Source organism: Drosophila bipectinata, chromosome XL (assembly GCF_030179905.1).
Source record: "Drosophila bipectinata strain 14024-0381.07 chromosome XL, DbipHiC1v2, whole genome shotgun sequence".
Taxonomy (NCBI): domain Eukaryota; kingdom Metazoa; phylum Arthropoda; class Insecta; order Diptera; family Drosophilidae; genus Drosophila; species Drosophila bipectinata.
In genome coordinates this window covers 12471392-12700969 of record NC_091734.1, presented here as the reverse complement: position 1 = coordinate 12700969, position 229578 = coordinate 12471392, and the positions used below count along the sequence as shown (strand labels likewise).

Genomic DNA, 229578 nt, shown 5'->3' with positions numbered 1-229578 from the left:
AGGAATGAGCTGTTCTACCTCCATCATTAAGTAGTGGAATATTGCGACTAACAATGCCTGTCATTTCTACAGTATCGTACTGTAGTTCACGATTCTCTGATATCTGTAATGGGTAAAAACGATGTCATTTGGAAGCATGAATAAAATGTACGAATGGACTTCAAGGAACAGGGTAGAATCTGGATCTGTACCGAGAAGTTTGCCGCGAAATGGTTATACTTCGGATAGTTGTACTCTTCCTGATGAGCAACACATCCCAACTGGCTCATTTTTAATCGGGATTTATGGGATCGGACCCATGAAGTACGAGACAAGTAGCATGGTCTAAAACCGATCCCCTGCATCCTATCACAAGAACATAAGTGGTGCGCTTATCGTGTGCAGTGTGTTGATCAGTAGTTTTAAATAGATTTAAGATTTCAATGTATCTTTCTTATAAGAGAAAATAAAATCAGTTTCCAAAAGGAACTCATTGCAGTAAGACCCATTATTTGGGGCCCCTCTTAATATTTGGTCCTTCGAGCCGGATCCTCTGTTGTTTTCCCCCCAAGTGGTAAGGGACACAGAAAAAGAATTTCCAAAAGGAACTCTTTGGAGTAAGACCCATTATTTGGGGCCCCTCTTAATATTTGGTCCTTCGAGCCGGATCCTCTGCTGTTTCCCCCCAAGTGGTAAGGGACACAGAAAAAGAGTTTCCAAAAGGAACTCATTGGAGTAAGCCCTATTATTTGGGGCTCCTCTAACAAACTATGAATCTGTACTATGAATCTTTGTTGATTACGTTCATCTCGTGCCTCTTTCGATTGTGATCCACATAATTGCGCCATGCTCAGACTTATCTTCCTCGATTTGTTCTCCTGATCTCGCCGGGCAGGATATGCAACGGCAGGATATGAATGACTTTCTCACCACTCAGGACATACACGGATCTATGCTTCCACCGCGTCTTCTTCAGACTTAAAACCTATTAATAAATTGTTTATTCTACAATAATATTTATTTTATACAGGGTGACAATAAATAACCCGGACAAACTCTGAAGCAATCTATTATAAATGTATTATGATACAGCCCTTAAATAAATGCATTTATCGATAGCTTGTATTTTTCTAAAACAAATATATTTACATTTTTGTGATTCCCATCAATTTGATATTTCTTTCGGGATATCTAACAATCGTTGTGAAATTTTAAAACTGTTTCAACAAGGAAATCGCCAATGCGACATTGTTCGTTTGCTTGGAATACCAAAACAAACGGTCTCTGACGCTATCCGGCGATTTAATGAGCTTGGCCATGAAGGTGACCGTCCCGGACGAGGCAGACTATGTACCGCTAACACTTCCAGAATTCACCAGATAGTGAAGACGCGGATCACTCGGAATTGCAGAGTCTCGGTCAGAAAAATAGCCCGTGAAATCGGAGTGAATCGAGAAAGTGTTCGGTAGATAGCAAAAAATGAACTTAATCTCCAGCCCTACAAGCTCCAAAAAATGCATCTTCTTACGGATGACAATAAGCGCGTGAGACTCCAAAGATGCCGTCAGCTAAAGCGTCGGGCCGCAGGTCAAAAATGGGAGCGTATTCTTTTCACGGACGAGAAGATATTCACCATCCAAAAGGCGCACAATCACCAAAATGACAGAAGCTGGTCTGCTAAAGCTCCAGGTACCTCTGCAATAATCGAGCGCCGTCAATGTGAGCAGTCTTTAATGGTTTGGGGAGGAATATGCGCCACTGGCAAAACACCCCTTGTTTTCATCGATCAAGGGGTCAAAATCAATCAGGAAGTGTACCGCCGGGACGTTTTGGAAACTGTTGTGCTTCCTTGGGGCCAGCAGCACTTCGGTGATACGGAGTGGACGTTTCAACAGGATTCAGCGTCAGCCCATAGAGCCAAATTGACTCAGGACTGGTGCAAAGCCAATTTCCCGGACTTTGTCACATGCAGTGAATGGTCACCTTACTCGACAGATCTTAATCCGATGGACTAAGTGTGTGGTCTATTTTGAAGTCCAGGGGATGTGCTAAACGCCACATAAGTTTGGAGGTGCTAAAGCAATCATTGCTCCGAGAATGGGATCGATTATCGGAAGAGGACCTGCGGCCCATTGCGCCAAATTTCCAGAAACGTTTAGGGCTCTGCATCGCAGCCCAAGGAAGCCACTTTAAAACCAGCTGAATATATGTTAACACAATACCTATTTAATAGTTGTGTATCTGCATTTTTTCTCAAATGCAGTTCCTTAAAAAGTTATGATCAAAAATGTTTGTCCGGGTTATTTATTGTCACCCTGTAATAGTGTGTATCAATTATATCTTTATAAAAATATCCTCATAATATCCCTTACAAAATGCCTTTGTTATACATTCGTATCTCATATATAGGAATTCTGATCCGATTCTCAAGCGGAGTACCTTAAACGATTTCTATATCGATTCTCCATCATTCTGCATCAAAATCCTGACACAAAATATTTTTTGGATTTTTTGTCCATTTTTCCTGATGGGACCCCTTGAAAATGCAGATTTCCCCTATTGGCCCACGGCGATGTCTATATCTTCCCCAATTCTGATCCAATTCTCAAGCGGAGTACCTTAAACGATTTCTATATTGATTCTCCATCATTCTGCATCAATCGTTCAGTTATATGGCAGCTGTAAGATATAGTCGGACTATAGTCGACTTGTTTTAACTTTATTCATCGTATTTTTGATACATTGCAACATATAGCACTGAATGACATTGCAATTAAAGGGGTTTTTCGAAAATATCATCCCTATGCACGCCACTTTTGGAATCCATGGTGCTCCACGGAATATGGAGGAATAAAGCCACCACAATCCATTTGGTCAATGATGCGACCCAATTCCTGAGATTGTGTGGAGTTCGAAGACCCTGACTCGGCTAACATTTGTTTTGCAGTTGCTCGTTGGCTTTCGCAGAATGTGGAGGCTGCACGACGAGATCTGGAACTGTTCTTCTGATAAAAGGGAGAATCGAATCCGTGCCATTTCACGTACTTGGCGCAGCTATCCTTTAAATCCTTGATGTCCGGGATAAATTCGACTCGCAGAAAAGCCATGTCAGACAACAACATCTCTTTGTTCTAAAATAGAGAAAAATTTAAAAATTAAAGCATTGAAAAGTATCAGTTTTTGGGGTAAAACGTACATTATTGGCACCTGAAATATGTCCTCGGAGCAAGTGAAGGTTGGTTTTGTCCTCCTCCAGGTTTCTCTCCATATCTTTCACTATTTCGGTGGCTTTCTCAATCTTTTGCGTTATGTCCTTAAAGAAATGCTCAATAATCTTTATTTGCTCGTCGTAGCTTTGCTTTTGTTTCCATTGATCTATTGAGGTGATACCAAACACGGTAAAGTCGTCTAACATGCCCAGTGCAACACCAATCGGTCCACAAACCAGGAGACCGATCGCAAAAAACAAGGCGCCAACGAAGGCAATTGTCTCTAACGCCGCTTTGCTCCTCTCCTTCAGTTCCGCCTTTTGTTTGCCATATAAGCCCTCTGGACCGAAATCGTAGTGGACATCATGCAACATACTTTGAAACGCATTTTTGAGCTGAGCAGTTCTGTTTTGGACTCTGGTGAGGAGTTCCAAAGATTTTCCGGTATATTCGAGGCCCAATTCCAGAGTTGAAGCTGTCATGTTCCAGATTATATTTATATTTGTTTCCGACAGGTTGGTAACGCCAATTTTATCGATGAAGATATCGAAGGTCTTGTTGGCAAAAATGCACCACTGGAAGACTGGACCCACACAGTCTTGGTAGGTGAGACGGGCTTGGAAGTTCAACTCGCGAATCTGAGGCAGCTTTTCCTTGGCTTTGCCGTTATAATTCAGCATGGCTATATCAATCTCATCGATGGCCTTCTGCAGCTCCACAAACTTCACCTTCCTGTCGAACTCGGCTTGATATTTCACCAGGACGTTCGACAAACTTGCTATGCCTTTTTTGATATCAAGCTCGATCTCATCGCACCTGGCAAAGAAAGGACAAAAGGCACAAAATACAAGTGCCGTTACCAAAACGACGGCAGAGGGATCCTTTCCCATGATTGATCAAGAAGGATTAATCCACTGGCGAGGAGCTGACTGGTGCTTCCCTGACGAGAGAAGATCCGCTATTCTTTTCGAAATGTACGATTTTCGGTCTTATATATACCCAAAAAGTGAATACACTAAGGACACTTAACACTAATTCGGTTCTTGGGAACTGTTAATAATTCCTTAATCAAGAGATGTATCGTAGTTGCAAATAAAAGACTCAGATTTCGCGGAAGCTAATAGGCATTAATGAAGAAGTTCTTTAATATTCAATTTAGACATTCTCCTTATCTTTGAGGGAGGCGGAATCGGGGCTCAGTATGATTATGGCATTGAAACTTTTTTGCGAATTTTGACATAAAAAATGAATGCTTTTACTGATAGTGATATTTTGTGGACACATATTTTCCTTTATGTGTCCATAACGAAGTTCGAATAAAGGCCCGAAGAGGGTGGGGTGAATTGAAATTTAAGATTTATTAACATTTACAAATTTTATCACAAAAGCCATGATTCCCAGAATCATACATATATGTACATATACATTTTCAGATCTATAAGTATATGGGTAGTTCTCAAGAAAGGTCAACCACAAGTTGCAAGTTCATGAAAAGATGTTTTTCAAATATTTTTACAGAGAATCTATTCATTTCCATCTAGCGTGTGAGTTTGATGAACATCAATTTTAAGGGGTTACGCCACCCTGACCGCGTGGAAACGGGACGGTTTTTCAGGAATTTCTTGTGACTAAACTAGTTGAGATAGGATTTTTCCACTTTTATTTCTATTCAATACAACTAATAAGCTTTATAAATTCTAAAAAAAAACTTGTTTTCTATGCAAAATGGCGGAGATATGAACATCGGCGATCATCGGTTTTTCAGGAGTGCTCCTTAATGGTGGGCATGATTCACGTGTCAATTTTCACGTGTCAAGTAAACAAAATTTTTTTTTAAAAAGTGATAAATTTGGAACAGAGTGACGTAGCCGTTTAAGAAAAAAAAAAAAATTACGCAAATGAGAGCACTTCAAAAATTTACTCAATTTTTTGGGCAAAAATTTCGTACTACAAATTGCATAACAAAATTTCTATCCATTGGATCGAAAAAATCCTACGTCACTCTGTGGAAAATCTATGTAAGAAGATGTGGTTCAATTTTCAAGTCAATCGGTTGAACAGTTTTTGAGTTATCATGCCCACCGTCTTGAAAAAAGTGGTTTCGAGAAAAACGCAAAAGAAGAAAAAGAAGTGTCTTAGGTGCCCTCCTGCCGTGCCGACTTCAAATAAACATAACTTCCATAATTATCAAGATATTGTCATCGGGGACTTTGTCTTAAAATACGCGTAAGAATATAGTCTTTTAAATTAAGTAAAAAAAAATTTAAATTTTTTGAAAATTTCAGGGTGGCGTAACCCTTTAATATTATTATTGATATTTATGTACCCCTGTGAGGGTACGAAGATCCTATGGGCTTTCCGTATACCAGGAAAAGGTTTAAAAAACTTAAAGAATAGAAGAGATAAGCATTACAATTGATTTATAAAGATCCCCCCGAGATAAAGGGGAACCCCTTTAGGGAGAGCTGTACGTTTCTTTAAGTATCTAGAATCTAGCCTCCGATCCAATCCTAAAGTTTTTTGGAAGAAAAAAGTCAACATCGGACATACCTTCATCCATATGTTATGGTAATTTAGTAGCCGACTAGAATCAGGGCGTTTCGGAACTTTTTGCAAAATACTTTGCCTTTAAGGTTCCTTGGAGTAATAATGAAACTCTTTTTAGCATTGAGCCTTTTCTCAATGTGAGTAACATGGACATATTGGACTATTGGACCTAGTTGTCCATGCCACAGGACATTTAACAGAGTCACCCACACCTGACTCGGATGGTATCTCCCCATTCTCCCCATTTATTCTCCCATAAAATCGATCATCTAAAAGAAACCTAAAGGCTTTGTGAAGAAACCACTAGAATACAATTTTAAAACCACTAGAAGATACTAACAATTAATAGGCCAGTATTGGGAACCGATCTCCGGACCTAGCGTCCAAGGGCGAGAGTGTAGGTTCTTCTCATAAAAGTCAGGCACTACAGCCGAAGTGACGGTATGGCCTCTTGGAAGAATATTCGGATGGCCTCTTTCCGGAAGACGAAGCTACCAGCATCTCATCTTCAAAGGGAGAAAGCGGGCTGGAGGGGAGAACCAATCTGCCTGATCTCAACAAGCTTATCTCTTCCTTAGACTCAGAACGCTAGAGAGCAGAGAAAATGAGGAGTCTGCCACGTCCTTCACTGCGTTGCACACTTTTCACCAAAATTATAATACCCTCTGCAAGGGTATAAACAGCTTATGGATAAAGGGTAATAGTTTTTGGTATCAAAAAAGTAACTTGTTTGACCTTTATTCACCGTATTGTTGATTAAGAATTAACAATTTCTATTTAAGCTGGCGATGATTCGCTTTCGTAGAAAGTGGAGGCTGCACGACGAGTTCTGGAACTGATCTTCTGATAAAAGGGAGCATCGAATCCATGCCAGTTCACATACTCGTCGCAGCTATTCTTTAAATTGATGATGTCCTGAATAAATTTGCGTCGCATATGAGCTTCAACAAACAACAATAACAATTTTTTCTAAAATAAAGAAAAATATAAAAATAACAGCATTGAAAAGTATGAGCTTTTGGGAGAAAACCGTACATCATTGGCGCCTTTAAAATGTTTTTGGAGTCTGTAAAGATTGCTTTTGTCCTCCTCCAGGTTACTCTCCCTTTCTTCGACTATTTCGGTGGCTTTCTCAATCTTTTGCGTCAGGAACGTAAAGAAACGCTCAATAAGCTCTATTTGCTCCTTGTAGGTTTGCTTTTGATTCAAATTAAATATTTTGTGGAGGACGGTGAAACCTTCCATCGCCTTCTGCAGTTTTGCCCTTTCTTCGCCATAGAAGCCCCCTGGACCGAAATCGTAGTGGACATCATGCAATATCACTTTAAATGCTTGTTTAAGCTGAGCAGTTCTGAATTGGACACTGGTGAGGAGTTCCAAAGATTTTCCGGTTTTTTCGAGGCCCAATTCCAGAGCTACCGCTACCAAGTTCAAGATTATATTCCTATTCCTTTCCGACAGGTTGCTGTCGCCAATGTTATCGATGAAGATATTGAAGGTGCTGTTGACGGAAATGCACCACTCGAAGACTGGGCCCACACAGTTTTGGTAGGTGAGATGGGCTTCGGAGTTCAAAGAGCGAATCTGAGGCAGCGTGTCCTTGGCTGTGCCGTTGTATTCCAGCATGGCTTTACCAATCTCATCGATGGCCTCCTGCAGCTCCACAAACTTCACCTTCCTGTCGAAATCGGCTTGATATTTCACCAGGACGTTCGACAAACTTGCTATGCCTTTTTTGATATCAAGCTCGATCTCATCGCACCTGGCAAAGAAAGGACAAAAGGCACAAAATACAAGTGCCGTTACCAAAACGACGGCAGAGGGATCCTTTCCCATGATTGATCAAGAAGGATTAATCCACTGGCGAGGAGCTGACTGGTGCTTCCCTGACGAGAGAAGATCCGCTATTCTTTTCGAAATGTACGATTTTCGGTCTTATATATACCCAAAAAGTGAATACACTAAGGACACTTAACACTAATTCGGTTCTTGGGAACTGTTAATAATTCCTAAATCAAGAGATGTATCTTAGTTGCAAATAAAAGACTCAGATTTCGCGGAAGCTAATAGGCATTAATGAAGAAGTTCTTTAATATTCAATTTAGACATTCTCCTTATCTTTTTAGGGAGGCGGAATCGGGGCTCAGTATGAATATGGCATTGAAACTTTTTTGCAAATTTTGACATAAAAAATTAATGCTTTTACTGATAGTGATTTAATTGAGTTTCCCTTTTTTCGGATAGCTCAATTGATGATTGTTGTACTAAATTCTTGGCTGCCATTTTTAATATTATTATTGATATTTATGTACCCCTGTGAGGGTACGAAGATCCTATGGGCTTTCCTTGTATACAGAAGGTTTAAAAAACTTAAAGAATAGAAGAGATAATTATGAGATATTTAATGTTCGTAAGGAAATCTTCGTACCCTTGCCCCCTTTCGGATCATGAAAGGACTAACAAAGAGCTACCAAAAGGTTTTAAATGTTATAGTGCATTCATCCAAAATAATTATTTTACATTGTTTCAGCACTATGCCCATGGACACTGAATCTGGATTATTTCGAAGGAATGAGCTGTTCTACCTCCATCATTAAGTAGTGGAATATTGCGACTAACAATGCCTGTCATTTCTACAGTATCGTACTGTAGTTCCCGATTCTCTGATATCTGTAATGGGTAAAAACGATGTCATTTGAAAGCATGAATAACATGTACGAATTGACTTCAAGGAACAGGGTAGAATCTGGATCTGTACCGAGAAGTTTGCCGCGAAATGGTTATACTTCGGATAGTTGTACTCTTCCTGATGAGCAGCACATCCCAACTGGCTCATTTTTAATCGGGATTTATGGGATCGGACCCATGAAGTACGAGACAAGTAGCATGGTCTAAAACCGATCCCCTGCATCCTATCACAAGAACATAAGTGGTGCGCTTATCGTGTGCAGTGTGTTGATCAGTAGTTTTAAATAGATTTAAGATTTCAATGTATCTTTCTTATAAGAGAATTTTACAAAATAAAATCAGTTTCCAAAAGGAACTCTTTGGAGTAAGACCCATTATTTGGGGCTCCTCTTAATATTTGGTCCTTCGAGCCGGATCCTCAGATTTTTCCCCCCAAGTGGTATGGGACACAGAAAAAGAGTTTCCAAAAGGAACTCATTGGAGTAAGACCCATTATTTGGGGCCCCTCTTAATATTTGGTCCTTCGAGCCGGATCCTCTGTTGTTTCCCCCCAAGTGGTAAGGGACACAGAAAAAGAGTTTCCAAAAGGAACTCATTGGAGTAAGACCCATTATTTGGGGCTCCTCTTAATATTTGGTCCTTCGAGCCGGATCCTCTGATGTTTCCCCCCCAAGTGGTAAGGGACACAGAAAAAGAGTTTCCAAAAGGAACTCATTGGAGTAAGACCCATTATTTGGGGCTCCTCTTAATATTTGGTCCTTCGAGCCGGATCCTCTGATGTTTCCCCCCCAAGTGGTAAGGGACACAGAAAAAGAGTTTCCAAAAGGAACTCATTGGAGTAAGACCCATTATTTGGGGCTCCTCTTAATATTTGGTCCTTCGAGCCGGATCCTCTGTTGTTTCCCCCCCATTGGTAAGGGACACAGAAAAAGAGTTTCCAAAAGGAACTCATTGGAGTAAGACCCATTATTTGGGGTCCCTCTTAATATTTGGTCCTTCGAGCCGGATCCTCTGTTGTTTTCCCCCCAAGTGGTAAGGGACACAGAAAAAGAGTTTCCAAAAGAAAACTCATTGGAGTAAGACCTATTATTTGGGGCTCCTCTAACAAACTATGAATCTGTACTATGAATCTTTGTTGATTACGTTCATCTCGTGCCTCTTTCGATTGTGATCCACATAATTGCGCCATGCTCAGACTTATCTTCCTCGATTTGTTCTCCTGATCTCGCCGGGCAGGATATGCAACGGCAGGATATGAATGACTTTCTCACCACTCAGGACATACACGGATCTATGCTTTCATCGCGTCTTCTTCAGACTTAAAACCTATTAATAAATTGTTTATTCTAAAATAATATTTATTTTATATAAGCTTTAACCCTAGAGCAGTGCTCTTTTTTTATGTATCCGTCTCTCTCTCTCTTTTACGTGGATGTCTTTTAGGTGGACGGCAGTCCAAGTAGGTGACGAACCTTACTACAGGCTAAAAATTTAAACTATAAAGTTAGTAATTACTAACAAATAAAATGTATTGATATAAGTTGCGTAAAACAAGTTCACGAGTAGTTCCAGGATTAATATGAATATTCATTAAGGTAAACCCAATTATTTATTATAATACGCGCTTTTACTATTGAATAATAGTAATAAATAGAGTAATTTCCAAAAGTAATTCCCAGGTTAGTTCCATGAATGATATGAATTTTAATTGATCTAAAACTCAATTATTAGTGATATATATTCAACAATGACAAACCACAAAACCCCTATTAATAAATTTTATATATTTTTTACGATATTTACTTTACAGAAGCTTTACTTTAACCCTGAAAAGTCCTCTTTTTTTATATATCCATCTCTATCTTTTACGTGAATCGGTGGAGTCTACTGTTTCGGACGGCAGTCCAAGTAGGTGACGAACCTTACTACAGTCTCCAAATTTGTATTAAAATACACTTTATTAAGCTATTATAGAGTAATTTCCAGTAGTAATTCCCGAATTAGTTCCATGATTAATGTGAATTTTTATTAAACTAAAACCCCATTAGGAACAATTCTTTTTTGATTTCACAATTTTGATTTATTTAAATATACATAGCGATATATTTATATATATATATGTATTTATATTTATATTTATTATTTATATTTATTATTTATATAAAGGTTTAAGTTACAATATAATACATATTGATTTAGTTGGTGTTTTGAATTTTGTTTTTCGTTATCCCCGTTGCTGTTAACATCGATTGCTTGTCGTTTTTCGGTTTATTCTTTATAGTATTATTAAACATTTGGGCCAGGTCTGCTAGCTGATGTGTGTATGTATGAATGTGGTAGTAAAACGAAATAAAAAAAAACTTATGCGATAACTTGCTTATTAGTTAACAATAATAATCAAAAAGGTGTTAGAAGCGATATGCCATGTATGTAAAGTGTCTCATTATTTGTTTTTCCATAACTTTCCTATTCTTTCTTGTTTTTGTTTTTTTTTTTTTCTTTATAATACTTCTAGAGTTCAGCTTTAATGATAACCCGATTGATGGAACGTTCACACAATGGAGGACTTGTCCAGAAAGGAGGAGGTGTCCAACAGAAACTCACTGCTGTTGCTCAGAATGTCGTACAGCTGGTGCGGTGCATCGCCGGCAATGGGATTCCCGAACGGGAAGAACGAGGAAAGCGTCGACAGCGACAGCAGGTTCCCGCTCACCGAGTTCAGGCCATTGGTGGGCGTGGCCCTCTGGGGGGTCTTCTTGCGTCGCTCCACCCCGTCGACATACTCCACCGCGTCCTCCTCCTGCGACAGCTGGAGAGCCGCTTGTCGGGAGTCGCCAGTGACCTCGTAGTACGCATCGGGCAGGTCGTCGAAGCTCTGGAACTCCAGGCAACGCTGCACCTTGGCTATGTTGCTCAGGAGCAGCCGATGGTAGAGATCCACCTGGGACTGACCACCGCCACGGATGTCCAGGACAGGAAGCCACCTGTAGTAGCACTGCTCCCACACGGACAGATCGAAAATGCGGTGCGCCGGCTGCAGGAAGCGATCCTGCGGCACCATGGAGGCAGTGGCGAACAGTTGTGGGTTGATAGTGTTCCGAGAGGGCGTAGACGTGGCACTGGGTGCCGCCCCACCGGCCATTCTGTTGCCCACAGCCTGCGATCGTCGATGCGCCACCAGGCCCTGGCCGCTGAGATCTCCGCGCTGGCGCTGGTACAGCGGGTTGGTGAAGAACATCTTGTCCTTGTCCGAGAACTGCTCGCCCCAGTCCCAGACCGGCCGGAGCACCAGTTGCGAGTCCAGGTGCGCCTTGGTGCGCTGGGCCTGCGTGTCAAATTGGAAGGTATCGAAGATGGGCATGAAGCAGGCGTCCCACAGCGTGGTGAGGTACGTTTGCGAGAACTCGAACTCGTCCTGGAACTGTTGCTGCAGCTGCCACACGCAGTCGAGGAAGAGCAGGAACACCGGGCTCTGTTCGCTCTCCTGGAGCTCACTGCTGCTGCCGGAGCTCTGGGCGGGGTAGACATGTCCCAGGCGGCGCTGGAAAGGGTGCTCCAGGGCCACCCACTCCTTCTGCACCAGCGACTGGAAGCCGTCGATACTGCGGAAGTGCGGATCCAGCAACAGCTGCGTCAGACTACTAATTACACAGCACAGATCCCGGCCGTTGGACTCCTGGAGGACACAGGTCACGCCGTTGCGCAGGAAGACGGCCGCCTCACTGGCGGATCGAAGACACAGAGATACGTAGAAGAGCCAGTTGGTCTTCTCCAACAGGGCGAGGTACTTGTCGTCTTGCAGCATGAACTTCTCGGGTGTTTCCGGCGTGCACAGGCGCCGCAGCTTCTGGTAGGCCCTCAAGACGTCCTGGGTGCTCGGCAGTTGATCCGTCAGCTGCATCAGCTTGAGATGCCTGCCGCCCTCGCACTTGCGCACCAGCTCCAGCATGATGTTCTCCGACTTGGTGTCCTGCTGGGCGGCCGGCTGCAGTTCGGCCAGGCGGACCAGCGAGGCGGCTTTCTCGCCATAGCTATACACCCAAAAGGCAGCTCGTGAATCGCAAAAGGCGCGCGATAAGTCCAGGAAGCGGTCCACGGTGCAGCTCTTCGGTATAACAAAGTGCGGCGGCACCGTATACTTCCCAACGTGAAGGGGATTCTGCAGCAGCTTGACACTGGCGCTGCTCACCACCTGCCACTCGGTGGCGCCGCATCGTATCAGCTCGCGGGCCCAGTCGTTCTTTGTGGCGTACATGCTGGTGCCCGAGGCACCCATCGTCGAGTAGTACTGCTCCTTGTGCGCGTAGGCGAAGCTCAGGTCGTGCCGCATGGGATAAGCGAAGCGCACCAGGGCCGAGGCTATCAGCTTGCCGTGGTCGCTGGCGCCGCTCAGCTTCGAGTCCTGCTGCTGGAAGGCGAACTTCAGCAGCCGGAAGTTCTTGCACACAATGTGCAAGGCAGCGATCCGGCCGCTGATGTTGTGCTGCTTGAAGGGCTCCAGTTTTTTGCGGCGATTCACGGCGCCGGCCATGCGCGCCGCCTGCAGCGCACTGGCCGCCCGACCCAGCTCCGCAATGGTGTAGATCTGATCGATGTTGTTCAGCGTGATCTCGTTGCGTCCCAGATAGGCGTTCTCCTGGTACAGGTCGCCCAGTGGCGGTGAGGCGTAGGGATTCCTCTTGGAGTGCAGCGGCACGAACGCCAGCTTAAAATTGGTAACGCTAAGCAGGCCAAAGGTGGCCTCCGTGGATGAGCTGGCCGAGTCCATGGGATCGATGGCGGAGTACATGTAGGCGGGTGCCGAGGCAACAATCTGTTCGCCTTGCAGCAGACGTGGCTTGGCCGCATGTACGTCCCGCAGATCGCTGGGCAGGCACCATTCATTGGTGGCGGCACTGGCGCGCAGGTCGCCCGGCAGCGGTGCCACATAGCTGGTGAAGGTGTTGCGCTTGTGGTGGTCATCGCCCCCAATACCGCCGCCTCCGAGTCCGCCCAGTCCAACGAATCCGCCGATACCGCCTCCCCCACCTCCGCCGCCGCCGGTGGCCATGCCCCGTACGCTGATGGAATATTCAATTATTTGCTACTTCCTGTCTGACGTCTGATGTTTGCTGCTGCTGCTGCTGCTGCTGGTGCTGGTGCTGGTGCTGGTGCTGTGGCTGTCTTCCGTCCGCCCTCTGGCTCGTCTCTCCCGTCTGTCGCACAAAAACAATAGCATATGATGGGGTGGCAGGCACAACAGTCCGTTGTTGGGCCACACAAGGCCCACAAAGAGAATAATTTAAAGCAGAATTAGAATTATCGCAATGATAAAGTTTATCAGTTCTCACAGAAAAAAAAAAAAAAAAAATAACTCACCGTTCGGATTACCTGTGCCCCCCGCTGTAGGTGTGTGTGTGTGTGTGTGTTGTGCGTGTGAGCGATCGCTGATGTTCTTGTTTTTTTTTTTTATTGCCGCTGCTGCTGCTGCTGCTGATCATCCGCCTGCCTCTTCTGGCTGCACACACTTCTCCGGTGGCCGCACCAATGCAATGTGCATTTATTTATTTATTTTACCCTCGCCTGTCGCCAGAAAGTTATTATTAAATGCCACTAGCACGCACGCACACACACGCACGCATGACACTCGCTCAGTGTGACCATCTTGCGGGTAAAATACTTGGGTATTTAAGCGGCGGAAAAAGTGAGTCACCTGACAAACAATATCCGAATCCGTGGCAAGATTTGTGAATAAGAGAATGCGTAGGTTTGGTTTCCCCAGACTGCTAATTTTATTTTTTATTTTTTTTAATTATTTTTTTGTAGTTAATGTAAAAAAAACATATTCTCTGCGTCATTAACATCTTCAAACAGCTGAAGACAATTTTTAGTCTTCTAACCTTCTTGTAATTTATATATTTATAAAATCTCGAATTGCTGCAGTTTAGCTAAAAAATACACATAATATCAGTGGTAACATCACAACCTATTATTTAAACTTACCATGGATTTCTATTTGTACGCACTACATTTTAAAAACCAATTTCTCTTGACATCAATTAGCTTACTAAAAAATAATATAAAGAAAAGAATTCATTTTTTTGTCATTAATTTTTCAATTTACCAGATTATTTACAAATTTACAGAGCCACATATCCAACGTCCAGATTTATAATGAACCGTAGACGTCCTGCTCTACGATTGACATTTCCAAACCAAATCCATAACCTTCTTGTAATTTATATATTGATAAAATCTCGAATCGCTGCATTTTCAAAAAAAAAATAGCAAGTGTTGGAAGACAGTGCTGGAAATATATAAAATTTGGGAGCAAATTATGAAATTTTTTTTATAAATAAGAACCTTAACAAAGGTTACAGAATAGTTAAATTCAAAATTTATTAAAAAGTGGTTTTTAAAAAAAAAAAACTAATCTCAGAATGAAAATTATGACCAAGTATGGATTAAAACTTGTCTTCCGTATTTAAAATCTTATTAAAAATTATAATATTGGTAATTCACAGATTTAAATAATTAGCCGTTAGAAACATACCGTTGTTCCGTTTCGATTTTCAACACTGAACAGTTTCATAAACAGCGCCCACGTTTGCCAACTGCCATCACTAGACTTATCGATAAGTCCACGTCCCTTGGCCAGCACTGTTTTGTTTGTAATTTGTCCAATTTCAACCTTCCGGCTCTGGAACGAGCATCGAAACCCCATTTAGCTAGTAACCGAGCGCCGAGGCAAATCGGTCGGTCTAGTAAGCGCTGTCGACCTTTCAGCTTGCTTTTCGTTTGTGCTCCTTGCCCAGACAATTACTGTCGGTTTCGACTAAATTCAGGACAGCATACCGGTGTAGCTCCCCAATTGAATATTTGATTCGAAATAAAAGCAAAATGATTGTGGAGGAGCAAGTTACATATTTGGAAACACCCATCAAGTCCGAGGCGGACAAAAAGCTGTACAAGTAAGTATAATCCTCTGGATTCCCAGGAAAAGGGACGTATTACAAGGAAGGATCATATTTTTTTCAATAGGAATCTGCTTTTGAGCAATGGTCTGCGGGTTTTGATTATATCAGATCCCAGTCCAGTGCCACATGATGGGCTCACTACCTCGGATTCGTCCTCCTGTTCGGCGGAGGACCAGCAGTCCGAGAAAAACGGTGAGAAAGGGGAGTCCGCCAGTAGTAATTCGGCGATAACTGGCAGCGAGGAGACAACCACCTCATCCGAATGCAGCGACACCGACAGCTCTGGATCCTCCGACACCTCCAGCGAGGAGGGTGACGAAAAGCTAGCAGCTTGTGCTTTATTGATTGACTACGGCTCGTTTGCCGAGCCCCAACAGTACCAAGGACTAGCTCATTTCCTGGAGCACATGATCTTCATGGGCTCGGAGAAGTATCCCGAGGAGAACATCTTTGACGCCCACATCAAGAAGTGTGGCGGCTTCAGCAATGCCAATACAGACTGTGAGGATACCCTGTTCTACTTCGAGGTGGCCGAGAAGCATCTTGACTCGAGTTTGGATTACTTTACTGCCTTGATGAAGTCGCCGCTGATGAAGCAGGAGGCCATGCAACGTGAGCGCATGTCCGTGGACTCCGAGTTCCAGCAGATTGCCCAGGACGATGAGACGCGTCGCGATCAGTTGCTGGCCAGTCTGGCCACAAACGGATTCCCGCACGGCACCTTCGCCTGGGGCAATATGAAGTCCCTCAAGGACAACATCAACGACGAAGATCTGCACAAGGTGTTGCACGAGGTGCGGAAGGAGCATTACGGCGGCAATCGCATGTACGCGGTCCTGCAGGCCCGCCTCCCCATCGAGGAACTGGAGGCCCTGGTCCTTCGCCACTTCTCGGACATACCGCATAACAATAACGCTGCACCCGACCTGTCGGTGTTCAACTATAGGAACGCCTTCCGGCCCGAGTTCCACGAACAGGTGTTCTTTGTGAAGCCCGTGGAGAACGAGTGCAAGGTGGAGCTGACCTGGGTGCTGCCAAGTGTGCATAAGTACTATCGCAGCAACCCGGACCAGTTTCTGTCCTACCTCCTGGGCTACGAGGGGCGTGGCAGCCTGTGCGCCTACCTGAGGAAGCGCCTGTGGGCCCTGCACCTCATAGCCGGCATCGATGAGAACGGATTCGACACCAATTCCATGTACGCCCTGTTTAACGTATGCATCTACCTCACGGACGAGGGCTTCGTGCACCTGGACGAAGTCCTGGCCGCCACCTTTGCGTACGTCAAGCTGTTCAGCGACTGTGGCTCCCTCAAGACGGTCTACGAGGAGCAGCAGCGCATCGAGGACACCGGCTTCCGTTTCCAGCCCCAGCGCCCGGCCTTCGACAATGTCCAGCAGCTGGTCTACAACTGCAAGTACTTCCCGGCCGAGCACATTCTCTCCGGCAAGGATCTGTACTACGAGTACAGTGAGGCGGACCTCAAGGAGATGCTCCGTCACCTCAACGAGTTCAAGTTCAATCTGATGATCACCTCGCACGACAAGTACGAGGGCATCGACGCCTACGACAAGCAGGAGGAGTGGTTCGGCACCGAGTACGCCACCATACCGATGCCGGACAAGTGGCGCAAGCTATGGGATGAGGCCTCGCCCAATCCAGAGCTCTTCCTGCCCGAACCGAATCGTTTCGTTACCCAGGACTTTACGCTCTTCTGGCAAGCTGCCGGCAAGCCCGAACTACCGCTGCTCCCCAAAAAGCTGCTGAAGACAGACACCTGTGAGCTGTGGTTCAAGCAGGACGACAAGTACGAGCTACCCGAGGCCCACATGGCGTTCTATTTCATTTCGCCGCTGCAGCGCAAGAGTCCCAAGAAGTAAGTCCTCCCAAGAACCCATCCCATTCTCATTCCCATTCCCATTCCCATTCCCATGAATTCTATTTGTTATTTCTGCGACTCCTAGTTTGTTTATACGGGCGCCCTGTTTTTCGCTTAAAAAGCGAAAGCTGCCACATCCACCTCATCGGATTACTCGCCTTCTGTTTGTTTATAAATAGCCCCGGCTGTGATATCACTTTCCCTGTCCGTTCCCAGGAATATGCTATCGGTTGCTATCGGTTGCGGTTAGGGTGGGGGATTAGTCCATTGTTTTGACTAATAGATGCGTTGTCTTTCCATTCCCCAGCGACGCCATGAGCACCCTGTACGAGGAGCTGGTCAAGTTCCATGTGTGCGAGGAGCTGTACCCTGCCATTAGCGCCGGCCTGAGCTACACCTTCAACGCCAACGAGAAGGGCCTGCTGCTGAAGATCAGCGGCTACAACGAGAAGCTTCACCTTATCGTGGAGGCCATTGCCGATGGCATGGTGAACGTCGCCGAGACCCTCAACGACGACATCCTGGGCGCCTTCCGCAAGAACCAGCGCAAGACCTACTTCAACACTTTGATTAAGCCGCGTGCCCTCAATAGGTGAGAGCCCAGAGGCTGTCCCTTTCGCTACCACTAATGCTGTCTCTTTCGCTTTCAGGGACGTGCGCCTCTGCGTGCTGGAGCACATCCGCTGGCTGATGATCGACAAGTACAAGAGCCTGAACGACGTCACTCTGGAGGACCTGCGCGACTTCTGCAGCCAATTCCCCCGCGAGCTGTACATCCAGGCCCTCATCCAGGGCAACTACACCGAGGAGTCGGCCCACAACGTACTGAACTCGGTGATCAGCCGTCTCAACTGCAAGCCGATCAAGGAGCGGCACTTGGTCGAGGACAGGACGGTGCAGCTGCCCCTGGGCACCAACGTCATCCGCTGCCACGCCCTCAACGAGGACGACACCAACACGGTGATCACGAACTTCTACCAGATTGGGCCGAACTCGGTGCGTGTGGAGAGTATTCTCGATCTGATGATGATGTTCACCGACGAGCCCCTGTTCGACCAGCTGCGGACCAAGGAGCAGCTCGGCTACCATGTCGGGGCCACCGTGCGGATCAACTATGGCATTGCCGGGTACTCCATCATGGTGAACTCGCAGGAGACTAAGACCACGGCCGCCCACGTGGAGAGCCGCATCGAGGCGTTCCGCTCCGATATGCTCCAGATTCTGCGCGAGATGCCTCAAGACGAGTACGAGCACACCCGCGACTCGTTGATCAAGCTCAAGCTGGTAGCGGACATGGCGCTGAGCACGGAGATGGCCCGCAACTGGGATGAGATTATCAACGAGGACTACCAGTTCGATCGCCGTAGGCGTCAGATCGAGGTGTTGCGTTCTCTAGAGAAGGCGGAGATCATTGATTTCCTCGTGGAGACCGGCGCCACCAATCAGCGCAAGTTGTCCGTCCAGGTCATTGGGCACCGGCCGCCGGGCATGCCGGAACCGAAGCCCGGCATGCAGACCATTGCCAGCAGCGAGGAGGAAGCAACTACTGAGACAAGCGGATCGGAGCGTAGCGATGAAGATGACGACGGTGAGGATGACGACGACGAGGAGGAGGAGGAGGACGAGGACTTGTTTGCAGTTCTCGAGAACAAGCTGAACGTTGTGTTCCTGCCCCAGATCGGAGAGGAGCAGACCATCGTCGACATTGCCGAGTTCAAGAAGACCTTGGCGGTGTATCCCAAGCGCAAGCTGGAGACTTCTGAGGAGGAGGAGACCACCTGTGCCGCTCGCATCGAAGATGCCATCGGCAAGGCGTGAGATCCTGCCCGCCTGCCATACAGCCCAAACGCCACCATCAAGACAGCCTTCTCCAACAATGCCACATTCATAACATAACTCCAAGACACCAAATGCATCTTCCACTTAGCCAAAGCCCTAGAAGATTAGTTCTCCCCCCCCCCCCGGAAGCTTCTCCACTTCACTTCACTTAACTCCAACCTGACCTACCCAACCAACCCGGCCACCACCATCACCTGACCAAGTCGGTACACTCCACTGGATATTAGACACAAACACAACATGGGACACACTCGAAATCAATGACGAATGCATTTCGCTCCCACCAGGAGCCCCCATCCTGTACGTTTTTATGTAGGAGGGATAACACTACCTTTCGTACGATTTTATCGCCGATCTATGAATCAAAATTACAAGTATAATGTATATGTAAATTTTGCTTTTTATTTTCTGGGCTTTGGATGTCAATTGGGATTTCCTTTTTGGGGGCGATTGTGATGCTGATTAAGGGGATTTCGATTAGTATTCCAGGACATCTCTACAATGTAGAGAGGGTTCTGTCTCTTACTAAGTATCTGTACTAAGTAATACCTGTACTTGTATTAATAATACCCTCTGCAAGGGTATAAAAAGTATAAGATATATTAAGTATAAGAGTTCCAAAAGGAAATAAGGGGCACAAAACCTGCGGCAAAAAAAGAAAAGACTCAGATTTCATTTTTTTTTCAAAAGACTTAAAATAAAAAAAAAATACTTATAAAAATAAAGAAGACTAAATCTTAATTATGATTCTTAGGAAATCGATAGGCAGTCTTGCTGACATGGGAACGGGTCCGATAAAGATCCAGATCTTTCAAAAAAATGACAAAAAATTAACAGAAATTTTAAAAGTTGGGGCTAAAAAACCCTAAAAAAAGGTTCCAAAACGAACAAATAAGTAAATAGATTTAGAAAAAAATTTCTTTAAAACCCAACAATTTTTTTTTTTAAATATGGTTTAAATTTTGTTTGAAAAAATAACCATAGAGTAAATTCAAATTCAAAAGAAAATAAGAACCAAAACCTTCTGCAAAAAAGGGAAAGAAGACACAGCCCTTTTATGTGTGTTGCTAAGATAGTAAAAGTATGTTTTCTAATCAAAAATAAATTAAATATTATTAAAAAGAAAATAAAAGCTCAAAATAGGAGAGTAATGGAGGCTGCGGCTGCTGAAATGCATTTAACGGTATTAGTGATGGCCCAGCTGTTGAGCATTACTCCGATAGTCGTGATTAGTGTGGCAGTTTCTTAAAAATCCCAAAGCTTTTGGGCTTTAAATTAATTTCCTAATGCGTGAGGGATTCCCCGAATGTCACAAAAAAAGTGTGTCGTTTGAAAGAACCGCAAGCAGGCTTTCGTTTTGCACGCAGGAAAAATCAGGAAAATTTTCTAAAACTTTCTAAGAGAGAAAAATGGAGTACTTGACAGTGCAGTTGGTTGGCGAAAACAACGCCGTGGTCCGGTTCGTGATCAGTACCGTCACCCCGATGCAAAAGGTAATGGATATTTATTGCAAGCGTCTGGGCTTGCACCGGTACGAGGCCACCTTCCAATACAACGGCCACGGGATCAAGATGGACGATACTCCGATGTCTCTGGAGATGAAGGACATGGACTTCATTTATGTCTACACGCGCCAGCTAATGGGCGATGTCTGGTTCAAGGAGGACGCCGACAAGTTCTAGATTCGAGAATTACAGGATGATGTTGCACTTTCCAAAAGGTATAGAAGAAGAGTTTTTTTTTGCAAGGAAATCTGAGTTTTACTTACACACATACATATATGTGCATTTTTTTTTTCAGATCTTTTGGGGAGTTTTTCTCCTCAGCTCTACACGAATAGCTTTATATTATTCTAACATTTAAGAAATCTCTAAACAAGACGGAAGAAAAAAAAAGGAAAAATGAAAAAATCGCACTAATACAAAAGAATGAAAACACGCATGTTCTACTCGTTTTCGGGCCTATGGAGGAATCTTTTTACCAGAGCTATACACAAACACCTCAACTATAATCTCGCATTGAAGAAAGCTCCAACGAGGCCTGAAGAAAATCTAAACAAATAACGGAAACATAATAAAGGAAATCTCGCATTGAAGAAAGCTCCAACGAGGCCTGAAGAAAATCTAAACAAATAAAGGAAACATAATAAACAACTCATATGCACACTCGTTTTCTGATTTATGGAGGTGGTTTTTAAAAGAGCTTTGCTTTTATACCTTCATACCAGCCTCGCATTTGAAAAATCACTGAATATATAGAAAGGAAATACAATATACACATATGTACCTTTACGACACATGAAGTCTGAAGAAATCAAGGAAATACATATAACAAATATTATACAACTATACACTGTCTTTTGATCTATTGGGGAGTTTTGTTGCCTCAGTTTTACAGGAATAGCTTTATTGTAGAATCGCAAGAGCGTCTGAGGAAAATCTGAAGAAAATCTTAAGAAATATAGGATATTTAATATACAACATATAGATATGTACACTAGTTTCTAGATCTATTCAGAATACCATACTTGCTTTCCGATCTAATAAGGAGCTGTACGGATATAGCTTTATTGTATCCTCGTAATCGAAGAATGTCTGAGGAAACCTAAAGAAAATCTTAAGAAATATAGGATGTTCAATATACAACATATACATATGTACCCTAGTTTTTAAATGTATTTTGAATAAGATCCTTGATCATAAGACTAGTTTATATATCTAATCATAATAGCATTGTTGCTTTCCGATCTAATAAGTTCTGCAGCTGAGCTATACGGATATAGCTTTATTGTATCCTCGCTATTGAAGAATGTCTAAGGAAACCTCAGACCAGAAAATCTTAAGAAATATGGGATATAGGATCAATATACAACATATGCATATGTACAATAAATTTAAGATTTATTCAGAATAACATCCTTGATTTCCGATCTAATAAGGAGTTCTGAAGCTGATCTGTACGGATATAACTTTATTGTATCCTCGCTATTGAAGAATTTCTAAGTAAGACTGAAGAAATATAGGATGTTTGTTTAATATATACAACATGTTATGGATATTTAATATACAACATATGCATACATATGTACACTAGATTTTAGATATATTAAGAAGAACATCCTTAATTTCCGATTAGGGAAGAGATCTGCTACCTCTATTGCTTTATTGTATCCTCTAATTCAAAGGATTCTTAAAGAAATACAAGAAGTAAGATAAACAACATCTATGTAAACTGTTTTTCAGATCTATGAAGGAGTTCTGCTACCTAGGCTTTACCCCATTATTTTTATTATACTCTAATAGCCCTATTGTATCCTCACACTTGAAGAATTACTGAAAAAGCCTAAAGAATGAAAGAAAATGTAGTATTCCACATATATGTAGACTCCGTTTTCCGATCTATTGATGAGTTTTAGATACCTGAGCTTTATATAACATAAATGACTTTATGACCCTCGAAGTTAAAGAAGATCTAAAGAAGTCTATAATAAACCCCTTCCTAAACACTTTTTTATTAGATCTATTGAGGGGTTTTTGTATCAGTGCTTTAGGGTCTCTTTGCATTTAAGGAGACTCTGCAGAAGCCTGAGGAAGTAAAGGAACATACAACATTCACATCATATATCCTCCCAATTGAAAGAACCTCTTTATAAATGAAAAACCAGACCATTTATTTTGTTTCAGCCGGTATGGGGCACCGCACTCCTCTCGTTTTCATCTTCGTTTTTATTTTTATTTACAATAACAATGCTCTGCTGTTTATAAACATTAAAGTTACATATAAAGAATGTGTTTTAATCGTTTTTCTCATTTTTAAATATTTTTATTGGTTTTCAAATTGTGCCCGGTTGTCTTACAAAAGTACATCCTCCTATGGTGGCGCGTTTAAGGATCAGAGCCGATTATCTTGGGGGATTCAGGGACTTGGAGGGTCAATGCTTGTTCGATTTTCGTCTTTTTGATGGGGTTTTTAAGGCCTACAGTAATGAATAATAATGCAGTTTAACAATAACAATAATTCCATGATGCTTGATGCTTCTCATCTCTCCACTTTGTTCTTCAAACTTAATATTAGCTACTAGCAGTAGAGCTCTGAACTATCTCGTATAAAAAACCAAAAAAAAAAAAAACTCTTAAAAGTTATAGAGGGTGAGGTGTTCAGGGGACGGGTGGGGGGGCTCATAAAAGGGAAAAGGATAAAGCAATACAGGTCAGAATCTTAGACGCTGATAGTCTTAACTATGGGTTCTTCGTTTGAGCAATCATATATACACGTACTAGGAATATAATCTAGCTGGTCCGTAGGATTGCACTCCGACCTTGCACACGATTTCCCCCCCTAGACCTAACATATATATAGCTGTATATATATATATATATATATTTGTTTGTACATATGCATACTATAACTCTCTCTCTCTATCTCTTTCTATCTGGCTCCATAAGCTTTGGGTTTCAAGTTCAGTTTTAATGCCCGCTTAGAATTGAACAATTTCACTGAAATTTTGTCGTCTTAAGGTCCATTTAGAGCTTCTGCAGCTCTGTGCTGTCGCTGGGGTGGTAGCGACTCCGCACAATCTTCGTCCGGCCGTCGTACTGCTCCTCGGGATCGAGCAGGCCCTCCTCGTGCTTGCCGTCCAGCGATGCGACGCCGCCGTTGCCGTGCATGAAGATGCGCGAGATGAGCGAGTTGGTGGACCGTTTGAAGGCCATCCGGCTGCCGCCGATGTTGCCGCCCTTCTCGGGCAGGTCGTCCAGGCCGCGGTGCAGCGACAGCTTGTCCAGTTCCGTTTCGGAGCCCCGGGCCCGCTCGGCCGCCAGTTGCGCCTCGTACTCCGGCGTCCGGAGCGTCTTTGCTGTCGGCTTCCGGTACATCTTCAGCAGCAGCGAGGAGCAGACCACGCTCACGGAACTGGCCGCCATCGCCACGGAGGCCATCCACGGCAGCAGAGTGAAGCCGTAGGGGGCGAACAGGCCACTGGCCAGCGGAATGCCCAGCAGGTTGTACATGCTGGCGAAGAAGAAGTTGTAGCGGATGCGGCGCACCGTGCAGCGGGACAGATCCAGACAGGCCACCACATCCAGCAGGTCGTTCCGCATCAGGACGATGTCCGACGCCTCGGCGGCCACGTCCGTGCCGGCGGCTATGGTGATGCCCACGTCGGCCTGGGCCAAGGCGGGACTGTCGTTCACGCCGTCACCCACCATGGCCACCCGGATGCCGTTCTGCTGGATGCGCTGGATCTTGGCCACCTTGTGGGAGGGCAGCACCTCCGCGTACACGGTTCGGATGCCAACCTGGAGGAAGAACGAAGATTAAGTAACTTGTTGGGAGTAACTGGAGTACTAGTACCTCTCTTGCTATGCTGGCGGCAGTGTTCTTGTTGTCGCCCGTCAGCAGGACCACATCGATGCCCATCTTCTTCAGGGTGTACACGGCCAGGTGGGCCTCCGGCTTGACCATGTCGGAGACGGCGAACATGCACACCAGCTGGCCGTTGAGGGCGCACAGCACCGCCGTGTGTCCCTTGCGCTCCTCGTGCGTCATACAGTCGCTGATCTCGAGCGGCACCTCAATGCCGTTGCGCTGCATCCACTCCCGGTTGCCGATCAGCACCAAAATCTCCGGGCCGTCGATGATGTTCTTCTGGTCCGCGACCTGTACCAGGTCCTGCTCCAGATCCAGGTCGGAGAGCAGCTGCTGCTGCGTCAGTTCCATTGACTTGCGGACGTTACGCTGGGGCAGCAGGTGCTCGATGGTGGCCCCATTGCCGACCACCGAAACGGAGCCCTGGGGGTGGGTGCGGTGCAGGTTCTCGTAGTTGATGATCCGCTCGGCGTTGCAGGCCTGCCGGAGCGTGTGTTCGTAGTTGGAGACGGTGACGCGGATGCCGCAGCCGGGCACCGCCTGGAAGTGACTGCTCTTGCCGAAGCTCACCGTCTGGGGCGCCCCGTTGCCCTCCACATTGAGCATCTCCTTGGCGAAGTGGACGATGGCCGAGGCGATCGGGTGCTCACTGTTCTGCTCCGCAGCTCCCACGATGGTCAGGGCCCGTGCCAGGCTGCAGACCTGGGCGGAGACGAAGAGGGTAACCTTGCTGGTCATCGGAGTGCCGTGGGTGATGGTGCCCGTCTTGTCGAAGACCACGGTCTTGACCTGGAAGGCAAATCATGATGAATTCTTGGGAGAGAAATTGGACCTGGATGGACCTACCTTGTGGGCATTTTCCAGAGCAGTGGCTCCTTTCACCAGCACTCCGTTGATGGCTCCAGTGCCAGTGGCCACCATGACGGCGGTGGGCGTGGCCAGGCCCAGGGCGCAGGGACAGGCGATGGCCAGCACGCTGAGAGCACACTTGAAGGCGTAGCTGACGATGATGGTGTTCTGGTCCATGTGCATCTTGTGCTCCATGGCCACGGGCACCAGGTCCGGGTTGGAGAAGCCAACAATGATCCAACCAATGAGGGTGATGCTGGAGACGAGGACCACGAAGGGCACGAAGTAGCCGGCGATGCGGTCGGCCAGTTGCTGGATGGGCGCCTTGCTGGTCTGGGCCTCCTCCACGAGACGGACGATCTGCGCCAGCGTCGTGTTCTCGCCCGTGTGCGTAGCCTCCACCAGGAGCACACCGTTCTGGTTGATGGAACCGCCAATCACCACGGCGCCCTTGCGCTTCGCCACCGGCATGGACTCGCCCGTGATCAGGGACTCGTCGCAACTGGAGTGGCCGTAGAGAACCTTGCCATCCACAGGGACCTTGGCGCCCGGTATCACCTTCAGGATGTCCCCGCGCTGAACGTAGTCCACGGATATGGTCTTTTCGCTGATGATGTCAAAGTCCGGGGAGATCTCCACCAGCAGGGCGTCGGCCGCCTTCAGGGAGAGCAGCTTCGAGAGCGCCTCGGAGGTCTTGCCTTTGGCAATGTGCTCCAGCCAGCGGCCCAGCGAGATGAAGATCAGCAGCATGGGCGGGGTGTCGAAGAAGGTCAGCGGGGAACTGTTCTGCTCCAGCAGAATGGCCGCGATCACCACCGCCACGGAGTACACGTACGAGATGGTGGTGACCATCGAGATGAGGACGTCCATGTTGGTGGTGCCGTGCTTAATGGCCCGGTACGACTGTACGTAGAAGTGGAAGCCGCCGAAGAACTGCACCGGCGTGGACAGGAGGAACATCACCAGGTTCTCCATGGACAGGCCCGGCACCAAACAGCACATGTTCGCGTGCCCCTTGTCGCTCATCTCCAGCATGAAGTAGATCATGGCCACCATGCAGGGTCCTCCGAAGACCAGCGAGACGAGGAAGGCGTTGCGCCACTTGCGGATCTCCTCCTTGTGCTCCAGGTAGTTGTGGGCCATCTTGTCGCGTCCCGTCATCAGCTTCGCCTCGAAGCCCAGCCCCTCGATCGCCTCACATATGCTCCGGGGTCCAGTGTCCTCCGTGTTGTAGCGGAATTTACCTAAAATGGGATAACAGTTTTACATATAATTCATAATTTATAAAGGATTCAAAAATAATAAAATGCGGTAGATATGAAATGTAATCGATAGTAATCGATACCTTACCGATTAAAGTTGGAAAAGGATTTTAAAGTTACTTTTCTAATGGAAATAATCCTATTAGAAATATCTTTCGTGAAATATATATAAAATAATGAGTAAAAGTATAATATTTCCATTATATTTAATCGGAATATTACATTGTGTATCGCATTATATCGGAATAATCGATAGTGTATTCAATAAATTTGAATGTTAAAATTCCTACTTTTCGAATGGAAATAATCCTGTGAGAAACATCTTTATAGAATATATATATAAAATTATAGTTCAAATGCCAATATTTCCATCATATTTAATCGAAAAAATCGATCGCTTGTCTCGAAGTTCGAATTTGAAGATAAAATGCATTTTTTAGTAAAAATTTACTATTAGCCATTTAGTATTGTTCTATTAAATATATTCCTGTAGTTTATAAATAAAATAATAATAACAATTTTATGTTACCATTATTTTTAATCAAAATTATCGAAAGCTTATCGAAAAAATATATGAAAGAATGAATTTTTAAGATAAAATTGACTATTTCCCATTAAATTTAATATAAATTGTTCTATTAGATATTAGATTCTTATACATTATAATATAATAATAACAGTTTCTATATTTCCATTACTTTCATCGGAATAATCGATAGCTTATCAAAAAAAAATAGAAGAAAGAATTCATTTTAAATTGAAAATTGTATGATGATAAATATCTCTACAGATTATGTACATAGATTATGTATTCCTATAAATCCTTATATTATATTTTCTCGGAATAATTGATAGTTTATCGAAAAAAAAATTAAGAATGAAATTGCATGTTTAAATTAGCACTTTTCAATTATATATAATCGAATTATTCTAGTGAAAATAATCCTATAGAGTATATTTATAAAAATAATAATTCCTGTATAATTCGTGTCCATTATATTTAATAGAAATACATAATAATCGATGGTTTATCGAAAAGTCATAGAGAATATACCATTGGGAATCTCTCGAATAGAAGCAAAGGTACAAAAATAAATATATAACTTTCATAAAGCTGAAAGCAATGCTAGTTTGATTTAATCAGTCTAGCTAAGAGTTAGCCAAGATAACCTGCCATGGCACACATTGAAACGCAACTAGTTCCACGCGTAATAACAAAGTTTAGAGAAAGCTGTTTTCAGTTACAGGGAAAGAAACTAGTTAGAGTTTAATCAACGGCAAGTCATGGACCATAACACTCCATAGAGAGAAAGAGAGTATATATTTACTTGCTAGGACATGGTTTAAAAAGCTTTATTTTGTCAACCAGTTGTATGGTGTATTTAGTTTCCTAATTGACTGATAAACAAGTTTACTCTTAAAGTAAACATTTCCCTTTTGTTTATCAATTTCGTTTGCAATTTCATCACAGGTTCTGGCTCTTATCACTCTAATGGCTTTATAGTGGCAAATAGCCTTAAATTATTCCTCTTATTTTTTCTGCCAGTGTCCAATGAAATGGCTTGTATGATTTAATGACTTGTCGCTAATGCCGGTTCTGGGATTGTAATTGAAATCGGAGCGTGCAACCGGTTCGATTGCCTCAGATTGGCTTGCAAACTCGAATAGCAGGCTTTTCTACGTGTATATGTACATTGGCACTCGTAATCTCATACTCATGTGCTCAGCCATTTATAAATAAATTGAGGTTGCAATTTCCCCACATTTTTGTCATTAGATCTTATCGAAATTATCGATAAACACTACAAGGTTTATCCGGACTAGGGCTTTAGCTATAATTTCTTCTATGAACTATCACCAGGTGGTAGATAAAATAAAAGTCAATATTTTAGAGATAGTTTTCCATTATATCTTATCGAAATTATCGATATTTGAATCAAAGAAATAATGAAATAAATCCTATTGAGATTTCAGATTTTGTCTTTCAAGAATATCCCCCAAAAAACTATCTATTGTTTACCAACAGGTTAATAAAATAAAAAATAAGCCTTAAGCTACCTCCATATCTTATCGAATCTATCGATAAATACTACAAGGTTTATCGGGACTAAGGATTCATCTAAGTTGTCTTTTCAAAACTATCACTATCTGGTAATGGGATTAGAAGACAAGGTTTTAGAGCTAATTTGGTATAATATATATATAATAATATATACTAATACTATATACTAATAGTTTTATCAAAAAAATCGTACAGAAACTTAAATTAATTATTCTAAAGTTTCTTTCTATATTTTTTTTAAAGAAAAAACTATCTCCGGCAGGCATGTTATATAAAATAAACAGCATTAAAGCCATTTCACCACTATGTTATCGAATTTATCGATAAATACTAACGGTTTTGATCAGAAAAATCAGACAGTATATCAAATTAATGTTTTATATTTTTTCTTACTAGAATGTCTACCAACAACTATCCACAATAGTTGAATAAACTATGACAGATGGTAATAGAAGATATTTCGCCATAATATCTTATCGAAAATATCGATAAATACAAGATAGTTTATGAGAGAAATCGTATAATTATAGTTACAAAAGATTATCAAGAGTATAAACAGTTTATACCTCATAAATGCTCCCAAAAACTACCTCCAGCTGGTAAATCAAAGCCTTCTAATCAAAATAATCGATAATTTATCGAAAAAATCATCAAATAAATGTGCATTTCAAAGACTCCAACTTTTCTCTCAAAAACTATCCCCAAAAGGTGATTAAAAATAGAGACTCGTACGGCTTTTGAGCTCATGAGCCAGCAAGTCAACGTAACCACCGCCACTGGTGGCTCAGGTTCAACGATCCTGATAAGATTATTTTCCGTTTGTCCCCCGTCGGTGGTTGCTGTTTCACTTTTGATTATTAGCATGTCACTTGGTTACCCAATCAACTACGAATTGTGTTTCCCGGCGAAGGTTGTCCCCCCCAATCGAGTGTGTTATTCCAGTATCCGATGCGAATGACAAATACTTCATTATTATTCAGTGACTGGAGATGGGTGGGTGGGGGAAGGCCCCAGCTCCCGAGACGGCAGTGATAAGCAATATAATCGCTTCTCCTGACACGACATATCACTGGAATATTTACAAAGTGACAGCATTGCTATATACTACAGAATAGTAATCTCATTAGAGCCGAGAAACTAATAAAATATCATCTGCAGGTAGCTTCGGGAGGGTTTTAGGGCCTAGGCTTTGGGAATGACTTGTGGATCACACTTTCCAGATACAAGTTGGAGACATTCCCCATTAATTATCGTTCAATTAGAGGGCCAGACCGTGTGCAAAAACTGAAAGGATTATGAAGCATAATGCCTTGGAATCGCACATAGTTGAGATAGTCCCAATTTCCGCTAATTATCGATGGATGGTTATCGATCGATCACTGTCTTTCGGAGGGCCGTGTGCTTCAAGGTTTGGATACAATTTTCCAACTAAATAGCTGGAAATTAAATAAATTCTAACCCACTTCTCCCGCCTCCCAAGCTCCCAAGCTGAACCTTATCGCTCCCTCCATTGGCTGTTATACAGTTTTGGAACATTTTTCAATTCGAATCGGTACGGTAGTGTTGCCGGGTACTTATCGCCCCTCCGATAAGCATCGGAGCTTCGCAAAACATATGTTTTGTTCAACAGTTACACGCCCAATTCCGACTACCGAACCAAGTGTACAAACAGCCACTACACTCGAATCCAAATTGCAAATCGAAATCGATGGAAGTTGTTGTGGCAACACAGCCCAAGAACACCCACAACTTTGCAGCCAATTAGCTTTAATATCGGACCGAGTTGGGACCGAGTCTGAGGCGTCTGGGTAATGACCTTAAATGAAGCCATATGGGGGCTCAATGATGTCCAGAAAAAGCTGCACAATGAAGACTAGGAAGGGCTGGTAGAGGACTAGGACTTTTTCGACTTGAAACCTAGGGTTAATATCATTTCATGGATAATATTAAAATATTTCTGATATAAATATCTATATATATCTTAAATATATCTATATATCTAATATAACACTCCTACAGTAAGCTTCTCAACAAAAACCTTTAAAGTTTCAAATACTTTTCATAGATTAGTGATATAATCGTTTATCTAGAAGGGGTTCATGTTATTAAAGGAATTGTTCTTCAAATTTGATTAAAAGCATTCAAGGGCTTAAGGATCTAAATATTTAAGGAATAGTCTAAGAATTAAATCGAAACCTACACAATAAGGGCTATTATAGGAGGGGATTTTAAGAACATATTGTTAAAAACATATACATATAATTAAAAATAATATCTAATCTAATCTATCATTTAAAAATAAGATATGTAAAATAAGGTTAAAATAAAGTATATATTTAAAAGAGCTACCTCCCTTAATTTAACCCCTAAATAAACTCCAATATAAGCTTTATAATTTAATAATTGTTAATATTCAATTTTTAATAATTTTCCAAATAATTTCCTGTGAAAATCCCTATAAATCACTTGTAAATAAAACCCAAAATAGGATACTACTGACTGAAAATGTATGTATTTGAGAGAGAAGTACCTCCCTTGATTTAACCCCTAAAAAACCCGACCATGTTTTAATCAAGACTTAAAAAAAAAACATAGAAAAGGATATTACTTAAGAAATTCTCTTAAGTTCGAGTCAAGGTTTTAAAGAGCTTCCTCACATAATTTAACCCTGAAATGGGCTCTTCTTTTTTCGAATGATATGAAAATAAAACCTTTTTTCCTTAATAAAGTATTAATAATGGATCCAGTTTGAATCAACGGTTCTGAAGTTTTTCTTATAATTTAATAAGAATCCTATAATTATCCTTAATTCTATATTATAAAGATTTCTTCCTAAGATTTTTGAAGAGGTACCTCCTACGATCTAACCCTTGAATAGGTTATTTTATGCAAGACTTAAAAATAAAACATAGAAAAAGGGTATATTACTAAAGGAAGGCTTTAAAGTTCGAACCAAGGTTTTAAAGAGCTTCCCTTAGATGGGCTCTTCTTTTTTCTAGCAAGACCTTAAAAATAGTAAGATTTGAAAATTAAACCTAGAAAGGAGTATAAATAATAGATCAAGTCTGAATCAATGGTTCTGAGGTTTTTTTTTCTATAAATTAACCCATAATTAAGCCTAAATAAGACTTGAAAATAAAATAGAATACAAGGGAATTATTAAAGAAATATTTTCAATTTCAAACCATAAGTTTCAAAGAACTTCCTCCTCCGATTTAACCCTTAAATGAGTTCAAGTATTTTTTCCACAAAAAAACCTTCAAAGTTTCAAATAAAAAGTTTCATGGTGAATTGGTAATATTTTCGCATATCATTTTCCATTTCCACTTTTCTCGCCTTGTGATTTTTCATGTCAGACAAAAAAATAAACAAAAAATGCAAAAAAATAAGCAAAAGGCAACTGAACTGAAACTGAAACCGAAACCATAACCATAACCAGTTTTTGTTGCAATTATAATTATTTTGTTGAGCTTCAAGTTTATGCATTTTTTCTCCTCTACTCTCAATTTTTTATTCAAATTCCTCACGTACACCCCCAGGTGATTGGGGGAGGAAAGGTGGATTTTCGTGGTTCGGCGAGAATTTCCAGTTCACAAAAATGTGATCAGACATTAGGTGAAGGCATTTAGTTATATAATCCGGACAACTAATTTCAAAAGGCGATCGCCAAGACAGACAATGAATGCTTTGAAAAAATAGCAAAAGAAAAAGAGCTCAGAGCTCAGAGCTCGGGTTTAAATCAAAGTGAAGGTGAACTTTTAGTACACGGTGAGAAATGGTTAGTTTTTGGTAAAAAAAAATATATAAAACTAGTAATATTTTAAAGACTGTAATAAATATCTTTCATTTCCTATAGCTCCCTAGCATAGTTCCCTAACACTAGCCTTGAAATATTAATTAGAAAACCGGTTATGAATAATTTTATTCATTTTTTTTCGACCCTGCTCTTATGAAAAGTGAAATGTTTTGAATTGAAGTAGAGCTCTGCTCCGTTTTGGAGTGGCAGTTTGGAGTCCATGTTCGTGGTCAGTCATACGAATCAGGGAGAGCCAGATATATACTCTTTCACTTTTTTTTTTTTTTTTTTGTCGGCAAGGCGGACTTTCAATTTCAAGGCGCAAATTATGGGAAGTTGGCTAAAGGCACAGGCCTGTCAATAAAAATAAAAAAGATAAAATAAAAAGCGATTGCCAATCAAAAGTGATTGAAAAACAAAGAATGCACAATCACTCTCTTCTCTTTTTTTTTTTATTTTTGTTTAGACTGCAATCGTTTATTCATTTATTTTTTTTTTGTTTTTAAATTCCCAAGTGCCTCGCCGTTTCTCTTACTAACTTAATCATTTATGGGTCTCGGGCCAGTTGCCTCCCTCGAGATCACTGCGACAAAAAGGGGTTACTTTACTATTATTGTAATATAAAATAATTATTATAATATTACCATGCATCCCAATATATTAATTATATTAATACTATGATAATACTTTATTCTTTATGCCATATTTTACCAATAATTTAAAAAATATAATGAAACTTCTATTAAAATCATATCTATATTATACATATCTATATCTATAGCATATCAAAAAAAATATAGTTCAACTGTGTTTTTAGTTCAATTCTTAAGCTATACTATGATATTTCAACATCCTAGAATAATAGATCTCACAAATTAAAAAAAAATAATAATAATAAGAAATATTAAAATACAAAAGAAAAAAATTAATATTTCGTTTGAAAAACACTGTAAAAGTTCTAAATCCTAGAACATCTGTCTAAATCGAAATATTTTTTTAAGAATTTAAAAGTTCTACTTAAGAAAATATATTTATATTTTACATATATTTCAAAAACCAAACCAAGTATGGTAATTCCTATAGAAACCCCTATATGAGCTTGCTATTTTTTCTCAGTGCAATTATGCATAATCACTCTCTTCCCGCTTCCCAACCCCCACCTCCCACTGACCACCCACAAATTCCTACGCCCGTTCCAGATAACTTCGCGCCGCCACTGCCCACGCACACACAGTGGCACTCTGATGGCATTTTAATCTAGTTGCCATTGCCATTGTTTGCTCCAAAGCATAGTGACTAGTGTCCTCCTCCCCCTGCCACTGCCCCTGCCCCCGACACCCCTTTGTACTCTCTTATCACTGGTCTCGGTGCCCCCCTCCAGGGCCCAACCCCGCTCCACCAATAGGAGCACCAATCCTCCAGATGGAACAAAGCATAGAGCCAGCACCAAGTCGCCAGTATATCAGTTACAATAAACAATTGCCGGGCCAGTGCCAGTTTTCAGTTTCCAGTTGCGAGTGAAAACATATGCACCGATTCCAGTCACTCGATGATGGATGGTTCCAGCGACTATATGTTCTATAGGGATAATACTCCCTAGACAATAATTCCCATAAAATATCCCCTAATATTCCTAATAAAAATAGGAATAGCTTGAACAAATAATATAATAAAGTAATTCTCCATATGTTACTATATAACCAGCTCTTATTCCTCAAAAGATGTCTAGATGTCTAGATATAGTAAAGTTGAAACTATAACTTCTAATACAAAATCTGGATCTGGACAATCAAGACAATGATATACTTCCATATTAGGTTCTATAGGTTATATATATATGTATATAGAAAGCCAGTACCCCGAATCCCCAATAATATAATGTAACTAAACTTTTCTAGGTAATAATATTATTTTTCGATAAGATCTCATGACTATACGATATAAATACTTACTGTACTATATAAATAATATATCTCCTCTACTCTATATATCGAATATAATCTATAATTCCTATACAAAATACTCGCCTTATTCCCCAAACCTAGACAATATAAAGTCCCAACTATAACCTCCCACACAAAAGTTCTAGGTAGTATTAATATTATTCTTATAGTATAATATCTTATAAGTAATAGTATTAAATGATGATATGTTCTTAGTACTATAGTAGTACTTATAGATCACAGTATATAGAATGTTCCTTTATTCCCAAAAACGAGGTTAATGAAGTGATCAGCTGTTGCTCGAAAAAAATAACACAATAAAGTAGACTTTTATAAAGATCTAGGTAATAATAGTATGGTTTGATATGAACTATATATAGAACTATCCTATCTTATATGGACTATAAGTTCTACAAGGTATTCACAATAGTCCCTAACCAATCATTTCCCAAAAAGAAGGTTATTTTAGAATAATAATAAAAAAAAAATAATAATAATAATAATATAATATAACTTGTTGAGTTCTTTAACAAGGTGAAGTAGTAAGATTAAAACTACAACTTTCTTGACATGGTATCTAGGTAATATTACCTAATGTTCCTATATTTTTATGAATATGTTGTTACATTTTATGACTATATGTTCTATAAGATGTATATAATACTCTCTTTTAGATCTCTTATATAGAATACCCCAAAAAATAATACTATTAAATGAGAGAGCTGTCTCTTGTCTAAAATGTTGTTATAGTACTACTACTACGGGGTATATATGCTCTATACTTCTTCTATCAGGCTATATCTTCTATAAGGATTGCAAAAAAAAGACCTTACTTCCCAAACCAATAATGTTGCTTGAGTGAATAATATAATAAAGGCAGAGCTACAGCTTCCTACTCAAAATATCTATATAATTCCTACAGTTTAGATACTAAATGATATTATCTTCCTATGACTATGACTATCATGTCCTATATTCCTAACTTTCTTACAATTTTCAGTCAAGTACCACAACTTTTTACACAAAATATGTAGATATTTCCTATATTCTACATAAGTGGTCGGCACACAATACATTGATATGATTTTATGGCATTAGTATTAGTAACAAATACATAGTACACACGTTTATACTGTATGTGTGCGGCAGAGCTCGAGCAGAGCTAATTTCCTATGCCCGCGGGATAGGACCCTGCCGACCACTGGTTCAGATACTAAGTGATCTTATCTTCCTATGACTATATGTGCATATGTATGTATTATATACCATATTCCCATCTTTCAGTCGAGTACTACAACTTTCTACACAAAATATCCATGTTCTCAATGGCCATATCTTCTATATAGAACATGTTCCTACCGATTCCAGTCAAGTAGTGGAACTTCCTCTACAGAATCGCCACGACTTCCAGACAATAGTACCCAACAACACAAATCTGGGTTGATTTAAACAGCCTATATGGATCAATGGAGCTGCGCCAGCTGTGGGTGGCGGCAAACAAAGAGCGTGTTGTGGAGCAACAGGTGCCAGCGGGTGGATGGCCCAGTGCCAGGTGCGGCCTTAGCCGCATACTTTATATGTACTTATTGCGCAACACTTGTCACTGGCACTTGTCCCCCGCCCCCTCCCTCCTTCGGGATAGGGTCTTTGTCCCAACTGAGAAATTGTGAGATGTCTGAACTGCATCTGGATTAGCCTCTGGCCTAGTTACTCCATCCATTCTGCTAACAAGACTCGCCAACAAATCCACAAAACGAGCCAATAATCGAAATGGGTTACGCTAATGGCGCGTATCTTATCGGGGGAACAGCACAGAGCTGGCAGAGATTGGGAGATTAACCCGAAACTAGGAGACCCCCACACCTAAAACGAGTGATTGGATGAATCTCGAGAACCACCGCCGTTACACACTCACCCCGCTTGGTCAGCAGCGTGACTGAGGCCGCGGTCACGCCCCTCAGCTTCAGCACATGGCTCTCGATCTTGTTGACGCAGGAGGCGCAGGTCATGCCGCCGATCTCCAGCTCCACCTCGGCCTCGCCGTTGTCCGGCTCGTCGATGATCTCGGTGGGGAAGCCCAGCTCCGTGATGGACTTGGCGATGTTCTCCGCTGTGAGGACATTGGCATTGAACTTGACCTCCGCCTTGGCGGCCAACAGGGCCACCAGAATGCTGTCCAGGCCGTAGATCTTCTTGCAGTGCTTCTCGATGGCGGCCACACAGCTGGCGCAGGTCATGCCGCGAATGTGCAGGAAGCACTTGGTCAGCAGCTCCTGCTCCACGGGTATGGCGACGGCGGTGCCATTCTGCAGGGCTGCGGGCGGGGCAGGCGATGGGGGAGCGGGCGCTGGACTTTTGCGGGGCGATGACGCGGGCGTGCTGTCACTGGGGTTGGCGGTCGCCTCGAAGCCCATGTCATCGATCAGCTCGGCTATCTGGTCGGGCGTCAGCTGGGCGGGATCGTACTGGACGCGGGCATTCTTGGCAGCCAGCTGGACCTCGATGTGCAGGATGCCCGGCTTAGTGCCGATGTTGCCCTCGATGTTGCGCACACACGACTGACAGGTCATGCCCACCACCCGGATGTTGGTCCAGGCTCCTGCTGCGCTGCCGCCGCCATCTTCTCCTGGATAGCTGCACTCGAAGCCCATGTCATCGATATCGCTGGCTATCTGTACGGGATCCGTATCCCGGGGATCGTAATCGAAGTAACCGGCCGCCTCCTCGAGCACCACCCGGGCGTTCAGCACTCCCTTCTTCTGGCCGATGTGGTCCTGGATATTGCGGACACACGACTGGCATGTCATGCCCACAATGGGCAGGCGCACCGTGCTGGACATCTTCTCCGCATCACTCGCCGCCATCATCCTCGCATCAGCACTTCCCGTTCGGCCCCCAAGCTCCACATAAATCTCCGCTCTGCGCCCTCACAGGAAAACAACAAAAAATATCCGAGAAATGGGAAAAAAAAACTCAAATGGGATTTTGAATTTAGTCGCTCTTTCTCTCTCTCTCACGCCCACTCCGTCCGTATGGGGGGGAAGGATGTCTCTTTCACTCCGAATGCCCGATTGCGTTACAAAACTTTAAAGCTAGATTTCGATTGATAACGGACCGATTTGTGTTGTGTGCTGCCCGCCGTCGCTCGCTTTTCAACTTGGCCAACTTCACACGAAACTCAAAATTTCGCGAACGCCTATAATTTTGGAGTGTGTGTGTGTGTGTGAGCGCGGATGCGGATCTGTTTGGTTTTCCAATTAGCAGTTCAGAGGCAACAGCTGCTCCCCGTCATTGCACGGCACGCAACTAGTGGTGGTCGCTTCGCGATATATCAGCGCAGTCGGCGTCGATAGGCCGCCCATCGATGGGTGCACTAAGCGATGTAAGCGATGCACTATCGATTGGCTGCAACGATAGTTTCCTCACTAACTGAATGCACATCTCAAAATCAATTGTTTGGCGCTTTTTCTTGTTTACGGCATTTCATTTTCTGAGGAAATTCGCATATATCGTACATTTTGCCAATTACAAATTAATTTATTATCAAAATGATGGAACCCTTTGATCCCCGCTCCATTGTCAACGGTGGCATGCTGAAACAGTTTGCCGGCCAAACGGTGAGCATCATGGTGCGTGTGGAGAGTGTGGCGGGCGCAACGCTCCTGGCCAACTCCACGGACAACCAGAAGCTGAGAATCAATCTGCCGGGCGAACTTGGCGCTGCCCAAGGTGCCTGGGTGGAGGTTATTGGTGTACCCCACGGATCCGACTCCATCAGAGCCAAAGAGGTGCGTTCTTTGTGGGGTTTCTTTCTTAAAATAATATTAACTTTCATCCTCGCCCTTTTCAGGTGATTGAGTTTGGCGGCGAAAACATTGATTTCGATACGGAGGGCTACAATGGCATGACCCATGTCCTGAACAACGTCAAGGCCTTTTATCGCAGCGGATAAGAGGCTCATAATTAGAGAATAGATGCACCTAGTTTACAATTTTTTTTGTTTATTTTTTAAAAATAAAAGCGAGATAATCCTCATACTCCTGGAGGGCATTCCTACAAATTCGAACCAAGAGCACCCCTCCCTGTAGCTTTAAGAGAAAAGAACAACCATCACTCTCACAATTTGTTATTTGTATATTATGTTGGTATAAAAAAAGGCTAACTAGCAGATAATCCATTCAACAGTTGGAACAATTAACAGAGCGCCACGAGATGACCTGGATGGGATTACAAAGGGAGGGGGGGGGCAGTTGTTACTATGGCTATTGGAGCACAGCCGCATTGGCCACCACGCTGGGATTGTTCACCACCTCGCCCAGAGAGTCGAGCACCTCCTTCCTGTAGTCATCGAACTCGCCGTCGATCTCGTTGATCGTCTGGTCCTCAATCACGTAGAGAGTGCATCCGGTTTCGCGGATCAGTCGCTCGTCGTGGGACACGATAATGACGCCGCCCTCGTACTCGTTGATGGCCTCCGCCAGGGCATCGATACTCTCGATGTCCAGGTTGTTGGTGGGCTCGTCGAGAATGAGGACGTCGGGCGCACTCAGGCACAGCTCGGCGAGAGCCACACGCGCCTTCTGGCCACCGGACAGGTCCTTCATCTTGATGGTGTGCGCGTGGCTGACCAGGCCAAAGGAACCCAGGGCCTTGCGCGCCTTCTCGTGCGGCAGGTTGAACAACCGCTGCAAGTACTCCGCGGCCGACTCCTCAGCCGTGAGATGCTCTCCGGAGTGCTGGTCGAAGCGCCCGACATGCAGGCGATGGTTCTTCCGCTGCTCGCCCTCCTGCGGCTCCAGCTCGCCGAGGAGCAGCTTCAGGAAGGTGGACTTGCCCACGCCGTTGGGTCCCACGATGGCCACGCGACTCGTCAGATCGATACCGAAGTCGGCCTTGATGAAGAGCGGCTTCTGGTTCGGGAAGGCGAAGGTGACATTGTGGACGCCCAGGATCGGAGGCTGCAGCTGTGAGGGCTCTGGGAAGCGGAACTTGACGATGTACTCCTTGGGCCGGGCCAGCAACTCCTGTGGTCCCTCGTCCTCGTCCTGCTTCTGCTGCTTGCTCTTGTTCTTCTCCTGCTTGCGGGTGAGCGACTCCTTCTGCTTCTTCTCCGCCGCCTTCTTGGACTGGCCGTGGGCCTTGAGCTCGCGCAGGCGCTTCTCCTGCTTCTCGTACTCCTTGACCATCTCGCGCCGCTTCTGCACGTACATCTTCTTGAACATGGAGTAGTTGCCCTTGTAGTACTGCAGCTTCTTCTGGTCCAGGTGGATGATTTCGTTGCAGACGTTGTCGAGGAAACTCTGGTCGTGGGACACGATCAGCAGCGTCTTCTTCCAGCCCTGCAGGTAGTTGTCCAGCCAGATGACGGCGTTCAGGTCCAAGTGATTCGTCGGCTCGTCCAGCATGAGCAGCGTGGGCTCCAGGTAGAGGGCGCGCGCCAGCGAGACTCTCATCCTCCATCCACCGGAAAACTTGTTGGTGGGCCGATCCTGCATCTCCTTGCTGAAGCCCAGACCGGCCAGGATACGCCTGGCTCTGGCCTCCGCCGAGTAGGCTCCGATAGCCTTCAGTTCGGCAAACGTGTCGTTCAGCTCCTCCTGCACGCTCAGATCTCCGCCGGCGAACTGCTTCTCCAGCTCCTCGGCCTTCTTGAGCATCTCCGTGCGACGCACGTCCGCGTCCAGGATCGTCTCAATGGCCGTCTTGTCGGTGGCCACCACCTCCTGTTCGCAGAGCAGCACGTCGATGTTGGGCGGTATGGCGAAGGCCCTTGTGGCGATGTGGCGCAGCAACGTGGTCTTGCCATGTCCGTTCGGGCCCACCAACCCGTACCGCCGGCCGTGGGCTATCAGCAGATTGGCGTTCACGAACAGATCGTTACCTGAAACGGGATAGGGGTTTTTTCCAATAAACAAGCTGCCGGCGTAAACATTGCGCCGATGACTCACCCTTGGCCGAGATGGTGAAATTCTCGATTTTGATGTCCACGGCGTGCTCCAGGGCTGCCTGTTGGCCGGCGCTCTTCTGCACCTGGGACATGGTGAAGTTGTTGTCGAGGTCCGAGTGGCCGGCACCGCCCTTCTTGGTCATCAGCTCCATTTGGCGTTCGTACTCCTGCTGCTTCTTCTGCTTTTTCTTCTCCTTGTGGGTGAGTTTCTTCTCCTTGGGATCCTTGCTCTCCTCGGATTTGGGTTCGGCATCGGCCTCGACCTCCGGCTCTTCTTCAGGCTCTGGAGTTGGCTCTGGAGTGGGCTCTGGCTTGGGTTCGGGCTTCGATTCCTTCTCGACAGACTTCTCCTTGAGGCTCACAGCTGCCACCTTTTCGGTCAGAGCCTCTTCCTCGTTCTTCTCTTCCTCCTCCTCCTCTTTCTCTAGCTCTTCCTCATCCTCGCTGGCAGCATATTTGTTGGACTTTTGTTGCTTCTTCTTTTGCGACTTTTTGGGAGCCACCTCCACGATCTCCTCCTCTAGATCCTCTTCGGGCGCCTCGTCCTCATCTTCGTCATCGCTGACGGCGAACTTATTCTTCTGCTGCTTCTTCTTGGACTTCTTGGAAGCTGGCTTGGCGGCCACCACCTCCTCCTCCTCCTCCTCGCTGCCCTTCAGATCCAGATCGGGCTCTTCCTCGTCCGAGAAGTCGTCGTTTTTCTTTTTGTTCTTTTTATTCTTCTTGCCAGCGGGCTGCTTTTTCGCAGCTGGCTTCGCCTGGACCGGCTCATCCTCGTCCTCGTCCTCGTCTGCAGGAATTGCTTTCACAGGCTTTTCGTCCTCGTCGCTCCAGTCGTCGTTCTTCTTTCCCTTCTTACCCTTCTTGGGCTGTTTCTTCTGTTGCTGCTTGCTCTGCGTGGAGGAGGCCACGCTTTCCAGGTCGTCGGCATCACGATTCTTCGGGGCGACGTCCTCGTCACTGGAGTCTCCGCCACGCTTGCCCTTCTTTCCCTTCTTGCCGGACTTCTTCTCCGTCACAGCGGCGGCCACTTTCTCCACCTGCTCGTCATCGTCATCGAAGCGTTCCTTCTTTTTACCCTTGGCCTTGGACATGTCTGCGGGTTAAGTGGGTTGTGAGTACCAATAGGAGACACCAAGCCAGGCAACAACTTACTCTACTGCCGAGTTTCACTTTCACGTGCACAGCTGGCAAATTCCTCCAATTGGATCGGAGTCGGAAGAGGAAGCACCTGGCGATGGCAGAGCTGAAGAATTCGCGCACGCGATGCCTTTGTTGTGTGTTATCGATAGTTACATCGATCGATGTACCTCATGTATCAGTGTCTATTTAAGAAACTTTTAAGACCCCAAGTGTGATTGAAAGCAAATAATGTGTTTTTGTGATGATTTTTAAAACGCATTAATTTTTGATTTGCAATCGAACCGGGGTCAAGGTATGATTGGTGCCAGTTTTGCGCACCAGATGGCGCTGCGGAAACCTATCGACGTTGTTCCACCACTATCCCAGAGCTACATAATTGTTTAATAAACAATTAATCACTTAATATAAACAAAAACCAGTGCAAATAGTCAATGTAATGTAAAATAGAGCCTGCTAATTGACCGTAAGCGAGTCAAGCTCTTATCTCATACGGAAAAACAACGGCTGAAAAACACACACAACACCACCACCACCAACAACAAAAATCATAATAACAACAACAAAAAAACCAACCACAACTCAAAGGAGATTGAGATTCGCAACGCAATCAAAAAAAAAAAAAAACTACAGCAAGAGAAAAAAAAATAATAAACGCAAATAAGGCAAAACGCATAAATAAATAGGAAAATAATAGCTAATATTACTACTAGCTAGGAGCAAGTGGAAAAGTACAAGCAAATAAACAGAAAAAGAAAAGAGAAAACATATGTACGTTGCGTGAGAGTGACGACTGTGACCGTGTGTGTGCTGTTTCGTGTTTAATTGTGTGCGTGCGTGTGTGTGGGAGCGAGAGAGGGGTACAGGCAAAGGTGGTTAGCCATAACAACAACAATAATAACAAAAACAACACGACAGCATAAGCAAGACCTTGAAAACTTTAAAAGCAGCGAAAAAAACACAAATCAAAAAGGCGAAAAAAACAAAAAAATAAAAAAACAGCTCCGAAATTTTTAATAACTAAAACCTAACTATAAAAAAAAAAAATAGAAAAAAAAACACAAATCATAAACCACAAATAGCAAGAAGAAGCAACGAAACTGTTATGGAGAGTGACGACTTCCATCATAAGCACGGCGCCAATTAGCGACAGACTACTGTGGGGGAAAATCCATAAAACGGAGAGCGGGTGAACGGGAGAACAGGAGAGTGGGAGAGCTGGAGCACTGGATAACTGGACAGCTGGACAGCTGGAGAACTGGAGAGAATCGCGAGAACTAGTCTAGGAATAACTGTAAGGAAAAGCCAGTGAAAAACATGGCAGCAGCCGAAACGGCGGCCCTGGACGTGGCCACTGGAGGCACTGCATCGGGGGGAGGAGCCGCCGCTGGTGGTGCCGCCGAGGCGGCCAATGGCCGGGAAGCACGCAATCTGGCGGAGAAACAGCGCCGCGACAAGCTGAACGCCAGCATCCAGGAGCTGGCCACCATGGTGCCGCATGCCGCCGAGTCGTCGCGCCGCCTGGACAAGACCGCCGTCCTTCGATTCGCCACCCACGGCCTGCGGCTGCAGTATGTGTTTGGCAAGTCGGCCTCCCGGCGGCGCCGGAAACTCTGCCTCAAGGGCGTCAACTCGAACTCCTCCGCGGCCTCATTCCCCGGCGAGATGCAGCCGAGCACCATCCAGAATCCCAATCTGCATCTCACCGACACGCTGATGCAGCTGCTGGAGAGCTGCTTCCTCACCCTCACCTGCAGCGGCCAGATAGTGCTGGTCTCCTCCAGCGTGGAGCAGTTGCTGGGCCACTGCCAGTCGGATCTGTACGGCCAGAATCTGCTCCAGATCACCCATCCGGAGGACCAGGCTCTGCTGCGCCAGCAGCTCATCCCGAGAGACATCGAGACGCTGTTTTATCAGCAGCAGAACCAGAGCCCGCACAATCCTCACCAGCAGCACTCCACATCCACCTCGGCCTCGGCCTCGGGCAGCGACCTGGAGGAGGACGAGCTGGACCCGGAGCAGGAGCAGGAGCAGGAGCGGGAGCGGGAGGAGGACCAGCCCTACAACCGTCGCACACCCAGTCCCCGGAGCATCGCCCATCTGGCGACCGTCGACGAGCGCCTGCGTTCCGACCGCCGCTGCTTCATCGTCCGCCTGGCCCGGGCCTCCACCCGGGCGGAGGCCACCCGGCACTACGAGCGGGTCAAGATCGACGGCTGCTTCCGGCGCAGCGACTCCTCGCTGACTGGCGGAGCTGCCGCCAACTATCCCATTGTGTCCCAGCTGATACGCCGCTCCCGGAACAACAATATGCTGGCAGCCGCTGCAGCGGCGGCGGCAGCAGCGGAAGCCGCCACCACGATACCGCCCCAACACGACGCCATCGCCCAGGCGGCGCTGCACGGCATCAGCGGCAACGACATCGTCCTGGTGGCCATGGCCCGGGTGCTGCGCGAGGAGCGCACGCCGGAGGAGATGGAGGCCAGTGGCATGACCTTCTACCGGCAGCCGGAACCCTACCAGCTGGAGTACCGTACGCGGCATCTCATCGACGGCAGCATCATCGACTGTGATCAGCGGATCGGCCTGGTGGCCGGCTACATGAAGGACGAGGTACTGCTCTCTAGCTCTCCGGCTGGGGTAGCTTTCTCCACCTAATCAGCCGCCTAAATAATCGCAATTAGAACCATTCTGGCTTGTGGCTTCTGGCTACCCGATTTCACCAGATTGGCTAATTTTCTTGGCCAGTTAGCACGTTTCTTGATTGAGTTCCGCACTCCGGAATTCTGCTAATTGCTGGCCAGAAGCAGCCATATGGTCTCGTGGCTTAGTTTGTGAGAGTCTGGCCCAGAATAGTTCTAAATCCCTTGAATCCCGACCAATACTAATCACCGTCCTCCCTTTTAGGTCCGCAACCTGAGCCCGTTCTGCTTCATGCATCTGGACGACGTGCGCTGGGTGATTGTGGCGCTCCGGCAGATGTACGACTGCAATAGCAACTACGGCGAGAGCTGCTACCGGCTGCTGTCCCGGAACGGGAGGTTCATCTACCTGCACACGAAGGGATTCCTCGACATCGACAGCGGCAGCAACCAGGTGCACTCGTTCCTCTGCGTGAACACGCTGCTGGACGAGGAGGCCGGCCGGCAGAAGGTGCTCGAAATGAAGGAGAAGTTCTCGACGATCATCAAGGCGGACATGCCCTCGCAGACCACCAGCCCGGACCTGCCCGCCTCGCAGGCGCCGCAGCAGCTCGAGAGGATCGTCCTCTACCTGATTGAGAATCTGCAGAAGAGCGTGGACTCGGGGGCGACGGCTGCCTCGCCTGGTGCCCAGTCGCTGGATACCCTGATGGACGACGGCTACAGTTCGCCGGCCAATACCCTGACCCTCGAGGAGCTTGCCCCCTCGCCCACGCCCGCCCTGGCCCTGGTGCCGCCGGCGCCCTCCTCCGTGAAGCACTCCATCTCCAAGTCGGTGAGTGTCGTGAATGTGACGGCGGCTCGCAAGTTCCAGCAGGAGCGACAGCAGCAGCAACAGCAGCGACCGCCGGCGTCCGCCTCCCAGGGCGTCATCCGGCAGCTGAGCAGCTGCCTCAGCGAGGCGGAGACCACGTCCTGCACCCTGTCGCCGGCCAGCAGCCTGAGTGCCGGCGAGGCTCCCGACACCCCGGACCCCCACAGCAACACGCCCCCGCCGCCGCAACAGCCAGTGCGTCCGAGTGTCCTGCACCGGTCCCTGACCAGCACGCTGCGATGACGGGCCGACGGTACCTGGTTTGCCTTCTAGTAACGGGTGTGGTGTAATCTAAGTGGGACGTCGAGGGCAGACAGTACCGGGTATCTGGCAGGGGAATGAGTGGAAAGTAGAGCCCGGAAGTGCCCTAAAAAATAGGTAGATTGGAGGAGATAGTTTGGATTCTCTTTTGGAAACTATTTTTTTTTAAGAAAGGAAGTTTTTAAAATAATTTTTAAATATTTTAAAGATTAAGGAGTTAACATTTTTAATAATTTTAAAGATAATGTATGATTTTTAAACTTCCTACGAAGATAGGAGGTATATCATTGTTATATCTTGAATGTGATTTGTTTTTAAAATCCTTTATTGTATAAAATCTTTTATATTTTTTTCTTAAAAATACCAAAATGCCTTAATTTCGAGATAACGACTGCAGTGATTATCCGATCACGATGATGTTTACTAGAAGGACAGGAAGCTATAGCTATAGATTGTCTAAACTGCGAGATAAGAGCCATTAGTATAACAGCTAGTATAACACTTGCATAATCCTGCGATTGGTTTTTCGGGCTACTGGGCTTCTACTTATCACTTATATTTTGATTATATATTCAAATACTTCCCCCGATACCTGATGCTGTCTCGACCGTTCCCATAATCAATAATAATCTTTGTTATGTAATTTACGTTTAAAAATGTAAATATGTGTGTTTGTGAAACGTTTTTTTTTTCGCATGTCCGTGTATGAGTGTAGAGTGTGGTGTGTAGAGTGTGGTGTGTAGAGTGTGGTGTGTAGAATGTGTGTGGATACTATTAGATCAGTGCTCGGCTTTGGGTTTAGTTCAAATTGAAAATCCTCAGATCCCCGCCACTTGCCCCCAGAAACCAGTGTCTAAGCGACAAAATGGAGAAAGAAAAAAGAGTACAAAACCACAAACAAATATTTATTTCGTCCTAAGTCTAGAAATTCTCGCTAATATAACAACTCATTAACAGTTAAACGATCCAACGATAACTGTAATCGACGGAAATTAGACGATCGTTTCTCGAAGAGAGAGAGAGTGAGAGAGAGAGCGAGAGAGGCTCAAGTACAGTCGGACTTTTCTAAACCAAACTTTTGGGAAGATTTTTTTTTATAAAAAGTAGTTAGTTTATTTAAACAAAAAAAAAATATAATTGAAAGAAGTATAATTGTTAAACTAATATAATTTTTGGTTTTTGAAGTAGATTTTTACTGAAATCATTTCAAAACAGATTTTTTTAAGTTTTAAAATTGGTTTTCATACCAAAAGTTCTTAAAATGCCTAACTAAAGCTTTAATTTGATGTTGAATCCCTTTTTTTAAAGCATTTTTTAAATATTTCTTTTAAGAAATGATCTAAATTTTCCTTTTATGGAACGGTTTCAATATTTTTCAAGGTTTTCTGTTTTCTTTTGTAAATTATTGAAAAAAAAATAAGTTTAAAAATGTAATCAAAATCGTTATTATGGTTCAAAAACAACTTTTTTAAATCATTTTTTAAAAATTCTTAAGCACAAGGTTTGAAAAAGTTGTTCATTTTGAATTTTTAACATTTTTAATATTTGTAAATATATTTTGACATACAACCTTCAAGAAGCCTTTTAAAGAATAACTCAAAAAACAAGAAAATAAGTTTAAAAAAATTATCGAGTGCTTTTGTTAAAAATATTAACCATTATAATAATAATCAAGAAAAAATGGTTTTAAACAAATATTTTAGTTCAAAATTAAAATAGGTTCTTAAACTTTTAAAAGGTTTGAAAACATTGCTAAAAGATATGTACTAACCCCGTCTTGAAAGTTTCTTCTTAGGGAAGTTCGCCTGTAGTCCAATACTCATTAAGCCAGACAGTGAAGTGAGAGAGATAGCCGGGGAAACTCTTGCCCACCTTTCCCTTTCTGGCCTGTTATCAAAGCCTTTGCCATCGTCCTTGGCGTTGCGTTCTTATCGCCGCGTATCAGGAGAATATATAGTTTTTTTTTTTTTTTTGGGTGGTGTTGGGGTGAAATGGTTTTTGGGGGGCATTCGGGGAAAATGTGTTTTTTTTTTGTGTTTTTGTTTTATAGCGAAATTCAGCGCATTAATAATCGCTTAAAAATAAAAAAAAAATATCTATCTATATATAAACATACCTATATATAAACTTATACCTTTAATGTACGCTTTTTGTTTAGCTCAATTTTTTGTTTGTATTCTTAATTATTACTCGGAAGCGTTCGATCGTTCGTGTTTCTAGTGTGTAATTCAATTAAAAGTCTATTGTTAATTTCCCAGCGAATCGTACAGTGTTTGTTCAAACGAGTTGTGCTCTTTAAACACTTTTTGGTTTTATATTAATTTGTACTTTTTGTTTGTTGTTATTTGCCAAAAAAAAAAAAAAAAAAATGAAGAGAAAGAAAATTGTAATGTAAACTAAATTAGTACGTTATTATTTGTAATTTAGTTAGTTTTAAATGCTGAGCGGTAGTCTTGTAAGAAACATAATGTGTAATGTCTTTTTTTTAGAACTTGCTACATCCTAGCAATTAAAACTTAGACTGTAATTTAACAATAATTAATTGTAATAATCAATAACAGTTCATGAAGATGAAAAATTAATAAATCATAAATTATATTATTATAAAAAGTGGTTTTTGTACACGGTTGGTGAGTTCCAAGTTTGAATTCTAATATTTCTAGCGCCACCGCCGATAAGAAAAATTCCAATTGGAAGCGTGTTATCGATAAAAATATACCAGAAAATCCATGACAAAAGGGGCTTATAAAATACCAGAATCCTGTTTAGTTCCTAAAAAGAGCTATTTTTAGATTCTAATAAGATTTAAAATCATTCTATAATTTTATTAATTTCTTATAGTTTTATGTTTAAATATCTTTAAGATACAATTTTTAATATTTTCGTTATACTATGTTACCTGCAGATGAGCGTAGCATGTTTGATACCGTAAGCTAGTATAAGAGTAGCACAGTTTTCAAACTGGCCATAGTGTTACCATAATTTCGTGTGTTCGGATTTTATACCGTTAGGGTCACACCAAGCCCAAGAAATTTGATTTGAACTCGCTCTTCTTGCTCTCTCGAAATCTTGCTGATTTTTGTCTGCGTTCTCAGTCTGCTTCCGCACCGCGTCGCTGTCGGTGTTTTACGTCGTCTGCGCCGCGTCGTCTGGTGTTTGTTATTTGGTTCCAATCGGTGACGGTTTTTTCAAAAAAATACCCACGATTTCGGAAATGATTTTTTTAACGAGTGTCCAAATATTGGTGTGTTGATACTTATTTTTTTTTTAGTTTGATTTTATGTACCATGAGATACATAACTGTTATGTACATGTGATGATATTCGGTTTTTTTTTTGGATTTGAGGTCCAAAAAAGAAGTGCAGTGGGAAAAGTAAGAAATTCTGAATGAAGCTTAAAGTAAAAGCAGAAATTGAGAGTTGTTTGGTTTGGAGGTGTGTGTGCGTGCGTCGTGTGTTTTATTTATTCAGTAGCAGCAATCATTAAAATAATAATAATAATAATAACAACAAAAACAAGAGGAGAGAGGGTGGCTGGGAGAAAGGTGCAGGCGAAGCAAGAGAAGAAAGCAACACCTACGCATTTCCCGGCAGCTTTCTGTGTTGTTTTTTTATATTCCGTTTTGGTTTTTTTTTGGTTTTTTGTTTTTGGCATGCCTTTGCTTTCTCTCTCTTTGAAACGGCCAGCCTCCACCCACCTCCCCGTGTGTGTTTGCTTTTGGGCCCCTTTTCAAAAATTTCTCCACTTCCTGTTCTCTTCTTTTATGCGAGGGTGTGTGTGTGTTTGGTTTTTTTTGGGGGGGTTTTGCTTATTGTGCGTTAATGAAACGCACCTATTAAATAATCGATACAAATGGCGCAAAATTTCCAGCAGCCCAGCAGGTAATGTGTTCAACACACAAAGAAACTTGTCCCACATTCGTGTTTAAAAACCCAAAAAAAAAAGAAGTGGAGAAATAAATAAAAACTTGTTTTGTTTTGTTTTTGTTTTTCAAGAGCTTTGCTTGTTACTGTTACTGTTGTTGTTATTGTTTATTGCAATGCACAGAGATGATCATAAAATGAGCAAAGCTCTCTGTCTCTCTTCGGGGGTCTGTGGATCCCTTTGCTCTCCGCCTCTTTCCCTCTCTTTATCTCTCTTGGGGCTAAGATCAATCAATCAATGCAATCTTGGTCTGCTTCTTCCCGTTTTCCGTCTCCTCGCTCTCTCTGTCTCTTCGGGGACTGCAGAAACAAGGTTGAAGGTCTTTTTTGCATTAAAAACAACAACAACAACAAAAAGTAACACAAAAGTCTCCATATCTCTAAACAGGTTTCTCTTATTTAGTTTTATTTTTTGTATTTATTTGTTTTGTGAAGAGAGGAACCTTTTTTTTTTTTTGAAAACATTTAAATATTTCAATGACGTCAGCGGAGGCTAAATTGTTAATCAGCACAATTTTTGCACAAGCCAGTGCAATTAATTAGCACTTATCTTGCTAAATTTTTTATTCCCCATAAATCTGCATATATATAGATATTTTTACATATATGTATCTACAGAAAAATCTTTAAAAAAAGCCTTCATTGTAGCTAAAAAAATACAAAAATATCTGAAAGCTTGGCGCAAGCGCAAAGTTATACAGAAGAAGAAGCAGGGCAGGTAGCCAGCGAGATGGCAATATCAGTAGTTCTCTCCCACTCCCTCACCCTCGATCGCTTGTCCATTTGTTTTAACTTTTTAGCTTCCCTACTCTTTCCCAGATTCCAGATAACAAAATGAAATAAAAAATAAATAAAAAATTGGTAAAAAAAAAAGTAAATTTTAAATTTCAAAACACATTGGAGAGAAAAAAACACAAGAAATTGCGAAAACATAATGCATTTAATAAAAGTTAAGACTAAACCCGCGCTACAAATTCCCAAAATCGTAAGAAACTAGCAAAAAAAAAAAACAAAAGAGTCCAAAACAAAAAAGCAAAAGGCACAAAACAAAAGTAAAACAAAGGCAAAAAGCCAACAGGAACAACAACAACAACAACAACTACTGCAGAAAGAGAGCCCAAAAGGCAAAACGACGGCCCCAAAATGTTGTATCAGCTAAGCAAAGCCACTACTAGAATCCGGCTCAAAAGGCAAAAGCAAAAGCAAAGGCAAACCCAAACGCTGCAAAAGCAAAAGCAAAGGCAAACGCAAAAGCAGTCAAGAGAGCCGCCGCAAGCAACAAACCGAAAAGCTGTTCCACAACATTGCTGGCTCTGGAGTTTAGCATTTCTGGCAGCATTTACTCTGAAGGTGAGTCTCACAAAAAAAAGAAACATGGCTAAAACACAGACACTCACACACACACACACACGAACTCTGGCACCCATACAATAGAGGGTGGCTATACAAAAAATACTTGGCTCAAATACTTGGCTTTTGATAGCAAAGTTTTGGCCAAAACTTCAGTTCCAGTTCCTCAATACTTCATGTACTTTCTATGTTTTGAAAAAGTTGTATTTTTGGGAAAATTATTCTCAATACTTTTTCCAAAAATGACCTTTTATATTTCATAGGAATAGGAATTTTTAGGCATAATATATGGGGTTTATGATATAAATACACTTTATAGACCAAAAGATTGTAATATAAAATACTATTTTTGAAGGAAAATTATTCTTGTACCCGATTTTATATACTTATATTAACTTGTTCTTATATTAACTATGTTTATAGAGATTAGATCGAATTTTAAAATATAATATAGGGGTTTATAATATAATTAGTCTTTATATACATATGTAAAAAGGTATTAAAAAATTAAATACTGTTCTTTGGGCATAAAATTCGGCTTAAAATATATTTGGTCTGAAACAAAAGGATTGAAAAATGGAATACTATTTTGATAGGAAGCATATTCTCAAAACTGTTTTCGAAATATTTGCAATCCTTATTTCAAAAATGCTTTTGCTTATTTGAAGAAAACTAACTTTTAAATGTTATTTAATAAATTTTAAGGTATAATATAGATATATATCGTATATTAAGGCCTTATGAACAAGAATATAATGCTTGAACATAAACTTATACTGTTTTGTATAGGAAACAAAGTTTTTAAAATTGTTGTGGAGAAATGTTCAAAACTTATTTAAAAACTGAATTTTAGTAAACTATTTCTAGGTGGGGTTGTTTTAAACAACTTTAAGGTATAATTTAGGCTCTAATATAGGTGGATTAATCAAGAAATCCTCATAATAAATACTTTCCAAAATAATTTTTGGAAACAATACCTATTTAGCCTTTCTAAACAAATATATAGAAATATGGAATACAGAATCCATATAATTCATATTTTTGAAAACTGCTTTTTAAAGTTCTTCAAAAACAACACACAAATTGTGGTTCAGTATCTGAAAACTGTTAGGTTTTATCTAATATTATTAATAATATTATTATAAAAAATAGAAAAGTTTACAAAACTGGACTAACTATATCATTAAGCGCTAGATACTGTGGCCTTCGGCTATGTGAGTGTTTAAGCCTTAAGGGTATTTATACATGTTGTGCCTTAACTTAATATTTAACCATTATCTATTTTGTAAATTCTTCTTCTTTAATTAGGTAACTAGTCTGTGTTTTACCTAATAAATGATAGGTTTTCTTTAAGAATCTTATCTTAGGGAAAGTATCTTAAGATACTAAACTTCAAACCAACTCAAGGCTCTAAACAAAAAGGATCAAGTCTCAGAAATAATAACCCTTACTTGTCTTTTTAAAATAAATCTTTTTAACTTACAGGACTTCTATAACTTGCATTTAAACCAGAACTGTGGCAAAAACTATCTATCGATTGCGACATAAATCTATTTAATTAACTTTCTAGAGTTGTAGGGGCAATCAATGCCACAAGATTCTGCAAACATGGTCGGCAGTTATTTATTTATTTGTTTGTTTGTGTGACCGACCAACCGACCCCCCATTTCCTGATGTAAATCACTGAATGGGTGTACCCCCCTGCTGCTTTGGTCTTTCGTCTTTTCCCATGTTAATTAAATTCAATTATTTCGCATCATGTTTGCCTTTCATTATTCTTAACTCTTAGCACAAAAGCGGATGTATGTATGTATATAGTCTCATATTCTCCATCAAAATCAAAGCTCTTGGCATTATTTCAAGACCTCGAGGAGGCGACAGAACTTGGAATTTGAATGTTGCATTTTAATTGGGTTTTGTTGAGGTTGTCATTTTAAGGCTAGGTTTAGAATGAAATTTATAAGTTACTCGGAAATTATATCCTTGGGGGCACTCTCAATGGGGTTCGTCACCTACCTTGCCATCGTGGTGTTAAGAGATATTAATACCTGGTACTTGTGGCGTATTTGGTTTCCATTTCGTTTTATTCCTATTAATAGGATAGGATATTATGTTTTAGAATATAATTTGTAGTAAAAATCCTTGAAAACTCTTCCCGTGGGGTTCGTCACGTACTTGGATTGCCCTTCACAGTCGTAAAAAATATTAGTTCTCAGTACTAGAGAAGTACATCGTATTAGTTGCTTTATTTTGTAATATATGTACATATAGGTTTAGTATAGTATTAGATTATATAATACATATTATTGCAAACACTCGTCACCTACTCGGATTTCCCTTCAAAATCATAAGAGCGAGTAATACTCGGTACTTGTAGAATTTATAATATTCCTTTTAATTACTTTTTATTTTAAAGTGAGAGATAAAATGGGGATTTAATCCCCGGTGGGGATTCGTCACCTTCCTGTCTTGTCTATATAATGCTAAGAGCGAGTAATACCCGGTACTTGTGCAGTCTTTACGCGGCTCGTCACCTACTTCCATGGTCCTTCAAAGTCATCAGAGCTACTTATGTATACCCGGTACAAGTAATGTTTATTGCATTCTTTTGATAACAAAACATGTTTCTAAATGTTTATTTCTTTTGAAAAATTTACAAAAATAATTTTTAAATAGTTTTCTACCTTTTAATTGACATTTCGTGCCGCATGACTTAATGTTTTCCAATTTACATAATATTCAACTTTCGCAACCAATAACCGGGAAGTGTGCATCCAAATTAGTGCTGAAAGTTTTTCCTAATTGATTCCGCAAGCACGAATTGAATATTTCTCTGGGATTTTGCAAACTTTTCTAGTCTCTAGTATCTTGTAATTATATGTATTTTACAGAACTTGGCACGAAAATCGAAACCGGCAGTCAACCGGTTCGTATTTTGTTTTTATTTGGTTTTATTTTACAATGACTTGAATTAGGGTTTCTATTTTTGTATCTGTGTTTTATTTTTGTATTTATACCATGAATTAGTTTAAAAAACTGTTGACGCGTAACGTGTAGTATTCCCCGCTCCTGTTTCTAACTCACCTGGCATATTGTTTACCTGAGAGTTGATTTTTTTTTAGTTATTTGGGTTGTTTTTTATTCGATTTTTTGTTATGATTGTGTAAGTATATTTTCTAGCTCCCATAAATAAACAGAAATATTTGCCATTTAGTCACATACAAAATTGGTTTACATTTCGAGACCACAAGTCACGTTTTTATTCGAAATAATACAATTCTATATTTTTCTATATTCTTTATCATTTGTAGACATTTTTAAAAAAAGCTTATGATTTTCATAAAAATATCCTTGCTCACACGACACCCAACTCGTCACCTACGAGAACTGTTTTTCATAGTGATGGGAGATATTCATACCCGCTACTTGCCTTAAAATAAATTATAATTATTATATATAGCCAACTAAAAATATTTATAATAATCAAAAACAAGGCTTTAAAACAATTATCCCTGTGGGGTGGAAAAGGCCAAGAAAAAAAGGATAATCCAGTGGCAATTAAATGCAGAACCGTATCCTTTATCCTTAGATGCACAATCCAAGAGGACAAAACCACGCCCATTCCTTGTCCAGGGCACGTGTCAACCGTAACAACAACAGAAAAAAAAACAAAAACAAAAACAAAAACAAGAATAAAATAAATAAAATCACGAAAATCAGAAACAAAAGAGCCAAGTTCCCAGACTGGCAAGAAAGGGCAAGAAAGTCACCAGCCAGGATGACAATTAAATGCAAGCCATCCTAGCAACCCTGCCCTGGACTGCAATCGACACCAAAAAGCACTCCTCGAGCCACCCCCTTTTTTCGCCTTTATTTTCTTCGTTTAAAAAAATGTGCATAAATTAAGTAACAATTACATCAGGTTAAGTCCGGGCTTATTAACCCTCTTACGGCATGACTAATTGATTTCGCTCGATATTACAGCTAGAATGTGATTCATGGCCCTGCCGGCATGGCTTTCCCAAGACTACTGCGTTCGCCGTTGCTCCGGAATGTGCTTCGAAATCAACAGCACCGAACTGCATTTTTTACAAATTACTTGCAAATAATTAAGAGATATGAGGGGTAATCGGGGAGATATAGACATTGTTAGGGCACATGTGAAAAGAAAGATTTTTTAAAGGGGGTTTCCATGAAAGGAGTACATGGACCTAAAGAAAGGAACAATAAATAAATCTAATAAATACTTTTAATATGTCTAATAAATATATAATACTATAATAAATACTAATAAATAATCTTTTTTTTGCGAATATATCTTCTAATGTTTTATAATAGTTTTAGGTATTCCGCTTGAGAGTCGGATGAGAAATGGTAGGGATATAGACAATATATTAGAAAGATAAAGGAAAGGGTATTAGTAAGCTTCCTCTGAGTCCCACGATACCCTATCCTTCTTAGTTTCGGTTCGTATCTGATCCTAAAAATATCTGGCAACAATATTTCCAAAGACCCTGCCACCTCGCCAGCCCGCCCCAGACATCAAACGGCGACTGGAAATAGCGCCAAAAACAACAACATGTGCGGCAAAGGCCTGTGGCAAATGCAAATGCCGGAAATGCAACATGAAATCGCGGATAAAGAGGGAAAATCGTGCCGTCTTTGGGTTTCTTCTTTCGGCTTTGATCGAAAAGGAAAGAGTGTTTGATTTCTCGGCGGATGATCGATGTGGGAGGTGTCTGGACAGCCACCCTCCTGGCTGGGAATAGTTTCTGATTGGAAGGTGGAGGATATGGATTTTGGAATCATACCCATGCCCAAGTCTCGGCCAACAAAGGGCCAGAAACGAACCTTCAGGCGCTGTCCTCCCAAACGAGGGTGACTTTTCCTTACAACTCATGCCATTCGAATAAAAAACTAAATATTATTTTGGAAGAAAATGTGACTAGGAAGTATATGATTAAAAGTTCTAGTCTAGAATTATTTGGAAATAAAAAAAAAGAAACAAAAATCAAAGGTTACTTTGATGAAAAGTATTTCTAATTCCGAATGTCACTATTTTTGTGAGCTTCTCTGTGGTGGAGTGGGCTTTCATAAAGTCTCTTAATATTTGTTCACTGTATCTATGAATCATGAAACTGGGGAGGTTTCCCAACGCCCCTGTCCGGCCCAGAGGGGTAACAACTCTAATTCCCTGTCCGTCATAATATTCCCTCCAACCCAAAAAATAACTACAATATATTTGGATTTTCAGCTTGTTATGGTTACATTTAAACACAAATCTATTACAAATATCTGGTACCCTTTTTCTGGTGTCCGAAAGTTACTTTTTCACAAAGGCCCTGATCGAATACTAAGGCCATCATTGGTATATCCCTGCTACTCTCTCTTAGTCCAGGAATCCGTCTCCAGATCTGGTGGAATGGCCGCATCCATGGTGCACTTCAGTCAAAGCAGGGGGGTAACCAAACTGCTCCATTGATGGTCCCTCCTGGGGGCTTGAAGTATCGGCGATTCAGCTTCCCACAACTCCAGAGTATTGGCGACTAAAATAATCGACACTGCAAGGGAGTCGAGTTAAAAAATTATACAATTTTTATTTATTTATTTATTTTTTTTGACTTGCCGGTGATGGCTTCAATATCTAAAAGATCAAATGTATTGGCTCTGTATGCTTTTAGTCTTTCTTTTATAATTTTGACGCCGAAATATTTGAGACGACAGGAAATGCAAGACAAATACTTAATTTTTCGTTCACAATATTAGAATTTAGCATTTTTCCGAAAATTGTAATTTTTATGGGTGTCTGTTACCTTCGAGCCTCGGCTCGATACTGAGCATCTGAAAATGGGAGAGCTCCTTCTATGACTTTTAATTGAATATCTAGGCCTACTATCTCAGAGGGTTTGGAATTTCAAGTTCATGGCTTGCATGATTTTTGTTTGTTTTTTAGCTTGGAAACTCTCACTATTTAATTTTAAATTAATAAAAAATATAAGAAAAATGTAGTTCTTCTTCGTACCACAATATTTTATTATGACTCAAACCATCAAATTTCTACTATTGAGTCCAATACGAATTTTCCTTCCAGTTTTCCACCCAAAGTTCAACGAATTCCCAGGTGATTCCTCTTGTATTCCTTGTGTATTCTTCTTGTATTCTATAAAGAATTTGGTCCAATTGAAATTGGACCATTGGAAAGATTATTACAAAATCGATAAAGATACTTCAGACTATTCTAGTTTATAATTCTAGTAAGAATTGACTTGTACTTTTGCACCACAATATTTTAATATAAATTAAACCATACAATTTCTGCTGAGTTCCTTTAATAAAAAAAACTCCCTATGAAAAATGACCCGTGAGTTCCTCAATTCCGTGTATTTCATTGCAGAATCCTCTGGTTTTCCTCATTTATTCCATGCATACTCATATTCCTCCTATATATATATGAAAGAATCCTCCCCAACTTAAATAATAAGCTTAAGACAATTTTATCAACGGATTATTCCTCATGTACTATTCCCTTTTTATGCGACTTGGTTTGATTCGAAGGTTAAAGTATAAAATAAAGTGATTTGAGAAGCCTATGAGAATATTCATGAAATTGGAGAAAAATGTTTAATTGAACACTGATTATTCATTAGGAACCGGGAAAACTTCGATAGCTGGCTATCAAAAAGCCTTATTCAAGCCTAACCTATAACTAAAAAAATTACAAAATAAAATACTTCCACAAATTAAATGAATAACAAAAATTGAATTTGGAAAAATAAGTAAGCATTGACATTTCTTTTATAACAAAATATTTTGTATTTTATTTCCTTTAATATATTTACATTTTCTGTGGGCCAAGAGAATTAATGGCAGAATCCTCTGGTATTCCTTTAATATTCCCCCATGAACCCTCCCCAATTAAAATATTAGGTATTATAATATTGGTTATATACATATATTACAATATACATATATATAACATTTATTTAATATAAATATTTCATCTTGTTGTCGCGTGCCTAGTTTCTATTAGTGTTTCTATTTCGTATACACAACATAACACAAAGAAAGACAGCAAGGACTCTCAACACTGAACATTTCAATGCCAAATTAGCGATTCCTCTGCTGCAGTCTTGAGGAAGTTAAGCCTGGCTTTTAGTCGTCTCTGAATTACATATATTGGCTGTCACATTTCTTGATTGAAGAACCTCTGGATGGTGAACACGATTGGCGGCTTCCTGGGGAAGATTTGTCTTCTTGCAATAATAAGTTCTTGCACTGCGACAACGGGATCCTGAAGCTGCTAAAGACTGCTGGGGCCAATCTCGGAATAGGTGTCCACATCTCTGGTTTCCAACCAAATCTAATAAATATTACAATAAATAATAATATTAATAATAACTTTTGACTTTTGAAATATTTATTTTTCAATATTTTTAATTATTTATTTTTCAATATTTGAAATATAATATTTTTTTTTTACTTACCGAAAAATGTTTAGCTGAAGAATTCATGTTGTTTTACTTTTTGTCCTTCTTTTAAAATTTTAATTGTCCAAATATTTATTATATTACAAATAATTTTTGGGCTGTATAACCGGAATTTGGATGTTGCTTCGAAACGAGCTATTTGTATACTGAGGCTCTATCGATTTCGGGCGGCCTTTTATACTAAAATTTGTCAAGGCCTACTGAGACTTTGGAGTTGAAATTTCCATTTTCAATTTTCAAATTCTTTGCATGATACAATTATTATTCGGGCTCCGCCCGAAGTTAGCTTTCCTTTCTTGTTCATAATGAGATCCCTTGAAAATGCAGTTTTCCCTATTGGGTCCACAGTAATGGCTATATCTTCCCCAACTCTCATCCGATTCTCAAGCGGAGTACCTTAAACGATTTCTATATCGATTCTCCATCATTCTGCATCAAAATCCTGACACAAAATATTTTTTGGATTTTTTGTCCATTTTTCCTGATGGGACCCCTTGAAAATGCAGTTTTCCCCCATATGGCCCACGGCGATGTCTATATCTTCCCCAATTCTCATCCGATTCTTAAGCGGAGTACCTTAAACGATTTCTATATCGATTCTCCATCATTCTGCATCAAAATCCTGACACAAAATATTTTTTGGATTTTTTGTCCATTTTTCCTGATGGGACCCCTTGAAAATGCAGTTTTCCCCCATATGGCCCACGGCGATGTCTATATCTTCCCCAATTCTCATCCGATTCTTAAGCGGAGTACCTTAAACGATTTCTATATCGATTCTCCATCATTCTGCATCAAAATCCTGACACAAAATATTTTTTGGATTTTTTGTCCCTTTTTCCTGATTTGACCCCTTGAAAATGCAGATTTCCCCTATATGGCCCACGGCGATGTCTATATCTTCCCCAATTCTGATCCAATTCTCAAGCGGAGTACCTTAAACGATTTCTATATGGATTCTCCATCATTCTGCATCAAAATCCTGACACAAAATATTTTTTGGATTTTTTGTCCATTTTTCCTGATGGGACCCCTTGAAAATGCAGTTTTCCCCCATATGGCCCACGGCGATGTCTATATCTTCCCCAATTCTCATCCGATTCTTAAGCGGAGTACCTTAAACGATTTCTGGATCGATTCGCCATCATTCTGCATCAAAATCCTGAGACAAAATATTTTTTCGATTTTTCGTCCCTTCTTATACTCTTGCAGAAGGTATTATAATTTTGTCCAAAAGTGTGCAACGCAGTGAAGGAGACATCTTCGACCCTATAAAGTATATATATTCTTGATCAGGATCATCTCCTGAGTTGATATGAGCATGTCCGTGTGCCTGTCCGTCTGTCTGTCCCTCTGTCGGTTTCTACGCAAACTAGTCTCTCAGTTTTAAAGCTATCGTCTTGAAACTTTGCACACACCCTTCTTTCCAAGATTTTTTATTGTAATTAATTGGATTATATATTCATATTCCCATAAGAATCGGCCAGCTATATCCGATGTTTGCGATATATATCCGGTTTTAACTGCAAGGGTATATCAACTTCGGCTCCGCCCGAAGTTAGCTTTCCTTTCTTGTTTTGTCTTTAGATCTTAGAAGCCCACAAACAATATCTCTACTAAGAATAGATTAACCAAACTTTGTTCATTCATTAACCAAAAATTAGTCCAAATTTTATACTTCTTATTCAATTTTTAGTTATTTTATTTCGACTTTCTAGTGTATCTTTCCGCCAATCCATTAATAACCCACAAATATACAACGCCATATTATAAAAGCTATAATATATCGTTTTATTATGATATTTTATAAAAATCCCCGCCATCGTAAAAGAAATGCCCTCTTCATTAATATATCTAAAAACGGTTCATATATTTATAAATATTCATAGAAATGCACATACATGGAAATCGTAGTAGACTCTGAATAATACTTCATGCTAACAAATATCCTCTACAAAAAATTGCTACGAATTCCTGTTAATAAATATCTTTATTATTTTTATCCATCAATTTTTCATTACGATTTTTATTTCGTTTCCATTTCCATTTTTTTGGTTAAAGAAAGACATTTATTTTCATTTCATTTCATATATATATATAAATATTTTATTTAATTTTTTTAAGCCCCCCTCCCCGGCCATATTAGAAAGAACACCATGTTTCAATTGACATTTCACTTGTAAATTTTTATTGTAAATTTGTTTTGTGTGCTTGTGTACGTCCAATGCAAAGAAAGACAAAATTTTGAGACAATATTTTTGATCCTTTGATCCAAATCCATTCCTAGAAAGTTCCACGATTTCACGACATCAGACAAGGACGAATATTTCCGAAAACAGATCAGATTACAACTGGTTGATATTTCTTCCAAAACACTACATTCTCTGGGAGCGTTTTCCTGAATACATCATCATCTGGATCGTGAAAACATCTCTGGGTTCTGGAGAATACCAATTTTGGGAATACTGATCCGAAAACTACATACTTCTGGCCACCTTGGCTCACGTATACAGGTCAGGAAAACTTGTCAAGTGGGTTGATAATTTCTTCGGTCTCTGAGCTCTGGTTGGTATTACTATATCTGCTGATCTTCTACCTTTTTTTTTTTTTGTTGCACACATTTAAGTTTTTGGGGTTTCCAAACTTTTGATCCAAACTTTGACTTTTGATCCAAACTCGATGACAATTCACGAGAAATAGCTATTCCGCACAGCGCCCATGTCCGGGTTGTTGGCCGGCTGGATGCGGGGCTGAGGTGGTGCCCTTTCCTGGGTCCTTGGCGGCACCACGTTGAGAAAGTCCCGCGGGTGCTCAGCCTGGCGACTTTGCCGGGACGCCCGTTGTTGCGGTGTTCGATAATATTCCGTGGCTCTGCGTTGTGGGTACAACTCACAATTGTCGGTTTGGAACTGAAAATAAAATAATATATTTTCTTTAATAATTTTTTTTTTCTGAAAAATAATATTTTTTCCTGAAAAATAATTTTTTCCTGAAAAATAATTTTTTCCTGAAAAATAATATTTTTTCCTGAAAAATAATAATATTTGGAAAATAATATTTTTTCTGTAAAATAATATTTTTTTGGACTTACCCAGCGCCTCTCCATGGCCTAATTATTTAATTTAAGTTTGTCTTTCTTTTAAAATTTTAACTTGTCTAAATAATAAAACTAAGAATTTATTTTCTAAAATAATTTTAGGGCCGAAAAATAATTTTTTTCCGAATATTATTTTTGGTTTTTGGGGTCTGGTTGCCGAAACGTTTGATTTGATACTGAGAATCTGAACGGCCGGTCGGCCTTATATACCCTGGGTTCGGGCTCAAGGCCTCCTTTGATCCAAAAATTTTTTTGCTTCGGCTTAAAATGTTTTTTCACAGCCTGTTGGGATATTTTCATAAAATATTCGTCCCCACCAAGCCTGCAGGAAAATTAACTTCATTTCCCCTCGAACTCAAATCGATACTCTGGCATCCGCAGTGGAATAACAAAAATATATATAGATGAGCTCCTCCGATGCAGTGGAATGTGGGCATTGCTAAATGAACAGATGCAACACAACAGCAGACTCGAAAAAAAACAAAAAATATATATATATATGTATATAAAACGTAATGAGAAAATGCAATGGAAGTGCAGGAGTGGGTGGTGGCGGGAAAAGGGAGTTTTTGTTTGCTTAATTGAAATTTATTGACTGCAGGTCTGGGGAATGGGTGGGGAACGGGGCCGAGAAGTGAGTAGAAACAGATGCAGTCGAGAGGCAGAGTTGGGAGTCCAAAGAACCTCATTTCCGTGTCTTTCCCGGCGATCGTTTGTGGAACGCTTTTCCGGAAAGTTGACGTTTTTATGGCTGTTGCGAAATCAGCCTCATAAACTTCAGAAACAAATAGTGCAGATCGTGATTTGGTATTGGAACTTGGTATTCCTCCCCCGAGGCAGGGGTTTCCCCGACCTGTCAATCATGGTATGGGACATCTGACAGGTTGTCAGGGAAGCGCGTGAGTTTCTTCGGGGGGTAGGGCCACACTAAATTGCCATTTTGACAGGAGTTTTTGATGAAGGTCTTGTGGAACTTTGGTGATTTTTTTTAGGAAAGCTTTCAATGAGCCAAAGATAGGCCATAAATATTTAAAAGAAAGCAAATATTTCTCATTTTTTCACTCAAATATATATGAAAGCATATATATCCCCCTCCAAAAGTGTAATCAAATGAAAGCCACCCGAAAATTGACACAAATCCGGGGGAAAAGACAAATCGGATCGCATCAATGGTTTCCCATAACGAACACTCCGAGAATGACCAATGTCAATGTCCTTGAAACCCAGGGACTTAGTCAGGACATCCCTCCAGGACTCTGGGACTCGCCCTTGCCACTATGCCATGTGGCTGGAAAAATTGTTTGGCCAGCACGATCGTAATTTGGTTGAATTCCAGAGACTTGTGTCGCTTCAAGGGTGTGAATTCATTTGTCGATTTAATTATTAGTTTCTGCTGCTGTTCATTACACTGGAAAAAAATAATAGGAGTCATGGAAATAGTTAGGAAGTTATAGGTTCTGTTTGAATAGTTCTAATCTTAGAGATCTTAAGATATTCTGATATATTTCTATAATAATAAAGACCTTTATTTTATTTTCTTCCAGTGTACTTTTTTTTTTGTAAAAACGCAATTGAGTTTTAGTTTCCCCCTGATGTTCAAGCAGCGACAAATGCGAGGGTGGCTGCTACAATAGTCCACCCCCCAGAGCACTGACCTTGGAATACATATATATATATATATATATTTTAGTACAATTATAGTACATACATATATTTATATGTGTGACACATTTCATTCGGAATCGGAATGCGGAAACCTCAAAAACAGGGTTGTTTCAAAAAGCAAAAGCAAGTTAATCCACTCCATACGGTCCATCGATTCAATTAGTCCCAAGATGAAAGTAAAATTTTCATTTGACATCGATAGAAAATCGAATAATGCAATGGATTAGGTTTTGGGTCTAAGGGGGATGCTTTCCCCACAAAATGAAACTAATACTGGAGAGATAAAAGCTGGGATGGTGGCTCAGATAAGAATAGTATAGAGATGATCTTAACGAAACACTACCTATAGGTAGTCTCCAGTTTTGTATTATTATCGTTAACCTCTACAGTGTCTTAAAAAAATGTGTTTGTTTTGAAATTTTTGTTTTAAGAAAGCAAAAGGAGTACAATTTATAGCCGGGCTTATAGATTTATCATAGATTATCAACAAAATATTGCAGCAGGTGGTAAATACCTGCTAATATAAAATAAAAAATTCCATTTATTCAAGTTTGGAGTTTAAAATAATTTAAAATTAAATTATAGAAACATATGGAAAGCATCTATGGAGAACATTATGTGTTGTTATTATAGGAGGCAAAATTAAACCCTAGTCACCATTTAAGGGTTAACTAAACTCTGGTTACTCAACACTGTTTTACTCACAATCTTCCATTTCAATAACGGTATCATTTTGCATCAGATCTCAAGTATTACAAGAAAGACATGAATCAGGTGCCACTTAAAATCATTATTAGATTTATTAAAACACCCAGAACCCAGAACTATATCAGAAATGCCATAAATTCTTGGGAAAATTCTCAAAGTAACAAAATAACAGGATAAACCAGAATGGTAATCAAATTTATGATTCGATTCTGGCAACTTTCTGATCAAGTTCCTTCAACAAAGTTAAATCGAAGAGAGGAGACCTCGTTGGACAAAGTTGTGGCAACTCCATGTGTTGCAAGTTGCGACCCCCAATCACCTGCCAGACAGTAATTGAGGTGCTTTATGCATCGTAGACGTGGAGTGTCATCCAAAAAGGAGCAAAAATATAGAAAAAAAATAAACGGAAAAAATATTCTGAGGATGCTCTAGGGGCTATAAGTCTTTCTTATATTTCTTTTTTTTTACTGAGGAAATGGCAACGTTTTACCTGTAGACTTTTCCTTTTTTTAATATTTTTTTTTTTGCAACTTTTATACTCCAGTCCCTGGGCGGCTTAAACTGTTTGCTTGTACCATTACCATTTCCATTCTTACATACATACATACATGCTACTTGCCCCAAGACTCTTGCCATTCGTGCCCCCGACTCCGGCCCGGCCCGGCGTGTAGATGCAACCATTAGGACTACGTGCCAAAGTGCACTGAGGAGTCAACAGCGTCTTGGTTGGAAATTCAATTTGTGGCAAGTTTTAAAGGCACTGAAAAAAAAAAAACTTGATCAAATTTAATGGGAATTTATTTATTTTTTTTAATAGAATTTATTGGAAACTTAAGCTTATCTAAATTATTTTTAAATTTTTGCGAAAAATCACTTTAAAAGGTATGAAAATTTTTTGCAGTGCTTGTTGACAGTCATGTCAGCGCATATCGTGAGGAGTTGTGAGAAGTTCCCGGCTTCCACCCACGGAAATGTGAGGTGCATCCTTGAGCCGTTTGAGCTTAAACGTTGCAATCGGCTTATGTGAACCATAATTCCATAACTGCTTTCAGTGCCAGCGTGTGTGTCTGTTTTGGCCAAGTTATCGGCCCATCAGAATGGCCACTAGGGCTTATAACACTCATTTGCGATTCAATGACCATTGCGATAAAAAAAAAAACTCTCCTAATGGCTTCGACACGTGCGTTGGGTGATGCATTCGGCTTTGAAAATACTACACTTTATGGCCATTTTTTATCGAACTTCCCACACACACAAAAAATCGGCAAAAGAAACAACTTAATAATTAAGGGTAAGCTCGCAAAACCAAGTTGTTTATTACCTTTCTTCCCAGCTCTTGATTTATTAAGTTTTTCTATGAAATATAAACCCCAACCCTAGGAAATAGGTGCACCTTCTGGAAAACACAAAAAAAATCAAAGCAGATTTCCCTCATCCTCCTCGCAGTTTTCTTTCATTTTTCACTCCCCCCGTTGGAAATGCATTTTTAACACTTTTTTGGCACGCATCTCTCGCTGGGATATTCCCAAGGGTGGAATATATAATATTGGTGGGCGGGGGACATGGTAGGAGGTGTGGCAACAGCAATCCCGGGGTTGTTCGATCGGGGTCTGTCTTTATTATTTATCGATTGGCGTTCGATTGGCCTTTCAGAGCCTGTCAACAGATGGAGGTCCCAAAAAAAAAAAACCAAGAGAGGGTTGTATTTTATAGCTTTCTTTAAAAAACAGAAATTAAGTTAATTTATTTAGGGTAAATATTCGTAAATATCTGTGATATGTGAGATATAAACCATACAGATCTGGAACCAAACGAAAATTACAAAGCGAAAAAGGCGGAAAAACATGCTTTTGAGACCTAGCATTCAAGACCAAGCCCTTCTGATTAAATAGATTTTAGGATACATTTTGGATAAATATTAAAAAGTTATTATGATATTATATTAAAGGCAAAATATTAAAATTCTTAACAGAGAATCTTATAGTTTGCTTATCAGCGCTACAGCCTTTTACGAATTAACATGCGTTAAAGGAGGAAAAGCATGCTTTCAAGGATTGTCTTACTTTAATTTCTCTTGTTTCAATGGATTTTTTAAGAGATTAAACATAAAATTTATTAAATAACTATGATATTAGAGGCAAAAAACCTAGCCTTTTTTTTTTTCGAAGCTCTTGTGCTTGCTAGAAACTTTTTTAGAGTTATGAAGCGAACAAAAGAATAATCATGCTTTTACCCTGTTTCTTCTGTTTTAATTGATCCATCCTGAAGATTTAGAATAAATATCAATGAGTAACTTAAGGGTAGTAACGTTAGTAACGTTAAGGAAAGAAATATTAAAGAAAATCTAATATTTTCCTATCGGATACCTCGATGATGGACAGATCTGCAACTATTAAAGAATTATATTGATGAAAAGGCGGAAAAGCATGCTTTTATAGTTTGTCTACTGATTCATTCTATTTTTAATAGATTAAGTATACATTTTAATAAATAACTTTGATATTTAAAGCAAAAAACTTAAAGTTGTTTAGGACGTTGTTTAGTTGAGTATAGGACGAAAAAGATTAACAAGCATGCTTTTCAACTTTGTCTTCTGGTTTGATAAACCTTTGAAAGGATTAAAGTTAAATAATGACGAATAAATACGATATAAAAGTCGAAAGGCTAACTTTAGAGTTTATCAGAGACTGCTGTTCTTAAAAGCGCTGGAACCATTGGACAATTATGAAGCGAAAAAGACTAAAAAGCATGCTTTTAAACCATGTCTTCTGGTTTAATGAAGTTTAGAATGAATTTCGTTTAAATATCAATAACAATTATATTATTTAAGACAAAAATCTATAATTTTCTTATCAGATACTTCTGTACTTTCCAGCGCTTTAACCTTTGAGTTTTGAAAAACCGAAAAAGCATGCTTTTAAACGTCGTCTTCTGCTTTAATAGATTTCGTGTTTAGATATCCCAAAAATTAAACCCCAAGTCAACAAAGACAAAAACCAAAACCACAACCAAACAAAGAAAAAAAAAACAAACATATCAAACGTCCCTCAACATCTGTTGAAAAATGATCCAAGGAATACCAGCAAACAAATTTCAAAAAAAAAAGGCCAACATATGTGGCCCGGATTAAAGCCAACTCCCGCCCCCTATTTCTGTGTTTCTTTTTTTTTGACATTTTTCCTAGGGGGTATTATGTCACAAGGTGGGCTTCTTGTCAGGTTTATGCTAATTTATTGCAGCACCAGAAAGCAGAAATTTCATCTTTAATACATCGGTGCGACCCCGGTATCTGGTGTAAAGTTTTTTCCTATTTTTTTTTTTTGCGCCACCACCAATTGAGATATTTTTCTGTAGTGCTGCTCTAGTTTTTCTGTATTTGCCCGGGGGTCTAACCGGGGGTTAAATTGTACAAACGACAAATGACATTAACAACGCTTAGAGCAATTACACAGAGAAAGGCGAAAGACTGGGCTGGGGTGGGGTGGGTGGTTGTCGAGTCGGCTGGTGGGTTGCCTGCCTGCCTGCCTGCCTGCCAGCCTGGTTGGTTGGTTGAGGCGGATTATTTATAATGAGGCAATAACAATTTGTGCTGCAGTTGGTCATGACATTCGATTAAGCCGTTCCACGTCCACGTTCCAAGTCATTGTCTTCTCTTATTGTAAAAGTTAAGCCAGAGGCGACTCTCGTCACTGGTTTTCCATGTAACATGTTATTAATGTTTGCACTTAATAATCCTTTTCTTAAGCTTTTCATTAAAAAAATTAAAAAAAAGGAGGTGAAGGGGTTAAGTATATGTATTATAAAGAGGCATTAGATCAGTGGTCGGCACGGCTCTATCCCACGGGTATAGGAAATTTCGTTACTAATCGTTACTAATACTAATGCGTTCAAATCATATCAATGTATTGAGTGCCGACCACAGTCAGGGTTACCCTCATCACTCATTTTTAGAAAGTGCAGGTTCGATTCGTGTCTGATTTTTTGTGTATTTTTTTTTTTTATTAAATTTATTTATTAAACTTCTACCACCTGAAGTTTAAAATTATTTAATAAGGTCAGAGTTTAATTCCTGTTTGAAATTATAATTATGCACCATATTTTATATACAATTTTATGTAAATATTTTTACATCTTTAGTGTTGAACTTTATACTAATTTTCTTTTTTTTATCTTTCCTCATTTCAGGTATGTACTGTAAACAAATCCGATAATCAAATCGAAGAAACGAACATAAAGCTGGGAAATGAAGTGGACTTCTGTTTTTGATGGCCACTTGAAAGTTCTTAAATTATCTTGAAAATGTTTTGAGGCAAGAAAACAAAGTGATATGGCTGCATAAGTACTTGTGTGTGTAAAAGTATATAAATATAAGAGTATAAATATACTGTATATACATAAATATGTATATAACTCTTAAAGAACATATTTATTTTATTATTTTGAATTTATGGCCAAAGTTTTATGTATATTTTCTCCAAGTGCAGTGAATAAATTTATTCATGTACTTGACACTGCATAAACTTGCAACATTTAAATGCATTTAGAAGCGTTAAGCTGGCACTGCATGTGTGCGAGAGAGATGCACAGAGGTAGATGGGGTGCCAACAAAAGTTGGCCTTAACCCTTGGGCCCTGGGCTCTGGCTTGGGGCCTGCGGCAGAAATAGGAGATGAACGGTAAAGGGAGCCGCACTAAGCCAAGACAAAGCTTTCTGGTTTATCTTCTTGCACCAGGCAACGGTTTAGTTCTTCTGTCTCTCTCTCTCTCTTGTTTTTCGCCAGCTTAGTACATAAGAAAACACATATTGCACATTGCACACCTACCGGTATTATTATGCAGTGTATGTACATATGGGTGGGGGGGGTGAGTGTGAGTGTGTGGGGCTCTATGCGGTTTATTTATGCCGTCTGCCTGATTTCCGCTTTTTAAATGCTTCTCTGCCCTCGGCTGCAGCTTCTGTTTTTATATCTGTCTCTGTTTCTCTTGGTTCCTACGGTGTTTTTACTAGGGCACTGGAAAAAATATAGACGGGTTTCTATATATTTATTTAAAAAGTTATCTTAAATTACAATACAAATAATATACTTAAGGTTAATAATTTTTTGGAATATTAGTTAGTAAAATTAAAAATTTTTTGCTCAGTGCATGCTCCATTATTGCCTCTGTCCTTCAACTCATCTGCCCCCCACTCACACACACTCTCTCTCCTCTCTGTCTCGCCCAGAGACCCGCTTACATGGGCATCTGGTCTCTGGTCTCCAAACAAATAAAAAAAAAAAAAAAAAAAGGAAAATACAAATTTATTTCCATTCCGTATTCCTCCTCCTATGCGTTTGCAGTTAATTTGTGCTGCTCTCCCCCTTTCTGCCCCATTCCACACCACCCCCTGCAACAGCCACGGCCGGCGGCACTGTGAGGTGCTAAGTGGAACACCAATTGGCCCTGACAAAGGCATTGCAATTAAAGGAGAAAGCGAGGGAAAGAGTGAGATAACAGTATCCGAGTGCAACGGACACGGGCCAGTTGTGGGCAGGAAAGTTAATGAGTAAGAGAGGAAAAACTGATTTCTTGTGATGGATCCGTTATTAATGAACAGCTCAGTGAGGAGGAGGTCAGAGAGTGTGAGAGTCAAAAGAGCAGCAGGTGAAAAAGAGAGATGAATGAGGTAATAATCCTGCAAAAAAAAGAACTACAAATTGTTCCCCCTGATTCATTAAAGTTTTTCCATTAAGCAGTAATTAAACATTTAATTAGTTAAGTAGTTCTTAACTTTTCTACAGGTTCTCTTTAATAATAGCCCATACAGTTGTATTCCCATTCCACACTCTCCCAAATCACAATGGCGGTTAAGGGGTAGGGTTGCCACCACCCCTTTGTGCGGCTGACCAGAGAAAAATTAGATGCACTGACCGCAAAACCGGAAATGGCAATGGAGTTCCCTTGTGCCATGTGTCGCTAAGCCGAAAGGTCAACGCCTATCAAAAGGGATGGGCAGGACCGTATGCAAATGTGTCTAATTAGGCGACTGGACATGCACGCACATGCTTCCCAAAAGGACTCTACTGACTTTGCACTCCACCCCTGGTTTATTTAATCGACTAATAGAGTTATGAGCTGAAATTCGAATCGGTTACAGTTAATTGTCAACAAATTTGGGTATTGAATTCTTCACCCCTGGCTCTCTGGTATGGAATTTAAACGAAAATGGAACCCTCTTCACAAGGACACCCTGTTGAGCATTGAAAAAGTTTTTGATCCTTCGCTAAAAGCAAAATGATTAATTGCATTAGCTTTCCAGACGAAAATAAAAAAAAAAAAAAAAAGTGGAAAACGCCAAGTACAAGACAATTTTCCTGCTCCTTAAATAATTTTTCCTACCCCCCCGCCCCTTCATCACCTAGGAAATCTCAACCCCTGGCTTGAATATTTCGAGGGTTGATAATTACACGGGAAATAATTTATTAAAAGAACATAGAATTAAAAGTTTTAAAACTTAATGTCTAGTTGGAGAAAGCCTTTATATTATACCCCCTTTTTTTTTGTTTAAAGTTATGTTTTTTTTTCAGTGTTTATGTTTCTTTGTTGTTGAAGACTTTTACTCTACTGTCTGATAAATTAAATTGAATTCCCTGCTTTCGCCTCAGCTGAGATGTGATGAAATCCGTTTTAACGCAACTTTATATGGACCACCCCCCCTTATTTTGGGGTAAAATTTTGCCACCCCGCCAAGCTGTCGCTGGCGATGATGATGATGACGACCATGATGCTGATGAGGATTTTCCTGGGCGGGGGGGCCCCCGAGCATTTGTTGTCGTTATGCCGATGGCTAAAGTAAAGTACCTTCCTCCTTCTGACCAATTCCAAAATTCCAATTTCAAGCCACCCCCAAACCCCCCCACCGAAGAAAAAAAAATATTGCAAGGCTTTATCCCTTGATTTTCCAGTTTGTTGGTGTTGTTGTGGTTGGTACTCTCGGATGTCTGGTATTTTGAAGGTTTATTTGACTTCCAGAGGAGGTTACAATAATTCTGGGAATAATTGATGTTGAATGATTTCTGGCAATAGATAGACATTTGATGAAGATGGACAGCTTAGCCAGATGTTTAGGATTAGGAAATGAGAAATATCTAAAGGATATATGATACTATAGTATACTTTATGGAGTATATAATCTATACTGTACAGTTATTGCTTTATTAACTCTTAAGGCACATCCAGCCTTGGCTTTAACCACCTTTTGTATCCTTTTCTTTTGTCTACCTCCTCTTTGCCACCCCCTTTTGCTCTAACCACTGACACTTATTTCCTCTTCAGTCAGCTGTGTTTTACCGTTGATTTTATCGTCTGCTTTGACAGCTGTCACGCAGCCATTGTTGCTGGAGTATTGTTGTTAAATTACGATGTTGTTGTTGTTGCTGCTGCCACCGTGTTGTTATCATTGCATTCCCCACCATATGATTCGCATTGATTGATAGTCTTGGAAAGATTTGTGTGCACAGAGGAAATGGTTTTGCGGTCTCTGAAAGAAATACGAGATATAAATCTTTTCTGATATAACTTTGCGACTAAAGGGAATGATAATTTCCACTGGAAAGTGAATAATAATTTTCTAGAAAACTGAATCATCACAAAATCATACATTTTTATTGATGGATCATGCTTTCAGGGGGATTTTCCGATGCTTTTTTTTACCAACAACAATTGTGGAACAATTCCATTTCCTAGCAATTTCCTGTCGTCGCCAGGTGTCGCCCATGTGCATTTAATGCTAACCTCTCTCATCTCTCAGCCATTGTGCTGAAACGGTAAATTGCATTTGTCTCACTCTACGCCCGCAGTCTTTGTCTCTCTTTTGGCTTAGACCTGCCAACATTTCCGTCGCAGACGATGGGAAATGGGAAAGTGCGGAAAAGGGCTGAAGTAGGACCGGCAATTGTTTTGCTCTCAATGGGTATTATGTAACAGATGAGGAGCACAGACAGGCGGAACAGGGATGGAGCGAGATGGTTCATCAATTGAACTGTAAATGAACCTGGAGACATCATTAACTCAGGTACAGTAGAAACTATTTGCAGGGAATAGGTTTCATAAACTACATCTCATTATATATTGAGTGGAATTGGTGCAACACCTCCCTCATATATTGACATACCACATCGCCAGGACACCTGTCCACCTGTCCACCCACACCAAAGCTAATTTTCCATGCAATTACATGCAGTTTGCTGTCAGGACTTCTCTAACCATGTTGTTCGACTCGTCCTTTTCCACTTTCACTCAGCATGTTGTCCTGTTTGCCTCCGGGGTATATCCTTGTACTCCCTCCAGCTCTCTCTCTTTTCTGTCATTTGGCCTTTTAATTGCATCAGTAACGGTTGATTTAACATTTTCCAAAAGCCAGTCAACTGCTGATGGTCAAATGGAAAAGCCAAACAGCACAAAAATAGAAAAGTGCCACAACATTGGGGGAGGGGGGAAGGAAACTTTTGACAGGACTTCCATTAGCTTGATGGGATCAGGGCATAAATATTATTTATGAGGCAGATCTTTAGAAAATCATGGAAACTTACGGATTTACCGAAAAAGTTGGATACTTCTTTGGATAATAAATACTAGAAAAGTGAATAAAGGCAAGATATTGATAAATATTTGTGGGAAAAGGCAAGAATCTACAGAATCATCAAAAAAATTGGATTTGAAAAGACGGATCAAGGATCAAGACGGAAAATTACAGAATAACCTGAAAATTTAGACAGTGTTCGATATTTTGGATAGTTGGAAAACTATATTATTATGCAGTAATACTTTAGACTATATAAACTATATTATATATGTATTGTATGTTATTTGTGAAAAGATTAAGATAAATAACTGTTAAGATAAGGGAAGAAAACATATGGAACCACCCAAAAGCTTAGGATAAATTTCGGAAAATATAAAAGATCTGGGGATAAATATTAAAATAAGCAGTTTAAAATAAGCGAAAAAAAAACAGAACAATCAGAAAAACAGAAGGACAAAACCCTAAGAAATCGGACTAAAATCTTTGGATAGGGGGATAAATATTATATTAGAAAGTAAAGATTAAGAGAAAGTAAAAAACTCACTAACTAACCCAAAAATGTGATTAGTTTTGGGTATATTCTTTTTATTTTTCCGAAACTGAACCAATTCCTGAATATCAAAATCAAAAATAAACCCTCTGAAGGCTTAAAAGCGAATAAAATCATTGAATTTTTGTGAAATTCAAAACAAACTGGGTCAAAACCCCAAATACCAATGCAAAAATCCCACACAACTATACACCCACACACACATAGACACAGTTATTGTGCACCCACGCATACCAATGAAAAAACAAACACAACCCACGGTATCATTGAGAAAACGGAAGTTAAATAAAAAGGAAGAGAAAAAAAAACAAAGTCTTTTCTGAATGATGGTCACTTGTTACCTCCTCGCCTCTGTCCTCTCTCCATCTCGTTCTCACTCTTCCGATTTCTACATATATACAATTTTCGGCCTCTTCTCGCACTCTTCTCGTGTTTGTTCATTCATGGAAATTCAAATTTTCACCGTTGTTTTCCGCAATTCATCTAACGGCATTTACTGCGCAACAATCTAACTCTCTCATTCCTTCGTATTGTGAATTCTGGCTTGGGTATAGCCATCTTTGTCTAACATTGCCGTCATATTGCGTATACGTAGACGGAAAGTTTAGCCGGCAGGACTCCAGGCTCCTGCCTGAGTTTTAGTGCGTGTGTTTGGTGTGTGTTGGTGTGTGTGTATCTGCCGAAATATATTGATTTTCTCAATTCCCTTTTATTAAGCATTTTCTGTTCACTGTGGCTTTGTTGTCTACCGACGAGACATGGCTTTCATTGTGTTTTTGTTGTTGCTGGTTGCTGAATTTTTTTTTTTTTTGCAAAAACTAAAAGGATGAAGAAGAAGAAATCACAACAGGAACAGTAGTCGAGAGGAGAAAGAAAAAAAGTTTGCCGGTTCCGGGTGTAGAATACACAGTTGTAATGCTCATTTAATATTTCCCTCGTTTTTTGCTTTAGTTATTTTTTTATGGAGAGCTGTGGCCTGGCAACCCTAGCACAGTGGGCGGTTATCAATATTTTGGAACTTACATAAATAGTGGGGGGATATACTTTTAGCGTAATTTTTGTTACTTATTGTTGTAAAAAAATTATTATACCTTGGCAGATTTAGAAAAGTTTATTTAACGTTGTTTTAAGAACTAAATAGAAGAGTTTTCTTTCTATATTTTTAGGCTAAAATAATGGAAAAATAAATTGGAAATGAATTTGAAATTTGGTAGGAAATTTACTGAAGAATTCCTTAAAAAATAGAGCAACTTATTATTCTGAACAACCCTAGTCAAGTGACATTCATAGCCATTCATATTGTTAGCCCTTTTTGATATTTTATTAAAGCTTATTCAATAATGATTATATCTCCATTAGTTGATTCCAACTTAATTAACGTAGTATTTTGAACTATTTGTAAACTCCTGACAACCCTGGCGCACAGAATTTTTCGTTCTATAACGATATCTCTATTTCGAGATATAACTTTTCAAAGGTTTTTTAAGTTTTTCTTGAAATTAATGTACCTATTTTCTAAAACTTATTAAAATGCTTAAAACTCTGGCTCGAAAGCGGTTTTTATTGTTTTAGGACTAAAATAATGGTTTGAGACATATTAGACTTCTTTAAAAAAATAAAATATTTTTAATATTAATAACCTTAAACAAGCTCCACTGTACAGTGAAAGAAATCTAGAAAGAAATAAATATATGCCAGTGACATCTTTTTTTTTGCGTTGTATTTTTTTGCATGTTGCTTTTTGTACAGCTTCCGCTTTCTCGTAGCTGGGTTCCATCTGCCGCTCCCACTGGGCGTTTGCCCCGCCCATTTCTGCCCTGCCCCTGCTGCGCCACGCCCCTTTCGGTTGTCGGGCATTTGAAAGAAACATTTTGTAGGGAAAACAAATTGAATTTGTCTGCCCGGCATTCCAAGGTTCTGCCGGCTAGCTGAGAAAGCATAATACTCTAGTCCCTTTTCCCCCTCCGGAGAAAGCGGAGAAAGTGCGGAAAAGGGCAGTCTGGCCGAGGCAATACAGTAAATAAAAGCTTTGTATTTTATTAAAATTTTATTTGTTGGTGTGCTGCTGCCTTTCTGGGGAAATTTATGAAAATTCGCGGCGTATTCTCTAGGAATTTTTAGCTTGGAAGATATTTCCAAGAATTTCGCATTGCCATAGAAACTGGGTTAGATTTTATTAGAAAAATATTTTCCATAAAATTTGCGGTTTTTTCAAGGATATTAGGCATTTCTTTCTTGCATTGCAGTTATTAAAAGCAATTAATATCAATTTTTAATAGTTTATTGTTATTATTTAGTCAGGGCTTACTGTACTGGTAGCTTCACTTTCAGGCAACTCTTTGTAACTGAAAACAAAACGCCGAAGGAGCCATAGACCCGGCCAAATGTGAAAAAGGACCAGATCCTGATACGGCTGCAGGGCAAACACATTTGTAAACACTTCCACACGAAGCATATATGTATTCTTATATATATATATATATATATATATATATATTATATACACACACCTAGCACCCACACACACACCATTTTGTGGCTGAAAATTGTTTGCACAAATCTTTTGCCGGGTAGAAAGGATTTTTTGTCCTGCCGCCTCAATGCACTATGGGGAATTTGGCCGATTTCATGGTATTAATTAATAAATTTTAAACTAAGTAAGATTTTTCGAAACGGTTTTTTTATTATTGTTATAGACACCGATAGGAATGTTTTTAGAAAAATGGGCGTGGCTCCGCCCCTTCCCTGACGAAATATTATTTATTAACTTTTAAACTAAACAAGATTTTTCGAAACGGTTTTTTGCATTAGGCTTATGAAGATCGTTGGAAATATTTTTTGGTAAAATGGGCGTGGTTTCGCCCTCCCATTTGGATAAATTAATCAATAACTGTTTAAACAAATAAGATTGTTCAAAACGGTTTTTTTTTATTATTCGCCCTCCCAGGACTAGAAACAATTTTTTTTTATTTCAAATAGAAAAATTGATAAAGTGAAAGCCAAATAATACACTAATAAGTTTATCAAATATTTTCATTCTTAAGGTCTTCGTCAGACATAAAATAAAAATCGTCAATTTCATCTCCAATTTTCTCAATTTGATCCTGGCCTTCAAAATTGCACAATAAAAGGCTTAAAACTTCTTAAGGAAGTTCCATACTTTTATGCTTCCGAATTCGCTTCATAGGGTTTGTTGAAGAAATAACAGGATCAGAAGTATCTAAGGCTCTGTTGAAAACATCCATGAAATTATTAACACGACTATGCTTCCGTGCGTTATGCAGTCAATCTTCTTTATAACTTTTTTTGCGTGCTTCCGACGCTTCTTCTCCAAAACAGCCAACGGGAAGTATTGTATTTTCCATAATTTGCCTTGAGTGGACAATTATTTTGTGAACAGTTGCCGTCATTGCAACCATGGATAACAATCCACAATTTGTTCCCCAGTTTTAAAACAAAATTGTTTAAATTTCTCCAAATCAATTGGCAGTTGACAAGACAAGAAAATGAATATAACTCTTAAGTTCCGAATTTGCAGCCAATTTGCAAACTTCTTCTCAAAATATTTTTTTTTCTCTTGCATAAATTCCATTTACCATTTATATTTAGGCAAAATAAGCTATTCTTTTTCAAATTGTTTTTGTGTTTTACAACATCCATGTTTCAACTTATTTTGCTCGAAATAAAATCAAGAATTGATCTTTCTTGGTTTGAGTTCTTCGTCTTCGTACGCCATACTTCAAAAAGCTCCGCGTTCGAAAACTCGAAGACACCTGACAAAAAACGAAATTACGCTGATTGTGCGCATTTTTGCACATTGAGACAAATTTCCTTTTATTCATAATTAATGGCTCTACGACATATATTAAACTTACACTGTTGCAACGATATGTTTTTTTTGTAAGTCTACGTAAAGTTAATTTTTTTTTTCAAAAAATTACCTTTTAGTTCTGTTTTAAAATTGACTAAATATTATTAAGACAGGCACATAGCAAAATATTAGTACACAAAACATTTAATACAAGCCAGTATGATTGTTTTCCATCATAAATTGAATTAATAACTTGTTTAACTTTTAAGTATCGCACTTTCAAAGTAGCTAACCAAAAACTGCCTCTTCTCAAACACGTGCCTTTGGGCTGCAACAGCTGACTTTAACAGTGCAAAGCTTTAAAAGTGCACTGTTTATTAATATTTTTGGTATGGAGTCATATGGAGCCATATGTTTTTAATATGTTTACATAAAAAAAACCCAAATATTTAAACTTTGATAAAATGACTAAATACCATGAAATCGGGCAAATTCCCCATAGTGCAATGGAATGAAACTTTTCCCAACCGTAAAGTTTCCCTTGATGAACTCAACATGTGTGTGGGTGTCTGTGTTTCTATAATAATATTAAAGTCGCAAAATATTCATATTCTGATTCTTTTTTTGTTTGGGGAAGTGAAAGTTTTTATCTCTGACTGGCTGGAGAAGTATCCTTTGACGTTTTCGGGTATTAGCATTCTAACCAGCTCCTGTCACCTAACTCCTGTCTACATTTAATTCAATTTAATTCCCTGATTATGTGTGTGGCTTTCTCGGGTCCCGTAAAGGATATCCCACAAACACAAACACACACACACACTTATACCAGCCAATTAGATTATTTGGAGATGCTACTGAAGGAAAACTGAGATTTGAATCGAAAACAAACAAAAAGTGTTGCCTATTTTTTGGGGCGGGGATATCAAAGACATTTTATTTGTTTATTTTAAAGAAGTAATATTTAATAAATTGTTTCTTAAGTGAAACTTGTCTAAAATCTTAAATATAATTCAGATTCTGAAATAAAAGTTTTTATAATTAATCTTCCTTTGGTACCCTTTTGGTTGCCTACTTTTATGGGCAGCGGTCACAATATTTGTGTTTGAAACTAACATTGATATCAATTAATCATTCCCTCAATCAATCAGTTCTCCATTTTACCCAAAATCCTAGTCCTCTTTTGGGAAAAGGGTGGAAATTTATATTTTCTTTTGGACGCCTTATGAGGTTTTGATGGCCATAAAATGTCAAGGGATAAGATGCCATAAAAATAAGATGAGAATAAGGGGAAAGCATAAAAGAAAGGGGGAGGAATGGGAGAAAGTGAAGAAAGGGGAGAGCTGAACATATATGTATGCAGTATTCCTGATACTGATTTTTCGCAGTAAATTAGGCAAATTAAAATGGAAAAAGCGGCAAAGATCTTATGGTGGAGCCACGCCCATTTCTTATCCTGCGTCCTGGCAGGATTTGCATTTGGTAGAAGCAGCTGCAAAAAGCATTCTTAGGCCAAAACGGAAAGGAAACCAGTCAAGTAAAAAGGGAGAAAATAGGGAGTCCGGGCCGAGTGCAAAGGATGCAGAAAAGGGAGTAGGAGAAGGACTCACTCAAGAGGCAGCAAACAATGAATGCCAAAGAAAATGGAATGCGGAGATGGAGAAATGGGATGTGGAAGGAGATTGGCAAAAAGCATAAAGGAAAATGCTAAAAAGGAAAAAGGAGCAGACGACGTTGATTTATACGAGTCCCGATGGTGCGAGCTGGTCGCCATAATGTCCTTGAAAGGATTTAAATAAGAGTATATGTATGTGTGGGCGGCACACCACACAGGTGGCCCATAGCCTGTGGCAGTTTGGCCCAAAAGAAAAGCCATTTCCATTTCCCTTAAACATTTATTAAATCCTTTTAAAGGAACACTAAAAAAAATATTTTATCGAAAAATCAAATAACTTGTTAAGCATGTGGATAGTTGTTTTTTTCAGTGCATGGTGTTGCTCTAACATGTTCCCATTTCTTTGGTCTAATAGCACCACTCCCGCCCCCCATTTCCCACACCTATTAACGGAAAATTGTTTGCTCAAATATTTTCACCGCCTGTTTCCCCAAAAAGAAAGCAAAAGAAAAAGCTTTCGGCCCACACGCAATCCACAAAGAAAATAGGCAAGCCATTTCTTCGCAGAATTAGGGGTGCAAATATTTGAGGTGAGCTCTGGATGTGTCTTGGGGGTGCCTTGGAAACAAAAAAAATTGGTGCAGGATAAGAGGGATCCAGAAGGAAACCAGGGAGTCAAAGGACAAAAATATGGCCTTAAATTATACAGATATTTTATGTTTTTCAAGGTACTTTAATTAATTTTTATTTAGTTATAATTTTGGTCTTCTGTTTCTAGCTTCTTAATAATTGAGAAAATGCAAATTTTCCTTACAGCTGCCAGTTGTCCTGTCTAATCCTGCAGCTCCTGTTTTTGCTTTTTTTTTTTCTTTAGTTCTCCCTGCCAAATGGGAACAGCAAAATGTTAATTAATTTGCATTTCAGCACAAAGTTGAGTCAGAAAAGTCGGCTGTAATTTGTCTGCCTTTGTTTTTCACAAAACACACTGAGAAAAATAAGTCTCTTTACTTGGAAACTTTTAAAAACTAAAAAATAAAGAAAGAACTTTTAGTAAAGTTTGTTATTACCTGAAGGGGTATCAAGCCTTGACTTATAAATCACTTTCCAACCCTAAGTGAAAATCAATTACTTTTCAACACTATTAATATTCCAATAGACTTTATAAGAAGTTTAAAAACTATAAGTTATAGAAACTCTATTAGGAACAAAGAAATAATAAGGTGTTATAAGGTACCGGGTGTTATAAACATGAGAATGTTCCAATCTTTGTAAATTTCGAACCCTATCTACATATTTATAAGCTTTCAACACTGTTTAATATTTTTTTATTAAAGAAGTAAGTTTATAGGAAGTCTATAAACTTGTAAAAGAAATAAAAGTACTGGGTATTATTACTAGAAATTACTATTAGCATGTCTTATTGATTTCTAAATCCCATTGAAACACTATAACAAATATAAATTACTTTCCAACACTGTTTAAATTAATTTTTTCATATTTTAGGCATATTTTTCACCAAATTTGGTTTTAATTATTGTGTACAACCCATTATCGAATAGGTCTCAAGGGGGAGTATGGGCGTCTGTATGTAAATGGGAAAATTGCGGGGCATCAGCATCAGCAGCAGAGGCAGCTTTTCCATGAAAATGAAGTGAACTATACTGGCGCACTGATGCAATGACAAAGTGACGCTGTCAAGTAGGAAATGCGATGCATTGTTGCAGTTTGTTGTCGCTGTCGCTTATAACAATGACACCAAATTACATCATTAATGAAAAGTATAAAAAAACCAGAAGGAGGAGATGGTGATGGAAATGGAGGATGGAGCTGTGTAAATTGCATCATGTGCCCCGAACAGAGAGACGCGCCCTGCTTTTGCTACTGTTTTTGCTTTTTTTTTTTGCCATACATATTAAAAATGTCTGTGTACACCCTTCATTTGCACTCGTGTTCGAGCTTAGATAACGTATCATACACGGTATATGTATGAATATTTTTATATATATGGGTACTCTACTATTTTGTTGCATACTTGAGTTTGTGGTTTGAATTTCGTGCGAAATCCGCAGCGACCGCATTGAGTGGGAAGCTCCGGAAGAGCTCCGCGGTAAACCCACAAAGGAAACCACTGAAAATTGCTATGAATTCAAGCATTAAAGTACTTGATATCTGTGGTTTTGCCAGATATGTTCTCAAAGCTTCGCAGGGAGTTTAAAAATAGTTTGGTTTTCAGAAAATATAAATCATTTTCAAACACTGCCTGAAAACTAATTACTTACCAACACTGCTTTGCTTTATTATATCTCCAATCATGCAGAATTATGTCTAAACATTGTCCAAAAACTTTCTTAATCATAAATTTGAACAATTTTGGCCCAAAACTTTGCTCGTTCAAGTTTGTTCTTGTTATCTTGCGGGGCCGCAAGTTTCTGTCATTTCCCATTCACTGCAACGTTTCACAACACATTCGCCAACACTGCTGAGTGCTTTTCCGTGGCAAATTGGTACTCCAGAGCAATATTTTGTATCTGTAACCATCATCAGCAGCGTCAACAGCATCAAAGAAATCGCCTACAAGAGTGTCAGCAGGTGAAATGGGTTTCTGTTTCTTTTTTTTTTTGTATCCACCATTGAAAGGCCGGAATGCAGTACAGAATATACTGAATATGTGCGACAACCTGGTGGGCGGATGGATAAATGGATAGATAGATGGATGGAGGGATGGATGGATGGATGGATGGAGGGATGGTTGTGGTTGGCAAACAGCTTTTGGTTCAACAAACTTCAATTAATGGCGCACGGCAGGTTGAGTTTTTGTTGTTCCCTTGTTTGTTTGCTTGTTTGCCAAACTAGAAAAAAAAAAATACAGAAAATATGGAAAAAATAGCGTTAAAAAAAAAAAATAGAAAACTTTGCGACACTTTCAAGTGTCGACGGAGGGCTGGGTGGCTTGTAACGAACCTTAACGAGAACTAAGCCACAAAACACTGAGAGAAGGAAGTTTTCTTTTATTTGAAATGATATTCTATTAAAGTAATATAAGATTTAAGGGTTTTTGGGTTAAAAAAAGTATAGTCATATGAGTTAAAATAGGTCTTTATGACTTACTATAGATTTAGTGTTTAGGTTCGACTCCTTTGTGGAAGAAATGGTGTTATTTTTTTTTTTTAATATTTGTTAGTCTATAACACTATTATAGTTTAGTGAAAAGTATTAATCTTTCATTGTCCTAAGTATTTAATTATATTTTATTTTGTCTTAAGCCTGATATATAGTTTAGTCTAAACTCCTATATTTTAATATAATTTTGTTAGTACTCCTATATTATGTAGTTCTAAAAATCTTAACTTTTTTAAAATAGATTTTTTGATTTCCATCTCCTTTAGATTTCTCCCAGTGCATCCCTCACCTGTGCTATTCATCTAAATGCTGCCTAGCCCAGTTTAGTTTGGCTCTTTTATAGGCGTGGCCCCGCCCCCTTTCTCTATGGCTGGCTATTTTTTTTTTTTTTTCTAGTTTTCACTCTCTTTTATGTTTCTGCCACCTGGCTGGCCCCCCCTTGACTACGCCTCTGTACATTTTTTTTTTGCGTAAATATTTATGTTGCTTAAAATGTTGCTCTTTAGAGTTCTATGGGCTGGGGCGTTAATGTCTCAGTGGGCGTGGTTCAATTACCGCGACTGTGGCTTAGAAAATAATAAAAAATATATATAGTGGAGATTTCTTTGCAATTTCCTGTAAAAAAAAATAAAACAGCACTGTTGTGCGTTGTTTTTGGGTGTTGTGGGTGGTCCGAAAACCTGAAAGTGGTATGTGGTATATGGATGGGTTGTATCCATTTGTCATGCCATTTTTAAAGTTTCCCATAAAAAAATGGCGCATAAAAGTGTCGTTGTTGGGATTTTTATGTTGCACGGAATAAGTTTCTTTCATTACGAGGAAAAATGGAAAAATCCAAGCTGGGTGGAAAAATGCATAAAATAATGAAAAAAAAGAATATCTGGGCAACAAAGTTTTTAATTACAAGTGTGACACACTTTTTTTTGTTGCGCTTTCCCATTGAACTTTCTTTTTTGGTGTTTTTTTTTCTGTTTTCGGTGGAAGTTGACTAATTGGCTAAAGAGAGGGATTGTCAGGATTTTGCTGCAACTGGGCTAAGATGCGATTTGGCTTAAAGTCCTTTAAGGATCGAGTTCAGCCAACTGTATTGGGGCTAAGGCCTTGCCACAATTCGTTGCACAAGTGGCACTGGCATTACAAATCCAGAATGCAAATCCTAAACGCAAATGCAAAGTGCCAGTCGAACACCAAGTCGTTTAATTAAAATGCAGCCTGCCGCATGTTGCACGTTGCAGAACTTTTAATTAAGATTAAATACAGTTGGCTAAAGTACTTTGCCATTTAATTGAGAAGAATTAAGTGACGCAAGACTGGAACAAAAAAAACTAAAAGCCATTTAAAAAACTTCAAGTCTAATCTAAAACCATTTTCAAGCTCCCTCTTCCAATAAAAATGTGTAATCTCAGCTGGATAAAGAAAATAATCAAATAATAATAATAAATCCGAGTCATTCAAAGAGCCTTCAAGTTGCTCGTTAGAAAAATAGGTTAACCTTTCGACGACCCCCTGTGGTTGCTTTTGCTTTTCATGGGTTTATGGGGCGAAAATCCTAACTGACATTTGACATGGCCAAGACCCAGCAGAGAAAGCCTTTTGCATTGGCAAAATGTCAAAGGGGCCAGCCAGATATCGAGAGTTGGAATCTAAAAGGGGCCGGGGGGGGGGGGGGGGCTAGATTGGAAGAAACACAATCAAAGACGTGAGCCAAATGGGAAAATGTGACCTAAGAGAGGTGGAAACGGAGACAGACACATTGGGGTTAATTCCCCAATCGAAAACGTCCATTAATAATAATGTTTAATGGTAATTTATTGATTTTGCGTAACCTAATTAGGATATATGACGACCTATTAATACTCATTAGAGAGTCAAGTGTTGAAAAGAAAAGAAAAGTGTATACAAGTGTTGGAAGACGACTTAAGATAATTTTAGTTGTACTACGAAAGTGCGATTTTACTTTATTCTCCCTATGAAAAATACATAATCTCTCCATGATCAATATCTTTGAATAATAATGTTTAAAACAATTTTATTGATTTTAAGTATCCTTTTAAAGTTTATGGTTAGCTTTTAATTCTAATAAGAAATTCAAGTGTTGGGAAGCAAAATAAAAATATAGTGTTTCAGTGTTGCAAAAATACTAGGAGAGTTATAAGCAGAATATTCAAGTGCTTTTCTACCTCTAAAATATAATAAAAAGCATAATCCCCGCTCCGTAGATATGTTTGATTATAAACTATGATATGATTAAAATAATTTATTGACTGTTTGAAAAGAGTAATTCTTACCTTATTAGAATTCATGATGAGCTATTTATTCTAGTAAGAGAATTTAATGTTGAAAAGTAAACTAGAAATTATGGGTTCTGGGTTCTGGGTTCTCAAAAGGCATATTTTCATTTAGTCCTATTCATACATTTATTTTTAAATATAGCAATGGAATTCTACCTATTAAATATTAGCTTATTCTAATTTAATTTGAATTTAATTTAAAACTTTTAGATCTATTAAGATATTTAAGTGTTGGAAAGCAAGAATTATTCCTGAAGTGCTGCAAAATTGTATAAAATAATTTAATGCATAATTTGAAAATGTTTCCTTCTTATGTTCGCATTATATGATGATTTATGGTTTTGTGTTTTTGTTGGACAATGTACATGGGCTTCATGGGCCAATTTAAATTGGCAAGTTTATGTTTGTTAGCCAGTTGGCGAACCCGATTTCTTTCCCTAACCCGTTTTTCCCCTAACCCGTTTTTCCCCCATTTGTTGCCTGTATCCTGTATCCAGGACACGCATCGTTGAGCACAGCTCAGCAAAATGGCAGAACATGAAGCAATATTCAGTGCAAAAGTTTGTTGCAAATTCATAACAACCAGAGCTCCAACAAGAAACGAAAGCTAAAACCAGTTTTGCAGTTAAAACCGGATAATATCGCAAACATCGGATATAGTTGGCCGATCCTTATGATTACATCATAATTGGTATCAAAAAAGTAACTTCTTTGACCTTTATTCACCGTATTGTTGATTAAAAATTAACAATTGCAATTTAAGCGGGCGATGGTTCGCTTTCGTAGAATGTGGAGGCTGAAAAACGAATTCTGGAATTGATCTTCTCCTTCTGATAAAAGGGAGCATCGAATCCGTGCCAGTTCACATACTTGGCGCAGCTATCCTTTAAATCCTTCATGTCCGGAATAAATAAGAGGCGCAGAAAAGCCGTGTCAGACAACAACATGTTTTTGTTCTAAAATAAAGAAAAATATAAATTTACAGATTCGAAAAGTATGAGTATGAGTTTTTTGGGGGAAAAACGTACAATATTGGCGCCTTCAATAGGATTTCGGAGTTTGTGAAGGTTGGTTTTGTCCTCCTTCAGGTTACTCTCCATATCTTTCACTATTTCGGTGGCATTCACAATCTTTTGCGTCAGGACCGTGAAGAAATGCTCAATAAGCTCCATTTGCTTTTCTTTGCCATAGAAGCCCCCTGGACTGAAATCGTCGTGGACATCATGCAACATCTCTTTAAACGGATATTTGAGCTGAGCAGTTCTGTGATCGACATTGGTGAGGAGTTCCAAAGATTTTCCGTTTTTTTCGAGGCCCGATTCTAGAGTTAACGCTACCATATTCGCTTTCGACAGTTTGCTGTCCCCAATTTGATCGATGAAGATATTGAAGGTGCTGTTGACGGAAATGCACCACTCGAAGACTGGGCCCACACAGTTTTGGTAGGTGAGACGGGCTTCGGAGTTCAAAGAGCGAATCAAAGGCAGCTTGTCCTTGGCTTTGCCCTTGTATCCCAGCATGGCTTTATCAATCTCATCGATGGCCTCCTGCAGCTCCACAAACTTCACCTTCCTGTCGAACTCGGCTTGATATTTCACCAGGATTTTCGACAAATTTTCTATGCCTTTTTTGATATTAAGCTCGGTGTCATCGCACCTGGCAAAGAAAGGACAAAAGGCACAAAATGCAAGTGCCGTTACCAAAACGACGGCAGAAGGATCCTTTCCCATGATTGATCAAGAAAGATTAATCCACTGGCGAGGAGCTGACTGGTGCTTCCCTGACGAGAGAAGATCTACTATTGTTTTCGAAATGTACGACTTTTGGTCACGAAGCTTCAATATTCAATGTAGACAGTCTCCTTATCTTTTAAGAGAGACAGAAGATGGGCTCTGCATGAGTATGGCGTTGAAACTTTTTGGGAATTTTGACACAATAAATTTAAGTATTTACTGATAGTGCTATTTTCTGGACACAGCTACATATGGGCAATTCCATAATGTCGCACGGGACATTTGTACGCTTTCAAATGCAGAAAAAAGTCAAAATAAAAATGATTCATACTTTCAAAATGTGTTTAAATTATGTTTAACAATTGTGTTTAATAAATGTGTTTAACATTATCAAAAAACATTTGATTGATTTCACCTAATCGTTTTCGAAATATGTGCAAAAACCCCTTGGAGGTTGTAGGCGAATCTGAAATATGTACAATGTACATACCCTTGCCATACAGGTCTGATATATATCGCAAATATAGGATATAGTTGGAATTGTTGGATAGTATATGGTTATATATGTTCATTAAGGAGTCGGAGATGTCTGGGTTGCGCATTTTCGACCAATATTCTAATACCCCCCGATATTTATCCACACACATGAATAAGATACATTCCTTAAACCAAAATAAGAATACTCTTTGACAGAGTTTTGGGGGAAAAAAAATAAAACACGGTTGTACCCTTGCAGTTACAACCGGATATATACCGCAAACATCGGATATAGTTGGCCGATCCTTATGAGAATATGATAATATAACCCAATTTATTATAATACAAAATCTAAAAAAAAGTCCCAAGCTTCTATCTTCAAAAATACGAAAGTTGATATTTCTACCAAGTACCATTTCCGATCAATCAGTTATATGGCAGCTATAGGATATAGTCGGCCGATCCCGGCCGTTCCGACTTATATACTGCGTGCAAAGAAAAGAAGGGTGTGTGCAAAGTTTCAAGTCGATAGCTTTAAACTGAGAGACTAGTTTGCGTAGAAACAGACAGACGGACAGACAGACATGCTCATATCAACTCAGGGGGTGATCCTGATCAAGAATATATATACTTTATAGGGTCGGAGATGTCTTCTTCACTGCGTTGCACACTTTTGGACAAAATTATAATACCCTCTGCAAGGGTATAAAAAGGGGGCGGGAAAGAAGGCTCCTTTCCCTGTCTTTGGCATAAATATTGATTTTTTATGAAAGAAAAAATTTTTATAAAAGCTCCCCCAGTATTTTCTCATTAAAAACATAATTTATACAATCGGCAAATACCACACCGCAGTGAGCGTAGAAAGTAATGTAATTTTCAGGGCAAATGCCTTTGATAATTTCATAACCAAATAGGCTTTTCAAAAATTCCCATTAAACAACTAGTCATTATCGAGTGAGAACTGGTGTTCCGTGTTAGTAAAAAATTTAAGAGTAAAATTTTCTATAAGATGCCTTCGAGAAGTAGTCGCGACAAGAAGCGAGGGGCAAAGGGCAAGTCCGTTCCGCATCCCCTGAGGTTGAAGAGGGTGAAGGCGCAGATCTTCAAGAAGAAACACTCCCGACCCGTGTTACATGTTTCCCGAACCGTGTCACTGGGCTTCCGCCCTAATCGCACTGGTCATCCTGCTCGCACTGGGCATCCTGCTGGCAATGGACACCCTACTCCCACTGGCCATCCTGCTGGCACTGGGCACCCTACTCCCACTGGCCATCCTGCTGGCACTGGCCATCCTGCTGGCACTGGGCACCCCGCTGGCACTGGCCATCCTGCTGGCACTGGCCATCCTGATCGTACTGGCCACCATGCCCGCACTGGCCACCATGGCCACCATGGCCACCATAGCCACCATGGCCACCATGGCACTGGCCACTCTGCCCGCACCGGCCACCATGCTCGCACTGGCCACCATGGCCACCATGGCCACCATAGCCACCATGGCCACCATGGCCACCATAGCCACCATGCCCGCACTGGCCACCATGGCCACCATGCCCGCACTGGCCACCATGGCCACCATGCCCGCACTGGCCACCATGGCCACCATACCCGCACTGGCCAGCCCGCTCGCACTGACCGCCATGGTCACACTGGCCAGCCCGCTCGCACTGACCACCATGGCCACACTGGCCACCATGCTCGCACTGGCCACCATGCCCAAACTGGCCACCATGCTCGCACTGACCATCCTGCTGGCACTGGCCACCCCGATCGCTCGGCCGCATCGCAGATCTTCCACGACAACTGCTGCCACTACAAGACGAACGATCGATCCCTGCGGCAGAACCAGTGCAACCGAGGCATCCAGTGTAATTGTAGAGAGCGTGTTCCGAGAGCAATTGTCCTGCCGGAGTCCGTTGTCAACGACATGAGGAACCTCAAGAGAGCCGGCCAAATGATAAAGACCTACAGGAAGACGCTCTTGAGTGTCTACGTACCGGGCACGAAGGCCAAGAGGGACGACGAAGAGTATAAGAGGCAGATGGCTCTCAAGGGGCGCCTAATCAAACCCGACGATAGAGACTCCATAGACAGCGACTCGGATTATGAGTGGGCCTGAGGTTGGGATTCCGATTTGGAAAACATATAGTATAATCTTTGGATGCATGTGGGTAAAAATCTAGTCTAGTCTAGTCTATTGGCTTTTAATATTTTATCCTTGTTTTAAAATTTGAAGTGGAAATTCAGGTACGACAGAATTTATTGTTGGGGGGTACACCTGTCTGCTGCTTTTCCCCCAAAAGCATCCAAATACTGAATAATTAATGTAGGGTGTAAGCAGAGTGTAACGAAATAAAGTACAGTGGGCCTTTGGATTAAAAGGAATTTTGGATTCTTCATTAAATATTTATAAATGGGAATATATTTACATAAGTACAGATTTGTAGTACTATATAAAAGGAATATTATGATATATTTTCAATATTTTAATATTCTCTTCCACTATTCATACCCGTTACTGGCAGAGTAACCATTAATAGCTATTTCTCTTTTCCGCCATTTTGCCTGTCTCACCTTTATCCCTTAAGCAATTATCAAGATGGCGCCTAGTCTGTGTTTGTATGTATGTATGTGTATGGTGTGTGTGTGTGTGTGTGGAGAAACTTTTCAGTGCACATTCACTACCATATGCATGTCACAAACAGACACGACTACACACAGACACACTTAAAGAACTGAAACTGCGCCTAGACATGCCATCCCTGTCCCGTCCCGTCCCCTCCCACTCCTGATTCCACCCTCTGGCACCTTTGGGCTCCTTTTATATGCCCATTTGTCACAATATTTGCCATGAAAGGCAACTAATAAATTCTCTTATAGAGCTGCTTCGCATTTTGCTCCTCTTTCTCCGCCATATCCTCTGTCCTATCCATGCGGCTGCCGTTCTCTGCTTTCTCCTCTGGCCCACTTTGACCGTTAGTTTTGAAACTCACACACATATGCACTTGCACCCGCGTACACACATAGTTACACATGTCAACAGGGTAAAAGTTTCATTGCTAAATTGCCTGGTCAAAGGCAAGAGGAGGCAATTCTGCCAAAAGGCAGACCAGGGATTACACCAAAAAAAAATATAGGTATAAAAAATATATATATCATAAGTTGAGAGAATATAATATTTTTTAAGTACCTTTAAATTTAAGTTTAAGGTACTGCATTTTTCTCTGAGTGTAAGAACATGTATGCATGTGTGTGTGTGTTTATTTGGGAACCTAACTCTAGTCAAGTTTAGACTTCCCCTGGCCCCCGATGTCTTTTAGTGCTTTATGGTTGAGCCACATAGAAAATACTTTACTTTTCTATACCTTTGGGCATCTTCAGTGAAAATGGAAAAAAATCAGTAAGAGCTGTAGAAGAACCTCTAAACTACAAAAAAAAAAAAGAAATAAGCAGGACTCTGAAAGGATATAAGATAAAAGCTACTTTAAAGCATAAAGGCATTGGGGGACTTGTACCTTTGGGACGTTCTCTTGATTTTCTGATTGCCATCGTCTGTCTGGCCATCGAAATCGTTTTGTAATTGCAAAATTGAGCATTTTAAAAAAGGGGCGAGAGACGAGGGGCGAGTAACGAGTAACGAGTGGCGAGACCTAAGAATTAAGGAGTAAAAGGAAATGCAGTCTAACCACAATTCAGACTAAAAAGACATAAATTATTCCACAAATTCCAGAAATAAAAATAAAAAACATGCATCCGTAATGAGATTCATTTATTCAGCCCGGAATATGCATTGTAGTATAATTTTATTCATAAAAGTAAATGTATAAACAGGGTTAGGCGTGGAAACTGATCAGATTAATCATTTTAAAGACTGTGACAAGTATTTAGTTATATATAAATACAAGTATATTTATCTATTTATATATTATATTAAGTAAAACGACTTTCCCACAGACAATAATCCCGGAAGCTGTAGGCCCAAACAACAATAAAATCTGTATTAATATTAATAATCGCCGAATGAACTTAAGACACTCTCTCGCTCTCTTGTCTTGATTCCCATCTCCGCCGATTACGATTTCAATTTCAATTTCAATTTCGTTTCAATTTAAGTTTCCTGTTGTCATTTGTTGTTGTTGTTTAGTGGTGGGTCAGTGGCTATGCTGCTGCTGCTGCTATGCGTGCAATGGATAAAGCTGATAAACTGATAACTACCGTTGTTATAACAACAACAACAACAACAACAACATGACACACACGGATACTGATACAAGCAATTCTAGTCACGCACACAACAAGACACAAAAGAAAGGTGCAATGATTGGAGTGAGTAAGAAAGAGAGAGTGTGAGTGGGAGTGGGAGTGGGAGTGTGAGTGGGAGGTGATTAAGTGCCAAGAGAGGGGGGTAAGCCGCTCAACTGAACTGAACTCGGCTCAATTCAAAAAGAAATGGACAAGGAATGCCAAAATAAAAAAATAAATCAAAAGCATAGCAAAGCAAATGCAAAGAAAAACAAAAACAAAAACCAAAAATAAAAACCAGACGTGCAATGAATGCCAATTGCTGAAAGCTACGAGGAAATAAAATAAGAAACGAAAAAAAATAAAAGAAGTAGCAGGGAGAGAGCAGGAGCAACAAATGAGCATAAATTATGGCTGTGCGAGAAGAAAAAAGATAAATAAAGGGGGTACCACTTTAAATAATAAAATATAAAAGCAATACAAAATATTTATATTAAATACTATAAGAAATATATACTAAAAATTATGAATTTATTTTTTATTACCTTGAACAAACAATTGTTTCTACAAAAAAAAATAGTTTTCTCTGTGTAGACACGCAATAGGCAGACAACTTATGAATATTCCAACCACCGACACCACCCCCAACCTCCTATTGTCTGTTCTTTGCTTTGACCTCCTACCTGCTCCACCCCTCCCCCCGTCAACGGCCTGACGGGCCACCCTCTATCTATCCCGCTCGGAAACCTGCAATTCAACCGCCAACTTTTCACACTTCAACTACAGAAAACTGCAATAAGTAAAGAGCTAGTTGCAACTACAGATGCACGCGGAGAAATCTTCAAGTAGATGCTTGAGATTCTTAATTAAAGTTTGTTTATTTTAATTAATTAAAAGTTAATTAAATCAAAAGGCAAAAAAGGGGTCCTTTGAAGTACATATTTATTTCTATATAATATATTATATATAATATATATTAGTAGATAAATAAAATAAAATTTATTTATTATTATAATATTCAAGAAGAAAACATTTTTAATTTATTTATTTACCAATTTATTTAAATTTTTTGATAATTAATAACTTCATATAGCTAACATGGCGTATACTTAATATACGTATACTTAATACTATAACCTTAAAGGCCTCTGAATTCTTCCAAAACAATAATACCAAAGTAATATACTAGAAATCTCAGTGCACAAATACTGCAGTACATAACTGTCAGTTGGCTGTCAGAGCCACGAACAAGCTCAGAACCCAAGTCGCCGAGTGGAGCACTTTATGCTAATTGCGCTTTTTGCCTTTTTGGCCAGGTAGCCACGGCAACTACTATGCAAGTCATAGACAAGTCAAGTGTTTTGTTTTTCCAGATGAGGTGAGGTGGAGGAGGGTACTGCGTACTGGGTACTGGGCTGATGTTCTATAGTTCAGTTAAGAGCCAGAAACATCCAGCCAGACAACAAAGATAATGAACTAGAAGAGTGTTGACATGGACAAATGCTTAATTACGAGCTGCTGAAGGTTATAATATTATAAAATAATACAAAGGAAATGAAAATAATCGAAACAAGGCTATAAAATCCAAATATATTCCAATCTTTAATCTCTAGAATCTCAAGAATAAGCTCCCAGCTACCAGAACAAAAGACCTCAAAAAGTATGCTATGAAAAATTTCACAGCTTTAAATCCTTGACAAAGGATCATAAAGCTTATTGAATTTTTATTTTAGCCAGAAAACAATAAGAATGAAAGACAAGTAATAGACAAGAGACAAGACCATTGCCATTTGCAGACAAGGACGAGTATTTATGTCCATTTATCCTTAAAAGAATGACACTATAAAATAAAAGAAAACGCTCTAGTTTCGCTCTTTTTTTTCTTTTCTTCTCCCTGCTTATCTCTGAAATTTGAATTCTATGATTTTTGTTCCCATTGTTCTGGCCATTGTTGCTTTCTGCTCTTGGCTTTTCAGTTTTTTATATTTTTTCTGTATTCAGGCTGAGCTTCTTTTATTCATAGGCTGTGTTCCACCTAAGATGACGTTGAACTTTTAACTTGCTAGTTCGTATTTTCCGTCTCTTTATTTTGTGATTTTATGGGAAAATTCTGGTTTAGATCTGACACATTTCAACGGACTTGGCGAATATCTTTTCAATGACGCTGGAATGCGGTTGACTTTGTTAACTAAATCAAGGGAAAACTGGCACAAGCTCTTCAAATGGCTCTTTGTCTGCTTCACTTGAATTTTTTTGTTTAATATTTTGAATTCATTTATATAAATCTTTTATCTTATCTTTGGGTTGTTGCCATATTGTCTTTGGTTAAAATGTGATAAGAAAAATATTTAATATACATTAATATAGCCATTTTAATGAGTATTTTTTAATTTCCTATATTTCTATAAAGACTAAAGTGAAGTATTTAGTGTTTTCTTTTTAAAGAAAATAAAAGAACCACTTCTGGAGTTTATTTTAAGAGCCAGTTCTTTGTGGTTGAAGCAGTCCAAATACTCATATAAAGAATGCGAAATATGATTATCTTCTTTTTAAATTTTTAAACAGCTTAATTTATTTTTGTGTTTTTTATTCAAAGAAATCATAATTGGTGCTATAAGAGTTTTATTTTAATAACTTTTTATAATTATTTTAGCTTGAAACCAGCATTTTCGCAGCCAGTGTGACCAAATAGAAATGATTTTCATCCCAAATACGATTCTCTGCTTTTCTCTGCAAAGCTTTTATTTATTTTAAATTGTTTAAATATCTATCAAAACAAAAATTAAATCTATATTTCTTTTTCATTATTCTTAAATTCTTTTTTTTGAGTTTTTTTAATGAACTAGTTCTTTAAGTGTGCCCAAATGCCCATTCAACACCAAAAACAGATCTCTGTTTAAAAACGCATAACTTTGACGCAATATCTTTGGACCTGGTCGAGACTTGTTAACTTAACTGTTTTGGGCTACTACCGTGTTTAATTATTCAAATGAAACTCCAATCGCTGGATGCTGCTGTTGTATGTATGCCCGTATGTTGTTGTTGTTGCTTGTTTGCCCAGCTCGCATGTTTGCTTTGCATTTGTTTGTCTGTTTGTCTGTTTGCCTCTTTGATTGTTTGCTTTTTGGCCTTTGTTTGCCTTGGCCGGTCGGTCGTTTGGACGTTTGGTCTTCAGTCTTGTCTGCATCAGCTAAAAAAATAAAAAACAGCAAAAGTTGAAGTTCATGTTTTCCCAGTTGCTCATGGCTAATAGCACGCACAAACAAAATCACAGAAACAGAAAAAAGCAAAAAAAAAACATTGCCATATAAATATTATATAAAATTCAAAGAGAGGAAAGTCAACTTCATGGGAATTCTGTAATTCAAAACCCAAATATATGGAACAGGGAAAGGAGTTGTATTTTTTTGAAAAAATATTTGGGAATGTGGGTGTTTTGTTTTTTTTAATAGTTTGAGGTTTCGGATTTTTAAATAATTTAGTAGTTTTTTCGTTAAAATATTCGTGTAAGTTGTTGAATTTTGTGATTTATATATTCCATTGATGGTAAAAGTTGTAAAGATATCTTACACAATAAAATAATAATAATAAATATAAAAATATATACTAAGGATTTTACTAGATAAAATACTATAAAGAAAAAATACTAAATTAAAAGAATTCAGAATATAAACCTTATCTAAAACTTTCTTTTTTCTATAAATTATTTTTCTTTATTTTCCATCTAATCCCTTAAAGAAATGTCTATTTTCTTTACTGACACCTGGGTTATCAAATATTTATCTTTATACTATTTATACTGTTTTTTAGATTTATTTTTTAATCGTTTTTCCTCCGCAATTTCCTTGATAATCTCGGATTTTGAAAACCTTGGCCATAAAACCCCGCTCTAAACAAAAATGCGACCTTGTCTGGCTTAGGGTTTATTTTTGTTATTTTTTTTTAAACAACAACAAATCGAAGGCTTTCTGCTTATTGTTAATTGGCATTAATTTTATTTATTTTTTTGCACAAAACTTGGCTTAAACCCAAAAGGAATGACTCACAAAGAGCGGAATGAGGGGAGTGCCAAAGGCCCCTTGGCCCCTTGGTAGAGTGGAAGGGGAGGGGCTGTGACACGGGGTGTGGTTGAATTAACTCAAATGGTTTGTGGCCGAGCAATTGCAAAACAAATAATAATAAAAGCGGCAGCGGCAAAAATGCCGAGTGTAAATTGAGCATTTAAATGAAACGAAACCACGCCAAATTCGTTCATTTTTCAATGAGGGGGCTTGAGGGGGTGGCTGGGAGGTGTACATTCATATACTCATATACCCCCACATATCCCACATATGTGCCCTACGCGATCTGAATATTTAATGGCATAATTGTGACCAAACTGTCCGACTATGGGTTAATATTCGCCAGCATCATTATCATTATCATTAACATTATAACATTATAGCATTATGCCATTATAATTAGGACTGTTGACTCGGATTTTTAAAAGCCAAAAAATATGAAAATTTTATAAAAATAATTGCTTCAAATGGTTTCAAGTTCAAATTAGGGTTTTTTTTTTGTTTTTTTTTTAAATATATAAACTGCTTTTACTGGTCAAGTAACGAAAGCTGTTAAGGTAGACGTTCTAACTATAGCTGAGTTCTTAAAGTTTTTATATTTTTGAGAATAGTTTTGAATTTAAAAACTTAAAAACACATCCCAAAAATTCAAAAATTGTCTTCCATTAATTCAAATCGAATAAAAAAAATCCTCGTAGAGAGAAAATACCAGTGACGAACTGTTTAAGGATAGATTTTATATTGAAATCTTTAAGAAACATTAGAAAAAAAAACATTTTTGGCGAAGAAAATCTTTATACATACATATAAACCATATATAAATATTGATATGGTACTTAGAAGAAAGTCTTAAAATCTAGAAAGCGTATATCAGTAAGTTCAAATAATTTGAAAAAAACACTTGAAACCTTTATTTTCCTGGCCAAGTTTAAAGCAAAATTAGCACCTTAGACCCTAATTGCCGTCTTAGACCAATTACCTTTGTTTCATTTTTTATTTAATGTTTTTGGCGCACTTTATACAGTTTTATTTTGCTTTGGTTTTGGCCAAATGGCAAAATGGCAACACCGTTTCACATCATCATCATTATATGGCCAATGACTAATGGGCCATGGTAGTCACAAGGCAGTCACAGCACAGTGTTTGAGCATCATGTAATGGCCAAAAGGCAGAAAAGAAAACGGCTAAAAAAAAATCACAAACAAAAGCGAAATGAAGAAAAGAAACTAAAAACAAAAATATTCAATTATGCAAGAGAGTTACAGTTACAGGGGAGTTTTTGGCCAACATTTTGTTGTTATTCCATGTTGTATTTCTTGTATTTTTTCACCCATTTTCTACTCGCTTTTATTTTGTGTTTCACTTCGCCGAACTGTAAATAAAGCGAAAGCGTAATTTTTTCGGTTAACATTTTCTGGCTAAAAACGGCCCAGCCAAGACATCGTGAAAATATTGCAATTGAGCCCGAGCCCGAGCCCGAGTAGACCGAGCGGCGAGTAAAAGCCAAAACCGATCCATATAAACAATAAATAATTGATTGCTTGACTGACGGACTACTGATTGATTGAGTCAGTGAGTGACGACAGTAATTGGCCAACTTCAATTCCAAATGCCCGAGAAGTTGGGGGGAACAGGTGCAAAGCGAAAAAAAAAAACGTAGGCATTTCACGGAAAAAAGTGAAAAAAGCTGTCAAATCAAACAGGTTAACAATTGCTATATTTGTTAAGTGGGCTGAAAAGTGGACCTAAAGTGGGCTCAACTGTCGATTCCCATTCGGATACGAATTTTGCTCTTAACTTGTCCAACAACCGCTTGCCAATTTTCTAGCTAGCTCTGTGTTCATTTTGCATGCGAAGCTATTTTTTCGCACGTTCCACTGTCACGGGTTTATGCGGCCTTCAAATTCATGATTCGACTGGGAAAATTGTGCACCAAATGGTGGGAAAAGTGGTGTGTAAAAATATGTTTAAAATATTGACAATGGTAGCATTTCTTAAGTTCTTTAACTTTGCAGGAGGAACAAAAATACTTGCTAGTGAAATGCATTGCGAGATCTGCTTTTCTAAAATTCAAAAAACTCACAAAATATAAAATGTTACCTGAGATTCTTATTTTAAAATATAAAAAAAGACATTAGAAACGTTTTGCGCCACACAAATAGGGTTTAAGATTCATTTTCAAGATTTATTTACTTTTAAATAAAAAACTAATAATCAGAGAATAATTTTTTTCAATATTTAAGAACCTCTTAAAACCAGGAAATTGAATTTAAATCTTGATCATTTTTTTTAAATTTATTGTTTACCAAAAATTTTTGGGTAAACTACTTGTTATACTACTAATAGCTTAAAACATTATTTTCCTTCACAAAAATCCCCCTTTCTTTTTTCCTGATTTTTATCAACTTCATGAAATCTAAAACCGCATAAACTTATCCCAAACTCTGGCAGGCTTTTTGTTTAATGGCCGAAAGGCATCAATCATACCAACAAGTTGAAAAAACTTTATTTTTATCCACTTGCCGACGCCATTTTGTTTAATGCCATTTTGACATGACAAGTATGTGTGTGTTGATGTGTGTGACTGTGTGTGTGTAAGTGTGAATGTCCTGGTGTCCATTAAAACGCTTTCAATTTAATGCCCAACTTGCTGTCATTTTTTTTTTCAACAGCCAACGGCAAGCAACGGCCAGAGCAGTAAAAGCCTCGGAAATATTATGGAATTGAATTGCTGCCAAAATGAAATTACAGAAGTTTGTGCTCCAACATCACAAATTGATAGTTTTCGGTCTAAATCGGACATAACCATTGGGTTTCGATGACTGCTCTTCCACATCTCTAATTGAGCGTTTCTCTTTAGATTGAAGGCCTCGCAAAGTGCCCGTAATGGCTGTAATCAAATAGTGGTTTCTTGGTGGGAGATCTTTTAGTGGTTTTCTTCCAACCATTTTGTCCAGAAGAGCGCTCTAAACTATGCAATTATCATAAATGAAAGGGAATAGAAAGAATATTTTTGTGGGAGTGGCGTTTAAATTCTCTTGATGGTTTTTTTTTGTGGGGAACGAAGTTATTGTACGAAGAATATTTTTAAATATTTGTGGATCTACATAATCACCATCATTCTGCCTCTAAATTTTTAGAAAATAGGCTTGTGAAGGGAGTTTTTGTAAAATATGAGATTTTTATGAATGTGACCCAATACTAGGTCTGTCTTTTTTGGTATTCTTTTCTGAATTTGAATAGTAACACCTTCAATATTTAGTGAATTGATCCATTACCTATAGGCATCGAAACCTGGGTATCTGAAACATTTTTTAGGCTTTTAGGCTTTTTTTTTAATTTTTGTTTGGGAATTCCCAGTGAAATATACGATTTTTCTATAGGATTTAAACCATATCCATACTTTGCCAGTTCTTATCTGATTTTCAAACAAGAAAGGAAAGCTAACTTCGGGCGGAGCCGAAGTTTATATACCCTTGCAGTTAAAACCGGATATATATCGCAAACATCGGATATAGTTGGCCGATCCTTATGGGAATAGGAATATATAAACCAATATTTTACAATACAAAATCTAAAAAAAATCCCAAACTTCTATCTTCAAAAATACGAAAGTTGATATTTCTACCAAGTACCATTTCCGATCGTTCAGTTATATGGCAGCTATAGGATATAGTCGGCCGATCCTAATGAAATTTGGTAGGTCGGATCAACTGACCAAATATATAATCTGTACCAAGTTCCAGCTTTCTATCTTCAAAAACACGAGTTGGGTCAAAGTAGGGTCATTTCCGATCGTTCAGTTATATGGCAGCTATAGGATATAGTCGGCCGATCCTTACGAAATTTGGCATGTCGTATTATTTTGCCAAATATAGCTCTCATGTCTCATGAACTCTCTAACTCTAAAAACACCAAAGTTATACCATTTCCGATCAATCAGTTATATGGCAGCTATAGGATATAGTCGGCCGATCCGGGCCGTTCCGACTTATATACTGCGTGCAAAGGAAAGAAGGGTGTGTGCAAAGTTTCAAGACGATAGCCTTAAAACTGAGAGACTAGTTTGCGTAGAAACAGACAGACGGACAGACAGACGGACAGACAGACGGACAGACGGACATGCTCATATCAACTCAGGAGGTGATCCTGATCAAGAATATATATACTTTATAGGGTCGGAGATGTCTCCTTCACTGCGTTGCACACTTTTGACCAAAATTATAATACCCTCTGCAAGGGTATAAAAATACGCTGGGAACTTAAATATTTTTAAAGTTGTTTTTGGTAGGTACTTATTTTAATTTCCACGTTAAAATTGCAAAGCATGTAGTATGATAAATAATTGTATTGTTTAATTACTTTTCAAGTAGAATACCCTTAAAATTTGTAGTTCAGCAAACCGTAATTCTGTTTCTGTAAAATGTAACAAATGCTCATTTAAAAACTTCACCTTCTATCTGAAAAGTCCAGTTTATTTAGCCGTCTGACAAGTGTCTTAATTTAATGCAATGCCATCCTGGCCTTAAGTCCTAGATTTAAGCCCGGTCTCCAGTGGCGGCGACTGCATTTCCGTCATTTTAATCCTTTAATGTCCTGGCCTAGCCTACCTCATCCCGCTACCGCGTCTGCCGCCTGTCGGGATGTGTGTTTGGCAGCATCTGTGTCCCTTCGCTAGTCAGATCCATTATTCCCTTTTTTTCGCCATTTTTTTGCATCATTTTCGCGGCAGTTTCAGCGGGGCGGTGTGCGCGGGGGAGGCCGGGAAAAGAACTCATTGTTTGCGGTGTTAATATTTGGCGTCTGGCACCAGCAGACAGCAGCAGGAGCAGTCGCAAGGACACAGAGAAAAACTAGGGAATTTTTAATATTTTTTAATGATTATTTTAGAGGTTATTTCCGTTATTTTAATAAATTTGTTTTTAGTTTTTTAAAAAATTAGGAAATTCTTGAAGATTATTAGGTTTTTATACCATATTTTCTCTCAGTGTATCAAGGGCTGAGGTGCAACAAGGACAACAAACATTGTTACCGTCATCACCCGCTTATAAAACGTGTATCTGTATCTGCAACTGCAGTTGTATCAGTATCTGCAGATGTATCTGTATCTGTGGCTACGGATGAAGCTGCCTCATCATCAATGACGTCATCAGTGGGGGCAGGCCGTGTGCCATTTAATAGTCACTCCCCTTAGATTTTACTGTTCGTTTGTTTGGTTGTTTGTCTCATTTTTTGTTGCAAAGTCATTGCACTTTTTGTGACTGAAAATAAAGGAAAATTGAATTAAAATGCAAATTCTACAAAGGAATACAATTTAAAAAAAATCACAAATAGAAAAAATGATATATTTTAAGAGGAAAATAAAAGAAAAATTATTATAGATATTTTTGGGAAAGAAATAAATAGTTTTTGCAAAGGTTTTCAATATTTCATATGTTGTTTCATAGTAATTATTAGTTATAATTTAACGAATACTTATACCTTCTCTAATTATTGACTATAATTTAATTAAATTTTTTAAATTATCCTTACAGGATGTCCGTTGTGCGGACTTAGCCATAAGCATACCCAACAACCCCGGCCTGGACGATGGCGCCTCCTATCGTCTGGACTACAGCCCGCCCTTTGGCTACCCGGAACCCAACACGACCATCGCCTCCAGGGATATCGGGGACGAGATCCAGTTTTCCAGAGCCCTACCCGGCACTAAATACAATTTCTGGCTCTACTACACCAACTTTACGCATCACGATTGGCTGACCTGGACGGTGACGATAACGACAGGTGAGTCTTCCCAAAAAAAAAAATAGAGAAGACTAGCACTTAATCCTTGTAAAAAGAAATTGTAACTAGATCGGCTTTAAAGGTTTCAAGTTCTTCAATTGAACTTTCTATTTGAAATACTTTGCCTTTGGCCTTGGTCCTTGAAATGGCTTCCATCTAATTGCCTTTTCCTGTCGGAGGAAACCAAATACGCTTCTTACATACATGTTGCAAGTGCCACAAATGGCTAATTGCAGTTTCGATAGCCCCCAGCTCCCTCCTCTCTTCCGGCTAATGAGCAAATCCCTTAGTAAGTAACGAAATCAATCAGACAGCGAAACAAGTTTTTCGGTTTCCTGCAGGAGGGCAGGAGGGCAGAAAAGGTTTTCGAACTTCTCGATGGGGTAGAACATGTCCTGTCCCGGCTGTCTGCTGGGTGGATACTTGAGGGCTTTGGGGAGTGTCTGGCCTAGTCTGTCTACAGTGGCAGAAAAATTAATGTCTATGTATGGATGGTATAGTATGGTATCTTAGTATAGTAGTAGTATGGAAACTAAAAAATGGCAACTTTGTTAATTTTATTATATTTTTTTTAAGAAATTGTAACGAAGAATCCTTTAAATTTAATAATCAAACTGTGGAAAAACATTTCAAACTCTTTAATATATACATTTGAAATATATAAACAGTATAGCAAGTAGTTCGTCACCTTGCTGGACTATCATCCACACAGAAGATCCACACAGAAGAGTTTAGATTCTCTAATTCAGAATTCGGAAGAGTTTAGATTTTAGAAACAAACTAGATTTATTTCTTATGGAAAATCTTATTATTTACTAGTTAAGTAAATAATAAGATGGCGTTCAGTTCGTCACCTTCCTGAACTAACGTTTCTAATGGAGATTTTGAAAACTAAAAAGAATTTAGGAAAATTTAAGAAAACAAAATTAAGAACTGAGTAAACTAACGTAATGGAATATTTAGTGGAGAACCTAAAATAAAAACAACACATGTTAAACTTTTTAATATGTAATATTTTTCAATAATTAACATCATGGTTCGTCACCTTCCTTGACCACCGTCAATACTCATTCAGAAAATTCTTTTATTTTAGAATTTTACAAACTGTAGATTTTTTATGAGAGAAAAAACTAATAAGCTTAAACTAATAAAACTTATAACTAAAAACTAACAATACAGTTTTTGTGAACTTTCTAATGTTTATTTTTTAAATATAAAAAAAAAGGCGTGCGGTTCGTCACCTTCCAGAACTACCTACAGTGATACAATAACAGACTTCGAATTTTAGAAACAAACTTAAGATTTTCTCTGCTTAAATAAGCTGAATATAATCTTTAAAAACAGAAACTAAAATCTCAAAACCTTATACAATCTTTAATATTAATTTATTAAATATTAAAGTACTAGATTTTCTTCCAGTTATAGAAAACAAACTTGCCAACAAGGGAGAAAATTTCTGCCAACACCTGAGAAAATGTCAGACTGGAGATAGTGGCCAACACGAAGGGTGTGGGGCTTACTAAACTCGGTCTAAATTAGGGGGAAAACACCAAAAGCATCAAAAAGAAAAACACGAAGAGGGCGTTGAGGGCCGAGAGCATAGTAGTCAGTCTATGCCTATAAATTACCCAAGGGTCTAGTTTTTGGGAATTAATGCAAGTGGCCACGCACCAAAGAAAGAAAAAAGGGGGCCAGGAAAAGCGTTACTTTTACGAGTTTTCCTCTCCTCTCCCAAGTATGAGGAAAATGCTGTCGAGTTATTATTGCCAACACATTTTCACAGAAATTCCGCATAGTTAGGTGGGTTTTGTTTATGCGGAATGTCTTGTGGCTATTTCTACTTAATCTTTATCTTTATCGCTCTTTCCGCTAACCAATAAATGCCGAATGGCCCAAACGAAGAAAGTGAACACCGATTTCAAAGCCAAATAAACACAGACAAAGGCAAAAGCCAAAAAAAAAGACAATCCAAAGACACAAACAAAAGCAATAACCAAAAATCAAAAACCAGTCATAGAAACCACTTTTACTTTGAAAACCAAACGGGAATTTGTGTGGCTAAAAGTTAGTGCTGGTGAGGGGTGGGGAGTCAAGGAGATAAGAGGTAATATACTCAAAATATATAAGAAATATAGATAAAGGGGAGATATAGTTGGGGAGTCAGGAAGCATCGGTGGTTCAGTGGTAGAATGCTCGCCTGCCACGCGGGCGGCCCGGGTTCGATTCCCGGCCGATGCAATATCACTTTTTTTTCTATTTTTATTTAAATATTTGTAAATATTATATTTTAAATACTATACTGTACTATCATGAATAATATTTTGTAGGAGGATTTTGAGGCAGAGAGATTACTATTGTTTTAAAACCTAAGAAATCAAAAATATTAAAACCTAATGACAAAAAAAAATAATATACCTTAATTTTAAAAATTTAAATCCCTTAATCAAGTCTCCTAATGTGAACTTTAAATTTAAACAATTAATAATAATTACAAAATACGATAATAGCACCCTTCTCCACGCTTCTCATAAAGTTTACTTAGGAATAAAATTTAAATATAATTATTGCTAAAAATATGAAAAAAATTTATAAAAATCCCCTCTATCTACTTTCAGCTCCCGATCCACCCTCGAACCTTTCAGTACAGGTGCGCAGCGGCAAGAATGCCATTATACTGTGGTCCCCGCCCACCCAGGGCAGCTACACGGCGTTCAAGATCAAGGTATTGGGCCTGTCGGAGGCCTCCAGCGCGTACAACCGCACCTTCCAGGTGAACGACAACCAGCTGCAGCACAGCGTCAAGGAGCTGACGCCCGGTGCCACCTACCAGGTCCAGGCCTACACCATCTACGACGGCAAGGAGTCGGTGGCCTACACCAGTCGCAACTTTACCACAAGTGAGTCAGCCCTGTCCAGGCAGAGTCCTTATCTTTTTTGTGTTTTTTGTTCGACTACCCACGGTGATGGTAACTAAACTTGATTAACTTCTGTGTCTCCCGCTTCTAATGTCACTAAACACAAAACTTAAACACAAATTAATACGAAAAGGTCGGAGGACGCGGCACAAAGAGCTGCTGGACATAAAAATCTTGAGAGGTAATAACTAAGCTGGTAACTGGTTCTTTTTCTAACCATCTGTAGTGTGTAGACCGAAAGCCACCTTTCGCTTAACAATTCACTTTTTGTTTTTAGTTTAGACCACAGACCCACCCCTCTTCTGGCACAGACATTCCGCAATTCGTTTCTTATCCGGCAATTGCCAACCGCATGGCACTTTCAGTTCGCACGGATGTGGTCCTGCTCCGGGCAGTGGTTTCTCTCCTCTGGCCATCGGGAGCACATCCCTGCAACTCAGCCATATGCATGTTTAGCCACAACAAGGCAACCGTAGCACAAATAACACTGGTCCCTTTGTAAAAAGAATGCATGTCCTGGGATGTGTTTGACTTAGAATCCTTGGAATCCATAAAAAGCTACGAAAATACATAGATACCTGGTGCTTGGTTGAAATGATATTTTGTTTGCTAACTTTTTTAGTTTAAATCCCTAAAAACTATATACTCGATACTTTGATTTATGAACTTTTTGTTCATATATTATTAACTTAACTTAATTAATATATTGCTTATCTATAAACAATTTACTATTACTAATTTACTAATACAAAAAACTGTACCTGATGCTAAAAATTGGGTAATTTTGAATTTAGTTTCTTAGAATCTTTCTCTTTTCTTAAACGAAGCCCGGCAAAAGATACCCGATACTCGTTTGAAATAGTCTTTGATTTATGAGCTTTTTATTTGACTAAGTTCATATCTGGGTCAATATTTGTCCGATTCTTGAGCGGGGTACCTTAAAAGACTCGTAGATCTATTCTCTTCAAATCTGCATCAAAATATAGAAACAACATTTTGGACCCCATTTTTTCAAATTTTTCTAGGGGACCCTCTTCAAAAATGGGAAAATCGTGGGGAGTGAAATTTGGACCCATTGCGGAGGTCATATCTTGGTCAATATTTGTCCGATTCTTGAGCGGGGTACCTTAAAAGACTCGTAGATCTATTCTCTTCAAATCTGCATCAAAATATAGAAACAAAATTTTGGACCCCATTTTTTCAAATTTTTCTAGGGGACCCTCTTCAAAAATGGGAAAATCGTGGGGAGTGAAATTTGGACCCATTGCGGAGGTCATATCTTGGTCAATATTTGTCCGATTCTTGAGCGGGGTACCTTAAAAGACTCGTAGATCTATTCTCTTCAAATCTGCATCAAAATATAGAAACAAAATTTTGGACCCCATTTTTTCAAATTTTTCTAGGGGACCCTCTTCAAAAATGGGAAAATCGTGGGGAGTGAAATTTGGACCCATTGCGGAGGTCATATCTTGGTCAATATTTATCCGATTATTAAACGGAATACCGTTAAAGACTCGTAGATCTATTCTCTACAAATCTGCATCAAAATATAGAAACAACACTTTGGACCCCATTTTTTCAAATTTTTCTAGGGGACCCTCTTCAAAAATAGGAAAATCGTGGGGAGTGAAATTTTGACCCATTGCGGAGGTCATATCTTGGTCAATATTTGTCCGATTCTTGAGCGGGGTACCTTGAAAGACTCGTAGATCTATTCTCTACAAATCTGCATCAAAAGAAAGACACAAAATTTTGGACCTCGTTTTTTCAAATTTTTCTAGGGGACCCCCTTCAAAAATGGGAAAATCGTGGGGAGTGAAATTTGGACCCATTGCGGAGGTCATATCTTGGTCAATATTTGTCCGATTCTTGAGCGGGGTACCTTAAAAGACTCGTAGATCTATTCTCTTCAAATCTGCATCAAAATATAGAAACAAAATTTTGGACCCCATTTTTTCAAATTTTTCTAGGGGACTCCCTTCAACTCGGACGTTGTTAACTTTAAGGCGCCCCAACAATAGACTCCCAGTACTAAAATAACATTTAATGATTTATAGGCTCTTAAGTTTTTATTATTTCCCTATTTTTATCATTTGTTTTTCATAAAAAGGCCCCTATAATAGATACCCGGTACTTGGCAATACAAATTCCTTGATTTATGACCTTTTCAGTTTACTAACATACTTTCTATATTATATTTCCAAGCTTATGACCAAATTATCTTTAAAAACCCAGCACAATTTATACTATTTTAATAAAAATACACAAAAAAACACCCTCCCACACACAAAACCTAACCCTATAACCCCTATAGCCCCCCCAACCCTTGGAGAACTCCAACCACCCCTAACATTTCTGTACAAACTCCCAACTCTGACCTCGAAACTCCAGAACAATGAATGCCCACAAGAAACTAATCCAAAGCAAACTTTTTCATTTGTGCTCCAAATTTGCAATCCGGAATCCGCCAACCGTAGAGCCCAATACTCCGGGGAAATTCATCGTCTGGTTCCGTAATGAGACGACGCTGCTGGTGCTCTGGCAGCCGCCGTATCCGGCCGGGATCTATACCCACTACAAGGTCTCCATCGAGCCGCCCGACGCCAACGACAGTGTCCTGTACGTGGAGAAGGAGGGCGAACCGCCCGGGCCGGCACAGGCGGCTTTCAAGGGCCTGGTCCCGGGCAGGGCGTACAACATATCCGTGCAGACCATGTCCGAGGATGAGATATCGCTGCCGACCACGGCTCAATACCGAACGGTGCCGCTGCGACCCCTGAACGTGACCTTCGACCGGGATCACATCACGTCGAACTCGTTCCGGGTGCTGTGGGAGGCGCCGAAGGGCATCTCCGAGTTCGACAAGTACCAGGTATCGGTGGCCACCACCAGACGGCAATCGACAGTACCGCGCAGCAATGAGCCGGTGGCTTTTTTTGACTTCCGTGACATTGCCGAACCGGGCAAAACCTTCAATGTGATCGTGAAAACGGTCTCCGGCAAGGTCACCTCGTGGCCAGCCACCGGCGATGTCACGCTGCGACCCCTGCCCGTCCGCAATCTGAGGAGCATCAACGATGACAAGACCAACACGATGGTGATTACCTGGGAGGCGGATCCGGCCAGTACGCAGGATGAGTACCGCATTGTGTGAGTATTATAGTTGGGATGACCCCAATATATCCGATATTTGATATATAGAATCCTGTCAAATAATATCCATTTTTTTAATAGATACCACGAACTGGAGACCTTTAATGGCGACACTAGCACCTTGACCACCGAACGCACCCGTTACAACCTGGAGAGCCTACTGCCCGGCAGGAACTACTCCCTGTCCGTCCAGGCCGTGTCCAAGAAGATGGAATCTAACGAGACCAGCATCTTTGTGGTTACCCGACCCTCGTCCCCCATCATCGAGGACCTGAAGAGCATCCGGATGGGCCTGAACATCAGCTGGAAGAGCGACGTCAACTCCAAGCAGGAGCAGTACGAGGTCCTGTACTCCCGCAACGGCACCAGCGAGGTGCGCACTCTGATCACCAAGGAGTCGCGTTTGGTGATCAAGAACCTCCAGCCCGGCGCCGGCTACGAGGTGAAGGTCTTCGCCGTGAGCCATGACCTGAGGAGCGAGCCACACGCCTACTTGCAGGCAGTTTGTGAGTGTTTCCACGAAGACTCCCCCAAATCCCATCCAGAACTAATGGTAATCCAATCCTGAACAGATCCCAATCCCCCTCGCAACATGACCATTGAAACGGTGAGGAGCAACTCCGTGCTTGTCCACTGGTCACCGCCGGAGAGCGGCGAGTTCACGGAGTACTCCATCCGGTACCGCACGGACAGCGAGCAGCAGTGGGTGCGCCTGCCCAGCGTCCGTTCCACGGAGGCCGACATCACGGACATGACCAAGGGCGAGAAGTACACCATCCAGGTGAACACGGTCAGCTTCGGGGTGGAGAGCCCCGTCCCCCAGGAGGTGAACACCACGGTGCCCCCGAACCCCGTCTCCAATATCATTCAGCTGGTGGACTCGCGGAACATCACCCTGGAGTGGCCCAAGCCGGAGGGCAGGGTGGAGTCCTACATCCTCAAGTGGTGGCCCAGCGACAATCCTGGACGGGTTCAGACCAAGAATGTCTCGGAGAACAAGTCGGGTAGGTCTTCCTGATAGCCTCTTCTGATCCTTTTCTAATCCCTTATCCTACCACTAGCGGATGACTTGTCCACCGTGCGGGTCCTGATCGGAGAACTCATGCCCGGAGTCCAGTACAAGTTCGATATCCAGACCACCTCGTACGGCATCCTCTCGGGCATCACCAGCCTGTACCCGCGCACCATGCCGCTCATCCAGTCGGACGTGGTGGTGGCCAACGGCGAGAAGGAGGACGAGCGGGACACCATCACCCTGAGCTACACGCCCACGCCCCAGTCCTCCTCCAAGTTCGACATCTATCGGTTCTCGCTGGGCGACGCCGAGATCCGGGACAAGGAGAAGCTGGCCAACGACACGGACCGCAAGGTGACGTTCACGGGCCTGGTGCCCGGAAGGCTGTACAACATAACGGTGTGGACGGTGAGCGGGGGTGTGGCCAGTCTGCCGATCCAGCGCCAGGACCGCCTCTACCCGGAGCCGATCACCCAGCTGCACGCCACCAACATCACGGACACGGAGATCTCGCTGCGCTGGGACCTGCCCAAGGGCGAGTACAACGACTTCGACATCGCCTACCTAACGGCGGACAACCTGCTGGCCACCAACATGACCACCCGGAACGAGATCACCATCAGCGACCTGCGGCCGCACAGGAACTACACCTTCACCGTGGTGGTGCGCTCCGGCACCGAGTCCTCCGTGCTGCGCAGCAGCTCCCCGCTTTCCGCCAGCTTCACCACCAACGAGGCGGTGCCCGGCCGGGTGGAGCGTTTCCACCCGACCGACGTCCAGCCCAGCGAGATCAACTTCGAGTGGTCGCTGCCCTCCAGCGAGGCCAACGGCGTGATCCGCCAGTTCTCCATCGCGTACACGAACATCAACAACCTGACGGATGCCGGCATGCAGGACTTCGACTCGGAGGAGTCCTTCGGCCTGATCAAGAACCTCAAGCCCGGCGAGACGTACGTCTTCAAGATTCAGGCCAAGACGGCCATCGGGTTCGGGCCGGAGCGGGAGTACCGCCAGACCATGCCTATCCTGGCGCCGCCACGGCCCGCCACCCAGGTGGTGCCCACGGAGGTGTACCGTAGCTCCTCGACCATCCAGATCCGCTTCCGCAAGAACTACTTCTCCGACCAGAACGGCCAGGTGAGGATGTATACGATCATTGTGGCGGAGGACGACGCCAAGAACGCCTCGGGCCTGGAGATGCCCAGCTGGCACGACGTCCAGTCGTACAGCGTCTGGCTGCCGTACCAGGCCATCGATCCCTACTACCCGTTCGACAACCGCTCCGTGGAAGACTTCACCATCGGCACGGAGAACTGCGACAACCACAAGATTGGCTACTGCAACGGCCCCCTCAAGTCGGGCACCACCTACAGGGTGAAGGTGCGGGCCTTCACCGGGCCGGACAAGTTTACGGACACGGCCTACAGCTTCCCCATCCAGACAGGTGAGTGTGGGTCTTGGTGCCCCGAGACCTTGGGTATTGGTCTCACCTATGTATGCATCCTGCGCACCAAACTAACTCGAAACATCTCCCATCCTAACCATGTCTTGCATTTTGTTCAGAACTCCTGAGTTCTCCCGGTAAGGAATCCTTCATGGCTTTATCACGGCTTTGTCCTTTGTTAGTTAGTTACTTCCATTATTAACCCATCCTTGTAATCCTTGACAGATCAAGACAACACCTCGCTGATCGTGGCCATCACAGTGCCCCTGACGATCATCCTGGTACTGCTGGTGAGCCTGCTGTTCTACAAGAGGCGGCGGAACAACTGCCGCAAGACCACCAAGGACTCGCGGGCCAACGACAACATGTCCCTGCCGGACAGCGTCATTGAGCAGAACCGCCCGATCCTGATCAAGAACTTTGCCGAGCACTACCGCCTCATGTCCGCCGACTCGGACTTCCGGTTCAGCGAGGAGTTCGAGGAGCTGAAGCACGTGGGCCGGGACCAGCCCTGCACCTTTGCGGACCTGCCCTGCAACCGGCCGAAGAACCGCTTCACCAACATCCTGCCCTACGATCACTCGCGCTTCAAGCTCCAGCCGGTCGACGACGACGAGGGCAGCGACTACATCAACGCCAACTACGTGCCCGGCCACAACTCGCCCCGCGAGTTCATCGTCACCCAGGGACCGCTCCACTCCACCCGGGACGACTTCTGGCGGATGTGCTGGGAGAGCAACTCGCGGGCCATCGTCATGCTGACGCGGTGCTTCGAGAAGGGCCGCGAGAAGTGCGACCAATACTGGCCCAACGACACCGTGCCGGTCTTCTACGGCGACATCAAGGTGCAGATCCTGAACGATAGTCACTACGCCGACTGGGTCATGACCGAGTTTATGCTGTGCAGGGTAAGTCCTCCCTCCCTAATGGGGTGTCCTGATATCCCTTCTTAATCCTTTCTTTATTCCCGAAACAGGGCAGTGAACAGCGCATCCTGCGGCACTTCCACTTTACCACCTGGCCGGACTTTGGAGTCCCGAATCCACCGCAGACCCTCGTCCGGTTCGTGAGGGCCTTCAGGGACCGCATCGGAGCCGAGCAGCGACCCATTGTGGTCCACTGCAGTGCCGGCGTGGGCAGGTCGGGCACCTTCATCACCCTGGACCGCATTCTGCAGCAGATCAACACGTCGGACTACGTGGACATATTCGGCATTGTCTATGCCATGCGAAAGGGTGAGACCACGTCTTTCTTTAGATCTTTGCGAAAAGATTCTGAAAGTCAAGAATTGGGTACTGAAGGGTTATCTAGTGAAGGGTTATCTAGTGCTGCTCTTGGAGTAGACTTTCTGGGAGGCAATGAAGTCTAAGAGTACTGGGTACCATTTAGTCCCCAAGTACAGGTTATACATAGTTAAAAACTAACTTATTCCTCCCCTTTCAGAGCGCGTTTGGATGGTGCAGACGGAGCAGCAGTACATCTGTATACACCAGTGCCTGCTGGCGGTGCTGGAGGGCAAGGAGAACATCGTGGGCCCAGCCCGGGAGATGCACGACAACGAGGGCTATGAAGGTAGGTAGTCCACGCGGTAGTCCTGATCCGAATCCCGACAATCCGTTCCGCTTACTGACTCTAACTGACTAACCCCAAGGAGCTCCAAGAACAGCAGCCACTCTGTTGCCTTCCTTTTCCTTTATTTACTTATCGATTCTATTTTTGTGGTTTATTTTCATTAAAACTTGATACTTATGTGGTGAAGGGTGACTAACCAATAGAACCGATATTTTCTTTTAAAAAACAAACACAAAATCCATGAAACACAAAGGCCAACAAGGACATCTGGACGAGAACGGAGACATCGTGGCCACCATTGAGGGTCACATGTCGCACCACGACCTGCAGCAGGCCGAGGCGGAGGCCATTGACGACGAGAACGCGGCGATCCTGCACGACGACCAGCAGCCGCTCACCAGCAGCTTCAGCGGCCACCACAACCACCTGCCGCCGACCACCTCGATGAGCTCCTTCGGGGGAGCCGGTGGCGGCGGGCACACGGTGGACGCACCGGACAGATGACATTCGGTTGTCAACCAGAGCGATAACAACAACTCGGTGGTTATCGTCCTGGTTGACAACAAGCCCAGCTCGATGATCTGCAAGGACGGCAAGAGCCACATCGACATGGAGGGCGTCATCCTACCGAACGGTAGCTCATCCAACTCGTCCACCGGCGTCATCGCCACCAACGGCTACAACACGCTCCAGCACCGACGCAAGTCCCAGCTGATCACCTTCAGCTCATCGTCCTGTGATATCAAGAACAGTCTCAGCCACGAGCATATATCAGCCAACGGAGGAGTGGGCACCGCCACCGGAGGATCGGGCAGCAATCGCACTAGTCGCGCCAACGTCAGGCTCAGCTTCGCCGAGGAGGACGTGATGATCCAGCCCTCGCAGGCCGATCAGGAGGCCGAGGAGGAGGTCTTTGTGCGACGCCGGTCACTCCTCGAGGTGGAGCTGGGCGTGGAGGTGGGCGAGGAGGGCGAACTGGTGCCCCAGGAGCTGGACGAGGACCTGGAGGAGGAGGATGAGGACGAGGAGGATGAGATAGTGGTGGAGCACGACGACGAGGATGTGGAGCTGTACATGCATGACGTCGAATTCGAAACGCATATCGACACCAAGTCCAACAACGCCAACGACGACAGTGGCGGCGGCAGCTACGAGGACTCCCACGCCCTCCACTCCTCGCTGGGCGGCAGCAACCGGAACAGCCTGGAGAAGGACGACGACGACATCGAGGTGGACGTCATTAGCACCGACGTCAGCTGCTACGACCAGCTCCTCGGCAGCAGCTGCAACACCCGCAACGGGGACGACGACGACATCGCCACTCTGGTGGGCGACGGCGACTCCAACTATGCCACCACCAAGCTCTGCAAAGGATTCGCCGGGGGAGGCGGTGGCGGCCTGGCCGTGGCTGGAGCTGGCTTGGGCGTGGCCGGAGCAGGCACTGGCCTGAACGGTGGTGGTGTTTTGGGCAATGGTGTTGGTTCCGAGACCGCTGGCGGCGGCATCATCTATGCCAATCCGTTCATGGGTTTGTAGACGCTTTCCATAAAGGGCTTCTAGTGTATTTTGGGACTAGGTTTTGGCTAATACTCTGATCAGGTTTTAGGTTTAAAAATGGAAGGAACTTTTTTTAGGAACTCTTTTTAAACCTTATAGCTTGGAGTAGCTTTAAAGAAATAGACATGGATAGATTGTCTACCAATCTGCATCGAAACCTACAAAGAACCTTCTTCAGAAGAGCTTTGAAAACTTTTCTAAAGAACCCTTTCATTGCTAACTATAAAGATTATATTTTTGACCTCAAGCTATGGCTATATACTGGATAGTCTATTCTATATCTTCTAAACCTCAAACTATTTGTAGACTCATTCCAACTTCATTTATATCTTAAGAATCCTCAAATCACGTTCAAAAATTGAGATAGATTGAGTTTAGGAATTAGAATTTCTATCTTGATTCGTAGAATCCATTTCCATCAATCTTCTTTAGAACCTTATAATATCGATTTGGGTTTGTTCTTAATTTTCTGGGGAATCCCTTTTAAATATTTCGATCGATACAGATTGAAACCTTGAGCTTTCATGGAGGCTATATCTTGGGCTTGAAGCTCTATGTCTCAGCCGATTAAAATAAAAATCTAAAGTGGAGTACCTCCGAGGAAGTAATGGACCTCCCATTAAACCTCAAATATAAAAGTTTTCCCTGGGGGAATTCCATTCAAAAATTGAAGCTAACATGGAGGTTGAAAATTTAACCACTCGAGAAGTCGGTAGGGTTTTCTACCCATCTCTATTAAAACCCCAAAAAAGAGTTTAGTTCTTCAATTTTAAAATTTATTGGGAGAATCTCCTTTAAAACTTACGATTAGGAAGACTATATATCCACCAATTTGGATATAAATCTAAATTAGAAAACCTTAAACAATAGATGTTTTTATTTCCAAGCCATCTGAATCGAAAATTCCATAAGAAAATAGTGTTATACACCTTTATAAGTGAGGGCCCTAGTCTCTCCATAGAAAGCCTTGAAGCTAACAAATTCTACAGAGCTATGGCCAGTTCCGAAACTAAAATACACTATAGCCCACCTCCTAGATATTGTGAACATATCCTGATGTATATTCTTTTCAACCTGCATGATTGTTTTGTTTATTCCATTTATGGTTTTATTTATGCATGTTTTTAAAAGTTTTAGATTAAATGTAAATTTTATTTAACCCTGCATGTGTGCCGTGCCGAAAACCCCTAAGAATCTCATAAAACTAATTGATATATTTTATATATCTTACAGATGACGAGGGTATAGCTGAATCGGGCATGTAAGACAGCCAATTCCAGACAGAAAACTATATTCCAGTCCCTCATAAAGGCCCGAAACAAAGCCCCCCCCAATCCCAATCCCAACTCAACCGAATGGAACCGAACCCAACCAACTTGTGTGGCAAAACTACATTATTATTTACTTAAGTGACGATGGGAAGACGCTTGATATTATACTTGGATATATATATATACATGTACCATATACTCTCCACACCGATCTATCGAATGGGAATGCAGCAATCTCGCCAAACAGAACGAACACGCAACAATATATGTGGGAGTCTGGTCTGGGCCAGGGTCTGAACCTGGCCCCAGGACCTCTGACATGTAATCGCTTGGAGATACTGGACACTGGATACTGATTGTATTTTTACGCTAGCCACAATTTGATATAAACTATATATCTTCCAATTTTTTTGTACACTTAATGTTAGTTGAAATATGTGAAGCGAGACGAGCAAATTTTTGTAGCAAACTAAAGCGCTAAATGTTTACTTTTTTATATAATATTATATATGTACGCGTATATATATATATATAAATACGATAAACATATACCTAATATTAGACATAAACTAAAACTAACTATTAAATCGCACACACACTCACCCCCACATACACTGAACGCAATAATTGAGTTACATAGTTTTAAAAAACGGATAAAAATTAAAAAAGAATTAATGTTGAAACATTTTTTCTGATAGAGTGTTGTTGCCTTCCAGCCCTTCAACATGTAGTATAAATTTTTGTAATCATACCCACTTGTCCCCCTTATTGTTTATATAATTTTTATGATTCTTATCGAGTGTGTAAACTATTTAGTGTATGTATGTGCTACATTCAATTTGTTTAATTATATACATCAAATTTTATTTGAAACCCGATTCGAACCGTCATTTTGCTTTCTCCTCATTTTAATTTTTAGCCTTCACACGCCATTAAAACACGAAAAACACTTGAAATGAAGCAGCTACTGTTTGCTATTTTTGCGCAGACTGTTCAATTGCACAAGACGCAAGGATACGCAAGGACTCTACATAATCACAACAAAAAAAACAAAAACAAAAACAAAATCAAAGGTATTTCTAAGACACCCATGTTAATGTTAAAGTAAAAGAAACTTCCAAAAAAAGACACAGACTTGTAGACAACAAGTTGGGTTTTTAGTTTTGCTTCAAAGGGCTATAGGGTTTTTTTTTAAATATATGAACTGTTTTGGACAAAGTCCAAATGGAGTCAGAAAACTAAGACCTTTGAAAGCGGAAATAAAAATTCAACTAACCAACAGACAGCACAAAAGAACAACTGGAACAAATGACCAACGCATTTTTGTAAGGCGGATAATCATTTACACAAACAATAACAAATCCCACGAAGAGTAAAAACATAGACTAACTAAAATCGATTAAAGGGCTAATTAAAGGATTAGCTGGTGCCAAAGTAAACTCACACACACAAACACGCTAAGTGTAACAATAGCGATTAAATTAAAAAAAAAAAAAACGAACTGTAGTCAAAATAATTTGCATACACCTTTTGTTTAATATTTGTCCAAGAACTTAGTTGAATTAACTTAAACTGTGAAAGAGTGCAATAGATATCGTTTTGCTTCTAAATTAGAAAGGAAAAATAACAAAATACAACGAACCCCAGCCCCGATTCGAACCCGCAACTTACACACAATCCTCTCTTAAATAAAAAATGCGAAATTAAGTGAAGACGAAGCAAAATATCAACTAGAAGTCTGTATAATGCATATATAACTTAAAATTAATAAAAATATAAATAATTTAATGTGAAATTTAAATGGATCTTTGTTTCCGGCATGGTTGGGTTAAAAGCTCCAGGAGATATTTAAAGTTGGCGCCACAACACCCTGTTGAGTAATTTCAGTGTGACCAAACGTAAAATCGATACACGATATTTTGGGACAAATAATCGATAGTTCGATATGTGCAAATATTTTCGATATATCCCTGGAATACTTCGATGAAATCGAAGCCGCATTGTAAAATTGCAATAATTTCCATATTGAGGCGCTAAAAATTATCGGTTAAAGATTTCCACGGAACAAGGCAATATCTGCCTTAGACCCGACTGAATCAGGAGACCCAAGCGGTGTGCGCGTTGAGAGAGGAGCATACGTTAAGCGAGTGTCCGAAACGCCGGCAAATTGCTGGGACGAGACAACAACAATAGAAAATCGCAATGACGTCGGCAAGAGATTTGATAAAAATTGATATAGTAAGTGGGTTTTGTTAATGCGAAGAGCAGTGGATCTAATACTTGCTTCCTCAACAGGAATGGGGCATGGAGCGGCTGGTCAGGGCCCAACAGGTTGTGGAACTGCGGCCGTATGACATCGAGTCGTGGTCGGTGATGCTCCGCGAGGCCCAAACTCGACCCATACACGAGGTGCGCAGTCTGTACGAGTCTCTGGTTAATGTATTCCCCACCACGGCCCGCTACTGGAAGCTCTACATCGAGATGGAGATGCGGAGTAGGTACTATGAGCGCGTGGAGAAGCTCTTCCAGCGTTGCCTGGTCAAGATTCTCAACATTGACCTGTGGAAGCTATATCTTACCTATGTCAAGGACACCAAGTCAGGGCTAAGCACGCACAAGTGAGTAGCAAGGCTGCGAGATGGGAAAAACCATTAAATAATGGAATATTTTTTGGGTTTTTTCAGGGAAAAGATGGCTCAGGCCTATGATTTTGCTCTGGAGAAGATTGGCATGGACCTGCACTCGTTCAGCATTTGGCAAGACTATATTTACTTTCTGCGCGGCGTAGAGGCCGTCGGAAACTACGCAGAAAACCAAAAAATAACCGCTGTTCGGAGAGTCTACCAGAAGGCGGTCGTCACGCCAATTGTGGGCATTGAACAGCTGTGGAAGGATTACATAGCCTTTGAGCAGAACATAAATCCCATCATATCCGAAAAGATGAGTCTGGAGAGGTCCAAGTAAGTCGAAGAATCCATCCGAGGAGGGCGCTGTTGAACTTATGCAAATTTCCGCCAGGGACTACATGAATGCCCGACGGGTGGCAAAGGAACTGGAATACCACACCAAGGGGCTGAATCGAAACCTGCCCGCTGTACCGCCCACCCTCACCAAAGAAGAGATCAAGCAGGTGGAGCTCTGGAAACGATTCATCACGTACGAGAAGTCCAATCCGCTGCGCACCGAGGATACGGCGCTGGTGACGCGTCGCGTCATGTTCGCCACGGAGCAGTGCCTGCTGGTCTTGACCCACCATCCGGCAGTGTGGCATCAGGCCTCCCAGTTCCTGGATACCAGTGCCCGCGTCCTCACCGAGAAAGGCGTGCGTAGTAGTGTTTCTGTGATCCAGCGATCCTGTAGTGAAGCAAATAGAATGGATTTTGGCATCTGCTCTCCTCGCCAACCCACATGCGGGGGGCACAAGCCAAAATCAAAAACGAAATCAAACCTAGTCTTCTGTTTGCCATGAAGTGCCGCCGCTTGGGTAAAAGGATACGCTGACGGGTGCAACAGCTTGTCTTTCAGGTCTCAGCTTGTTCTTTTGCCCTCGTCCCGGCCGCACGTGTTTTACTTACTTTAGTTAAGTCGTGTGCAATAATCCTTGACGGCAGACTAATTAGTGTTTTGTAATTCGCTTCCACAGGATGTCCAAGCGGCCAAGATATTCGCCGACGAGTGCGCCAATATCCTGGAGCGTTCCATCAACGGAGTGCTCAACCGGAATGCACTGCTCTACTTTGCCTACGCCGACTTCGAGGAGGGCCGACTGAAGTACGAAAAGGTCCACACGATGTACAACAAGCTGCTCCAGCTTCCGGATATTGATCCCACACTGGTAAGAGTCCAACTCTATTCTTGAAACCAAAGGATGTAATGCAATATCCTGCTCTTCAGGTCTATGTACAGTACATGAAGTTCGCCCGGCGCGCCGAGGGCATCAAGTCTGCTCGCGGCATTTTCAAAAAGGCTCGCGAGGACGTCCGGTCGCGGTATCACATCTTCGTGGCCGCCGCCCTCATGGAGTACTACTGCTCCAAGGACAAGGAGATCGCCTTCCGCATCTTCGAACTGGGCCTGAAGCGATTCGGCGGCAGTCCGGAGTATGTGATGTGCTACATCGATTACTTGTCGCATCTGAACGAGGACAACAACACGCGCGTCCTGTTCGAACGGGTCCTCAGCTCCGGCGGCCTGTCGCCGCACAAGAGTGTTGAGGTTTGGAACCGGTTCCTGGAGTTCGAGTCCAATATCGGAGATCTATCGAGTATTGTGAAGGTGGAACGTCGTCGCAGTGCTATCTTCGAAAATGTGGGTTCTCCCCTCCATCTATTATCCTTTGAATTCTATAGTTTATGCTTGTATTTTGCAGCTTAAAGAGTATGAAGGCAAGGAAACGGCCCAGTTGGTGGACCGATACAAGTTCCTGGACCTCTACCCCTGCACCAGCACAGAGCTCAAGTCCATAGGCTATGCTGAGGTGAGTATTCCACTATTCTAGCCTCTTTATCTTTTAAATTCCATCTCTTTTTTTGTTCAGAATATTGGTATTATCCTGAACAAGGTGAGCGGCGGTTCCCAAAGCCAAAACAATGGCGACGCGGAGGCTGACAGCGAGTCTGCTCCGCCGCTGCCGCGACCCGATTTCTCCCAAATGATTCCATACAAGCCGCGGCCGTGCGCCTATCCAGGTGCCCATCCGCTGGCAGGCGGCGTCTTCCCCCAGCCCCCGGCACTGGCTGCCCTGTGTGCCACTCTGCCGCCGCCGAACTCCTTCCGTGGACCCTTTGTCAGCGTGGAGCTGCTCTTCGACATCTTCATGCGGCTCAATCTGCCCGACTGTAAGGCTTTAGTTTACCTTCATATTGAGATAATTTTAAAATTCGGTATTGCAGCTGCCCCGCAACCGAACGGCGACAATGATCTGTCGCCCAAGATCTTCGACCTGGCCAAGTCGGTGCACTGGATCGTGGACACGAGTACGTATACGGGTGTACAGCACAGTGTCACGGCCATACCACCGCGCCGCAGACGACTCCTGCCCGGCGGCGATGACAGTGACGATGAGCTCCAGACCGCCGCTCCGCCCACCCACGATATCTACCGGCTGCGGCAGTTGAAGCGCTTCGCCAAGTCCAACTAAGACTGCCGTCGGATTCCAAATTCACGTTTTTTTTTAAACTAATGCATTTATAAGAAAATACACGACCGAAAGTTGATGAAACCATTATATTTATGGATATTATTTAAACCTTCTTTATTGATATTTTTATTGGAATATCCTAATATAAGTACAGGTTCTACTCCATCTTTGAAACAAAAAAATAATTTTAAAACCTAAATCTAAGAGTATTGTTATGGTTTTGGAACACAAAAGGCCGGAATGTAGGGTTTTTAGATGTCACCTCTTTCATATTCCAGAAGTGATTCAGTCTCCAGGGTTAGGGATTAGGTCAAGGCCAGTTCGCAGGCTCACTCCTCGATGACCTCGGCGGGCAGGCAGCGCCTCCGGTGCTTGTACAACCCGGCGTACTGGGCGAACCTCTTGCCGCAGGCTGCGCAACCGTAGCGCTTCTCGCTCCGGTGGAGATTGAGGTGGGCGTAGTAGGCACTGCCCACCACAAAGGCCCGGGAGCAGTAGGGACAGACCTTGTCGCGAATGTTCAAGTGGGCCCTCAGGTGCCGATCGCGTTCGTGGGCCGTATAGAAGGCCTTGTCGCATCGGTTGCAGGGGAAGTCCCTCTGGTTGCGATGCCGTTTCACATGCTGGTTCAGCTTGCTGGCATTGACGAAGCCTCGGGCACAGTGCTCGCAGACGTAGGGCAGCTCCTTGGTGTGGCTGCGCTGGTGGACGCGCAGGGACGTGGAGTTGAAGAACTTCTTGGGGCACTCGCCGCAGGCATGGCTCCTCTGGCCCAGGTGGCGCCTCAAATGGGCCATCAGACTGGTGCGGAGGGTGAACTTGAGGCCGCAGATGTGGCAGACGTTGGTCAGGTCCAGGTCCTGATCCTGGTCCTCTTGGAACTTCTTGCCACGCCGGCGCTTCACGTAGCGGAACTCCCCGTCCAGGCTGCGCTCGACGTCCGTGTGCACATTCCTCTCGTGCTGCAGGAAGTCGGTGCGTCTCTTGAAGTTCGCCGGACACCGGGGGCACTGGAAGGGCGCCACATGCAGCTCCAGGAAGCGCAAGGGCTCGTAGAACTCGTAGGTGGGCGTCCAGTCCTCGGACTTCTTCAGAGCCTCCATCCGGGCTTCCTTGCAATGGCGATACTGACACCGGAAGTCTATGAGGCGGCTCTTCAGGCGCTCCACCGTCATCTGGATGTTGCACTCCTCCTGCAAGCGGTTGCACAAGGACTCCAGTTGCCTCTGGCGCTGCCTGCGCTTCGTGTAGTCCGGATGATCCGTGCACCAGAGCTGGGAGTAGCTCTGGTACACCGAGATGATCTTCAGGTTGCTCTCCCTCTGATTCGTGGACTTCTGCAGCTCATTGCTGATGGGCAGGACGTCGTCCAAGAAGCGGAACTCCTCGAACAGGTTCCACTGCTCCTTCAGGGGATCGCCTTCCTTGGGCCCCTCCTGGCTTCTGGTCCTCTCCTTCTTGTAGTACTTTATGAAGTCCATAATCTTGCGGTGCACCTGCTGCCAGTTCAGAGTCTGTCCAGTTTTGGTGTTGAGATCCTCGGTGATCTTCTGCCAGGCCTGGCGACGCTGTTTCCGGGCGTGGTAGTCCAGGTGGTTGGGGTCCCAGAGGCACACCTGGCTCCGATACAGTTCGACCAGGATCTGTGTGTGTTCCGGGCTCATCCGGAGACGGGCTGCCTCGGAAGTGGAGTCCTCTCCCCCCAGAGAGGGACTTCCACCCATGGAAGTGTCCAGCTCACTGGAGACTGCAGCACAGGCTTCCTCCACAGAAGGTAGATCCTCAGTTGCCTTCGCTTTTTCCGGCTCTTTTTCAGGGTCCTTTTTATCCGGCGAGATGGGATCCTTGGCCTCCTGAAAAGGAACATCCTCCGCGGTCTTGGCATCCTGCTCACAGCCGCTTTGGACGTGAGCCTGATGTCCTGCCAGGTTCTCGAAGATCTTCCCACACACGGCACACACATAGGGATCGATGTGCTTGTTGAGGAACTCCATTTCCCCGTAGTGCTCGAATCCGGACACGAATTCCGCCTGCTTTCCGGCCACCACGCTGTGCAAATAGCTGATCTTCTCCAGGCGATAGCGTTTCCTCAGGGACTGCAGTCTCCTCTGGATGACCACCGGGGACAGACTGATACCGGACAGCCGCAAGGCCAGTTGGAGGCCGCGGAGGGCCTCGTGGCGACGCTTCACCGTCTCCGGACATCTGATCCTCTTGTGGGCGTTGTGCCACAGCACCGGATAGTGCTCGTACAGCTCGAGCAGGCGGCGGTTCTCCCGGACGTAGTGCCTCTGCCGGTTCAGCAGGGACTGCTGTTCGCAGAGAAAGCTCAGCTGGTCGAAGTGGACGAACTTGGCCGCATCGTCCAGCTCTCCTCCGTCCGCCTCGAGGCGCTCCCGCTGCTTGAGGAATCGCTGGCACAGGGTGGACACTCGGATGCGCACGTCTGTCACACTGAAGCTCCTGCCGCAGTAGGCGCTCCAGGACTCGGTGATGCGGCGCCAGGACTCGCGGCACAGCTCCATGTCACGGAACTGGTCGTGGGTCTGGTTCCAGAGCCGAGGTTCCGAGCGGTACAGCTCGATGAGGCGGTGGACGTGCTGGGTGGTGAGGCGTTGGCCTTCAGGAACTGGAGACGATGGCTCCTGGAAGGGCGGTATTTCAAAATATTAAAAAAATTATAAGTGGCTATATTATAATTATAAGTATATAATATTTTGTATATATGTTTCTAAATTAATTTACTGATTCTAACTACTAATTTATTTCTCTAATAATAATAACAATAATATTAATAAATAAGAAAATATGTCAATACTAAGCTGAAGGCCTTCGCTGCCATTGCTTTACCATTGGTGTTAGTATTAATTTTAATTATAACTAACCTTTTAAATAATAATAATAATTTACTGATTAAATAAGGGAATTATTAGTAATACTTGTGAGGATTATACATTTCATCTTAAAACAATTAGCTGCATTACAAAAATATTTATATTTCAATGAAACACAAATGGTTTTAAAAAAAACTGCTCATTTCTAAATTACCTTTTAATAAATATATTTTTTTAGATTTAAAATGTAATTAAATATCAAATATAGCCTTTGTCTTGGCAATCAAGAATTATATTAGTTTTATTTTATTTTTAGAATTTTATTTATCAAAATATTATTTTAATTATCTTAAAAACCAAGACATATTAGAAAGGTTTTAAGATTCGAGACTTTTAGGATCGACTTTCTAAGACAAATATTTAATTTTAAGAATAAAGTTTATTAATTTTAATTTAAAAGAAAAGAAAGCAAGGTTTTTTTTATGTAAACTAAAGAATATTATTTGTAAAACACTATGAAACTGATGAATTCTATGATGAAATAATTAATTAAACTTATTGAAGAAATAGTCATATGTTTTATCGGGAATTCTGATTTAATTTATTTTAATTTAAAGAATGTTAAATTCTTTTTTTTTTTTATTTACAAACTTTGGAAGTTAAGTTCGTGCATAAAACGTCTAAGTCATTTAAAGATTCAAATTCAAATTCAATATTCAATAAAATTCAAAAAATTCAAAAAATTTCAATAATTTATCATTAGAATATACCTGTATACTTTCTTTCTGTGCATTTTATCTAATAAAAAACACTAATGCTCTTTCATTTTGAATTAAATTTCGATTAAAAAAGTCGTTTTATTATTAATTTAAAAGCAGTTTTAAATACTTGTTTCTACTTCTTGAAATGGTTAATTTTACTGACCTCCAGATTGGTAGTTGAGTCCGGAACATTTTCTGGGGGTTCTCCCGGCGACTCCCTCTCTGCAATTTGGAGTTCCTCGATCAGCTCCTCGTCGTCCGAGAGCAGCTCCTCCTCGCTGGAGTTTAGCTCGAGGACCAGCTGCTGCTTCAGCTCATTGTCCTCGCCGTTGATGCCCTGCTCGGCCAGGACCTCCTGCATGAGCTCGTCCTCGGGCTGGGGAACTGGCGAGGATGCGGCAGGAGCGGCGTCTTCATCGGGAGGCAGCGGAGCCTGCCAGTCCGAGTGCCAGACGTCCATGTGCTCCGGGAATTCGGAGAGGGCGCACAGAGGACGCTCCTCGCACAAGGAGCACTCGATGGCGTACAGTTCCCCGGCACAGTTCCAGGTGTAGACGCTGCCGCACAGCTGACGCATTTTGTGGCTGTCGTTGTTGTTGTTGTCACCTGTGCCCGAGGGTGGTGGAAAAATAATTGTATCTTGTAGATACCTAATTTTAAGGTGTTATCGTTGAAGTCCACTTTTTTCACGGTGTGCGGATGAGCTTACGTTGTGGCGCTTGTTGCGGTTGTGGGCGGTTTTCACTTTTTAAGCTGCTAGCAAAAAGCAAAGAGCAGTCTAGTCGAAAATAACAGCGAAATGGCTAGCTCCGTTCCAGGCCCAGCCAGAGCGGAAAGTAAATCCCCAAGCCAAGAGTGAATTTCGAGCAGCGACTGCGGCTGCGCGGCTGCCTCTAAATGCCTGCCTGCCTGACTTTGTGTTGCGATGACTTTTTCGGTTCGGTTTGGTTCGGTTCGGGTTGAGAAAATGAAAATGCCAGAGGCGTCTCCGTTAAGGCTACATGACACTGCCAGGGGCAGGGGCGGGGGCGGTGGCAGTACAACCGAGGCAGAGCCACCAGAGCCAAGACGGCAGAGCAGGGGCAACAAACTGGCTGCTAACCTGGCACATAAAAACAACATCACGGCTTACACGCAAACACCAGCACACTCTCACATTCAAGCCATTCTTCGTCTTCGGGGCTATTCAAAGTCACTGACTCCATCTCTCTCGCTCTGAAGACACTGACAACAATTCGGGAGCTAATATATTTCTCATAATAAATAACTATAACTTGTTTACAATACTATTCTTGTTTTGCTTTATATACTTTTTTAATTTCTTAGACTAACAGGTTATAACTAACAAAATTTGTCATTAAAAAGTAGACTAAACTATCTTGAAAACTATTACTTTGATTAACATAAAAATAAATAATAGATGAAATAATTATTATATGGAAATATATATTTAAACTTGAATTATCCAATAAAAAGGGAAAAATTTGGCTTAAATTGAATCCATTTTTTTAATTATGTATTTCATTTAAATTGACTATTTTTATATATGTAAATATTAAGATCTTAACTTTATCTTAAAGGGCCTTCTTATTAAGGGTATTACTTTAAAGCAAAAGACAAAGATTAAGCAATATAGATTCATTAACAATACAAAATAATACAAATTTAATCAGTGAATTACTACGGTCCTAAAATTATTTTATATAACTGTTCTGATATATTATTTATTACTTATAAATACTTATATTATTTATACGTAAGTTATATATATAACTTATGTTATATTTTGTGTTTTAAAGTGTATTACTTCATAGTTTTTCTAGATTGTTTCGTACTGTCTTTATTTTAGGAATATTTCGGACTAAGAAGTCCTTATTTAATATATTCTTTCTTAGTTCCCATTTTTTAAAGTGTACTCTGTCTTTGCAACTGTCTCTATTTCCGTCTCTCTTGCTTGGTTTTCACCTCCGCACGTCAGGTAGTCTTGTGTGTGAGCGTGTGTGGGAAAAGAGTAAGTGTATTTGTTTTATTGTCGTTGGGCGCCCAACAGGTAAAAACAAGGACGTGCCCAAGGGGGTTAAGGAGTATTAAAAGAGTAGTTCAAACTACTGCTAAAGAACATAAATATCTTGAAATTAAACTATAAAATAAAATATCTCCCCATTATTTATTCGTTATAAACAATTTCATTATACGCCCATGAATCTCTTTAATACCCAGTGGTTGTCACCTGAAAAGTGGCCAACAAACAATAGATCCCATAACCATTTGATTTGTTTTGCTCAGTCATGGAGAATGCTTTTGTGCAAAAAAAAAAAATCAGTTACTTCACACGCTGGCCGCGATTATGAACAATGCGGGAGTTACTTTTGAAAAGGTTTGAATACTCCGAATACTCAATTCAATTAGATCTGCCCCAGCACAAATGATCCATAGTTGGGTAATGGGATTTAGTTAAGGCAATTAAATATTCGGAAACGCTCGACGAAATTAGGAATTCATCATGTTTGCTGGCTAATATTTGCTAATCAGATAACAAATTACTTTGTCGGGGAAATGTTTACAAACAACTTTCTCCGGGAAAATAACAGGTTAGACATTGTCGTGCCTGCAAGGGGGGTTAATGGGGGGTTAATAAATACATAATAATGTATGTCGATGTACTATATCTTAAAAAGTTATTTCCTTATAGAAAAACAAATTTAAAAAATCTGATCTTTTGAAATGAGGTAAAACGAAATTGTTAAAAAGTGGTTCAATATAAAGTTAAATTACTTAGGGTTTTCAATTAATTTAACTTACTATATGTTTGATTTTTTTAAAAATTGTATATTTTTTATAAAACTTATTTTAAATATTAATCAACAATACTTTTTAAAAATACATATATTTCCAGCATAATCTTAAACTAAGTTCAAAAGACAAAGACAAAAAAAATGGGCTTACATTTCTCTAAATAAATGGTTTATGAGTTATACGATAATATTATGAAGTTAAGAAATATAGAAGAAATAGAAACTATGAAGAATAATAGTAAAGAAACATATAAAATTCATGTAAATGATTATAAAAAAATTTGGCTAACAAAAAACTAGAGATGGACTATTTAAAAGAAGCTGTAGTGTGCCCAGCTGGCTTAATAAAAGGAATACCGCCGCGTTATTGCAATGCAGTCGGTAATTTCCGGCGAACCGGATACAGTGAAGCTCGCGACCTGGAGAACATAAAACATAAACAAATAATAAAGCGAGAAACGCGAAACCACACCAACGCCATGGGTTTTCCGCGCATCCTCAGCAAGAATAACAAGATCTACACAAAGCTGGGTGATTTCTGCTTATCGGGGGACAGTTTCTGGATCGTTTGTCACACGTGCCAGGAGGAGCTCCAGACGCAGGATCAGTTCTGGAAGCACATCCAGGACGAACACAACTTCCTGCATGGCGTTGCAAAGGTATTTCCGTGTCTATCCCTGCCAGTCGTATCATTCATTGTTGATTTTTGATTGCAGCAGGAACACAGTAGAACCTCTAGCTATTGTTTGACGGATGTGGAGGCGGCGGCGACAGCTGGGACACCAGGACCTCCCGGTTCCCAGAGCAGCGTCACAGCGGTCGCAGTTCCACTCGCCTCGTACCATTGTGCCACCAAATACTTTGAGGACGAGCAGCGCGAGGCGGACTTGCAGCAGCACCTCCAGCAACAACAGCAGCAACAACAGCAGCAGCAGCAGCAACAGCAACAGCAGCAGCAGCAACAACAACAGCAGCAGCAGCAACAGCAACGAGATGCAGCAAAGGAAATGGCCGAACTTCATGCGAATGCTGTAGCAGCAGTGGCCTCTGCTGCCGCCGCAGCGGGCGAGGGAAGCTCTCGAAGTAATAGTGGCATTGATATCAAAATCGAACCCGCCAGCCTAACCCTGCCGCCCGAAATGCAAGCTGCCGCTGCTGCCGGAACCATATACCACCTACCCCAGTTAGTGCCGGCGCCTGTGCCGCCGCCGCCGCCAACGCCGGGATTTGCCAGTGCCAGTAGCTCCACCACCGTCAGTACAACACCGCCAGGAGTGCTCCAGCAACAGCAACAGCAGCAGCAACAACAGCAGCAGCAGCAACAAACGGCAGGGAGTATGCCAAATCTGAGTCTATCCGTTGCCCCAACCACGCCACTGGCAGCTGCCATGATGGGTGCCAGTCATGAGCTGCCTAAGGATTCCAATAGTACAACAGCCAGTGCCGGCAGTGCCGTATCCTCCGACGACGGAGAGCGTTGGTATGTCTGCGACTATGAGACGTGTGGCCTGAAGTTCAAGTACAAGTCCCGTATGGAGCTGCATCGGGTGGTGCATAGCAAGGAGCGGCGCTTTAATTGCGAACTGTGCAGTGCCTCGTTCAAGCAGTCGTGCAACTTATCCACGCACCGAAAGAAGAAGCACGCGCTGAGGGGCATCAAGAGTGATATACTGCCGCAGCGTTTTTAGTCGGTGGCGGGCTGCCGTCTCTTCGTGCCCGTTCCGCGTTCCCAGGCCACCCCCATGCCTCTCACTTGTTCAGCTCACTCACTTCTAGGTTTGGCATCTAGACCGTAGCTTTTTCTCTACCACATTTTTAATCTTTAGCCTTCCCCCAACACCCAAAGCCCCTTCAGCAATGTCGTCTAAACAATACATACCGCTGGCCAGCCAAGGCATTTCCTAGGATCATTGAGGGGTTCCATTCTTGAACTGTCTTTCCTCTTCAACCAGTCGCTCTCCCTGCAGATCCTTGGCTAGCCAGCGATATCCCTCTATATATATATATATATATATATATATAAATATAATTAGTTGTATCTAATTTAGGCCTAGTTAACGCCCTGTAAATGTAATGGTATCTTTTAAGCGAGGTTACGTTAACCTCTCAATTAACTTTACGCTCTAGGTGTACATGCAATATTTTATATAATCGCTAAGTTAATGCAGTTACAGTTAGAACAGATTAATCTTTAAGCCAACAGTTGCAGAAACCGCAGACCGTTAGTCAGTTGCGTTGTTCATCCAGTTAGTTACCCAAATTTACAAAATAGTGCCGATCGATCGGATCAATCAATCAAAAGCAACATGAGTAAGTCATCAATGAGTTCAATCCAATCCAATCCCATCCAATACCATCAATTCAACAATTGAAAACGAATATATATAAAATCATAAAAAAAAACGAGACTCTTTTACCATCACAGGGCGCCATCTATTGCTGGTGTGATAGAAAAGTTTGGGAGCTTATGGAAAATCATTTTTGTGGTCTATAAACCAAAAGAAAAGTGTTCTACTTCAGAAATAAGTCCTTAAAGCTTGAGGTACTTTTAAAAAGGTTTTAAAAAAGCTTGAAAGCATTATATGAGCAAATTTTCAAGTTCTACTCATTTTGTGCTTTGCTTTAAAGATTCGAGCTCTACTCATTCTAAGCTTGAGTTTTGCTAAAGCTCCTTGGAACTTTCCACTCAATTTTTAGCACATCCTTGAGTGTGTTTACAGAGGATATTATGTTAGACAAAAGTTCAAAGGTATTTTCGGAGTTGTTGGTTCGAGACTTGGCTAACAGCCTAGTCACTTTCAAGTGTTGAAAAGCGTTACTTTTCTAACGGTTTTCGGTTGGAGGATGTGATTCTGAGGAAGTATTTATTAAAAAGATATTTTAATGCTTATAAAATAGCTGTTATTGTCTATTCTAAATCTGAATCTGATTTAATTTTAGTAAAATAAATATTTCTTACTCATGTTTGAACTCTTCCTTGCATTCATTGTATGTCGTTATGATCGTTATGAAATTTGGTAGGTCGTATTATTTTGCCAAAAATAGCTCGGTCGACTATATCCTATAGCTGCCATATAACTGAACGATCGGAAATGACCCAACTTTCGTGTTTTTAAAAATAGAAAGCTGGAATTTAATACAGATTCTATTTTTGGTCAGTTGATCCAACCTACCAAATTTCATAAGGATCGGCCGACTATATCCTACAGCTGCCATATAACTGATTGATCGGAAATGGTTTTTGGTAGAAATACCAACATAGGAATTCTATATCTATATCTATAAGTTTGTTACGTTTTTTTAGATTTTGTATTATAATAAATTGGGTTATATTATCATATTCTCATAAGGATCGGCCAACTATATCCGATGTTTGCGATATATATGCGGTTGTAACTGCAAGGGTATATCAACTTCGGCTCCGCCCGAAGTTAGCTTTCTTGTTTTATTTTTTTTCCCCCAATACTCTGTCAAAGAGTATTCTTATTTTGGTTTAAGGAATGTATCTTATTCATGTGTGTGGATAAATATCGGGGGGTATTAGAATATTGGTCGAAAATGCGCAACCCAGACATCTCCGACTCCTTAATGAACATATATAACCATATACTATCCAACAATTCAAACTATATCCTATATTCGCGATATATATCAGACCTGTATGGCAAGGGTATGTACATTGTACATATTTCAGATTCGCCTACAACCTCCAAGGGGTTTTTGCACATATTTCGAAAACGATAAGGTGAAATGAATCAAATGTTTTTTGATAATGTTAAACCTATTAATGTTAAATCCTATAGCTGCCATATAACTGAACGATCGGAAATGACCCAACTTTCGTGTTTTTAAAAATAGAAAGCTGGAATTTAATACAGATTCTATTTTTGGAAACAATTTATTAAACACAATTGTTAAACATAATTTAAACACATTTTGAAAGTATGAATCTTTTTTATTTTAACTTTTTTCTGCATTTGAAAGCGTACAAATGTCCCGTGCGACATTATGGAATTGCCCATATTGCTGTGTCCAGAAATATTACTATCAGTAAATACTTAAATTTATTGTTTCAAAATTCCCAAAAAGTTTCTAAGCCATACTCATGCTGAGCCCATCTTCCGTCTCTCTTAAAAGATAAGGAGACTGTCTACATTGAATATTGAAGCTTCGCGAAATCTGAGTTTTTCTCTGGGTATACATATATAACACCGAAAGTCGTGCATTTCGAAAACAATAGTAAATCTTCTCTCGTCAGGGAAGCACCAGTCAGCTCCTCGCCAGTGGATTAATCCTTCTTGATCAATCATGGGAAAGGATCCTTCTGCCGTCGTTTTGGCAACGGCACTTGCATTTTGTGCCTTTTGTCCTTTCTTTGCCAGGTGCGATGAGATCGACCTTGATATCAAAAAAGGAATAGAAAGTTTGTCGAAAATCCTGGTGAAATATCAAGCCGAGTTCGACAGGAAGGTGAAGTTTGCGCAGCTGCAGGAGGCCGTCGATGGGATTGATAAAGCCATGTTGGGATACAAGGGCAAAGCCAAGGTCAAGCTGCCTTTGATTCGCTCTTTAAACTCCGAAGCCCGTCTCACCTACAAAAACTGTGTGGACCCAGTCTTCGAGTGGTGCATTTCCGTCAACGGCACCTTCAATATCTTCATCGATAAAATTGGGGACTGCAACCTGTCGGAAACGAATAGGAATATAATCTGGAGCTTGACAGCTTCAACTCTAAAATCGGGCCTCGAAAAAACCGGAAAATCTTTGGATCTCCTCACCAAAGTCCAATTCAGAACTGCTCAGCTCAAAAATGCGTTTCGAGAGATGTTGCATGATGTCCACGACGATTTCGGTCCAGAGGGCTTATATGGCAAACAAAAGGCGGAACTGAAGGAGAGGATCGAAAACAATGCGGTGTTAGTGAAGACAGGAATTGCCTTATTCGTTGGCGCCTTGTTTAGTGCGATCGGTGCCCTGGTTTTTGGACCGATTGGTGCTGCACTGGGCTTGATCGCCGCCTTTGCCGCGTTTGGTATCACCGAAATAGTTCATTGGAATCAAAAGAAAAGCTACGAGGAGCAAATAAAGATTATTGATCATTTCTTCACGGAGCTGACGCAAAGGATTGAGAATGCCACCGAAATAGTGAAAGATATGGAGAGTAACCTGGAGGAGGACAGAAACAACCTTCTCAAGCTCCGAGGACATATTGGAGGTGCCGATATGGTACGTTTTCCCCCAAAGACTCATACTTTTCAATCCTTTATTTTTTTATATTTTTCTTTATTTTAGAACAAAGAGATGTTGTTGTCTGACATGGCTTCTCTGCGAGTCACATTTATTCCGGACATCAAGGATTTAAAGGATAGCTGCGCCAAGTACGTGTACTGGCACGGAATCGATGCTCCCTTTTATCAGAAGATCAGTACCAGAACTCGTCGTGCAGCCTCCACATTCTGCGAAAGCCAACGAGCAACTGCAAAACAAATGTTAGCCGAGTCAGGGTCTTCGAACTCCACACAATCTCAGGAATTGGGTCGCATCATTGACCAAATGGATTGTGGTGGCTTTGTTCCTCCATATTCCGTGGAGCTCCATGGATTCCAAAAGTGGCGTGCATAGAGATGATATTTCCGAAAATCCGCTTAATTGCAATGCAATTCAATGCTATAGGTTGGAATGTATCAACAATACGATGAATAAAGGTCAAACAAGTTACTTTTTTACGACCAAAAACTATAACCTTTTATAATTATTTTTATAAGTATTATGATTTTGGTCAAAGGTGTGCAACGCAGTGAAGGAGACATCTCCGACCCTATATGTATATTCATGATCAGAGTTCAAAGAGTTAAAATATCAAAGAGCTCATTTAAAAGATGATGTGATACTTGATCGGAAAGGGGGCAAAAGTACGAAGATTCCCTTAGAAACATTGAAATTAATAAGTCCCAGTCAAAAAGGGTAAAGAATGTTATCAGCGACTACGTTATGGACAAAAGTCAAAGCTGCCAGTGTACTTAAGGGGGGACATCTGAGTAGAGTTTTGAGAAAATCAAAAATATTTTTTTTCGCTTTAAAAATTCTTTAGAGTTTTAAAAATGACTTATCAAAAGATAGAGTCCGGCAAAAGTGTCGAAATGTTACATTCTACGGCGATGCCTCACAGGAATATCCCACTGTACTTAAAACTCTAAACGCGTTTTTCTCGAAAACGTTTTTTGAGAGTTGGCCGGACACATAACTCGAACAACTCTTAACCTAACGATCTAAAATTTTGACACTATTTTTTTTTTCTATTGCTTACTTTTTTTTTATCAACAATTTTGTGACATTTTTTGTTCGTGAAAATTGAAAATTTTTTTCAATCACTCACCATTTTGCAAAAAATTAATATATCAAAAAAATCCTACGTGTGTCGATAGCCGTTGATGTACAGAAACTGACCAATTTTGATTTTTTGTTCTTGATCAAAAATTAAGGATGTTAGCTGTTCGGCCATGGACCCCCTTTAAAAAAATAGGCCCTACGAATAAAGGCTGCAGAGCCGCCATTTTGTTTTCGATTTATTTAAAAATTTAAAATTTTTAAAATAAAATTAATTTTTACTTTAAATATAATATAATAAAACCTCTTTAACAAATTTTCGATTGGCTTTTTCATTTGGCTAAAAAAAAATCCAGAAAATTCGCTTTTGTTTCGCCTGTTAATCAGATGTCCCCCCTTAAAGAAACGTACAGCTCCCCTCTCGGGGCTTCCCTTTATCTCGGGGTGATCTTTATAAGTCGTTTCTAATGCTTATCCCTTCTATTTTTAAAGTTTTTTAAACCTTTTGTATACCAGGGAAGCCCATAGGTTCTTTGTATCAATAATATTAAAAATGGCAACCAAGAATTTAGTATAACAAATATCGATTGAGCCATCCGAAAAAAGGTAAACCCAATCAAAAGCTGAAATAGACGCATTAGTAAGTGACAAGTTAGTATCATTCAGATGACGATATGGAATGGGTAAAGCAGAAGGCAAAAAACCATAAAACTCAATAAGAATTACTAACGGCTTGTGGTGCATATCACATGGACTTAATTGCATAATTCTACTTTACTATTAGCCACGTTATTGAAAAATATAAGATCAAGAATTTTAGGTAAATCATCAAAAATACTATTTACTTAGACCAGACATGGAGCTAAAGCTGAAATCGCCAGCTACCCAGCTCGCCGGTCCAACGTTCTAGCACAGACACTGGTGATGTTTTCCCTATGCACATGATAGAAGCTTAATGAAACTTGGCATATTTTAATAATACACCATTATAATGTTTAACCAATGTTTTAAGTAACGTATACATTATCTGAAATTAGATTTTGTTTTTTGTACCTATGTTAATTATTTTCATACATATTATACAGATTTTTATTATTTATAATAAACATGGATTTAATTTTTGCTTAAATATTAATTAAAACATTAATATTAAAACATTGTGCTTTAGCAAAGACAAATGAGATTGAAATGAAATGTGTCCAATCGTTATCTACGGCTAATTCAAATGAAAATGGATTTATTTCATTTTCTGGTACTAGGAATATCACTTTGCTGGGGTGCTGCAAAGAGTTCAATTACGATTTGCGGAAGGGGTTGTTTTTTATGTCGAACTGACCTTTTTTTAATATAAATGCTAGAGCTAAGGAGATCTGATGAGTCCATAGATCTTTGGAACACTTCCATCATATAATTTCTCGGTCGTTCTCGGTTCTCGGCTCAGGTAGACTATCTTCGGATATCACCAACAAATGAACTCTAGCGTTTGAACAAACTAACTTATACTTCCGAAAATGGAAAATCCTCGTGAACTCTGATAAAACCCAGGCAACTACTTTACAAGAAACGGAAAAATATCTACATTCCCAATGGAGCAATCAAGCTAGGGAATACTTATGTCAACTGGGAAATTTGGCGACCATATATAAAAAAAAAACCATTAAAAGGGTGAAAATCACGGTTCGAACTCTTTACACCTTCTTTCCAAGCAATAATTTTTTTTTTATAGTGCACCTGCTGGGCAGATATAGCGAAATGCCATCTTAACATCTTTTTTTTTTTTAATTTTTTAAGCCCGATCTGCTCAATTAAAAAGTTGACACTCAATAAATTGCAAATAAATGGCAAAAATGTATAAAATAATTTCATTATTGTCAGGACATTATTGTTTCTACTTAAGATGTCAGAATGCCACGTACCCTCATTTAAACGATCTAGCCTTAGATTATAACTTTTAGTGTTAAGTTAGACCTAAATTTTTTATTTATGTAGGTTAAGAAATTGTAAGCGGTTTTTGTATTTTTCCCGCACACTTTAATATTGGAAACACTAAACAATTTGTCACTACCCATTGTCTATTCTAAGTTGATAAGGTATTTTTCCTGGACTCTTAAATATCTATTCCATATTAGTATCACGCACTTTTTATAATTTAAGTTTTTTGAGTAAATAAATTGAATTGAATTGAATATTTTTTTTATAATTCATCCGAACTTGAAAACTGATTTTCCGACTGCACTCCGATTGCAATTTTTAGCAAAACGTATTAGTTATGAATAAATAAAAATCATAAATGGTAAATAAATTTCAATTATAGAAATCGAAAATGAATAAAAGAAAAAATGAGGTCCTAACTGCCTAAAAGATAGGAAACAACTGATTTTCGGAGGAACCGAACCGGTTTATAGAGCAAATATTTTGAAAACGTTACTTTCAGGGCCGTTACTATGGGTTAACTTCATTCATTGGAAGCTATTTTTATCACTTGCCTAGGATATGGCTGGTCAAAATCACAAAACCCTCTAAAATAGTGGAAAAACCCCCTTTTTCGTTTTTGTTTGTCCTGACAATAATGAAATTAATTATTTTATACATTTTTGGCATTTTTTTTCAATTCATTGAGTGTCAGCTTTTTAATTGAGCAGGACAGATCGGGCTTAAAAAATTAAAAAACAAGAAAGGAAAGCTAACTTCGGGCGGAGCCGAAGTTTATATACCCTTGCAGTTAAAACCGGATATATATCGCAAACATCGGATATAGTTGGCCGATCCTTATGGGAATAGGAATATATAATCCAATTTATTACAATACAAAATCTAAAAAAAGTCCCAAACTTCTATCTTCGAAAATACGAAAGTTGATATTTCTACCAAATACCATTTCCGATCGTTCAGTTATATGGCAGCTATGAGATATAGTCGGCCGATCCTAATGAAATGCGGTAGGTTGGATTAACTGACAAAAAATAGAACGCTGTATTAAATTCCAGCTTTCTATCTTCAAAAACACGAAAGTTGGGTCATTTCCGATCGTTCAGTTATATGGCAGCTATAGGATATAGTCGGCCGATCCTTATGAAATTGCATGACGCATTGCATGACGCAATGTTTTGCCAAAAATAGCTCTCATGTCAAATTTGAACTCTCTAACTCTAAAAACACAAAAGTTATACCATTTCCGATCAATCAGTTATATGGCAGCTATAGGATATAGTCGGCCGATCCGTTCCGACTTATATACTGCGTGCAAGGGAAAGAAGGGTGTGTGCAAAGTTTCAAGACGATAGCTTTAAAACTGAGAGACTAGTTCGCGTAGAAACAGACAGACGGACAGACAGACGGACAGACGGACAGACGGACATGCTCATATCAACTCAGGAGGTGATCCTGATCAAGAATATATATACTTTATAGGGTCGGAGATGTCTCCTTCACTGCGTTGCACACTTTTGACCAAAATTATAATACCCTCTGCAAGGGTATAAAAAAGATGTTAATAATTAGAATCAAGATAGAATTAGAATTAAGATAGAATCAAGATTTCTTACCCATTGATTAACACTGTTCTCAGGGATTTGGGGGGTGCCCGTGGGCGCGATTATCTATATAGAGATTATCTATCGGAATCACCTCCAGGGTCCATATGGGGTCTTCTATATTCTTAAAATTGCATAAAACTTGACGATTGGAAGTGTTATATTATAGAAAAACTTTTCTTAAAATTCATGTTGTAAGAGCTTGGTTAAACTTGGCCAACACACCCGCTATTTGCTTTATATGTACATACATATAGTACATTTATTTTCCGATAGAAACCTTACTTTTATCTTACGAATAATCTTATTTTCCTTTAACGGTCAGTGTTTATAAGCTTTCTTTCTTCCCGAAGTTTTTATTTTGTTTTTTTAAGAATGTTTTCCTTTGAGAAGTCTTTAGATACTTGAGTTTTTATTTTGATAAATATTATTTAAAAAGTTTGTATAAGCCTTGTCTGTATTGCCATCTGTCCGGTAGTTTGTTTGTCCGTAACATTTTGTATCTCTTATTAATACTAACTTAGTATACTATAGTTTTGGGTGCTTTTCTTTGTTGAAACTTCTACTGTCTACTGTCGGTCTATGCTTCTGTCCGCTTGTCCCTTTCTCCTTATGACCTTTTATTCACACTATACTATCTAAAAGTTCTTAATATTGATCTTTACCTTCTTTCAGGCCACTATCTTAAATATGTATATCCCGAAGAGCATCCAAAATTCACCTTTCCCTTAGTTTCGTTTTTTTCTCGGATTTTTTTGTATTTGTTTTGCTTTTGGTCGTTTGTCATATGTCTCCGCACATACGAACACACATGCAAATGAGGTCCTCTCGACAAAGGTCAAAGGTCCTGCGAATTAAGCTCTGTTCCTCTCGAAATGCCACAGTGCGGTCCATAAGCTGTCCACTGCCCCCACACCCTAGCCAGATTCTGTTCTCGTTTTTGTGTTTGCGTTTTTGGGCCAAATCGTGGGTTAATTCATGGTTTATATGCGAATTGGCAAAACAAAGGTTATACCTGCTTGTTGGCCTAAAGTGTTAGGTTTGGTGGCCCAAAAGGTAGTAGCTGAATATTTTTAATCCAAGTAATATTTAAAATATTTGTTTGATAATAATAATATTCATACTTGGCCAAAAATAGATACATATTATGCATAATTTATAATGCACTTTTCCCAACTACTAAGCACCTAAAAGTCGTATATAAATAGCTAAGAGTATATTTCCATAAAGAGCTGCCAATGTGGCCAAATAAATAAAGGTTATCTTGCTCCACTCGGCACTGGGAAGGTCTGCGTCGGGGAAAGGTTATCTACAATGGCTCACATTGTGGCGGCTTCTTTTTGAGCGATTGGCTTTGCCTGCTTCGCTTTCTTGACTAATTTCCGGTAGGCCGATCCCCACAGGAATTGCTCAGCAGCATCGCACATCTAAAGAAAGCCCCTCGTTTTTGCCTCCCTTATCAACTTCTTCAGGATCTTCCTCTTTACCGCGAAGTCCTCTCCTTTCTGCTCAAAGTCCGGCCTTCCTCTGACTCTTTGATGCAGCCTTCGGGTTCGGAGACACTCTCTGCGCGCATGGGCTATCTCCGGGGACCACCAGGGCACCGGTTCATGGTGCCTTGAATGCAAGGCAAGACCTCATGCTGGCTCGGCAGGCCTGTAGAACCGCAGCCAAGGTGTTCTGAATATCGCGTTCAGCGACGCCCGAAGGATCTGGGATATTTAGTTCCTGCGCGAATATTTGCGGTTGCACCGTAGCCGGATTGAACCTTGTTGGTTTCGCTATTGTGGAGGCTTGCGCTCTATCCTCGATGCCGCGGGCTATATAGTTGTGGTCGCTCGCAGTATAGTCATCACAGAGGGACCACATTGCCCTCCGAAACAGACCGCTGCTGCAGAAGGTAAGGTCCACGATTGAACCGTACCCCGCCTTGCTGAACGTGTTTTGGGAGCTGGTGTTCAGGAGGGCTACGTCAAGAATCGCAAAGGTCTCTTGGAGGGTGCGACCCCTGGCGTTGGTGCGCGATGAGCCCCATTCCTCCGCCCAGGCGTTGAAATCGCCTGCGATCACCACCTGGGATATGTGCCTCGCGTCCTAGCTATCTCGTCTAGGGTGTGGGTGAAGAGGTAGCAGCTGTAAAGCCCGAACTCGCCCACCTTGGCCCGGATGAAACCTTCGCCGGTTTGTAAGTTTTCGGGTTGTCTGCTTGGCGCCCTGATAGCTGCTGCCTTGGAGGAGTCCAGAATGTAGTTTTGCGTCTCGCCTTTCTTATACGGCTCACTTATTAGGGCTATATCTGCCCGCTTCTCCCTTAAAACCTGCTCGAGTAAGCTATGGGATACTTCGCAGTGGTTGAGGTTAATCGGAATGAACCTCACCGAGTCGATATAGCCATGTCCCTCTGTCCGTATGAACGCGTGGATCTCAAAGACTATAAGAGATAGAACTATCCGATTTGGAACTTGGTATCGTATGATATCAGCGCAGATCAAGTTTGTGTCAATATTTTGCCACGCCCTCTCCCGCCCAAAAAATAAAAATCTTGTTTTAGCACCAGTTCGTTAATGTTTGTGGAAATGAAAGTATATGTTTGGACTCAATAATTGATGTTCATCGGGCAACTACTATGGTATGAAAAAGTTTTAAATGAATAGATTCTCTGTAAATATATTTGAAAAAACATAATATCATTATCTTGCAATTTTGTTGGTTGTGGTTAACTTTTAGTTAGTTCTCTAAATATATCTGGAATAGATCTCTAATAGATTTACCCATATATAAATCTGGAATCTGAAATCTGGATACTGGAATCATGGATTTTAATGTTCATTAATGTTTAATAAATATGTAGCTGTGTCCAGAAAATATCACTATCAGTAAAAACTTAAATTTATTGTGTCAAAATTCCCAAAAAGTTTCAACGCCATACTCATGCGGAGCCCATTTTCCGTCTCACTTAAAAGATAAGGAGACTGTCTACATTGAATATTGAAGCTTCGCGAAATCTGAGTTTTTTTTGTGAAACTACATTAGGGCGGGTCAATTTGTTTTTCGCAAAGATCGTCCCCATAATCGGTATCTACGAAGAATTCTAAGAAAATTTCACCATGAAACCGTGTGCCTAAAATGAATTCTTAGCTCGCGCCGTGAAGCTTCCCTATGAGGTACATACAAAAAACATACGCATTTTCCAATTATGTTGGAGTCAATTCTGATTCATCTTTTTACAACAAATTTTATAATTTTTTTTTTTAATTTATTTAACTTATAATTTATTTTTAATTTAAAAAAAAAAGTGACAAACTAGCCATGTACTTAGCCTCATATAAGAAAGTAGGAGCAATGCGTCTGTAACTTTTTAACAAGTCGGAACGGCCCGGATCGGCCGACTATATCCTATAGCTGCCATATAACTGATTGATCGGAAATGGTATAACTTTGGTGTTTTTAGAGTTAGAGAGTTCAAATTTGACATGAGCTATTTTTGGCAAAACATAACGTCATGCCAAATTTCATAAGGATCGGCCGACTATATCCTATAGCTGCCATGTAACTGAACGATCGGAAATGACCCAACTTTCGTGTTTTTGAAGATAGAAAACTGGAATTTAATACAGATTCTATTTTTGGTCAGTTGATCCAACCTATCAAATTTCATTAGGATCGGCCGACTATATCCCATAGCTGCCATATAACTGAACGATCGGAAATGGTATTTGGTAGAAATATCAACTTTCGTATTTTTGAAGATAGAAGTTTGGGACTTTTTTTAGATTTTGTATTGTAATAAATTGGATTATATATTCCTATTCCCATAAGGATCGGCCAACTATATCCGATGTTTGCGATATATATCCGGTTTTAACTGCAAGGGTATATAAACTTCGGCTCCGCCCGAAGTTAGCTTTCCTTTCTTGTTTATTATAAAGTTTATTTGCTTTCCAACAAGTAGGTAGTTCTTGCATTTTCTTGACCTGGACTATAACGTCATCTTATTAGAATCTCAAGTCTTTCTTTGACTCCATTTGAGGAACTTTGGAACGACTTTTCCTTTATTGTTTTATTTTTTTTCCCCCAATACTCTGTCAAAGAGTATTCTTATTTTGGTTTAAGGAATGTATCTTATTCATGTGTGTGGATAAATATCGGGGGGTATTAGAATATTGGTCGAAAATGCGCAACCCAGACTAATCCGACTCCTTAATGAACATATATAACCATATACTATCCAACAATTCCAACTATGTCCTATATTTGCGATATATATCAGACCTGAATGGCAAAGGTATGTACATTGTACATATTTCAGATTCGCCTACAACCTCCAAGGGGGTTTTGCACATATTTCGAAAACGATAAGGTGAAATGAATCAAATGTTTTTTGATAATGTTAAATGTTTTTGATAATGGTAATGCACATTTATTAAACACAATTGTTAAACATAATTTAAACACATTTTGAAAGTATCAATCATTTTTATTTTGACTTTTTTCTGCATTTGAAAGCGTACAAATGTCCCGTGCGACATTATGGAATTGCCCATATTGCTGTGTCCAGAAATATTACTATCAGTAAATACTTAAATTTATTGTTTCAAAATTCCCAAAAAGTTTCTAAGCCATACTCATGCTGAGCCCATCTTCCGTCTCTCTTAAAAGATAAGGAGACTGTCTACATTGAATATTGAAGCTTCGCGAAATCTGAGTTTTTCTCTGGGTATACATATATAACACCGAAAGTCGTGCATTTCGAAAACAATAGTAAATCTTCTCTCGTCAGGGAAGCACCAGTCAGCTCCTCGCCAGTGGATTAATCCTTCTTGATCAATCATGGGAAAGGATCCTTCTGCCGTCGTTTTGGCAACGGCACTTGCATTTTGTGCCTTTTGTCCTTTCTTTGCCAGGTGCGATGAGATCGACCTTGATATCAAAAAAGGAATAGAAAGTTTGTCGAAAATCCTGGTGAAATATCAAGCCGAGTTCGACAGGAAGGTGAAGTTTGCGCAGCTGCAGGAGGCCGTCGATGGGATTGATAAAGCCATGTTGGGATACAAGGGCAAAGCCAAGGTCAAGCTGCCTTTGATTCGCTCTTTAAACTCCGAAGCCCGTCTCACCTACAAAAACTGTGTGGACCCAGTCTTCGAGTGGTGCATTTCCGTCAACAGCACCTTCAATATCTTCATCGATAAAATTGGGGACTGCAACCTGTCGGAAACGAATAGGAATATAATCTGGAGCATGACAGCTTCAACTCTAAAATCGGGCCTCGAAAGAACCGGAAACTCTTTGGATCTCCTCACCAGAGTCCAATTCAGAACTGCTCAGCTCAAAAATGCGTTTCAAAGTATGTTGCATGATGTCCACTACGATTTCGGTCCAGAGGGCTTATATGGCAAACAAAAGGCGGAACTGAAGGTGAGGAGCGAAGCGGCGTCAGTGAGGGCAGTAATTGCCTTCGTTGGCGCCTTGTTTTTTGCGATCGGTCTCCTGGTTTTTGGACCTATTGGTGTTGCACTGGGCATGTTAGACGACTTTACCGCGTTTGGTATCACCTCAATAGTTCAATGGAAACAAAAGCAAAGCTACGACGAGCAAATAAAGATTATTGATCATTTCTTCACGGAGCTGACGCAAAGGATTGAGAATGCCACCGAAATAGTGAAAGATATGGAGAGTAACCTGGAGGAGGACAGAAACAACCTTCTCAAGCTCCGAGGACATATTTCAGGTGCCGATATGGTACGTTTTCCCCCAAAGACTCATACTTTTCAATCCTTTATTTTTTTATATTTTTCTTTATTTTAGAACAAAGAGATGTTGTTGTCTGACATGGCTTCTCTGCGAGTCACATTTATTCCGGACATCAAGGATTTAAAGGATAGCTGCGCCAAGTACGTGTACTGGCACGGAATCGATGCTCCCTTTTATCAGAAGATCAGTACCAGAACTCGTCGTGCAGCCTCCACATTCTGCGAAAGCCAACGAGCAACTGCAAAACAAATGTTAGCCGAGTCAGGGTCTTCGAACTCCACACAATCTCAGGAATTGGGTCTCATCATTGACCAAATGGATTGTGGTGGCTATATTCCTACATATTCCGTGGAGCTCCATGGATTCCAAAAGTGGCGTGCATAGAGATGATTTTTCCGAAATGCAATTCAATGCAGTATCAAAATCACGATGAATAAAGGTCAAACAAGTTACTTTTTTACGACCAAAAACTATAACCTTTTATAATTATTTGTATAAGTATTATGATTTTGGTCAAAGGTGTGCAACGCAGTGAAGGAGACATCTCCGACCCATCTCCATGTATATTCATGATCAGAGTTCAAAGAGTTAAAATATCAAAGAGCTCATTTAAAAGATGATGTGATACTTGATCGGAAAGGGGGCAAAGGTACGAAGATTCCCTTAGAAACATTAAAATTAATAAGTCCCATGCCTCTCACTTGTTCAGCTCACTCACTTCTAGGTTTGACATCTAGACCGTAGCTTTTTCTCTACCACATTTTTAATCTTTAGCCTTCCCCCAACACCCAAAGCCCCTTCAGCAATGTCGTCTAAACAATACATACCGCTGGCCAGCCAAGGCATTTCCTAGGATCATTGAGGGGTTCCATTCTTGAACTGTCTTTCCTCTTCAACCAGTCGCTCTCCCTGCAGATCCTTGGCTAGCCAGCGATATCCCTCTATATATATATATATATATATATATATATAAATATAATTAGTTGTATCTAATTTAGGCCTAGTTAACGCCCTGTAAATGTAATGGTATCTTTTAAGCGAGGTTACGTTAACCTCTCAATTAACTTTACGCTCTAGGTGTACATGCAATATTTTATATAATCGCTAAGTTAATGCAGTTACAGTTAGAACAGATTAATCTTTAAGCCAACAGTTGCAGAAACCGCAGACCGTTAGTCAGTTGCGTTGTTCATCCAGTTAGTTACCCAAATTTACAAAATAGTGCCGATCGATCGGATCAATCAATCAAAAGCAACATGAGTAAGTCATCAATGAGTTCAATCCAATCCAATCCCATCCAATACCATCAATTCAACAATTGAAAACGAAAATATATAAAATCATAAAAAAAAAAACGAAAGACTCTTTTACCATCACAGGGCGCCATCTATTGCTGGTGTGTTAGAAGAGTTTGGGAGCTTATGGAAAATCATTTTTGTGGTCTATAAACCAAAAGAAAAGTGTTCTACTTCAGAAATAAGTCCTTAAAGCTTGAGGTACTTTTAAAAAGGTTTTAAAAAAGCTTGAAAGCATTATATGAGCAAATTTTCAAGTTCTACTCATTTTGTGCTTTGCTTTAAAGATTCGAGCTCTACTCATTCTAAGCTTGAGTTTTGCTAAAGCTCCTTGGAACTTTCCACTCAATTTTTAGCACATCCTTGAGTGTGTTTACAGAGGATATTATGTTAGACAAAAGTTCAAAGGTATTTTCGGAGTTGTTGGTTCGAGACTTGGCTAACAGCCTAGTCACTTTCAAGTGTTGAAAAGCGTTACTTTTCTAACGGTTTTCGGTTGGAGGATGTGATTCTGAGGAAGTATTTATTAAAAAGATATTTTAATGCTTATAAAATAGCTGTTATTGTCTATTCTAAATCTGAATCTGATTTAATTTTAGTAAAATAAATATTTCTTACTCATTTTTGAACTCTTCCTTGCATTCATTGTATGTCGTTCTTTATAATGTTCAATGGTACAAGCATGTACCAGCATGGACCATTTTTTGACGAGAATCCATACCTTTAGAGTTTAAGCTTCAAAGATGATTTAAATTGTGGGTGGAAGAGATGAGTACCGGGTTTAATATAGTCGGAAATCCCAAGCACATATGGAGTACATGGAGTCCCCAATATGGAGTACATAAGGACCGCATAGAATCCGTACAAAAGAATTTTTTAATATTAAAATATTATGGACTTAGAGGTCTATACTGGGATGCAAATCTTCAGCTTCCATCCTACAGTAGCAGAACTTTTACTTATAAACTTACCTAGCTTAACAAATCGTAGGACAATGCTCGGTGTAGTCTTTCTGCATAACCTTATTAACTGGGATGTAGATAGCCAGATAGCCAGCATTTACTAGCACGCTTAAAATTTAACCAAAGATTATAAAGTACATAGATGGGACATCTCATACAAAGAAAAATTTTCTATGGCGGGTTCCAGCAGTGGAATGAGGAATAGCCGAGTGGTAGAGTGGCTTGGCTAGTGTGCAAAGTAAAACGAGTTCAAACCAGGCTCGGTTCAAACCCTTGCAGTTAAAACCGGATATATATCGCAAACATAAGATATAGTTGGCCGATCTTTATGGGGTTGGTCTGCAAGGGTATATCAACTTCGGCTCCGACCGAAGTTAGCTTTCCTTTCTTGTTTTTTGTATTTTATTGGTTGTCGGGTCAAGCAGCAGCACGGCGTTTAATGTTTATTTTTAAATAATGTTTATGTATGTTTAGTGTAATAATTAGTTATAGTTTATTTATTAAGCTAAAGTATGGATATATCGCCTTAGTTGGTCGCAAGCCGACTCTTTCTCGGCCGCTCGACTTCAACGGGCCTATTTTAAGAGAGCTTTAGCTTCGCAATCACTATGTCGGGCCGCCCTCTCCACTACCGAGAGCTTTAGCTTCGCGTATGTCTAGTCGAACCGCACTCTCTGTCCATATTATTAGTCACTGCTTAGCACCATAAACTGGATGATCACAATGGTTGATCCCAGTTTCATCTGCCTGCAGCATAAATAAAATATAACGTACTGTAATTAAATTCGTCTTTCATTTCCCGGCATTGAAAACTCTCAATGACCAAAAATTGGTATAATAAAATAAGAAAAATGAATAGATTCTTTGTAAAAATATTTGAAAAACATTTTTACAAATACATATTATCTTGCAATTTTTTTGGTTGTGGTTAACTTTTTTAATAATAGATCTATGTAAATAGATAGACCATATAATAGATCTACCCATATATAGATATGGAATCTGGATACTGGATTAATGGATTTAAATTTTGATTAATGTTCAATAAATATGTAGCTGTGCCCAGAAAATATCACTATCAGTAAATACTTAAGGGGGGATTTAATAAATCGAAAACAAAATGGCGGCCCTGCAGCCATTATTCGTAGGCCCTATTTTTTTAAAGGGGGTCCATGGCCGAACACCTAACGTCCTTAATTTTTGATCTAGAACAAAAAATCAAGTTTTGTTAGTTTCTCAACGGCTATCGACACACGTAGGATTTTTTCGATATATTGATTTTTTCCAAAATGGCAAGTGGTTGAACAAAATTTTCAATTTTCACTAACAAAAAACGTCACAAAATTGTTGATAAAAAAAAAAGTAAGCAAAATAAAAAAAAATCCTATAAATCCTACGTGTGTCGATAGACATAGGTATTCTGAGTATACTGTCAAAATTTTAGATCGATAGGTTAAGGGGTTATATACCTTTTTTTTCTTCAAAATAACGAAAAATTTTTTTTTGCTGAATCCTAAAGTATATCCCCTAGAGAATATTTTCCCAAAGTTTCATGGAGATCCGAATAATAGTTCGATAGGAAAACAGTGTTTTGAGGCGCGGTTCTCCACGGCTGCGGACAGCGTCAAGCAACTTTGAATGCGATTATCTCAAAGTCGTGTTTTTCCAAAAGTGCCTTCGCTGTGACCACGATTACACAAGAACTATTTGATCGATCTTCTTCAATTTTTTTTTAAATTATTCGTAATGATTGTGCCGAGTTTGTGAACGATTCAGTTTTTTTGCTTTCATTTTGATTTCGCAGATAAAAATTTTTTAATAAAATTTTAATTTTTAATTTTTTAATAAAATTTTTAGAACTGAAAACATCAATTTTTTGGAAAAATGTTTACTGTATGCAGAAAAAACCAAATATTCTTGAAACTAATCGTTCACGAACTGGATATAATATTATACTAATAAAAAATGTTTGGTTTTTGGATTTTGGTTGACCGGCTGGACTGCTATCGTGGTCACCGCAAGCCGCTATAAAAAAAAAGGGTTCCGAGAGAATTGCCATAACTTTGTAAATTGTTTATATTTTTTTAAGAACAAACGCTTATTGTTTTAATAAAAACATGTACTTTCAATAAAAAATAACTTCAGTGTCATAAAATAATTGCTATACACCCGAAATAAAAATCCAAAGTTCCCTCAATTTGTTCGCTCAAAAAGGTATATAACCCCTTAAGAGTTGTTCGAGTTAGGTGTTCGGCCAACCCAAAAAAAGTGGTTTCGAGAAAAACGCGTTTAAAGTTTTAAGTACTGTGGGATATACCTGTGAGGCATCGCCGCAGAATGGAAAATTTCGGCACTTAGACACTTTTGCGGGACTCTATCTTTTGATATGTCATTTTAAAAACCCTAAAGAATTTTTTAACCGAAAAAAAAAAATGTCGATTTTTTCAAAATTCTACTCAGATGTCCCCCCTTAAATTTATTGTGTCAAAATTCCCAAAAAGTTTCAATGCCATACTCATGCAGAGCCCATCTTCCGTCTCTCTTAAAAGATAAGGAGACTGTCTACATTGAATATTGAAGCTTCGCGACCGAAATTCGTACATTTTGAAAACAATAGTAGATCTTCTCTCGTCAGGGAAGCACCAGTCAGCTCCTCGCCAGTGGATTAATCCTTCTTGATCAGTTATGGGAAAGGATCCTTCTGCCGTCGTTTTGGCAACGGCACTTGCATTTTGTGCCTTTTGTCCTTTCTTTGCCAGGTGCGATGAGACCGAGCTTGATATCAAAAAAGGCATAGCAAGTTTGTCGAAAATCCTGGTGAAATATCAAGCCGAGTTCGATAGGAAGGTGAGGTTTGCGCAGTTGCAGAAGGCCATCGGTGAGATTGATAAAGTCATGCTGGAATACAACGGCATAGCCAAGGTCAAGATGCCTCTCATTCGCTCGTTGAACTCCGCCGCCCGTCTTAACTACCAAAACTGTGTGGACCCAGTCTTCCATTGGTGCCGTTCCATCAACAGCACTTTCGATATATTCATCCGAATCTTTGGCGACAGCAACGTGTCGGTAACTTGTAAGAATATAATCTGGATCCAGACAGTGTCTGCTCTGGAATCGGGGCTCGAAAACACCGGAAAATCTTTGGAATTCCTCACCAATTTCCGAGACACTCTTGGAGAGCTCAAAAATGCGTTTAAAGAGATGTTGCATTATGTCCGCGACGATTTCAGTCCAGGAGGCTTCTACAGCGAAGAAAAAGTGGAACTGCGGAAGAGAAACAACAGAGTGAGAGTTGGCGCCTTGTTTGATGCGATCGGTGCCCTGGTTTTTGGACCGATTGGTCTTTTACTGGGCTTGACCTTTGATTTAGCCTCGTTTGGTATCACCTCAGAAGTTCAATGGAATCAAAAGAAAACCTACGAGGAGCAAATAGTGCTTATTGAGCATTTCTTCACGGTGCTGACGAAAGAGATTGAGAATGCCTCCGAAATAGTGCAAGATATTGAGAGTTCCTTGGATGAGGACAGAACCAATCTTCACAAGCTCAAAGGAGAAATGGAAGGCGCCAATAATGTACGTTTTTCCCCCAAAAACTCATACTTTCAATGATGTAATTTTTCTATTTTTCTTTATTTTAGAAAAAAATTGTATTGATGTCTGATATGCCTCTCCGTCGAGTAGAATTTATTTCGAACATCCAAAATCTAAACGATAGCTGCGCCGAGTTCGTGAAATGGCTTGAATATGATGCTCCCATTTATCAGATGATCAATTCCAGAATGCGTTTAGTACCCTCCACATTCTACGAAAACGAGCCATCGCCCGCTTAAATTGCAATTGTTAATTCTTAATCAACAATACGGTGAATAAAGGACAAACAAGTTACTTTCTTAGTACCAAAAACTATTACCTTTTATCCATGAGCTGTTTGTACCCTTGCAGAGGGTATTACAATTTTGGTCAAAAGTGTGCAACGCAGTGAAGGACGTGGCAGACTCGACATTTTCTCTGCTCTCAGCCCAGCGTTCTGAGTCTATGGAAGAGATAAGCTTGTTGAGATTGGTTCTACCCCTCAGCCCGCTTTCTCCCTTTGAAGATGAGATGCTGGTAGCTTCGTCTTGGAAGGAGGCCATCCGAATATTCTTCCAAGAGGCCATCCCTTCACTTCAGCTATAGTACCTGACTTTCCTGAGAAGAACCTATGTACACTCTCGCCCTTGGACGCTAGGTGCGAAGATCCGTTCCCAATACTGGCCAAAAATTGTTAGTATCTTCTAGTGGTTTATAAGACTCCATAAAGTATCTCTAATCTTGATCAGAATCATCTCCAGTGCCGATTAGGCCATGTCTTTCTGTATGTTTTACAGAAAAAAGATCAAAGAGAAAAACTTTAAGATTTTTGATTTCCTATTTTATTTTTTATACCCTTGCAGAGGGTATTATAATTTTCTTGAAATATAAAATATATATATATTATATAATATAATATATTATATAATATAAATATATTCTTGATCAGGATCACCTCCTGAGTTGAAGATATAAAGCTGGAACTTGGTACAGATTATATTTTTTGTCAATTAATCCGACCTACCAAATTTCATCGATCGATCGGTCGACTATATCCTATAGCTGCCATATAACTGATTGATCGGAAATGGTTTTTGGTAGAAATACCAACTTTGGAATTTTTGAAGATATAAGTTTGGGACGTTTTTTTAGATTTTGTATTATAATAAATTGGGTTATATTATCATATTCTCATAAGGATCGGCCAACTATATCCGATGTTTGCGATATATATCCGGTTGTAACTGCAAGGGTATATCAACTTCGGCTCCGCCCGAAGTTAGCTTTCCTTTCTTGTTTTATTTTTTTTCCCCCAATACTCTGTCAAAGAGTATTCTTATTTTGGTTTAAGGAATGTATCTTATTCATGTGTGTGGATAAATATCGGGGGGTATTAGAATATTGGTCGAAAATGCGCAACCCAGACATCTCCGACTCCTTAATGAACATATATAACCATATACTATCCAACAATTCCAACTATATCCTATATTTGCGATATATATAAGGTTGTCAAATATCTCCCTTCCGCCTTTTTGTCTTTTGAATTTCGCGGCTATGTACAAAGCGCTACAGAGCTCGTATCTGGCAACACTATACATAATTTAAAAGGTCTTGACATAACCTACAAAACGACGCTATGCATGATTAGTTTGGATATTGCGTTCACCAGTTATAGACGTGTAAACATGGAGTTCACTAACGCCGAAATTCGCGCTATTTTAAAGTTTTCCTTCGTTAAAGGCAAATCCGCTAGAGAAACGTTCCGTGAGATTAATGGGGTTTTGGGGGATGGTACTCTATCACTTCGAACCGCGGAGGAATGGTTTCGACGATTCAGAGCCGGTGAAAACGACACCATGGATAAGCCAGCCGGCGGAAGACCTGTGACGACAAATACCGATCAAATCCGAGCTAGGAATTCATTTTAGGCACACGGTTTCATGGTGAAATTTTCTTAGAATTCTTCGTAGATTCCGATTATGGGGACGATTTTTAGGATTTTTTGGACAGGAACAAATTGACCCGCCCTAGTATACATATATCTATAACACCGAAAGTCGTACATTTCGAAAACAATAGTAGATCTTCTCTCGTCAGGGAAGCACCAGTCAGCTCCTCGCCAGTGGATTAATCCTTCTTGATCAATCCTTCCTTCAAGAAGGAAGGGAAAGGATCCCTCTGCCGTCGTTTTGGCAACGGCACTTGCATTTTGTGCCTTTTGTCCTTTCTTTGTGCGTTTGAAGAGATGTTGCATGATGTCCACGACGATTTCGGTCCAGGGGGCTTCTATGGCCAAGAAAAGGCGGAACTGGAGAAGAGGATCAAAAACAAAGCGGTGTTAGTGAAGACAGGAATTGCCTTATTCGTTGGCGCCTTGTTTGGTGCGATCGGTGCCCTGGTTTTTGGACCGATTGGTGCTGCACTGGGCTTGATCGCCGCCTTTGCCGCGTTTGGTATCACCGAAATAGTTCATTGGAACCAAAAGAAAAGCTATGAGGAGCAAATAGAGCTTATTGATCATTTCTTCACGGACCTGACGCATAAGATTGTGAATGACACCGAAATAGTGAATGATATGGAGAGTAACCTGGAGGAGGACAAAACCAACCTTCACAAGCTCCGAGGACATATTTCAGGTGCCGTTTCCCCCGTGTGTACGTGTGTACGTTTTCCCCCAAAAACTCATACTTTTCAATCCTTTAATTTTTATATTTATACCCTTGCAGAGGGTATTATAATTTTGTCCAAAAGTGTGCAACGCAGTGAAGGAGACATCTCCGACCCTATAAAGTATATATATTCTTGATCAGGATCACCTTCTGAGTTGATATGAGCATGTCCGTCTGTCCGTCTGTCCGTCTGTCTGTTTCTACGCAAACTAGTCTCTCAGTTTTAAAGCTATCGTCTTGAAACTTTGCACACACCCTTCTTTCCTTTGCACGCAGTATATGAGTCGGAACGGCCGGGATCGGCCGACTATATCCTATAGCTGCCATATAACTGATTGATCGGAAATGGTATAACTTTGGTGTTTTTAGAGTTAGAGAGTTCAAATTTTAGGTGAGAGCTTTTTTTGGCAACATAATACGACATGCCAAATTTCATAAGGATCGGCCGACTATATCCTATAGCTGCCATATAACTGAACGATCGGAAATGACCCAACTTTCGTGTTTTTGATGATAGAAAGCTGGCACTTGGTACACATTCTATTTTTGGTCAGTTAATCCGATCTACCAAATTTCATAACGATCGGTTGACTATATCTTATAGCTGACATATAACTGTACGATCGGAAATGGTTTTTGGTAGAAATACCAACTTTGGTATTTTTGAAGATAGAAGCTTGAGACTTTTTTTAGATTTTGTATTGTAATAAATTGGATTATATATTCCTATTCCCATAAGGATCGGCCAACTATATCCGATGTTTGCGATATATATCCGGTTTTAACTGCAAGGGTATATAAACTTCGGCTCCGCCCGAAGTTAGCATTCCTTTCTTGTTTTCTTTATTTTAGAAAAAAGTGGTATTGTTGTCTGACATGGCTTCTCTGCGAGTCACATTTATTCCGGACATCAAGGATTTAAAGGATACTTAGCTGCGCCAAGTACGTGAACTGACACGGATACAATGCTCCCTTTTATCAGAAGAACAGTTCCAGAACTCGTCGTGCAGCCTCCACTTTCTGCGAAAGCCAACGAGCAACTGCAAAACACATGTTAGCCGAGTCAGGGTCTTCGAACTCCACACAATCTCAGGAATTGGGTCGCATCATTGACCAAATGGATTGTGGTGGCTTTATTCCTCCATATTCCGTGGAGCACCATGGATTCCAAAAGTGGCGTGCATAGGGATGATATTTTCGAAAAACCCCTTTAATTGCAATGTCATTCAGTGCTATATGTTGCAATGTATCAAAAATACGATGAATAAAGTTAAAACAAGTCGACTATAGTCCGACTATATCTTACAGCTGCCATATAACTGAACGATTGATGCAGAATGATGGAGAATCACTATAGAAATCGTTTAAGGTACTCCGCTTGAGAATTGGATCAGAATTGGGATAGATATAGACATCGCCGTGGGCCATATGGGGGAAATCTGCATTTTCAAGGGGTCCCATCAGGAAAAATGGACAAAGAATCCAAAAAATATTTTGTGCCAGGATTTTGATGCAGAATGATGGAGAATCCATATAGAAATCGTTTAAGGTACTCCGCTTGAGAATCGGATCAGAATTGGGGAAGATATAGACATCGCCGTGGGCCAATAGGGAAAATCTGCATTTTCAAGGGGTCCCATCAGGAAAAATGGACAAAAAATCCAAAAAATATTTTGTACCAGGATTTTGATGCAGAATGATGGAGAATCGATATGGAAATCGTTTAAGGTACTCCGCTTGAGAATCGGATCAGAATTCCTATATATGAGATACGAATGTATAACAAAGGCATTTTGTAAGGGATATTATGAGGATATTTTTATAAAGATATAATTGATACACAATATTACAGGGTGACAATAAATAACCCGGACAAACATTTTTGATCATAACTTTTTAAGGAACTGCATTTGAGAAAAAATGCAGATACACAACTATTAAATAGGTATTGTGTTAACATATATTCAGCTGGTTTCAAAGTGGCTTCCTTGGGCTGCGATGCAGAGCCCTAAACGTTTCTGGAAATTTGGCGCAATGGGCCGCAGGTCCTCTTCCGATAATCGATCCCATTCTCGGAGCAATGATTGCTTTAGCACCTCCAAACTTATGTGGCGTTTAGCACATCCCCTGGACTTCAAAATAGACCACACACTTAGTCCATCGGATTAAGATCTGTCGAGTAAGGTGACCATTCACTGCATGTGACAAAGTCCGGGAAATTGGCTTTGCACCAGTCCTGAGTCAATTTGGCTCTATGGGCTGACGCTGAATCCTGTTGAAACGTCCACTCCGTATCACCGAAGTGCTGCTGGCCCCAAGGAAGCACAACAGTTTCCAAAATGTCCCGGCGGTACACTTCCTGATTGATTTTGACCCCTTGATCGATGAAAACAAGGGGTGTTTTGCCAGTGGCGCATATTCCTGCCCAAACCATTAAAGACTGCTCAAATTGACGGCGCTCGATTATTGCAGAGGTACCTGGAGCTTTAGCAGACCAGCTTCTGTCATTTTGGTGATTGTGCGCCTTTTGGATGGTGAATATCTTCTCGTCCGTGAAAAGAATACGCTCCCATTTTTGACCTGCGGCCCGACGCTTTAGCTGACGGCATCTTTGGAGTCTCACGCGCTTATTGTCATCCGTAAGAAGATGCATTTTTTGGAGCTTGTAGGGCTGGAGATTAAGTTCATTTTTTGCTATCTACCGAACACTTTCTCGATTCACTCCGATTTCACAGGCTATTTTTCTGACCGAGACTCTGCAATTCCGAGTGATCCGCGTCTTCACTATCTGGCGAATTCTGGAAGTGTTAGCGGTACATGGTCTGCCTCGTCCGGGACGGTCACCTTCATGGCCAAGCTCATTAAATCGCCGGATAGCGTCAGAGACCGTTTGTTTTGGTATTCCAAGCAAACGAACAATGTCGCATTGGCGATTTCCTTGTTGAAACAGTTTTAAAATTTCACAACGATTGTTAGATATCCCGAAAGAAATATCAAATTGATGGGAATCACAAAAATGTAAATATATTTGTTTTAGAAAAATACAAGCTATCGATAAATGCATTTATTTAAGGGCTGTATCATAATACATTTATAATAGATTGCTTCAAAGTTTGTCCGGGTTATTTATTGTCACCCTGTATAAAATAAATATTATTGTAGAATAAACAATTTATTAATAGGTTTTAAGTCTGAAGAAGACGCGGTGGAAGCATAGATCCGTGTATGTCCTGAGTGGTGAGAAAGTCATTCATATCCTGCCGTTGCATATCCTGCCCGGCGAGATCAGGAGAACAAATCGAGGAAGATAAGTCTGAGCATGGCGCAATTATGTGGATCACAATCGAAAGAGGCACGAGATGAACGTAATCAACAAAGATTCATAGTACAGATTCATAGTTTGTTAGAGGAGCCCCAAATAATAGGTCTTACTCCAAAGAGTTCCTTTAAGAAACTCTTTTTCTGTGTCCCTTACCACTTGGGGGGGAAACATCAGAGGATCCGGCTCGAAAGACCAAATATTAAGAGGAGCCCCAAATAATGGGTCTTACTCCAATGAGTTCCTTTTGGAAACTCTTTTTCTGTGTCCCTTACCACTTGGGGGGAAACATCTGAGGATCCGGCTCGAAGGACCAAATATTAAGAGGAGCCCCAAATAATGGGTCTTACTCCAAAGAGTTCCTTTTGGAAACTGATTTTATTTTGTAAAATTCTCTTATAAGAAAGATACATTGAAATCTTAAATCTATTTAAAACTACTGATCAACACACTGCACACGATAAGCGCACCACTTATGTTCTTGTGATAGGATGCAGGGGATCGGTTTTAGACCACGCTGCTTGTCTCGTACTTCATAGGTCCGATCCCATAAATCCCGATTAAAAATGAGCCAGTTGGGATGTGTTGCTCATCAGGAAGAGTACAACTATCCGAAGTATAACCATTTCGCGGCAAACTTCTCGGTACAGATCCAGATTCTACCCTGTTCCTTGAAGTCAATTCGTACATGTTATTCATGCTTCCAAATGACATCGTTTTTACCCATTACAGATATCAGAGAATCGTGAACTACAGTACGATACTGTAGAAATGGCAGGCATTGTTAGTCGCAATATTCCACTACTTAATAATGGAGGTAGAACAGCTCATTCCTTCGAAATAATCCAGATTCAGTGTCCATGGGCATAGTGCTGAAACAATGTAAAATAATTTGGATAATTTGGAATTTGGATTTTGGATGAATGCACTATAACATTTTAAACCGTTTGGTAGCTCTTTGTTAGTCCTTTCATGATCCGAAAGGGGGCAAGGGTACGAAGATTTCCTTACGAACATTAAATATCTCATAATTATCTCTTATATTCTTTAAGTTTTTTAAACCTTCTGTATACCAGGAAAGCCCATAGGATATTCGTACCCTCACAGGGGTACATAAATATCAATAATATTAAAAATGGCAGCCAAGAATTTAGTATAACAATCATCAATTGAGCTATCCGAAAAATGGGAAACTCAATTAAATCACTATCAGTAAAAGCATACATTTTTTATGTCAAAATTTGCAAAAAAGTTTCAATGCCATAATCACACTGAGCCCCGATTCCGCCTCCCTCAAAAGATAAGGAGAATGTCTAAATTGAATATTAAAGAACTTCTTCATTAATGCCTATTAGCTTCCGCGAAATCTGAGTCTTTTATTTGCAACTAAGATACATCTCCTGATTTAGGAATTATTAACAGTTCCCAAGAACCGAATTAGTGTTAAGTGTTCTTTGGTGTATTCACTTTTTGGGTATATATAAGACCGAAAATCGTACATTTCGAAAAGAATAGCGGATCCTTCTCTCGTCAGGGAAGCACCAGTCAGCTCCTCACCAGTGGATTAATCCTTCTTGATCAGTTATGGGAAAGGATCCTTCTGCCGTCGTTTTGGCAACGGCACTTGCATTTTGTGCCTTTTGTCCTTTCTTTGCCAGGTGCGATGAGATTGAGCTTAATATCAAAAAAGGCATAGCAAGTTTGTCGAAAATCCTGGTGAAATATCAAGCCGAGTTCGACAGGAAGGTGAAGTTTGTGGAGCTGCAGGAGGCCATCGATGAGATTGATACAGCCATGCTGAATTATAACGGCAAAGCCAAGGAAAAGCTGCCTCAGATTCGCGAGTTGAACTCCCAAGCCCGTCTCAGCTACGAAAACTGTGTGGGCCCAGTCTTCGAGTGGTGCATTTCCGTCAACAGTACCTTCAATATCTTCATCGATAACATTGGCGACAGCAACCTGTCGGAAACGAATAGGAATATAATGTGGAACTTGGTAGCGGTAGCTCTGGAATTGGGCCTCGAAAAAACCAGAATATCTTGGGATCTCCTCACCAATGTCCAACACAGAACTGCTCAGCTCAAAAATGCGTTTCAACGTATGTTGCATTATGTCCACTACGATTTCGGTCCAGGGGGCTTCTATGGCGAAGAAAGGGCGAAACTGCAGAAGGGGGTGGACGGTTCTTTACTGGACCGCCCTTTAACCGCCATTTTCACCGTCATCACCAAAATATTTAATTCGAATCAAAAGCAAACCTTCAAGGAGCAAATAGAGCTTATTGAGCGTTTCTTTACGTTCCTGACGAAAAAGATTGAGAAAGCCACCGAAATAGTGAAAGAAATGGAGAGAAACCTGGAGGAGGACAAAAGCAATCTTTACAGGCTCCAAAAACATTTTGAAGGCGCCAATGATGTACGTTTTTCCCCCAAAAACTCATACTTTTCAATGCTGTTATTTTTATATTTTTCTCTATTTTAGAACAAAGAGATGTTGTTGTCTGACATGGCTTTTCTGCGACGCCAATTTATTCCGGACATCAAGGATTTAAAGGATAGCTGCGACGAGTATGTGAACTGGCACGGATACAATGCTCCCTTTTATCAGGAGATCAGTTCCAGAACTCGTCGTGCAGCCTCCACTTTCTACGAAAGCGAATCATCGCCAGCTTAAATAGCAATTGTTAATTCTTAATCAACAATACGGTGAATAAAGGTCAAACAAGTTACTTTCTTAGTACCAAAAACTATTACCTCTTATCCATAAGCTGTTTATACCCTTGCAGAGGGTATTATAATTTTGGTGAAAAGTGTGCAACGCAGTGAAGGACGTGGCAGACTCCTCATTTTCTCTGCTCTCTAGCGTTCTGAGTCTAAGGAAGAGATAAGCTTGTTGAGATCAGGCAGATTGGTTCTATCCTCAAGCCCGCTTTCTCCCTTTGAAGATGAGATGCTGGTAGCTTCGTCTTGGAAAGAGGCCATCCGAATATTCTTCCAAGAGGCCATCCCGTCACTTCGGCTATAGTGCCTGACATTCATGAGAAGAACCTACACTCTCGGCCTTGGGCGCTAGGTCCGGAGATTCGTTCCCAATACTGGCCTATTGCGGGAGGAAGACCGTTCCAAGGATTTGGAACAAATGCATCTGCTTTTTTCGCATTTGTTAAATTTTTCAGCATTTTTTTTTAAATTGCTTTAAAATTTGTCTCACTCTGCTCTTGGCTTGGCCAACAGCCTCTGTGCAAGTCTCTGTGAAATTAATTGTTAGTATCTTCTAGTGGTTTATAAGACTCCATAAAGTATCTCTAATCTTGATCAGAATCATCTCCAGTGCCGATTAGGCCATGTCTTTCTGTATGTTTTACAAAAAAAAGATCAAAGAGAAAAACTTTAAGATTTTTGATTTCCTATTTTATTTTTTATACCCTTGCAGAGGGTATTATAATTTTCTTGAAATATAAAATATATATATATATTAATATATATACATATATAGAAATATAAATATATTCTTGATCAGGATCACCTCCTGAGTTGAAGATATAAAGCTGGAACTTGGTACAGATTATATTTTTTGTCAATTAATCCGACCTACCAAATTTCATCGATCGATCGGTCGACTATATCCTATAGCTGCCATATAACTGAACGATCGGAAATGGTTTTTGGTAGAACTTTGGTATTTTTGAAGATAGAAGTTTGGGACTTCTTTTTGGAACAACTATATCCGATATTTGCGATATATATCCGGTTTTAACTGCAAGGGTATATCAACTTCGGCTCCGCCCAAAGCTAGCTTTCCTTTCTTGTTTTTTATAATTTTTCATCCGAACTTAAAAAGTGATTTTCCGATTGTACGCCCGTGGCGAAGTTTAGCCAAACCGTATCAGTTGTGAATAAATGAAAATCAATAATTTAAATTATACAAGTATGAAAAAAATTAATAAAAGAAAAAATTAGGTCCTAACTGCTTGAAAGCTTCTCTTGGTAAGCGATCAACTGCTCCTCTCGGCCATCTGTTGAATTGATTCAGGGAATATACATAGAAAAGAAAAAAAGGGTTCCTTTGCATCGGGCTCTACCGTCGAGCACCTAAGACCTCTGATGTTGCGAGGCTTAGTTTGCCCACCCAACCTGTGGCTATCAAAACTCCTGGGGGCGAAACCCTTTATGTCAATAATAGCCCCAGCTTCGACGGTCTCAAGGGGGCCTGTTATGTCGGGTCCAAAAAGTGGTTCTTAGAACATTATAAAAATTTATTTAAGCACTAAAAGAAATATAATAAAAATTAGCTTTAGACCTAAAACGTACATGCCCACTATATCGAATTATATGGAGTAAATACTAAAGTAAGCCTATTAATAAAAGAAATATTCAAATGTGGCTAAACAAAATTAAAAGAATTAAAAATAAAAGATTAAAGAAATTGGCTTTTCAAAACAATAAAAACAAATTAGACATGAGCAAGACTTTCATATAAAAATAAAACTTCATGGCGATCCCTTCGAACATATAAACGAACATGCGCTCGAACTTGAGTGAAAACTCGCCAGCGAAATGGTTCGAACGATTTGGACTAGCGGATTTACTATTTACTTCAAAATTACCTTTTTTTATTTAAAAATTTAAGTCGTCCATGTTTGGGAAATATTCCTTGTTTTATTATATTTTTGTTCTTTCGGTCTCATTTACTTTCTTGTTGGGACTAAATCTGGTATTACGTAAGTTCAGTTCACACTCACCCCAGCCTTGGTAAATCCATCGTTGAAAGCGCTTTCTTGGACTGCAGGTGGCTGAAACTTTAGACTTAACACTAACAAAAAAACTAGGAAAATTTTCTATTGTGAAACGCACTTTGGGGCCATGAATATCATTATTCTTATTTTTTCTCTTTTCTTCTCTTCTTTTTTTTTGAAAAGGTTAGGTATAACCCCACTACCACTTCGAATCGCGCTTGGCCAATTTTTCCTTTTTCATGCCATATGCCTTTTTCTGCTCGGAATCTGTTTTGGCCATAATCCACCACAAAACAGAAAACGTACTCACTAATAGAACTAGCACTACTTAATCTAACACCTATCTACTTGCCGAACTCCCACGTGGATTCGGCCGTACCGGTTTTTCCCGGATGAAAGTTCTCCGGATTACCACGCCGGGGTCGCCGGATGCCTCCGCAAACTGCCCGCTCGAGCCAAAGGTTTGATGGTGGGCCTATCGAGTAAATCTCAAGCCCGTTGACCGAGTCTTTTTCCTTGTTTTTTTTTTTCTCCCTCAGCTTCTCGGTTTTGGTCTATCTCTTGATATCTTGGTGCAAAACTGGAACTCTTCCGGCGAACGCTGCTCCTGCAGCTCTGCGCCGTGGGTTCCGGAGTCCCTTAGATTCGCTCCGACCCCTTAGGGCTGCCTGAATTTCCCTCCGGTAGTGTCTACCTTGATGCCGAGCCTAGTCACGCAAGAGAAAATTTAGCTAGAATACCCAACTGACCCGCCGCACTTCCTTACCTCGACGGATTCACCCTTGGCCACAAAAACGGTGGGCCCCTTTTTGATATTTTTGCCCCTGGACACCGCACTTAGGTGAAAAAATTTACTCAACTAAATCAGAGGAGGTGCACTGAGGGAATGAATGCCCCGACGCCAAAATTTGGCGCTGATCCCCCCATGGCCTTTGCCCGGAGAGACAATGCCCCAACGGAAAATTTGCCATTTTAACCGGTTGCACTCCTCCTAATCTCTCTGTGCCCCTTGCTAGTTTGACACTTCTCTTCTAGATGGCCTTCCCAACTACCTTTCTTTTGAAAGATACAAGCTTTACACAATAGAAGCTATTTTTATCTCTTGCCAGGGGGGATTTTATTTAAAACTGTCCAACAGAGACAACCATTAAATATTTTAACAGAAAACTTGGCTTATGTGTAACTTATGTAAGAGGTGAAAAAATAAGAGTTAATAAGAGTCTGAAGTTATTTCGGATGAGGTCCAGCGGGTGAGGTCCAGCGCTGTTGTCGAGGAGAGTGGTCGCCAACTCGTTGGGGTGGTCGTGTAGCCTCTGGAAGTACTTGCTGCTGCTTCTCTGGATCTCCTCCTTCACCCATGGGAAGCCAAGCACCTCGTGAATTGTCTGGTTGTCGTGGTGGACGTGGGCCCCAGTGGCGATACAGAGGGCACTATTTTCAAATATTTGGATAGTCCGAATATTAGTCTTGGTGGCCGTGCCCCAAAGTTGGATCCCGTAGGTCCAAATTGGCCGAATAATCGCCTTGTAGATTAAGATTTAGGAAGAGGTCCTCAGCTTCGACCTCCTACCCATCAGCCAATAGTACGCCTTTAATCTTACTTCACACTGCTTTTGCTTTTTGAGTAGGTGAGGCTTCCAAGTAAACCTCTTGTCTAGCGTGAAGCCCGTGAATCTGGGGTTTTCTACTTGTGGGATGGGGGAGCTTTTGAGGTGGACCGGTGGGCAATTTCCCCGACGAAGAGAAAATGTGGTGGCGTGGTGTGGTGGAGGATTGTGGTGGGGTGGTATGGTGGGGATTTATCGTTATTCACTTGAATAACCTATTGCCGAGAAGATCTAGTTGCTCCTGCATGACAGTAGCTGGCCCTGTAGCGTTGTCAGCAGCGGTCAGGAAGGCGGTATCGTCCGCATAGGTTGCCTTGGGGGACTCCGGCGCGGACCTCCCTGAGTCCGGAATTAGCGGTCCTTCAGGTAGGACTTCAGGAAGAGGTAGTAAGGTCTGGGCAGGTTACTCTTCCATTTAAGCAGGAGACCGGAGTGCCAGACTCGGTCGAAGGCTTGTTTGACATCCAGCATTATATATCCACGTATATATATTCTTGATCAGCATCAACAACCGAGTCGTTATAGCCATGCCCGGCTGTCCGCATGAACGCGTGGATCTTGAAGACTATAAGATATAGAACTATCTGATTTGGAACTTGGGATCGTATGATATCCGCGCAGATCAAGTTTGTGTCAATAATTTGCCACGCCCACTCCCGCCCCAAAAATATGAATCTTTTTTCAGCGCCAGTTCGTTAATGTTTGTGGAGAATGTTTTGATGCCAAACTGTTCCAATGGCTAGCCTACACCTACAAAAGCAGCCAAATCGGATAATGAGGAGTTATAGACTCCCCTACTGAATCGGTAGTAAGACCGTAGGTTTCTTGTTGTTGTTTTGCCCAAGCGCAAAAGTATGCAACAAAAATTTGTTGCTGAGAATCCATTCCTTTGGAGTTTAAGCTCTTAAGATGATTTAAATTGTGGCTGGAGGAGATGAGTACCGGGTATAATATAGTCGGGAAACTCGAGTACATATAGCCGTCCACTCTTGTTTTTGTTTTTTTAATTTTTTTGGTATAAAAGTATAAAATTGGACTCAATAATTGACGTTCATCGGGCAACTACCATGTTATGAAAAATTTCAAGACTGAAATGACACGCTTTTTCGAAATGTCTTAAAATGAATTGGAAAATGGATTTGAAAAACATATTTGTTATTGTTGGTTGTGGTTGTGGTCACTGTGGTTAGTTCTTGGAATAGATCTCTATCTCTAGATCTACCCGTATATAGATCTGGAATCTGGATACTGGAATCATGGATTGTAATATTAATTAATGTTTAATAAATATGTATCTGTGTCCACAAAATATCACTATCAGTAAAAGCATTCATTTTTTATGTCAAAATTTGCAAAAAAGTTTCAATGCCATAATCATACTGAGCCCCGATTCCGCCTCCCTCAAAAGATAAGGAGAATGTCTAAATTGAATATTAAAGAACTTCTTCATTAATGCCTATTAGCTTCCGCGAAATCTGAGTCTTTTATTTGCAACTACGATACATATCTCGATTTAGGAATTATTAACAGTTCCCAAGAACCGAATTAGTGTTAAGTGTTCTTTGGTGTATTCACTTTTTGGGTATATATAAAAGAATAGCGGATCTTCTCTCGTCAGGGAAGCACCAGTCAGCTCCTCGCCATTAATCCTTCTTGATCAATCATGGGAAAGGATCCTTCTACCGTCGTTTTGGTAATGGCACTTGCATTTTGTGCCTTTTGTCCTTTCTTTGCCAGGTGCGATGAGATCGAGCTTCGATCGAGATCGAAAAAAGGCATAGAAATTTTGTCGAGAGTCCTGGTGAAATATCATGCCTCGTTCGACAGCAAGGTGAAGTTTGCGGAGCTGCAGGATGCCATCGATGAGATTGATAAAGCCATGCTGGGATACTTGGGCAAAGCCAAGGACAAGCTGCCTCAGATTCGCCCTTTGAACTACCAAAACTGTGTGTACCCAGTCTTCGAGTGGTGCATTTCCTCCACCGACACCTTTAATATCTTCATCAATTCTATTGGCAACAGAAACGTGTCGGAAATGGATAGGAATATAATCAGGAACATGGCCGTGTCTACTCTGGAATCGGGACTCACAGAAAACGGAAAATCTTTGGAATGTTTCAACCATTTCCAAATCAGAATGGCAAAGCTCGAAATTGCGTTTCATGATATTTCGAACTATGTCGACAACGATTTCGGTCCAGGGGGCTTCTATGGCGAAGTAAAGGCGGAACTGCAGAAGAGGATCAACGGTTCTTCTCTGGACTTATCAAAAACCATTTCCACGCTTGGTATCACCGAATTATTAAATTGTACACAAAAAGAGCAAACCTACAAGGAGAAAATGGAGTTTATTGAGCATTTATTCACGGTCCTGACGCAAAATATTGGGAAAGCCACCGAAATAGTGAAAGATATGGAGAGGTACCTGGAGGAGGACAAAATCTATCTTCACAGACTCCGAGGACATATTGAAAATGCCAACAATGTACGTTTTTCCCCCAAAAACTCATACTTTTCAATGCTGTTATTTTTATATTTTTCTTTATTTTAGGAAAAAAACATATCGTTGTCTGATATTGCTCTTCTGCGCGTACGATTTATTCCGGCTATCAAACATCTAAAGGATTTCTGCGACAAGTACATACCTAAACTGGCACGAATTGTATGATCCCTTTTATCGGAAGATCAGTTCCAGAACTCGTCGTGCAGCCTCCACATTCTACGAAAGCGAATCATCGCCAGCTTAAATAGCAATTGTTAATTCTTAATCAACAATACTGTGAATAAAGGTCAAACAAGTTACTTTCTTAGTACCAAAAACTATTACCCTTTATCCATAAGCTGTTTATACCCTTGCAGAGGGTATTACAATTTTGGTGAAAAGTGTGCAACGCAGTGAAGAATGTAGAAGACTCTAGCCCAGCGTTCTGAGTCTAAGGAAGAGATAAGCTTGTTGAGATCAGGCAGATTGGTTCTACCCTCCAGCCCGCTTTCTCCCTTTGAAGATGAGATGCTGGTAGCTTCGTCTTGGAAAGAGGCCATCCGAATATTCTTCCAAGAGGCCATCCCGTCACTTCGGCTATAGTGCCTGACTTTCATGAGAAGAACCTACACTCTCGCCCTTGGACGCTAGGTGCGAAGATCCGTTCCCAATACTGCCCTATTGGGGATGAAGACCGTTCCAAGGATTTGGAACAAATGAACACTTTGATGTAACAGGTGTGGATTTTTTGTTTACCTTGTATCTCTAATATTTGAATGCAGGTACTATGTTTCGGGAAATCAAAAAAAATATACTATTCAGTTGGGAGAGGCCCAGACTAAAAAATCGTACAAAAAACTATAATTTCAAGACTTCAATGAACGTCGAACGTAGGTAGGATGCAGGAAGACTCCAGGTCCTGCGACCAGACAATGGAGCCTAAATTGAAATCGCCAGCTACCATCAAAGCAGAGACACTAGTGAGGTTTTCCATATGCGCCTGATATATACTAAATGCGCTGTTCGGAGGGATGTATGATGCAATGATGACGAACGGGCCATGGTCGCCCTGGATTGAAACGGCAAGCTGATCCAGTTGAGGGTCTGCCACCGGAAGTCGTAGCGGTGCAGCCTGAAAAGATCGACGGATAGCGATGATCACACCACCTCCTCGCACACACTGGGTACTGAGTGCATCTCGGTCTTTTCGAAATTCATAAAACAAGCTGGGCTCAAAGAACTCAGAGGAGCCAAAGTTGTCATTGAGCCACGTTTCCACAAGGATGATTACATCAAAATCGCAGGCAGGAGAATTCAGGAATACCATCTGGGACTTGGTCCTCATTCCCGATATATTTTGAAATAGAACTTTTAAGCTTTTTTTGGGGTCCGAGGACGAGTCTAAACAGTCTAAACTGGTGCTGGTGCATGTGGGGGCATATCCAATACTCATAGCTTGCAAGATGGCCGACGAGGACAGATACATAGATCTTTCCATTGGACTCAATAGTAGACCTGCGAGTGTCCAGTGGCAAGGCAAATCCAGTGCCAGGTATAAAAACATAGAGCGTTCATAGTCAGGCACATCCAAACGCAGCAAAGATCCACTCTCACGTCCAAAACGGAAGTAAACATCTTCCATCGGCGAAAAGAAGACACCATCGAGTGGCCCAGCGAGGTCCATAACCTTAGCAGGCTCTCTATGCACAAACCGGCTGACTTTTACCGACATAGGCCAAAAGTCATCATTGAAGACTGTAGGGAAATTGACGAACTTGAGGGCGTTGATGTCAGCATCTTTTTTGATCAGTCTAGCACAGGCCAAATCACTCGGCTCCACGTTCAGCTTACCTGCCTTCTTCCTCGGGGCAGATCCCTTAGATGCCGTTGGGGCCTGGCCCAGTGTAGCCTTTGGTAGGTGCTCCCAGTGCTGGTAGGCATAGAAGGGGGAGCAGCAGCATGGACCCCAGCCGAAGAGACCTCGGGCCCAGCGGGTCCAGCCGCTCCACTTACCAGGGCATGATCCACTTTGGCATTAGGCTTTCGAAAAGGGATTCCAGATCCAGAACCTTATGATTCAGCTCATCAATTTTGGAATGCGAATCATTTCCAATGACGCAGCTATCACATTGCCGCATTAAGCTCGGAATGTTAATAAGTAGTTGTATAGCCTCCGGAGGCTAATCCCCACAAGCGGTCCGGCAGATCGACGCGCACCGAGTAGGCAGATCCTACTAAGTCTCTTCATAAGTTCCAAATTACCGTGCAATTGATGTTCATCAAACTCACACGCTGGAGGGAAATGAATAGAGTCTATGTAAAAATATTTGAAAAACTTCTTTTCTTGAACTTGCAACTTGTGGTTGACCTTTCTTGAGAACTACCCATATATAGATAGAAAAATGTATGATTCTGGGAATCATGGATTTTATGATAAAATTTGTAAATGTAAATAAATCTTAAATTCCAATTCACCCCACCCTTTTCGGGCATTTATTCGAACTTCGTTATGGACACTGTTAAGAGGAGCCCCAAAATAAAGGTCGTACTCCAATGAGCTCCTTATGGAAACTGATTTTATTCGGTGAAGTTCTCTTATAAGTACGGTACATGAAGTTCTTAAATCTATGTGTTTAAAACTACTTATCAACGCACTGCACGTTGACCTGCTATGCGACCCTTTCTCCAGTGCGATAAGCGCACCACTTATGTATTTGTTTGTGTTAGGCTGCAGGGGATCGGTTTTGAACCATGTGTTTGACTCATATTTCATGGGTCCGATCCCTTGAAACTCTAACTTAAGAAAAAATAGTGTTCAATGCTTGAACATTCTGGAAAGGGCCACAAAAAGAGGCGTACATTTTATGTGTTTTTTATGAATATTTTTTGAATAAATTTGATGTTACTTTAACCTTTTCTTCGATTATAATTTTTAGTGGACTGTATAAATGTTTGTTTTTGTTCTTGTATTTTGTTAATAAATTTGTTTCTTTTAATATTTAAATTATTTTAAAATTGTTTAAGTTTTTATTTGTCATGTTCAACCTAATGTTTGAACATCCTGCAAGGGGCCAAAAAAGTGCCTTAGTATGTATATATATTCTTTCATTTAGATTTACTTTGAAAAATTTAGTTTTTCTTCGATTTCTTAGTGGACTGTAATTTTAAAATTTTTGTTTTACTGAGGGCTAAATTGATAATTTATATCTTTTTTACCGATTTTTTTAATCATTATTTTTTAAATTGTAAATATTTTTTTGTTTTTACCATACCATACAGTTTTTAAATTTTCTTTTTTGATGCGTGTTCCTCCTGCCGATGATGTAAAAGGATCCGCCCTTGATGCTGCTGATGGTGTAGCTCGTTGTTTTTTCTGCCGCTTATGTTGTTCTTCTACTCGCCGGTGGTCCTGCCGCAGACGTTGGTCCCGCCGTATAAAATGCCAAAGACTTTGGCTGTCGTTGTTCCCAGGAACCCGACTTTTTCTTTTTGCTCGATATTTGGCCTCGAACACGCCGTATTTTTATACCCTTGCAGAGGGTATTATAATTTTGGTCAAAAGTGTGCAACGCAGTGAAGGAGACATCTCCGACCCTATAAAGTATATATATTCTTGATCAGGATCACCTCCTGAGTTGATATGAGCATGTCCGTCTGTCCGTCTGTCCGTCTGTCCGTCTGTCTGTCCGTCTGTCTGTTTCTACGCAAACTAGTCTCTCAGTTTTAAAGCTATCGTCTTGAAACTTTGCACACATCCTTCTTTCCTTTGCACGCAGTATATAAGTCGGAACGGCCCGGATCGGTCGACTATATCCTATAGCTGCCATATAACTGATTGATCGGAAATGGTATAACTTTGGTGTTTTTAAAGTTAGAGAGTTCAAATTTTAGGTGAGAGCTTTTTTTGGCAACATAATACGACATGCCAAATTTCATAAGGATCGGCCGACTATATCCTATAGCTGCCATATAACTGAACGATCGGAAATGACCCAACTTTCGTGTTTTTGATGATAGAAAGCTGGCACTTGGTACACATTCTATTTTTGGTCAGTTAATCCGATCTACCAAATTTCATAACGATCGGTTGACTATATCTTATAGCTGACATATAACTGTACGATCGGAAATGGTTTTTGGTAGAAATACCAACTTTGGTATTTTTGAAGATAGAAGCTTGAGACTTTTTTTAGATTTTGTATTGTAATAAATTGGATTATATATTCCTATTCCCATAAGGATCGGCCAACTATATCCGATGTTTGCGATATATATCCGGTTTTAACTGCAAGGGTATATAAACTTCGGCTCCGCCCGAAGTTAGCATTCCTTTCTTGTTTTCTTTATTTTAGAAAAAAGTGGTATTGTTGTCTGACATGGCTTCTCTGCGAGTCACATTTATTCCGGACATCAAGGATTTAAAGGATACTTAGCTGCGCCAAGTACGTGAACTGACACGGATACAATGCTCCCTTTTATCAGAAGATCAGTTCCAGATCTCGTCGTGCAGCCTCCACATTCGGCGAAAGCCAACGAGCAACTGAAAAACATATGTTAGCCGAGTCAGGGTCTTCGAGCTCCACCCAATCTCAGGAATTGGGTCTCATCATTGACCAAATGGATTGTGGTGGCTTTATTCCTCCATATTCCGTGGAGCTCGATGGATTCCAAAAGTGGCGTGCATAGGGATGATATTTTTGAAAATCCGCTTAAATTGCGATGTAATTCAATGCTATATGTTGGAATGAATCAACAATACGATGAATAAAGGTCACACAAGTTACTTTTTTACAACCAAGAACTATTCCCTTTTATAATTATTTTTATCAGTACAGTCGAATTACGATAATTCGTACCCCGCTAAATCAAAAATCGCGATAATTCGTACAAAATTCTGTCCCCTTAAAAAAAACCCATTAATTCGTAAAAATTCCATACATTTTGGTCCCCTCGTTAATTCGTATTATTTGGCGCAACGAAAAGAATATTAAACCCCTCATAAATCGAATTTTTGTTTCGTAACCTCCTACAAATCGTAATGCGATGCGAAATTTTTTTAAAGTTAAAGCACCGTTATTTTATGAATTTACAAGCCAGAGCATTAAATCTTCAACGTAACATTATTTTTCGACGCATGATGTGCCATCATCAAATAGTGTCTTTGACAACCTAATAGGTTTAGAAATCGCAATGGAAAAAATAAAAGAAACAAACACCAAGCAATCAAAAATTACCAATTGTTTTAAAGCTTGAATTTATGTTTTTTATAATTTAATCTTTCTGCTTAATTGTTTAATTTTTTGTTATTATAATTTTATGGTATTGTTTAATTTTACTTTGATTTGAAAAGCGTACAAATGAATGTACATACTTATAATGTTTGTTTAATTTTAATAAAGTTAAATACATACATATGTAAACATGATGTGAAATTTAAAAACCCCGTTTATTCGACACTTTCATTTTTTAACCCGCGTTAAATAGAAATCTTTATAAATCAAATTCCCGTCTAATTCGTAAATAAGTGATCCCCTTGCCATTTCGAATTTTCGGGACTCGACTGTATTGTGATTTTGGTCAAAGGTGTGCAGGAGGTGTGTACAGCTCTCCTGCTGGGGGCTTCCCTTTATCTCGGAGTGATATTTATAAATCAATTGTAATGCTATCTATTCTCTTCTTTAAGTTTTTTTACACAGAGGTACATGAATATCATTAATATTAAAAAGGGCAACCAAGAATTTAGTATAACAATCATCAATTGAGCCATTCGAAAAAAGGGAAACCCAATCGCAATCTGAAATAGAGGCATTAATAAGGGACAAGTTAGTATCATTCAGATGATAATATGGAATGGGTAAAGCAGGAGGCAAAAAACCATAAAACTCAATAAGAATTACTAACGGCTTGTGGTGCATGTCCCATGGACTTAATGTTGAATTGCATAATTCTACTTTACTACTAGAGCCACGTTATTGAAAAGTAAAAAATCAAGAATTTTAGATAAATCATGAAAAATAATTTTTTACTAAGACCAGACATAGAGCTAAAGTCGAAATCGCCTCCTATCATCAATGCACAGACACTGGTGATGTTTCCCCTTCTATGCGCATGATAGAAGCTAAATGCACTGCACAGTGGGCCGGATTGCCAAATAAGCGGCATAAAATCGAAAATTGTATATACGAGGGTAGGCTGATAAAAAGTCGGCCTTACAAAGAAATTACGTTTTTATACCCTTGCAGAGCGTACTATAATTTTGTCCAAAAGTGTGCAACGCAGTGAAGAAGACATCTCCGACCCTATAAAGTATATATATTCTTGATCAGGATCACCTCCTGAGTTGATATGAGCATGTCCGTCTGTCCGTCTGTCTGTCTGTTTCTACGCAAACTAGTCTCTCAGTTTTAAAGCTATCGTCTTGAAACTTTGCACACACCCTTCTTTCCTTTGCACGCAGTATATAAGTCGGAACGGCCCGGATCGGCCGACTATATCCTATAGCTGCCATATAACTGATTGATCGGAAATGGTATAACTTTGACGTTTTTAAAGTTAGAGAGTTCAAATTCGACATGAGAGCATTTTTTGGCAAAACATTACGACATGCCAAATTTCATAAGGATCGGCCGACTATATCCTATAGCTGCCATATAACTGAACGATCGGAAATGGTACTTGGTAGAAATATCAACCTTCGTATTTTTTAAGATAGAAGCTTGGGACTTTTTTTAGATTTTGTATTTTAGTTAATTGGTTTTATTATGATGTAATCATAAGGATCGGCCAACTATATCCGAAGTTTGCGATATATATCCGGTTTGAACTGCAAGGGTATATAAACTTCGGCTCCGCCCGAAGTTAGCTTACCTTTCTTGTTTTCTCTTCTTTTTTTTTCAAAAGGTTAGGTATAACCCCACTACCACTTCGAATCGCGCTTGGCCAATTTTTCCTTTTTCATGCCATATGCCAGAAAACGTACTCACTAATAGAACTAATTAACAGTAGAACTAACACTACCTAATCTAACACCTATCTACTTGCCGAACTCCCACGTGGATTCGGCCGTACCGGTTTTTCCCGGATGAAAGTTCTCCGGATTACCACGCCGGGGTCGCCGGATGCCTCCGCAAACTGGCCGCTCGAGCCAAAGGTTTGATGGTGGGCCTATCGAGTAAATCGAGTCTTTTTCTTTGTTTTTTTTTTCTCCCTCAGCTTCTCGGTTATGGTCTATCTCTTGATATCTTGGTGCAAAACTGGAACTCTTCCGGCGAACGCTGCTCCTGCAGCTCTGCGCCGTGGGCTTCCGGAGTCCCTTAGATCCGCTCCGATTCCTTGGGGCTGCCTGAATTTCTCCCGGTAGTGTCTACCTTGATGCCGAGCCTAGTCACGCAAGAGAAAATTTAGCTAAAATACCTAACTGACCCGCCGCACTTCCTTACCTCGACGGATTCACCCTTGGCCACAAAAACGGTGGGCCCCTTTTTGATATTTTTGCCCCTGGACACCGCACTTAGGTGAAAAAATTTACTCAACTAAATCAGAGGAATGAATGCCCCGACGCCAAAACTTGGCGCTGATCCCCCCATTGCCTTTGCCCGGAGAGACAATGCCCCAACGGAAAATTTGCCATTTTAACCGGTTGCACTCCTCCTAATCTCTCTGTGCCCCTTGCTAGTTTGACACTTCTCTTCTAGATGGCGCACCCTTCCCAACTAACTTTTTTTTTTGAAAGATACAAGCTTTACACAATAGAAGCTATTTTTATCACTTTAAAAAAGTCGTTCCAAAGTTCCTCAAATGGAGTCAAAGAAAGACTTGAGATTCTAATAAGATGACGTTATAGTCCAAGTCAAGAAAATGCAAAAACTACCTACTTGTTGGAAAGCAAATAAACTTTATAATAAAAAATTAAATTAAATTCCGCCTTTTATCATGCCACGCCTACTTTTATTTAGTTGCTTAAAATGCCTTTGAATATATACATATTTCATTTTTCAGATCGATACCGTACTTCGTTAAAAAGTTACAGACGCATTGCTCCTACTTTCTTATATGAGGCTAAGTACATGGCTAGTTTGACTCTTTTTTTTTTAAATTAAAAATAAGTTATAAGTTGAATAAAATTTAAAAAAAAAAATTATAAAATTTGTTGTAAAAAGATGAATCAGAATTGACTCCAACATAATTGGAAAATGCGTATGTTTTTTAAATACATTAAAATGTCTTAAATACCTCGAAATACCTTATGTACCTCATGGGGAAATCTTTAAGCTTCACGGCGCGAGGTAGGAATTTATTTTAGACACATGGTTTCATTGTGAAATTTTCTTAGAATTCTTCGTAGATTCCGATTATGGGGACGATTTTCAGGATTGTTTGGACAGGAACAAATTGACCCGCCCTAGTATACATATATGTAAAACACCGAAAGTCGTACATTTTGAAAACAATAGTAAATCTTCTCTCGTCAGGGAAACACCAGTCAGCTCCTCGCCAGTGGATTAATCCTTCTTGATCAATCCTTCCTTCAAGAAGGAAGGGAAAGGATCCTTCTGCCGTCGTTTTAGCAACGGCACTTGCATTTTGTGCCTTTTGTCCTTTATTTGCCAGGTGCGATGAGACCGAGCTTAATGATATCAAAAATGGTATAGAAAGTTTGTCGAAAATCCTGGTGAAATATCAAGCCGAGTTCGATAATAAGGTGAAGTTTGCGCACCTGCATGAGGCCATCGATGAGATTAATACAGCCATGTTGGGATACAAGGGCAAAGCCAAGGTCAAGCTGCCTTTGATTCGCTCTTTAAACTCCGAAGCCCGTCTCACCTACAAAAACTGTGTGGACCCAGTCTTCGAGTGGTGCATTTCCGTCAACAGCACCTTCAATATCTTCATCGATAAAATTGGGGACAGCAACCTGTCGGTAACGAATACGAATATAATCAGGAACATGCTGGCGTTAACTCTAGAATCGGGCCTCCGAAAAACCAGAATATCTTTGGATCTCCTCACCAGTGTCCAATTCAGAACTGCTCAGCTCAAAAATGCGTTTCGAGAGATGTTGCATGATGTCCACGACGATTTCGGTCCAGGGGGCTTCTATGGCCAAGAAAAGGCGGAACTGAAGGAGAGGATCGAAAACAATGCGGTGTTAGTGAAGACAGGAATTGCCTTATTCGTTGGCGCCTTGTTTGGTGCGATCGGTGCCCTGGTTTTTGGACCGATTGGTCTTTCACTGGGCTTGATCGGCGCCTTTGCCGCGTTTGGCATCACAGACATAGTTCATTGGAATCAAAAGAAAAGCTACAAGGAGCAAATAAAGATTATTGATCATTTCTTCACGGAGCTGACGCAAAGGATTGAGAATGCCACCGAAATAGTGAAAGATATGGAGAGTAACCTGGAGGAGGACAAAACTAATCTTTACAAGCTCCGAGGACATATTTCAGGTGCCGATATGGTACGTTTTCCCCCAAAGACTCATACTTTTCAATCCTTTATTTTTTTATATTTTTCTTTATTTTAGAACAAAGAGATGTTGTTGTCTGACATGGCTTCTCTGCGAGTCACATTTATTCCGGACATCAAGGATTTAAAGGATAGCTGCGCCAAGTACGTGAACTGGCACGGAATCGATGCTCCCTTTTATCAGAAGATCAGTACCAGAACTCGTCGTGCAGCCTCCACATTCTGCGAAAGCCAACGGGTGTAAAGGCGTGTATCTTATGGATTGGTAATGCGGTTTGGAAGCGACTGGCTCTAAAACTGTCGTGAAGAAAACGGGTAGGCTTAGGGACTGTTAGTGGCAGCGCTCTTACTCAGCGGGAGAAATGGGTGGAGAAATTTTTAACCGGGTACACTCTGCAAAAGAAAAAAAAAAGAACTCCCGAATAGCTGGTCCTGGGTTCCTCGTATCACTCGCCTGGAGGTTCTTTCTTTTCACATCGAGACTCAGACCAGTGCAGTTGAAAGTGGTAAAACTTAATTCGGAAAAATTTGAAGCAGAGAAAAAAAAGTGAAAATTTGGAATTTAGTCAGTTGGCACTGACTCTGGAGGTAAGCGTTTGGGGGACCATTAGTTATTATAAGAGAGGAGATTTCCTAAGTCCGCGTAATCTATTTTGGCTAGGCCTGCAACAACATCGCTCCCAAGTGCAGAGCAACCAAGCGAAAGAGGCAAAGCTCTGGGACCAGATCAGTCCGCGGTTCACAACCATCGAAGACGCGACGGAAATTGGCGAATCCCCTGGTGCGGTTGCAGGGAGGTCCTCGGCGGAAGGAGACTCCAGTGTCGGATTTTTTTGTTAAACAATTTAAATTAAGCTAAGTCAGTTAAAAAAGGGAATTTTTTTCTAGAGGGTTAGTGAGAATATGTGACCCCTAACTAAACCTAACCTCAACCCCCACCTAGCTCAGAAAATTTGGTTAGCTAGGTAACACCGGGGCTAGGTAATATCTAAGTAGATATAAGCGGTTAAAGACCGAGCTAAAAATTCAAACAAAGAAAAATCCCTGGATAGAAATCTCTTCCATCCACACCGGCTGAAGTAAAATCAGGTGATATTGGTGTGATATTGGTGTCCCGTTCACAAGAAGAGAGGCGAGAAAAAAACTGCAAGTTCAGGCCCCCATTCCACGTTGGGAGGAAGGAGTAAGCGAGACGGACGGAGTCGGTGCAGTAGCCCCGTTGCAGTTTTGTCACCCCAAAACGAAATAGGTGATAGCACGCTGTGCTTAATCTCGGGTGTGAAGGTGCGATGGAGCATAGCTCCCAAATGTCCCCCAGAGGGTTCATTGAACTCTAGTGAGAGAATTGAGAGGGATAGCATAATTAAGCAGGAAATATTTGTATGGAGTTTACTTTTAAGTTAATTTTTAATGTAACCGAAGAGAAAAATAATTGAAAATTAGAGTATAAGTGTAAATATGGGTGAAAAGTGAATGGAAAAAAAGTTAAACGAAGAAAATTTTCCTCTTTAGGAAAAAATCATTTTATTTGATAAAAATGAAATTATTATTTTTTTTGCATATTTTTTTTGCTTGTTTTGTGCGATAAAGTTTTTCTCACAGCGCAGCAACCAGCGAAAGCTTTCGGCGGTGGATGCAGAAAATAAAACAAAGTGAGTTTGCTTAAAACCAAAATAATATTTTATTGAAGTATCCCATTTGATAATTCTTCTTATTTCTATGTTAAGTTTTCACGTTTTCCCATTTTACCACATATACCTTTAATTGATGATAAATTATATTTTTCTTTGTCCTTTTTTTATTGAAAACCCAATTTTTTTTTTTATTTAAGTCATTTTCATACCCCATATTTAAATATTTATAAAATTTTTCCGCCTTACTTAATTTTCCTTAAAAAAAATATTAGATGTAAAGAACCACAGCGAAACCCAGAAAATTTTATTATGTCCATTTTAGCTTTAATAAACTATTTTATAATGTTTGCGTAAAATCTTGATTTTTGATTTCCTAAACCCGCCTCAGTAGCGCTTGCCAAACAAAGGGATCGTGGAAAATTTTAAAGTTATACGGAAAACCCATGATCAAGGAAGGGTGGGCCTCGTTAGCTCCTAAAACATCAAGGAGTGGTACATTGTCCGATCGCACAAAATTTGTCTTCTTCGTTTTCTATCCTTTCCGTGTCCTAATTTTCTCAGTTGTCGGTCATAGCTCCTCCGGTAGCTTATTTCGTCATCTCTTCTCGCACGTTTTTTTGTAATTAAATAATAATAAGTCCTAAAAAGGCACCCGTGATTGGCCAAACATCCTAACACCACGCCACCGACGAGCCAGAGCCGGAACCATCGAACGTGCGGGCCAAAAGCGGGAGTTCAACATCTAGCCTGATATTCGTTACCCATTACAGTAATGAATAATTATTAGAAAGATCTTATTAATTAGTTTGGCGCCCAACGTGGGGCTAGATTTTATTTGAAATTTTTGAAAGGATATTAAGTCTAGGAAACTCACTACAATTTAGACCGTAACTGTTTCTTTCTATAACCTAAATTTATTTATTTTTCTCCTGATCGATTAATTGGGTCAGGTGTCAGTAAAGTAAGCATCACTTACTTCATCGGCAACTATCTAGTTTCTTGGTCGTCGTTTGTCATTTTTGTTTCTGGATCGTCATTTGGAACACAGGATGCTCAGCCTTAGGCGGATATTCTGTCCGGTGAGATGTGGGTTCGAAAGTGACAACTGGTGGAGAAAGAAAAGTGGTGGGCTACCTGAGACATAAGAATTGGAATCAGTCGCTTAGCTGCTAGCAGCTGGCTATTGACCACTTAGCCTCAGTAATAGCTCCCCATTAATTTTTTATTTTAGTTTTCTTTTCCTCTTTTCATCCTAAATGTTTTGGTTATTCTTCAAGAGCTTAAGACGCTTGGAATGCGCGTTGACTCTACGATTAGGTGGAGCTCGCGACCACGGATAAAGTTCTGATGAGAACCATTTCCTTGAGTAAATCGAGCAATAGATTTGCATGGAGAACATGAAGATTCATATTTACACATAAGACCTCATGTCCACAAATCATTGTTTGATTCAAGTCTATTTTTTTATTTTTATCAACAATTTTGTGAAGACGGTCGTAAATAGGCAGCGTTGCTAAGTGCGTGGTGGAAATCAAAACTACTTTTAATTTGGGAAAAAAAAAATAATAACAAAATTTTTTATTATATATTTTAAAAAAAGTTATCCTTTTAGTATTACCTCATTCATCCTTAGTAAAAGAAAAAAAAAAATAATAATAATAATAGTAATAGGTAATAATTATACTTAGACATTTATGGGTCTGGATCGATCACCTCAAAAAGAGGGACCTCCTCCTAGTTCTGAGTGTAGCTTATGTAGCTCTGAGATTAGGGCAGTCGATAGCTATAAAACCAAGTGTCAGCATGTCTTCCATAAAGCGTGCTTAAGGACACATTTGGCAGTCAAGAGAACTTGTCCGATTTGTGATTCGATCTGTATCGATCAACGAATTTCACAACCTCCGACGTCAGCAATTCAAACCAGGCAGCGGACAAGGCTCGAAACTATTTCGCGTAGTGGAAGCGAGGTGGACTTGTCAGCTTCAACCAGTCAGGAGCGGTCAAGGCAGGATCAGAACACAGATGCTAATACACCAGCAGAAGAAATGAGCCAAATAACTACAGAAATTTCTGCAGCCGTAAAGGCAATGCAAAACGAGCTACTAACTCAGCTCACGGAGAGGATGGCAAACCTAATACAGACAAATGTAGAAGCGCAAATAAGCAATATAGACCAACAAAGGGCAACAGTAAATCCTAATACAAGTAGGAATTCCTCCCTAGAGCAGGTTTTGGGAATTAACATGCCACACGAAGAACGGTATACAGTTCCACAGAGACCCAATAGCTCCAGATCCCTAAGCTCGGATTTAGCACAAAGACCCGACAAAGTGGGTCACATTTTATCAAACTGGAAATTAAGGTTTTCGGGAGCGGGCGACACTATAGGGGTAGATAGTTTCATCTACAGAGTCGAGGCTCTGACACATCAGACATTAGAGGGGAATTTCTCACTTTTATGCGGGAATGCAAATATGCTATTTGAAGGAAAGGCCTCTGATTTTTTTTGGCGTCATCATAAGACCGTAGGAGTGGTGAGATGGCAGGAGCTTTGTGCAGCCTTAAGGAAGCAATTCCGGGATTCAAGGACCGATGTAGATATCCGTCAGATGATAAGGGACAGAAAACAGAGAGATAAGGAATCGTTTGAAAGCTTTTATGATTCCATTTTAAAGCTTACTGACCGACTTAGCCAGCCCATATCCGACGAAACACTGGTGGAAATAGTACGGCGCAATTTACGTCCAGAAATCCAGCATGAGATTCTGAATTTAAATTTCGAGTCCATGGAGAATTTGAGGGATACGGTTAGAAAAAGGGAATTCTTTATAGAAGAGATGCGTAAACACCATGGTTACCAAAAACCACTCCCTTTAAGAAAGCCGATAAGTGAACTTTGCGAAGAGGTGGAAGGCGACGATGCATTAGAATTTGGGGAAGATGAACTTCAAGAAGAGATAGGAGCATTTTCCTTGGTATGTTGGAACTGCAGAAAGGAAGGGCATAGATACCAAGACTGCGCATCAAAAAGGAAAATCTTTTGTTATGGTTGTGGTCTTCCTAACGCGTATAAACCCTCTTGTGAGAGATGTACAAAAAACTCCCACAGGAACACTGCAACACCGCGTTCCAAAGCCAGTGTTCCCAACCGACAGTCAGGCTTGGAGGACCAGCATTAGTTAAAGGAGAGGGAGCGCTTAGTGTAGAAAATTCACCTTCCGGAGATTTAGGATTGCAAGTCTGGCATACTAAGCTGGAAAAGTTCCGAACATTAAACTTGCCAACACTGAAGCCCGAGGCTAGGTCTGTCTCGCGAAACAGTCGGCGACAAAAAAATTACTGGAAAACAATAAAAGAAATTGCTAGTATTAGAAAAAATTTAGGCGACAATAGGCCGTACGCAGAAGTTATTTTACTAGAAAAGAAGAGAAGAGGGTTGCTAGATACAGGCGCTGCTATATCGTGTATAGGTGGGCATCTGGCTGAGGAGTATATATGCAGTAGAAAGCCTTTTAAAAAGGTCCTAGCTGGTGCGTGTACTGCCGATGGAAACAAGCAACAAATAATAGGTAAATTTAAGACAGAGATAGAATATAAAGGAATAAAAAGAGAATTAGAATTTCATATAATCCCCTCTCTAAGGCAAGATATTTACTTAGGAATAGATTTTTGGACAGCTTACGAACTGTTGCCGCCGACCCTAGCTATCTCAGAGATCTCAGGAGATGCGGAGCAGCACTCGTTATCGAAATGGCAGCAACTTAAACTAGAAAAAGTTATTAAAAGCTTTCCATCATTTGCGTTATCGGGACTGGGTAGGACCTCCGTTTTAATGCATACAATAGACACGGGGTCAGCGAAGCCTATTAAGCAACGGCATTTCCCAGTATCGCCGGCCATTGAAAAATTGCTATATGCCGAGGTTGATAGGATGCTAAAACTTGGGGTTATTGAGGAGTCAGATAGTCCCTGGTCCTCGCCAGTAGTACTGGTCCAAAAGCCAGGCAAAGTAAGATTGTGCCTCGATAGCCGTAAGGTTAACGCAGTAACGGAAAAGGATGCATATCCGCTTCCCCAGATCGATGGCATACTTAGCCGGTTACCTAAGGCAAATTTTATAAGTAGCCTTGATTTAAAGGACGCGTTTTGGCAAATCCCTTTGGATCCTCTATCAAAAGCGAAAACTGCATTTACTATACCAGGGCGGCCTTTGTATCATTATAAAGTTATGCCTTTTGGCCTCTGCAACGCTCCTCAAACTATGACGAGGTTAATGGATAAGGTAATACCTGCATCACTTAAAAACGAAGTTTTTGTATACCTGGATGATTTATTGGTTATCTCAGATACGTTTGAGAAGCATTTAGAAGTTTTGGAGACTGTAGCTAAACGGATCCAAGAAGCTAACTTAACCTTGAATGTGGAAAAGAGCAAATTTTGTAGGCGAACCGTAAAATATTTGGGCCACATAATAGGTGAGGGTGGTATTCGAACAGACCCCGACAAAGTCTCGGCGATCTCAAATTTTCCATTACCAACGTCACTCAAAGCGTTAAGAAGCTTTTTGGGATTAGCCGGGTGGTATCGGAAATTTATAAACAATTTTGCGTCAGTATCGGCTCCTTTGACCGATCTCTTGCAAAACAAGCGAAAATTTGTGATGACCCATGAAGGTAAAGAGGCTTTTGAGAAGTTGAAGGCTATGTTAGGAAGTGCGCCGGTATTACAGACACCAGACTTTGAGAGACCGTTTTATATACACTGTGACGCTAGTAAAACTGGAGTAGGAGGAGTCCTAGTGCAGAAGTCTATCACCGGGGATGAATTACCTATAGCTTTTGTTTCTAAAAAATTAAATAAAGCCCAAAGGAACTACACAGTGACAGAGCAGGAGTGCCTTGCGGCTTTAGTCAGTATAAAAAAATTCCGGTCATATGTCGAAGGACTGGAATTTACCGTCATCACGGATCACGCATCCTTGAAGTGGCTGATGTCGCAGGGTGATCTAAATACTAGATTGGCACGGTGGGCGTTAAAATTACAAGGGTTTCGATTCGCAATCCAGCATCGAAAGGGGAAGTTAAATGTGGTTCCCGACGTTTTGTCTAGAGTCGAACAGGAACAGATAGCGGCAATAGATTTTAATAACGGGTTGCTGGTGGATATCGACTCAGAACATTTTAAGTCTTCTGACTATATTCAGTTAATAGAGGGAATTAAAAGTAATTTAGCTAACTTTCCGGATCTGAGAATCGTGGATTCCTTGGTGTATCGACGCACCGAACATTCGAAAGGCGAACTACTCAATGATGCGTACGCATGGAAATTGTGGATACCGAAGGCATTGATTCAGGAGGTGTTAAAGAAATCGCATGACGATCCATTGGCGTCTCACGGGGGTGTCCACAAGACTTTGGAGAGAATTCGGCGATATTATTTCTGGCCAGGAATGGTGAATGATGTGAAGGACTACATTTCAGCCTGTGAAACCTGTAGGATGACTAAAGCACCGAATAGGGCATTGAGGCCACCTATGGGAAAGGCAGTCGAGACGCAGAGGTTTTTCCAGCGTCTCTACATAGACTTTTTAGGCCCTTATCCTAGGTCTCGTAGTGGGAATATAGGGATTTTCATTGTGCTTGACCACTATTCGAAATTTGTTTTCCTTAGAGCCGTAAAGAAGCTTACAGCGGACGTTGTTCTAAAATACTTAGAAGAGGATCTGTTTCACACATTTGGTGTTCCTGAAGGCATTGTTTCCGATAACGGGTCGCAGTTTAGATCCGATAAATTTCAAAGTATGCTTCGGAGTCATCGTATCACGCACACTTTAACGGCGGTGCACGCTCCTCAGGCTAATGCTTCGGAGCGGGTAAATCGATCGGTGATTGCTGGCATTCGTGCTTACATTCGCAGTGACCAAAAGGACTGGGATGAAAATCTCAGTAAGATCAGCTGTGCGCTGAGGTCAGCCACTCATTCCGGGTTGGGATCCACACCTTACTTTATGGTTTTTGGGCAGCAGATGATTACCTCGGGTGCCACGTACTCCTTATTGAGGAAGTTGGCGATGCTAGAGGACAAAGCAGCTACTTTTAGCCGAGAGGACTCGCTAGAGATAATTAGAAAGAAGGCAGCTGAAACATTGGAAAAACAACATGTGAGGAATGAACGAAATTACAACCTTAGGGCGCGTGAAGTATCTTACAAGGTTGGGCAGGAAGTATATAGGAGGAACTTTAAACAGAGCTGTTTTCAGGCAGGTTACAATGCTAAGCTAGCTCCCCTATTTGTAAAGGCTAGAGTGAGAAAGAAGATAGGAAGCTCAATATATGAACTAGAGGATCTGAGTGGAAAGCTTGTCGGCCGGTACCATGGGAAAGATATTCGCCAGGCTTAGCTACAAGTGGTCAGCCTTGTGGGTTGAGAAGATTAAATGCACCCCCAAGCCTGATTTTGGTCGGGGGGGATTTTGTAAAGGCGTGTATCTTATGGATTGGTAATGCGGTTTGGAAGCGACTGGCTCTAAAACTGTCGTGAAGAAAACGGGTAGGCTTAGGGACTGTTAGTGGCAGCGCTCTTACTCAGCGGGAGAAATGGGTGGAGAAATTTTTAACCGGGTACACTCTGCAAAAGAAAAAAAAAAGAACTCCCGAATAGCTGGTCCTGGGTTCCTCGTATCACTCGCCTGGAGGTTCTTTCTTTTCACATCGAGACTCAGACCAGTGCAGTTGAAAGTGGTAAAACTTAATTCGGAAAAATTTGAAGCAGAGAAAAAAAAGTGAAAATTTGGAATTTAGTCAGTTGGCACTGACTCTGGAGGTAAGCGTTTGGGGGACCATTAGTTATTATAAGAGAGGAGATTTCCTAAGTCCGCGTAATCTATTTTGGCTAGGCCTGCAACAACATCGCTCCCAAGTGCAGAGCAACCAAGCGAAAGAGGCAAAGCTCTGGGACCAGATCAGTCCGCGGTTCACAACCATCGAAGACGCGACGGAAATTGGCGAATCCCCTGGTGCGGTTGCAGGGAGGTCCTCGGCGGAAGGAGACTCCAGTGTCGGATTTTTTTGTTAAACAATTTAAATTAAGCTAAGTCAGTTAAAAAAGGGAATTTTTTTCTAGAGGGTTAGTGAGAATATGTGACCCCTAACTAAACCTAACCTCAACCCCCACCTAGCTCAGAAAATTTGGTTAGCTAGGTAACACCGGGGCTAGGTAATATCTAAGTAGATATAAGCGGTTAAAGACCGAGCTAAAAATTCAAACAAAGAAAAATCCCTGGATAGAAATCTCTTCCATCCACACCGGCTGAAGTAAAATCAGGTGATATTGGTGTGATATTGGTGTCCCGTTCACAAGAAGAGAGGCGAGAAAAAAACTGCAAGTTCAGGCCCCCATTCCACGTTGGGAGGAAGGAGTAAGCGAGACGGACGGAGTCGGTGCAGTAGCCCCGTTGCAGTTTTGTCACCCCAAAACGAAATAGGTGATAGCACGCTGTGCTTAATCTCGGGTGTGAAGGTGCGATGGAGCATAGCTCCCAAATGTCCCCCAGAGGGTTCATTGAACTCTAGTGAGAGAATTGAGAGGGATAGCATAATTAAGCAGGAAATATTTGTATGGAGTTTACTTTTAAGTTAATTTTTAATGTAACCGAAGAGAAAAATAATTGAAAATTAGAGTATAAGTGTAAATATGGGTGAAAAGTGAATGGAAAAAAAGTTAAACGAAGAAAATTTTCCTCTTTAGGAAAAAATCATTTTATTTGATAAAAATGAAATTATTATTTTTTTTGCATATTTTTTTTGCTTGTTTTGTGCGATAAAGTTTTTCTCACAGCGCAGCAACCAGCGAAAGCTTTCGGCGGTGGATGCAGAAAATAAAACAAAGTGAGTTTGCTTAAAACCAAAATAATATTTTATTGAAGTATCCCATTTGATAATTCTTCTTATTTCTATGTTAAGTTTTCACGTTTTCCCATTTTACCACATATACCTTTAATTGATGATAAATTATATTTTTCTTTGTCCTTTTTTTATTGAAAACCCAATTTTTTTTTTTTATTTAAGTCATTTTCATACCCCATATTTAAATATTTATAAAATTTTTCCGCCTTACTTAATTTTCCTTAAAAAAAATATTAGATGTAAAGAACCACAGCGAAACCCAGAAAATTTTATTATGTCCATTTTAGCTTTAATAAACTATTTTATAATGTTTGCGTAAAATCTTGATTTTTGATTTCCTAAACCCGCCTCAGTAGCGCTTGCCAAACAAAGGGATCGTGGAAAATTTTAAAGTTATACGGAAAACCCATGATCAAGGAAGGGTGGGCCTCGTTAGCTCCTAAAACATCAAGGAGTGGTACATTGTCCGATCGCACAAAATTTGTCTTCTTCGTTTTCTATCCTTTCCGTGTCCTAATTTTCTCAGTTGTCGGTCATAGCTCCTCCGGTAGCTTATTTCGTCATCTCTTCTCGCACGTTTTTTTGTAATTAAATAATAATAAGTCCTAAAAAGGCACCCGTGATTGGCCAAACATCCTAACACCACGCCACCGACGAGCCAGAGCCGGAACCATCGAACGTGCGGGCCAAAAGCGGGAGTTCAACATCTAGCCTGATATTCGTTACCCATTACACGGGCAACTGCAAAACACATGTTAGCCGAGTCAGGGTCTTCGAACTCCACACAATCTCAGGAATTGGGTCGCATCATTGACCAAATGGATTGTGGTGGCTTTGTTCCTCCATATTCCGTGGAGCTCCATGGATTCCAAAAGTGGCGTGCATAGAGATGATATTTCCGAAAATCCGCTTAATTGCAATGCAATTCAATGCTATAGGTTGGAATGTATCAACAATACGATGAATAAAGGTCAAACAAGTTACTTTTTTACGACCAAAAACTATAACCTTTTATAATTATTTTTATAAGTATTATGATTTTGGTCAAAGGTGTGCAACGCAGTGAAGGAGACATCTCCGACCCTATATGTATATTCATGATCAGAGTTCAAAGAGTTAAAATATCAAAGAGCTCATTTAAAAGATGATATGATACTTGATCGGAAAGGGGGCAAAGGTACGAAGATTCCCTTAGAAACATTAAAATTAATAAGTCCCAGTCAAAAAGGGTAAAGAATGTTATCAGCGACTACGTTATGGACAAAAGTCAAAGCTGCCAGTGTACTTAAGAGGGGACATCTGAGTAGAGTTTTGAGAAAATCAAAAATATTTTTTTTCGCTTTAAAAATTCTTTAGAGTTTTAAAAATAACATATCAAAAGATAGAGTCCGGCAAAAGTGTCGAAATGTTACATTCTGCGGCGATGCCTCACGGGAATATCCCACTGTACTTAAAACTCTAAACGCGTTTTTCTCGAAAACGTTTTTTGAGAGTTGGCCGGACACATAACTCGAACAACTCTTAACCTAACGATCTAAAATTTTGACAGTATTTTTTTTTTCTATTGCTTACTTTTTTTTATCAACAATTTTGTGACATTTTTTGTTCGTGAAAATTGAAAATTTTTTTCAATCACTCACCATTTTGCAAAAAATTAATATATCAAAAAAATCCTACGTGTGTCGATAGCCGTTGATGTACAGAAACTGACCAATTTTGATTTTTTGTTCTTGATCAAAAATTAAGGATGTTAGCTGTTCGGCCATGGACCCCCTTTAAAAAATTGGCCCTACGAATAAAGGCTGCAGAGCCGCCATTTTGTTTTCGATTTATTTAAAAATTTAAAATTTTTAAAATAAAATTAATTTTTACTTTAAATATAATATAATAAAACCTCTTTAACAAATTTTCGATTGGCTTTTTCATTTGGCCAAAAAAAATTCCAGAAAATTCGCTTTTGTTTCGCCTGTTAATCAGATGTCCCCCCTTAAAGAAACGTACAGCTCCCCTCTTGGGGCTTCCTTTTATCTCGGGGTGATCTTTATAAGTCGTTTCTAATGCTTATCCCTTCTATTTAGTTAGTATCATTCAGATGATGATATGGAATGGGTAAAGCAGAAGGCAAAAAACCATAAAACTCAATAAGAATTACTAACGGCTTGTGGTGCATATCACATGGACTTAATGTTGAATTGCATAATTCTACTTTACTATTAGCCACGTTATTGAAAAATATAAGATCAAGAATTTTAGGTAAATCATCAAAAATACTATTTACTTAGATCAGACATGGAGCTAAAGCTGAAATCGCCAGCTACCCAGCTCGCCGGTCCAACGTTCTAGCACAGACACTGGTTATGTTTTCCCTATGCACATGATAGAAGCTTAATGAAACTTGGCATATTTTAATAATACACCATTATAATGTTTAACCAATGTTTTAAGTAACGTATACATTATCTGAAATTAGATTTTGTTTTTTGTACCTATGTTAATTATTTTCATACATATTATACAGATTTTTATTATTTATAATAAACATGGATTTAATTTTTGCTTAAATATTAATTAAAACATTAATATTAAAACATTGTGCTTTAGCAAGACAAATGAGATTGAAATGAAATGTGTCCAATCGTTATCTACAGCTAATTCAAATGAAAATGGATTTATTTCATTTGAGTCCGAGTCTTCAGAGTTATCTGAAATATCATTAAATACTTCTGTTGTTAGGAAAAGATTTTCTGGTACTAGGAATATAACTTTGCTGGGGTGCTGCAAAGAGTTCAATTACGATTTGCGGAAGGGGTTGTTTTTTATGTCGAACTGACCTTTTTTTTAATATAAATGCTTGAGCTAAAGGGATCTGATGAGTTCATAGATCTTTGGAACACTTCCATCATATAATTTCTCGGTCGTTCTCGGTTCTCGGCTCAGGTAGACTATCTTCGGATATCACCAACAAATGAACTCTAGCGTTTGAACAAACTAACTTATACTTCCGAAAATGGAAAATCCTCGTGAACTCTGATAAAACCCAGGCAACTACTTTACAAGAAACGGAAAAATATCTACATTCCCAATGGAGCAATCAAGCTAGGGAATACTTATGTCAACTGGGAACCTAGCGTCAAATATCTAGGAATAATACCAGACAAAAAACTGAAATTTGGCGACCATATATAAAAAAAAAACCATTAAAAGGGTGAAAATCACGGTTCGAACTTTTTACACCTTCTTTCTAAGCAATAATTTTTTTTTTATAGTGCACCTGCTGGGCAGATATAGCGAAATGCCATCTTAACATCTTTTTTTTTTTAATTTTTTAAGCCCGATCTGCTCAATTAAAAAGTTGACACTCAATAAATTGCAAATAAATGGCAAAAATGTATAAAATAATTTCATTATTGTCAGGACATTATTGTTTCTACTTAAGATGTCAGAATGCCACGTACCCTCATTTAAACGATCTAGCCTTAGATTATAACTTTTAGTGTTAAGTTAGACCTAAATTTTTTATTTATGTAGGTTAAGAAATTGTAAGCGGTTTTTGTATTTTTCCCGCACACTTTAATATTGGAAACACTAAACAATTTGTCACTACCCATTGTCTATTCTAAGTTGATAAGGTATTTTTCCTGGACTCTTAAATATCTATTCCATATTAGTATCACGCACTTTTTATAATTTAAGTTTTTTGAGTAAATAAATTGAATTGAATTGAATATTTTTTTTATAATTCATCCGAACTTGAAAACTGATTTTCCGACTGCACTCCGATTGCAATTTTTAGCAAAACGTATTAGTTATGAATAAATAAAAATCATAAATGGTAAATAAATTTCAATTATAGAAATCGAAAATGAATAAAAGAAAAAATGAGGTCCTAACTGCCTAAAAGATAGGAAACAACTGATTTTCGGAGGAACCGAACCGGTTTATAGAGCAAATATTTTGAAAACGTTACTTTCAGGGCCGTTACTATGGGTTAACTTCATTCATTGGAAGCTATTTTTATCACTTGCCTAGGATATGGCTGGTCAAAATCACAAAACCCTCTAAAATAGTGGAAAAACCCCCTTTTTCGTTTTTGTTTGTCCTGACAATAATGAAATTAATTATTTTATACATTTTTGGCATTTTTTTTCAATTTATTGAGTGTCAGCTTTTTAATTGAGCAGGACAGATCGGGCTTAAAAAATTAAAAAAAGATGTTAATAATTAGAATCAAGATAGAATTAGAATTAAGATAGAATCAAGATTTCTTACCCATTGATTAACACTGTTCTCAGGGATTTGGGGGGTGCCCGTGGGCGCGATTATCTATATAGAGATTATCTATCGGAATCACCTCCAGGGTCCATATGGGGTCTTCTATATTCTTAAAATTGCATAAAACTTGACGATTGGAAGTGTTATATTATAGAAAAACTTTTCTTAAAATTCATGTTGTAAGAGCTTGGTTAAACTTGGCCAACACACCCGCTATTTGCTTTATATGTACATACATATAGTACATTTATTTTCCGATAGAAACCTTACTTTTATCTTACGAATAATCTTATTTTCCTTTAACGGTCAGTGTTTATAAGCTTTCTTTCTTCCCGAAGTTTTTATTTTGTTTTTTTAAGAATGTTTTCCTTTGAGAAGTCTTTAGATACTTGAGTTTTTATTTTGATAAATATTATTTAAAAAGTTTGTATAAGCCTTGTCTGTATTGCCATCTGTCCGGTAGTTTGTTTGTCCGTAACATTTTGTATCTCTTATTAATACTAACTTAGTATACTATAGTTTTGGGTGCTTTTCTTTGTTGAAACTTCTACTGTCTACTGTCGGTCTATGCTTCTGTCCGCTTGTCCCTTTCTCCTTATGACCTTTTATTCACACTATACTATCTAAAAGTTCTTAATATTGATCTTTACCTTCTTTCAGGCCACTATCTTAAATATGTATATCCCGAAGAGCATCCAAAATTCACCTTTCCCTTAGTTTCGTTTTTTTCTCGGATTTTTTTGTATTTGTTTTGCTTTTGGTCGTTTGTCATATGTCTCCGCACATACGAACACACATGCAAATGAGGTCCTCTCGACAAAGGTCAAAGGTCCTGCGAATTAAGCTCTGTTCCTCTCGAAATGCCACAGTGCGGTCCATAAGCTGTCCACTGCCCCCACACCCTAGCCAGATTCTGTTCTCGTTTTTGTGTTTGCGTTTTTGGGCCAAATCGTGGGTTAATTCATGGTTTATATGCGAATTGGCAAAACAAAGGTTATACCTGCTTGTTGGCCTAAAGTGTTAGGTTTGGTGGCCCAAAAGGTAGTAGCTGAATATTTTTAATCCAAGTAATATTTAAAATATTTGTTTGATAATAATAATATTCATACTTGGCCAAAAATAGATACATATTATGCATAATTTATAATGCACTTTTCCCAACTACTAAGCACCTAAAAGTCGTATATAAATAGCTAAGAGTATATTTCCATAAAGAGCTGCCAATGTGGCCAAATAAATAAAGGTTATCTTGCTCCACTCGGCACTGGGAAGGTCTGCGTCGGGGAAAGGTTATCTACAATGGCTCACATTGTGGCGGCTTCTTTTTGAGCGATTGGCTTTGCCTGCTTCGCTTTCTTGACTAATTTCCGGTAGGCCGATCCCCACAGGAATTGCTCAGCAGCATCGCACATCTAAAGAAAGCCCCTCGTTTTTGCCTCCCTTATCAACTTCTTCAGGATCTTCCTCTTTACCGCGAAGTCCTCTCTTTTCTGCTCAAAGTCCGGCCTTCCTCTGACTCTTTGATGCAGCCTTCGGGTTCGGAGACACTCTCTGCGCGCATGGGCTATCTCCGGGGACCACCAGGGCACCGGTTCATGGTGCCTTGAATGCAAGGCAAGACCTCATGCTGGCTCGGCAGGCCTGTAGAACCGCAGCCAAGGTGTTCTGAATATCGCGTTCAGCGACGCCCGAAGGATCTGGGATATTTAGTTCCTGCGCGAATATTTGCGGTTGCACCGTAGCCGGATTGAACCTTGTTGGTTTCGCTATTGTGGAGGCTTGCGCTCTATCCTCGATGCCGCGGGCTATATAGTTGTGGTCGCTCGCAGTATAGTCATCACTGAGGGACCACATTGCCCTCCGAAACAGACCGCTGCTGCAGAAGGTAAGGTCCACGATTGAACCGTACCCCGCCTTGCTGAACGTGTTTTGGGAGCTGGTGTTCAGGAGGGCTACGTCAAGAATCGCAAAGGTCTCTTGGAGGGTGCGACCCCTGGCGTTGGTGCGCGATGAGCCCCATTCCTCCGCCCAGGCGTTGAAATCGCCTGCGATCACCACCTGGGATATGTGCCTCGCGTCCTAGCTATCTCGTCTAGGGTGTGGGTGAAGAGGTAGCAGCTGTAAAGCCCGAACTCGCCCACCTTGGCCCGGATGAAACCTTCGCCGGTTTGTAAGTTTTCGGGTTGTCTGCTTGGCGCCCTGATAGCTGCTGCCTTGGAGGAGTCCAGAATGTAGTTTTGCGTCTCGCCTTTCTTATACGGCTCACTTATTAGGGCTATATCTGCCCGCTTCTCCCTTAAAACCTGCTCGAGTAAGCTATGGGATACTTCGCAGTGGTTGAGGTTAATCGGAATGAACCTCACCGAGTCGATATAGCCATGTCCCTCTGTCCGTATGAACGCGTGGATCTCAAAGACTATAAGAGATAGAACTATCCGATTTGGAACTTGGTATCGTATGATATCAGCGCAGATCAAGTTTGTGTCAATATTTTGCCACGCCCTCTCCCGCCCAAAAAATAAAAATCTTGTTTTAGCACCAGTTCGTTAATGTTTGTGGAAATGAAAGTATATGTTTGGACTCAATAATTGATGTTCATCGGGCAACTACTATGGTATGAAAAAGTTTTAAATGAATAGATTCTCTGTAAATATATTTGAAAAAACATAATATCATTATCTTGCAATTTTGTTGGTTGTGGTTAACTTTGTTAGTTCTCTAAATATATCTGGAATAGATCTCTAAAAGATTTACCCATATATAAATCTGGAATCTGAAATCTGGATACTGGAATCATGGATTTTAATGTTGATTAATGTTTAATAAATATGTAGCTGTGTCCAGAAAATATCACTATCAGTAAAAACTTAAATTTATTGTGTCAAAATTCCCAAAAAGTTTCAACGCCATACTCATGCGGAGCCCATTTTCCGTCTCACTTAAAAGATAAGGAGACTGTCTACATTGAATATTGAAGCTTCGCGAAATCTGAGTTTTTTTTGTGAAACTACATTAGGGCGGGTCAATTTTTTTTTCGCAAAGATCGTCCCCATAATCGGTATCTACGAAGAATTCTAAGAAAATTTCACCATGAAACCGTGTGCCTAAAATGAATTCTTAGCTCGCGCCGTGAAGCTTCCCTATGAGGTACATACAAAAAACATACGCATTTTCCAATTATGTTGGAGTCAATTCTGATTCATCTTTTTACAACAAATTTTATAATTTTTTTTTTTAATTTATTTAACTTATAATTTATTTTTAATTTAAAAAAAAAAGTGACAAACTAGCCATGTACTTAGCCTCATATAAGAAAGTAGGAGCAATGCGTCTGTAACTTTTTAACGAAGTACGGTATCGATCTGAAAAATGAAATATATATTCAAAGGCATTTTAAGCAACTAAATAAAAGTAGGCGTGGCATGATAAAAGGCGGAATTTAATTTAATTTTTATACCCTTGCAGAGGGTATTATAATTTTGTCCAAAAGTGTGCAACGCAGTGAAGGAGACATCTCCGACCCTATAAAGTATATATATTCTTGATCAGGATCACCTCCTGAGTTGATATGAGCATGTCCGTCTGTCCGTCTGTCTGTTTCTACGCGAACTAGTCTCTCAGTTTTAAAGCTATCGTCTTGAAACTTTGCACACACCCTTCTTTCCTATGCACGCAGTATATAAGTCGGAACGGCCCGGATCGGCCGACTATATCCTATAGCTGCCATATAACTGATTGATCGGAAATGGTATAACTTTGGTGTTTTTAGAGTTAGAGAGTTCAAATTTGACATGAGCTATTTTTGGCAAAACATAACGTCATGCCAAATTTCATAAGGATCGGCCGACTATATCCTATAGCTGCCATGTAACTGAACGATCGGAAATGACCCAACTTTCGTGTTTTTGAAGATAGAAAACTGGAATTTAATACAGATTCTATTTTTGGTCAGTTGATCCAACCTATCAAATTTCATTAGGATCGGCCGACTATATCCCATAGCTGCCATATAACTGAACGATCGGAAATGGTATTTGGTAGAAATATCAACTTTCGTATTTTTGAAGATAGAAGTTTGGGACTTTTTTTAGATTTTGTATTGTAATAAATTGGATTATATATTCCTATTCCCATAAGGATCGGCCAACTATATCCGATGTTTGCGATATATATCCGGTTTTAACTGCAAGGGTATATAAACTTCGGCTCCGCCCGAAGTTAGCTTTCCTTTCTTGTTTATTATAAAGTTTATTTGCTTTCCAACAAGTAGGTAGTTCTTGCATTTTCTTGACCTGGACTATAACGTCATCTTATTAGAATCTCAAGTCTTTCTTTGACTCCATTTGAGGAACTTTGGAACGACTTTTCCTTTATTGTTTTATTTTTTTCCCCCAATACTCTGTCAAAGAGTATTCTTATTTTGGTTTAAGGAATGTATCTTATTCATGTGTGTGGATAAATATCGGGGGGTATTAGAATATTGGTCGAAAATGCGCAACCCAGACTAATCCGACTCCTTAATGAACATATATAACCATATACTATCCAACAATTCAAACTATATCCTATATTCGCGATATATATCAGACCTGTATGGCAAGGGTATGTACATTGTACATATTTCAGATTCGCCTACAACCTCCAAGGGGTTTTTGCACATATTTCGAAAACGATAAGGTGAAATCAATCAAATGTTTTTTGATAATGTTAAACCTATTAATGTTAAATCCTATAGCTGCCATATAACTGAACGATCGGAAATGACCCAACTTTCGTGTTTTTAAAAATAGAAAGCTGGAATTTAATACAGATTCTATTTTTGGAAACAATTTATTAAACACAATTGTTAAACATAATTTAAACACATTTTGAAAGTATGAATCATTTTTATTTTAACTTTTTTCTGCATTTGAAAGCGTACAAATTTCCCGTGCGACATTATGGAATTGCCCATATGTAGCTGTGTCCAGAAATATTACTATCAGTAAATACTTAAATTTATTGTTTCAAAATTCCCAAAAAGTTTCAACGCCATACTCATGCAGAGCCCATCTTCCGTCTCTCTTAAAAGATAAGGTGACTGTCTACATTGAATATTGAAGCTTCGCGAAATCTGAGTTTTTCTCTGGGTATACATATATAACACCGAAAGTCGTACATTTTGAAAACAATAGTAAATCTTCTCTCGTCAGGGAAACACCAGTCAGCTCCTCGCCAGTGGATTAATCCTTCTTGATCAATCATGGGAAAGGATCCTTCTGCCGTCGTTTTGGCAACGGCACTTGCATTTTGTGCCTTTTGTCCTTTCTTTGCCAGGTGCGATGAGACCGAGCTTAATGATATCAAAAATGGTATAGAAAGTTTGTCGAAAATCCTGGTGAAATATCAAGCCGAGTTCGATAATAAGGTGAAGTTTGCGCACCTGCATGAGGCCATCGATGAGATTAATACAGCCATGTTGGGATACAAGGGCAAAGCCAAGGTCAAGCTGCCTTTGATTCGCTCTTTAAACTCCGAAGCCCGTCTCACCTACAAAAACTGTGTGGACCCAGTCTTCGAGTGGTGCATTTCCGTCAACAGCACCTTCAATATCTTCATCGATAAAATTGGGGACTGCAACCTGTCGGAAACGAATATGGTAGCGGTAACTCTAGAATCGGGCCTCGAAAAAACCGGAAAATCTTTGGAACTCCTCACCAATGTCGAACACAGAACTGCTCAGCTCAAAAATGCGTTTAAAGAGATGTTGCATGATGTCCACGACGATTTCGGTCCAGGGGGCTTCTATGGCAAAGAAAAGGCGAAACTGCAGAAGGAGATCAACGGTGCTTCACTGAACCGCCATTTACTCGCCTCTTTCACCGTCACTGGTATCATCGAAATATTTATTTTGAATCAAAAGATAACTTACATGAAGCAAATGGAGCTTATTGAGCATCTTTTCACGGTCCTGACGCAAAAGATTGTGAATGCCACCGAAATAGTGAAAGATATGGAGAGTAACCTGGAGGAGGACAAAACCAACCTTCACAAACTCCGAAAACATATTTTAGGCGCTTTTATTGTACGTTTTTTCCCCAAAAACTCATACTTTTCAATGCTGTAATTGTGTATTTTTCTTTATTTTAGAAAAAAGACATATATTTGTGTGACACGGCTTTTCAGGCGCACTCTTATTTATTCCGGACATGAAGGATTTAAAGGATAGCTGCGCCAAGTACGTGAACTGGCACGGATACAATGCTCCCTTTTATTAGAGGATCAGTTCCAGAACTCGTCGTGCAGCCTCCACATTCTACGAAAGCGAACCATCGCCCGCTTAAATTGCAATTGTTAATTCTTAATCAACAATACGGTGAATAAAGGTCAAACAAGTTACTTTCTTAGTACCAAAAACTATTACCTCTTATCCATAAGCTGTTTATACCACATTTTCTCTGCTCTCTAGCCCTCTGCTCTCTAGCCCTCTGCTCTCTAGCGTTCTGAGTTTAAGGAAGAGATAAGCTTGTTAAGATCAGGCAGATTGGTTCTATCCTCAAGCCAGCTTTCTCCCTTTGAAGATGAGTTGCTGGTTTCCTTCGTCTTGGACGGACGCCATCCAATTATTCTTCCATCCCGTCACTTCGGCTATAGTGCCTGACTTTCATGAGAAGAACCTACACGCTCGGCCTTGGGCGCTAGGTCCGGAGATTCGTTCCCAATACTGGCCTATTGCGGGAGGAAGACCGTTCCAAGGATTGGAAACAAATTCATCTGCTGTTTTCGCATTTGTTGAATTTTTCAGCATTTTTTTGCTTTAAAATTGCTTTAAAATTAATTTACTTTGTATCAAAAATATTTAAATGCAGGTGCTAAGTTTCGGGATTGGGATTATTAGCAAAAAAAATATCAAAAGTTTGAGTTTTTGGCCATTTGTCTCACTCTGCTCTTGGCTTGGCCAACAGCCTCTGTGCAAGTCTCTGTGAAATGAATTGTTAGTATCTTCTAGTGGTTTATAAGACTCCATAAAGTATCTCTAATCTTGATCAGAATCATCTCCAGTGCCGATTAGGCCATGTCTTTCTGTATGTTTTACAGAAAAAAGATCAAAGAGAAAAACTTTAAGATTTTTGATTTCCTATTTTATTTTTTATACCCTTGCAGAGGGTATTATAATTTTGGTCAAAAGTGTGCAACGCAGTGAAGGAGACATCTCCGACCCTATAAAGTATATATATTCTTGATCAGGATCACCTCCTGAGTTGAAGATATAAAGCTGGAACTTGGAACAGATTATATTTTTTGTCAATTAATCCGACCTACCAAATTTTATCGATCGATCGGTCGACTAAATCCTATAGCTGCCATATAACTGAACGATCGGAAATGGTTTTTGGTAGAACTTTGGTATTTTTGAAGATAGAAGTTAGGGACTTCTTTTTGGAACAACTATATCCGATATTTGCGATATATATCCGGTTTTAACTGCAAGGGTATATCAACTTCGGCTCCGCCCGAAGCTAGCTTTCCTTTCTTGTTTTTTATAATTTTTCATCCGAACTTAAAAAGTGATTTTCCGATTGTACGCCCGTGGCGAAGTTTAGCCAAACCGTATCAGTTGTGAATAAATGAAAATCAATAATTTAAATTATACAAGTATGAAAAAAATTAATAAAAGAAAAAATTAGGTCCTAACTGCTTGAAAGCTTCTCTTGGTAAGCGATCAACTGCTCCTCTCGGCCATCTGTTGAATTGATTCAGGGAATATACATAGAAAAGAAAAAAAGGGTTCCTTTGCATCGGGCTCTACCGTCGAGCACCTAAGACCTCTGATGTTGCGAGGCTTAGTTTGCCCACCCAACCTGTGGCTATCAAAACTCCTGGGGGCGAAACCCTTTATGTCAATAATAGCCCCAGCTTCGACGGTCTCAAGGGGGCCTGTTATGTCGGGTCCAAAAAGTGGTTCTTAGAACATTATAAAAATTTATTTAAGCACTAAAAGAAATATAATAAAAATTAGCTTTAGACCTAAAACGTACATGCCCACTATATCGAATTATATGGAGTAAATACTATTTATTTATTTATTTCAATATTAGCTATAATACATAAATCGAATTTACAATATAATAACTAATTTAGAGGGAAGAGTAACTAGCTACTATGGCCATCGACTCGCGTAAATACTAAAGTAAGCCTATTAATAAAAGAAATATTCAAATGTGGCTAAACAAAATTAAAAGAATTAAAAATAAAAGATTAAAGAAATTGGCTTTTCAAAACAATAAAAACAAATTAGACATGAGCAAGACTTTCATATAAAAATAAAACTTCATGGCGATCCCTTCGAACATATAAACGAACATGCGCTCGAACTTGAGTGAAAACTCGCCAGCGAAATGGTTCGAACGATTTGGACTAGCGGATTTACTATTTACTTCAAAATTACCTTTTTTTATTTAAAAATTTAAGTCGTCCATGTTTGGGAAATATTCCTTGTTTTATTATATTTTTGTTCTTTCGGTCTCATTTACTTTCTTGTTGGGACTAAATCTGGTATTACGTAAGTTCAGTTCACACTCACCCCAGCCTTGGTAAATCCATCGTTGAAAGCGCTTTCTTGGACTGCAGGTGGCTGAAACTTTAGACTTAACACTAACAAAAAAACTAGGAAAATTTTCTATTGTGAAACGCACTTTGGGGCCATGAATATCATTATTCTTATTTTTTCTCTTTTCTTCTCTTCTTTTTTTTTGAAAAGGTTAGGTATAACCCCACTACCACTTCGAATCGCGCTTGGCCAATTTTTCCTTTTTCATGCCATATGCCTTTTTCTGCTCGGAATCTGTTTTGGCCATAATCCACCACAAAACAGAAAACGTACTCACTAATAGAACTAGCACTACTTAATCTAACACCTATCTACTTGCCGAACTCCCACGTGGATTCGGCCGTACCGGTTTTTCCCGGATGAAAGTTCTCCGGATTACCACGCCGGGGTCGCCGGATGCCTCCGCAAACTGCCCGCTCGAGCCAAAGGTTTGATGGTGGGCCTATCGAGTAAATCTCAAGCCCGTTGACCGAGTCTTTTTCCTTGTTTTTTTTTTTTCTCCCTCAGCTTCTCGGTTTTGGTCTATCTCTTGATATCTTGGTGCAAAACTGGAACTCTTCCGGCGAACGCTGCTCCTGCAGCTCTGCGCCGTGGGCTTCCGGAGTCCCTTAGATCCGCTCCGACCCCTTGGGGCTGCCTGAATTTCCCTCCGGTAGTGTCTACCTTGATGCCGAGCCTAGTCACGCAAGAGAAAATTTAGCTAGAATACCTAACTGACCCGCCGCACTTCCTTACCTCGACGGATTCACCCTTGGCCACAAAAACGGTGGGCCCCTTTTTGATATTTTTGCCCCTGGACACCGCACTTAGGTGAAAAAATTTACTCAACTAAATCAGAGGAGGTGCACTGAGAGAATGAATGCCCCGACGCCAAAATTTGGCGCTGATCCCTCCATGGCCTTTGCCCGGAGAGACAATGCCCCAACGGAAAATTTGCCATTTTAACCGGTTGCACTCCTCCTAATCTCTCTGTGCCCCTTGCTAGTTTGACACTTCTCTTCTAGATGGCGCACCCTTCCCAACTAACTTTTTTTTTTGAAAGATACAAGCTTTACACAATAGAAGCTATTTTTATCACTTTAAAAAAGTCGTTCCAAAGTTCCTCAAATGGAGTCAAAGAAAGACTTGAGATTCTAATAAGATGACGTTATAGTCCAAGTCAAGAAAATGCAAAAACTACCTACTTGTTGGAAAGCAAATAACCTTATAAAAAAAAATTAAATTAAATTCGGCCTTTTATCATGCCACGCCTACTTTTATTTAGTTGCTTAAAATGCCTTTGAATATATACATATTTCATTTTTCAGATCGATACCGTACTTCTTTAAAAAGTTACAGACGCATTGCTCCTACTTTCTTATATGAGGCTAAGTACATGGCTAGTTTGACTCTTTTTTTTGAAATTAAAAATAAATTATAAGTTGAATAAAATTTAAAAAAAAATTTGTTGTAAAAAGATGAATCAGAATTGACTCCAACATAATTGGAAAATGCGTATGTTTTTTAAATACATTAAAATGTCTTAAATACCTCGAAATACCTTATGTACCTCATGGGGAAATCTTTAAGCTTCACGGCGCGAGGTAGGAATTTATTTTAGACACATGGTTTCATGGTGAAATTTTCTTAGAATTCTTCGTAGATTCCGATTATGGGGACGATTTTCAGGATTGTTTGGACAGGAACAAATTGACCCGCCCTAGTATACATATATGTAAAACACCGAAAGTCGTACATTTTGAAAACAATAGTAAATCTTCTCTCGTCAGGGAAACACCAGTCAGCTCCTCGCCAGTGGATTAATCCTTCTTGATCAATCATGGGAAAGGATCCTTCTGCCGTCGTTTTGGCAACGGCACTTGCATTTTGTGCCTTTTGTCCTTTCTTTGCCAGGTGTGATGAGACCGAGCTTAATGATATCAAAAATGGTATAGAAAGTTTGTCGAAAATCCTGGTGAAATATCAAGCCGAGTTCGATAATAAGGTGAAGTTTGCGCACCTGCATGAGGCCATCGATGAGATTAATACAGCCATGTTGGGATACAAGGGCAAAGCTAAGGTCAAGCTGCCTTTGATTCGCTCTATGAACTCCGAAGCCCGTCTCACCTACCAAAACTGTGTGGGCCCAGTCTTCGAGTGGTGCATTTCCGTCAACGGCACCTTCAATATCTTCATCGATAAAATTGGGGACAGCAACCTGTCGGAAACGAATAGGAATATAATCTGGAACATGGTGGCGTTAACTCTGGAATTGGGCTTGGAAAAACCAGAATATCTTTGGATCTCCTCACCAGTGTCCAAAACAGAACTGCTCAGCTCGAAAATGCGTTTCAAGAGATGTTGCATGATGTCCACGACGATTTCGGTCCAGGGGGCTTCTATGGCAAAGAAAAGGCGGAACTGGAGGAGAGGATCAAAAACAAAGCGGTGTTAGTGAAGACAGGAATTGCTTTATTCGTTGGCGCCTTGTGTAGTGCGATCGTGATTTTTGGACCGATTGGTGCTGCACTGGGCTTGATCGGCGCCTTTGCCGCGTTTGGTATCACCGAAATAGTTCATTGGAACCAAAAGAAAAGCTACGAGGAGCAAATAAAGCTTATTGATCATTTCTTCACGGACCTGACGCAAAAGATTGTGAATGCCACCGAAATAGTGAAAGATATGGAGAGTAACCTGGCGGAGGACAAAACCAACCTTCACAAGCTCCGAGGACATATTTCAGGTGCCGATATTGTACGTTTTCCCCCAAAAACTCATACTGTTCAATCCTTTAATTTTTATATTTTTCTTTATTTTAGAAAAAAGTGGTATTGTTGGCTGACATGGCTTCTCTGCGAGCCAATTTTATCCCGGACATCAAGGATTTAAAGGATAGCTGCGCCAAGTACGTGAACTGGCACGGATTCGATTCTCCCTTTTATCAGAAGAACAGTTCCAGATCTCGTCGTGCAGCCTCCACATTCTGCGAAAGCCAACGAGCAACTGCAAAACACATGTTAGCCGAGTCAGGGTCTTCGAACTCCACACAATCTCAGGAATTGGGTCGCATCATTGACCAAATGGATTGTGGTGGCTTTGTTCCTCCATATTCCGTGGAGCTCCATGGATTCCAAAAGTGGCGTGCATAGAGATGATATTTCCGAAAATCCGCTTAATTGCAATGCAATTCAATGCTATAGGTTGGAATGTATCAACAATACGATGAATAAAGGTCAAACAAGTTACTTTTTTACGACCAAAAACTATAACCTTTTATAATTATTTTTATAAGTATTATGATTTTGGTCAAAGGTGTGCAACGCAGTGAAGGAGACATCTCCGACCCTATATGTATATTCATGATCAGAGTTCAAAGAGTTAAAATATCAAAGAGCTCATTTAAAAGATGATGTGATACTTGATCGGAAAGGGGGCAAAAGTACGAAGATTCCCTTAGAAACATTGAAATTAATAAGTCCCAGTCAAAAAGGGTAAAGAATGTTATCAGCGACTACGTTATGGACAAAAGTCAAAGCTGCCAGTGTACTTAAGGGGGGACATCTGAGTAGAGTTTTGAGAAAATCAAAAATATTTTTTTTCGCTTTAAAAATTCTTTAGAGTTTTAAAAATAACATATCAAAAGATAGAGTCCGGCAAAAGTGTCGAAATGTTACATTCTGCGGCGATGCCTCACGGGAATATCCCACTGTACTTAAAACTCTAAACGCGTTTTTCTCGAAAACGTTTTTTGAGAGTTGGCCGGACACATAACTCGAACAACTCTTAACCTAACGATCTAAAATTTTGACAGTATTTTTTTTTTCTATTGCTTACTTTTTTTTATCAACAACTTTGTGACATTTTTTGTTCGTGAAAATTGAAAATTTTTTTCAATCACTCACCATTTTGCAAAAAATTAATATATCAAAAAAATCCTACGTGTGTCGATAGATGTTAATGTACAGAAACTGACCAATTTTGATTTTTTGTTCTTGATCAAAAATTAAGGATGTTAGCTGTTCGGCCATGGACCCCCTTTAAAAAATTGGCCCTACGAATAAAGGCTGCAGAGCCGCCATTTTGTTTTCGATTTATTTAAAAATTTAAAATTTTTAAAATAAAATTAATTTTTACTTTAAATACAATATAATAAAACCTCTTTAACAAATTTTCGATTGGCTTTTTCATTTGGCCAAAAAAAATTCCAGAAAATTCGCTTTTGTTTCGCCTGTTAATCAGATGTCCCCCCTTAAAGAAACGTACAGCTCCCCTCTCGGGGCTTCCCTTTATCTCGGGGTGATCTTTATAAGTCATTTCTAATGCTTATCCCTTCTATTTTTAAAGTTTTTTAAACCTTTTGTATACCAGGAAAGCCCATAGGTTCTTCGTATCAATAATATCAATAATATTAAAAATGGCAACCAAGAATTTAGTATAACAATCATCGATTGAGCCATCCGAAAAAAGGTAAACCCAATCAAAAGCTGAAATAGACGCATTAGTAAGTGACAAGTTAGTATCATTCAGATGACGATATGGAATGGGTAAAGCAGAAGGCAAAAAACCATAAAACTCAATAAGAATTACTAACGGCTTGTGGTGCATATCACATGGACTTAATTGCATAATTCTACTTTACTATTAGCCACGTTATTGAAAAATATAAGATCAAGAATTTTAGGTAAATCATCAAAAATACTATTTACTTATGGTAGACCAGACATGGAGCTAAAGCTGAAATCGCCAGCTACCCAGCTCGCCGGTCCAACGTTCTAGCACAGACACTGGTTATGTTTTCCCTATGCACATGATAGAAGCTTAATGAAACTTGGCATATTTTAATAATACACCATTATAATGTTTAACCAATGTTTTAAGTAACGTATACATTATCTGAAATTAGATTTTGTTTTTTGTACCTATGTTAATTGTTTTCATACATATTATACAGATTTTTATTATTTATAATAAACATGGATTTAATTTTTGCTTAAATATTAATTAAAACATTAATATTAAAACATTGTGCTTTAGCAAAGACAAATGAGATTGAAATGAAATGTGTCCAATCGTTATCTACGGCTAATTCAAATGAAAATGGATTTATTTCATTTTCTGGTACTAGAAATATCACTTTGCTTTGCTGGTGCTGCAAAGAGTTCAATTACGTTTTGCGAAAGGGGTTGTTTTTTTGTCGAACTGACCTTTTTTTAATATAAATGCTAGAGCTAAGTAGATCTGATGAGTCCATAGATCTTTGGAACACTTCCATCATAACACTTCCACCCAGGCAACTACTTTACAAGAAACGGAAAAATATCTAGATTCCCAATGGAGCAATCAAGCTAGGGAATACTTATGTCAACTCGGTACCTAGCGTCAAATATCTAGGAATAATACCAGACAAAAAACTGAAATTTGGCGACCATATAAAAAAATCACCATTAAAAAGGTGAACATCACGGTTCGAACTCTTTACACCTTCTTAAACAGAAATGCCCGCCTGAGCTTAGAAAATAAACTATTAAATCTCTAATAGATATACCCATAGATAAATCTGGAACCTGAAATCTGGATACTGGGATCATAGATTTTAATGTTGATTAATGTTTAACAAATACATATGTAGCTGTGTCCAGAAAATATCACTATCAGTAAATACTTAGATTTATTGCATCAAAATTCCCAAAAAAAGTTTAAATGTCATACTCATGCAAAGCCCAACTTCCGTCTTTCATAAAAGATAAGGAGACTGTCTACATTGAATATTGAAGCTTCGCGAAATCTGAGTTTTTTTTTGTGAAACTAAGCTGAATCTCTTGATTTCTGAATAATTAACAGTTCCCAGAAACCGAATTGGGTATACATATATAACACCGAAAGTCGTGCATTTCGAAAACAACAGTAAATCTTCTCTCGTCAGGAAAGCACCAGTCAGCTCCTCGACAGTGGATTAATCCTTCTTGATCAATCATGGGAAAGGATCCTTCTGCCGTCGTTTTGGCAACGGCACTTGCATTTTGTGCCTTTTGTCCTTTCTTTGCCAGGTGCGATGAGACCGAGCTTAATATTAAAAAAGGCATAGAAAATTTGTCGAAAATCCTGGTGAAATATCAAGCCGAGTTCGACAGGAAGGTGAAGTTTGCGCAGCTGCAGGAGGCCGTCGATGAGATTGATAAAGCCATGTTGGGATACAAGGGCAAAGCCAAGGTCAAGCTGCCTTTGATTCGCTCTTTAAACTCCGAAGCCCGTCTCACCTACCAAAACTGTGTGGACCCAGTCTTCGAGTGGTGCATTTCCGTCAACAGGACCTTCGATATCTTCATCGATAAAATTGGGGACAGCAAACTGTCGGAAACGAATATGGTAGCGGTAACTCTAGAATCGGGCCTCGAAAAAACCGGAAACTCTTTGGAACTCCTCACCAATGTCCAACACAGAACTGCTCAGCTCAAAAATGCGTTTGAAGAGATGTTCAATGATGTCCACTATGATTTCAGTCCAGGGGGCTTCTATGGCAAAGAAAAGGCGGAACTGCAGAAGGGGATCAAGGGGATCCGTGCTTCACTGGACCGCCATTTACCCTCCATTTTCACGTTTGGTATCGAAATAGGTTATTTGAAACAAAAGATAACTTACATGATGCATCTATGGGATGAACTGGCGCTTATTGAGCATTTCTTCACAGTCCTCACGCAAAAGATTGAGAATGCCACCGATATAGTGAAAGATATGGAGAGTAACCTGGAGGAGGACAAAACCAACCTTCACAAACTCCGAAAACATATTGCAAGTGCCGATTTTGTACGTTTTCCCCCAAAAACTCATACTTTTCAATGCTGTAATTGTGTATTTTTCTTTATTTTAGAAAAAAGACATATTGTTGTGTGACACGGCTTTTCTGCGCCTCTTATTTATTCCGGACATGAAGCATTTAAAGGATAGCTGCGCCGAGTATGTGAACTGGCACGGATTCGATGCTCCCATTTATCAGAAGATCAATTCCAGAATTCGTTTTGCAGCCTCCACATTTTACGAAAGCGAACCATCGCCCGCTTAAATTGCAATTGTTAATTCTTAATCAACAATACGGTGAATAAAGGTCAAACAAGTTACTTTCTTAGTACCAACAACTTTTACCATTTATCCATAAGCTGTTTGTACCCTTGCAGAGGGTATTACAATTTTGGTGAAAAGTGTGCAACGCAGTGAAGGACGTGGCAGACTCGACATTTTCTCTGCTCTCTAGCGTTCTGAGTTTAAGTTCTGTTCAAACCATAATTTATGAGTAATGTTGAATACATTAAAAAGTTTCTTGCACAGATTAAAGAAGACTACACCAACTTTTGATGCTCTATCTGTATCCCTTATGAGAAAATGGGATTCATGGGCTTCCTGCAATTTTGTGGAGGAATTAAGGACGATTCCCTCCCATCTCACGCAGACGGTATGATGGTGAAGACATTATTGCCAAGAGGTCTGTATATACGACAAACAAACTCCTCCTAAAAACAAACTATTTAAAAATTACTAAGGTAGAAACGAGATCTCTTACCTTAAGTTTTCCATTTTCTCCTTCCAGGAATGAAAGGAACAACTGGGCTCAAATGCTGGGGAATTCCATCGATTATATGAAAAAATTTTTCAGTTCCGATCCTCGGGCACCCTGTGCTGGGACTTTGCTTGAAGACCGGTGATGGTACTTAGGAAGTAGCCGTTAGGATGGTACCGTTGATGTAGCACCGACTGCAGATAATCTTTAGGAAAATGTAGCTTTTCCGCGGAGTTCTAGTACTGACTTCTGCACTGCCCCGTCTTCTGCGTAGTTTCGTCCTCCACGCTTCCAGACAAGGTCCTAGGAGCTGTACTTGATGAGCTAGAAAACCAGAGTGGCGGTCCACATACTCACCAATGGGCCCTGTTGCCTGAAAGGATTTAGCGATGTTCTCAGAAATTGGGGTGTGTTATTATTTTCCCCAAAAAAGTTGATGAACTTTATATTTGTTAGTATTTACTTTTTTTATTTTTCAAATTCTAATTTATCCTCCACTTTGATTTTTGACAACTAATACGTTAAAGCTAAATTTGGCACGGGCGTACAGTCGGAAACCCATTTTTCAAGTTGTAGGAATGACGTCGTTGAGAAACGAAAATATAATATAACTTGGATCAGGTTCTTTTGACACAGTTCGTCCTTCTGAGACGGAATCTTCAAGTTCTCTGAACGTGAAGGTTCCGTCTCACATGGCTGTGTTAAAAGCGCACGATTTTTCACATCGTTTCATATTCATATTTTTTTTTTATAATTCATCCGAACTTGAAAACTGATTTTCCGACTCCAGTGGCTAAGTTTAGCCAAACCGTATTAGTTATGAATAAATGAAAATCATTAGTTTAAATTATACAAATAAGAAAAAAAATTAATAAAAGAAAAAATGAGGTTCTAACTGCTTGGAAGGCAGGAAGCAACTGATTTTCGGAGGAACAGAACTGGTTTATATAGCAAATTTTTGAAAACGTTACTTTCAGGGCCTAGTATGGCTTGACGGAATGCTTGGCTTATGTGTAACTTAAGTTAGAGGTGAAAAAATAAGAGTTAATAAGAGTCTGAAGTTATTTCGGATGAGGTCCAGCGGGTGAGGTCCAGCGCTGTTGTCGAGGAGAGTGGTCGCCAACTCGTTGGGGTGGTCGTGTAGCCTCTGGATGTACTTGCTGCTGCTTCTCTGGATCTCCTCCTTCACCCATGGGAGGCCAAGCACCTCGGGGATTGTCTGGTTGTCGTCTTGGACGTGGGCCCCAGTGGCGATACAGAGGGCACTATTTTCAAATATTTGGATAGTCCGAATATTAGTCTTGCTGGCCGTGCCCCAAAGTTTGATCCCGTATGTCCAAATCGTTATTCACTTGAATAACCTATTGCCGAGGAGATCTAGTTGCTCCTGCATGACAGTAGCTGGCCCTGTAGCGTTTTCAGCAGCGGTCAGGAAGGCGGTATCGTCCGCATAGGTCGCTGCCATTATGTTTAGAGTCTCTCCCAAGACTGGGTGATCGGCCTTGTCGACATTGTATAATAAAGGGCCCAGCACACTGCCTTGGAGGACTCCGGCGCGGACCTCCCTGAGTCCGGAAGTGGCCTCTCCGCATCTGACCGCAAATTGGCGGTCCTTCAGGTAGGACTTCAGAAAGAGGTAGTAAGGTCTGGGCAGGTTAGTCTTCCATTTAAGCAGGAGACCGGAGTGCCAGACCCGGTCGCAGGCTTGTTTGACATCCAGCATTATATATCCAGGTATATATATTCTTGATCAGCATCAACAACCGAGTCGTTATAGCCATGCCCGTCTGTCCGTATGAACGCGTGGATCTCGAAGACTATAAGATATAGAACTATCCGATTTGGAACTTGGGATCGTATGATATCCGCGCAGATCAAGTTTGTGTCAATATTTTGCCACGCCCACTCCCGCCCCAAAAATATAAATCTTTTTTCAGCGCCAGTTCGTTAATGTTTGTGGAGAATGTTTTGATGCCAAACTGTTCCAATGGCTAAGCTACACCTACAAAAGCAGCCAAATCGGATATTGAGGAGTTATAGACTCCCCTACTGAATCGGTAGTATGACCGTAGGTTTCTTGTTGTTGTTTTGCCCAAGCGCAAAAGTATGCAACAAAAATTTGTTGCTGAGAATTCATTCCTTTGGAGTTTAAGCTTTAAAGATGATTTGAATTGTGGCTGGAAGAGATGAGTACCGGGTATAATATAGTCGGGAAACTCGATTACATATAGCCGTCCACTCCTGTTTTTGTTTTTTTAATTTTTTTGGTATAAAAGTATAAAATTGGACTCAATAATTGACGTTCATCGGGCAACTACCATGTTATGGAAAATTTCAAGACTGAAATCACACGCTTTTTCGAAATGTGTTAATTAATTGGAAAATGGATTTGAAAAACATATTTGTTATATATATTGTTGGTGGTGGTTAACTCTCTGTGGTTAGTTCTTGGAATAGATCTCTAATAGATCTACCCATATATAGATCTGGAAGCTGGATACAGGAATCATGGATTGTAATGTTAATTAATGTTTAATAAATATGTATCTGTGTCCACAAAATATCACTATCAGTAAAAACATACATTTTTTATGTCCCAATTTCCTAGAAAGTTTCAATGCCATAATTATACTGAGCCCTGATTCCGCCTCTTCAAAGATTCTTTCAAAAGATAAGGAGAATGTCGACATTGAATATTGAAGAACTTCTTCATTAATGCCTATTAGCTTCCGCGAAATCTGAGTCTTTTATGTTCAACTGAGATACATCTCTTGATTAAGGAATTATTAACAGTTCCCAAGAACCGAATTAGTGTTAAGTGTTCTTTGTGTATACTCTTTTTGGGTATAAATAACACCGAAAATCGTATACAGACCTCTTAACGTGGATCTCCAGCTACTTAGATGGAAGGACACAAAGAGTCTTATTTAAAAACACACATGCCCGAGTGGTCCGTGCTACATCTGGCGTCCCTCAAGGAAGTCATCTTAGCCCGTTGTTATTTACTGTTTTTATAAATGACTGGCCCCCTTCTTTAACGAACTCTCTAGGTCTTATGTATGCAGATGATCTAAAGCTCTGTCTTCAGTACAAATCCATCTCTGCCCAATGCAGTCTTCAGTCTGACCGTGATAACTTTCAAAAATGGTGTTTAGCTAACGATTCAATACTTAATGAACCAAAGTGCAAGCATATATCTTTTTATCGTCCTAGCCCTCTGTAGGATACGTATACTCTTTATGGGATTACCTTAGAAAAATTAACCCAGGTTAATGATCTCGGCTTCCTATTAGACATTAAACTTAAATTTGCCGACCATATTTCCTTAAAGGTTAATAAAGCTAAAGAAGTCCTTGGTTTTATTAGAAGGTGGTCAAAAGATTTAATGACCCGTACATAACCAAAACATTATTCATTTCTTCGGTCCGTCCAATACTGGAGTACGGTTAATGTGTCTGGAGTCCCCAATACATCTGTCTGGAGTACATCAGGACCGCATAGAATCCGTACAAAAGAATTTCCTAACTTTTTCACTTATAGGTCTAAACTGGGATGCAAATCTTCCCCATCCTTCTTATAATAGTAGACTGTTACTTATAAACTTACCTAGCTTAACAAATCGTAGGACAATGCTCGGTTTAGTCTTTCTGCATAACCTTATTTACGGGGGTGTAGGCAGCCAGCATTTACTAACACGCTTAAATTTTAACATTCCTAATAGAAGGACTAGAAACTTTAGTCCTCTATCCCTTAGCCATTGTAGTTCAACATATGTAAGTTAAATTATTTGTAGTTCGGTGAATTAAAAAAATGAAAATTTTATTTTTTAATTTCACAACTTGGTGTTAAACCTTTATTTATTAAACGCAAAAATTACAAGACACTTTTGGTTTTTTCTTAAATACTTTTGTCAACCGTTCGCGGTCTCGGTCCAAATAGGACTGACTTCTTAATTCTAAATCTTATCCAAAGAACCTCGGCCATCAGTTGTGTTTAGATTAGAGGCTTAAGATGAAACTGTCGCATCTTATTGTGAAATTCGATTACGCTGATCGATGCAATTTGGTGGGTACTTGAAACGCAAAAGGGGGTAATTGATTGGGCTTCGGAGGGAAGCTGATGTTTACTTTTGATTTTGATTTGTTTATGGGGAACCGAGATCGCGCCTCAGAGCCAAAGACAAAGCCGAAGGCAAATGCAGAGTTTGAAAATATTGTTTATAAAATTCATAAGTGGAAAGCCATAAGTGGCCTGGATTTATGGGTTGGATAATTGAGCCAAAGATCAAGCCAAAGGCAAATGCAGAGATTGAAAATATTGTTTATAAAAGCCATATGTGGCCTGTATTTAGGGGTTGGATAACTTGTATGCACAGCACGACCCTTTTAGCGTCTTACCTACATTGGTACAATGGTATCTATTCTATAACATTTCTTTCCTGTCCTTTAAATTTAAACTATAAAATGTTAAATATCCTTACTAACTCCTCCTAGTATAAATAATAAATATAATAAATTTCAAATAGCTTAATATATACTAATTAATCGTTTCTCGAGCTCCCCTCGGTCGTCTGGGCCTCTAAGCTTTATGATGAATACAGGAATGCTAGCTGATGCTCTAATTGATGCACAAGCCATTTCAAAATTCTGAAAATTCTGAAAAACGAAAAATAAAGATCACTATCAGTAAATACTTAAATTTATTGTGTCAAAATTCCCAAAAAAGTTTCAATGCCATACTTTCGGTCCAGGGGGCTTCTATGGCAAAGAAAAGGCGGAACTGGAGGAGAGGATCAAAAACAATGCGGTGTTAGTGAAGACAGGAATTGCCTTATTCGTTGGCGCCTTGTTTGGTGCGATCGGTGCCCTGGTTTTTGGACCGATTGGTGCTGCACTGGGCTTGTTCGCCGCCTTTGCCGCGTTTGGTATCACCGAAATAGTTCATTGGAAACAAAAGAAAAGCTACGAGGAGCAAATAGAGCTTATTGATCATTTCTTCACGGACCTGACGCAAAAGATTGTTAATGCCACCGAAATAGTGAAAGATATGGAGACTAACCTGGCGGAGGACAAAACCAACCTTCACAAGCTCCGAGGACATATTTCAGGGGCCGATATTGTACGTTTTCCCCCAAAAACTCATACTTTTCAATGCTTTAATTTTTATATTTTTCTTTATTTTAGAAAAAAGGGGTATTGTTGTCTGACATGGCTTCTCTGCGAGTCAATTTTATCCCGGACATCAAGGATTTAAAGGATAGCTGCGCCAAGTACGTGAACTGGCACGGATTCGATTCTCCCTTTTATCAGAAGAACAGTTCCAGATCTCGTCGTGCAGCCTCCACATTCTGCGAAAGCCAACGAGCAACTGCAAAACACATGTTAGCCGAGTCAGGGTCTTCGAACTCCACACAATCTCAGGAATTGGGTCTCATCATTGACCAAATGGATTGTGGTGGCTATATTCCTCCTTATTCCGTGGAGCTCCATGGATTCCAAAAGTGGCGTGCATAGAGATGATATTTCCGAAAATCCGCTTAATTGCAATGCAATTCAATGCTATAGGTTGGAATGTATCAACAATACGATGAATAAAGGTCAAACAAGTTACTTTTTTACGACCAAAAACTATAACCTTTTATAATTATTTTTATAAGTATTATGATTTTGGTCAAAGGTGTGCAACGCAGTGAAGGAGACATCTCCGACCCTATATGTATATTCATGATCAGAGTTCAAAGAGTTAAAATATCAAAGAGCTCATTTAAAAGATGATGTGATACTTGATCGGAAAGGGGGCAAAGGTACGAAGATTCCCTTAGAAACATTAAAATTAATAAGTCCCAGTCAAAAAGGGTAAAGAATGTTATCAGCGACTACGTTATGGACAAAAGTCAAAGCTGCCAGTGTACTTAAGGGGGGACATCTGAGTAGAGTTTTGAGAAAATCAAAAATATTTTTTTTCGCTTTAAAAGTTCTTTAGAGTTTTAAAAATAACTTATCAAAAGATAGAGTCCGGCAAAAGTGTCGAAATGTTACATTCTACGGCGATGCCTCACAGGAATATCCCACTGTACTTAAAACTCTAAACGCGTTTTTCTCGAAAACGTTTTTTGAGAGTTGGCCGGACACATAACTCGAACAACTCTTAACCTAACGATCTAAAATTTTGACACTATTTTTTTTTCTATTGCTTACTTTTTTTTTATCAACAATTTTGTGACATTTTTTGTTCGTGAAAATTGAAAATTTTTTTCAATCACTCACCATTTTGCAAAAAATTAATATATCAAAAAAATCCTACGTGTAGCCGTTGATGTACAGAAACTGACCAATTTTGATTTTTTGTTCTTGATCAAAAATTAAGGATGTTAGCTGTTCGGCCATGGACCCTCTTTAAAAAAATAGGCCCTACGAATAAAGGCTGCAGAGCCGCCATTTTGTTTTCGATTTATTTAAAAAAAATTATTTTGCACTTTAAATATAATATAATAAAACCTCATTAACAAATTTTCGATTGGCTTTTTCATTTGGCCAAAAAAAATTCCAGAAAATTCGCCTGTTAATCAGATGTCCCCCCTTAAAGAAACGTACAGTTTCTACAGTAACGTTTCTAATGCTTATCCCTTCTATTTTTAAAGTTTTTTAAACCTTTTGTATACCAGGAAAGCCCATAGGTTCTTCGTATCAATAATATCAATAATATTAAAAATGGCAACCAAGAATTTAGTATAACAATCATCGATTGAGCCATCCAAAAAAAGGTAAACCCAATCAAAAGCTGAAATAGACGCATTAGTAAGTGACAAGTTAGTCTCATTCAGATGATAATATGGAATGGGTGAAGCAGAAGGCAAAAAACTATAAAACTCAATAAGAATTACTAACGGCTTGTGGTGCATATTACATGGACCTAATGTTACATTGCATAATTTTTCTTTACTATTAGCCACGTTATTGAAAAACATACGATCAAAAATTTTAGATAAATGATCAAAAATACTATTTAGTTGGAAGAGGCCCAAACTAAAAATATCGTCTAAAACTACAATTTCATGACTTTGGTGAACGTTGCTAGGTAGCATGAAGGGTTGCTACAGCTAAAGTTGAAATCGCCTGCTACCATCAATGCAGGAGGGTCCAACGTTCTAGCACAGACTCTGGTGATGTTTCCCCTATGCCCATGATAGAAGCTAAACGCGCTGCACAGTGGGCCGGATGGCCAAATAAGCGGCATAAAATCGAAAATTGTATATATCGAGCAGAAACTTGGCATATTTTAATAATACACCACTATAATGTTTAACCAATGTTTTAAGTAACGTATACATTATCTGAAATTAGATTTTGTTTTTTACACCTATGTTAATTATTTTCTTACATAATATACTGATTTTGAACATTTATAATAAACATGGATTTAGTTTTTGCTTAACTAGGAATAAAAGTATATATATTAAGATACTTAGTACTTACTTAGTATTAAAACATTAAAAAAACAGACAAAAAAATAAGTGTTCAATCGTTATCTATAGCTAATTCAAATGAAAATGGATTTATTTCATTTGAGTCCGAGTCATCAGAGTTATCTGAAATATCATTAAAACTTCTGTTGTTAGTAAAGGATTTTCTGGTACTAGGAATATCACTTTGCTGGGATGTTACAAAGAGTTCAATTACGTTTTGCGGAAGGGGTTGTTTTTTATGTGAAACTGGCCTTTTTTTAATAGAAATACTTGAGCTAAAGGGATCTGATGAGTCCATAGATCTTTGGAACACTTCCATCATATAATTTCTCGGTCGTTCTCGGTTCTCGGTTCAGGTAGACTATCTTCGGATATCACCAACAAATGAACTCTAGCGTTTGAACAAACTAACTTATACTTCCGAAAATGGAAAATCCTCGTGAACTCTGATAAAACCCAGGCAACTACTTTACAAGAAAACGGAAAAATATCTACATTCCCAATGGAGCAATCAAGCTAGGGAATACTTATGTCAACTGGGAACCTAGCGTCAAATATCTAGGAATAATACCAGACAAAAAACTGAAATTTGGCGACCATATAAAAAAATCACCATTAAAAAGGTGAACATCACGGTTCGAACTCTTTACACCTTCTTAAACAGAAACGCCCGCCAGAGCTTAGAAAATAAACTATTAAATCTCTAATAGATATACCCATATATAAATCTGGAATCTGGAATCTGGATACTGGGATCATGGATTTTAATGTTGATTAATGTTTAATAAATACACATGTAGCTGTGTCCAGAAAATATCACTATCAGTAAATACTTAGGTTTATTGCATCAAAATTCCCAAAAAAGTTTAAATGTCATACTCATGCAGAGCCCATCTTCCGTCTCTCTTAAAAGATAAGGAGACTGTCTACATTGAATATTAAAGCTTCGCGAAATCTGAGTTTTTTTTTGTGAAACTAAGCTGAATCTCTTGATTTCTGAATAATTAACAGTTCCCAGAAACCGAATTGGGTATACATATATAACACCGACAATCGTAGATTTCGAAAACAATAGCAGATCTTCTCTCGTCAGGGAAGCACCAGTCAGCTCCTTGTCAGTGGATTAATCCTTCTTGATCAGTTATGGGAAAGGATCCTTCTGCCGTCGTTTTGGTAACGGCACTTGCATTTTGTGCCTTTTGTCCTTTCTTTGCCAGGTGCGATGAGATAGAGCTTGATATCAAAAAAGGCATAGAAATTTTGTCGAAAATCCTGTTGAAATATCAAGCCGACTTCGACAGGAAGGTGAAGTTTGTGGAGCTGCAGGAGGCCGTCGACGAGATTGATAGAGCCATGCTGGGATACATGGGCAAAGCCAAGGACAAGCTGCCTCGGATTCGCTCGTTGAACTCCGACGCCCGTCTCACCTACCAAAACTGTGTGGGCCCAGTCTTCGAGTGGTGCATTTCCGTCAACAGCACCTTCAATATCTTCATCGATAAAATTGGCGACAGCAACCTGTCGGAAACGAATAGGAATATAATCTGGAGCATGACAGCTTCAACTCTGGAATCGGGCCTCAAAGAAACAGGAAAATCTTTGGAACTCCTCACCAATGTCCAACACAGAACTGCTGAGCTCAAAAATGCGTTTGAAGAGATGTTGCATAATGTCCACGAAGATTTCGGTCCAGGGGGCTTCTATGGCAAAGAAAAGGCGGAACTGCAGAAGGGTATCACCGAAATAGTTAATTGGAAACAAAAGATAATTTACATGATCCTAATGGTGTATCATTCCTTCACGGTCCTGAAGCCAAAGATTGTGAATGCCACCGAAATAGTGAAAGATATGGAGAGTAACCTGGAGGAGGACAAAACCAACCTTCACAAACTCCAAAAACATATTAAAGGCGCCATGATTGTACGTTTTTCCCTAAAAAAACTCATACTCATACTTTTCAATTCTGTAATTGTGTATTTTTCTTTATTTTAGAAAAAAGACATATATTTGTGTGACACGGCTTTTCTGCGCGTCTTATTTATTCCGGACATGAAGAATTTAAAGGATAGCTGCGCCGAGTATGTGAACTGGCACGGATTCGATGCTCCCATTTATCAGAAGATCAATTCCAGAATTCGTTTTGCAGCCTCCACATACTACGAAAGCGAACCGTCGCCCGCTTAAATTGCAATTGTCAATTCTTAATCAACAATACGGTAGATAAAGGTCAAACAAGTTACTTTTTTGAACAACTTTTAACCTTTATCCATAAGCTGTTTATACCCTTGCAGTTATAATTTTGGTGAAAAGTGTGCAACGCAGGGAAGGACGTGGCAGACTCCACATTTTCTCAGCTCTCTAGCCCTCTGCTCTCTAGCGTTCTGAGTTTAAGGAAGAGATAAGCTTGTTGAGATCAGGCAGATTGGTTCTATCCTCAAGCCAGCTTTCTCCCTTTGAAGATGAGATGCTGGTTTCCTTCGTCTTGGGCGGACGCCATCCAATTATTCTTCCATCCCGTCACTTCGGCTATAGTGCCTGACTTTCATGAGAAGAACCTACACTCTCGGCCTTGGGCGCTAGGTCCGGAGATTCATTCCCAATACTGGCCTATTGCGGGAGGAAGACCGTTCCAAGGATTTGGAACAAATGCCTCTGCTTTTTTCGCATTTGTTGAATTTTTCAGCATTTTTTTTAAATTGCTTTAAAATTAGTTTACTTTGTAACACAAATATTTGAATGCAGGTGCTAAGTTTCGGGATTGGGATTATTAGCAAATAAAATATCAAAAGTTTGAGTTTTTGGCCATTTGTCTCACTCTGCTCTTGGCTTGGCCAACAGCCTCTGTGCAAGTCTCTGTGAAATTAATTGTTAGTATCTTCTAGTGGTTTATAAGACTCCATAAAGTATCTCTAATCTTAATCAGAATCATCTCCAGTTCCGATTAAGCCATGTCTTTCTGTATGTTTTACAGAAAAAAGCTTAAAGAGAAAAACTTTAAAATTGTTGATTTCCTATTCCTGTTTAGTTTTTTTTTTTTAAACCATAATTTATGAGTAATGTTGAATACATGTTTACATTGAAAAGTTCCTTGCACAGATTAAAGACTACTCAAAATTATGATGATCTATCTGTTTCCTTTATGAGAACATGGGGATTCATGGGCTTCCTGCAATTTTGTGGAGGAATTAAAGACGATACCCTCCCATCTCACGCAGACGGTATGATGGTGAAGACATTATTGCCAAGAGGTCTGTATATACGACAAACAAACTCCTCCTAAAAACAAACTATTTAAAAATTACTAAGGTAGAAACGAGATCTCTTACCTTAAGTTTTCCATTTTCTCCTTTCAGGAATGAAAGGAACAACTGGGCTCAAATGCTGGGGAATTCCATCGATTATATGAAAAAATTTTTCAGTTCCGATCCTCGGGCACCCTGTGCTGGGACTTTGCTTGAAGACCGGTGATGGTACTTAGGAAGTAGCCGTTAGGATGGTACCGTTGATGTAGCACCGACTGCAGATAATCTTTAGGAAAATGTAGCTTTTCCGCGGAGTTCTAGTACTGACTTCTGCACTGCCCCGTCTTCTGCGTAGTTTCGTCCTCCACGCTTCCAGACAAGGTCCTAGGAGCTGTACTTGATGAGCTAGAAAACCAGAGTGGCGGTCCACATACTCACCAATGGGCCCTGTTGCCTGAAAGGATTTAGCGATGTTCTCAGAAATTGGGGTGTGTTATTATTTTCCCCAAAAAAGTTGATGAACTTTATATTTGTTAGTATTTACTTTTTTTATTTTTCAAATTCTAATTTATCCTCCACTTTAATTTTTGACAACTAATACGTTTAAATAGCTAAATTTGGCACGGGCGTACAGTCGGAAACCCATTTTTCAAGTTGTAGGAATGACGTCGTTGAGTAACGAAAATATAATATAACTTGGATCAGGTTCTTTTGACACAGTTCGTCCTTCTGAGACGGAATCTTCAAGTTCTCTGAACGTGAAGGTTCCGTCTCACATGGCTGTGTTAAAAGCGCACGATTTTTCACATCGTTTCATATTCATATTTTTTTTTATAATTCATCCGAACTTGAAAACTGATTTTCCGACTGTACTCCCGTGGCCACGTTTTGCCATAACGTATTATTATTAGATTAAATTATACAAATCGAAAAAAAATGAATAAAAGAAAAAATAAGGTTCTAACTGCTGGGAAGGCAGGAAGCAACTGATTTTCGGAGGCAAATATTTTAAAAACGTTACTTTCAGGGCCTACTATGGGTTAGCTTCATTCAATAGAAGCTATTTTTATTACTATTTTTTTGGATATGGCTGGTCAAAATCACAATACCCTCTAAAAAGGTAGAAAAACCCCCTTTTTTGTTTTTGTTTATCCTGACAATAATGAAATTATTTTATACATTTTTGGCATTTATTTGCAATTCATTGAATGTCAACTTTTTAATTGAGAAAGACAGATCGGGCTTTGATGCGAGTGTCCTTGTTTTTTGTTTATCCTGTACTGTGAAACAAACTGTTGTGGTTTTTGTGATTTTTACTTGTTGCATATGGCTTGCTGCGGGATATCTGTGGGAATATACATAATACAAGTATATTTACATAAATATGTATGTGTATACGGATGATATTCTGACCGCAGGGATTTCTCGGGTGTCTGAATGCAAATAACCAGCGGCGGCAAGTGCGAACTATTCTATTTATTGGCATGTCAGCGGCATGAAGTCGTATCCTGTCAGCGGAAACAATTTATGCAACCGCCTGGGGTCACAATGGATGATGAAAATGGAGAACGGGGCGAAGGACAGCTGGGGGGAGGCCATAGGTGGCAAGACACCAAGGCAACATGTGAACAGATTGCATGCAAATTGCGGCAGGATTGCTGCTACCAGGAGAACAACACAATCCCCAGGGATATTTCGGCCACCAGCAGCAGCAGCAACAGCAGCAACACGATGGCATTTCGTTATAGTTTCCTTAACTTTGAACACCTTCCACCTAACCCATGCCCCAAAACGGCCTTGCAACCCATCCCCCCCCCCCCCCCCCACAAAAAATACCACCCACTCCTTCCGTACTCCTCCCACTATCCACTATCCAATCCATTCCACAAAAATTGCAGTTGGCACTTGGCAACGAGGAGCTAAAAAGTTTTCCGGATCAAATATTTCATAGCATGTTGCAAAAGGCAGAATAATGTTTGGCATTTCGCTCTCTGGCATCAGGATGAGAGCATCCCTTGAAAGCAAAGGCCGAATATCTCGAGGACAAGCCGGCAGATTCGAAACTTTTCCGAATATTCTACAGCAGCCCGAGAATCTGCACAAGATGTCCCAAAAAGTGACGCAACATTTTCGCCGCCTTCGTATGCATATTTTAGGTTTGAAATTCATAGAAATTTCAATTGTTGGAATAATTTACGTAACACTCGAATTATTAGCTAGATTCTAGTATTTTTTGCTTGAAATAAAAACAGGGTACAATTTGTTTCCTATTCTCTAAAAAACTTACCAAAGAATATATATTGCCAAATATTTATAAATCAAAATATGTTTGTCTTTTTAAATATTTTTCTTCAGTTTAGACTGAAGCTTTAACATAAATGGTACTTTGATTTCAAATCATGTCTTAAAGTTTAAACAGTTTTGGATATTTTCTAAAAAGTTAAGCAAAAGTTAATATTTATGACGCTGAAAAATATATTTAAAACACTGCTCCAATGAAATCAGTTATATGGCCTCTATACTATATCTAGTCGTACCATTTTAACATGAAAAATCAACCCATTAGGTTTTATATAAAAGCGGCCGTTCATCCGCAAGTATTTATTTTTTAAAGGATGTTTGAAAAATTTCATTTAGATCCAAGCATTACCTTTTGAGTTACGTTACGCACCGACTTGGAAAAAGTTGTTTTAAGAAAAACGCGTCTAAAGTTTTAAAAGAAATTGAAAGTATGTATGTATATTGAGCACGATAACAAGATATGGAATTTTCACAGGATATTCCTGAGAAGATGTATATTTATATAAAAAATTATCACCCCAAAATAAGTACATATATTTTGAAAGGTTGAGCTAAAAGGGGGTGGGGTTTCTTTTGAAAAGTTCATCCATAACTATTTAGAAACTTCTTTGAAAACAGAGTATCTTTTAATACTCAGAGCTTTATTACTCTGGTTTTAGTTTTAAGGCAGACTGTGATCTCAGCTCTTGGACCTTTGGTAAAAGCCCATAAGCTTCTTAAATACTTAATAGGTGATCTTAAAGGGTATTTGATGTTTCGCTAAGGACACCCCTCTCCCTGTTGTGGAAGTCCTTGCCCGGTTACCGTTAAATCAGTAATGAACACGAAATTTGAGCGAATGGAGTGCTCATGCTGCTGTTGTTGCTGTTTCATTTCCATTGTGCAAGTGTTGTTGTTGTTGTATTTTGAGGAGATGCTAAAAGCCGATTGAAGAACAAGAGAGAGAGAGATATATGTACATATCCTAGCTAGTGGGAGCGAGCGAGAAAGAGAGCAAAGGCGAGCAGAGTGAGAAAGCGTAATGAAGCGGAAATTGAAATTCGTGTGCCAAACGAAATGTAGCTCACTAGAATTTTGAAAGGTTTTTTGTGTTGTGATGTCTGCCTCTGCCTTTGTATTCGCACACACACACACACACACACGCATACAAACGCATGCACACGCATTTACTCTCAATGGCTTATGTATGATGTTCGCAGAGGTTTGTCTCTGCAGCCTCCCCCTCTCCCGCTCTAACCTTGTAAACTTCAGTCAAAAGCCGAGTGGGTGCGAGTGCAAGGGAGGGGGAGCTTAACTCCAACTGTTGCTGGTGCTTCTTCTTGTTGAAAAATTCATAGCATATCTTTCAGCGCCAAATGGAGGTAGAATCTATTATTGCCTTTCAAAGGGTCTTTTCCCAAAGCTTATTAATTATTTTTAATATTCTAGTAAAGCATACATTTGTGTTATATTTTATTTATATATTTTTGTATATTTACATTAATTGACTAAAATACTTTGTTGCATTTTGCCTACTTTGTGGCGCTTTTGTGTCGCCTTTGCAAAATGCACAGAGCCAAGTTAAATATTTAAAAAAACTGTTTCCGCTTTCCAAGAACGGCAGGACCCGCCTGCATGTTTAATCAGACTCACCCCACAGTGTGCTCCCGAAATTGCTTGGCAAATGGGAAGAACACTAATTAAAAATGAAGCACTGCATCAACAACAGCTACAAACGCCATTCCCGCTCACAGCAAACAAAAAACATCAAAAAAAAACTCACAAAAAACACACACAACAAGCACCCCAAAAAAAAAAAAAAACTTGCCAAAAAAGCAGCTGTGCAATCAAATTGAAATTCTTTGCTGTTAAAACAACTCCACGGACATGACGGTGTTAAATACTTTTTAAAAGCAACTTCCATTCACTTTTTTATATGAACTCCGCTGTTTTTTCACACACACACACACACACACACACACTATGGCTATGTAGGGGTTTACATAGTTTCAGCCATTTTGAGCCCCAAACCAACTGTAATTTTATGACAGCAATATGCTGAGCAGCTTTTTATATTAAAATCTCACACATTTTTTCAGCATTAGATCATAAGCAGCACTTGCTGCTGTTTTTTGCTGATTATGAATTTTCGGCTTTAATAAAATGAAACATCATTTTCAAGTACACTTTTCGCTTAAAGGGCTGTTATGAATTTATAGATAATTTGACAAGTTTTAGGACTAAAACCAATTAATTAAATTATTCAATCGTTTTTTTACCTATTTATCTTAGCCCTTACATGGGGCTTTATTTTGTAATCTTCTTAAAAATAGAATTGTGTTGAAAAACAATTCTACTCTTTGAAGCTTTTTTAATAACTGACATTTTAAATGAAATATTGTTGAATAAGTCATGAGACTCCAGGGTACTGGGTAGTGGAAAGACAAATTGTTTTATCTTATAGACAGATAATAGAATCAAATATGGTCAAAATTTATATAAATAATACAAAATATGTATTCCTGCTTTTTTTCAGGAATTGATTTTTTTTAGGCCTTTTTATTAATTTTAGAAAGTAAGTAAAAAACTAATAAAGAACAATAGAACCCTACAAGTAGTACTGTGTTTGTTTCAAAAATATTACTATTTATAGAGTTTTAGTTATTTTGATTAATGACTTTTTTATGTACATTTGGTTTAATGTATTATTGAGAAAAGAGTACCGGCTATCACATATAGGTGACATATATTTTATTTTACATGAGAAGGTTAAGAACTATAGTCTGAAACGGTCATTAGAACAGCATTAAATTTTTGAAATTGTGTCTATAATTGACTGACAAAGACTGAGAAAGAATGAGGGTAATTTTTTTATAGTTTCTTAATAATATTGAATAATTTTCAAGTGGAATCCTTAGCCTGATACTCCTTAAAAATGTCGACTTTAAGTTGAATTTCTGTTGCAGTTTTCAGCTGCAGCTGGGCAGCCATTGCAGTTGCAGTTGGCATCTTTGGAGCCTTCTGTTCGGTTGGCTTTTTGAGTGATGAGTGCACAGAATGTTTCTGATATGTTGAGCGCCTAATTAGCACAGCGGCTAACAAGCCGCAACGATGATGCCGGGGAGGTCGAGGGGGAGGGGTAATTTTAAGGCGGTTTCTGTGGGCGTGGACGAGCACTGTTAATGTCCTGGCTACATAAGCCGTTCGGTCCATAAATTATCATGTCCAAGGACAGGAGGCGAAACCGAGACAAACAGTTGTAAATTTTCTTACTGACATTCCTCGGCTAATGGATAATGGTAGCACATACATACATACATACATTTAAAATCGGTATTAATTACTCTGTCGAAAGCTGAAGTTCCCTTTTATATTTAATTATATTCCCGCCTCGAGCCCAGCGTCCTTTTGACAAATATGTTTGGTTCGAGCCTTCTCATATGACTGATTATTTTCATTTAATTGCAGTTGGACAGGGACAAGCACTGGGGAGGGGCGGGAAACAGCGACTTAAGCCCTTGAGCCCGGCTTACCACACACACAGACAGGCCACAAGCTCTTGGCCGAGCCAAGGATGTTGGCCATCTCGGTGCCTGATTTGATTTTCAATTTTGTGGCTTTGGCGGTTTCGAAAACAACACCAAACGGGAATTCCCCTGAACTGACAAGGTATGGTGCTCTTCAAATTCGGAGACTCTTAAAGTTTCTAGAGGGAACATAGCTCTCTTAAACGGAACTCTCTTAAATTTTGAATTCCAATCCTGGAAGATAGGGTATAAATAGCGATACATTGTTTTCAGGTGTGCTTGGTTGCAGGTTTTTATTAATTTTTTTATTTTTTAATATTTATAATGAAAATTTTAGTTTTTTATTAATATAAACTAAAAATAACTGTAAAGTTGTAAAAAACGTTTTGCTTAAGTTTGTAATTAAAAGTAAAACAATAACTTATGATTTTAATATTTGTATAACATTTAAAAAAAGATGGATTATTAATAATATAACTAATAAAATAATAAAAAAAATATATAAAGGTAAGTATCTCTCCAAGTCGTCCTTGAAACAGACAGTCCTTCCAGGGCCATTCCCGTTGCCTCTCTTAGTCATGCTGGGAAATTCTCTCTTCGCTTTAATTTAAGCTTCAAGCTTGATTTAGACCTCTTAGGTCTTAGCCCTTGAAATACCTGGCGCCACATTTCGGCTTTGGCCACGTTTAGAGACACTTACGAACATGTCCTTAAAAATTGTGCATATGTGTCCTGTGCACGGAGTGGGCTGAGCGTGTGTGATGGGATAACGTTAAGGATTTAAGCTACTTGCCAGTAATGCCAGCATTTGAGTCCCGTTACGAGATGGTTTTACGGCCTCATGGCCAAAAAGGGTGAAGCATTTTTTTTTCTGTTTAGGCCAGATTAAGTGGCATTCCGGCAAAAGTCGCCCGCTGTTTGTTTGCTCAGGTGTTTTCTGCTTTGTTGTACCTCGGGACTTGGGATTTTGGATGAGCATCTCGATCTGGTTCAGTTTCTGGTTTTAGTTCTAGAGGGGATTAGCAACCTACTTGAACGAGTTTGTGGATTGCCAGTTGCAAGTTTAATGGTGCATGTGGCATCTATTCAATGGCAATTTGTGAAACATCCAGTTGACATTATTTCTAGCAGATGGAGGGAAAATAAATATTAAATCTAATTAGGTTTTAGGAAAAAATGCGTTAAAAACAGGGTTTTTGAAAATAAAGGGGTTTTAGAAAAACAGTTCTTGCAAAAATTGTGCTTAGAAAAAGGTATCTTAACAGAAGAGTATCTAGAAAAAGGGATTTTATGAACCAAAAAATGGCAAGAGATCACATATTAAATCCTCCTAATCTAAAAGAATAACTATTCCTTTAGAAACAGTAACCAAAAGCCATACTGAAATAAACTTTAAAATGAATTCTAGAAGCCATTGTTTTCTAGTTTATAAATTCCCATATTTTTGAACCCAAAAAGCCATTCACATTTTCGTGAATTTCCTTCCATATATTTTGAGTTGTTTTTGTCCGACTCGCAGGAAAGGCTATGGAAATGTGAATTGTGCGCCAGGATAACAATGAGGACTCTCCTGCTCCATTGGAGTTCCGTTCGAGTGGCGAACACAAGTCAACGTTCACAACAATGGCCTGAATGGCCGGCAGGTCAGCTCCGATGAGAAACAAAAGTTCCTGTTCCCAGGTTCCATACCACTCGGTCTTCCATTAATGGCCATACACTGGTACTGGTATTTAAGTCCCTGCAACATCGGATTATGGCAACTATAAAAGTAATAATCAAAAAATCATTAAGGCTATAGGTTATGGTTTTGTCATAAAACAGAAAAATAATAACTAAAGTTTATTTTTTGGTATTTATTCTGATATTTTGTACACATAGATATCTAAATATAAAGGGTATATAACTTAGAGCTTTGACATTATTTGTTTCCTTGGAAAACTAAGCTCTTGAAATGGGAGCAAATAGTATTTCTTATATATTAATGGGAAATCAACTTACAAGTTATTATCTTATATTATTTCCAGGGTATCACTTAGTCGTTTTGCATCTTAAGAAGCCAACATGATTTTGAGTTATTTTTGTTCTCTGAATGGAGCAAAAGTTTCATCGAATTTGTTGCTGTAGCACTTAAAACCTTTTATTTTTATTTATTTTTTATTATTTTTTGGACCCGACTTTGTCTGAAAATATATGTTTTGGTTTGGAGGATTTTCAGTTATCCGCTGACCATTTTTTTTGGCTTTCGATTGTGTTTTTTGGGTTTGATTAGTTTAAGCCCTGAAAACAACATGTCAGCCAACTGTGAAAGTGTGTGTGTGCATGTGTGACCGGAAGTTGGGCTCAAGCGGAAATTGTTTCAGAAGTGTGGAAGGTAGGAAGCTGCACCAAAGTGAATCGAATCAATCGGAACTGACACTGACAAAGCCATACAACTTTATTTAAATTATATTTATTTACAGCGCTAACGAGTGGCCAGTAAATAGACTTAATTCAATTTTTGTTTTGAATATTTAATGTTAAGCTGAAAGCCATTGATTTGGTATCTTGATTTCTGCCCCTTCTGCCAAAAATGAAAAAAAAAACACAAATTTGGTTTGGCAGGCGTTTTTATTTTATTGCATATATTCTTTTTTCTTTTAATCTAATTTATTTGATTTCGTTTCTGCCTTTATCTGGCCCGGTCTAACTCTGTTTCTGTTCCAATCTGGTCTACGCGGACCTCTGGGGAAATGCCCATTCATTTCATTTTGTTATTTGGCACTTAGTCAGCGGTTGGCCTTTGGTTCAGTTTCAGTTTCTGTTTCAGTCCTGATTCAGGACTCTCTGTCGGCATCGGTTTCGGTTTACATTCCTTACAGTGCCGAGGAGGTCATAAAAAATAATAAAAGCCAACGGCCAGCCTCCCATTTTTTTCTTTGTTTTGCTTTTGACCTAATGGGCTTCACCTCTTACCAGCTTTTCGCCCTTCAGGCTTTAACTTCTTTTGCCTCTCGCCTGTTTTCAGTACAAATATTAGGCAGAAACATGCCCAAATATTATGAAAGCTGTTTCTGAGTGATAATAATTTTATTAGATTTTTTTTGAATCGTTTTTAATATCTTAAGTAGCATAGCCTTTGTCTCCAAGGACCAAAAGCCCTTTCTTCCAGGATTAAATATTAATTTCTGCATATGCAAAAAATACATCAACTTTACAGGATTTAGTATGATTTGTATGTTTCTTTTAAAAGTAAATATAATTCACCTATAGCGGGCTCCAAAGACCAATGACTTAAAGCCAAGCCTAAGATCTATACATTTGGCTTAGTTTTGGCCTCAGCCTCATAACTATGTAGTCCCCCTGCGACCAGGTCTCATTTTCTTCACTGGATTGGATTACATGGCACTCGGAGGCCATTTCATTCAAGGCCTAGGCCTGTCTGCGTATGAAGGAAGTATCGTTTATTATAGTTAAATGTCGGCTGCACGTCAACGCCGCCTGACTGCGTCACCACCCAGCCACCTAGCTATCCAACCACCCATTATTTTCCGTCTCTCTATATATACCATACATACCATATTTTCTAGTTTCCCTCTTAAACTGACTTGATGACTAACTGGCAGAAAGCTAGACACAGTCTGAGGAGCCTGGCTGCGCCTGAGCGGCGATGATAGCTTCCGTTGGATGGGTTTCTACATGGTTTCCATTTGGCTAAGCACGAATATATGTGTATTTTTTATACCCTTTCATGGGGTATAAGAATATTATGGTATATGCAACTATAAAAAATAAATGCTTTTGAGTTTATATAAGATTATCCGTTTGTTCGTGTGTCCTCTAAAAGAGTTTCAGACGACCTACACTCTCCTCTCGCACTATCTTTTTAGAGTTTTATAGGGCATATCATCTTCTTCCAAAAATTATTCAAATTTTTGCAAATTCAAGCTTTTTGTATAATTATATTAAAACCAACAAAATATTCCCCTGTCTGTTTAGTCCTCAAAAGACTCTTTGTTCTAAAAATTCAAGTCTATTATTATTATCTAGTTTTTAGCCACAGTTTCGACTTTATTTAGAACCCTGCCCTGTAAGCCATCTTGCCACTTCCCTGTTCCGAAGAAAAATCGAATCCGGAAGGGGATGGGAAAGGACCGGAAGTGGCAAATTAAAAAGTTTAACTGCCTCGACCAGGCCTAGACCTTAATTATTCATAATAAACTCCTGTTATTTGTGTAGCCGCTTGTGTATCCTTTTACTTAACTTTTGTGTGTGTTTTTTTCCTAATTTCTATTTTGTAGTGTTGTTATAACTGCCTGCGCATTCAATGTTTCGCAATGTAATTGAAGTTGGGACACGAACACGAGTACGGGTTGTTGGTATTCCCGGCCATTGAATGGATGTTGAAACAGCTTGGCCAACACGCCCCAATACTGTGCCCGGGGAGGGTCTTTGGGAGGGCCACTGGTTGGGACCGGGTCTGGGGCTTGGCAACAGGGAATGGAATGCCTGTGGACAGCTTTGATAGGCAAGTTAATGGCTGAAATAAAATGAAATGATTGATACGATAATTTGAACGCCGACAGCAAAAATCTGAATAAAGGAGAAGAGTGCGTGGCGCCAAATTCATGTCAGCGAGGAAGTCGAAAGGAACTGAAGGATGTCAGTGGCTTCAATGATAAGCAGGATCAAATAAAGAGTGCCTTAAAAAGGGTACTAATAAGAAAAACATGTTATTAAGTCTTGAAAATAAATAATTAATAAGAATAAATAGTAACTAGAAAATAAACAATGTCCACACTGCGTATGAGCAATATTTTATAAACAATAAATATTATAGAAAAATATAAAAACAATAAAACTTTGTCTCTTGCTTAAAAAACTCCAGAAAAAATATATTTTTTTATTTTAAACCAAATACAACTGGAAATCAAAAAGGGAAGGGCAAGAAACCGATTGAAGACCCACAACAACCCACCTGGCGTATGAGCGATGTCGTTGCCCCCATCCAATAAGCTACAAAAAAAAAGGAAAAACGGAAAAGAATCTGGGAAAAAAGAAAGGAATTTCCCAGACCAGACCAGGCCAAGACAGCACATTCGACGGAAGCAAACAGGATAAAAACGCGAATGGGTAAATCGGGAAAATATCAACAGTTGCGGGTTACGAACAAACAACACGTTCCAATAGCTCAATAACATAAAAGCATTTCTTCCACTTCCTTCGCCTCAAAGACCCTTTGGCAAACAATAAAAATAATAATAATAACAAAAGCATCAACGCAAAATAAATGTATCACATCCGTTCGCTTTCTACACAGACATTCCTTTACTCAAAAAAAAAAAAAAAAAAGAATAAAAGCCATGAGGAGGCGGATATATAGGTAACATATAAATAAATAATTATACTATGAAAAGTACAAAGGATTTTGTGGCCATAAATACGTGGCGTATGAGTAATTTATTATGGAAAGGTATTAGCAAGGCTTTAAAAGGCATTTATTAATTGGTTTTGGTTGCTTTTTTTTTTTTGATTTATTATTGGAGATCTGTTATGGGAAGTGTTTGTGACTTGATTGCTCGGTATTAACTGCAAGTGTTTAAGTTAACTTCTTAATACATTTTTAATCTAGAGGGAGAAATGAAGTGACTACAGTCTAGAGTCTAGACTATTACTTTGTTTATGCGAAGGCAATCAAGATTTCGTCAAAGCGTGAAATAGAAATTACCCCTGAAATTAGAAGCCTCAGAAGACTAGGTTACAATAGATAGGTTACAAAACAATACACATTTAATACACATAAAATATTTTTACACAAAATGCTTTCATTAAACTCAATTTGCTTAGCTCGAAGTTTGAAATCCATTTGAAATAATGTTAAATTCTTTTCTCGTGTGTCAATCACTTGACTTTGAAGCTTAATAAAAATTGCAAGGTTGCATTTCAACCAAATATACATACTTTTTAATACTTTCTAAACAGGCAATATTAATATTAATATTTATATTAAGTTAAATAAAAATTAAGATTTGCTTCAATAAAATGTTCGATTCTATGCCGCTAATTTGGCAATCCGACCTACTCTTTGGAGGGATATACAACGATGACGAACGGGCCATGGATGGCCAGGCATTGATACAGCAAGCTGATCCAGTAGAGGGTCGACCACCGGATGGCGTATGTAGTATGTGTGGTGATCACACCACCTCCTCGCACACACTGGCTACTGGATGAATTTATTAATATTTTTCTGGACTATATGATACCTAGTACTAAATTTTATTTGTAAAATAATGAAGCATACGCTTATATTTTATAAAATATATTGCCGGACTGATCGAAATACAATATAATGTAAGACCCTATATACTCACATACATATATAGAAATGAGACCAGGTACTTTTAAAGAAGCCAATTTGTGTATATCCACCACAAAAATACCATATATCCCCCTAAAAACCTCAAGTACCGGGTATGAATATATATTTATTTTATCCTAATTTTTGAACAATCCACGTTCGATGCGAATTCATGTCGAAATTCATGGTTGAGCAGGCAAATGCGATTGGTCGTCCTTCTTTGTGAAGGATGCTCCCCTCTCCCTTATATTTTCATTGTCCTTTCCGCCATTTCGGTCTGCATCCTTCATTCCCCCTCCCCCCCTTTTTGAGCAATCCTTCTTATTTTGTTATTGTTGCTGCTCAAGCATTAAATTGCTTTATTATGCTTGATGTTATTATGCCCGCTGTGCAATTTGTTGCTGGCCACTGTTTCGGCCCCTTTTCCGCCGCCGCCCCTACCGCTATCCGCCGGCTCTCCAGGTCCCAGGTCCTGGTCCAGGCCCAGGTCTCCCTTGTGAAAATTGAAAAATGGAGAAAAATGCGGGGAAAAACGAGAAAAAAAAGAAACAAGAATTGAGGAAAAGCGGATGGTGGGCGGGGAGAACGCATCAAAAGAATGATTTTCATATTTGTTCTGGTTTCCAATTTCATATTAATTTTATTACAGGCAGGCACAAACATGTCGAATGTTTGCCAACAAAATATTTATATTCATAAGAAAGTGAAATATTTGGTTAAAGGGGGGTTCAAAGTTAAAGGTGTGTTTTCGCACAAAATTTTGTAATTGTTTCAATTTTAGTTTAATAAAAGGTGAAAGTATATATTAAAGTATTCCGGCTCGAAGGACCAAACCCTTTGAAAGCAAAAGAAATCCAGAGTTTAAGATATCATTGGCTTTAAATCCTCACATTTTTAAGTTTACCTTAATGCGAAACAGGTTTAAAAAAAAATAAAAGAAAATATTTGGTTTATGGCTCGAAGGACCAAAGCAGACTATCAAAAATTTTTAAATCTCTCATTTGATACATATTTTTTCAAAACATTTAATAATTTTCCACACTTACCCTTCTGAGAAGCTTTCCATGTTAATTGTGAGTAATCCAATATTTTCGGGCAACACAGTTTCAAGCCAAGTTGGAATTGAATTTCGTTGTTGTTTCTGCCATTTCACTTCTGGGTGCATTAACATAATTGAGGATTGGGCTTAAAGCCGTGTTGCCTGCTTTCGGGCGCTTAACCAACACACAGACACACAGACATACATACACCCTGACAAACTTCCGGCTAAAGTTGTTGGCTAATTGAAGTTTAAGACCAACTTTGTGCCACCTTCCCCCAAAAAGGAGGCCCCCAACTCCCCCACCGTAAATCATTCAATAAGCGTTTTTGGCATTAACCGACAGATTTGACATGAAACCTATTATAGAGGGGCCTCGGGTTCGAGGATTATTGGATTTTTTGGAAAAACCAACTGAAGTGAGTGCAAGAAATTGGATTTATTTCGTGTTTAAAAAAAAACATACATCAAGGACTCTGGCATTTTGAGTTGATTTTGCGAATCTTGAATTGCAGAATGCCAGGCATTCTTATCTCATATGCTCTTGCTTATTACAGTGGAGATTGGTGAAGGGGTATTTAAGGTTTATTATAAAACCTACCTATATATATAAATACATACCTACCTGTATTAAAGAGATATTAAAGTATTACATATATCAAATGATATTTTCAAATCAAGTTTCAAAACATTTGAAACATAGATAAAAGATTTGGCTATGTATGCAATACTTGGAAGAAAGTAGTTTTTAATGTAATATAATAATATTTGATTAACCCTTATTGATAATGTGCATTTTAATGGGATGATTTCGATTTTTAATAGTTTCTTAAATATATTGGTCTGTAACTCTTATGATTTCACCTTTTGAAGTGAAGATTCCATAATTAGTACGGAAGAATTCCTTTTTTTTAGAATTTCAAAAGAAAGAAGATCTCTAAATGTATTAGAGGTATAGTGAAATAGATTTTGAAATAAGGACATTATGCAAGCAAATAAACGACTTATAACTACCGAGTTATCATTTGAAAATATCCAAATGTAATATTTTTATTTATTTAATGAAAAAATAAATACTTTATGTAAAATAAACTTACTTTTCTGAAATTTAAACTTAAAAATATTTCTATAATGTAAAGCAAACAATGTCTTTAATGTAAACAAGCCATTTTATTGAAAGACTACTGTAAACTTTTTATATGTGTGTGTGTATATAGACGCAGTTATGCCTGCTGTGCCACTTCCAACACCATTGCCTTTCACCATTGCCTTTCACCCCTTCCCCCATTCATCACCCCCTCATCACCCCCCTCCCCCGCCTCTGCTCATCTTCATGTCCGTTCATTCTTGAGTAAACAACATAAATTTTTGTTAAAGTCAACAGGACAACGTTTTTCTCCAGCCTCGACATCGGCGTCGCAATGTCCTTGTGCATTAGCAGGCAGCAAATAGTGGGGATTGTGCCAGGGGTAGGGGTAGGCGTAGGTAGAGGGGCTGTTGCTGCAGGTGGGCGTGGCAAGGGGGTGCAACGATTGCAACGATTGCGACTTGGCCTGTGTGCCCCTCAGAGGTGGCCTTAATTATTTTCAGGACTAAGTTTACCTTAAAAATAAATCAATTAAATAAATAAGCTAATATTATTTAATGTAGTTTCTTGTTTAGGTTTTATTTGTATGAGCCATGCTTAGAACTTTTATTTGGGCCAACACTGTTTTGGCCAACTCTAGTGGCCTTAGTTGGCAAAAGAGTAACAGAAGCCCAAGTGGCATCCTGGCTGTCTTCCTTGGATTTATCGCATATGTAAGTAGGTATAATGTGCTCCTGCATATGTTCAGCTAACACTAAGAAAAAAATTGTGCATATATTTTTTTTTAAATATTAATAAAAGCCTTTATTTAAAGATTATCCTTCAAGTATAAAAATATGTCTTAATCGCTAATTACAAGCCCCTTACCTTACTGACCCTCTCATTTACCTCAACATATTTCTTCGCATGTATAATCCAAATCCAAGGCTTAGGAAATCCTGCAACATCCTCCTGCCAATCCTGCCGCATCTGGTGCTTATCGCGCATTCGTCTTGTGTGCCGCCTGGTGGCAGGAATAAGAATCACGTCGTGCAGCTGCTGCCATCAACTTGCCCCCTCTCCACCACTCGTGTACTCCGCCGGATTCTGCCCAGGATTTGTCCGGACTCCGGATCCATACCCCCCGGAGAGAGTACGCCGACACCTTGGTGTCACTTTAAAGTCAATTGAGTTGCCACTTGGCAGACATACTACGTACTCGTATTCCCCATCCAAGGTCCCATATTCTATATCCCCATCCCATATATATATTTTAATATAATTTTATATAGTAAGTAAATAATAATAATAATTAATAGTAAATAATAAGTAGAGGTTTAATTTTTTGCAAGGTTATTACTTGAAACAAAGTTATAAAACTGAACAAAAATACATTTTATTTTCTTCACTTTCCATAGTATCTTTTGAAAATAGAAGTTTGTATAAAACAAGTCAAAAAATTGGAATCTTCAAATTAGTTTTTATTATAGAAATATGAATACTTATATTACCCTTAATATATAAGATACTCCGCTTCGGATGCAATGTGAATCGGAAGAATCCCATACAAACCTAAGAAGATATACATATGTAGTCTACGAGACCCAGAAGGCCTAAAAAGGGCCCAGAAGTGGATCCAGGGGAGGTCCCCTTTTCATGGTCCTCCAAAAAATTTGGATAAGTAATGCAGATATAAAGTTTTTTTGCAAATTGATGAAGGAACAACTATAATCTCATAAAGGATTAAAGATTCAGTCCCGACGCTGAAACTAATTTAAAAAAGGGGTCGGTTATACTATTTGACTATAAAGTTATAATTCAGATTAATGGAGAATGAATCGGCAGATCTCTTGAGATATTCCTCTTTAAAGTTAGTTCCTGATATTAAAAGGCATTAAAAAATGTAAAGTATTCTTTGTAATAAACATATTATTGACCTTCAATTGATTGATTTTAAAGACAATACAGGATGATCTTAAGCTTAAAGTGTTGGCCAGGTTAGGGGGTCATCCCCTGCTGGCACTCCCCCAACCACTGCCCCATTCTCTTGCCTCCTCCCCTTCCCCTTCCCCTCGTTCAGCTACTAAAAATCCCTCCAATCTGGCACACCATCTCCATATCCTTGGATTCTGTGTTGGGAGTCTGCTTTTGGGTGATTTAGCCAACTGCCATAAATATTTTATTACTGTACAAGGCGCATACACCACCCCCTACCTCCTCCCCCTGCCCTCTGCCCCCTGGTGGGTGTGTGTGTGTAAAGAAAACATAAAACTGTGATTTCGTTTCTAAAAAGCTGCTGGCTGGGAGGTGCAAGTCTATACTAGTGTGTGTGTGTTTGTGCCAGGATAAGAGTGTGTGAGTGAGTGTATCTGTGTGTGTTTGGGGGTATTGTTGGCTCATGGCTCATTAGCCAGGCTAGCTGGGTGGCCAAACAGGACACGGACCAGGACACTTTAAGCTGCCATGGCTTAAAGTTTTCTCGGACTGAATCAAAGTTAAAATTATTCAGAGCGTTGATATTTCGAGAAGGATCTCCACAAATGAGCTACGCTCCCCCCGTCACCACCCCCTCCAAAACTAACAAACTATAATTATAACTAAGAACACTGTGGAGAGGGGTGGAGTGGAGGGTAGCGGAATAAACTGTAAGATATTATATATGCTTTCCAGCAAGGACAGTGTCCTTTTTTCGTATTCTGTTTGTACATTTTATTGCAACATTTATTATTTTAATTAACTTTAAAGCCTCAATGGTAATAACAAAGGAATTTTGTAATTATGTTGCACAGATTTTTCAATAAATGGTTTTTAGAGATATTAGAAAAAATACTATCTACTAAATAAAACCTTAATTTTTTGAAAGGCAATCCCTTGACCCATTTCTTCAAAAATTATTCAAAACAAAAAACAATTAGGATGTTAATTTTTATGTAAAAATGTATATACTTTTTCAATAAGCCATTATTTTCATAGTAACTAGGGCTTACTGTACCGCCAGAGTCAATGACCCATCGAGAGGCAACTAACCCGAACCAATTGAATACCAATCGAAGTCCAAATTCGAATCCAAATCCCTGGAAATGGGAATACCAAAAATAAATTCAATTTGCGAACTGCGAACTGGATGAGTAGAGAGAGAGAAAGGAGGAGTAAGTGGCACAGACTGGCGAGTGGCAACAAATGTGGCAAGCAACCGGCTGCAGGGAGCATTACTCAACGCATTACTCATACGCCCCGTGTGCCCTGGAGGGCTCTTCACGCACGAAAATCGCTGAAACAGGTTGTTCTTGCCTCCCGACCGCTCTCGCTGCTTGCTGCTCCCTGCTCTATGAAGAGGAAAATAAATATAATAAAAATGGTATGAAAGGACCGCAAGCCAAACAATAAAACAATACAAGAGCCACACGGAAAGTCACGGAGGGCCACGGCTGCCCTTTGACCCTCACGGGCAAATAATGCACGCCATAAATAAGCCAAAAACTTGACCTCCTCAACAGGACCTCCTGAAAAAAACAAAATAAAATAAAATAAGAAAAAAAAGAAAAGGGCAAAAGCAAAGTCGGTAAAAGTCAGGAAATGGCCTAAGCGGAGTCCTTCCTGGGAAATCCGAAATCGACTCACAAAGCCCTTGAACCTGGTGTTGCCTGGAATTATCTGTTGAATTGCCTACAAATTGTTTGTTTAAGCCAGATACTGAGATATCTAAATAGGCCACAAAATATTATTGTATTTTGGGGAGAAAACAATTAAGAACTCTCAAGTCTTAATACAAATTTTAGAAGCTCAAACAGCACTGTGGAATTTTATTTAATTTCTTAAATGTTGCCATAATAATAGATATTATTTGTATAACAATAATACTTTAATAGACTACAAGTCTTCTTTTAAAATATTATTTAAAATAATCGTTGAACAACTTGTTAAGTTTTTAACAATATTAACGATTAACGAATATAATAATATAACGAATATTAAGAATAATAATAATAATAATAATAATAACCAATATTAACAATATTAACAATAACGCCGATGGCAATAAATTTTGGTTTAAAACTCAGGACTAAAGAGCGTCGCATTTTTCATTGAATGACCTATTTAATTTTTTGCTGGAAAAACTTTAACAAATTTGCAAGAACTCTTAAAAATACACTCCACTATTTTCTCTGTTTTAATTTAATAATCATCAAAATTGTCCTAATATGTGTATGCCCTGAAACTCACTCCCTGGAAGAAGTGACTGGAGTCCAAATCCACCAGTTGCTCAATTTATCTTTCAATCTATCGCCTATTTATTAAATTTCTGTTTAGGCGCAACACTTTTACTTCACAAAACCAATTTGTGGCAGCCTCAGGTATTTATCAGTTAACAGCCACAACTTATGGCCAAAAATGGAGGACCAACAAAGTGATTTCGGTGTCAAAGGCGTTGGCCAAGAGCAGCAATTTGTCCAAATAAATCGCATCACAAACTTCTTAAGCACATTTCGAGATAGTTTAGCTGCCAAAATAGTCATCCCCCCGTCCGTCCACCATTCTGTGGGGAGTCAAGAGCCCAAGAAGCACCCCCTATTTTAAAGGGGGGTATGGCGTGGCATTGTCAGAGAACAGGCTGGGGGAAAATCGAATGAGAGCACACCGTGAATCTGATTACATGGAAAGTGCCACGAACGAAAAATTCGATCACGTAAATTGAGTTTACACTTTTTTTTTTTTTGGTTCCCAACAGTGGTGGGAGAAATCCAGTCAAAAAGGGTGAGGTGAAGGTCAGGAGGATGTATGGTTCTTTTTTTTTGGGGAGGACTC

At 39.9% G+C, this 229578-nt stretch overlaps 16 protein-coding genes, 2 long non-coding RNA genes and 1 other non-coding gene across 26 annotated transcripts; 10 read left to right on the top strand and 9 right to left on the bottom strand.

The window, feature by feature from the left end:
* Positions 1-10847: 10847 nt before the first annotated feature.
* On the bottom strand, positions 10848-14068 carry LOC108118667 (myotubularin-related protein 10-B). Its single transcript, XM_017231453.3, has 2 exons — positions 13782-14068; positions 10848-13618 (listed from the first exon to the last, which is right to left on the bottom strand). Exon 2 carries the CDS (start codon positions 13471-13473, stop codon positions 10975-10977), a length of 2499 nt encoding a protein of 832 aa, XP_017086942.2. The 5' UTR covers positions 13474-13618; positions 13782-14068; the 3' UTR covers positions 10848-10974.
* Positions 14069-15042: 974 nt separating this feature from the next.
* Nrd1 (Nardilysin) lies at positions 15043-19486 on the top strand. The gene is made up of 4 exons (XM_017231452.3): positions 15043-15373; positions 15444-17252; positions 17563-17847; positions 17906-19486. Exons 1-4 carry the CDS (start codon positions 15303-15305, stop codon positions 19071-19073), a joined length of 3333 nt encoding a protein of 1110 aa, XP_017086941.2. The 5' UTR covers positions 15043-15302; the 3' UTR covers positions 19074-19486.
* Positions 19487-20406: 920 nt separating this feature from the next.
* On the top strand, positions 20407-21442 carry LOC108118665 (small ubiquitin-related modifier 2-A-like). The gene is made up of 2 exons (XM_017231451.3): positions 20407-20814; positions 20895-21442. Exon 1 carries the CDS (start codon positions 20504-20506, stop codon positions 20774-20776), a length of 273 nt encoding a protein of 90 aa, XP_017086940.1. The 5' UTR covers positions 20407-20503; the 3' UTR covers positions 20777-20814; positions 20895-21442.
* Positions 21443-22739: 1297 nt separating this feature from the next.
* On the bottom strand, positions 22740-37693 carry ATP7 (copper-transporting ATPase 1). Its single transcript, XM_043209806.2, has 4 exons — positions 36289-37693; positions 25308-26554; positions 24447-25250; positions 22740-24391 (listed from the first exon to the last, which is right to left on the bottom strand). Exons 1-4 carry the CDS (start codon positions 37238-37240, stop codon positions 23618-23620), a joined length of 3777 nt encoding a protein of 1258 aa, XP_043065741.1. The 5' UTR covers positions 37241-37693; the 3' UTR covers positions 22740-23617.
* A 107-nt stretch (positions 37694-37800) lies between these two features.
* RPA3 (Replication protein A3) lies at positions 37801-38410 on the top strand. Its single transcript, XM_017254587.3, has 2 exons — positions 37801-38161; positions 38224-38410. The coding sequence occupies exons 1-2, from the start codon at positions 37922-37924 to the stop codon at positions 38323-38325; spliced, it is 342 nt and encodes a 113-aa protein (XP_017110076.2). The 5' UTR covers positions 37801-37921; the 3' UTR covers positions 38326-38410.
* A 73-nt stretch (positions 38411-38483) lies between these two features.
* Positions 38484-41658, bottom strand: LOC108134324 (ATP-binding cassette sub-family F member 1). Its single transcript, XM_043209702.2, has 3 exons — positions 41476-41658; positions 40322-41416; positions 38484-40254 (listed from the first exon to the last, which is right to left on the bottom strand). Exons 2-3 carry the CDS (start codon positions 41412-41414, stop codon positions 38636-38638), a joined length of 2712 nt encoding a protein of 903 aa, XP_043065637.1. The 5' UTR covers positions 41415-41416; positions 41476-41658; the 3' UTR covers positions 38484-38635.
* Positions 41659-41791: 133 nt separating this feature from the next.
* Positions 41792-45900, top strand: Met (Methoprene-tolerant). The gene is made up of 2 exons (XM_017254588.3): positions 41792-44073; positions 44368-45900. Exons 1-2 carry the CDS (start codon positions 42778-42780, stop codon positions 45217-45219), a joined length of 2148 nt encoding a protein of 715 aa, XP_017110077.2. The 5' UTR covers positions 41792-42777; the 3' UTR covers positions 45220-45900.
* Positions 45901-48360: 2460 nt separating this feature from the next.
* Ptp10D (Protein tyrosine phosphatase 10D) lies at positions 48361-114180 on the top strand. Of its 5 annotated transcripts, none has more exons than XM_043209700.2 (14): positions 48361-48481; positions 49980-50510; positions 99461-99710; positions 102326-102607; positions 102759-102806; positions 105103-105775; positions 105860-106284; positions 106351-106782; positions 106840-108237; positions 108357-108374; positions 108463-109145; positions 109214-109472; positions 109681-109809; positions 112600-114180. In XM_043209700.2, the coding sequence occupies exons 2-14, from the start codon at positions 50304-50306 to the stop codon at positions 112629-112631; spliced, it is 4836 nt and encodes a 1611-aa protein (XP_043065635.1). In that variant the 5' UTR covers positions 48361-48481; positions 49980-50303; the 3' UTR covers positions 112632-114180. The 5 variants fall into 5 exon arrangements, with proteins under 5 accessions (XP_043065635.1, XP_043065633.1, XP_043065636.1 ...); XM_043209698.2 differs by lacking the exon at positions 112600-114180 and adding an exon at positions 110063-110406; XM_043209701.2 differs by lacking the exons at positions 102759-102806; positions 108357-108374.
* LOC108134323 (uncharacterized) lies at positions 55752-58156 on the bottom strand. Of its 2 annotated transcripts, XR_001773804.3 has the most exons (5): positions 57995-58156; positions 57350-57870; positions 56533-56670; positions 56137-56477; positions 55752-56071 (listed from the first exon to the last, which is right to left on the bottom strand). It is a non-coding gene; the product is annotated as an uncharacterized lncRNA (long non-coding RNA). The 2 variants fall into 2 exon arrangements; XR_011443003.1 differs by having other exon boundaries at positions 56533-57870.
* LOC108134322 (uncharacterized) lies at positions 60163-61277 on the bottom strand. The gene is made up of 2 exons (XM_017254585.3): positions 61089-61277; positions 60163-60906 (listed from the first exon to the last, which is right to left on the bottom strand). Exons 1-2 carry the CDS (start codon positions 61101-61103, stop codon positions 60685-60687), a joined length of 237 nt encoding a protein of 78 aa, XP_017110074.1. The 5' UTR covers positions 61104-61277; the 3' UTR covers positions 60163-60684.
* Positions 101878-101948, top strand: TRNAG-GCC (transfer RNA glycine (anticodon GCC)). Its single transcript has one exon. It is a non-coding gene; the product is annotated as a tRNA-Gly (tRNA).
* Positions 114181-114608: 428 nt separating the features above from the next.
* su(f) (cleavage stimulation factor subunit su(f)) lies at positions 114609-117866 on the top strand. Its single transcript, XM_017253569.2, has 9 exons — positions 114609-114875; positions 114933-115255; positions 115322-115597; positions 115656-115959; positions 116281-116472; positions 116532-116945; positions 117007-117114; positions 117175-117475; positions 117530-117866. Exons 1-9 carry the CDS (start codon positions 114840-114842, stop codon positions 117775-117777), a joined length of 2202 nt encoding a protein of 733 aa, XP_017109058.1. The 5' UTR covers positions 114609-114839; the 3' UTR covers positions 117778-117866.
* Positions 117867-117947: 81 nt separating this feature from the next.
* Positions 117948-122459, bottom strand: LOC108133579 (uncharacterized). The gene is made up of 3 exons (XM_017253567.3): positions 122082-122459; positions 121536-122022; positions 117948-120422 (listed from the first exon to the last, which is right to left on the bottom strand). Exons 2-3 carry the CDS (start codon positions 121947-121949, stop codon positions 118107-118109), a joined length of 2730 nt encoding a protein of 909 aa, XP_017109056.3. The 5' UTR covers positions 121950-122022; positions 122082-122459; the 3' UTR covers positions 117948-118106.
* Positions 122460-124562: 2103 nt separating this feature from the next.
* ATbp ((A+T)-stretch binding protein) lies at positions 124563-126978 on the top strand. Of its 2 annotated transcripts, none has more exons than XM_017253565.3 (2): positions 124563-124826; positions 124887-126978. In XM_017253565.3, the coding sequence occupies exons 1-2, from the start codon at positions 124647-124649 to the stop codon at positions 125853-125855; spliced, it is 1149 nt and encodes a 382-aa protein (XP_017109054.2). In that variant the 5' UTR covers positions 124563-124646; the 3' UTR covers positions 125856-126978. The 2 variants fall into 2 exon arrangements, with proteins under 2 accessions (XP_017109054.2, XP_017109053.2); XM_017253564.3 differs by having other exon boundaries at positions 124884-126967.
* Positions 126979-135635: 8657 nt separating this feature from the next.
* LOC138925897 (uncharacterized) lies at positions 135636-136841 on the bottom strand. The gene is made up of 3 exons (XM_070277512.1): positions 136799-136841; positions 136184-136458; positions 135636-136100 (listed from the first exon to the last, which is right to left on the bottom strand). The coding sequence occupies exons 1-3, from the start codon at positions 136839-136841 to the stop codon at positions 135636-135638; spliced, it is 783 nt and encodes a 260-aa protein (XP_070133613.1).
* A 7674-nt stretch (positions 136842-144515) lies between these two features.
* LOC138926484 (uncharacterized) lies at positions 144516-145902 on the top strand. The gene is made up of 2 exons (XM_070280742.1): positions 144516-145608; positions 145674-145902. The coding sequence occupies exons 1-2, from the start codon at positions 144721-144723 to the stop codon at positions 145863-145865; spliced, it is 1080 nt and encodes a 359-aa protein (XP_070136843.1). The 5' UTR covers positions 144516-144720; the 3' UTR covers positions 145866-145902.
* Positions 145903-185288: 39386 nt separating this feature from the next.
* LOC138925890 (uncharacterized) lies at positions 185289-186492 on the bottom strand. Its single transcript, XM_070277493.1, has 3 exons — positions 186450-186492; positions 185837-186111; positions 185289-185753 (listed from the first exon to the last, which is right to left on the bottom strand). Exons 1-3 carry the CDS (start codon positions 186490-186492, stop codon positions 185289-185291), a joined length of 783 nt encoding a protein of 260 aa, XP_070133594.1.
* Positions 186493-198048: 11556 nt separating this feature from the next.
* Positions 198049-199382, top strand: LOC138925769 (uncharacterized). The gene is made up of 3 exons (XM_070277088.1): positions 198049-198124; positions 198188-199068; positions 199133-199382. The coding sequence occupies exons 2-3, from the start codon at positions 198238-198240 to the stop codon at positions 199322-199324; spliced, it is 1023 nt and encodes a 340-aa protein (XP_070133189.1). The 5' UTR covers positions 198049-198124; positions 198188-198237; the 3' UTR covers positions 199325-199382.
* A 10834-nt stretch (positions 199383-210216) lies between these two features.
* On the bottom strand, positions 210217-211487 carry LOC138926270 (uncharacterized). Of its 2 annotated transcripts, none has more exons than XR_011442734.1 (3): positions 210962-211487; positions 210608-210914; positions 210217-210557 (listed from the first exon to the last, which is right to left on the bottom strand). It is a non-coding gene; the product is annotated as an uncharacterized lncRNA (long non-coding RNA). The 2 variants fall into 2 exon arrangements; XR_011442735.1 differs by having other exon boundaries at positions 210608-210907.
* Between the last annotated feature and the right edge of the window lie 18091 nt (positions 211488-229578).

Bases quoted from the DNA above. Each gene is read 5' to 3' on its own strand.
- LOC108118667 (XM_017231453.3), bottom strand. From the start codon at position 13,473: ATGGCCACCGGCGGCGGCGGAGGTGGGGGAGGCGGTATCGGCGGATTC.
- Nrd1 (XM_017231452.3), top strand. From the start codon at position 15,303: ATGATTGTGGAGGAGCAAGTTACATATTTGGAAACACCCATCAAGTCC. The intron at 15,374-15,443 runs GTAAGTATAATC...TTTTTTCAATAG, and splicing joins GCGGACAAAAAGCTGTACAA to GAATCTGCTTTTGAGCAATG. The intron at 17,253-17,562 runs GTAAGTCCTCCC...TCCATTCCCCAG, and splicing joins CAGCGCAAGAGTCCCAAGAA to CGACGCCATGAGCACCCTGT.
- LOC108118665 (XM_017231451.3), top strand. From the start codon at position 20,504: ATGGAGTACTTGACAGTGCAGTTGGTTGGCGAAAACAACGCCGTGGTC.
- ATP7 (XM_043209806.2), bottom strand. From the start codon at position 37,240: ATGATGGCGGCGAGTGATGCGGAGAAGATGTCCAGCACGGTGCGCCTG. The intron at 26,555-36,288 runs GTGAGTGTGTAA...ATCCCATTTTAG, and splicing joins CACGCTGCTGACCAAGCGGG to GTAAATTCCGCTACAACACG. The intron at 24,392-24,446 runs GTACTAGTACTC...TTCTTCCTCCAG, and splicing joins CCGCCAGCATAGCAAGAGAG to GTTGGCATCCGAACCGTGTA.
- RPA3 (XM_017254587.3), top strand. From the start codon at position 37,922: ATGATGGAACCCTTTGATCCCCGCTCCATTGTCAACGGTGGCATGCTG. The intron at 38,162-38,223 runs GTGCGTTCTTTG...CGCCCTTTTCAG, and splicing joins ACTCCATCAGAGCCAAAGAG to GTGATTGAGTTTGGCGGCGA.
- LOC108134324 (XM_043209702.2), bottom strand. From the start codon at position 41,414: ATGTCCAAGGCCAAGGGTAAAAAGAAGGAACGCTTCGATGACGATGAC. The intron at 40,255-40,321 runs GTGAGTCATCGG...ATCCCGTTTCAG, and splicing joins TTTCACCATCTCGGCCAAGG to GTAACGATCTGTTCGTGAAC.
- Met (XM_017254588.3), top strand. From the start codon at position 42,778: ATGGCAGCAGCCGAAACGGCGGCCCTGGACGTGGCCACTGGAGGCACT. The intron at 44,074-44,367 runs GTACTGCTCTCT...CCTCCCTTTTAG, and splicing joins CCGGCTACATGAAGGACGAG to GTCCGCAACCTGAGCCCGTT.
- Ptp10D (XM_043209698.2), top strand. From the start codon at position 50,304: ATGTTGTATCAGCTAAGCAAAGCCACTACTAGAATCCGGCTCAAAAGG. The intron at 50,511-99,460 runs GTGAGTCTCACA...TTATCCTTACAG, and splicing joins TGGCAGCATTTACTCTGAAG to GATGTCCGTTGTGCGGACTT. The intron at 106,783-106,839 runs GTAGGTCTTCCT...TCCTACCACTAG, and splicing joins TGTCTCGGAGAACAAGTCGG to CGGATGACTTGTCCACCGTG.
- LOC108133579 (XM_017253567.3), bottom strand. From the start codon at position 121,949: ATGCGTCAGCTGTGCGGCAGCGTCTACACCTGGAACTGTGCCGGGGAA. The intron at 120,423-121,535 runs GTCAGTAAAATT...CCGCCCTTCCAG, and splicing joins ACTCAACTACCAATCTGGAG to GAGCCATCGTCTCCAGTTCC.
- ATbp (XM_017253564.3), top strand. From the start codon at position 124,647: ATGGGTTTTCCGCGCATCCTCAGCAAGAATAACAAGATCTACACAAAG. The intron at 124,827-124,883 runs GTATTTCCGTGT...TTTTGATTGCAG, and splicing joins TCCTGCATGGCGTTGCAAAG to CAGGAACACAGTAGAACCTC.
- LOC138925897 (XM_070277512.1), bottom strand. From the start codon at position 136,841: ATGATTCCAGTATCCAGATTTCAGATTCCAGATTTATATATGG. The intron at 136,459-136,798 runs GTAAATCTATTA...TATCTCTTATAG, and splicing joins GATTCCAGATTTATATATGG to TCTTTGAGATCCACGCGTTC. The intron at 136,101-136,183 runs GTGGGCGAGTTC...CACATATCCCAG, and splicing joins AAGGTTTCATCCGGGCCAAG to GTGGTGATCGCAGGCGATTT.
- LOC138926484 (XM_070280742.1), top strand. From the start codon at position 144,721: ATGGGAAAGGATCCTTCTGCCGTCGTTTTGGCAACGGCACTTGCATTT. The intron at 145,609-145,673 runs GTACGTTTTTCC...TCTTTATTTTAG, and splicing joins AAATGGAAGGCGCCAATAAT to AAAAAAATTGTATTGATGTC.
- LOC138925890 (XM_070277493.1), bottom strand. From the start codon at position 186,492: ATGATTCCAGTATCCAGATTTCAGATTCCAGATTTATATATGG. The intron at 186,112-186,449 runs GTAAATCTTTTA...TATCTCTTATAG, and splicing joins GATTCCAGATTTATATATGG to TCTTTGAGATCCACGCGTTC. The intron at 185,754-185,836 runs GTGGGCGAGTTC...CACATATCCCAG, and splicing joins AAGGTTTCATCCGGGCCAAG to GTGGTGATCGCAGGCGATTT.
- LOC138925769 (XM_070277088.1), top strand. From the start codon at position 198,238: ATGGGAAAGGATCCTTCTGCCGTCGTTTTGGCAACGGCACTTGCATTT. The intron at 199,069-199,132 runs GTACGTTTTCCC...TCTTTATTTTAG, and splicing joins ATATTGCAAGTGCCGATTTT to AAAAAAGACATATTGTTGTG.